This window comes from Myotis daubentonii, chromosome 7, assembly GCF_963259705.1.
Source record: "Myotis daubentonii chromosome 7, mMyoDau2.1, whole genome shotgun sequence".
Taxonomy (NCBI): domain Eukaryota; kingdom Metazoa; phylum Chordata; class Mammalia; order Chiroptera; family Vespertilionidae; genus Myotis; species Myotis daubentonii.
This window is the reverse complement of record NC_081846.1, coordinates 507,098-795,455: the sequence shown is the minus strand read 5'-3', so window position 1 is coordinate 795,455 and position 288,358 is coordinate 507,098. Positions and strand designations below refer to the sequence as shown.

At 44.3% G+C, this 288,358-nt stretch overlaps 1 protein-coding gene and 1 long non-coding RNA gene across 2 annotated transcripts; one reads left to right on the top strand and one right to left on the bottom strand.

Annotated features, from left to right (window-relative positions):
* The first annotated feature begins 78,109 nt into the window (after positions 1-78,109).
* LOC132237903 (uncharacterized) lies at positions 78,110-92,601 on the top strand. The gene is made up of 4 exons (XR_009453688.1): positions 78,110-78,370; positions 82,245-82,403; positions 83,507-84,288; positions 92,242-92,601. It is a non-coding gene; the product is annotated as an uncharacterized LOC132237903 (long non-coding RNA).
* Positions 92,602-103,568: 10,967 nt separating this feature from the next.
* ZNF804A (zinc finger protein 804A) lies at positions 103,569-224,532 on the bottom strand. The gene is made up of 4 exons (XM_059702522.1): positions 223,935-224,532; positions 117,332-117,475; positions 108,051-108,181; positions 103,569-107,230 (listed from the first exon to the last, which is right to left on the bottom strand). Exons 1-4 carry the CDS (start codon positions 224,043-224,045, stop codon positions 104,038-104,040), a joined length of 3,579 nt encoding a protein of 1,192 aa, XP_059558505.1. The 5' UTR covers positions 224,046-224,532; the 3' UTR covers positions 103,569-104,037.
* Positions 224,533-288,358: the final 63,826 nt, after the last annotated feature.

Here is a 288,358-nt window from a genome sequence, read left to right as displayed (position 1 = left end):
GGACACACTGGGTGTAGAGAGGGACTTGGGTACAGGTCTGTCATCGCTTCCGCAGCCTTTTCTGTGCTGATTAGGATTAGGTCCTTACACGCACGGGCCACAGGTGGGCCCAGTGGGTCCTGCACCATGCTATGGGGGAGGTTTTCCAAGCTCCCGCTCCAGAATCTCCCAGCAGTGCTGTTCCCCTGGCCCCGTGTTAAAGGCAGCGAGCCGCTGCTTTTGCTGTTGAGCCATGTCTGGGGCCAAGAAATAAGGGGATCTCGGGAAAGAGAGAGCCAACGGCTGGCCTTGGGCGGCACCTTCTCATCCAGCTCCACCGAGAACAGACAGGCCCTTGTTCTTAGATGGTGGGCCCCGCAGGCTCTGCCACCGCACCCAGGGGGACCTGCTGCCCCCACACCCAGGGGGACCTGCTGCCAACAGTAGGACAGAAAAGGTCAAACAGAGAAAGACGTGCTATTTCTCCCGTCTCTCTGCGAACTTTAATGACCCACTTTCCTCCTCTCACGCTGGACCAAGACCCTTTCCCTGCAGCTGTTTGGTTTGCTGTTATTGTTGTTGTCTGGTGGTTGCTGTTTTTGCCCCAGGTGCTGGGTCTGAGATTCTGCGTCAGGCTAAGTTGAGGCCAGGAGACACTGAAGGACACGCCACTAGGAGGCGCTCTGATTTGTGTGTTCTTTTCACGCTGCCTGCTGCTGCTCCCTTCACAGGCTCAGGCAGCTGTGCTGTGCACTCTGCCCAGGTTGCAGGGCGCTCTGTGGAAAAGAAAGAGGAACGCGTACCCCGTCTTACCCCGAGCTGGAAACTCCCACTTACGTATTTTTTATATATTGCTTTTCAAATAACTAGAACTGTAAGGATCAGCACAGAAAGCTTTGGTGTTTCACCCAGATAAACGTTGGAGCCTCAGATATATGTGAAATTGGCAAGTACTTAGCAACTACAGAATGTTGGTGTGTGTTTTTTATATCACATCCAGGCATAGAATGAAGCATTGATTTCCCCATATGTTAATGGTATTTACATGAAAACATTTTATTATGTTTTACTGACATTTGTGCAATATGAATAGGCACTAAAACACACTTTTATGCCAGTCTTTAAGATGCAGATTTTATAGGTTGATCTGCTAGAAAACACCTTCTATAAAGTACAAATTATTTTAAATAACAAATAGCCGATAGAACGGAGCCGCACACGTTTATGTGAATAATGCTCTTGTGATGCCGTTAGGCCGCGAGAGTTCATGCGATATCGCTTGGGGCAAAGGGTGACTCACCTCTCCCGTTCCCTTTAAAAGACTGTTTTGTAATTATTCCACATTAAATTAGACAAGTTTCATAATTTCATGTTTGCTTGAAAATTGAAATGGAACTAAAAGTATGACCTCAAAGTGTAACAACTGAGACCAAATCCTGGTCATTTTTGTTTCAAAACACATGGATCTAACAGCTACCTGTGCTGCGCCGTGACCCAAAGCGTCCCTCCTGACATGCATTTCCTTTGTCGGTTGATGGTTTGCTCTTTGATGTCTATCAAATAGTCATTGACAAAAACAATTGCTTTTTTCATAAATATAACTTACAGTATTTTTGAAGATGGTACCATAGTCATTTCTGTTGCATTCTAAATATTCATGAATGCCATTAGGCAAGACAAAGGAGGACCTTATGTAATAATTTGAACAATAAAGATTTTACAAAAGTGAGTGCAAATTCCCAGTAAATAAAAATATCAGTTTTAAAATTTAAAATGACAGTAATAAGAATGGCATTTTTTATATATTCAACCTGTAAGAAGTAATTTACAGCTTTATTGTGAAGAGATTGCAAGTCGATGAATGACCGTGTACTCAGTCGGAGCTGCTTTTTAGCTTGAGAAAGACCGTCGGTGCCTGGGGAGGCAGCGCTTTCACCACTGACACTGAGTGTTTGCTGCTTCATCATTCATCACTCAGGCACATCAGGCGCCCACGCTGCCTCTGTCCTATCGTTCACACTGGCGTTACTCAGAAAGATGAACCAATGTCAAAGCGCCAATCCGGAGCCGAGATTTAGAGCGGAACAGATTGCCCCCCTGTTACTGGGTTGATGGAAGATGAGACAACCATTTGGGATTGTCCTGTCCATTTTTCTCCTCCTCTGAGTTGACTAACATTGACAATTGAGTGTTTAGGTCTCTTATTTCTGCAGAGTATTTGGTTTTGAGATTCTATTTACTATTTACACTGTCTCTGATTTTTCAGAAGCCCTCTTGTTCCACTGTCTTTATTGGTTTATTTCGTGTTTTCTTTGTTTCCCTGTATTTTACGATTGAGGTTTTCTATCAATAGCTGACCCTCACTGACTATAATTCCATATTTAAGAGTAAATAATAAAAGCCTGTTTTGAATCTTTAAAACAAACAAACAACAAACCCATGAATAGGTTCAATCTCTTTGGTAAAGTGACCTCATTTTCACTCTGTTTGTGGAAAGGAATTTAATTTTCTGCAGACGTGGTAACTGAGCTATTTCTGTCCATAGATGCCAACATCAGAGGACAGCAGGGAGGAAAGGACGTGGGTAGGTCGTCTGCACACAGATGCGGGGGCGGACCCAGACAGATGACCCCGAGGTGGTGAGGTCACAGGGACCCTCTGCAGAGGCCTTGCGATGCCGGCACCAGAGTCCCTTTCCTCAAACGGACAGGCCCAGCCCAACCACAGACCAGGGCCTCCCGTGAGTGATACGCCAGCTGTGGTTTGGGAGTTTCTTATTAGCAAAGCAGCAGCAATATCATGGGCTGTATGTGCTCTCTCGGGTGTTAGAAGAGGAAACAAAGATGACCGCTGAGCTTATCAGAACCAGGATTGCTTAGAAGGAAGAGATAGACCTGCGCCCACGAAGAAATAATGTTTCAGAAACAGTTCCTAGGGCAATCCTTTCAAAATTGGATGCCGGGTGTAAAAGAGTGAGCGAGTTCGAGAAATATGTAGAGCCCGCGAATGCTTATGATTCCCTCGAACAATATTTTCTAAATTTGTTTTCTGGAAACGTTGTAAATATGGGACGAAAAGCCTTTGTGGTCATAGCACATGAATATTCCCGAGGAAATTACGATTTAAGAATGCCTGTTGCATTAATAATTTAATACTGTGTTTTCATCTCAAAGATAAAAGTGTATATAATAGGGTTTTCTAAACCAACGTGTTAAAGAACCCATTTAAATGTAGCTTCATAAAAAGATTACCCACTAGGTTGTTGAAATTATTATTCGTCTGGGAGTTGTTTGAATGAAGCTACTATGAACGTTCACGCACAGATCTTTGTGTCTAATTCCTTAGGCAAAAGCCCAGGACTGAAATAGTTCGGTTCTGTCATTTGTTTGTGTTTAACTCTAGGAAAAGCTCTCGAATTGTGTCCCCATACGTAGTGTCTGAGTGTTCTAGTCAGGACACATCTTAGCCAGAACTTGTCATTGGCAATGGTCTTCTTTTTGGCCAGTCAGGTGAGTGTGGAGTGGTATTTTATGGGATTTTAATTTGTATTTACTGATGGGTAATTAGGCTGAGTGTCTTTTCATGTAACAAGTGGTCATTCAGTTATTTTCTTTTCTGAAATGTAGTTTCAAATATTTTGCCAAATTTTTATTGTATAGTTTTTTTTCTTATCACGTGCAATAGTTCCCTTTATGCTTTGGATATAAGTCTTAGAAACGTGTATGTATCAAAACAGTTTAATGAGTGGATAGAATTGCATAGTTATTTTGTGACTCCACCTGCCTGTTAGAAACAGTTCTTACATCAAGTCCTATATTTCCCACCACACCTTGACTTATAATTTGCCTCTTATTTCCCTTTTCCTGCTTTGATGACAAATACCAATTCTGGCCCCTTTCTTTAACTGCTATCTCGTGAGCAAATGGGCTCTACTCAATCTTTATTTAAGTAGAATATTTGATGAAATGCAAAAATGTCATAAAACTACTTTTTGCAATTCTACGGATTATTAGGTTTTTGAAGATTGTAATAATATGAATAAATGAACCCACAGATGAGTAGAAAAGAAAGGAATTGAAGACAGATTGGAATTCATGTCCATGCTGCTGAGAAAAGCAAACTTCCAAATTAACTTCAACTTTGAATGTTTTCAGGATAGAGAAGCCATGAAATGGCCTCATTCATTAAGTATAAGGAAATAACACACACACACACACACACACACACGCACGCACGCATGCACACACATGCACGCGCACACACATGCACACACACACGCATGCACACACATGCACACACACAAGAACAACACATATGCACACAGACACGCACACAAGCACAGCACTTAAGAAAAGTCTTTATATTGCGCTTCCATTTTCAGCAGTAGCTAAAAATTACTAAAATACTGCAAAATGTTTTTGTGACTATTCCTTAAAATATTAAACAGCTGGCAACACAGCATAAAGCTGCTGGGATAGCTGAGAGAAAGAGTGGACTCTGAACACACCTTTGTCATGAAAAAGTTTGATAATCCGAATACACGTGAGTGTGGCTTTGGTGGGTGCACAGGGCGCTGGGGTGGAATCGGGCGGCAGGTTTGCACACAGTGGGGAGCAAGAACCCAGCGCACCAAAGTGCCCCACCCTTGGCATCATCGTGAAATAATATTTCCAGGGGACTTTAAAGAAAGTCATCTGGACACTGAGCAGATCATAGGTGGGGACTGACAGGTTAAAGGCATATTTGAGACTTGGGGCCTCCAGGGTTTGCAGGAACTTGAAACGATGGAGTTAGTGGTTTGTGGTACCAAGTCATGCCCCAGGCTTTGGTGGAGGCCCAGGCAGTGTTTTCCAACAGGAAATGAGGACAGATTTCATCCCAGTCTTAGAGTATCCAGCAGCAGTGAGTCATAGCTGGCAAGGCACCATGTGGGAAAGCAAGCAGAATCAATATCAGTGGAGGGAAACCCAGAAAGATTTCAGATTTGGAAACTTGAGGCATAGATTATAAAGCCATTCTAATGATTATCATTTTTACCAGATAAGCTTTAAGATGTTTGCAGGTTTCAGACACAATAACATGTAACCTGAGAGATCTGAGAACATAACACACTTCAAAAAGCAGCAAGTAAAACTTTAAAATAAGAAATACAGTTATTCCTGCCTCCATGGCTTGGTGGTTGAGCGTCGACCCAGGAACCAAGAGGTCAGGGCACATGCCCGGGTTGCAGGCTCCATCCCCGGTGAGGGGTGTGCAGCAGGCAGCTGATCCATGACTCTCTCTCATCATAGATGTTTCCGTCTCTCTGTCCCGCTCCCTTCCTCTCTCTCTAAAATCCAATAAAAACATTGAAAAACCAGTTATTGAAAACAGGATATGAGCTGGAAGGCTTAGCAGAGGGTTAGTGATGGCTGATTCTGTCTTTCTGATACCACTGTCCTTAATTGGGTGCCTGTTGTAGAATAAAATTGTGGGTTCATTATGCCTGATACATTTAGGTACTTATGCTTGGAAATGAAAGGAATCTATCTTATGTCTCTAAAATAATTTATCCTGGTATTTTTAAGTTTGCTATTTTCTAGTCAGTGATTCAATTTGATCAGTGCTATGGGCCAAAGGATCTTTCTCATGCTAAGAGTATAATGAATAATACAAATATATATACATTTCCCATTTTAAAAGAATTTCTTTTACCCATCAATGAAAATACTTATTCATTATTACTTGCATATAATATTGGTTTATATGTTCCCTGCCTTCATTATAACCATATATTTCAAGTCACCGTTGAATGCTTGCTGACACTGTAAATAGCACTAAATAATCAGAAAAAGTGCTTTGAGGTTACCACCTACAAGGACACCAACAAAATTTGTAAAGGCTACTCAAGTATCTCTATATATAAAACCCTAAGCGACCATCCATCCGTTTGACCACCCAACTGGTAGCTATGACGCTCAGTGGCCACCAGAGGGCAGATGCTCAATGCAGGAGCTGCCGAGCTGCGGTGACTTGGCAGTTGCGGTTCTTGGGTGACACACCTGAAACCAGAGAGGAGGGAGCCCGATTCCAGGGTGTGTCACTCGAGAAGCGCCCTCTTGCAATCTGGGGCCCCCTGTGTTTATTTCCATTGAGAAAAGAGAGCAGGTGATCCTGGGGAGGGCGGGGGGAGGTTCGCAAATCCATCAGACTCAGGAGTCATGCTTTTTTGTTTTTGCCACAATCAGTCCCAAGTCATATTGAATTCCAGTGACAATGGGATAATTCCATAATTGTCAGGCCAGCTTTATGTCACTTTCATTTGAAATATCTCTTTCAAATCATATTCTAAATATTGAAAAATTCCATTTGTTGATGTTTAAAGAAAATTCAACAAAACAAAAAAGTTTTAAAGTTTAATTATTGATGTAAGGAAGAACTGAGGTTTGAGAGTGGAAGCCAAACGTGCTGAATTATTCAAAGCAGGGGACCTGCAGATTCTATTTTATTTATTATTCACTTATTACTTTGAAGCCATGTTTATGTAGCATTGAAAAGGGAAGGTAAAGGGAAAATGTGAATAAACATGTGGTTGCATGTGAAAAATTTGGGATATCGGAGACTTCTTTTTTTTAAATATATATTTTATTGATTTTTTACAGAGAGGAAGGGAGAGAGATAGAGAGTTAGAAACATCGATGAGAGAGAAACATCAATCAGCCGCCTCCTGCACATCTCCTACTGGGGGTATGCCCGCAACCCAGGTACATGCCCTTGACCGGAATCGAACCTGGGACCTTTCAGTCCGCAGGCCGACACTCTATCCACTGAGCCAAACCGGTTTCGGCAGGAGACTTCTTTTTTAATGGAGAGATATGCACGACTCATTAAAAAATCGCTGAAGGGTTATTTTTATAGAATTCTCACCACTTCAAAAGCACACCGACTCTGTACTTAATTTGCTACTCATAGTCTTAACTGAAATCTTATAAAACATGATAAACCTATGGAATTGTCCATTCCTAAGACCTAAGAAAGTTGATTTGATCAGCTTGTGACATGCAAACAATTGATCATTGTCAGCATTCAGAACGAGTATGCCGTTATTTCAAAGGGAAGTTTAGTTCATGTGGAAAAGCACTTATGAAATACTCGTGAAAGTCACAAAATACTATTTCTATATTATCTATAAATATAAAAGCCTAAGCAGCCATCGCCACAGAACGGACGACTGAACAGGCTGAGTGGGGCGATCAGGCTGGCAGGGGGTTAGTGAGAGACGACCAAACGACTGAGCAGCAGGCTGCAAAGATGGCAGCGCCCACAGCCAATAAGGAGGGAATATGCTAGTTGAATGCCATGCCCTCAAAGATGGCAGTGCTTATAGCCACAAGATGGCGGCGCCCAGTCGCCTTAGCCCACCAGTCACCCAGGGCCGCCTGAGGCTCAGGTGACCAGGGCCGGCCGAGGCTTGCACTGCCAGCAGTGGCAGCAGCAGAGGTGTGATGGGGCATTGCCTTCCCCCGATTGCCGGGTCGCCCCCCACCCCTGAGGGCTCCCAGACTGTGAGAGGGGGCAGGCTGGGCTGAGGCACCCCCCTCCAGGGCATGAATTTCCATGCACCAGGCCTCTAGTTAAGTGTAATTGCTTAGCCAGCAGTTCTCAACCTGTGGGTCACGACCCCTTTGGCGGTCGAACGACCCTTTCACAGGGGTCACCTAAGACCATCCTGCATATCAGATATTTACATGACGATTCATTACAGTAGTAACATGACAGTTATGAAGTAGCAACGAAAATAATTGTATGGTTGGGTCACAACATGAGGAACTGTATTTAAAGGGCCAGAAGGTTGAGAACCACTGGCTTAGACGAAGCTACATTTGTGTAAAAATTGAGCACTCTCTGTGGGTCACTATTTATTAGATTGAGGAGTGAAGCCAGGGTGGTGTGTGCTCGCTCAGAAGCGCCAGGTGACCTGGTGAGAATGGATGAGATGAGGGGACACCCAGTTCCACTTGGATCCTATTCGAGAAAACGGGAATTTGGGATGTCTTGCTGAAAGACTCATTTCTATGGAATGCAACTCTGAATTAGAGGCTTTAAAGGTTTTAAAAGATACACATTTTTTTCAAGGTAAGAAGTATGTAGATACATTAGCAAAAAGCATGTATATTACTATTTCTCAAGTGAAAAAAAATCCTTTTTCTTTGGCCACAGTGGAGCGATTTTATAACATTTTCCTCGAGGGACTTGTACTAGAAATAAACAAGTTCTTCCTGGCAGACCCAACCAGTGAGGAAATGCTTGTTGAATAAAGAAATGAGAATTATGGGATGTAATAGGGATGCTAACTGTTGCTACAATCATAATATGACATACGAATCAACATGTTATATACCTTATAACATTTAGGCAATGCTATATGTCAAATATATTTTAATTAAAAATGTAAATACATAAAAACAACTTGCTGAAAACAGATATGGAAATGAGTTAAAATAGACATAAAATATCATCTTGCCTCCTCCATCATATTTAGCGGTTCTTGAGGAAGCAGAGCTGGTCATCAGTAAGGCCCAGGCCTAATTCCCTCTCCTCACGCCTCCTCTAATACGTTCCCCAATACACTGGAAACAACCACTTTGCCAAACTGTCATTTTATTAGCGGAGTTTACCACCTGCAGGGTTTCCTGAAGTTAAGACTGACAATAGGCCTGGGGCAGGAGGCAGGGGCCGGCTCGCAGGGGTCAGTGGGGTAGAAAGGGGACATATGTAATACTTTCAACAATAAAGATTTTGCCCCCCAACATGGCTCAGGGGTTGAGCATCGAACTATGAACCAGGAGGTTATTGTTTGATTCCCGGTCAGGGCACAGGCGTAGGTTGCAGGCTCAGTCCCCAGTGTGGGGCGAGCAGGAGGCAGCCGATCCACGATTCTCTCTCATCATTGATGTTTCTGTCTCTCTCTCTCCCTCTCCTTTCCTCTCTGAAATCAATAAAACTGTGTTAAAGAAACCAGAAAAATAAATATTTTTAAAAGAATATTTTAATAACATTGGATGCATTGTAAGAAAACACCAGTTTGCATGCGTACTGTGTCTTTGGGGCGCAGGCAGCAGCCTCTCTCCTCCACGGACACGCTTGCTTGGGGAACTCTCATTCCTGGTGACTGGGCACAGTCGGAGCTTGGTCCGAACCTCGTCTCGTCAGCACTCACCAGTTCATCATTAAAACAGAAGTGAAAAGTCAGACAAAACCACGTCTTAGTTGCACTGAAGATTTAAATGCCGAAATTTACCCTTTCTTCCTTAAGAAAACCTTACCATGATGTATATTATTCAGACGACAGAATGTTCTTAAAACAGGTTGCTTTATTGTCAGCATGTTTCAAGTGATCCGACAGTGAGGAAAAAAAATAATAATTTGGAAGGTAGCCATGTTCATTCCAACTAATGAATTATATTTGAATACGTTTTTGACATGCCAAAAAAAAGTAATAATCCAATTCCCAAGTCAAGTCACTGTGCATTTAGCATCTTGTTTAGCTAATGGGATCGTCTGACTCTGGCATCCATCTTTCTGATTTTTACGTGCAAATAACAGCATTAAGCTGTCTTGTCTGTGTCACAGCACACGCCTAGACACCAGTGCTGAGAAGACGCAGGGAGGAATGAGAAAATGTAATGGCTTATATTTAATAACCGGAGACGGTATGGGGCATTCCCTTATTAAATATTTACCATCTGCCGGAAAACCAGATGGCCATGTTGTTCTTTGATAATATGGTTCACGATAATGTATTAGTTTTGCTCTGGCATAAACAAAATTTTTTTTAAAAAAATTAAAGGAGAAAACTATCACATTTTCTCCTTCAATATTTTAAATTTAAAAGATTACATTTTAATCCTTTAAAAGCTGAATTTATCACCACAAGTTGCCTGAATTCATTTTTTTCCCCAAAAAAGCTGCCCAAATGCCAATGACTGCCACATGGAGGTGTGCTGGAACCTTCCAGGCACTTTGCTAACTGATGAATCTTCAGATGTTGTGGGTTTGCTGAATCTATTTAAGATCCAGGGAGCTGTGTCTATGTGACCCATCAACTCAATATCGAGAGGCAAAAAGAGTTCTCTCCTCTAGGCACCGGCTGGAGCCACTGGGCATTAGGATAGCAAATGTCTACTAAGTCTGGGAATAGGTAGACACCAGTCACAAGCTTTAAACAGGTTACCAGTCCCTTTCCTTGCCTAGAAAAACTATTGACTTTTAAAAAATTGGGGGTAATTACAAATACATTATGCAAGTTTATGTTTAAGTAATTTTGAATTATCTGCTCAATTGTCTGAACTTACGTAAGTCAAAATGCAGTGACCTCCCACCGGGTCTCAGGAGCATTTGTAATCGTCACTGGCCTGAACCGATATACTAGTAAACCTAGAGGAACACAGCATTTAGGGCCCTGGCGGGCTTTGCTCAGTGGATAGGGCATCAGCCTGCAGGCTGGAGCGTCCTGGCTTTTATTCCGGCCAAGGAAACACACCTCAGTTTGCAGGTTCGATCCCCAGCCCTGATTGGAGCAGGTGTGGGAGGCAACCAATCAGTGTGCTCCATATCACTGATGGAAAATTAAGCTTCATTGCCTTGCATGTAGGCACATCTTCTGTTTCTAAAGCTATGAGGTCATTTGACCTTTCCTGGCTTCTTTTTTTTTTTTTTACTTTATTGTTGAAAGAATTACCTAAGTCCCTTATTTTCCCCCATTGCCCTCTCCAACCCTCCTGCCCCCCAAGCCGTCACCACCCTACTGTCTGTGTCCATGGATTATGCACATACGCTAGGTCTTTTTGCAACATAAGTTGCTTTTCTTGTCTTACCTTCCTTAATTTTAGCAATGCTGCAAGCTTATGGTAAGACCCCTAAAAATTGTGTTTGTAACATGTCTATCCAAACTATAATCTTAAATGTGAAGCAAAAAGTGTCAGTCATGTGAATATGCATGCATGTGTCTGGGTATGTGTGCACACACATACACGTACATGCAGAATGGATACAGAAAACTAGCTTTCATCTGAAATCTCTGTGTTAATATGACTGACCCTATTAATTGGGCGTGTTTTAAACACCACAGTGTCTTCTCTGAGGATGGTGCCTGTCCACTCCTGGACTTTTAATTGATGTGCCGAAATGCCCAGGGTGGTTGGTCGATACTATTTATCAAGAAGCGATTGCCCAGAGTGTAAGCTCTGACCCCTCTTTCCACCAAAGCTCACGGTGCCAGGCCGTGCATTAGGATGATGGTGTGACAGCAGCGCCAGCCGTGTTCCAGCGGGGGCACATTCCGGCAGGCGCGTTACGTCAACCTGCATCCGCCCGGCATCAGAGGAGGCATATGTCCACTCTCCGGGTTGAACCCTGAGAGTGTCATATTCACAGCCTCACACGTGTGCCTCTGTCCCGTGCACATCGCATTTACTAATTGCATTTGCTGTCGGAGCGGGTGGGAGATTGATGATCGCGTTGATCCCTGTCTGAGCACACTGACCCAGCACTCCTCTTATCGCTTCTTATGTAAAGCCTCATCAAAACGCACTCCTGACACCCCAAATCCTAGGGAAAGCTTTTAGGTTTCCTGGAAAAATGCTCATTTTATGTCTTTTTACAATAAACTCTTCCCAGATTTAGGCCTTGTGATCCCAATACAAAATGTATGCCTTTTCCCTATTCTTACTACTAATGTTAGTATACGTTTTAAACCAAAACACTGAGGACTAGAAAAAAGCCCAAATATTTAAAATCAGGCTTAACACAGTGTCGTCCCTAGCAGTGCCTGCTCAGTGTGTGGACTTACTCAGGGAAACCGGAGTGTGTGGAGGTTGTCACACTGGAAAGAGCGTTCTCGCAGGAATGCGGCCGCTTCCACAGCGTTCCTTCAGTAGCACACGTTCGTTCTCAGCTGGTTTATGATGAGCAGGGATTTCCCATAAACTGTGAACATCTGTGGGCGAATGCAGAAGGCATTTCTAAGACGATGTTTCTCTGTCACGAGTTCGTGGATGGTTACTAGTTTCTATGTCAAAAGTGATGGGAAGCGCTGTGTTATGAGCCAAGTTAAGGAGTTTATTTTAGACGCTAAATAGCAGTTAATATGCCTGGTGCAGCCAATGGGAGAGTGCCCACGGAGGGGCTCGCATGGATTTGACCATTATTTATTTATTTTTAAAACCAGCCTAAGCAGGCCACTTAAAATTAAGTCTTAACTATACTTTTCTGTCTATTGAACCTTTCAGAATGGTTATTTTCATAGTCCAGGTTAATTGAAAATAGTTTAGAAAAGGATTTTTTTTCTGGCTTGTGGTTAAACTTTAAGTTCTAATATGAGGATTTACAGATAAATAGTACACCATGCAATTACCGTGATGTAAGACTTCCAGCCAAATAATAAACCGCACCGTGTTCATTGTGTTAGCTCTGCTGTTCCTGTTTTTCAGCGGGGTTTTGGATTGAGAGATTTGAGAAACTACCTGGTAGGTTCTTTTTAGATGGTTCTGATGTTCATTTTTTATAGGTTTTGCACGGGACTTCCTTAGCCTTTCCTTAAACCCTTACATCCTAAATCATAATTTTCCATAGGACAATATAACCATTTGTTCCTTACATTCTTATATGAAAGCACATTTTTATTGTATAATGCAATGTCAACACCAAATGAAATGTGCATAGACAGGCTGTGAAGAAAAGCAGGTTTTGATTTTTTGGTAAATATACATCTCAAGTGGTTGGTGAAGATATGGATCGCTGTGCTCTAGTAAACCTCACTGGCCACACTGCTTCAGTGTGCCATGGACACAGAACAGAATATTGTACATTAAAAAATGATAATCTGGGAAATTCCAGTCCTTAAAGCTTAGAAAGAGTCTCCTATACATTAGTACCATGTGCAGAATAATAGTGTTATATCTTGGCTAAGAAACCAAGAGTCTAAAGATCAACAAGAAATGGGTAGGCACATGCCCTTCCAGGTATGATGCCTAACGGCAGGCACACTCAGAGGATAATAGCTTCTCCGTGGAGTGATGGTGGTGCGTGTCACTCAGTGGACAATTAGTGTTGGTTGAGTCACTGAATAAGTGAATGATTGAGCAAATATTGATAACTGATGGTTATAACACCAAGGATAGATGCTTATCATATGCAATGCCCAGTTGAATATTTGCTGACAGGGCTACCCTCAGGGAATGAATGTAGAGGGAGAATCGGGGGCAGTTACCAACCACTGCAGCGCGAGGCTAGGCCTACGACCCCTTGGCATCAAATATTTGGGGAAGCCCCTTCCATCCAGGCCCCTTCAAGAACTGTGACGATGCGAATTGTAACTCCCTTGAAGACATGGGGAAATGGGAAGCTGGTATGTGAAAAGGCCTGTTGAAACAGCTAGCCGTAGCAGTGAAACTTTACGGGCGCTATAACAGTAAAATCAGGGCCATGGCTGTGGGCAGATGATTCATAGCTCCAACAAGTAATAGGAAATTCTTAGCAGGAAAATGTCGAGATTCTAAACCTAAGGTCAAGAACGGATGACTGCCACTTACAGATGATGGGGGAACAGCTATTTGGTCTCAGAATGTTTGAGGTGACATCGTTAGGGATTGCTGTCTCTGGCAATTCTATCGAAATAGCAGGGACCACCACTGTGGGGACTCCTGGTCTGTCCAGGGGCCTGGCTCATCCATCTGCCTCCTCACTCACCTTCTCTAACCCAGTTCTGACTTCAAATAGAACCCCTTTTCTTCAACTGATCCTTTCATTCTTACCGAAACTCCATCCCAAAGGTCCGTTCACTAAAAAGCATCTGTCAAACCAGGAAAGGGAAATGCAAAACGGCACTCACGTGCCTTCCAGTGCGGAGCTGAATTTTAAAGTCTTGTCCAGAACGCTGTGTTTTCACCCGGCGTAAAACACATCCTTTGTCCTGCACTCCGCCACCTCCTGTAACTCTCTGTAACAATGGAGCAAACGAGTACCACACTTAGGCAAAGCAGTGGAATCCGCAGGTGAAGTGGTTGCCTAGCAACGCCACCTGAGCGTAATTAAGCATCTCTTGAGAATTGCTGAATTTGGCTTTAAATTCTTGGCCTCATTACAAATAGCTCTTTGGAGTAAGTTGGACTCTGACTGTTGCATTAAAGATTGTAAGGCCCAAGGTGGGCAACAGTGTAAGAAGGAAGAAGGTGATATCACCAAAAGTTGTCCTTTGGGTGCTTTTTTTTTTTTTTACACAGTTCCTGTCTCTCTCCCTTTCCTGCAGTCAGCCTGAGGCACATACCAGGACACCAGGGTAAGTACAGGTGTCTGTGGCTGTCACAGATGAAAACCGACATCTCCGCTAAGTAATTCACAATCGAACGCGGTTTCCTGATTCCTAGTCATCCTTGGTCTTACTCCAACTCAGGTCAGTGCTAAAGATTCGGGAAAAAATCCTGCTGGGAGCTCCGATAGGGAGGCGAGGCATCGGCACACTAATAAGGTGGGTTTGAAAACAAACCTGAAGAACATAGGAGCTAGGTCAGTGTGAAGACCTGCAGATCACTTCATGCTGCAAGAAGCATATGATATGGCCCGGCTGGCCTGGCTCAGTGGTTGAGCAGCGACTTGTGAACCAGGAAGTTACGGTTCCATTCCCGGTCAGGGCACATGCCTGGGCTGCAGGCTCCATCCCCAGAAGGGTGCATGCGGGATGCAGCCGATCCATGATACCTCTCTCATCATTGATGTTTCTCTCGCTCCCTCTCCCTTCCTCTCTGAAATCAATTATACACACACACACACACTAGAGGCCCGGTGTACAAAAATTTGTGCACGGGAGTGGGTGGGGGGTCCCTCAGCCCGGCCTGTGCCCTCTTGCAGTCTGGGACCCCTCAGGGGATGACCACCTGCTGGCTTAGGCCTGCTCCCCGGGGGATTGGGCCTAAGATGGCAATCAGACATCCCTCTGGCAGCCTGGCAGCCCTTGGGGGATGTCCATTTACTGCCGGGAGCCGGTCCATCCTTGCTGTTTCAAGGGACCTGGCATATATGGCATACGGTTCTTAATATGTTTGCTCACCTTCTTGGTGCTGTGTTTTAACCAAGGTCACCTCTCCGAGAAAGGTTGAATCCCCAGGTAGGGATTTTCTCCTGAAGTTAGGGAGGGAATAAAACCCCTCAACTAAGTGCCAGGTGGGTAATTAATCCCTTTAACTACAAACAATCATGCTTAAACACATAATCTTTACTCCCTGGAATGGAGATAAGAAACGCCCTAACCTTTGTAATAGAGATTGATAGGATTGAATCAACTGGTATAAATACAGATGTAACCAGACAGAGAGACAGAATTTAGAACACAGAACTTAGAACACAGAATTCAGAAGACAGAACTCAGAACACAGAACTAAGAACACAGGGCTTGGAAGACAGGACCAAGAGAGACAGAGCCTAGGCACAGAACCTACACAGAACGTTCTCTAGAGACAGAAGAACTTCGCTGGAGAGAGCATGCCGGAGGATCCTGGACAGGGACTGGCCTCAGAGCTTGGAGGCAAAGCCTGGCGAGAGAGCATGGCAGGGGATCCTGGACTGAACCTGACTGTGGAGATTGGCAGGAGAGCCTGACTAGAACCTGGTGACTGAACCTGACTGGAGAACCTGGACAGAACCTCTCTGGAGATCCTAAGCAGAACCTCTCTGGAGATCCAGACCAGAACTTGGCTGGAGATCCTGGCTAGAGATCCTGGCTAGGCTGCTGACCAACGGGACACTGTCTCCGTGTCCTTCCTTCTTCGCTGACTCCGTCCACACCTTTGGGGACCCCTGGACCTGCTGGGGCTGGACCCCAGCAATTTACCAGCGGGAAGCAGGCCTAAACTGCAGTTGGACATCCTTAGCGCTGCTGAGGAGGCAGGAGAGGCTCCCACCACCACCGCTGTACTGGCAGCCATTAGCCTGGCTTGTGGCTGAGCAGAGCTCCCTCTGTGGGAGCGCACTGACCACCAGGGGGCAGCTCCTGCATTGAGCGTCTGGCCCCTGGTGGTCAGTGTGTGTCATAGTGACCAGTCATTCCCAGTATTTCTGCTGTTAGGGTCAGTTTGCATATTATCCTTTTATTATATAGGATAGAGGCCTGGTTCATGGGTGGGGGCCAGCTGGTTTTCCCTGAAGGGTGGGGGTCCCCACTGGGGTGCCTAGCCAGCCTGGGTGAGGGGCTGATGGCTGTTTTCAGGCTGGCCACACCACCTTTAGGGTGGGGGGTCCCCACTGGGGTGCCTGGCCAGTCTGTGTGAAGGGCTGAGGACCGTTTTCAGGCTGGCCAAGCCTCCCCAGCGACAGAAGCTCCCAGCCTCTCCTTTTTATCTTTGTTTTTCTTTCTGGGATTTATTTACCTTCTATAATTGAAACTTTGTAGCCTGGGGCCAGGGCTTGGCTTCCTCCATCGCCAGGGGCAACCCAAGGCTCCAGCTCAGTGGCCACGGCTGGCTGAAAGTAGGTATCTGGGATTTATTTACCTTCTATAATTGAAACTTTGTTGCTTGAGAGGAGCTTAGAGCTGGCCAGGGCGGGTGGGAGGGAAAGCCTCCTGTGCTCCAGCTCTGTGGCCACGGCCACTGAAAGCAGGTATCTGGGGTTTGTTTAGCTTCTATAATTGAAACTTTGTTGCTTTTGGAGCTCAGAACCTGGCCTTGTCAGGCGGGGAACCTTGGCTTCCTCCATCCCTGGAGCAAGCAAGCCTCCTGCTCATTCCAGCTCCGTGGCTGCCGGCCACCATCTTTGTTGGCAGTTAATTTGCATATCTCGCTGATCATCCAATGGGAGGTGTAGCGAAGGTGTGGTCAATTACCATGTTTGTCTATTATTAGGTAAGAAGATACACACACACACACACACACACACGCGTGCATATAATAGGGAATGTCATCACATTCCATGGCCCCTCAATCATCGTGCACTCAGGCAAGTCCTTCAGAACACCCTTCTCCCAAAGAACGCTGTCATCACCCAGCCTCCTGGGAAACGCTTCCCGAGAACACGTGCTCGGCAGGGCTCTCAGTGTGACCAGATGCCTACGATGTCATCACAGAGCTCGCTATGACCTATGGGACTTCCTATAGATTAAAAACTCTGAACTGTGGGATTTTAGTGAGGTCTACATCAAAAGTAACAATGGCCTTTGTGGCTGCATTGGTAATGCCAATAACTTCATAGCTGAAGCAGTATGATGACAAGGTTAAAATCATCCAGCAGCTTAATGAAATAAAGAGCAAAAGCAGGTGAGGTGATGGTCGAGTTTCAAATCTAATAAAAGAAGGCGGTAAGGGAGGAGTTTTAAATGTCTTTTATTTATTTATTTTTTAAAATATATTTTATTGATTTTCCACAGAGAGGAAGGGAGAGAGATAGAGAGTTAGAAACATCGATGAGAGAGAAACATCGATCAGCTGCCTCCTGCACATCTCCCACTAGGGATGTGCCCGCAACCAAGGTACATGCCCCTGACCGGAATCGAACCTGGGACCTTTCAGTCCGTAGGCCGACGCTCTATCCACTGAGCCAAACCGGTTTTGGCTTGTCTTTTATTTTTAATAGAAAAAATATCAGACCATCAATGAAAAGGATGTGTCAATCTACAAGAAACCAATGCTCCATTATTAGCTTTTTAGAAAAGGTAACTAGAACGCTAAAGAGAACCATTTAAAAATAAATTTTCAATCTGAATATATGGAAATAACCTCATTTATGAGAAGAGAAGCACAGTGATATCTTAGAGGAAGGAGATGGTGACAGTGAAGTGTGCGTTTTAGAAAGATGTCCTAGGACAGTGATGACGAACCTATGACACGCGTGTCAGAGGTGACACGCAAACTCATTTTTTTGGTTGATTTTTCTTTGTTAAATGGCATTTAAATATATAAAATAAATATCAAAAATATAAGTCTTTGCTTTACTATGGTTGCAGATATCAAAAAATTTCTATATGTGACATGGCACCAGAGTTAAGTTAGGGTTTTTCAAAATGCTGACAGGCCGAGCTCAAAAGGTTCACCATCACTGTCCTAGGATGAGCTATCCAGTCAATCTTGAAGAGTTTTGCCATCATGGGAGCCAAGAAGGTTTTGAAAGCAATGAAATGTATCATCATTTTTAGAAGACGCAGCCTGTCTCTGGGGTGTCAGCAATAGGTTTGTTACTAAGGAAGCCAATAAAGTTTAATAGTAACTTGATCATTTATAAGAGATTCTTGGTGGTTTCTGTGGCTTGCATCCCTTAGCAGATACCTTTTAAATCTTGAACGTATCTATGATGCTAATACATCAACATGAATCAAGCACCACAAACATCATCAAATACCACTCTTGATTGGTGTGTTTAATTTTCTACTAATTTTGGCATAAATACAATCCCATTCGTTCCCTTGAAAGGAAAAGGATTCAGGTATTAGAGGATGACAGAGAAGTATGAGGAAAAGGCATAGAACTTGGCATTTTTGGTTTCAACCTATACCTAAACCTTACTTCTGTGATTTTTTTGTGTGTGTGGTTAATTTTAAAGATCTTAACCTGAATTGGACAATCTTCAAATGGCACTATAATATACGATTCATGGAACTGTGATCTGTCTCTATATATGTACCTACATACCTGAGCCATGGCTTACTCTGTATTAGGTAACCAGGAAATGAAAAGTTATTAGCAATATGTTATTTAATATTCCTTGAACAGATTTTTTTGAGCACTGACTCTACGATGAATGCCATGTAGGCTCTAGCATCAAAACAGTAGGCAACATAGATGTGTCCTCAAGACACGTCTGTTTTAGTGTGGAATTACTGTAGCTTTAAAAATAAATGTAAAATGACAAATTCTGGTAGCTTCTTTGCGAAGAAATGAGAAGGGCATACCTACTTTTAACTGCAGAAGAAGCGATTAGGGGAGCTACCTTCAGTAAGCGGCCCTTTGAGCAGCGCCCTGAAGGGGGAGTAGAAACAGCACAGAAATGTCATTCCACAAAGGAAAGAACAGGAAAGGGATGAGGGGGTGAGACTCAGGGGAAGACAAGAGTGGCAAGAAGCGATGCAAAAAGGAGGAGGAGCTTGAACAACACCTTAAAAGGGCCAGGAGACGGATGGCAAGGCCATAAAATTTACTCTTGAAGACCTTCCTTAGGACTGACCTGACTGTCAGTTAATTTAAAGGGACTTTCTACCTGCATCTGGTAGCTCAGTTAGGGAGCATGATTAGAACCACGGAAGCAGATAGAAAGTTTTATTCTAGTTTCCACACGTAAAGATTTATGTAGCATACTAGAGGCCCATGCATGAATTCTTGCATGGGTGGGGTTCCTTGGCCTGGCCAGCGATCGAGACCTGTGGGTGGAGGGGCCAGCCAGCTGGGGGAAGGGGTTGTGGGAGGTTGGCCAGCTGGCCCTCCTGCCCTGATCGGGGCCATGGGTGTGGGGGACGCCAGCCAAGGGGAGGGCTGCAGGAGGTTGGCTGGCCACGAGAGATTGGCTATGGGAGCTCACTGATCACCATATGGGAAGCTCCTGCATTGAGTGTCTACCCTCTGCTGGTCAGTGCACGTCATAACTACTGGTCGACCGGTCGTTCCAGTTGTTCCGGGTATATAGATATATTACATTAAGGCTTGAGTAAGATAAGGGTACAGTTATAATAACCCAATGAAAAGATGATGAGAATCTATGTAGAATAGGGACAGTTGGGATTTAGCAGAGAAAATAAGTATAACAGATATTTAGAGATGTGAAACAACAGGGTGTGAGAATCCATTAGAAGTTACTCATCGTTTCTCTAACCCCATCTCCAGCTATTCTTCATCTCCTTCCTCTGTCCCCACCGTTCTGATGGCTCTGCCCTGTGGTCTTCCCCATCCTTGAGCAATCGCCTGAATGCCCATCACCAGCGAGTCCAATGGCTACCTTTCTCATGCCCGTCAAGTTTTTGCTCAAATGACAATTCTCCCTACCTCCCTCTGCTAAACATGAGCTGCATAAGGGCAGACATATTTAATATGTATTTGGTTATAGTTGTTGCTCTTTTTAAAAATATTTTACTTCATGTGCCTAGAATGATAAATAGGTCTTACAGGCATTCAGTCAGTTATTGATTTGCTCTAGTTGTTAGCGGTACATGTTAAAGGAGCATTTTTGGAAAGAACACTGGGGTGAAGGTTGGGTTTTTATTTTATTTTTTTAAAGAATAGTTTATTGGATTTTTTAAAGAAAGAGAAAGGGAGAGGGAGAGAGAGAAACATTGATGTGAGAATCGATCGGCTGCCTCCTGCATGCCACTCATTGGGGACTGAGCCCGCAACCCAGGCATATGCCCTGACCAGGAATTGAACCGGCAACCTTTTGGTGCATGGGGACTTTCAAACAACTGAGCCACCCTGGCCAGAGTATGGCTTGAGTTATTCATCAGAATAACATCTAGGACTCAAGGGAGTCATGTGCAAAACAGCTATGATTTGTGTAAGGAGGTAGGCAATAGTAGTCAGGTGGTAATTACCTTTCCTGGCATGATTATGCAAGCAAAGATATTGTATAGGTAATGCAAAGTTAAAATTCCCACACATGTTTGCTCGTGAATAAGAAGGCTGCATAACTTTAAGATGATAAATCTCCCCTGTGGATACTTTCATCACGGCCCCAATTAAAACGCGTTCTGTGGGGAGTGGCCTGGCCCAGGTAGTTGGATTGACCAGGACCCTGGAAATCCGTGACCCTATTCTCTTGTGCTCTCCTTTCTCCCTGTGCGTTTCCTTTCTTTACCCGATATACAAAAACGGACCTAGATTCCTCAGTATTCAATGGCGAGTTTCTTGGGAATTATCGATTTGAACAGAGGCCTCCTCTCTTCCTCTAACAATGTGGCGTGTGCTTTATCAAGCACATCAGAGGTGAATGGGTTGTTGGAAGAAGTTGAAACATGAATGCAGAGCTGTGGCGTTGTGCGCATTAGCAGTTCAGGTGTGAGTCTTCGGCATTTCAGATGGTTGTTTTCCTTTCAGCCTCTTTAAAAAATGTGTTTGGTTTTATATAGTTAACGAGCTTCATCTTTCTGGCCTCTGTCTTATTCTAGTTTTTTTTTTTTTTTTTTTTTTTTTACTTTTCCTTCTTTCAATATTATTAGGAAACGTAATAATATTTAATAGAAATATGTATGCCTACACCTATGTCATGCACATCTGCATCTATAAAAACCAATAACAGCATAAAATCAACTCACATGCAGGGAGCCTCCAGTTGGTCAGGTGCCACCTCAGGCCCTGCGAGCAGCCCAAAGACGAGAAAAGACAGGCGCGTTGCTCTTAGAATTTTATGGACACACTAGAGCAGTGATGGCGAACCTTTTGAGCTCGGCGTGTCAGCATTTGGAAAAACCCTAACTTAACTCTGGTGCCGTGTCACATATAGAAATTTTTTGATATTTGCAACCATAGTAAAACAAAGACTTATATTTTTGATATTTATTTTATATATTTAAATGCCATTTCACAAAGAAAAATCAACCAAAAAAATGAGTTTGCGTGTCATAGGTTCGCCATCACTGCACTAGAATAAAGCAAAGCAGTTTCTCTTCATTGTGAAAGCAAGTCATTTTACTCTCTGTATGTTATTTTTGACATGTATTTTGTGTAATTTTAACTCAAAATCCATGAGAAAAGAATTTATAATTTGGGATTTTTTTCCCCCAGAAACAACTTGGAGGTATTTCAAAATATCCTGGGAAAATCTTGTGCATACCTTCTATGCTGAAAATCCATCTTTGACAGAGCTGCCTCAAACAGATTGTCAAAGATGGATTTTCAGCATAGAAGGTATGCACAAGATTTTCCCAGGATATTTTGAAATACCTCCAAGTTGTTTCTGGGAATGCATGCATATAAGCATAACCAATGGACATAAGACACTAGGGGGTAGGGGAGGCCAGGGTATTGTCAAGGGCGGGGGGAAAGAAAAAGACATATATGTAATACCCTTTGTAATACTTTAAGCAATGAAAAATAAATAAATCAATTACAATGAAAAAAACCCCAAAAAATCCATCTTTGTAACTGAGCTTTTGTGGGCCATAGATATGAATATGCAAACAGAACAGTTCAAGTAACTCTCGTGACCGTGGTTTTTAGAAGTGTACTTTTTTCAGGGCACTATTTAAAAATGCTATTTTGAGTCTTTGCTGACAGCTGCCTGTAGGCATACTATTGCTGCAGTCAGTCAGGCCAAAACATCAATCGAAATTGCTGTGCAAGATAATCATTCTGGAGATGTTATAAATACTCTTACATTATGTCAGTCTGTTATTCAGGGATTGTGCTGCTCCGTTGGGCCCCAGTTCCATACTCAGGGGTAGAGAAGCAACATTGTCCTTCTTCAGGAATTAAATGTAATGCATGTGCCTCAGAACCCTCTGTGCTGTGTGTGCGATTTGGGTATTAGTCATTCTATTAACTCGGAGGTCACTGTTTTTAGCCCAAACATATTGATGTAAATTACTCAGCCTCTGCAATATCCACACAACCCATCCCAGCCATACATCCTAGCAATAGCCAAGTGAACTTTGACTCACACACACACAGAACACACCACCACCGGGACACACAAAAACAAGAACATTTTCAATCGAGCCTTTCTGCACTCCTGCGTACCTCCACCCTGCTCTGAGGGTGTCCGCTCTTCTCCTGTCTCCCATGGAGCCTGTAGCTCCCACCACTGGCGCCATTCTCCTTGGCAGATGCAATGTCTCTTTCTTTTTTTAAAGATGTTTTTATTGATTTTTTTTTAGAGAGAGAGGAAGGGAGAGGGAGAGAGATAGAAACATCAATGATGAGAAAGAATCATTAATGGGCTGCCTCCTGCACCCCCCTCCCCCATGGGGGATCGAGCCCACAACCTGGGCATGTGCCCTGACCAGGAATGGAACTGTGACCTCCTGGTTCATAGGTCCACACTCAACCACTGAGCCACACCAGCTGGGCTGCCACTGTCTCTTTCTAAACATCACTATTATTCTGCCCATGACTAGGCTTGCTTTTCCTCTTCCCTGTCTTCTTTCTCCTTCTCTCTCTCCTCCTCCTCCTTCCTTTCTCCATCTCTCTCTTGCCTCCCTGCCATTCCCTTCTTCCATCAGGAATAGAAACTCTATTTCTTACGGACACTGAAGGCCCCCGCTGGTCCCTGCTGTCACCCACTGTCCGTGGACGGTAGTGGCGTCCTCGTGCCCAGCTTGGAGGCTGGTGCTCAGTGACGTAGAGAAAGGTCTTCACTGTGTGTTCTCCTCCTTCTGAGGCAGCACCAAAGTAACATTTTCAGTGGTGAAGGACGTATAGGCTTGAAGTTTTTTTTTAAAAAAACATTTTAAAGTTTTGATTAGGTCCCACTTTCTCCCAGAACCTTTGCAGCTGAATTGCTGATTTAGTCACTGGGCTTGGGTCCTTATTTCCTAGGGCGAATTCTCTCCTAGGAAACCACATTTGCAGTCACATCAGTTTCCTTGACCCAATATACCAGTTTAGCCACCCAGCCTAGTTACGGCTCGACCCTGCTGTGGGAAGTAACTGACTCAATCATCTTTAATGTCTGTGTACATACGTTTTTAAAGGGAAATATTGAAGTATAGTAGCGCCAAATAGAACACAGACACAGGTATACTTCCTTAGAGAACCATGAGGTTGTAATGCAACGAACTGGTATTGTTTCCAAACAGTTTCCAATGTTTGTGTTTTTACTATAGCTATTTCTCAGGGCATAATAGATCATCATTGGTTTACAATCAACATCAAATTTGTCTTCATATTTTCATTATCGTCTCAATAATGTTACTCTGTCTTAATTTGAATTTTGACTACTACAAAGTAATACTAGTGATATTTACAGAAAAGTAGAGTTTACCATTGTAATATGACTTCTGAAGGAAATAGCATGGTATAGAATTTACTCAAAGATTATAAAAAATTCAGAAGGCAAAGAAAAAAACCCTCAAGTTCCTTAAATATAAATTGTGATAATTGAGGGGGATGGGTATATGAACTGCATCCGTTTGAACAATGACATCTCAATATTCATATTATACTAGAGGCCCAGTGCACAAATTCATGCACCAGTGGGGTCCCTCGGCGTGGCCTCTGGGATCTGGCTGAAACTGGCTCTCCGACATCCCCTGAAGGGTCCCAGGTTGTGAGAGGGCACAGGCCAGGCCGAGGGACCCCACCAGTGCACGATCAGGGCCAGGGAAGGATGCGGGAGGGCTCCAGGGTGTGCCTGGCCCGTCTCACTCAGCCCTGATCAGCCAGACTCTAGCAGCAAGCTAACCTACCAGTCAAAGCATCTGCCCCCTGGTGGTCAGTGCATGTCATAGCAAGTGGTTGAGCGGCCTTAGCATATCATTAGCATATTACTCTTTGATTGGTTGAACAGACGACCAGACGACCGGACACTTAGCATATTAGGCTTTTATTATATTGGATAGTCAACACCTGTTAGTCTGCGAATATCTGAAAATGGAAAGACATCATTCTGAGCTGCCTGTTTTCCTCCCACAACTGGATATTATATCACAACTCTTTTATTTTTTAGTTGAACAGTTTTCTGCTGAGCTTGGTTCTGTGATCCTTTTATTTTGAGTTTCTTAGAGAAGCATGTAGCCACCTTCAACATTTCCTACTGTCTCCCTTTGAAACTTTAATCGCAACACCCCTCCCCAAATATGCCTAACAACAATAACAAAAAACTTTAACTAGAAAAGTATAATTCATATAAACTCTCAGGGAAAATGTTAATCAACATCCTGCTCCATGAAAAGAATTGGTTTGTAAATGTTTATGGTGCTTGTTGCCTAAGAGTCTATAAATATTGGTTACGAACCTTAATTAATGTAAGAATATGGTTGTCTGTGTTGGTGATTTTAATCATTTCTTTCTTTATAGTTGCTTTAAGTGGATGTTCTTTTGCAGAATGCTTCAGGGCAACAACTAAAAATATGTAAACTGAAATGAAAATGTGGGTGTAGAGAAAGAGAGCTGGGCATCCGTGCACTAATGAGACTTGGCATGAAGGGACATGTATCGTCGGTAGGGAAGCCAGGGCCCACTAACCCCATGGGAAGCCTCATGCTGAAAGGGCTTTTGGAACAAAATACTTGCATCAACGTTGAATGAACATTTATACTAATTTTTCTTTTTCGCAGGGTATTTGGAAAATTAATTTTTCATTAACATAAGCCCAGACTATTTAGAGTAATTGCTATCTTGACAAGCAGTAGGTTTTGTGCTTTATAATGTGCCTTTCTTAGAATGCGTTGTATTTAGTGCATTTAGAGTTTTCTATTCTTTCCTTTTGCCATTTTCTAACCTGACATTTTAAACTCAATTTGTGCTAATTCCAGTTGTGTTTGAATGTTCTAAGATGGTATCACTTTCCTTTAAAATGGTTTATGCTCATTATAACCAGGCACTCCTTGTCATTTTAGGTTCAAAAGAAGGGAACATTTATTCTACAAGATCTCACAGTAAGAACACTTGTCAACTCCTTTGAGCACAAAATATCCATTTTTAAAACCTTAAAAATAATAATGTATACTAAATCTCTCATGTTCAGAAAAGGTGGGCAGTTATTCTTGGGTTTTCTCTCCATGAGAGCTTAAAAGAACATTTGAGCAAAGATCAGATATATCAATTTAAATATGATTGCTGGAAATTATTTCATTTTTCCTTCACATACTGCTGTCATTGTCAAAATATGGCTTGAGAGTTTAAGGGCTACGATGCAATAAATATTTAAAAAAGGAGAATAATTTGAATGATAATTCATCAAGGCAAACATGGTATGTGTATAATATACACATGTATAATATATTTATTCAAATTAATTTTTTAAATTATGAAAAATACACAGATATCTCTTGGAAATATAAATATACATAAAATTCACTAAAAATATCATAGAAATAGTACTAAAAGATTCAAGTCTTGCCAGGATATTGTGGGCTCAGTGGTTGAGTGTCGACCTATGAACCAGGGGGTCATGGGTTCGATTCCTGACCAGAGCACATACCCAGGTCTTGGGCTCCATCCCCAGTAGGGGCATGCAGGAGGCAGCCGATCTATGATTCTCTCTCATCATGGATGTTTCTATCTTTCTCTCCCTCTTCATTCATCTCTGAAATCAATAAAAATATATTTAAATACTTTTTAAAGATTCAAGTCTTTAATTGACACCTGTCTGCCAGTATTTGGAAAATCTATAGCTTTACTGCAGGCCTTTCATCTGCGAATCAACAACATATACTCAACTCTCACTGGATAGATACGTCACATAAAATACATTTGTAAGAAACCGCTATATGTGGTGGCACCTTTTGTACTTCATTATCCCTAGCCCCGCTTACTTTTCTTAGTAACTTTTAACAACTCTAACTAGTTCTCGAGGGACAGTCCATGGGGAGTAGGGATGTGTTATCTTCCTAGGCAGCAGACTAAGGAAAGATACCACAGTGAGGACCCACTTGAGTCTCACCTGACCGATGGTAATACACACTTTGCAAGCCTTCACTCTATCCTTTCCAAAAAAAAAGAAAAAAAAAAGAAATCTCGTTCTAAAATGCACACCTTTTCCTATCACTCTTTTATTTACCATCCCCCTCTGACTCCCCGTGGGCAGTCACCCCAGCTTACTCACTCGTACCGTTGACACTGTCCCATATATTAGATTGTATTTTCTAAATATCTCTCCTTTCCTTTATTTCCAGACCTTGCATCTGGATTTCCCTCTGTCTGAAATAGCATTTTTCATCCTGTGAACTCCTCCTGTTTCTTCTCAAGGGGCGTCGGTGGGCAAAACAACCCTCCAGCCCAGAACGGATTCACTCCGTGCCCTTTCCACACTCACACGCTACGCAAGGCAGTGCTACACTGAAATCTTTCTCCCTCAGCAAACAAGCTGATGACCCCCGCCGATAGCGACGTTTCCACCAATGACTGCCTAGCACCCAGCTTAACAGTGTGGACCCTGCGGACAGTCCTGTCCTTTTCCTGGTGCCAAGTTGCCAAGTTGGATTGAAAATCTGTTTCTGGTCCCCGTGTTTAATTTTTCACCTCCCACGGAAACTACCTGGAAGCCAAGTAGAGAACAGCTTGATTCTTGAGGTGCCAGTTGAAGAATTACCTTCCAATGGAGTATAAAAATGTCCATGTAGACTAATTGAGACTCTGTTCATATGTACATTATACTCTCTTTTTTCTCTGTTTCCTGTTCTGTCACTTTTCTTCCCTTGGTCCTCAGTTTAATGCAGATATTTTGCATTAAATAAAAAAGAGCCTATATTGTAATGCACTTACGAACTTGGAAGCATGGTTTTAATCATTGCTATAAGTGTTAAAAGTGACTCCATGGGATCAGCACTCCTATTATCCATATTTAATTGATGTGGAATTGATTTAAAGATACATTCATTAATTTGCCAAGACTCACCCCGCAATCTTTAGAAGAGGGAAGTCGTCTCTAAGGAGACCAGTTACACATCTCCTTTGTTCCTGGCTTTTGTTCTAGACCAAGTGACCACGAAGACAAAGAAGTCACAGCATCAATTCTGTTAATGATTAAAGTCCTAGTTGGAGGGCTGATGTTTACAGGCAAGTAGATCAACTCACGGTGACCGCCAGTGGGGGGCTGTGGGGCCAGGGCAGAGCTCCATGCTGAAGCAAGTTTAACCAGCTGACTCAACGCCGCGTCCAAGAGATCACGGCCAAGGGAAGGCTTAAGTTTGACCAATCTGTATCCATCCCGGATGTATTACTTCACAATTTGCCAATAAGATGAGAGATTTGCTATCGCTGTGGTGGGAGCATGAGTGTAGGATAGAGAAAGGCCGGTGGAGCCACAGGCCTGAGGCCCTTTGCCCAGAAGGGGTGGGGGGACTCCAGAGTGAAGAAGTGTTGCTTCCGAGCAATGACCACCTCACACAATTTTCTTCTTAAACTTTTCTTCTTTCTGCTTTATGTTCAGCTTATGGCTTTGCTTCATGCTTCATTGAGAAGTATTAGTAGCTAATGCGCATTATACTTTCTGGGGGCCAGACGCTGTCCTGAGAGGCTGGCATATATTAAGTCTGTTAATGAAATGGAAGCAGTCGAGCGGAAACTCCCTGTTACATCGCATCACATCTAGACGTCTTCCCTTCTAGCTGTGTACCCTCTTCCTTGTTTCGGGGGTAACGTTCCTGCTCCTCTAATAGGTCAAACATACCAGCTCCCGGCTCCAACCCATGCTCACCTTTTGGGTCAAATCTGTACGTGCGCGCCCGCACGTGGTATTTTGTGGTAGAGCCACACTGAAGGGGCCAAAGAGCCGCATGTGGCTCGCGAGCCACAGTTTGCCGACCACGGGCCTAGAGAGAGGCCGCACTCCTCACTATTTGAGCATCAATCGCAGAAGAGAAATACCTCAGACGCTAAATGTTGATTATTTTTAATTTCACTCCTTTGAAAGAACAACATCTTCCCCAGTGGTGTTGGCTGAACGCATTCACGTTCCATCTCCTAGCCTGTCTCTCATGTGCCCCACCCTCCTAGGAGCAATCTCATTAAGAAAATGAAATTGCCCCCGATTCTGTCATGATAGACGGCTCTGGATGGCTGCCCGGGACACAGCAAACACACACCAGTCACGCTCTTTTGCTGGGAGGCATGTGTAATTGACCACGTTCAGCTAAAGAGAGAGTGAATGATCATAGACAATTTAAGTGTAATGCCTCCCGTCCTGCAAACAAAGGAAGTCATTCGGCTGGCTTCCTTTGAGTTGTGAACCACATTTCAGAGATCACCAACGTGTGTGACCCTGAGTGACCTCCACGTCCTTGTTAATGTGTATTTTGTAGATTGTTATTTTTTTAACTAGAGGCCCGATGCACGAAATTCGTGCAAGAGCAGGCCTTCCTTCCCCCGGCTGCCGGCACCGGCTTCCTTGTGGCACCGGGACCTGGCTTCCCTCGCAGCCCTGGCTTCGTGCAGAAGGTCGTCCGGTCTAATTAGCATATTACACTTTTATTATTATAGATTCTTTTGTACATGCCCACAGAGATTCAACTGCTAACAAAGATTCTTTTTTAGAAAAACCCTTTTACAAAATGTTACTCTTAATCAGTCACACAGGATAGGTTGGTAGGAAGGTATTTCTGATTACCCAAGAACTTCGAGAAGAGATGAGGAAAGTTTTGCAAATTTCTTAGATTATATATGAAAAAATTCATATATAATATATATATATGCACACACACAATACATGTGTACACACAACATGTGCATATATGTAAAGTATGTAGTTTTATTTTAAATAATCATTTAAAAATTCACATGAGCATATTCTGAATCCTTTGTATAAGCAATTTAAATCAAGTGCCAAAAAGCTATTTCTGTTGATGGGTTGTTGGTTTTATTTATAGTTTTATTGATCTTATTAGTCCCACCATAGTATATAGAGTAAAATACATGACAATATGAATGGAAAAAAACAGAGCTGATTTTTAATATTAATAATATATTCTTTTTTTATATTTTATTGATTTTTTACAGAGAGAAAGGGAGAGGGATAGAGAGTTAGAAACATCGATGAAAGAGAAACATCGACCAGCTGCCTCCTGCACACCTCCTACTGGGGATGTGCCCGCAACCAAGGTACATGCCCTTGACCGGAATCAAACCTGGGACCTTTCAGTCCACAGGCCGACGCTCTATTCACTGAGCCAAACCGGTTTGGCTGATAATATATTCTAAAAGAGCGAAGCTCCAAGGAGCCACGCATTGCTCAGCAAACATCTGGGTTCTGCATTGCTTTGAGTAGGAAAAGTAGTGAGGAAAATATCACACAGCATCCAGCAGTATAGATACATAACATTCAAAAGAAACTGCGCTGTAGACATGGGTCCTGTATACTGTACACACGTGTAATTACAGGAGAATAACTCTCTCAGTTCTATTCAATTTATGGTATTTTTAAGTTTTTTATTTTGTGTCAATACTAAGTAAACTAATCATAGTTTTGTATCTCTACACAATTAAGAAGTATTACAGTGAGCTGGCCGGCGTGGCTCGGTGATTGAGCATCGACCTATGAACCAGGGGGTCACTGTTGGATTCACAGTCAGGGCACCTGCCTGGATTGTGGGCTCGGTCCCCAGTGTGGGGCGTGCAGGAGGCAACCATCTGTTTCTCTCTCTCTTTCCCTCACCCTTCCTCTCTGAAATAAAAAAATACATATATTTAAAAAAACATTGCAATGGAAATGATTTAAAGCAACACGGAATGAGTAACAAAATGCTCTTTTCTTTAAATTGTACCTCATTCGTTACTCAAGGAAGCCGCTTAACTAGATGTCAGCCTGGAACAGTCCAGCGAATGACTCATAGGCTTGGCCTTTGCATTGAGCACTTTGTAGTAAAACCACATTTAAAAAGGGAAAAACAACAAAAAGGAGGGATGTGTTTGGACTTGTTTCTCATCTTCAGTTATAATATATTATCTTTCTAATTAGTATTTAATGGTGTTTTATTGTTGCTTTCATTTGCAATTCTCTAATGACAAATATTGTTGGTCAATGTTTCATATGCTTATTTCCCATCTATATACCTTCCTCGGTTAGTGATCTGTACAGCTCTTTTGCCCATTTTATTTTTGTTTTTTAAGTTATTTTTTATTTTTTGTTGTTGACACTGTTAGAATGTCCCCATTCCCCCCTCTTTGCCCACCTCCACCCAGCCCCTGCACCCCAGTTCCCTCTGGCCATCACCGCACTGTTGTCTGTGTCTGTGCGTTATGCATATATGTTCTTTGGCTGTGTCCATTTTTAGTTGAATTGTTGTCTTTTGTTGAAATTTATATTTTCTTGGTATATTATTGTTTTCACACACACATATATATTATCTATATGTACGGTAATGAAAACAGCCACAATTTATAATAATATTTTTTATACTTAATAACTCATTAGATATTACTATATCTTAAAGAAAACAAGTCTCAAATTTTTATTTTCTTCAGGTTTACTTAATTTTCTTTGAATAAATTTAATTTAAAACTGCTTATTAAAAACATTTTTATAAGAAACTCTAGTAACAAAATATCACAAATATTAACTTTTCTTATTTATAAGATAAACTTGTATATTTTATTTATATTGGACATGTAAGAAACATTTTCTCTGAATTTACCAATTATTTATGACAAAAGACCAATAACTTCCAAAGTCCCTTATGAATCCTCAGTTCAGTCTTCTACTTGAATATATAGACCAGGCATTTTATATTTTGTATGTATTATTTACTTAACTTCTGAAGAAAATCAGTTAGTTGCTTTGAAAGAATTATTCTTAACATCATTTGTTATACCAACAATCACTATTTATTCAGAGCAGGGAAAATATGTTCAGGTGTTTCAGTTGTTTGATATCTTTACCTATTAATGCTACGCCTAAGCTTATGTTCAGAGAATATAAAAAAGTACTTTGCTCTAACCGGTTTGGCTCAGTGGATAGAGCGTCGGCCTGTGGACTGAAGGGTCACAGGTTTGATTCTGGTCAAGGGCATGTACTTTGGTTGCGGGCACATCCCCAGTAGGGGGTGTGCAGGAGGCAGCTGATCAATGTTTCTAGCTCTCTATCCCTTTCCCTTCCTCTCTGTAAAAAATCAATAAAATATATTTAAAAAATAATAAAATAAAAAGTACTTTGTATACTCCCTGTATAATTTCTCCTTTTCATTATTGAAGTAAACTGGAATTATGTCTATATTCAACCAATTGGGTTAAAGTTTACATAACATTTTGGATAACATGTCAAATGTTGCCTTGGTGGTTAGCAGTCATCGCCTCATAGAAACTGAGGCCACAGGTTTGATGCAATAGAACTGGTTCATGAAGCAGATGTGGCACCTGGACTCTGAGAGGCACTTTGTCTCTGTGGGGGTGTCCTGGCTGCCTTCAGGGGCCATCAGGCCTGAGCTCCACCCTGGGGCAGCGCAGACTAACGCAATTGGGTGGCATCAACAGTCCCTTGCCTCTGGCTCTGCTGTGCTGACCCTGAGAGCACCAGGTGGTACCAGGTCAGGTGAGGGGGTGAGGACACATCGCCCAGCACCCTAGCGCAGGCTCAGGAGCCTCTGTGGCCCACGCCACACTCACAGGTCCGGTCAGATAGCCCTCTTCCTACTCACACCGCTCTCTGTGGCCTCCCCTTTTCTCATTCTTTCCCCTCCCCCTCCCCCTCCCTCTCCCTCTCTCTCTTTATTTCTAGCTCTCTCCCGAATAAAGTGATCATACTTGCTACCTAGATAAAACTTATCAGGTATGTTTTCAGAAACATCAAACACATTTCTCAATGTAGTTCCATGAAAAAGGAGAAACTAAATCAGCTTTTACTTCGCATCACGAACGTTCATTTTTATTATTTCGGGGAAGTAAAAGATCTGGTCAGCCTGCCAAACTGACCATGGAATTGATATGTTTAAAGAAAAAAAAGCTGTAAATATACAGTGAATGAATTTGCTCCCAATTCTTCTAGGGATGGTAATAAGTCCCCTTGAAGAGGACTTCCTACCCAGAATGCCTACAACTGTACAGTAACTCACAGTTTAAAGCCGAACTATCATCACAAATATAATGATTAAAGAATCATATTACACTATACTATTCTGCTATATCTAATAGTGTACTAGAAATAAAATTTTCTAAGTTATCTGTGGCTCATTCTCTTTTTAGGAGATACAACAACTTAAATGTTGATACTTGTTATGGTAGAAAATTTGTTCATTTAGGTTCTAGCACACAGTGAATGTAACTTAAAAATATATTCAAACTGTAATTATTTGGTGCATACATTCAAACTAATTAAAAAGATAAACTAACACAAATTTTAAAATATAACATGTATCATTTGACTTAATATTAAGAACTCTCGCTAACTTCAGTATAAAGTTATACCTCACTTTAAGTCTCATTTGAAGTATAAAAATGTCAAATTTTCTTTCTTAGCTGAGTTTATACTTTTTATTTCAGTAGTACTCATATTAGCACTCATTTTCAGTTTAGACACTGAAAGTTATGTTTGTACCTTTTATTAGGTACTAGATAATATTAATTTATATGTAGAATAATGTTTAGATTGAACTTTGACATGCAATATAACTTAAAGTAGTGTTATATAAGCACAGTTTTAGGAAAAACTGAAGATTTTTAAAACTCAGAAAAAAACAGAAGTCCCTATTGAGATTAGCAATCTAACTTTAGTTACAAACTAAATTTTTACTGATCACTAGCAAACCTTGCTCCTACCATCATTATTACTTTAAATCTTTCTTAATTATGGTGCATTGGAAATCAGTTGATGACCAGTATTTCCTTCTAATCCTTTTCTTTTCACCATAAAATAGATTTAAATCAATTTTTGTTTACATGATTTAATCCTGGAGAGTTAATTAAATTCTGAAACACCATTGTCTGACTTGCTCTGAGTTATAACTGGCCTATCCCTCGGGTTACGTTGCTGCTGGCTGTTTTTCCAAAAGCTATGTTTATGGATACTTTGAGCTTACTTGTATTGTCAAAAGTTGGTTACAACTTATTTTAACAAAAGTTTGACAGGTGTGGTTTTTCTTCACCAATAATGAAAGGAGGGGCATAACAAAGATGTAGAAATGCAAAGTGTGAGTCAGGGAATGGTTTTTTCTTCGGCTAAGTCACTGGCAGATGGAATTGGAATGTATTGTTCTAATTATATTGTTTACACTAGAGTTTTTTTTCATATTTGGCATGATTATCAAGGACATTTTATGTTCTTCCCTTTCTTTCAAAGGTGTTTTATGTCCAATGTAGAAAGCAACTTACATTTAACTTAGGAGTCAACTGTCTGATTACCTTCCCTCACAGACATGTTGAGTCCGTGTAGATCAACATTTATATGACGTGTTGAAAACCTGTGTTAAATATTAAATCTATCCACATGCTCACAGTCTTCTATTTAAGCAGACATTTATTTACTACCTGATCGTCTTCTCCTAGCGCTGCCTCTGGCCCGGTCGCAGCGGTTTATAAATTTGTGTGCTCAGCCTAAAATGCATATGGAAATATGGTTAAGGCATCTCCCCTAAGTGAAAGCTAATATGAAGAAATTGCACAAGAATCTAAATAAAGAGACTAGGTGGGTTTGGAGACGCATTGTCTTTGCAATGACTATGGTAACATACAAAGAGGTTTAGAGTGAAAATAGTAGAATGCATTCACTGATCTCTGCATTGACATGTGCTCTCTCCTTCAATGGGAAAATGGACCTGTTAGAAATACTCCGTTTCTTCCCAAGTGGACATAGTGAGCTGATGTTTTCTTTCTAAGGGACTCACGTTTCTCATTCCAGGTGCTCTGGGGGGCTTCACGCCGCCCTATTTTTTAAGTAGATGTGCTCCAGGTTCAGTGGAATGAACATAAGGCCAATGACTGTCAAACAAGGGATGTGAGAGACAGGCCTTCAGAGTCGGGAGCAGCCCTTGGGACCATGTACCTCCGACCCCTCACTTCACAACACGAGAGACTGGAAACCGAGAGAACTTGGCACTCACCAGACCATGAGAGCAAATTCACCGTTAACCTGAGACTCAAACTCAGCTCTCCCAGGGGCCTGCCTCTCAGAACGGGCCCTCCTTATGCCGGTCCACACAGCATGCATGTAGCTACGCACACTACCTTCATCCCACAGATTCTCCTGACTGTCTTGGAATTACGTTGTTAATTAGACAATATGCATATTATTATCATTTAAATTTGTAATCTAATTTAACTTGAATAAGCATGAAAGATAGGTGTGTGTTAAAACCATAAACTTCTTAAAAATCAAAACAGTTTTGAAAATACATAACGGATTAGATCCAATGTGATCCATGTGGCGTGCGCATGATGCTGACGCCCTAGGGTTCCAGGTCTCCTTAGTTAGTACTGGTGGGTGGACAGCGGCAGATTTGGTACCTGTGAAGGCATCTGTCTGTCATTCTCTGCCAAGTCGATTGAGGAACGCTCACAGACATGACCATTGATCACAGTACATGGTGCTGTTATATGTATTAGGTCCGATTCGCTATTATTGGATGAAGATTTCTATGTTGATATTCACAAGGCATATTGGTCTATGGCAGTGGTCGGCAAACTCATTAGTCAACAGAGCCAAATATCAACAGTACGACGATTTAAATTTCTTTTGAGAGCCAAATTTTTTAAACTTAAACTATATAGGTAGGTACATTGTTATTAACTTAATTAGGGTACTCCTAAGGCTTAGGAAGAGCCACACTCAAGGGGCCAAAGAGCCGCATGTGCCGACCACGGGTCTATGGTATTGTCCAGTGAAAATGTCTTTGGCACCAGGGCAGTGCTGCCTCCTGGAATGAGCTCGGAGGTATTTTCTCTTCTGTATGGAAGCGTTTCTAAGAGTTGGCTTTTTTTTTTTTTTACGTGTTTGGTAGACTTTACCAGTGTAGCCATCTGGCCTGGGCTTTTCCTTGTTCTAGGTGTACTCGTATATTGTGTCTTCTTAGTCAGTTTCAGTAATTGGTGTCTTTCTAGGGATTTTTTAATCTAAATTATCTGATTGGCCTCTAGTTGTTCATAATATGTAACTTCTAATTCTCCCGGGTCCGGGCTTTCATGGAACCTCAAGTGTGAGCGTCTCCTCCAGTTTCCAGGGGACACTGGTCCCCATGCGGTCATCGCTGGGAGCTGGTTGTTCTCCAACTGGCAGCATCTACTCAAAACAACAAGTGACTTATAAGGTAAAACATGTCAAACTTAGAAGATAAAAGAAATGATATATCACTCAACCTTATATCTCAAGTTTATTTTAAATGAATTAATTTATTTTAAATATTTAAGTAGGCATAATTTCCCTTGTGAAATAATACATGTAAAATGTATCAAATTTAGACAGTGAAAAAGTAAACTAAACAAAATATAAAATAAAATAGAATATCACTTGAATTTCTATCATATGAACATAATAATTTTCAATACTTGACCAGCACTTTCCCCAAATATTTGTCTATGCATAATGACATAGTAACTCATTGCACAAATACATATTAAATATATTGAATACCAGTTACTTGGTGTTGCTGACATAATATTGTATAAATTGCTTATAATGTTCAAAGTTATGTATGCGAACTAACTCATTTAATGCTTGAATCTAACTTCTGAAGGAAGGTTTTTATATCATTACATGCAAATTACAAAGAAAGGCTATAATCGCATAAAGGCTTTGGTAACAGACCAAAGAGCACAGAACTAGAAAACGAAGCTGGGCAGGACGGGTGAGTTCACTGTTCTGAAAAAACATCCGAAGTGGAAGGTAGCCCAGTGAAAAGACATTTATAATTTATTGTCGTCGAGCTTTGATGTGGTAATTGTGGTTTGGCCTGGATTAACACAGGAAGAACGTTAACAATATGCAGGTTCCCCTTCCAGGAATTCCGGACAAAGTGACAGCTAAGCTTCACGTGCTTAAAGTAAGGATAATTCAGGAAGTGGTCCTTTTGTATTAAGGACTAGAGATCAAAGAAAACATAGGGCTTCCGAGGAGCTGTTGTGGTACAAACTCTTGTCTTGCACATGCCCAGGGCAACTTACGCATGTAGACGTGTTTTCATCATTTAGTTTCCTGCACACATCATGTCATCCTGCTGACTATGTAAAACAAATATCCTCTCCCTCCTCGATACATACCTCTTTCCTTTGTTTCTTCTCTTTGTTCTTAGCCTTTTCAAAATCTGCCTTTTATTGTAGATATTTATTTATCATGAAGCAATTTCTGAGCTGCTGGGTTTCAGATTTGATATTGTAGGTATCCTTGATCCCTTGGCAATATTACATATTCTGTCCAACATAATATATGTTTTATTTCTATAATTCTATTCACTGTTTTTCAATGTTTGTGGGCAATGAACGAGATGCTGTGATTGGATAGAACTAATGAATAATCCATTTTTTCCTTCCTGAGTCCAGACAGTCGGGTCAAAATATCAACATTCTTACTAATAAGGATTGACTTGAGAATGTGGCTTTCCTGTGTAGGCACATGAGCTTCCTAATCTAGAAAGATACATGCACCTGGGTGTAGCTTGGTAATGGCAGGTCTCTCCAAAGAGGTCCGTCCCCAACCTTCTGGTAACAAAGCCCTGAGAACATGTGTCCTCTGCCAGCAGGAGCAGTGTGACATAGTACATACATGTGCAAAGTCCTATCACTCCACATGAACATATTTATAAACAGATATGCAGAACGCATATTAAGAAAGCCTGTATATCTCTATTCATACTTCCTACCTCCCAGAAAAGGATAAAGAAAGTCATTATTCCTGGATGGATCTGGAGAATGTTGTGCTAAGTGAAGTAAGCCAGTCAGAAAGAGACAGATATCATATGATCTCACTCAGATGTGTAACCTACTGAACAACATAAACTGACAAACTAAACAGAAACAGAGGCGTGGGCACATGGACCAGACGGACAGCTGTCGGAGGGGACGAGTGCGGGGAGGACTGGATGGAAGAACATAGGTGCATAGCCCACAGACAACAGTGTGGGGATGGCCTGGGGGATGGGAGTGAAGGGTGCTGGGTGGAGGTGGGCAAAGGGGGAGAAAATGGGGACATCTGTAATAGTGTCAACAATAAACATAAAATAAAAAATTTTAAAGTAATTATTATATTTATACTAGAGGCCCAGTGCATGAAATTCATGCATGGGGGGGGGTGTCCCTCAACCCGGCCTGCACCCTCTCCATTCGGGGGATGTCCGACTGCTGGTTTAGGCCCAATCCTGCAGGGTCGGGTTTAAACCGGCTGTCGGATATCCCTCTCACAATCCAGGGCCGCTGGCTCCTAACCGCTGGCCTGCCAGCCTGATTGACACCTAACTGCTCCCCTGCCAGCCTGATTGCCCCTAACCACACTGCCAGCCTGATTGACACCTAACTGCTCCCCTGCCAGCCTGATTGCCCACAGCTGCCCTCCCCTGCTGCGACCCGCCTCCTCCTCTGGGACCTGCCTCCTCCTCTGGGACCCGCCTCCTCCTCTGGGACCCGCCTCCTCCTCTGGGACCCGCCTCCTCCCCTGGGACCCGCCTCCTCCCCTGGGACCTGCCTCCTCCCCTGGGACCCGCCTCCTCCCCTGGGACCCGCCTCCTCCCCTGCGACCCGCCTCCTCCTCTGGGACCCGCCTCCTCCTCTGGGACCCGCCTCCTCCTCTGGGACCCGCCTCCTCCTCTGGGACCCGCCTCCTCCCCTGGGACCCGCCTCCTCCCCTGGGACCCGCCTCCTCCTCTGGGACCCGCCTCCTCCTCTGGGACCCGCCTCCTCCCCTGGGACCCGCCTCCTCCCCTGGGACCCGCCTCCTCCCCTGGGACCCGCCTCCTCCCCTGGGACCCGCCTCCTCCCCTGGGACCCGCCTCCTCCTCTGGGACCCGCCTCCTCCCCTGGGACCCGCCTCCTCCCCTGGGACCCGCCTCCTCCCCTGGGACCCGCCTCCTCCCCTGGGACCCGCCTCCTCCCCTGGGACCCGCCTCCTCCCCTGGGACCCGCCTCCTCCTCTGGGACCCGCCTCCTCCCCTGGGACCCGCCTCCTCCCCTGGGACCCGCCTCCTCCCCTGGGACCCGCCTCCTCCTCTGGGACCCGCCTCCTCCCCTGGGACCCGCCTCCTCCCCTGGGACCCGCCTCCTCCCCTGGGACCCGCCTCCTCCCCTGGGACCCGCCTCCTCCTCTGGGACCTGCCTCCTCTGTGCCACATGGAGCCGCAGGACCCCGGGCCTCACCGTGTGGAGCAGCTGCCGGCCCGCCTCCACTGTGCGTGCAGCCATCTTGTGACGATATCGCACGAGGGTGTGATGCCACCTAGGTTTTTATTATATAGAATTTTCAGTTGGAGACATTGAAAGTTCACATATGTCTGTAGTTTTAAGCTGAGTGGTTTACAGAACAACATAGACCAGAGCATTCAAATAACTAAACCAAAAAACTATAATAAAGCAATTTGTCAATATCATTGCTTGATTATAACCAAATTAATCATGACTAGCAAAAACACGAATCCACCCATGTAAAACAAATTATGTGCTAGAGAGATTACAAATGAGTCAAGCTTGGCCTAGCTTCTCTGACTTCAAATGCTCATTAAAGGATCTCTGTCCCAGCGGCTTTAAGAAAAAACAAGCAGCCCATAATGACATCCTTTCTTCTAGAAAGGGCGGTGGGCTAATGAAGGATGGGAGCTGTAACCTATTAATTTTAACAACGTAGGCAAATTGAAGTGCTGGCTCATACATTTTTTGTAGTTTAAATATCTTATAAGTATACAAAATACATTTTCTTAGAATTGTCACAAGAATATATAACTCTTTTTACTCAAATATTTTCCTATAGCCTCGCCAATGCTTTAATCCAAGAAATAGAAAATTATAATGTTAAACTTGAAAAAAAACAACCTGTAAGATCAGCAAAAAAAAAAATATTTCACTACATTTGAGTATTTAAAATAAAATGCCTGCCTGGCTGGTATGGCTCAGTGGTTGAGCATCGACTTATGAACCAGGAGGTCAGGGTTCGATTCCCAGTCAGGGCACATGCCTGGGATGCAGGCTCAATCCCCAGTGTGGGGTGTGCAGGAGGCAGCTGATCCATGACTCTCTGTCATCATTGATGTTTCTCTCACTCTCTCCCCTCCCTTCAAACAAACCACAAATGTGGTCAGATCCTTCAGGTCACGGGCATGGTCCCTGAGCCCAGTCACCTTGTGCCTCAGAGGCCAATGCAAGTGGTCAGACAGGACATGGATGTCTCGCTGTGCTTGGCGCTGGGCTGCAGGAAATTACTAACTTCTTCATGTGCAAGATCAAAGCTGCACCATGTCACCATGTCACTGCGCACGCGCTTCCCTTGGCTTTTACAATCCCCCAAATTCCCTGCCTGGAAGTACGCGGGCCTGGCACCGATGGCGCCCACTATCCACACAGCAGGTGGCTGGGCCCCTTTGCGGGTTGTTGTTAGGCTCATTTTGAAGCGGATTGATGGCATTCTTAGGAGGAAGGAGCTGCTGTTGTTAAAATAGATACTAGAAAGCAGAAGAAAGTATTTCATTTTATTATCTCTCTTTTTTTTTCTTATATTAACAATGAAATTAAAACTAAAAAGGTTTGAGAAAATCAGTGTCCACTGTGTTTGTGAAATTGCGGTGATGCAACTCATACGTTTCTGAATCACCATTTTTTTTTAATTAAAAAGAAGAAAAGAGCAGTATTGCAATAAATATTTCAAGTCAGCTTTATATTGCTTAGATTTGGTATCAGTGTTTCTAATTCCTCCAAGAACAAAGAGCTAGATAAATCATCATAGGGTATAAAAAGTTCTTGATTAATAAAACTTCAGTTTGAGAAATTAGTAAACTAATTTCACACTGAGAACTTCACAGAGAATGTGCTTCTTAAATAAAGTTATCTTTAGGATTCCTTCTGTTACACCCCCTTGATTGGTTTAATCATTCAATACCTGTTTGAATGCTTAAAATATGGGAAAAACTGATATAGGCCCTGGAAATATATTGATTTTTCAAAACAAATAATTTTTATAAATTGATATTCTAGGTGGCAAAAAAAAGAGATTCAACGGAACAATGTTTAAACATACCTAGTAAAGTCAAATTTAAGGATATGCGCTAACAGAATTATAGTCAAGATTTTTTTTCACACTTTTGGTCAAGATGGTGGAGTAGGTAGATGCTGTGCTTGTCTCATCCTGTGTCAACATCATCATTACAACTAAATTGTAGAGCAGCCGTCACTGAGAGCCGCCCGAGACCAGCTAAAGGGAGTCACATGACTAAGGGTACAAAGGAGAAGCAACCTGAGAGTGAAGAGGATAGGAAGACACAGGCAGAGGGAGATGCTGTGAAGAGCGGGGAGGAGACAGTCACCTACACACCAAGCAGGGAGGCCCCAGGACACGCCTGCTGTGCTGCCACCTCGGTTTCAGACTCTAGGCCCAGAGTTGAGAGAAGACCCATTTGTGTTATTTGTGTCATGTAAGCACCCCCCCCCCCCCATGAGATCTTATTCTACACTAGAGGCCCGGTGCTTGAAATTCCTGCACAGGTACGGTCCCTAGGCCTGGCTGGCGATCAGGGCTGATCTGTGGGGAGACTGGTGGGGTGATCAGGGGCCCCCGCTGGCACCGGCCTTGGCCGGCCTGGCACCACCTGCCTGCTGACCCTGCCCCCCCCGCTGGCGCCACCCACTTGCCAGCCAGTCCCACCCCCTGATCGCCCTGCCGCCACCAGTTGCCTCCCTCAGTGGGGCGACTGGTGGGGCAATCACGGGGGGTGGGGGGGTACCTACTGTCACCTGCCTTGGCTGGCCTGGGGCCTGCGGGCTGGGGGTAGCTCCTGTGTTGAGCATCTACCCCCTGGTGGTCAGTGTGTGTCATAGCGACGGGTCATTCCACCATTTGGTTGTTTTGCATATTAGGCTTATATAGGACTTTTGATAAAGCAATAATGTAAGAAAATAAAGTATAACTATCAAATAAAAATAGCTAAAACTCATGATTTGTAAATAGTATGTTTGTTTACAGAGAAAGCCAATAGAATTAATCATCAAGAAACATTCTCACTAATAAGAGTTCAGCAAATTTGACCTAATACAAGCTCTGCATATTTAAAGCAATAGCTTTCTATCTATAAGTATGAAAGGTCAAGATAAAGACTTACTTTGTTTTTTTTTAGACTTATTTTTATTGTTGACACTGTTACAGACATTTCCCCCCATCCCTGCCCCCTTTATCCACCTCCACCCCGTCCTGGCCGCCACTCCCTCTGGCCACCGCCACCTGTTGTCTGTGTCTGTGGGTTATGCATCTACATTCTTTGTCTAATCCAGTGGTTCCCAACGTGGGGTACATGCCCCACAGGGGGGCAATTTGATTTTTAAGGGGGGCGATTTGGGAATGAGTTATTAACAGTGAATTTTTGGCATTTCTTATGGTTCCAGGGGCCTCATATATAGTATATAAATATATGTTGTGATGTATTTATGCATTTCAATTCTCTGTTATATATTTTGAAACTTTATTAGCTATTTTTTCATATAACTTCATATTATTATTATTATTATTATTATTATTTTACTAATTCCTTAGTGATTTCTTCCTCAGTACTTCAACTCTCCTTTCGTTCTTTTATTTCTCTCTTTCATGGATGCCATGTTCTTTGGAAGCTTGTTTAAACCAAGTTAATGGCCTTTTAGTCTTCCTTCGCTTGAACAGGAGTTCTCTTTTTGAATAATGAGAATTATATGTCACAGGGGGCGCATCAGGATTGTAGAGATGCTTAGGTGGGGCATGGCCAAAAAAGGTTGGGAACCACTGGTCTAATCCCTTCACCTTCTTTCATCCAGTTAGTGTTTGTAAACAGATTTCTGAGTATTTTGCAACAGAAAGGTAAAGGGTGTGTGTGTGTGTGTGTGTGTGTGTGTGTGTGTGTGTGTGTGTGTGTGTGGCTATGACTAGCAATATTAATACAAAAATAAAAAGTATGTACATATCAGAGGCAACGCAGTACTTGAAGAGCTTTTGATTAGTGTTGATTGTCTTTTCTAGCTGAGTTTTATCGCGCTCCAAAGACTATGGATTGAATGAACAGCTAAAAGTTTGTAGTGAGGCCGAACCGGTTTGGCTCAGTGGATAGAGCGTCGGCCTGCGGACTCAAGGGTCCCAGGTTGATTCCGGTCAAGGGCATGTACCTTGGTTGCGGGCACATCCCCAGTGGGGGGTGTGCAGGAGGCAGTTGATCTATCTCTCTCATCGATATTTCTAACTCTCTATCTCTCTCCCTTCTTCTCTGTAAAAAAATCAATAAAATATATTTTTAAAAAAAGTTTGTAGTGAGATAAGGTATTAAAAAAGATGTCTTGTTGAGCATATTTCTAATATTACTTTTTAAGATGCTCACAATATTGTCCATCTTAGGAACTGGTGACTTTAGAACTTTAGTTACCATTGGAGAGAATTTTTCCAAAATAAGGTATAGGAGCTTGACACATTCATTTATGTTGAACTTGTAAGCTGTTTGTACTTGAGCAAAACTAAAAGCAAAAATAATTCTGACCGTCGCTTTCACGTTTTAGAATTATCCAAGCATGATAGCAACAAACAGTACAAACAGGCTCTAATCTATGGCGTTTTGTTTAATAACTTATCAGGATATACATACGAAGTAAAATAAATTCCTTCTTTCTTCAGTCCACCGGATTTTGGTGGTTGTTAATACGTATGTGTCATTTTGTTAAGAGATGCAGAAATATTGTCTCTGCTCACAGGTCATTATTTTCTTTATTTTTTGGAGGGAAGAGAGGGTAAAGAAGTAAAGAAATAAAAGGTGCACATATTTTCGTTGCTACAGTAGCCCAACGGAAAGCTGCCTGTGGTAGGAGAGGAGGCTCTGAGGGAGAGTTGTCGAAGTCGGGACCTGTTTTATGACAGAGAGCACCCAGACACGATTAAAGAAATAAAACCAAAGAAATCTAGGCGTGTTTTTTTAAAAATATGTTTTTATTGATTTCAAAAAGAGGAAGGGAGGGGAGAGAGATAGAAGCCTCCATGATGAGGGCCATTGATCAGCTGCCTCCTGCACGTCCCCTACTGGGGATTGAGCCCGCAACCCGGTGTGTGCCCTGAACGGAATCGAACCCTGGCCTCCTGATACACGAGTTGAGCCTTCACCATTAGGCAAACCAACTGGGCTTTAGGGGTGTTTTCTATGCTCCTAAATGTCACCCCAGTTATGAGTACATGATTGTTTGTTTGTAAGGTGGGCATAAAACATGTACTCCCTGATTATATTAGGCCCACTTCATTCCCGGGTAATGAGAGTACATTTAATTAAAGTTGTATAATAGTTAATTATGAGAATGACTAGGCTGTTCTTTCTCTTTTTATTGAAAATATAACTCTAGCTGCCCAAGTGACTTTACTAAGCAGGCGATCTCACTGTGATAGTTTTGTGTTGTTGTTCTGTTTTGTTTCTTGTAATGTCTATTTACATGCCTTCCCATGTTAAACACAGGTAGCTACAGTGTGTATGCCCAGTGATAACAGCTCTAAAACAAAAACACTGAGAATGAAACTCTAAAGAAAAAGGTTTTTCTTATATGATGGTGGTGGTTTAAAATGAAAAAGAATGAAGAATAGCAGCTTCAGAGAAAAAGATATTCTACTTGGGTGAATATAAGGTAATTTTTCTGTTTGCTTCAGTAACTGAGAACATTGCTTTGGTAAAGGGCAGCCTGGGAAATTGAACAGGAAAAGCTCACCAAATAGAGAACGATTCACATGTTCCAGCGACAACAGGCTGCCCCACGGGGAAGCCAGGGCATCGGGGACAATTAGGTAAAAATTTGATGCAGAACTATCAGTAAATAGGAGTAAAGAGTTTTTTCAAAAAGGGAAAGTTACTGCTATCTTAGGTATTTTCAGGTTCCATTTTCAACTGATGTATTTTCAACTGAATGTACTTGTTATAAAAAATGTTTATTCAACTAAGTAGATTTATAGTTTTTTATATTAGAGTGTAAGCAACGGTTGAATAGTTTCTACTATGAATTTCACCGGCCACAAAAGTTAGAAAATGTTTTTACCCACAATCCTCTTTGTTATCTAGCCCATGTTAGGGGGTCACCTTAAGCCTTCTAAGCAATAGACTCTAGACACCTCCTTTTTAAAAATTTTATTGTTTAAGGCAGTGGTCGGCAAACTGCGGCTCGCGAGCCACATGCGGCTCTTTGGCCCCTTGGGTGTGGCTCTTCCACAAAATACCACGTGCGGGCACGCACGTACAGTGCGATTGAAACTTCGTGGCCCATGCGCAGAAGTTGGTGTTTATCTCGCGAGCCGCAGTTTGCCGGCCACTGGTTTAAGGTATTACAAATAGTAGTGCATATGTCCTCTTTTTTTCCCCCCACTGACCTCTCCCCGGCCAGGCTTACTTCATGGCTGCAGTGGGCAAAGGCATATGTACCAATACCAATGGCCTCACATTTCAGTGGAGGAAAAATAAGTAACAAGAATGACAAATTCAGCCCTGGCTGGTGTGGCTCAGTGGGTTGAGTGTTGTCCCAGGCACCAGAAGGTCAGGGCACATGCCCGGGTTTGGGTGCCTGAGAGGCAACCCAGGCCTGTGCCCCGACTGGGAACCAAACCGTGACCTCCTGGTTCATAGGTTGGTGCTCAACCACTGAGCCACACCGGTGCCCCAAGCATGAGTTTTAGCCGTGCACTGGCTTCTCTTACTCCTTATGTCATCTGCTCCGTGATTATAGGACGTCCTAGCAGCAACGGGCACTGCTCCGTCAGCCAGGGCTGCTGAGTGAGAACGCATCACGAAGGCACCCCTAGCACCTTCTACCACATGAAGCAAACCCTTGTCCTGGAAGAGAATCTATTGAGTTCCTTTCCATTGTTCTTGAACCTCTTGCAAAGAGTTAGCATATTCTAGGTTTCTTAAATCGAGAGAAAGAAAGGCAGGGAAAGCAGGCAGAGATTTTTGATGATACTGACGACCTCTCGCTATAAGAAAGTGTTAGATATCTCCCCTCTGATACAGATAATCGGAAACCTAACAATATAAAATTTACCTTGGTTGCATACATGGAAAATCTAGGGACATGAAAATCATTTCATCGATTTTATAGGAAAATACAATTGGTCTTTACAGAAACATTAAAAGACAATTAGCTTTGTTATGCATCAGGACATTTCATAGATCTAGTTTTCAAATACAGGATATGAAAATGTTAGCTCTTAGACTGCTTTCAAAATGCACATATATTGCCAAATTCAATTCATTTTTGAAAGGTCATCTAGCCTAGTTCCTAAATAAATTGACTTTATTTGCTTTTATCTATTCTAGATCATATAAAGTAGCTAGCTATTAATTGAAGTGCGTCAGCTGCTATTAGAGAGAGAGTGACATAGATTAATTTCCTTTATCGGATAAAAGAAAAAAAGAAGAAAGTATTTCTCTTACTAAAATTGCATTAATATATAAAGTTTTCGATTGCATTATTGATTTCCTCCAGTTATTATTTCCAGAGAATGTTATTAGTTGAGTCTGTTATGGGAACCTGAAAGATGTAGTTCCCAAACTTAAATATCAGAAAAGCAAAGATCAATATGAGAAATAAATGCATTTTAAAAATCAGACATGAATGCCAGATATAAGCTCTAAAGTAAATTAAATTCTCTGGAGCTGCCATCAGTCAGCCGCGACAGGTTTGAAGGTCATCGTTGCTGGCTATTTGGCTAAATTTCAACTCAATTTAAGCCCTGATCAGTGATTCATAACTGACCCACACAGACGGGCAGCCATGTGGTGCCCAGGTGCCTATCAATCCCCTCCTCCAGGAGACAGGAATAGACGGGTTGTTGAAAAAGAAATTGCACGAGGACGGCGTGCAGGAGGGCGGAGTGATGGGCCACCCGGTTCCGAGACACTCTGCACCTGGCTCTCCGCTCCGAGGTGCCTCCTTGGCCGTGGGGCCTCTGGATCCTCTCCTTGGGAGCCGTTCCCCACGTGTGGAAAGAAGCGACCACGGGCTAAGCATTCGGCTCACGTAATTCACAGACATTTTAGCTTTATAGATGACAAGGCACCCAAACTTCCTATTTTATTAAGTTATATAGTAAAATGTAGTTACTTTCTACATATTTATTTCATGCCTAGTATTCAGACCGCGGTGCCTTAGGGGTGTGGGGGATTGGAAGTGTGGTGTAATCAAATCATGGATATCTGTGACTGGAGAATTCAATTTCATTTTGCATCTAAATTTAAATGGCATCTACATTTGTTTAAGTAGCTTATACCTGTTCTACTGTCTAATTATAGATTATTGAAAATGGTTTCTATTTTCTCAATATACTTTGGTAAATACAGCTATGTGTGGGCCAAACACATGGTAGGTATAACCAAAAATATGCAATGCTGCAACCGTTATTTGAATATTTTCTATTCACATACATTCTTTTATTTCCTCAGAAGAACACTTATAAGAAAAAAAAACTGGAATAATAATTTTATGACCAGCCCAAATCGCCCACGAAAGCAAACAATGATTCTAATGTCTCCAAGTATAAATAGAAAATGTAATGAAAGTAATATTGATTTAAAAACTACTTAACAATGATTATCTTATTATCATATTCTGACAATCTCTTGCATTTAGATAAAACTTGGACAAAAAGTCTTGTTTTTATCATTTAAGTGAACACTAGAGAACAAATTTTCTCTTCATTATCTAACCAAATGGACCTTATCAAATTCTGCCTCCATCTAAATCATTGCTTTGCAGTAACAACAACAGCAAAAATCACAGCAGCATTCTTACATGTAAATATTCAAGTGCTTCAATAAAACGTAGCATCAGTGACTTAGAGGCCTTTCGAGACTTACCCGCACAATTGCCTTAAGATCCATTTAACTTGTTAGGTGTATCAGCAGTTTTTTCCTTTCTGTTGCTGAGTGGTGTTTCATGGGAAGGATTCATCACTGTTTGTAACCATTTACCCATTGAAGGATATTTAGAGAGCTTCTAGAGTTTGGTTATTACAAGTAAAGCTGCTATAAGTGTTCATGCACAATTATTGTGTGAAAATTGATATTTATTTCTCCAAGACATATGGCCAAGAGTGCAATTGCTAAGTCATGCAGGAAATCTGTTTTTAGTTTAAAAAGGAATGACCAAACCATTTTCTGGAAATCTGTACTTATAGAAAACTTCTAAAAACAGAACTAGGAGAAGCTTTCGGACATCTAGGATTGGGCAAAGACTTAATACCAAAAGAAAGATCAATGGAAAAAGATTATAAATTAGACTTTATTGTTATTGGAGAAATGCATGGATGGCCTCTCTACTTTGCTGGTGAGAGTGGGATTCTTGGAGCACCTCTGGAATAAGAATTTCCAGAGGCCCCCACGGGAGGATGAGACGTGGTGGAAAGTTCCATGGGTGTGGAATTGCATCCCTTGGTTAGCCAAGTCCCATTCCCCTTCCTCCAGTCCTGGGAGAGCTGCAGCTGAGGACTCAGCGGAGCTGGGAGCAGAGCAGGGCCCACCGTCTCCACTCCCCGGGGAAGCTGGTCCAGGGCAGCATCAGGCCAGCTGCCGTCTGTCCATCTGTCCATCCGCTGGCCCGTCTGTTGTGTGGGGTCACAGGCTGCGAGCCATGTGGGCGAATGCAGGGGGCCCATGAGCGCATCCCCTGCAACAAGAGTCCCAAGAGAGCAGGAGGCAAGAGAGTGACTCCTTTGTTCAGGAGATTAACTCTCAAACCTCCCTCGCTTCCCACGGCCACGCCTCCTCTGGCCCAGGACCAGCTCCCAGTTGTGACTGACAGACAAACGCCCTTCCTATCTCACCCACACTTTCCTGGGCTTGCGTCTAAACTGCAGCTTCCTGGCAAAGCTGCCCAGATGGCATGCCCATCACATCTGGCCTTCCCCTGGCTCCTCCTCAGCTACTCATGACTGGATTATTACAGCGGCATCATTACCACATTTACAAATACCTGCTCTGGGAAAGACTAGGTTTAAGCCACCCAGCTATGACGACCATTGATTCGATTTTACTTCTACTGGACTTACTTACTTTTGTAACATACCTGCTTCCTTTTGCCGAAAGTACAACTCTAGAAAATAACCTTGGCCTCCACTCACACTTCGCACTGTCTTACATAAAATAAGCAGCCAGTGAATTTAATGCTTACTTATTCTGTATCTGTTTTGTTTCTGCCCTGTTATGCTTTGTTATATATATTTTTGCCTTTAATTAGATCACAGTCTAATAAGAAAAGAGAGGTTGGCTGGCTGGTGTGGCTCAGTGGTTGAGCATTGTCTTATGAGCCAGGAGGTCAGGGTTCAATTCCCAGTCAGGGCTCAGGCCTGCATTGCAACTCAGTCCCCAGTGTGGGGTGTGCAGGAGGCAGCCGATCAAAGATACTCTCATCATTGATGTTTCTCTCTCTCTCCCTCTCCCTTCCTCTTTGAAATCAATAAAAAAATATATATATTTTTTTTAAAAAAGAAAAGAGACTCAGAAATGTCTACTGGATAAGAGATATAAAATCATGTGAGATTTGGCTGCATAAAAATGCTGTGTCAGCTAAAGCTAAATTAGATTAAGAGAAGCATTTCAAGAAATTTAGAGATATCTTAATAAAACTCACGAGGAAAAAATAAGTTATAAAGACTAAAAAGAATGAATTAGGAAGGTTTCGCTTAATCAATATTATCCAAATTACCCAATTTACTCCTGTGTGTTGGTAATTCATGACATTAGCAATGATTCTTGTGCATTTTTCATGGGTGTTTTTAACTTTGCGCTGTAATCAGAATCCTCTGGCGTCTAGTGGAGAAGGGGTTGAGCTGGCAAAAAGGGGCCCATTCCCGTCACGGAAACCATGGTGCACGTAGACAAGCCAAATGCCTTCCCTCCATAGACAGCCAGGGCTCTAAGGAAGTGAGTCATTTTTAAACCATCAAGTCAAAGTGTCTCACTGAGATAAAATTACTAACACAGATCACAACAGGGAATGGGGCAGCCCGAGGGAAGGCTCTCTACAAAACTTCTAAATGCCATGTCTCATCCGGTTGTGTTTATACGCCCACAAACTGGTCTTTTCAAAATGACTTTCCTTGTTTAATACTTTTTACCCGTTTTCCACTCACTTTTACTAGAATAGCCTTACTGTGTAGGCAAGTGCTACACTTCCTTTGGTGTCATTCCTCTGATTCTAAAAGAAATGGCCCAAAAGCGATGCCATTTCTCATCACATTAAAATAATCCTAAATAACTGTTCCTCAATCATAGTTTCACTTTTAGAGTATTAGGCGAGTCTGTAGGAGAGTAAGACATCACAGTGGAACTAATACCAGTTTCCTCCCACTCAGTGACTTTTTGTGTCATCTACAATTCATTTAAATAAGTTAATTCAGGCCTAGCATGGATTCATCTGCTCTCTTAGCAATGGCTGAAGATACTCAATAAAGTCAACGAATTGGGGTTTTTACCCAAATTACAAACTTTAAAATGTGGTGCAGAAATCTATAGCAGAGAAATGATTGTCCCTTTGATGGGGATTTACCTACTTCTTCATGGATTTGCTTATTTTCAGGCATTTCACATCTGATATTTGACTCACGCTGAAGGACTATATCTTTCCAAAACATTACTGAGGATGCTTAAAGGGAAAAGTCAATGTATATTTCTTGTGGGTTTGAATGGCTAAAATCCTGGTTTAATGATATATGTTTTATTATTCAGAAAATAATAGATTATGTTTATTTTCGAATATATATTGAAAAAATAACTTCATAGTTGCCTTTGTGGTTTTCCAATATGGGAGATTGGGAGATAACACAACAGCTTCAGATATTGGCATCGACACAATGAGCACCTTATATATCAGCAACCCTGAGCCCCCCCTCCCCCCACCACCACTCCCCCGCTAGCTCTGCACTTACCTAGGGAGTTCAGGGGCCTGAGAGCAGCAAGAAGAGCCCGCATGGAATGAACCAGCCCTTCTGATCAAGCCTCTTCCTTTGGTAACGTCTCCTGAATCACAACGCTTTAAAAATGTGGACTTGTAGCCCAGCCGGCCTGGCTCAGGGGTTGAGCGTCAGCCTATGGACCAGGAGGTCAGGGTTCAATTCCTGGTCAGGGCACATGCCCCGGTCGGTCGCAGGCTCCGTCCCCAGTAGGGGGCGTGCAGGAGGCAGCCAGTGGATGGTTCTCTCATCATTGATGTTTCTCTCTCTCTCCCTCTTCCTTCCTCTCTGAGGTCAGTGAGCATATAGTAAGCATTCTTTGCATGTGCTTCCCTTTCGTGTTGATGTTGTTCTCCTCACGCAATGCTGCGCCCACCTGCAGGCACGCTGCCTGGTGCAGGCTGGCATCGCCTTATCTCAGCTCCCACCGGCTGCGATGCTGGGATCCGGGTTTTCAACAAGACCTTAGGTGATCTCTGTGTACACTGCAGGTGGAGGAGGACTATGAAAACTTATTCAGCAGAAAATTGCTTCCCCAGATAAAGCTTTTTGATTGGCAGTTCATATAAGAACAAACGCTATACCCCTTTATCTTATAAGGAAAGCTGTACAACTGAGTGGGGACAACTTAGCATGAAATTTCATAAAATAATCACCACAAGTTTAAAGTTGTAATATAAATGTGTTCCTTCTGAAAAGCATATTTAATAGGTATTAACATTGGGCTAATTAATTTAATATTCAAAATGTACAATTAGGAACAAAACACTCTACAAAGTTCTTTCATGATATCATAAACTTTAAAAGTACTAACTGATTAATCATCGAGTGAAGCCCATTTGATTACTGAAGTATTTCTTGAATCCATTACATTCTGTCCTCTTCCAGAGCGGTTTTTATTGCTGCTCACAGAAGCCGTGGTAATTATCTGTCCCATTTCCCCGCGTCTGGACTCCACATCGAGCCCATAATCCAGGGCGCGTCTCCGTCGCCAGCGGTTTCTGGATGATGGCCTGGTTGCCCAGCCCCTAAATGGCCATCCCTCCAAAGTTCACGTCCCATCCAGGTGGCTTCCTGGGGCATCAGACGCTCACCCCACAGCATTTGCACATTTTAACTCCAAGTTGAATGATTCATTACACAGTCGTCTCTCCCCACTTATCTTTCCAGCAAGTGCCTGACTGCCTCCCTCTTCCTCACCGGAATCAATGTATTTTTCTCAATGCATATTTAAGACAAATTCATCTTTATCACATTATTTTTTCATTGTCTTCTTTGCTTCCTCTTTCCATGATAGGTGAGGAGCGGTGAATATTTAATATTCTTGAAGGTAATACATAGTTTTCAGGTATCATATATATTACAGGTGCTTGCATTGTTTATATATATATATATATATATATATATATATATATATATCGTCGATGTCGAATACATTCAGTTAAAATGAATGGAACATACACATGCAAAACTCAAAAGCATCCCTGATTTTGAAGGGTCTTCTGAATGAAGTGCTTAATCTGCCTTTCAGACTTTTCCTGATCTGGTTCAATGCCATTTTTATTATTTATATTTCACTTATTTTCACCTATAATCAAAGTACCCTGCTCGCTGTTTTCTCTCTCTTGCTTCCTTTTCTTTATGCCCTGCCTAGTTTGTTTCATTGCAACATGTTCTTAAATTCCCATGTCCAAATTCCTCTTAGATATTTTTTTTTCATGCTCATTCATTCTCAATCTTAGTTGAAATTTGAACAGTCGTCTTTTAAAAAATTTAGTCATCACCCAAGGACATGCTTAGAGAGAGGAAGAGAGAGAGAGAGAGAGAGAGAGAGAGAGAGAGAAGCATGAATGAAGCAGAGAAACTTTAATGAGTTGTTTTCCAGATGCCCCCCTACAGGGGATCGAACAGTAACCCGGGCATGTGCCCTGCCTGGGAGTCGAACCGGCAACCTTTCGTCACACAGGATGACGCTCAGCCAGCCGGGCCACCCCGGCCAGGCAGGGAGACATCCTTGCACCAGCCTACATGTTAACATACATGCTAAATCTGCCACGACTGGCAGCCGAAAGCTTTGAGATACGTTTTTTCTGCACAAGAACGATGTCATTTCCTTCTGCCTTTGAGACCTCCTGTTGATGTCCATAGGTTACCTCAGCAGGAGGTCTGCGCGTTTCGTACATGTTACTCTCTCTGGAGGTCTTCACTTCTTCTCTTATCTGAGTTTCTACCTCGTACCATATGTGCCATATGCTTGTCTTTAATTTTCCTTACAGCACAGACCTGCTGGCAATAGATTTTCTCAGTTTTCATTGGCGGAAAGTCTTTGTCTTCCTTAATTTCCTAAGATATTTTTTGGCTGTGGAATTCTGGATTGAGAAAGCTTTCTTGTTTTGTTTTATTGCTGTTTTTTGTATTGTTTTCAGTAATCTGACGTCACTCCCTTGTCTTCTGGCTTACACCGTTTCAAACATAGGCCTGCTATGTTTCTTACCAATGTTTCTCTGTATGAATTAGTCTTTTTTTAATCTGGACACCTTCAATCCTTTCTCTGTATCTTTGATTTCCAGAAGCTTAAATTTGAAATGTCTAGGTGTGTGTGTGTGTGTGTGTGTGTGTGTGTTTGGAGTCCACTGTGATCTGTGATTCATAGATAGGAAGTTTGATGTCTTTGTCATTATTTTTGAAAAATTCTCAGCCATTGTTTCTTTAATTATATTTTCCTTCCTGTTTTCTCTCTTTTCTTCTGGGATTCTAATCATATACATGCTTTTTTAATTGTCCCACTGATTTTGAATGCTTATTATTATTATTATTAATTATTATTATTATTATTATTTACAGCCTTTCTCTATGTAGTTCAGTATGGGTAATTTTTATTGATCTGTCTTTAAGTTTCCTGTTTTTTTCCTCAGCTATGATGAGACCACTTATGAAACTTTCAAATAATTCTTTATCTTTGTTCTGCAGCATTCATTTCTAGCATTTCTATTTAACTTTTGGTATTTCCATTACTTTCTGAAATTCCCCACCAAATTATGCATATTTCCCACTAAGATGCCACGCATTGTATGTAGCAGCAGTTATTTAAGATTCTCCGTATTGTATTTCCAACATCGGGTTCCACCTGGGTCTGGTTCTATTGTTTGCTTTGTGTCCTGAAAGCAGTTGACATTGTGGATTGTGGTGTGTGTGTGTGTGTGTGTGTGTGTGTGTGTGTGTGTGTGTGTTATCATTTTATTTGAGTGAAGACATTGAATTCTGGACACAGAACAAAAGAGACTGAGTCAGAGAACATTCCGGCTCAGGCAGTCTGGTCCAGAGTTCAGATGGGCTTGGATTTTGTTTATTTTTATTGTTTTCTTTGGGGGGTGGGAGTTGTGTTTGTTATGCTTACTGTCAATGCATCACTGCCATGAAATTCCTTTAGAGTTATCTCATACAGCTAGGGACACTAAAATATTTTTTTTAAAAAATGAATGTTTCTGCTTAACCCTCTCTATCCAGTCTTCCATGTCCATCTTTGTCTCAGAGTGGGCCTCTGTCTATTTGTGTGACCTTCCCTGCGGGGTAGAGACTACTGCATGCTGCATCCTTTTACTAGGGTTCAGGATCTGAAGAAGAGGCCATGCACAAATGAAAATGCTATATAAGAAATATGAATTTAGAAAGCATTGGGGGAAAGGGGTGTCTCTTTTGTGAAGAGCACACCGGAACTCTGGCTGGTCCGCCTTTTATTCAGTTTTAGATACACATCTTGCCCTCAGTAAAGCACAGTAAACAGGTAGCAGACAGACCGTCTCAAAGGTCAGTAAAGATCAGTAAAGATATACTTTGAGGCTATCAGGTCAGGAAATTGCTTCGAGCCATCGCTATCTCAACACACAACAATCAGTGCATAGATTTAGCCCTGCTAAAGCTCAGGGTTCATCAGCCTTCCGAGTTCCTTGATGCACTCTCATGATAGTATTGACAATGGATGGCCTTTCCGCATCTCCCCCTTTTTGTTTTCTTAATAAATCTTGAAAAGTGTGTGCCGTCTGTAGGGCTTGAGTCCTCTTAAGACTCTTCATTCCACATTTGCAGACTAGAAATAAGCATATAAAAACAAGAATGAGACAGACAGTAGTGGTTATGCTAAGAGGCAGAGGTAGGGAGATCCAATGAAAAGGACTAAGTTCCTTCATGTCCTTTTTAAATTGCTGCCAGGCATCTAAGGAACTAGTTTGCAGTAGACCCCTTCCTGGGCCATCCGTTCTTTATGGGTTCCCTTCTCAATCACTGTCCCTGTGACATGACAGCAATGATATTCGAGTTCTGGATGGTGAACAAATGGTGGGCAATGACAAGGGAGGCCCGACCTTCTCTGGCTTTGTCCAGGGCAAACTGCACCGTCGCACAACTGATGACTGCCAGCCTGGCAAGGAAAACGTTCTCAGGTGTTCTTGGGGTTTCGGTCTCCTCACAAACTTGCTCAGCTTTCTGAACCATCTTCTTCACTGTCCTCCCGGTCATCTCTGGACTGTTTGTCCTCTGTCTCGTTCTCCTCCCACTCCTTAACTTCAGCGTGCTGCTTAGGGCTACTGCTATCTGTGGCTGGAGTTGTCGATTGTCTGCAGCCACAGGTACAGGGTGAGGCTCCAGGTGCAAGGTCCTCATTAGTCTGGTCAGTTCCTCTCTCAGATCCATGTTGAAGTTTAATGTTCCTTGCAGCAATCCACATGGGTTTGGAGGAGTTTTCTGGAAATACACAAGCATATCCTTGACCAAAGGTTCACAAAGTGTCAGGACCCTTCCATAAACCAGACTCGGGATCTTTCTATTTAATAAAATAATTTTCCTTTGGATTATGCTGACACCAGTGTAATTCCATAGGTGTCGTGCCATCAGTGTGACAAGTGAAAAAATTTAAAGTAATTAAGGCTTGGTGTAGTCTACTTACAGGATATTTCTCCACTACTGCATGTGACTCTGTTAGTGACAGGTTATTGGGGAGGCATAGCTGGAATCTTCTGCGGTTCATCATCAGCCCTCATTTTAGGCAGGCTCTATTTCCTGCCCAGACAACGAGCCAAGGATAAAATCAAGGGCAGGCCTTGGTGATTCTTTACTTCTTCTCTTCAGTTGAATATCTACTTCAGTCGGCCTGGGGACTGAAGGGTCCTGGGTTCAATTCCAGTCAAGGGCACATGCCCAGGTTGCGGACTCAGTTCCCACTAAGGGGAGTGCAGGAGGCAGCCAATCAATGATTCTCTCTCATCATTGATGTTTCTATATCTCTCTCCCTCTCCTTTCATCTCTGAAATAAATAAAAATATATTAATATAGATATCCTAATATATAAAAACCCAGGGTCTGACACGACCAATGAAAGGCTCCACCGAACACCAGAGGTCAGTCCTGCAGTCTGCCGCCAGTGTAGGTGCAGCGACCCAGCCCCAACTGCCGAGGGGGATGCAGATCAGGCCCAGAGAGAGTCCCAAAGAGAGAGGCAGGGTCTGATCTGCAGCCTCTATGGCAGCTATTGATCAGCCGTTGCTTCTCTCTTTCTCTTATGGTTTCGCCAGCAGCCACACCTCTGTTTCTCTTCGGGCCTCCCAGGGGGCTGCTGATCAGCCCCACCTATCTGATCAGGCCCAGAGATGCTGACAGGCATAGAAACCGACCAATCAGAACCAAATCTGTGTGAACTGTCAGGAGCCAATGGCTGCCTAAGAGGTGAAGCTTTTGACGCTGACTGGCATAGAAACCGACCAATCAAAACCAAATTGGCCAGCAGGGGAGGGCAGTTGCGGGTGAGATCAAGCTGGCAGGGGAGGGAAGTTGGGGGTAAGATCAGGCCAACGAGGGGGGGCAGTTGGGGGCAACCAGGCCACCAGGGGAGGGCGATTGGTGGCAAGATCAGGCCAGCAGGGGAGGGCAGTTGGGGGCAACCAGGCTGGCAGGGGAGAGTAGTTGGGGGCAAGATCAGACCAGCAGGCAGAGGGGTTAGGGGCAATCAGGCAGGCAGGCAGAGGGGTTAGGGGTGATCAGCAGGCAAGCAGAGGCAGTTATGGGTGAGCAGGCAGGCAGGTGAGCAGTTAGGAGCCAGTGGTCCCATATTGTGAGAGGGATGTCCCTGATTGGGGAGGGTGCAGGCTGGGCTGAGGGAACCCCTCCCCCCCCCCTTGTGCACAGATTTTGTGCACTGGGCCACATACCATTGTGTAATGACTACCGCAATGGTATTTTGTATGTATAACCTTACTTTTCTCATCTCTTGGACTTGTTCATCTAGATGTAATGCTCCAAAAATCACCCTTGCCTATTCCGTTCAGTCCAAGGTTGGCATGTGAATGATCTCAGCATCCTAGAGAGTGGAAAACATCCCCTCTGTGCCATTCTCAGGGCCACTGCAGGTGGAGTGTATGGCACTGTTACTGGTGACCAGCAATAGCAGTGAGCGTGGGCTCCCTGTAGATGTGGCAGCAGGTGGTAAAACATCATCTGCTCATCTGTAGTTATGATTCCTGGCCTTCTTGCCTGATGAAACAGCTCAGCTCATCTATGAAGAGGCTGTTTGCCTCTCAGACAGATGGCTCTGACCGCAGCCCAGAAGCCAGGAGCCATCCAACGTGCCAACTGGATCTTCAGACATAAAAGATCACCTGTCAGTCTCTGCCTAAGATGCGTCATCCCTACCCCACTGTTTATCAGATTGTATGATCGTACAATTTCTTTATTATCATCAAGAGTGATTACAGAAAAGAAGTGTTTTAATGGGAAATTCAGAGCTGGACTTCCTGCTCCAAACAAAAAAACAGTGTTGCATCTTCAAGGGTTAATAATTCAAACAGGAAGTATAGTTCCATTCCATGGCTTTATAATGCAAGGTCAAGTTCCACTTTGCCAAAATATGAATAGGCATATTGCCTTAAAGATTAACATTTTATCATAGCCTCGATAGTTATTTGTTCTGATTTTCTCTGTATTTCATGAATATAAAATTAGATTGCTTTGGTATATAATTAATCCTGACTCACTCTGAAATAAGTATATATTTTTTTCTCGGCTGGTGTGGCTCAGTAGATGAGCATCAACCTATGAACCAGGAAGTCAGGGTTTAATTCACAGTCAGGGCATATTCCCGCTCAAGGCATATGCCTCGGTTGCAGGCCGATCCACAATGTGGGGCATGCAGGAGGCAGCCAATCCATGACTCTCTCTCATCATGGATGTTTCTGTCTCTCTCTCCCTCTTTCTTCCTCTCTGACATCAATAAAAAATATATTTAAAATGAATTAAGTATATATTTTTAATTTGAAACACATTCTAAAATAAGCATGATTTTTAATCAATTGAAATATCAACAGAGAAAGTAAATATCAACAGAATTCAGCTTATTTTCTTATTTAAAATGTTTTTTATTGATTTCAGAAAGGAAGGAAGAGGGAGAGAGAGAGAAACATCAGTGATGAGAGAGAATCATTGATCGGCTGCCTCCTGCACGCCCCACCCTGGGGATTGAGCCCACAACCTGGGCCTGTGCCCTGATGGGCAATCAAACCATGACCTCCTGGTTCATAGGTCAATGCTCAAGCACAGTTGAAGCTAAAGCACATCTAACACACACTGATACATCAAGCAGTATTTATAGTAAACATCTTGATCTAAATGTCTAATTATGTTATCGGCACAGGTAGACACTGACCTTGTCGATCACATTTTCGTGGTAATAAGACCAGGGCTGTGAAACCACGTTAATTAACAGAAGAGAATCATACTGAGGCTGCTGGCTCTTCCTCGGACCCCAGAGGACGTTCCCATTCATGAAGCCCAGAGACGAACAGAAAACAGATGAGGGTTTAAGGAATCTCGCTGGACAACAGAGAAAAAATATAACTGGGCTCGAAGGAACTGTGCATCAGTGCCCACGTTGAACCTTAAAAGGGAGCCCTGCCATTTGGGACTCCCTGGATGAGCCTGGAGGACATGCTGAGAGGGGCGGCTCAGGCACATCTCAGTAAAGGGCCTTTTTAAAAGAAAATACTCATGCACTTAAAAAACCAAATATGTTTCAACCGTATTTTAATAGATCAAAGTGAATTGAAGAGCAGTGTGCATATCAAGCCACTTATATGTCAAAGGTGAAAAATTATAGAGGTGGCTTAACCTTTTCAGAGAAGACCAAAAAAACAACTGGGTTATGAGCGAGGATGAAGTGAGGGGAATTTTTTCATTGCATACCCATCACCATGTACCCCCGCCATGCCCTCTTCCACCTCCGCTCACCCCTCTCCCACAATCACCACACTGTTGTCCATGCTCACGAGTTCTTTCTCTCTCTCTTTTTTTCTCAATCCCTCCACCTCCCTCAACACACCCCTCCCCACCAGAGCTGTCTATGAGTCTTTCCGTATTTTGCTTGGTAGTTGAGTTTGTTCATTAAATTCCACAGAAGCGTGAAATCATCTCTTAAACTGTAACATATATAGTACTATGACAAAAACAGAGTAAACCTTTTAAAAAATAGGGAATCTCAAATAAAAACATTAATAATCTCTTTATTATGGGGCTTTGAAGTTTTAGATCTGTGATTTTTGGTGCTCTGTGTTTCTATCTATATATATAAAAGCCTAAGTGATCGAACAATCAAGTGACCAGTCGACCGGTCACTATGACACGCACTGACCACCAGGAGGCAGACACTCAATGCAGGAGCTTCCCCTGGTGGTCAGTGTGCTCCCACAGCCAACCTCTTGTGGCTCCTTCCCCCAGCCAGCCGTCCCTGATGCCCCCCGATCAGGGTGACCAACCTCCCGTGGCCCCAGTCGGCCGGCCAGGCCGAGGGACCCCACCTATTCATGAATTCGTGCATCGGCCTCTAGTTGTAAAATATTCTAGTACACTCCATTTAAAAGGAATAAAGTCAAAGATTAGTCAGAATTGGAGTCTTATTTATTTGTTTGTTTTCCATTTATCTTTATTGTAGAAAGTTTTACAGATATCACCTTTCCCCCCCTCTCCTCTCACCTCCCCCCAGTCCTTCACTGTTGTCTGTGTCCATGGGTTATGCATATATGCGTATAAGTTCTTTGGTTAATCTCTTCCCACCCGCCCTACCTTCCCTCTGAGATTCATCAGTCTGTTCCATGCTTCTGTGTCTCTGGATCTATTTTGTTCGTCAGTTTATGTTGTTCATTAGATTCCACATAGCAGTAAGATCATGGGATACTTGTTTTTCTCTGACTGGCTTATTTCACTCAGCATGATGCTCTCTAGCTCCCTCCCTGCTGCCTCAAAGGGTAAGAGGTCCTTCTTTGTTACAGCTGCATCATATGCATGGAGTCTTAAAATAATCTCACATGTGCAACCCCAGCCGTAGCCCAGGCATCTCTCTCCATAGGCCGTGCGCATTCTCACAAGGCAGCAGCCCACGCTGGAACTCTGTGCAGTGTCTCTGTCTGTCTGCACCGTCTCCCTCCTCACCTCCATGCCCGCGTGACAGATCTTTTAGGCTTTCTCATATTATTTCAAGCCAGAGATGTGTTTTTTTTCAATCTCACTTCAGTTAAAACCGTCAAGTCCCATCTCTTACTCCCAGGCTATGTTCTGGTCTAGCTAACCTCTTACAACGAAACAATATTAAAAAGAATGAAACTTGGAAACCCGAAGTTGGGACTTGTTTCTGGGCAGATCCGTCCCTTTACTTCAAATCACCGCATTTAAACGGGGCAGCTGCCGGCCCGAGAGTTACAGCAGTTCCCACGAGAATGCGCAAGCACGTGTGGGAGGAGACCGGGCAGCTAAGCTCTGGTCATTCTTCTCAGTGTTCACAAGCGTTTGGAAATGTTACCTAATCAGCAAAGGCAAACTTTCTCAACAAGTGACAGTAGGCAACTTAATAGTTTAATTCAAAGAGTGACATAAAAATGTTGACGGGCAATCAAGCACATAATAGTACATTAACTTAGATGCGAAGATAGGCAGAGAAATATATTTTTATACTTTAGCACCTAATTTTACTGTAATTCATGCTGACTTATTTTGTGTTGCTATTGAATTTTTAATTTCTTCAATTATGACACTCAAATTCTTGTATTCAAAATTGTGTCAAAAACACAAAAGGATTGATTGCTGCCAGTGGATAATCAGCATCGTCCTGTGTGAATGTGAATTCTGGGAACATAATTTAGAATTTATCCGAAATCGCTAGACCAAGTCAATGTTGTTTGGATAAGCAAATTCTCTGGAGCTGTGAACTATCGAAAGCCTGTGTGCGCATAATGTAGGCTCCAAATCTGGTGTCACAAACCTGTTTATTATACACACACTAGCAAACTTTTTTTTTTTGTGAAGGGCCAAATAGTAAATATTTTATGCTATGTGAACCATGGAGTGTCTTTTGCAACTATCTTTTAACCCTGATGTTGTCCAGCAAAATTAACCAAGAACAATATGCAAACAACTGGTGGGCCTGTGCTCCAAAAAAACTTTATTAAATAGTGACTGGATCCAAACTCTGAACCCAACCTACCTTACAAACACACCTTATTTCTTGCTTCCTATTCAGAACTTTCCCTACAGTTGCCTCAAAGAGCTCTAATGTGTCCATTCACTAATTTCAGACTTAGAAATGGGCTGTTCTTTATTTTTAGAACTGACTCATTTCTGACTCTGAATCCCCAGTCCCTCTAATGACAGATAACTTCTTCCAGTTAATTTTAGTTCAGCCCCGTCATTAATGAATCAGTTGAGAGCATAAATTAGTCACCGTCTAGTTAAGATCGTCTATTTTTATTCTCTTCCTCGGGCTCCAGGTTTTGTATTCAGGAGGCAGGGGCCTGGGTGGGAGAGGAAGTCATGTGTGAACTGCTGACAGCAGCACAGGATCTGGGGAGAGTTCGTCTGTTTCACATGCCAAGGTCAACAGTCAATGTCCTCCCCTTCACTATAGGAAAGACTCAGACAGTCTGGAGAAGGTCAGATGAGAAGAGTCCCATGCAGGCTCCTCTGGCGGAGGTCATCTCACAGACATGTGTGCACTCCTAGTCCCTGTCCCCTGACCCTGCGACATGACCTTTTGACTTAGAAGACCTCTCAAGCCCATGAACATAAGGACCTTTTCAGTTGCTCTCCTGACCCCCTGCTAGCAACTCTTGTAGTTCCTCCATCGGCTGATGTGTCTTGTGTATAACAGCTACCATGGTCGGACAGCACTCTAAAAAGCAGTGGTGGTGGTGAGACGCCTTTTATTGCAGATAGCCCACATTCTAGGAACCAGGTTTGTGACAAACATCAAGGTGATCCCGTTCACATTTTTCTAAAGTTGTGCTCTGCCAGAAAGTAGGACATCAGAGTGAGAATGAAACACATCCTTCTAACATAAGATGTCCGCTCTCCCTTCCCATCACCCAATCCATTTGCCTCTGCAGCGAGAAAGGTAACAGGTTGGCTTTCTGGCCTTGAGCAGCTATACGCACCACCCCTGCACATGGGTAAGGACACGTGTGCTCGCCTGGATATTGGTGCAGGAGTAAAAGCAATGCAAGGCCCAGAGGTTCAGCATGGACGGTTCTGAGACAAAAGGTGTAGGCGACTCACTAACCATGGACCCAGGAATAAAGACAAAAGCGGTTGGGTGGACCACTCAGCAGACTCACTGTGAGCCAAGTTCCAGCCAAGAATACATGATCGGCAACATGAGAAACACACGTATGCCTCCTCATGTTTATATGTCCTTCTCCATGAACAGCATTAAAAAATAAAATAAATTGATGCATGCTATGCAGAAAAGTTCAGAAAAAATGTAGGAATGTTAAGAAGGAGGGTCTCACCTGGCTGGTGTGGCTCAGTGGTTGAGCATCGACCTATGAACCAGGAGGTCATGGTTCAGTTCCCAGTCAGGGCAATGCCTGGGTTGCCGGCTCGATCCCCAGTAGGAGCAGGCAGCTAATCAGTGATTCTCTCTCTCATCATTGATGTCTGGATCTCTCGCCCTCTCCCTTCCTCTCTGAAATTAATAAAAATATAGATATTTTTAAAAGGAGGGTCTCACTGAGAAGCTGGCATTTGAGTGAAGACCTTGAAATGTGAGACCGCCAGACAGTGTCAACCTACAGCAAGTGCACCCCGGCCAGCAGGCAGCAGCAGGCGGGCTTGTCTGGAGAATAGCTAGGTGACCAGTCTGATAGAAAAACAGCAAATGAGGGGAACCTTAGAATTAGAGATACATGAGGCAATAAATAGAGCCAGTTTTCGGGAGGAAAAGCAGGTGCTGGCTTTTGTTACGAGGTTCAAGATGCCTGTTCGATATTCATGTGAGAAATCGAGTAGGCAGTTGACTTGTTCTTGGCTGGAGATGTACACATGGAAGCCGTTAGGGCATGAAGGCCATTTAGAGCCAAGGCATTAGTCAGGATCATGGATAAAGTGGGGCGAGGTGAGAAAAGAGGTCCAATTAAGACCCCTGGGGTAGTGCGAGCTTGAAGGCCTGAGAGACTAAGACGAATCAGCAGGGAAGGTCCAGAGATGTTTCACTAAGAAGACAAATTAAAAATCACTTTGTTCTGGAAGCAAAATATAGACAGGAAAAGGTTCAGAGAGAGAGAGATGTTGATCAAGTGTGTCAAATGCTGCTGTGAGATGTACTGACTAGAGTTTTGTGAACTGACAATTAGGGTTATAAATACAGAGACTTTTGAGGACATCAGGAATGCGTCCAAGCAGCTTTCTGATGGTTGATGTTTATTTGGAATGGGTTCAGGTGAACATAGAAAATAAGTTAAAAAGTATGAATATAGATGCAATTTGAAGAGATTTTTTCATAAACAAGGTCGAGAAATAGAGGCGTAGTTACTAGTATAGAAGCTGGTGGAGTCGAGTGGATTTTCATCTAAACTCTGGGAATTTACCATAGATGATATGAAAGCTCTGATGGAGAGGGAAAGTTGGCGATTCAAGAGAGAGCTCATAAGAATTTTGTTCAAGTCCTTAAGAAAATTATAAACGAATGTTTTCTCTGTCTAGTAACCAAGAGAAAGTTTGGCATTAGTTTTGAGCGCTGAGTTCATCCACAATAATAGAAGAAAAAGCCAGATTTAGTGCATAGGTAGACCTGACCAAGGAAGCTACTCAGAGTTCTTTTCTAATTGCCTTTATTTTCAGAGTGAAATGATGACTCACAGTCATACCCTAATCCAGCAGTTCTCAACCTGTGGCTCAAGATGTGAGCAGAGGTGTGGGGAAATCTGGAGCACATATGAAATAGTGATCCGAGACGTGGGAACACGAACAGACTGGGGCAGTGGTTCTCAACCTTCCTAATGCCGCAACCCTTTAATACAGTTCTTCATGTTGTGGTGACCCCCAATTTCATTGTTACAAATTGAACATAATTAAAGCATAGTGATTAATCACAACAACAATATGTAATTATATATGTGTTTTCCGATGGTCTTAGGCGACCCCTGTGAAAGGGTCGTTCAACCCCCAAAGGGGTCTTGACCCACAGGTTGAGAACCGCTGGACTAGGGTATGACTGTGAGTCATCATGAAAGATCCACCTGAAATCTGTGATCGTGAAGTAATATGTATAATTATTTGGGGAAGAAAGACAAAAGAATATAGAAGTAAAGAAGTAAGGAGGGAAGATGGAAAGAAGGAAAGGAGAGAGGAAGAAGGAAAGGAGGGAGGAAGGGAAGGAGTGAGGAATGGAGGGAGGGGAAATGTTAGTGCTGGGGAAGAAAAGAAAAAATAGGAGAAGGAAAACATGAACAACCTGCTATAAAAACCAACAGTTTCTTAGTATCAGAATGGGTCACTCTAAGGGCTGGACTGCACTGTGAAGGAGTGAGTTTGTCACCAATTAAGATGTTTAAAGAGAAAGGTGTGGGGACTGCTAGAACCACTTAACAGGCAGCTGTGTGTAGGGACAGTCTTCACAGAATGAATTCCAAGGTCCTGGGAGACTCTTAATATTTCATAACTCTTTCTTGAAAGTTGCCCAATTTGGAAGCTAATTATAAAAATTAAGAAATTCTTAGAAAATCTTCTATTGCTCTTTCTCACATTCCTACCTTGCCACCCATGGATGTAGCCATGTTATGTACATGAAAATTTAAGCTTTGCTGGTGTGTGTTTTAGAGCATAACATAAAGTAATAAAAAAATAATTGCATGCAAGCTTCCTGGATATAAAATATTAAATGCATTTAATTAAAAATACACTGAGAAAGATAACGCTTATACCATTAGAATTTTACTAATTTCTAACATTAAATTTCATATGACTCATAAATAAATGGCTCTAAATAGTTACTGTCAGTCAAACGTGTAAGTCATTGGAAATTACTGAGTAGAATGCCAAGAATAAGGAATTTTTTTATAAAGGTTGATGATTACACTAATTTTAACATCAGCATGACAGGCACGGGAACATTTGCACTCACAAAATAACCAGAACATCAGAAAAACGCGTGACTGGAAACAGCAGGAGCCGGAGTCAGAAGAGCGCTCCCAGTGAAGCTGAGAATGTGCCATTGACAGGGCGGCTGCTACTAAAACCATCCTAATTCTAAGTTTGTAGCAAAATTGATTTCTAATTGTAGCATAATGATGTTTTGAATGGAATTGTCCAAACCAACACATTGTCCATTCACTTACTCGTTCTCCTTATAATTTTTGGGATAAGTTGTGATAGACTCTGGAAAAGGTAAAAGTGATTCACATGGGAAACAAAGAGAGGCCAGTAAACCCATTACCATTGCTGTGTGTGTGTGTGTGTGTGTGTGTGTGTGTGTGTGTGAGAGAGAGAGAGAGAGAGAGAGAGAGAGAGAGAGAGTATGTGGTCCTATCCTCATGTAGTTTTATAATAAACTAGAGGCCCTATGCATGGATTTGTGCATGGATTCATGCACATTGAAAGGAAATTATTAGAAGGTGGCTGGTGGGGAGGGACTGGGTGAGATGGGCCAGACACACCCTGGAGCCAACCTCCCGCAGTCCCTCCCCTCCCAGCCGCACCTGGGGCAGCACCGGGTCTCGAAGGGCATCTGTGGAGTGAGTGGGGTCCCTTCGGCAGATGGGGTCCCTCAGCCTGGCCTGCGGGGATCGGGCCAAAGCCAGCAGTCTAACATCCCCTGAGGGGTCCTGGATTGGGAGAGGATGCAGGCCAAGGGACCCCACTGGGGCATGAATTCGTGCACTGGACCTCTAGTATTCATAAAGATCTTCAGTTAATCTCTTCCCACCCTCCCCCCTCTTCCCACTCTTCCCACCCTCTGAGATTCATCAGTCTGTTCCATGTTTCCATGCCTGTGCATCAAGCACTTGCCCCATGGTGGTCAGTGCATGTCATAGCTACCAGTCGAACGGTCGCTTAAGCTTTTATATATATATAGATTAGCACTAAGTGCAGACACTGGATTTTGTCATAACATCTATGCCTTCTACTCTATAACCCTCTGTTTCCATAGCCACTGTTCGCATCAGAGCTTGGGGCACCATCCTAAAGCGACTGTGGGTATAAAAAGTCCTCCCAGAACCGGGGGTATTTGGGGCAAAGCTCAACCCAGGAGGTTAGCAGCGGAGGTCGTTTGAATAAGTCAATTTCCGGAAACGATCTGACGTTTGGGCCATGGGGAGCTGCTGATGGGTTGAGTGCGATACAGTGTGCCATGTCTGGACCAGGGTGTGGCTCTGCAGCTTCTGCACAGGCAGATACTCAGGGGCGGTGATTCTGGGTTCACCCGAGTCTCCGGGTTTCAGGTGGGGCACTGCCCTGCAGCCTCCGGTTTCTGAGGTTCGAGAAGAATGGTTGATTTCCAGGTTGTTCAGCTTCCTGTTGTTGTTGTTCTAAGATTGGGACTGACCACGTCCGGGCTGGATCGGGCGTCTGCAAACCATTTCACTCAGCATTTCCCAATGCAGGGTTTCCGTTAGACTGTGTGCAGAGGTGTGCACAGGGGCCGGTGGACGGGTTTTGTGGTGGCGTCACTTAAAGCAGAAGCAATTAGGAAAGAATCCAAAGACCAGGAGAGGGAGGTGAAGCCATAGCAGGACAGCCACGTGCAGACACGCTGTCCATCTGTTAGTGTCAAGCGTGTGTGAGGAGGTTCGTTATCATGGAGACCGTCAGGACCACAGGTGCAAATCAGGTGAAGTGGACGCTGCTGCCTTTATGCTGTTTTAACACTTTCATAATAGTCTGCTTTTTCGAGGAACAGTATTTGATGAGCCCATGTGAGGGGCCAAGACAAGGGAGATAAATTTTATTCCCCACCCTTCGTATCTAGCCTACTCAGTGGCCATCCATGCACTAGTCACATTTCATCCTCTCGAATGCTCCCTCAGGAGGCCCAACCCTAGTCCTGTTTGGTGCAGGACACGCAGGACTAAGGAAGGTAGTCCAGGCCCAGGGCCCAGCTGGGTGACAGTGGGTCTATCCCAGGGGTGGGCAAACTTTTTGACTCGAGGGCCACAATGGGTTCTTAAATAAACTGGACTGGAGGGCCGGAACAAAAGCATGGATGGAGTGTTTGTGTGAACTAATATAAATTCAAAGTAAACATCATTACATAAAAGGGTACGGTCTTTTTTTTTTTTTTAGTTTTATTCATTTCAAACGGCCGATCCGGCCCGCGGGCCGTAGTTTGCCCCCGGCTGGTCTAGGAGGTGCAGTCAGCCTTGTGCCTCCCCTCTGACCGTTTGTCTTATTGCCCTTCATTCATTCATTCACTCACTCACCGGCCACCCGAGAGCCTGACAAATAGCCGTACACACAGGCTTTACTCAAGGTGCACAGGGGGACCAGGAACACACACTTCTACGAGAAATGCAGTCTTGAGAAGGAGAAATGCAGACTGTCCAATGACAGGGGAGGGCCGGCCGGTGTGGCTCAGGGGTTTAGCATCGACCTATGAACCAGGAGGTCACAGTTTGATTCCTGGTCAGGGCACAGGCCCCGGTTGTGGGCTCCATCCTCAGTAGGGGGTGTGTAGGAGGCAGCCGATCAATGATTCGTTCTCACCGTTGATGCTTCTATCTCTCTCCCCCTCTTCTTTCCTCTCTCTCTCTCAAATCAATAAAAGCATATTTTTAAAAAATGACATGGAAGGGCAGAAAACACACAATCAAAGCCCCCAAACCTTGGGACACTCTTTTTTCCCATGCGGCTACACACACACTGACTTAGAATTGGTTAATAGAGATTATTTAGAGTATTAATTAATTTAAACAGTGGGTTATCCGTTACTTAAAAGAGACCAAGATTATTTTTAAAAACAAAGGTAATCACGATGCACTATCCTTTAAAGCTACATTTAAAAACAAGTCTACAAAAACACAAAACAATGAGGCATTTTTCTGTCGTGCAATCCACGCAGTGTATCCTGCTACTTGGGATTCTTTGCTTTCATCCTGGGAAGGAATGACTGCCTTGGTCCCTCGCGTCTGTGCCTGTATGCAAGCGCCTCAGAGACGCCCTGGCTCTGACCTTGTGGAGCGACTCCCACAGCTCCCAGGAGTGGCCCCTCCTGAGTGTGTGTGCGTGTGTGTGTGTGTATGTGTGTGTGTGTGGGGGGGGGGGGGAGCGGGACAGGGGGGGGTGTCTGCGGGAGCGCAGTCCTCACTCCTGCAATCACAGGAGCCTGAACACTTCCCAGGAAGCCAATTGCAATCTCCTTCACGTAATCAAACAGCAACAACAAAAACTGTTTCCATGAAAACTTGTAACCGTGGACCCCAATTCTGCCCTTTGGAGCTAAAAAAGAGCTCAAATCCCTCATCCTTATGGTTCTCATAAGTGTTTATTAAGGAGCGGGACTTTTCCTGTCCCTGTGCCTGCTGGGCTGCGGGGAGGGCCAGGCGGCTTCTTTCTGCCCAGACCAGGGCGGTGTGGACGGAGCGGGCAGTTGGCAGGGGGCAGCGCCAGCACTGTGGAGTGATCGTCCCAGGAAACAGGCATAGAGCGGAGGGCGGGGGACCTGGGGTGGCAGGCAGGAGGGGTCTGGTGACTGGAGAAAATGCAGGGTCCTTAGGAGATCCCCACAAAATTCCTCTTACGTTTTGTAGAGACGGAAAGATCACAGAAAGTTTATGAGAATAAGTTTCTCAGGCACATTTTATAAAAAGTCCCTGAAACAAAAGAGCATCCAAAATGTGCATTTAAAAACCTAAGCATGAGTCTATATCACCTGGGTTGTAAGTCACATTTTTAATATTTTACTTGAAATGCTACAGACTTAGACATAAAGTATACAAACCCAGAAAAGAAGATGCACGTGCATGACATATCCAAAAGCAATTAGTACCAGCATTTGTTGTATTTGCTTCACATTGGTTTATATTAAGGAGTGCGGTCACATGACCTGAAAGTGGATGTTAGACCAGATTGCTCCGATTCACAGAAGGCCCCAGGCATTTCCTTGGCTTCTCTGGGTATCAGGCTGCTTTTTTTGTAGAAAGCACAAGTTGAAAAGTTCTAATTTGAGCTCGCTTGAAAATGTTCAATAAGTCATATGTATTTTCATAAAAATATATTCTCAACATATGTTCTTTCTGCTGTTTAAAAAGCTCATAACTGACAAATATACAAGTAACAAAAATCAACATCATCATATACTAGTAGCCCTGTGCACTTGTAGCTCCCTGCTGCCCTCCAGTAGCTTCCTCCACACTCCCTCTCCCCCACTCTCCCTGAGCCCCCTCATAGCTTGCTGCCCTGCCCCCTCCTGTAGCTCTCCTTTGCCCGCTTGTAGCTTGCTGCCCCACCCTTCTGCTGATCCGTGATCCGGTCATTACACAGTCCATCCTTACGCTTCACTGTTCACTACGTAATGACCATTTGCATATTACATCTTTATTATATAGGATTATTTGAAAATTTTCTTACAAAATTTATATGACTTGTATAAAGTGCTATTAACATTTTTTTCAACACAACCATTGTTCTTCTATGAACAAATCCCATTTATAAAGAGGTCTTTACACCAAAAGGTTTTTTTAAAAAGTATGTGGGTAAACATGTGAGATCAGTTGCAGAAATTCTGGGCTAATTATCATGAAGGATTTTGTTCCTCTCTCCACTGCTCCTGATTCAACAAATGCATTGCCTCTGAGGGCAGGTACTCAGGAGAGAAAACAGCCTCCACAGTCTTGGCCTGAGGCTCTATTCTCAGACACACACACTTCTCACCCAGGACCTCTTTGAGGCCCACCCGTGAATACCATCTGTTAAGGCGATAACATAGGATACAAAATGAATTTATATTTTGGCAATTTCCACAGCATCAGGAGTAAAGTTTTGAAACAGATTTTAAAATATATACTGAAGCTATATTTTTAAAATTTAATGACATTTGTAGATTCTGAACAAAATAATGCCTTACAGGTGGGGAAAAAAGATGTGAGTTGGGAGATGATTTATTTGGCAGGAAACAGGTTATGAATATGCATAAAATTATTAAAGTTGCATTCAGGTGTCAAATGACAGGAGCATAACAAATCAAAATTTTTTTAAAAAAGTAGAACTGGGTAGGTTCCTAAATTGAAATGTCTCACTAAATTAAAAAAATTTAGAAAGCTAATTAAATGAAGCAAAAATTATGGTATCTTTTTACAAGAACCACATATTTTGAAGTGGAGATATTTTTTAAAATACATTTTTATTGATTTCAGAGAGAAAGAGAAAAGGGAGAGAGAGACAGAAACATCAATGATGAGAGAATCATTGATTGGCTGCCTCCTGCATGCCCCCTACTGGGGATTGAGCCCACAACCCAGGCATGTGCCCTGACCCGGAATTGACCCTGGGACCCTTTAGTCTGCAGGCCAGTGCTCTATCCACTGAGCCAAACCGGCCAGGGTTGAAGTGGAGATGTGTTAGCATTATAAAAGGATGTCGCTTTGGGAGACATACAAAGGTGGCTTGATAGGCTCCTGACTCCTCGTCCCGTGGGGACACTGGATATACAGCTATACACCCATCAGTTCCCTCTGAGAGGAACTCAGAAAGTTGTTGTTATTCCAACACACTGAACAGCTGAGAAAACACAGTGAAATAGGTGGGGAAGGTTGAGGCACAGCCTGGAACCCCAGGAGTGACCCTGGACCCAGTTCCTCTGGGGAAGGAAGGGTGTATATGATACATCCAGCACCCCAGCCTCCGAAGTTGACACTCAAGGGACAGACCCACAAATTACCCAGCTCTCTCCAAGGGCCAACAAGGGTAGGCATTTCCATACCTCACGGGACCATAGTAAACAAAGAAGCAGGTTTCATTTCCTTTTACTGAATGTGCTGGGGTGACACTGCTCAACAAATTCTACAGGTTTCAGTGTGTGAGCATTTGCCATAGCCCTCCCTTCCAGACTCATACTTAGCAATAATCACTTTAAATATAAAGTGATTAAATTTTCTAATCAAAAGGCATATAATTGCTGCATGGATTTATGTATTTTTATTTTTTGTTGATTTCAGAGAGGAAGGAAGGGAGAGAGAGAAATATCAATGATGAGAGAGAATCATTGATCTGCTGCCTCCTGCACACTTTCTACTAGGGATCGAGCCCACAACCTGGGCATGTGCCCTGACTGGGAATCAAACCATGACCTCCTGGTTTATAGGTCAATGCTCAACCACTGAGCCATGCCAGTTGGGCTGCTGCATAGATTAAAAAAAAAAGCAAGACCCAACTCTATGTACAAGACACACCCTCCAGCTTCAGGAGCTCACTTAATCTGAGCAGGACGAGGTGAAAAGGGTATTCCCTACACATTTCAACACAACAAAGGCAGTGATAACAGTCAACGAGTCGTTAACCCAAAACTGTAACAAGAGACAATGCATGTTATTATATAGTGATAAATGGGTCAGTTCATGGACCCAGCACTGAGTGTGTAACTATATAAAGTAAATAGTAACAGGTATAAAAGGGAGAAAAAGACACCAATACAGAATAGTGGAGATTTCATTACCTCATGGTCGACAATGATTTTCAAGACAGAAAATCAATGTGGAAATGTTTGATTTAACCTGTATCTTAGACCAGAGAACTAACGGACATGCCGAGAACATCTCATCACAGCCGCAGAACACACATCCTTCTCACGGGCATGTGAACTATCCCTGTAGAGATGTGTTCAGCCACAAAACAAGTCTTAGTAAATCTAAGAAGATCAGAATCAAACCAAACATCTTTCTGGCCACAGTGAAATTAGAAATCAATTGCAAGAGGAAAACTGGAAAATTCACTAAAATGTGGATATTAAACAACATGCTCCTAACCAACCAAAGAGTCAGAGAACAAACCAAAAGGAAAACACAAAAAGGATTGTGAGGCAAATGCAAACACAACAAACAAAGCCTATGAGGTGCAGCAAAAGCAGTTTTGAAAAAGAAGCATACCATATAATAAAGAGGTAATATGCAAATTGATCCTCACACCATAACGCCATCACAAGATGGCTGCATGCATATTGGGGGCAGGCAGCAGAGATGGGGCCGGCGGCCGCTCTGTGTGGCTTCCACTGGGGTTCCTAAAGCCCTGTAGGGATTCGGGAGTCCCAGTGTCTGCTTCGCGTGGCTTCTGCCGGGGTTTCCGTGGCCCTACATGTGTGCTGTGGGGGCGGGGCCCAGTGGCTGCTCCACACAACCTAGAGGCAGGGCATTGGGGTGGCACTCCAGGACTTGAGGCCATCCAGCAGTGCACCAGCCACATGGGGTGAGATTTGGACTTGGGACGGTCTCATGGTGCAGGGTGGAGGGTTGAGGGGTCCCTCATCTGGCGCAATTTCATGCGACAGGTCACTGGTATATAAATAAGTTCCTACAATAAGAAAAAAAAAAGCATCTTACACAATCAACCTACCTTCAGGTTATGTGAATTGAAAACAAAAAATCTTTTCCCCCAAAGTTGCCTGAATGGTTAATTTCATACCCGGTCTCCCAGAAAATGCAAACGTAATAGAATGTCACGTTAAGCAATAAGTACAGCAGCTATATCCATCCTGGCCATCCATGTCACTTCTGTCACCAGGAGAAATGGGCACATGTGTGCACAGGGGATTTGAGTCACGTGTCAGAATAATAGGCTACCATATCCTGGGTTGTAATACCAATGATGTGGCAATTCAGTGCGGATGAATTGCAGGTATAGATTGGTTAGCCATAGGTTTTAAAAATAATTTGACAACAGATCAGAAAGATTGATTAAGCCAGATGCAAAGGTCTGTTTCTTATGCTACTTGTGTTACTGCTTAAGTATATTAATGGAGGATACATGCATGTTATTGACATAATGGAGAATAATAGTTTAAAGATCGCGTCTATTCAGAAATGTCAGATAATGTTTTAGAAATCATTTCTCCAGCTCTGTTCCCAGTAGTGCCAGGGTCCAACCCCAGCAGGTCCCGGGGTCCCCAAAGGTGTGGACGGAGTCGGCGAAGAAGGAATGACACGGAGACAGCATTCAGTTGATCAGCAGCCTAGCCAGGATCTCCAGCCAAGTTCTGGTCTCGATCTCCAGAGAGGTTCTGCTTAGGATCTCCAGCCAGGTTCTGTAGCCATGTTCCCTCGCTAGGTTCTCCAGCCAGGTTCTGTCTGAGATCTCCAGCCAGGTTCGGTCACCAGGTTCTAGTCAGGCTCTCTTGCCAACCTCTGCAGTCAGGTTCAGTCCAGGATCCCTTGCCATGTTCTCTCCAGCGAAGCTCCTCCATCTCCAGGTTCCGCGTATGTTCTGTCTTCTGAATTCTGTGTTCTGAGTTCTGTCTTGTTACATCTGTATTTATACCAGTTGATTCCAATCCTATCAATCTCTATTCCAAAGGTTAGGGCGTTTCTTATCTCCATTCCAGGGAGTAAAGATTATGTAGCTTAAGCATGATTGTTCGTAGTTAAAGTGATTAATTACCCTCCTGGCACTTAATTGAGGGGTTTTATTCCCTCCCTAACTTCAGGGGAAAATCCCTACCTGGGGATTCAACCTTTCTCGGAGAGGTGACCTTGGTTAAAACACAGCGCCAAGAAGGTGAGCAAACATATTAAGAACCGTATGCCATATATGCCAGGTTCCTTGAAACAGCAAGGATGGACCGGCTCCCGGCACAGTAGTGGATGTCACCTGTGTGTATACACACAAAATACACATGCAAATTCAAGGAGCTATAAAATGCTCCCGGCCATTCTCATCCATGTGGAGATGAGAGTGTGCCCTGTAGCAGCAGGCGCCAACCAGGGGTCAGTGGACCACTGGTGGTCCATGAGGCCCAAAAGGTTGGCGTCACAAAAAGACTTAAGTCCATCATTCAGAATTCTTGATGTTATTGCTATGACATTTTTAAAAATATGTTTTTATTGATTTTAGAGCAAGAGAAACATCTATGTAAGAGGAACATCCATCACCTGCCTCCTGCATGCCCACACTGGGATGGAGCCCACAACCCGGGCATGTGCCCTGACCTAGAATCAAACCTGCAACCTCCTGATTCATTGGTCGATGTTCAATCCACTGAGCAACCCCGGCTAGGCACTATGACATTTTTTAGGAAGCAAGAAAAGTGTTAATGAGGAATTTTTTTAAAAAGTCTCAGGCTTTAAGCATATTACATTGGGAAACAGACCACAAAGTGAGAGACATAAAGGCACAAAATCCAGGGTCCTCTATTGGATGAATGATTTCATTGTCTTGGTCATCATCCTTGTCAGGGTGGAAACACTTCTTTTCTTCTCCCCCTTAAAGTGAGTGATGGGGGCCCATAAAGTAAATGAATAAAAGGCAGATTGAAAAGAGAAAGGACCAGCGTATTCTCCAAGGGTCATGGACATTCCCAGAGTGGCTCATACACGCGACTGGAGTTGAGTTCATAGCCCACCTTCGCGGGGCAGGGCAGGGAGGGGGTCACTCAGGGAGCAGCAGGGCCTTCAGGACAGGGGATGGGGTGTCCGGGGCTGGTGTGGAGGACAGTGCCGACCTGTTCCTTATGAGAGCTCTCCTCCAGGGCCCACTCCTCCTCCCCAGGGAGGAGTCCATTGACTTGAAGGGGGTTCATGGCCGTGTGTGTGTGTGTGTGTGTGTGTGTGTGCGCGCGCGAGTGCATCTTAAGGCTCTGATTTTAGGCAGATCATGTTTAAAAAAGCCTCTTCCTGCATGTTGATTTTCAAATGTCTTCTGCTCAAAATGCTGTTTATGCGATGGTGGTATCATCTACATCCTGGCATCGTCTTACCTTCTCATGATGGTTCCAGCCAGCGCTGGAGGAACACAGAGTAAGAGAGAACACGTGCTGATCATACTTCCTGCCGGCATCAATCCAGTACTCCCCATGCACACTTACTGTATCCTGGGGGACTTGTAATCACACCTGCTCATTAATCATCTTTAATCAAATTTATTACCGTCTTTTGGCATTGGCTTCTTCTTTACAGGAATTTAATCAGCAAACTTAGTAATAAGAAAAATAAGAATCTTATAATTTAGCACTCTTTGTAAATTTATCTTTATTGCTGAAAGTATTATAGATACCTCCCTTTTTTCCCCCGAATGATGCTCCCTTCTCCTCACCTGTCCCCTCCCCAGGCCTTCACCTCACATGGAGGGACCTGGAGAGCATCACGCTGAGTGAAATAATCCAGTCAGAGAAAGACAAATATCCCATGATCACACTCATATGTGGAATCTAATGAACAATGTAAACTGATGAATAAAATAGATCCAGAGACATGGCAGCATGGAACAGACTGGGGATCCCCAGAGTGAAGGAGGGGCAGAGGAAAGATCAGCCAAACAGTTTATATGAATATATGCCTAGGCCATGGACACAAGCCTATGGTTTAGGACTCCTTAGATTTCTTCTAACAGTCTCTGAACCTCTATTTTCAAACAGTAACATGGTGTTCTGATGGATGGAAGAAGGTGATGACAATGATAGAAGCTGACAAAATACAAATCTACTTGAACAAAGTGACTGTGCTTGCGTTTATCAAGGATTGTGTGCTGCCTAAAGCACTCACATTGTTCTAAAAATCAGCTCCTTTATAAGGTATCCAAGATGTTTCAGTCTCTGAAACAAGCACCCGTTTCTTTTTAAGGGAGCGTGTGACACACTGGGATGCCTCTCACTGCCCTGCTCTTGGGTGACAGTCTGTTTACGAATCAGAACTAATATGTTAATCTGTTGCTTATTTATTGAAAACCTTTCTATTGAAAGAAAGCCCAGGTGGAAACCCATTTCAGTCGCCTAGAGAAAAATATATAAGCTGATAGAATTATCTTTTAATTAAAATTCAAAACTGCCCTGCAAAGCTATTTCCTGCTAAATTACCTCATTTCTCGATGTGGACCTGCTAACTGCCCTGTCATGAGCAGCTCTCACTTTGTGTCTCAGTAGACACAGCCCACCTGCCCATCTGACAAGAGTCCAGGAGTTCCCGCCCACAGGTGCTTCCAGAGCTCCAGGAAATGGACACGAAACCTTTTGTGCCTTTATGTCTCCCAGGTGTCCTGCAGAATCTCAGATACACTGTCCTATTGGATTACTTCAAACGTGGGTTATTGTTTCCATGAAGCAGATGTTATTCTAATAAAATATGTAGCCATGCGAATAATTGCATAGTGTGCTAAAGGCTGTGTAGTTGCTTTTAAAAAATATACACTACTGGTTTTTGGTTTTTGTCTAACTTCAATATGTATTTTTTTTTCTTCTAAATACGGCATCATGAAGAATATTAAAAAATGCATAAACTTCATTGCTCCAAGACATAAGGTTTATTTCCTACTCTGAAACAATCCATTAAACAACCCATAATTTACTAAGGAAAATTGCTACATTTCGCTGGAAATACTTTAAGAATTTTGAACGTGTACTATTTTAGTATCCTAACCTGCAATCACACTGGTTCAGTTTTACTTTAGCAGACACAATCACGAGAGTGGAATTGAAAAGATGTCTTGAATTTTTCTGTAGTCTTCCATCCATAGATAGCAATACCTTGCATTTAACCCAAGGCCGTAGATTGGGAACGGGGGCAATTTTCAGAGAAGGTAGACTGGATTTCAAGTGTACATAAACAAAAATGTCTTTATAATGCAATGAAACCTTCAGCAACTTAAACCTGTTTTTAGTAAAGGTGCACCAGATATGAAGTCCACATTACAGGTTGAAATCACATGCTTAAATATCAAAAGGAATATTAGTTATTTGCAAGTGTCTAGAGCAGCGGTTCTCAACCTGTGGGTCGTGACCCCTTTGGCAGTTGAACGACCCTTTCACAGGGGTCGCCTAAGACCATCCAGCATATCAGATATTTACATTACGATTCATCATAGTAGCAACATTACAGTTATGAAGTAGCAACGAAAATAATTTTATGGTTGGGTCACAACATGAAGAACTGTATTTAGAGGGCCAGAATGTTGAGAACCACTGGTCTAGAGAAATATCTTAGTTATTAGTGGAAAATTAAGCAATTTCTTCTCGCCAGGCAAATCGAATTACCCATCCCTCTGCACTCCTTACTCTATCTTCACTCCAAATTTAATATTTCAGATAGAAAAATATCTCAATTCATGTGACAGGAATTGGCAGTTGAAGTGGCCAGGTAAGTATGTCAGTATGGCATTTACCATAAAAAGTCTGGCGCAGCCTTCTACACTCTCTTTTTCTCATAAATATTTTCTTCTCAGACTAAGAATATACTCACAGCCTAGCCGCTCAGAAAGTCAATGTACACACACCTTGTTGGTTTAATCACAGATGGGCAAAGAGGAAAGCATGTTTATGTTTGAATTAGGCATTCTATTCTGATTTAAAAGCCTTTCAGAAACCTCTATGTGATGTTTCTACATTGCTGAGCTGCCTCTTCCCTGTCGAGCGGTACTGATAACTAAATACAATGTCAGGAAAGGTAGAGTGAACATGGTCTGCTTTTGACTGAGCTCGAACAGAGATGCACAGTCTTACTTGATGTCTCCCTCTGCCATCCCCCGGCATTACCCGAAGGTCAGGTTTCCCGGGAAAGCAGTTTACTGGGAGACATCATACTGGGCACCAGCAAAGGAGGAGGAAACAGAGGGGTTGTCATAGGAACATCACTTTAGGCCCCTGGAGCTCCCCGCCCCACGAGCTGAGGCCTTCGGATGGGGCTCGGGCTGGTCTGCCCGGGAGCTGTCCTCCAGCAGCGCTCATCCCCGCCACTGGCGGCTGGTGGAGGAGCAGGTGGCTCCCGGAGCTGCAGGCCCAGGCCCGCAGGTGCTCAGCGTCCTCTCCCCCAGGGAAGGCCTCTGCCTGGGCTTCTGTGTGATGCCAGCGCCACTGGACGGCAGTCCCGTTACTCAGAGGAGCCGCCGCCGGGCACCGCGAGGGAGGGATGCTGCGTGTTGTCGCAGTGGCTCTAGGCGACTGTGTGGAAAGATGCTCCTGCGTAACCCGCAGTACCCGCCGGATGAGGTGGAAGGTTCTGTGTGTGGCGTGGGCCGAGGCTTTCCGCGAGGGAGCCCTGTGGATGGAGCATCGCCCTCGCGCTTGTGCCCAGCCTCCCCCGTCCTTCCCTCCGCCCCTGCGCCCTCGGACCTCAGGCTTCTCCGCCAGCGCCTGCACCTGCGAGCCATGCCAAGGCGGCAGGTGATCTGCGGTCTGAGAGCGAGGCAGGGGCCAGCTACTGGCAAGGAGAAGCCAGCCGCTGTGCAGGAGGCTGTGTGGTGCGCATCTGGGCAGGCCCTGCCCTGGGACATCAGAGCCCACAGTAGCGGTTGCCCCAGGGACAGAGCCTCAGACCAAACGGTGGGTGCTAGAAGTTATCCTATGAAACAGCAGAGACATTTTGATAGATAATAATATAGCCTTGAATTATTAGATAAAATTGAGATAGGACGGGGGAAATCCATTAAAGAGTACATCATCATGCCCCGCCAGTGTGGCTCCGAGTGTCCATCTAGGAACCAGGAGGTCACGGTTCGATTCCTGGTCAGGGTGCACGCCCGGGTTGCTGGCTTGATCCCCAGTAGGGGGTGTGCAGGAGGCAGTCCATCCATGATTCTCTTATCATTGATGTTTCTATCTCTCTCTCCTTCTCCCTTCCTCTCTGAAATCAATAAAATACACATTTTAAAAAGAGTAGAGCATCAAGAAAGTTATACCATACTAGAGGTCCGATGCCTGAAATCCATGCGAGAGTAGGCCTTCCTTCCCCTGGCTGCCAGCACCAGCTTCCCTCTGGCACTCAGGACCCAGACTTCCCTTGCAGCCCTGGCTTCGTCCGGAAGGTCATCTGGAAGGACGTCCAGTCTAATTAGCATATTACAGTTTTATGATTATTGATGAGAGGTAGCATAAAGCTTACATCTCAGAATCATTCAACGGATGGAGCTGTGAGCTTTGCACCGGGTCCGCCACTCACTGGGGGGCTGGTGGGGAACGTTTCTAACTCCTCACAGTGTCTGGCTTGTCCTTCAGCAGGTGGTACGTCCCCCTTGGCAAGAGAAAGCCTTATGCAAAGAGGGTGAGTGCTGACCACTGGGCGTCACTACTAAATGCAGCCTCTTACTTATCACTGCTAGAAATATAAATGGGTTCAGATAAAATCAGAATAAATGCAAACACATAAAACCTTGAACCAAAGAAAACATGTGTTAATGTGTGGTTTAGGTATTTTATTTATTTATTTATTTATTTATTTATTTATTTATTTAATCATCTAAAGTTTTCCATATGTCTCCTTTTCCTCCTTCCCCTCCCCCAGCCATTCCCACCCGGGCCAGCCCCCACCGCCCCAGTGTCTGTGCCCATTGGTTATGTGAATATGCATGCATACAAGTCCTTTGGTTGCTTTCTAACCTCCCCCGCTCCCCTACCATTGGTCTCTGGATCTATTCTTTTTTTTTTTAATAAATCTTTATTGTTCAGATTATTACAGTTGTTCCCCTTTTTCCCCCCATAGCTCCCCTCCACCCAGTTCCTACCCCACCCTCTGTCCTTACCCCCCCCCCCCCACTGTCCTCATCCATAGATGTATGCTTTTTGTCACCGGGTCAAAGGTCATACACATGGAAAATGTAGCTAATTCCATCCGCAACATGTCCCTGTGTTCGGAAAGGTCTCTCACAACTTGTTCACGCTCTACTCAGAAAGGGTATGGAGACACATAACGGCTTTTTAAAATAATGTGTCCTCTTATGTTTAAAATGAGGATTTCGCTACCAAAAGTGAGGAAAAAGCAACACTACAGCTGCTCTCGCCCCTCTCATCCTTTGGGTGATAGTGGTGCTTGGGGCTGCGCACTGGTTCACGGGCTGTCAACGAAGACATCTGGGTGGCTTGTGCAGTTCTGCCAGCTTACCAGGGGCCATCGCAGCCTCGCAGGGGCCATCTGAGCCTTGCAGGGGCCATTGCAGCCTCACAGGGGCCGTCTCAGCCTCACAGGGGCTGTCTCAGACTTGCAGGGGCTGTCGCAGCCTGGATCTATTCTTGTTCATCAAATTATGTTGATCATTATATCCCACATATGAGTGAGATCATGTGATATTTATCTTTCTCCGACTGGCTTATTTCTCTTAGCATAATGCGCTCCAATCCCATCCATGAGACTCCCGGCCTTTGCTTCCTCAGAGTGCATATCTGAGGTGTTAAACAAAGTGGCTTATTGTGATAAATTATAAATTGCTCAATGTGACAGGATATCAAGATCTCAAATTCATTCCCATGTTGCTCACCTTGCCCACCACCCCCACCCACCCACTCCTGTCCTGGGAATCAAAGTGTTTGTAGTGCGTCCATGAGACTTACCCTGAGCTTCTGCTAGCAACAACCACTCTTGGAGTTTAGCTCTAAGCCAGGGAATCCGACTGAAACTTAAGGATTTAGACATGAGGTTTGAACAAAACCAGGAGAGGATTCTCTGGGACTAGCACAGGAATTTGCTCGCGGGCGGGCATCTTTGGACTGACAGGAAGGGGTAACTTGCTTAGAGTTGGACATGTAGGGAGAACTGCTAACACCTGCCTGTCACATTGCATCACTAAACCCAGGGCCTTCGCCGAGGTGTCGTGGGTCCCTCAGCAGACAGAGCAGCCGATGTTCCTAATTGCAGAGTTTATACTCCCTCGTGTCTTGTCAGCCTGCCCTCACTTTGCCTGTAAGGAGACGCAGATGAATATTCTAAATTCATGAGTTGTCTTAATACCCAATCCATTTCAACGCCTTTGTAGGTAACAAAGTCATAAGTTAAAAAGAGAGAGAGACTGGTTGGTCTCGCAGTTACGGTCCCATGTGGCACCAGACATCACCTTAGGAGCTGGTTCTGTTCAGGAATCCCTCAGCATCCGTCCTGTAGAAATGGTTCCACACGGTCATACATATGCATGTCAGCTCTGTGTCCTTAATGCTCACATGAGAAGTTGCAGGTTAAGGAGTCGGGATTTTTAAACTTTTCATTCATTCCTGAGTATCGTTATTTTCAGGAGGGAGGAGGGAGGCATATTTCTTTAGAAAGAGTGTCACTGATTGAACTTGTGAAGAATCCCCAGAAACATCTGGCCTCCATCTTACAAGTGCTCAAACCTCCTCCTTGAAGAGAGTTATCCTTCTAGAAGAGAGAGAAGCTGGTGCAATCTCAGTGACCCCCCTGGTCACACTGATCGCTGAAACGAGCATCACTGGATCACTCAAACGGTTAACCAACAGGAGACAAGCACCAACAAATCGGTCTGAGCTTAACATTGTCCAGATGAGCGTTTCCCTGAAGTGCAACCTACGTGTGCATTGAAATAACAACAGCTGTGACCACGACCACTCGAGCAAGCCCAGAAGTAATTAATGTAGCTGCAGGGAAAAGCATTGATCTTGCAGTAAAGTCATTTTCCTCATTTCAGCAACTTTAAGCCTGCCCACTGTATCTATCTGACACCTCCCTGTCAGGAAATACGCATCTCCCTTCAGGATTTTTAAATGCATTTTGCATGTTTATTCAAGTAAAGTTGTTAAACGTAGTTTGACTTGCACAGGAATGCATTGCAAGTATATTCTAGTTTGTAATAGAAATATAAAGGAGACCAGAGCTAGCTGGGTGACATTCAAGTTCTGTGGGACCACGAGGGATCACTGCTGCCTTCCTTTCCCCAGGAAGCCAAGAGCTGGAGGAAGAAACCTAGGCTCACCTCTGTGAGCATGCGGAACGCAGTTCATTCTTGTCTTGTTGTTTATTCACGATTGTGTTGCTTTCCTTAAGAACAGCTGTAAGCCTCCTTCTGCCCACCCCTCTATCTATTACACACTAATTTGGGTGGCCCCGATTGCTAATGTGATGAAAGAGGTATGGCATCGATACCGAGGCCTGGGGTAGTTGTTAAGGAAGCTTGAAAGCTCTGTCTTCAGGGGGGAAAGGAGATGGAGAAAGATATTCTGATTGTGGAAGCGGAAGGCAGAAAGCTAATTTGGTGGCAGCTGAAAAAAAAATCACAAAAATAAATGGAGGCCAGATGTTTCTAGGGATTCATAGGGATTTTTCAGGTCAGTGAGTCACGTGATGGGAGTTCAATTTCCAGACTCTCACTGTGGCTCTGGGACTCAGGGTGGGGGTAGGAACAGGGATGTAACATTCGTTCCTGAAGGTGTGACCCTTGAGGGCCATCATAGCTAACCTGGCAGTCCTCACCTGCAGGTGGGGTGTTGGAATGCAGCTGCTGACCTTCTGCGCGAACTGATGAGGGAGTGACTGGGTCGGAGGAAATATCACAGCCTGCTCTCACGTCCGCCTGGTGTGGAGCCCCTGGAAAGAGCATCATCCTTGCCCTAATGATGAGAGATGAACCGGAAAAAGGTAGCAAATGGTCTTGAAACCCTAAGAAAGCCAGGTTTGCTGGGGCCAAGTCGTTTGAAATCAAGGAGGGGAGCGTTCCTTCCCCCGAGGAGCCTCACTTCCTCAGCCGAGGGGGGCGGAGGGGAGGAGAGGGGAAGGCAGGTTAACGTGGGAGCAGAGGAGACTAACAAGGACCCCAAGGCCGCGTGCTGGCTAATTTGACAGCCCAGGAGCATGGACATGAGACAAAAGGGGCTCGCTCCCTCACAGCCCCTGCCCTCAGACCCAACTGTGAGCTCATGAGAAAATGAAAGGCAGGCTGGCCACCAGCAAGGGCTGCCCTGGGGGGTTGGGGGGGGCAGGGACAGAGACAAGGACCAGCCCCAGAGAGGGAAGGGGCTGCCTCCTGGAAGCACTAGCATCACAGGGAGGAGGAGCCAGTCCTGATGGCCCAGGGCACAGGGAGCCCCTAGAGATAACAGGAAAGATGAGCACCAAGTCCCGCCAGGGACAGTGCCTCGGAAATGGTCTCCCCGACAAGAACCGGCAGGAACACAGGCAGGACTGTGGAGGTCAGCCTCAGGGGGAGTGAGTGACAGAGAGGCCTGGGGAAACCACCCTGCTGGCCCCAACCGAGGCCGGAACAGCAGGTGAGTCTTCCATGGCCTCGGCGACCAGCAGAGCTTGGCGGGCACAGAACTGCCAGCCTCAGAGGCTGCCAACTGGAAGAGTTACTTGTCTCAAGAGAGAGCAGGTCACGCAACCAGCGTGGCTCAGTGGTTGAGCATTGACCTATGAACCAGGAGGTCACAGTTCAATTCCTGGTCAGGGCACATGCCTGGGTTGCAGGCTCGATCCCCAGTGTGGGGTGTGCAGAAGGCAAATGATCAATGATTCTCTCTCCTCATTGATGTTTCTATCTCTCTCTACCCTCTCCCTTCCTCTCTGAGATCAATAAAAATATATTGAGAGAGAGAGAGAGAGAGAGAGAGAGCGAGCGCAGATCTGTTATCTGTGTGCGAGCATTTGTGGAGGATTGAAAACTGAGGATGGAGCACCCTGGGCATCCCAGCCACCCACCTAGGCTCAGGCATCAGTGGACTAATTTGCTGCTTTTGTTGCAGGGAAGGAAGACAAAACCTAACCCCAGCTCAACTCCCATCAAGGTTGATTCAGCTGCCCATGCTGCTACAGGAAGAGACCTATTTCCTCGTCTCTTCTACTGCATGTAAGGTGTTCAGTCAACATTTATTCAGTGCAGACACACACACACACACACACACACACACACACACGTAAAACAATACACAAAACTCACTGACAAATAACTGACAGACTCATCCGCAGAGACAATCCCGGCACTGGAATCAGCAGTGCGGGTTTTAGAATAACTGTGAGGAACAGGCCTGGAATGTAGGGAAAATCATGAGCCGGGTGAGCATGGGGGAGGGAACCATACAAAGACACCACGTAGAAGGTTAGGCATGAGGATGATGATGGCAGAGGTGGAGGACTGACTGCTCAGGAGAGTCGGCAGTTGGGTAAGTGATCAGGGGCCTGGAGGGTGAGTCACAGGAAATCACTCAGATGCACACACAAGAAGACAGAGAGTGAAAAACCCTCAGAGCCAAGCAGCTCAGGTGCACAGCACAAATCCTTCTGCACTGTCAACAGTAACAGCTCCTGCAGCGCATCCACAGGTAGACACAGCATGTTCCAATTAAGGAAGGCAGGACGAAGAAGAAACCCTGAAGGCAGCCACAGAAGAAGACACGCTGATTATGGATGAGCAAAGAGACAAATATACAAGCCTTCTTGTCAGAAACAATGCAAGCTCAAAGGCAACACTGCAACAACCTTAGACAGTGGAAGGAGGAAAACCAAAACCACCTGCCATCTGCACCAAGTAAGAAGATGTTTATAACTGAAAGGAAAACAGATTTCTCTGGATAAATGAGAGCCGCACGAGATTATTTCTATCAGACCTGTGCTTCAAGATGTGCCAAAATGGGTTTGCAAAGCACAAGGAACAATGCCAGAGAAACACGTCTACGGAGACAAATGGCTGCTCTGCAATTGGTCACAACACAGGTAAATGCAAGTCCTCGTGGCTTGTTTTTAATTGCTCCAAGAGGCAATTCACTGTTAAAGACAAAAACACGTGCTGAGTATGGGGGCGGGTAACAGATATAAAAGTAAAATATGGGGCCAGGACAAAGGATAGGAGGGAGAAATCAGAAGATGCATAGACCACATATGATGTGACATAGTATCCAGGAGTTGACTGTAATAAATTAAGACACATACTCCAAGTCTAAAGAAACTTCTAAAATAGAAGTTAGCAAAACGGATATAAAGTCAACAGTGAAGATACAACGCAATAATAAATTGCACTCAATCCAAAAGCAGTTTGGGGAATAAAGAATGAAGGGCAGATTAGAACTAGAAAATTGCTACAAATGCAAAATCAAATTTGATCAATAACAATGCTAAGTGTAAATGGGCTTAACAGCTCAGCTAAAAGTAGTGATTGCTAGATTGACTTTACAAGAGATCTAAATATATTCTCTTGACAAGAAATCCACTTCATATGTAAGGACATAGATAAGTTAAAAGTTACTAGATAATATATATATGTATATATATGTATATATACATACAAATTAATTAAATTAATCAAAAGAAATCTGGAAAAGCTATATTAATGTCAGAGAAATGACTTCAGTGCATACAATTTATTGCCAGAGATAAAGAGGGATATTACATGGTGATTAAAAGGACAAATCGCAGAGAAGATGTAACAATCCTGAATACGTACGTGTGGCAGGCAGTTAGACAGACGTGAGCAGAGCAAGGACCACGGGCAGGTGCAGCAGGTCACCAGGTGGGAAGCCTAGAAGCCTAGCAAAGGTCAGTGTAGGGTGGGACCTCATCTGGTGACCTTTCCTCCCCTAGCATCTGGCTGGGCATGTGCTCTGGATGACCCCCTGACCTTCCACATCACCGGTCATTTAGTTTAGACCTCCTGACCTTTCTTTTTTTTTAATTTAAATTCTTTATCCTTGAAAGTATTGCATGTCTCCTTTCCCTCCCATTGATCTCTCCCCGGCCACTCCCACCCCCCAGCACATGCCCTCTCCTCCCTATGTTTGCGTCCATGGATTATGCTCATATGCATGCATACAAGTCCTTTGGCTGCACTCTAACACCTCCCCTCCCCCACTCCTGCCTTCCCTCTGAGGTTGGACTGTCTGTTCAATGCTTCTTTGTCTCTGGATCTATTTTTGTTCATCAGTTTACGTTGTTCATTATATTCCACAAATGAGTGAGGTCATGTGATATTTATCTTCCTCTGACTGGCTTATTTCGCTTAGCATAATGCTCTCGAGGTCCCTCCATGCTGTTGTAAATGGTAAGAGTTCCATATTTTTTACAGCAGCATAGTACTCCATGGTGTAGATGTACCACAGTTTTTTAATCCACTCATCTGCTGGTGGGCACTTAGGCTGTTGCCAAATCTTAGCTATTGTAAATTGTGCTGCTCTGAACACAGGGGAGCATATATCCTTTCTGATTGGTGTTTCTGGTTTCTTGGGATATATTCTTAGAAGTGGGATCACTGGGTCAGCAGCCAGTTTCATTTTTAACTGTTTGAGGAAATGCCTTACTGTTCTCCACAGTGGCTGCACCAGTCTGCATTCCCACCAGCAATGCACGAGGGTTCCTTTTTCTCCACATCCTCGCCAGTACTTGTCGTTTGTTGATTTGTTGATGATAGCCATTCTGACAGGTGTGAGATGGTATCTCATTGTCGTTTTGATTTGCATCTCTCGGATGATGAGTGACTTTGAGCATGTTTTCGTATGTCTTTTGGCCTTCCTTTTCTCCTCTTTCAAAAAGTATCTATTTAGGTCCGTTGCCCATTTTTTGATTGGGTTGTTTATCTTCCTTTTGTTAAGTTGTATGAGTTCCCTGTAAATGTTAGAGATTAAATCCTTATCTGTGATAACATTGGCATTGATAACATATGTTCTCCCATGCAGTGGGCTTTCTTGTTGTTTTATTGATGGTTTCTTTTGCTGTGCAGAAGCTTTTTATTTTGATGTAGTCCCATTTGTTTATTTTCTCTTTAGTTTCCATTGCCCTAGGAGCTGTATTGGTGAAGATATTGCTTTGGCATATGTCTTAGATTTTTCTGCCTGTGAATTCCTCTAAGATTTTTATGGTTTCCCATCTTATGTTTAAGTCCTTTATCCATTTTAAGTTTATTTTCATGTATGGTGTAAGGTGGTGGTCTAGTTTTATTTTATTTTTTTGCATGTCTCTGTCCAATTTTCCCACCACTGTTTATGAAAGAGACTGTCTTGACTCTATTATATGCTCTTGCCACGTTTGTCAAACATTAATTGAGCATAATGGCTTGGGTTGATCTCTGGGTTCTCTGTTTAGTTCCATTGGTCTATACATCTGTTCTTGTGCCAGTACCAGGCAGTTTTGAGAACAGTGGTTTTATAATATACTGGTAGCTTGATATCTGGTGTTATGATATCTCCAACTTTGTCCTCTTTCTCAGGATTGCTGCTGCTATTCGAGGTCTTCTTTTATTCCATATGAAATTTTGGAGAGTTTGTTCTAGGTCTGTGAAATATGCCATTGGTATTTTAATGAGGATTGCATTGAATCTATACATTGCTTTGGGAGGTATGGACATTTTAACGATGCTGATTCTACCAATCCATGAACATGGTATGTTCTTCCATTTGTTTATGCCTTCCTCTCTTTTTTAAACATCCTGTAGTTCTCTAAGTTCAGGTCTTTTACCTCCTTAGTTAAGTTTATTCCTAGGTATCTTAATTTTTTTGTTGCAATGGTAAATGGGATTGTTTTTTGTTTGTTTTTGTTTTTTTAGTTTCTCTTTCTGTGAATTCATTATTGGTGTATAAAAAAGCCATAAATTTCTGGGTGTTAATTTTGCATCCTGCTACATTGCCAAATTCATTTATTAAATCTAGTAGTTTTTGATGGAGTCTTTAGAGTTTTCTATGTACAATATCATGTCATCTGCGAATAATGACAGTTTTACTTCTTCTTTTCCAATTTGGATGCCTTTTATTTCTTCTTCTCATCTGATCACTATGGCTAGCACTTCCAGGACTATGTCCAACAGGAGTGGTGAAAGATGGCATCCTGTCTTCTTCCTGTTCTTAGGGGAAATGGTTTTAGTTTTTTCCCATTGAGTATGATGTTGGCTGTAGGTTTGTCATATTAGGCTTTTATTATCTTGACGTATGATCCCTCTATTCCCACTTTGCTGAGAGTTTCTATCAGGAAAGGGTGTTGGATTTTGTCAAATGCTTTTTCTACATCAGTTGATATGATTATGTAATTTTTGTCTCTCAATTTGTTTATGTGATGTATCACATTTATTGATTTGTGGATATTGTATCAGCCTTGCATCCCTGGAATAAATCCCACTTGGTCATGGTGTATGATCTTTCTAATGTAATGGTGGATGCGATTTGCTAGAATTTTGTGGAGGATTATAGCATCTATGTTCATCAGGGATATTGGCCTGTGATTCTCTTTCTTTGTAGTCTCTTTATCTGGTTTTGGGATTAGGGTAATGCTGGCTTCATAGAAAGAGCTTGGAAGTGTGCCTTCCTCTTGAATTTTTTAGAATAGTTTGAGGAGGATAGGTTTTAATTCTTTTTTGAATATTTGGTAAAACTCCACTGGGAAGCCGTCTGGTCCAGGGCTTTTGCTTGCTGGAAGTTTTTGATTACTGTTTCAGTTTCATCAGTAGTTATCAGCCTATTCAGGTTCTTTATATTCTTCCTGATTGAGTTTTGGAAGCTTGTATTTTTCTAGGAACATGTCCATTTCATCTAGGTTGTCCAGATTGTTGGAGTAGAGTTGTTTGTAGTATTTATTTTTTATAATCCTTTGTATTTCTGTGGGATTAGTTGTTACTTCCCCTCTTTCATTTCTGATTTTTTTTTTTTTTACTTGTGTCCTCTCTCTCTGTTTCTTGGTGAGCCTAGCTAGAGGTTCATCAATGTTATCCTTTCAAAGAACCAGTTCTTGGTTTTATTGATCTTTTGTAGTATTCTTTTTGGTCTCTATGTCCTTTATTTCTGCTCTGATCTTTATTATTTCCTTCCTTCTTTTTACACTCTCCTTTTATTATTGCTCTCTTTCTAACTCTTTGAGTTGTAGGGTTAGATAATTTATTACCATTTTTTTCTTGTTTTTTGAGGTTGGCCTATGAACTTCCCTCTGAGGACTGCTTTCGCTGTGTCCCATAGATTTTGGATTATTACGGTTTCACTGTCATTTGTTTCCAGGATGCTTTTTATTTCTTCTTTGATCTCTTTGGTAACCCAGTCATTGTTTAATTGCATGCTATGTAGCCTCCAAATGCTTGATTTTTTTCATTGTTTTATTGTAGTTGATTTCTAATTTTATGCCATTGTTATCTCTGAAGATGCTTAATATTATTTCTATCTTCTTGAATTTGAAGAGACTTAGGCCATGTCCCAGTATGTTGTTTATCTTTGAAAATGTGCCATGTGCACTCGAGAAGAATGTACTATATTCCATTGCTTTGTGGTTAAATGTTCTGAACATGTCAATTAGTTCCATCTGATCTAGTGAGTGGTTAAGGTTGCTATTTCATTGTTGACTTTTTGTCTAGAAGATTTACCCAGTGATGCCAATGGGGTATTAAAGTCCACTACTATGATTGTATTGCTGTTGATCTCTCCCTTGATATGTTCCAGAAGTTTTTTTTTTATGTATTTGGATGCTCCTGTATTAGGTGCATATATGTTTTCCAAAGTTACATCCTTTTGTTGTACCAATCCCTTTAGTATTATGTAGTAGCTTTCCTTATCTCTTATTATGGATTTCAGTTTGAGGTCTATTTTGTCAGATATAAATATTGCTACTTCAGCTTTTTTTTTTTCATTTCCATTTGCCTGAAAATTTTTTCCCATCCTTTCAGTTTCAGTCTGTGTGAATTCTTTGTTCTGAGGTGGGTCTTTTGTAGACAGCATATATATGGGACATATTTTATTATCCATTCAGCCACCCTATGTCTTTTGAATAGAACATTTAATCTATTTACTTTTAAGGTTACTATTGATAGGTACTTGTTTGTTGCCATTTTTATCATTTATGGCTGTGTTTCTTCTTCCCTTTCTATTTCTTCTTTTTACAACAGTCCCTTTAGTATTTCTTGCATTGCTGGCTTGGTGGTAATAAACTCCCCTTAGCCTTTTTTTTTTTTTTTTTTTTATCTGTGAAGCTCCTGATTTCTTCTTCAATTTTGATTCATAGCCTTGCTGGATAGAGTATTGAAATCAGTCCCTTGCTTTGCATCACTTTGTATACTTCATTCCATTCCTTTCTTTCCTGATGTGTTTCTGTTGAGAAATCTTTTGATAGTCTAATGGGAGATCCCTTGTGGGTAACTTTCTCTCTCCTGAAGCCCTTAAGATTCTTTCTTTGTCATTAACGTTTGCCATTGTAAGTACAAAGTGTCTTGGTGTGGGTTTATCTTGTTTGGGACTCTCTGTACTTGGGGTGACTTTTTTCTCCCCCAAGTCAGGAAAGTTGGGAAGTTTTCTGTCATTATTTCTTCAAATAGGTTTTCTATTCCTTGCTCCTCTTCTTGACCTTCTGGCACCCCTATTATGCGGATGTTGCTTCATTTCATGTTGTTCCAACACTCTCTTAAACTCTCCTCCTGCTTTTTAATTTTTTTGCCAATTGCTCTTCAGATTGGGTGTTTTTTCAACCCTGTCTTCTAACTTGCTGATTCAGTCCTCTGCTTTTTCTAGTCTACTGTTGAAACCTTCCATTGTGTTTTTTATTGCAAGTTTTTTATTATTCTTCATTTCCTTTTGATTCTGACATATGTTGTTGATTTTCCTATCCAGCTGGTTTAGGAACTTTATGACCATTACTCTGAATTCTTTCACTGGCATATTGCTTGCCTCTATTTCATTTGGCTCCTTTTTTGGGTGATTCCTCCTTTTCTTTTCTTATGGGGTTGTGTCTTTGTCTCCCCAGTTTTGCTGTCTCTTTCTGGCCCTGGCATCCTGCTTGGGGTTTGAGAGGTTAAAGATCCTATCAGGCCAATGGTCCAGAAATCATTTGCCCAGAGGCTGGGTCTGCCTTGAGTCTCACACCTTTATTGTCTCTGCTCTGAGTTGTATCCTCTTCTCCCATGGTCTGGTCCCTCAGTTGTCAGCTTCAGATGCTTGAGGTGGTGGGAGCATGTGCACAGTTGCTCTGGTGTGCGACTCCCTGTGAAGACCCAGAGCCCTCTGACATGCAGTTCGCTGTGTGACCCCAGTACTTGTGGCAGGATGGCACCCTAGGTCCCTCTGGCAGCACATTTGAAGTGCCATCCTGTGGCCCATGGCTGGGCACCCCAGATTGCTCTGGGTCAGCCTGGCAGCACTCTCCTGTGTCCCAGAGTGGGGCGTGTGCTGGGTTGCTCTGGTTAGACCCAGAGGGACTGTCCCAGGTGCTGGGGTGGCGCAGGTGCGGGTTACTCTGGGTTGCACAGTCTGAGCTCTCCTGTGGCCTTGAGTTGGGAATGCACTGGGTTACTCCAGGTCGCCTTGGCAGCAGGTCCCAGGGCTCGTGGTGGAACAGGTACCAGGTATGGAACAGGTACCACAGTTCTGAGGCCCAGGGTGGAGGCTGGGCCCAGGAGTTCCCTGACTTGTACTCAGTGAATGGTCCTGGAGCCATATCCTGGGACAGTGGGTCCTAGCGGGTGGTGTGGGAGGTCACTCTGGTGAGCACTCACTGCAGATGTCTGGGAGCTGCCAAGAGGTACTGTGCCACTCACTGCCAGGGCATGGTGGTGATTCCACACAGGTTATGGCTGGCAAGTAGCATTCTCTTGGCGTCCTCTGTTCATTCTTACTGAAAATTGTCTCCACACCTGTTTCTAATTTGTGAATTCTGGGTGGATGTTCTCCAATTTAGTTGCATTTACAGCCTGGCCCCAGAAGGAGGTGCACAACACTTCTGCCTGTTAGGCCTCCACTTTGAAAATCCCTGTACCATAGTTTTTAATCCACTCATCTGCTGATGGGCACTTAGGCTGTTTCCAAATCTTAGCTATGGTGAATTGTGCTGCTGTGAACATAGGGGTGCATATATCCTTTCTGATTGGTGTTTCTGGTTTCTTGGGATATATTCCTAGAAGTGGGATTACTGGGTCAAGTGGGAGTTCCATTTTTAGTTTTTTGAGGAAGCTCCATACTGTTCTCCATAGTGGCTTCACCAGTCTGCTTTCTCACCAGCAGTGCACGAGGGTTCCTTTTCTCCACATCCTCGCCTGCACTTGTAGTTTGTTGATTTGTTTGTGATAGCCAGTCTGACAGACGGGAGATGGTATCTCATTGTTGTTTTGATTTGCATCTCTTCGATAATCAGTGACTTTGAGCATGTTTTCATATGTCTCTTGGCCTTCCTTCTGTCCTCCTTCGAAAAGTATTTAGGTCCGTTGCCCGTTTTTTGATTGGCTTGTTTATCTTCCTTTTGTTAAGTAGTATGAGTTCCCTATAAATTTTGGAGTTTAAACCCTTATCAGATGTCACATTGGCAAATATGTGCTCCCATGCAGTGGGCTTTCTTGTTTTGTTGATGGTTTCCTTTGCTGTGCAGAAGCTTTTTATTTTGATGTAGTTCCATTTGTTTAGTTTCTCCTTAGTTTCCATTGTCCTAGGAGATGTGTCAGTAAATGGACCCCCTGACCTTTCACATTGCTGGTCATTCAGTTTAAGCACCCTGCCCTTTCCTCCCTGGAGATAACATCTAGGCCTAAATTGTATTTCAGCTCTAGGCCCAGAAAAGCAGCAAAACCAGACCAGTGACCCCATGGCTGACCTCAGGACCAGCTGCATTGGATAATGACCCCTTGCCCTTGTGCCAACCAATCAATCAGTGGAGACCCCAACTCTTAAAGGACACACCTGGAAAACTGCTGAATATTCTATGGAGACCCTCCCCTGAGACCTCCCTTAAAATCCTTAGGCCAGAGGACCCAGCATTCTCTCCTCCCTATAGCAGACCCTCACCTTCCCCCATTCTCTCCCCTTCCCCCCAGACAGGTCACCTTTACTTTCCTCACTTCTAAGCTCCAAGGGTCCTTCTTTTGCTGCTATAATTTGTTGCCTATGCCCATTTGTTCTGTGAATTACTTCTCCCACCTCTGTGGTTTCCTAAATAAATGTTCTCTTACAGTTTGAGTCTTGGCTCTGAATTCTTTCCCATCAGAATTCAAGTACGGAGGTCGCTGAACCCATGTCCGGTCTGATCCCTGGGGTCTAACACCTGGTACCACTCCCACAGCCACCAACGTAAGCACCTAAGACCAGAGCTTCATGATGGAGATAATATTAAGTGAGTACAGCAGCATTAGGCAGATGCACACTCTGTATTAATCATGCCTTTTCATTTCCTGTGTTTTTTGGATGCGTTGACATCTGGGGCCTTGCTAACTCTGGCGAGACTGTCCCTCGGGCTGGTCAGTTCCCAGAGTTTTCACATGCAAACTAGCTCATCCAGAGCCCACACCCTCCACAGCCTCCATTGCTGGGCTCTGACACTCCTCAGGCAGGTACCGGGCAGCCAGGCAGCCCTTGTCCTCAGGGGCCCACGGAAATCATCCAAACTAACAGATCCCGCACCAGTTCCCCTGCCTCCGTTCCCTCCTCCGTTCCTTCCCACAGAAACCACAGTGAGGGCTCTTGTCCACATTTCCCGTGTGCTCCCGGAGTATAAACGCTCCTCAGTGCCAGTCATGGCCTGGTCTGTGGGCCTCACCAGGCAAGAATAATAAATAATAAAACCTAAAAGCACACTTGTACTCAGTGATCTCAGCATTTGTCCCTCATGCACTGAGAGAAAGAAACAAATATGAGTAAGTCGGTAGAAGACCTAAGTGACACTGTCAGTGAACTTGTTTTAACTGACGATGATAAAATCCTCCAGAGGCAACGGAATACACATGCTCTTCAAGTACAAACAGAGCATTCTCCAGAAGCGTAAAACAAACCTAACACATTTAAGAGAATGAAAACCATACAAGGTCTTTTCTCTGGCCACAATGAAAAGCAATCAGTACTAAAACGATAGCTGGAAAAATCCCCAAATATTTGCGTTACCAGAGAATTAAACGTCTGCTGTGCACCTGGCAGTGGGGTTCTTGTGATAGCTTTAGAAAATGAATTTTCTGAGATTCCAGTGGGAGAAGGTGATGTGGAAGGAGGATTTATTTGTGTGACTTTACATTCCTGGAGTTCCAAAGTCCCGCCCCCGTTGAGCCAGTCCTGGAAGAGGTGCCACTGGGGTTCCAGGAGAGCCAGAGGCAGGGCCATGTCCCGAGTGTCCACTCCATGGTGCAGCTGAGGTAACTCGGCATCCAGTCCAGGTTCAGTCCACTAATTGTGGGGGCCCCGTTTGGCTGTGGCCAGGTGGGCACAGGGACGTGACCCCTGCCCCCTGGACTGGGAGTCCCAGGAGCCCAGCACCCTGGGGCCAAGAGCAGAATGGCACTCCATTTATTTGGAAGTTGGTATATTCGGGCTTCACACACTTGCCGTGGCCACGCCTATTGTGGCCAATGACCTGTTTCCAGGTGTGACTGGCGGTAAGTACCTTCCCACATCACTCAGACTTTACTGGGCATGTGGCTACACTGCCTTTGTCCAGTCCCACCCCACCCCCCGCCCCGCATCAAACAGCATTAAACGCGGCTTAGACAAAGACGTATAAATGGCATGCCTGTATCTAGTCTCCCCTGCCCTCCTTTCCTGTTACAGAATAACCAGGTAATTACAATGGCATCATTTAGAAACTAGATCATACACCATGAATTAACTCCTGGGCAAATATAGTCACAAGGAAAATTAGAAAACATTTTAACCGATCAATAAAAACATAGCATCCACATCTGTGGGATGCAAGCAAAGCCGTGATTAGAAGAAAACTTTGTAAAAGCACAGAAAAAAAGTTTATCGGGAGCTAGCAGAGCCCAACACTAAACACGGATTATTACAGTTGAGAAATATTTCCTGATGAAGGGGACCCGACCATCCAGGAGAATGAGGAGTTAATGGTCCCGGAGGTGATTGCATGAAGGTTACAGATTAGATAGGACAAAAATCAAAGGGCAGCAGCATCCAGAATCACGATGGACCAAATATCGGCGCAACCTGGCCCAATCAAGTTGACACATAAAATTAACATCACACGAACACTCGGCTCACATCCTTTATACCGTACATATGAGCAATTACTCCATAAGTAGTACATTTCTATGTATCTTCACACACCTGTCATTCAAACGGTATTAGCAGAAAAACCGCACCAGGTGCTCTCCTGGGTTCAGCAGCCTTGGTTCTTGAGTTCTGGCTAAGAATTCAGAGACAAGACACAAACTAAAAGAAAAAGTTTGTAAGTCACAGGGTAGAAGGAGTGAGCAGTAGGAGAAATGGACACAGGGCATAGTTATAGCAATGAAGGGCCTTTGGAGCTTAGGGGAGAGAGAGCACACAAATGAGATACGAGCTCCTTGAGAGCTGAGCGAGGAAACAGAGGTTGAGGAGTGCTTCAGAGAGAGAAAGAGGGTGCACTCTGGAGAAAAAAGGGGTGGGGTTAGGGTTAGGGGTTAGGGTTAGGGTTAGGAATTACAATTATGGTTAGGAGTTAGGGTTAGGGTTAGGAATTACAATAGGGTTAGGGTTAGGAATTAGGGTTAGGAATTATGGTTAGGATTAGGAGTTAAAGTTACGGTTCTGGTTAGAAGTTAGGGTTAGGATTTGGAGTTAGGGTTAGGGTTAGGGGTTAGGGTTAGGGTTAGGAGTTAGGTTTAGAATTGGATTAGGGTAAAGTTTAGGATTAGGATTAGGAGGTGGGATTAGGGTTTGTATTAGAAATTGGGGTTCGGTTTGAGTTATTGATCAGGATTAGTTTGATATTTTAAATGGGGCTTTTATCTGGTGGCCTTGGGGCAAGTTCTCAATAAAATGTTCAACATATGAGTTGGTGTCTTTATTTTTGATGGTTTTAGAATACCCTTAGGAAGAACATAAATATTTCTTTCTATGGAACGGGCCTAGACTTGTAAAGAATACCTTCTTTCCGAAGAGTACACGATCTCTTTGTCTCTTGCCCTCTCTGTACCATGTCTCAAGCTCTCTGCCTTTTTTTTTCTCACAACTTAATCAAAACCCTAACCATAACCCACAGCCAAACCCTAACCCTAACACTAAAACTACCCTGACCATAAAACGAACCTAATTCATAACCCTAATTCATAACCCTAATCCTAATTCTTAACTCTAAACCTAATTCTTAACGCTAACCTAAGCCTAATTCCTAACCCTAACACTAACTCTAATTATTAATCCTAAACCTAACCCTAATTATTAACCCTAACACTAATTCTTAACCCTAACCCTAATGCCTAACCCTAACCATAATTGCAAACCCTAACCATAATTCCAAATACTAACCATAATTCCAAACCCTAACCCTAATTCTTAACCCTAACCGTAATTCCTAACCCTAAACCTAAAGTTAATTCCTAACCTTAACCCTAACATTAACCCTAATTCTTAACCCTAAACCTAATCCTAATTCTTAACCCTAACCATAACTCTTAACCCTAATCCTAATTCTTAACACTAACCCAAATTCTTAACCTTAACCCTAATTCCTAACCCTAACCCTAATTCTTAACCCTAACCCTAATTCCAAACCCTAATTCTTAACCCTAACCTTAATTCCTAACCCTAATTCTTAACACTAACCCTAATGCTTAACCGTAACCCTAACCCTAATTCCTAACCCTAACCCTAACCCTAATTCTTAACCCTAACCCTAATTCCAAACCCTAATTCTTAACCCTAACCCTAATTCCAAACCCTAATTCTTAACCCTAACCCTAATGTTAATTCCTAACCCTGACCTTAACCATAATTCTTAACCCTAACCCTAATTCCTAACCCTAACCCTAACCCTAATTCTTAACCCTAACCCTAATTCCAAACCCTAATTCTTAACCCTAACCCTAATTCCAAACCCTAATTCTTAACCCTAACCCTAATGTTAATTCCTAACCCTAACCTTAACCATAATTCTTAACCCTAACCCTAATTCCTAACCATAACCCTAACCCTAATTCTTAACCCTAACCCTAATTCCTAATGCTTAAGCCTAACCCTAATGCTTAAACGTAACCCTAATTCTTAACCCTAACCCTAACCCTAACCCTAACCCTAACCCTAACCCTAACCCTAACCCTAATTCCAAATCCTAATTCTTAACCCTAACCCTAATTCCAAACCCTAATTCTTAACCCTAACCCTAATGTTAATTCCTAACCCTAACCTTAACCATAATTCTTAACCCTAACCCTAATTCCTAACCCTAACCCCAACCCTAACCCTAATTCTTAACCCTAACCCTAATTCCAAACCCTAATTCTTAACGCTATCCTTAATTCCTAACCCTAATTCTTAACACTAACCCTAACGCTTAACCGTAACCCTAACCCTAATTCCTAACCCTAACCCTAACTCTAATTCTTAACCCTAACCCTAATTCCAAACCCTAATTTTTAACCCTAACCCTAATTCCAAACCCTAATTCTTAACCCTAACCCTAATGTTAATTCCTAACCCTAACCTTAACCATAATTCTTAACCCTAACCCTGATTCCTAACCCTAACCCTAACCCTAATTCTTAACCCTAACCCTAATTCCTAATGCTTAAGCCTAACCCTAATGCTTAAACGTAACCCTAATTCTTAACCCTAACCCAAACCCTAATTCTTAACCCTAACCCTAATTCCAAACCCTAATTCTTAACCCTAACCTTAATGTTAATTCTTAACCCTAACCTTAACCATAATTCTTAACCCTAACCTTAATGTTAATTCCTAACCCTAACCTTAACCCTAATTCTTAACCCTAACCCTATTTCCTAATCCTTCAGCCTAACCCTAATACTTAACTGTAACCCTAACCCTAATTCCTAACCCTAACCCCAACCTTAACCCTAATTCTTAACCCTAACCCTAATTCCTAATTCTTAAGCCTAACCCTAATGCTTAAACGTAACCCTAATTCTTAACCCTAACCCAAACCCTAATTCTTAACCCTAACCCTAATTCCAAACCCTAATTCTTAACCCTAACCTTAATGTTAATTCTTAACCCTAACCTTAATGTTAATTCCTAACCCTAACCTTAACCCTAATTCTTAACCCTAACCCTATTTCCTAATCCTTCAGCCTAACCCTAATACTTAACTGTAACCCTAACCCTAATTCCTAACCCTAACCCCAACCTTAACCCTAATTCTTAACCCTAACCCTAATTCCTAATTCTTAAGCCTAACCCTAATGCTTAAACGTAACCCTAATTCTTAACCCTAACCCTAACCCTAACCCTAATTCCAAATCCTAATTCTTAACCCTAACCCTAATTCCAAACCCTAATTCTTAACCCTAACCCTAATGTTAATTCCTAACCCTAACCTTAACCATAATTCTTAACCCTAACCCTAATTCCTAACCCTAACCCCAACCCTAACCCTAATTCTTAACCCTAACCGTAATTCCAAACCCTAATTCTTAACGCTATCCTTAATTCCTAACCCTAATTCTTAACACTAACCCTAACGCTTAACCGTAACCCTAACCCTAATTCCTAACCCTAACCCTAACCCTAATTCTTAACCCTAACCCTAATTCCAAATTCTTAAGCCTAACCCTAATGCTTAAACGTAACCCTAACCCTAACCCTAATTCTTAACCCCAACCCTAATTCCAAACCCTAATTCTTAACCCTAACCCTAATGTTAATTCTTAACCCTAACCCTAATTCCTAACCCTAGCCCTAACGCTAATTCCTAACGCTAATTCCTAACCCTAACCCCAACCCTAACCCTAATTCCTAATCCTAATTCTTAAACCTAACCCTAACCTAATTCCTAACCTTAATTCTTAACACTAACCCTAATGTTTAACGCTAACCCTAACCCTAATTTCTAACCCTAACCCTAAACTTAACCCTAATTCTTAAACCTAACCTTAACCTAAATTCTTAACCCTAATTCCTAACCCTAACCCTAACCACTTTCCTTCCCTAACACTAACCCTAATCCTAACCCTAACCCTAACTGTAACCCGCTCTTCATCCCCCCGTGTGCACACTCTCTCTCTCTCTGCAGCCCCCGTACCCCTCTTTCCTCTCTCATCTCTCAAGGAGTTTGTATTTCAGTCTCACCTGTGGGCTCTCTCCCGCCCTTAGCCTCCACTTGCTGCCACTTGCTCCCAAGCAGCTAAAGTTTTCCTCATCTTAGACTCCATTCTATTCACCTCTGGACTATGGTGGCGTAAGGGAACAGCATCTAGGAATTCCAGGCAGGACCCTCCGGCAGTTCCAGGGAGGGATGCGTATTTCTCTGGAAAGACCAAACGTGTCTCATAGCCTTGGAATGCCAATGCCCGCAGCTCTGAGCGCCTGTGGAATTGGAGCGGTGACCAGGAAGAGGGGTCTGTTCTGCCAGCGCCCTCCCAGCTCACGTCTGAGAACATGTCGTGTGAGCCGAGGCGGGAATGGCAGTCAGTGTCTCTCAAACGAGGATGGAGATGTGAAGGGACTGGGGGGGGGGGCACTTGAGAGCAGGAGATCCTGGTTAGGAGCCAGCACATGGGCGTCCTGGGAATAGCTGAGTCATTGCCAAGGGCAGTCGCCTGTATTCAGGGCCGGATGCTGACATGTACACTGTCCCTCTGTACTCCTCTATCCTCTCCATGCCCCGACCCTTCCATTCATACAGGTGCAGGTGTTCCTCCTGCAAGGCATTGTGGGACAGGGTGCCCGGGGAAGTGTCACCTGTCCCATTAGCCTCTGGGTTGAGCCTACAGAGAGAGAAAAACACATAGTCCAAGGGACAAGGCCCAGGAGTCTGCAGCTCAGCGAGTGGTCCTGGAGGGAGGAGAAAGCTTTCAGCACATGGAGCAGCTTCCACGCTCCCAAGGAACCGCTCGAGAGATTAAAAATAATAATCCATTTTACCTCCCTAACCCCCAAGCCCCCAGTTTATATGTGGGTTCAATTTAAACCTGTGGATGGGGCAATAAAGTATTTTTTCATGTAGAGAGAGCTTTATCATCCATCTATATTCCCGTTTATAGTCCACTAGAGGCCCGGTGCACAACATTCGTGCATGGGGGCAGGGGGTCCCCTCAGCCCAGTCTGCACCCTCTCCAATCTGGGACCCCTCGGGGGATATCTTGATTGCCAGTTTAGACCTGATTGGACATCCCTCTTGCAATCTGGAATTGCTGGCTCCTTACCACTCACCTGCCTGCCTGCCTGATCACCCCTAACCACCTCTGCTTGCCAGCCTGATGCCCCTAACTGCCCTCCCCTGCCGGCCTGAACACCCCTAACTGCTCTCCCCTGCTGGCCTGATCGCCCCTAACAGCCCTCCCCCTGCTGGCCTGAACACCCCTAACTGCCCTCCCCTGCCAGCCTGATGCCCCTAACTGCCCTCCCCTGCCAGCCTGATCACCCCTAACTGCTCTCCCCTGCCGGCCTGATCACTCCTAACAGCCCTCCCCTGCCAGCCTGAATACCCCTAACTGCCCTCCCCTGCCAGCCTGATGCCCCTAACTGCCCTCCCCTGCCAGCCTGATCACCCCTAACTGCTCTCCCCTGCTGGCCTGATCACTCCTAACAGCCCCCCACTGCCAGCCTGAATACCCCTAACTGCTCTCCCCTGCCGGCCTGATCACCCCTAACTGTTCTTCCCCGCTGGCCTGATTGCCCCTAACCACCTCTGCCTTGGCACCCCCCACCATGGCTTTGTCCGGAAGGACGTCCAGAAGATGTCTGGTCTAATTAGCATATTACCCTTTTATGAGAATAGATTTGCAGCCAATCTGTATTCATGGCTGTTTTAAAACACACCCTTATGGCTAGTAAACTGGCCTTCCAGTCCGAATGCCCAGGCCAGTGCTTGCACAGAGGGTGTGACCAGTGAGGGTGACTCCACGATGCAGGGCATGCAGACACCTTTCTGCAGAGTCTCCCAGGCTGGCAGGTCAGGGCAGAGACTGTCTACCCGAGAGAATGATGTGCATCTTATGAATCCCCGAGAGGCATTCTGGGTCTCAATCTTACAAGTCCATCTTTGTTTAGCGATTGGAAAGGATAATAAAGCAGCCTTCCCTGCTGGCTGAGCAGGTAGGCCAGTACGCCGGCAGCTCTCGGGCGTATAAAGTGCCATGAAAATCGCTCATGTCTAAAGGCCTTTGAAGGCTCCCTTCTGCTTCACACCACCTGAGGATGGTGCGGCTGCTCAGAGGTCAGGTCCGGGCAGTGCATTTAGGGGGGAAGTAGGTTCCTCATGTCAGTAGGACACAGCATGGCTCTCACTTTTGTTTCAGTCCAACTGCTGTGGGGACGGAAATCATTCAATATAACCCACGACAGTTTAGGCTTATCATTTTAATAGGAAGATGAATTCCCTGCCAATATACAGAAGTTAAATAGCCACTTACACAATCATTTTGATTAAAAGAAAAATAAGTTTAAAGCAGTAAGCAGATTAGTTGAAACTCACAGCATTCATCTGAATCTTGGTTATTTTGAGACGTGTGTGGGAAATGCAATGTGGGATAAAAAATTAAGGCAGCTGAATGTTAGATTTTTAAAACGCACTCTCCTCGAGTTTACCATGTTCTAACTGGGCAGATCCAAACCGGAGACCTGATGGGAACTTGTTAAAAAGGGGTCATGTGTGACATAAGCATTTGGGACTGACCTATGACCTCAAGCGCAGAGGTTAACTTTGATGAGCACGGCTCAGAGGGTCAGACACAGCGTCCAGCTCACAAGGCTGGGCAACAAGAGCCTGGGTCCATCGGGCAGCACAACGGGCGACCACAGGCCACAGGGCCATTTCCAGAGCACAGTGTCCTGCGGACGGCAGCTCAGAGGGAACCTGAACCTGCTAGAGGAGACGGTGAGCTAAGCAGGTGACCCAGGAGCCTGTGCGTGGAGAGCGTTTCCAGGCGGAAGCCCCGTGGAGGAGCTAAGCCAGTGAGGCAGGAGTCCTGGCTCTCGAAGGGCCTGGTGGGAATTCAGCTCTGGGTACAGTTCTTGGTAACATGACCTGATGAAGAGAACAGGAGAACCTACTTGGAGAAGTTCTGTCGTAAAAACTCCTTTCTTTAGTAGGTGAGCACTCCCCAAATATCTTACGCTTCCTGCCTATATGATTCATAAATATACAAAGAGTAAAATGAAGTTCGTATTAAGTGAAGGAATTAAAATAGTCTTAGACATAATCAATGCAAATGTGATATGGAAGATAACACTAAACACGTATGATTGATTCAACTGAACTGAAAGGAGATCTATTTTTTAAAAAAATCTAAAATATACAATATTCTAAGAGTGAAGACAATGAATATATAGAAAATATATTCCATAAAAATGTTAGGAGGCACTCTTATCAACTTAATAAAATATTAAAATGCAGCAGTTAAAATCAGAATTCTAAGTAACAATATTAGTACAATTCATATACACATATAGTCAAAATATTAGCATAAAATATCATTAATGAAAAGAATGTGGTTATTATTAAAAGATTTAAATGATTGAAAAACTCGTCATTTTCTACCGGGAGCTTCCGGGTTCGAGTAGATCCCACAGCTCATGTCCCCAAGGGCCAAGCGCGGGCAGGTGCTTGTCCGCAAGATGCTCTGGGTCCACAACAGGGTCTGGCCCTGGGGTTGGGCTGTGAGCAGTGACGGCCGCATGTACAGGAGACTGGGGCCCTGTCTCTTACGAGGCAGCCAGGTGGGCGGGGGACACAACCACGGGTGGGCAGGTGTGGGCGAGATTCCATCCTGCTCAACACCCACAACATGGAGGAGCTGTTACTGCATCTCTAAGCGAGACCTTGAGCCTCAGTGGACGGTAGAAGTGAGCCTAGGCCTTGGTCTGTCGTCATCTGTGAGAGGAAGTGAACGGTTTATGGGACAGCATCCCCGGTGGCAGCCTTTCCTCCCAACAGCGGCTCAGTGGGCAGCCAGCAGAGGGGAAAGCAGAAACAAGAATGAGAGATGCGGCCTACAGTACAGTGGGCGGAGGGGAGGGGAGGGCATTGGGGAATGCAAATTCAACCCATTTGATCGAATAACAACGAAATAGCAAGAAACAGCAAACTTTAGAGAGAAAACTGTGAGGTTATACTCGCAGGGGAGGCGAACCCACTCTACCAGGCAGGCAGACGCTGTCTCACCGGGGGGCAAGGACCGGGCAGGTGCACAGGGAGAAACTCTCTGGGCAAAAGCGTGGTGTTTCCTATTAAGTAACCACAGTCCTCGGGACACACAGAAGCACTTGGTGAACCCAAATGCAGGGGTCACGAAAAACACAGCGGATCTGGAAGGGCGTTGTGAGGACTTTGCGACTGTTCCCTCGATTTGGAGAGAGGACACACACATGCCCACCAGCAAGCCTCGCGGAAGGAAACACTGTTTGTTTATGCTCCTTCCCGCCTCCACGTCCTCAATGAAGGGTCTAGCTAGACACAGACTGTGTCGAGGTCATTCTTTCCAAGATGTCACAGAATGGAGAGTGACTTCTGAATTAAATCTATTCCTTAAGCTGTACTAAAATCCTTATGTATGTATATTCCCTGCAACGGTAGAAAATAAATATAGTGAAGCTGAGAATTTTAACATAAAAAAATGTTATAAGAACTTACTATTTGTCTACTAGCTTTACAGTTCCTGGAAGAATACTATGTACTTTGCATAGGTTGAGTTAATTCTATCTCCAAATACAACATTATTTTCACATGAATTTCCATGTTTATTGTCTGGAGAGCCAGTTGTTCAGGACATTTAGAAAACTCTGAGTATAACAGCATTAGAACAAACAGAAAAGCAGACGGACCCGCTACATTTAGTCTGAAAGAGCGTGTCGAAGTTGAAGTACTGATTGAACTCAGGAGACACCTTGCAGAACTCTGAGGGTCAGAAACGTCTACGGATAGAAGAAATAGTATAAGTCTGAAACCGACTGTTACTATACATTCCCTAATAGTAAAACCAACTAAAAACAAAAGTTTGTTTTACTTAAATATTTAACAAAAATTTATTGCAAGATATATTTTTCACTGAATTTCCAGTTTCAAGGAACATGGTACAAAACATAGTGCCATCAGCTTTGTCTAAACATTGAATAGGTGCAAATACACAAAGATTAAAAAAATAAACAAAAACCAAAGAGCATACTTTACAACATACATTACAGCCCTATAAATATATTTTATGTACATTATACATACTCTTAAGACATCGACTTAATATACAGCATATATTGTATTGATTTTGAAAGATTCAGTGCCTTGATAATATTCTATGTCAGAAACTAGGAACTCATTGCATCCTTGGACTCACAGGAAGGGCTTTCCTATCCGCGAGGCATGGTTTGGCCGGCTCCTCCCCACCATTCAACGGGCAGCGCCCCCCTTGGATGAGCACCCACGCACACAGCCACCGTTTTCATTGATTTCTTTCCCTTTGAGGGTGTGACTAGAACAGGGGCTGGAGCGGGATGACGGCGGGGTGGGGGGCGAGCAGGGAGGGGAAGAGGGCCTGGGGCAGAGGGGGGAAGGCCAAGGGGCTGGGATGAAGGACTGAGGCTGGAATGATGGGCATCGGAGGAGGGGCGACTAACGTGGGCGGGTTCCCGGGACAGAGCCTGGTGCCCAGGGGTCCTCTTGAGATGGCAGTTTGAGGTAAGGATGTCCTGGTGAGAGACGGGACCTGGGACAGGAACCGTGGGTGCGGCTGAAGCACCTTCACGGTGCCCGTCTGATGGTGCAGGACGGTGTGGTGGATGGTGGTGACAGAGGTAGAGCTTAGGGGCTGCTGCAGAGGCAGAGGCTGCAGAGGCGCGCTGGGCGGGGCCAGGGCCGCCGCCGGGAAGGCGAGCTTGACCTTGTGGGCCAGCAGGCCCGGCTGGAGGATGTGCTGGTAGACCTCGCAGGGGAGAGCTTTGAATTTGTCAGGGGTTTCTATGGGGATCAGCAACGCCTGCTCGGGCAGAGCCAACGGAGCCAGGATTTGCTCCGTGGTGACCAAGGCGTGGCCACTGACCTGTGCTTCTTTGAAGGGCAGCGGTGGGGGAGCGTGAAGAATTCCTGAAGGGAGACACAGCCACTCGGGGGAGGCCTCGGCCGCGGCCACCTTCCCCTGGGGGAGGGCCTGGGCCAGCTCCAGCTCGTGGTGGCAAAGGAGCGCCTTGGGCGGGGGCTGCTGGCAGGTCTTCTCCGCAGGCGGCACCTGCTTTTCCCTGATCGGCACAGTCTGGCTTCCCTCCTGGCGCCCCAGCCGGGCACCGGCCACTTCCTCTGCGGGGGTGCCAGCTGCAGGGACAGAGGTGGGCTCATCGGAAACCTCGGGCCTCGAGCCAGAGGGGGCCTCGGCGACCACACGCTCAGCTCCCCCATCGCTTCCTGAAGGAAGGGGGCTGCTGGGGCGTGAGGTCAGCTTGTGTGTTACGGGGTCTGTTTGCTCTGAGCTCCTGTCGACACCTGCCATGTCTTGTGGGTTTAGTTCCTCTTTCGTGTCTGCGCTCATCAGCCCGCCCGCCTGTCCTACCGCCTTCCCGGGGGGGTCTGCTCGCTCCCCGAGCACCAGGGCTCCACGTTTGGGGCGGAACCGGCCTCTTTTCCTCCTCCGTCTCCTTCTAGGCCTGAAGGGTGCAGGAGCTCGGGGTGGCGCCCCAAATTCTCCTGGTAAAGCATGCTGTGCATTTAGACTTTCATCCGAAGAGGGAGAAGATGAATGCGGTCTTCGTTTTCGATAACATCTTTCGGTTTCACTGACGAGAGAATTATAGCCTCGCTTGACGGCCTGGTTCGGGGGCACACCTCTGGTGGCCTTTGGAAGAAAGACGCATCCGTGGTCCTGACCACAGCTGGGCACCGTGGCTTTGCAACTGCAGGAAGTTCTGGAGGGTGTTAAACTACATTTCCCAGAGTGCATCATTGTAGGACTGGACTGTCCATTTAAAACAGCCGAGTTCTTTGTCCAGTGATTTTTAGAACTGATGGCGTCATTATGACTGTGTTCGGCGTTCCATGTTTTCCACGTTTCTTTATTTTCACGTAAGAACGGAAATGCTGATGCGGGCTCTTTATCAGGCGGTGGATGTGCGTCTAACAGTGGCTCCTCAGCCAAATCCCGCTTTTCTGAAATCGCTTCCAGCGGGTTTTTCCTAGCTGTGTCAGTGCAACTATTTCCTGTCTCCATTTTGAAGGGAGTTGTTGATTCTTTGGCTTTCTCCCCACGATGGTGGTGACATAACTTCCTTCGTTTTTTCTTTCTTCTACTTTTATGGAACCGGTGTTCATGCGTATCTTTCAACCTTGTTTTGTGGCATTTCTCATGAGTATTCTGTTTTGTTTGTTTTTGAATAAAATGGTATCTTTTTGTTTTTCTGCTCCTACAGGAACTATGTTTATACCTCTGATCGATATTCCCATTTCTTCCAGGATCACAACCACTGGAGAGAGAATCTTCAGCCAGAAGAGGAGTGACCGGGGCAGGTTCGTTTCTGCTTTCTCCACCGTCATACCCTGTGGGGCCTGTGACAGCGCTGCCCTTGCCATCCCAGGCCGGTCTCTTGCAAACGTCTCCCCCCTTCTGCTGGGGACACAGGCCACGGAAGGGCGGCTGGTTTTTCTCGAGGTGGCTGTTCCCTTTAGTGGACTTAAAGTCAAAACAGAGAGGGTTGCAGCTGTAGGAAACGGGTGGCTGAGCAGCTGTGTAAACTAGCATTTCCGACGGCCACTGCAGAACGGCGGACCCGTCTTTGTTAAGCACAGGAACAAAGGGCTCACAGGGCCTTTTGGAGAAGTCTGGCGTTTTACGTGAAGCTACGGTGCCCTCTTCAGAAAGGGAAGGGGCCAGCCCCTCGGGACCACGGGGTTCAGTTTCAGCCTCGATGGCGGGTGCTTCATCGTCCTTCGCACTTTCCGCTGGGGCCGCTGGCAAAGCCGTGCGGTCGGGAGCCCCATCTAGAGCTGCGCCCCTACTTCCTGAAGACTCGGAAACGGCAAGATCCTCAGACATGTCTTCATTCATAGCAGCATCTTCCGGGGGAGCTGGATCTGCGGATGCCACCGACGTTTGGCAATGGCCTGCGTCCGAGGACAGCGGGAGTTGAAACTGGCGAGAGGAAGGTAATAAAAATGTGTCTTTTTCACAAGCAACCTCTGTCATCTCCTGCGGTGGAGCCTTTTCTGTGCAACGGCACGCGCCCTCGGGGGGAGGGAGAAAGGGAGCCTTCTCCTCGAGGCTCAAGAGCACGTCTGTCGGTGAAGGCAGCTGCAGATGACAAGGGCCGGGGACAAACCGGCTTCGCCTCCCCAGCCCTCTGTCCAGGGAGGCATCGTCGCTGCTCTCGGTGAAGGCTGCGGCCGAGGACTCCAGCCTCAGGGACGCTTTCTTGGGAAACGCGAAAGAGAAGCCAGTCCTGAGTCCCCGGACGCCCTGGGCGCGCTCCCCGAGCTGGTGGGTCTTTGCAGGATGACGTGCACTCCCTGGGTCGGCAGCCACAGCGCTCACCTCTTCCGCAGGCTCTGCACTGGGACCCCAAGGACACTTGACACCCTCCTGGCTGTGAACTGAATCCACAACAGCTCCCCGGGGCAGGCCATCGCGAGTGTCTCCCACCGTCACCGTCGTGGACTTGAACATGGGGCCACTTCCGGGAGCACTGCAAAGAGCGGCAGGCGTGCGCGTTAGAGGGGGTGCATTCGGGAAATACTCAAGCACGTTCACCTGGGAAATGTGTCTGTAACATTTTTCCCCAACCTTCTGAATCTCCGGGAAGGAATCACCGCCACCGGCTCAGGCGGCTTCCAGGGGGCAATCGCATGTCTCGTCACTGTGTGGGGTAACATGGAGGTGCTGGCAGGAAGGAAGTGGGAGAGCTGTTTACAGCAAAGGCCAGCGTAGCCCCAGGCTCTCAGCCAGTGCCCTTGGCCAAGACTGTGTACCCCTGTAATCTCCTCAGTGACACTGCGAAGTATTGCAGAATTTTCTAAAATAAAATTACTTTTAATTCACAAAGACTTAACATCAGTAATACTACATGGAGATTATGGAGGGAATTAAAGAAAACCCTCCATTATATATTTTTATTGATTTCGGAGAGGAAGGGAGAGGGAGAGAGAGATAGAAACATCAATGATGAGAGACGATCATTGACTGGCTGCCTCCTGTAGGCCCCACACTGGGGATCCAACCTGCAATCTGGACACTTGCCCTGACCGGGAATTGAACTGACACCTCCTGGTTCCTAGGTTGACGCTCAACCACTGAGCCACACCGGCCAGGCAAAAAAGGCCTCTCTTTCCCTTTGCTGTGACTTCCCACAATTTGTGAGCAGCGCCTGGTAATTAAACCTCAAGGGAAGCACGGGAATGCGAGCCTTATTCTGACACAGAAATAAATAATGTCTCTTTGATGTCTGTGTTCTCTCTCTGCTTTTGTCATTACATTGTAGGAGCGGGTGCCCGCTCCTGCACACTCACCGCGCGGCTTCCTTCCTCAGCTCGGCCAGCCGGTGGAGGCGCTCCAGGGCCTTCGCCCGCTTCCTTTCATCCTTCCTGGACTTGGAGGCTACGTTTCGCGCAAATTCCCTTTGTTTCAGTTCTTTGAGCCTCTATTGAAAAAATAGGGAAAGATGAGTAGTACTTGGGTCGACGACAATGTTCAAGTTGCTATTGTTTCTACTGTTGAACTTTCCCAATACATCACTTTCTTTCACCTCATTTAAGGGAAACACCACGCTTGTGACAACCCGCTTCAGACAAAAATATGTTCTGACCCTTCCGGCTTGAGAAAATGCCCGAACATATTACTGTATTATATGAAAAGACCTCCCCAAGCCGTAGGTGAGAGGAACCGAAAGCTTGCATTGCTGCGGCTTGGCCGTTTCCTGCCAAGGTTCTCCGCCTAATTCAGACAAACGGTGGGAATCCTGCAAACCCCTGATTATCAAACAAAATTAGCTTGTGTATTTCAGTTATAGACAACATAGGCATCGGGTAGTTTTATATGTTCTACAAAGAGTAAATGCCTTACGTTAACCCATAAGATGAATGGCCTTTACTAAGGGCATTTAAAACAATCCCTCCTCTCACATATTAGGTATATTTCCCAAATAATTCTAGATATGAGAATAAAATTAGTAATGTTTTGTGTGAACTCTTTTTACATTAGGTGTATTTTTCATCTGTATTAACGGGCTCATTGGGGGGGTTTAAGGCTAGAAAGAGTATGTCAACTGGAACAGAATCGATAAACAGCAGGTGGCAGTATTGAAGAGACACCAAAGTGATCCCATGTCCCGAATATCTCACTGCAGTCTTTCACAGTCACAGTGTATCGTTATTAAAAATGATTAAGGCCCTAGCCGGTTTGGCTCAGTGGATAGAGCGTCCGCCTGCGGACTCAAGGGTCACAGGTTCGATTCTGGTCAAGGGCGTGTACCTTGGTTGCGGGCACATTCCCAGTGGGGAATGTGCAAGAGGCAGCTGATCGGTGTTTCTGTCTCATCGATGTTTCTAACTCTCTATCCCTCTCTCTTCCTCTCTGTAAAAAATCAATAAAATATATTTTAAAAAAATGATTAAGGTACTATATCTTCTCATGAAGCTCATGTCATTATCCAGTTGTGGTGTTGTGTAGCCTTAGAGTAAGACTCTAAGAGAATAAAACATATATTCATCACATTAGGAAGTGATTGAACAAAGTTTTAATAAATGCCTTATACATATACGCTGATGTGTGCCAAGGCTTAGGCTTGGTGTATTATATGACTGTTTAATAAATATTTGTTGATTTATATGTGAATCCTTTTAGATCCTTCAAGTGAGGAATTTTCCTCCCTTAACAATTGAAGTAATACTAATAAAATAATAATGTATCTGCTTAATTTCACCTGCGTAGTATCTTAGCTTAAGCTTCAAGTAAACTTTAATATTTAATTGATGGGATTTCTATAAGATGTGCATAATTATTTTAAAAATTATTTTAAATATTTTAAAATAATGATTTAAAAACAAAGTGTTCTGTTGATCTCAGTCTTCCTCTCTGTACACAATTCCCTCATCTCAGCGACAGCCTTCCTAGTAAAGTGAAACAGCTTACCTCGTACTTAGGGCATAGCCAGCAACTGAGCTCATAGGCCTGTCCAAACATGTTGGTTAGTTTTAGGCTAGAATTTATCCGTCTCTGTATCCTTTCTTGTATTTTTCTGCAGCAAAAATAAAGTCCTACGTCGTATTTTATACCCAGGAGAGTAATTTTGAAAAGTAAATAGTAGAAACCAAGTACATTCTTTTGAGAGTGCCAAATAGAAAGAAAACTTAAGTTCCACACAAATAAATATACAAGATAATAGCAGTGAGGCTTTCTGGAAATGTCAATGCTATTTCTAAAGCTTCCGCAACAATTTATTGAGAATCCCTCAAAAGAAATCCTTAGTGATAAATGTCAAGACAGGAATGGCAGTCAGCAAGAATTAGAAAATTAGAATGCTGAGAGGAGTTAGTAGAAGGATGTGGTCTAGCTACTGTATCACAAATCACAGTGTAATGCGCACTGGCAGATAATTCAATAGAGGTGCACGCAGAGAAAGGAAAAACCTACAGCATCACTATTCTCTGGTTATGACGCCGTCTCAGAAGGCCCATGCCCCTTCCCGCTGACTTCCTTCTACTAATCTTTGGAGAACCAAATGCCGCAGGGCACACACGTCGTCAATCTCAAACATGGTCTCGGGAAGTCCACGGTGTCAGGTGTCGGATTGCTGGCAAAGTTATGACGGTCCTGCCTTTACATTAGACTGGCAAAGGTTTAATCAGCGTAAGAAGAGGGACAGAGAGAGAGGCACTGACTCATTTAGATAACTCATCATTAAACTTTTAGGTAAGTTACTTTGCTTTACAACTGCAAACCAGAGTTTCACCAACATTCTTACGTCTATATTTTGTATATCTATTTATACCCAAAAGGTAGGTGGTTGCTACAAACAGAACTATTGGAATAAAAGTTACACATGTGCATTTTTTTAGGTTTTCCAAAATGCTGTTTATAACTGTACACCATTTTAAACTCCACCCAGGAGTATATGAGTATACTAGAGGCATGGCGCACAGATTCGTGCACTGGTGGGGTCCCTTGGCCCGGCCTGCAGGGATCAGGCTGATACCGGCTCTCCAACATCCCTGAGGGGTCCCAGATTGTGAGAGGGTGCAGGCCAGGCCAAGGGACCCCACCAGTGCATGACTGGGGCCGCGGGAAAGCTCCAGGGCATGTCTGGCCAGTCTCGCCCAGTCCCGATCAGCCAAACCCCAGCAGCAAACTAACATACCAGTCAGAGCTTCTGCCCCCTGGTGGTCAGTGTGCTTCATAGTGACTGGTCAAATGGTCAAATGGTCGGACACTTAGGTTATTAAGCTTTTATTATATAGACCAGTGGTTCTCAACCTGTGGGTCGCGAGCCCTTTGGGGGTCAAACGACCCTTTCACAGGGGTCGCCTAAGACCATCGGAAAACACATATATAATTACATATTGTTTTTATGATTAATCACTATACTTTAATTATGTTCAATTTGTAACAATGAAATTGGGGGTCACCACAACATAAGGAACTGTATTAAAGGGTCGTGGCATTAGGAAGGTTGAGAACCAGTGATATAGAATATCATATCCAATGTTGGGTATCATCACTGTTAATATACTTAATTGCTAGTCAATAAGTGATGTATCTCCCGACCAGTGTGATTCAATGGTTGTGCATCAACCTATGAACCAGGAGGTCACGGTTCCATTCCCAGTCAGGTCACATGCCCGGGTTGTAGGCTCAATCCTCCGTGTGGGGTGTGCAGGAGGTAGCTGATCAATGATTGTCTATCCTCACTGGTGTTTCTAACTCTCACTCCCTCTCCCTTCCTCTCTGAAATCAACCAACAAAAATATATTAACAAAGGAAGTGGTGTATAATGAATACTTTGCCTAGAATTCATGTGTTTAACAAGATGGAATATTTTATGTACATATTAGCCATCTGTGATTATTTAGAACTGATGTTGTTTGATAGAATTTGTTAAGCAATATTATATTCATTTCTTTTATTGAAAAAGAAACATATGAGCAGCCAAGCCAGCATTGCTTCCTTATTCAGAGAAGACAACACTGAAGCTAAGGACATTATAGAGGCGTGTCCTGAGCCACACGCGAGCGGTAGAACAGGCTGGGCCCTTGGTCAGGGTCTCAGCAATGCGGACCTTCTCTCCCCAGGGGCGACCCGCTGAGTGCCATCTGCCGGCAGCAGAGACAGCCCAGCCCCACCCGGCACCATTGGTGAGGGCGTCCGCCAGTCGCCCGGAGGCAGGTGATGGCATTGGGCAGTTTCCTTCCTGAAAAGGGCAGCAGTTTGGCCGCCCAGGGACGGACACCAACTTTGGATACAGACTTGTCTTCCCTCCATGCGATGCTTCTGTCGAAACCACAATCCAGAAGCAGCCGGATGGATGGAATGCCGTACCCATCGTCGGGGTTCCACGCGCACTGCTCTGATTGAAGGGTGGGCGGTCTGGCTGTGACGGTGTGAACACTGCCAACTGCCCTCCCTGATGACACCCTCTATTTCACTAACAGAACTCAAGCATTGGGGGAGAGGACGCTACTCAACTAAAACAGTAAGGATCGCAGCCTCCTGTGTAAGTACGAGTGGCTCTGTGACCGTTCTCACTACCTGAATGATAAGCAAATATTGCTGAGGCAGATAACCCTAAAAAAAAAAAAAAAAAGTCAAGTCTCAGAAGAGACATTCCCTTTCTGTTTCTTTAACCAGGTTTGCTTCCCACCAACGTGCCATTGTGAGTCCTAGGTGAGCGGCAGCCAGCTTTCCGCTGCGAGGCTGCCGTCTGACAGCAAAGGTTGACAGAGGGAGACAAACCAACTCCCTGCAGCATCACTACAGACCCAGGCAGAAATTCGTGCACAGGCAGGGTCCCTAGGCCTGGCCAGCGATCAGGGCCGATCGGGGCCTTCTGGCTGCCGGCCGGGGCCTTCCTTCGTTCCGTGCCGCCCCCTGGTGGTCAGCGCACGTCACAGCGAGCGATCGAACTCCCGAGGGGACAATTTGCATATTAGCCTTTTATAAATATAGATTGGGCTCTTGCATCAGAAGCGCCTCATGCACTGTAAGTGCCCATGAATGCTTTTCGATTGAGTTGGCACAGGAGGGCGGTGATGAACTTTCCTATGCAATAGAAGACTTTACAAAATTGTGAGCAGAAATCTCAATACGATCTTTGGCAGTTCAGGGAAAGCGATGGACGCTCGAGTATAAGAACATTGACACTTGCTTCATCCTAGGACTGACTACCTATGTCACTTGGGAGAGAAAAATAAAACATAAGCCAGCTATACTTGAGTTTTCCCTGACTGGCACTGACTATAATCTTAACTTATATACCCACTTAGGAGATGTGAGACTGGATGATTCACTTCATAGTCTTAGACCACTTTCTCCTCCTCTGAAGTCTCTGATGTTATCTAAGTTCCTACTAATTTCACATTTTTAGATCAATGTTTCTATTGCCATCTTTTAGGATGGATTTAGTCGGTGTTGAATAAAATATGTTTAGAGCAATAAGAATGGCCTTGTTAAGTGTTTTTCCTTCTACAAGTAAATTCATTATTCTTTTGAATGGTTCCAATACCTCCATTTCTAGTTATGTGCTTCTTAGTAAGTTAATATATTACCCGCTATTACTGTTTCCACAGGCTTGAAATTTCCCTTGAATTCCCAAGAGCTGCTTCTATCAAGAACTATTTTCCATGGCTTTTGAAAAAAATCTAAGTATGCTTTCTATCTTGCAGAGAAGTAATATCCTCAAAGAATTACAACTCAATCACCAACTCTATTTCCTGAATCAATTTAGCCTTCTTGGAAGACAGCATTCAGTGAGTGCTTTAGAATGTCAGCAAATGTATTCCTTCAGAGGAGGTTAAGGTATGCGAGTGAATGGATCACACTTCACTGTGTAATTTCCTTCCAGCCATTATTTAATCAATGCTATTATGCTGAGTGAACTTGTGGAGGACTCTTCTTACATTTCTTTTCCCATTACCATCACGAATGCGCAGCATTTGGACTTCTCTCCTGGCAGCTTTAAAGGAATCTAATCTCTTAATGCATATCAGATCTGAACATTATCTCTCCCCCAGGCCACTCCTTCTTTAAGTTCCATTAACTCAAGTTTCTCTTCGTGGACAGAAATCTCATGCTAGTTCGAATAGGAAAGTCTCTGCAATCTGTCATGTCTAGCACGGACTCTATGGCCATTCGGTTCGTTTTCCTAAGTGCTGAGTCAGAGGCACCCCGTGCGTTGTAAGTGCCATGAATGCTCGTCGGATTGAATCCGCACAGGAGGGCGATGATGAACTTTCTCACATGACAGAAGACTTTACACATTTGCTCACAGAAATTTCAGTACGACCTCTGGGCGTACAGGGGGAGCCATGGAGGCGCCAGTGTAAGAGCATCGACACTTGTATTTTTAAAAAATGCAAAAACAACCTGAGTGGCCAGAAACTGAAGAACAGTTAAGAATTACGATTCAGTTTTGTAAGGAGATACTAATGTGGCTGCTACCAATAGTGCTAACAGTTGTAAAATATTAGAAATATTGTTGTATTATGATAGTATTTTAAAAAATAGCACACTAATAATTTTACAACGTCATCAACTGTACCACCATCTATAGCAATAAATGCACCAAATACATCCATAGATGCATTACCAAATGTCTCTGTATCTATAGAAAAAATGCTAGAAAATACACAAAATGTCCGTGATATTCCTTTTTGTCAGGTAAATCAGAAGAACTGCACTTTTATTTTCCACTCTATGGTATTTTTCCATTTTTCCTTACGGGTATGTTTCTTTAAGAATTATTCTGGCATAAGAAGAGATGTACTTCTGTGGTGAATGCATACGTCATCAGATGGCAGTTAGCAACCTCATGACCCTCGGTATCTTCACTCTCCTTCCCTGGCCTCAGAGTCTAACTGGGGACATACACGTCTGCTGCGGCCACACCACACTCTGAGGTTACTATTCTTTTTTTTTACAAATATATTTTTATTGATCTCAGAGAGGAAGGAGGAAGGGAAAGGGAGAGAGGATAGAAACATCAATGATGAGAGAGTCACTGATTGGCTGCCTCCTGCACACCCCACATTGGGGATGGAGCCTGCAACCCGGGCCTGTGCCCTGACCGGGAATCAAACTGTGCCCTCTAGGTTCATAGGTCGACGCTCAACCACTGAGCCACGCTGGCCAGGCAATTCTGTCTAATCTTTTTATATGAGAGAAGCACTTAGAACATCCGGAACCGAAAATTAAATACAAATTGATTCTTTACGGGTGAGCATACAGGCCCTACCTATGCATGACACCTGCTGACACAGAATTCGTGAATCTGAGATCCAGAAAGGCCAGTAAAAGTCACCTGCCCAAACGCTCATTCGTGATGCAGACCCAGAGCCCTGGGAAGGCGGGGATTAAAGATACGGAGAGAAGAGCGGAGAGCGGAAGGGACTGGCGTTTCCAGGGAGGCCTGGGGCTGGGCCGGGTGAGAGGGGTGAAGGGAGTGAGAAGTGTGACTGGCAGGTACCAAGTAGCCCCAGGATGAGGTGCAGCACAGGGCGCACAGTCACTCATATTGTGGTGACTACAGACCGGCTGGCTGGGCACTGGGACTATCGAGGGGAACACTGTGTAACGTAGATGCCTGTTTCGTCACTGAGCTGTGCATCTAAAACCAACAGAAATACCATCGAAAGAAACACACACACAGCTTCTGCTGTAGCAGATGCTCATGATGGAGCAGCCCCAGGTCCCCAAATGCTCTCAAATACACATGTACATGCAGGTTCATACAGCTTCAAAATGGACGTGTTAAGTGTGCAACTGCAAGTATTTCCAATACTTACAGCATCGTCTCATATTAAATCAATGAATGGCGCCTCTGCTCTCCACCAGCGTTCACGGTGATTTAGATGGTGTGTCTCCCTCTAGGGTCCAAAGCCCACGGGTGTTATCAAAAGTGACCTTCTGGCCCGGCCTGTGTTGCTAAGTGGTGAGCATTGACCTATGAACCAGGAGGTCATGGTTCTATTCTGGTCAAGGCACCTGCCTGGACTGTGGGCTCCATCCCCAGTGTGGGGCATGCAGGAGGCAGCTAATCAATGATTCTCTCTCATCATTGATGTTTCTCTCTCTCCCTTCCTCTCTGAAAGCAATACAAACATACACATTTTATTTAATTTAAAGTGAGCCTCAACTTCAGAAGAGTAGCCTAGATCCTGCCTGATGGCCCAGCTGACCTCTGGACAGTCTATCGTACCCTAACGTCACGAATGTCATTGAACGGAACAGGGAAGGTCCTATGATCGTCTCAGTGAGTGTGATCTTGTAGTACCTATGGCTGAATGAAGCAGAGGGTAAGCAATAGCTGGTAAGATATTCTCCAAACAAGCACACAAAGGCACACCCATTTCCCAGTACCCAGTGTACACGATGAAACGTGTGTAATCATACATCTTACGTTTTCAGGTAGAGGAACAATTTTCTCAGATGTATCAACCCCATTGGAAACAACATTCCAGAATCATTTCATAAAGCAAACGCCAGGAAATGCAGAATGAAATCAATACTCTTTCCTGATGGATTTTATTGTTCAAATCAAGCAGTGATGTATGCATAGGCATGCCTTTTTAAGGAAGACAATGGATGTTATTTCCACCAAAACCTTCCCCTCAACTGGTGTGCCAAGGAGCTACGACCAGGAAGAAGAAAGGCCAGGCCAGCCTTTACGTGCTCAGCCAGCCACGCCTGTGAAGGAAGCTAACTCTGGGCCTATGCGGCCTGCCTGAGCACAGCTGTTGATATGAGAGAATGAAAGGAATCACAGAAAATATATATACAACAGGTTCATAAGCACTTAGGTGGTCATTTCTCCCCACTCTTCTTACTTATGCTAAACAACACTAAACTGACAGTAATGGGTGATACTGGTGAGTGATGGCCATAAAGGAAGATGTCTTTAACGGATGATAATGGAGACTTCTAGGTGCTAGCACACCAGTGTGCTGGCCAGCACAGGAGCACCGATAAGCGTAAAGTGGACGGGAAAAGGCAATCTGTATCAGTAACTTGACTGCTGAGTCCATCACTCCTTCGAACTCATGCTTGCAGAATATTGAAAAAAAATCCACCTTGCATTTACAATAGATAGGGAAATACAACAACATTAAAATAAACTAAATTAGGCACACATTCAGTACTCATTTAACCAATCACCCTGGTTATTTTTAGCATCTCATTCCGACCCCCCCGACCCCCGATTTATAGTAAATGCTTTATATAAAGAACTAGAAGTAAATTCATTTATATTTGGTAAATATCATTAGCTAATTAAAATATCTAAACACTTGTGCATTTGAATATATTTAACAGATCCCAACCTGCAGAATATAATTTTTGAAAATACTGCCTATCACTAAAAGGCTAGTGAATAGTATCTCTGTATTAATTGTTTATTTCAGACTTTACATTTGGTGCTTTTAAAAAAAGTCTCTTACTATGTCATTAACTTATCATCCCGGACTATCTCTAAAAATTGTTTAACAAAGAAAAATAAATAAAAAATGTCTTATGCATAAAGTCTACACAATTGAAATCGTTAGAGAAAAGTGCAGCCACAGCATGTTTTCGGGCCCGTTCTCACCTGCTTGTGCGCGTGGTCATAGGAATTAATGTGATTGTCGAACTCCTGGTGCTTGTGGTACTGCTTGTCGCAGAGCTCGCAGTAGAAATTGGCCTTCAGGTCCTCCAGCGCTTTGGCGATGGTGTTCTCCTTCTCCGCATAATCCTGAAACACAGTGTCAAAGGAGGAGCCGTCAGCTCTCCCCTGCGTTTATTTCGTTCTGATGGTTGTCAACTAATTGAGAAGAGTAAGAAACTTTACTTCACGGGCAACCAGAACAATAAAGCCAGCACCAACCAACCAAATGAGAAGGAATTTTGAGTTAAAGAAAATGAAAGGTTAACAGAGCAGCCAAAATAAGTGATGGGGAGAACAGAAGAAACACTGAGAAGAAAAATAAGCCACAGAAAAAAATGGAAGCCCTTGCTCCAACAAGTTGCTATGCTACGACAGCACGACGCCATGACGCCACGATGCCACGACGCCACGACAGCACAGAAACAAATGACAATCATAGAGCTATGTTGACTCAACAGTCAGTTAACAGGAAACATCTAACTAAATCCTGAACAACTCTAAAATGTGTCTTTTTTTTTTTTTTTACCAAGTCCATATGGATGACATCAACATTCAAGTTTTTGTATTTGTGTTTGCTTGTTTGTCTCCTTAAATATCTATCGAGTAACATATCCATCACAACTAGATTTCATTGGACTAATGTGTTCATCGCGACTCAGGTCAATTTACGCTGAACATTCAAATAGACTCTAGTCTTCAAGCAGTCAGATGCCTTTCTGCCAGCGCTTTACCTAAACTGAAGATGATTGAACTGTCTAAGCAGACTGCGCTCATCATAAATAAAGATGGCTCTATCACCAAACCCCGGGAACGATGAAAAATGCAGCCAGTTCTCATCCGCGTTCATTTACAAGCCAAAGATAGCACAATGTTTGACTGTGGCTTTTAGGGTTTCTTAAATCTAAATGTACTTGCTGTTTCATGCCTCCTTAAACGCTAACATTGCCAGACATGAATACATTTTATGTGTGGAAACCCTGTCCAAGTCTTTCACTGAAGTGCTGCTATGAAGACCTAAACGTCAATCCCTACCACAGGCTACATTAAACTTCTAATGTACAGATCCTCTCCTACTCAATTCCTTTAAAATCCAAAGTAACATATCCCCCGGCCTGACATGCTGCTCTTGAACACTCAAGGGGACTGGAACACAGAGATTAAATGGCATAGTCCTCTTTGTGGCCATGATAATTGTCTTTTTTACCAAATATAAAGGCTGGGAAAGACACATAGTTTAAATGTTTAAATTACTTCTATAAGCCCAGCTGGCATGGCTCAGTGGTTGAACGTCGACCTATGAGCCAGGAGGTCAGGACACATGCCCGGGTTGGGAGCTCGATCCCCAGTAGGGAGCGTGCAGGAGGCAGCCGATCGATGATTCTCTCTCATCATTGATGTTTCTATCTCTCTCTCCTTCTTCCTTCCTCCCTGAAATCAGTAAATATATATTAAAATAGGTAAATTACTTCTACAAAATTTAAAAGTGGTATACCAACTATAATCCAATTAATAACAAATTCTTGCCTTACATGATTGTACTAAGTATTTGTGTCCACATCCTATATTATAATTTCACATGATCTGTTTGTATACCTGGTAGTAGACCTTTTAGTACCAGATAAATACATCTCCCATCTTACCTAATAATAGACAAACATAGTAATTGACCATACCTTCGCTACGCCTCCCATTGGCTAATCAGTGAGATATGCAAATTAACTGCCAATAAAGATAGCGGCTGGCAGCCACGGAGCTGGAGTGAACAGGAAGCTTGTTCGCTCCAGTGATGGAGGGAGCGGAGGTTCCCCGCCTGCCACGGCCCGGTTCTAAGCTACACTCAAAGCAATAAAGTTTCAATTATAGAAGCTAAACAAACCCCAGATACCTGCTTTCAGCCAGCCGTGGCCACTCAGCTGGAGCCTTGGAGGAAGCCAAGCCCTGGCTGGCTCTGAGCTCCACTCCAGGCTACAAAGTTTCAATTATAGAAGGTAAATAAATCCCAGAAAAATAAAGGAAAAAAGGAGAGGCTGGGAACATCTGTCGCTGGGGAGGCTTGGCCAGCCTGAAAACGGCCATCAGCCCTCCACCCAGACTGGCCAGGCACCCCAGTGGGGACCCCCCACCCTAAAGGTGGTGTGGCAAGCCTGAAAACAGCCATCAGCCCCTCACCCAGGCTGGCCAGGCACCCCAGTGGCACCCCAGTGGGGACCCCCACCCTGAAGGGCAAACCAGCCGGCCCCCACCCACGCACCAGGCCTCTATCCTATATAATAAAAGGGTAATATGCACACTGACCCTAACAGCAGAAAGACTGGGAATGACTGGTCACTATGACACATACTGACCACCAGGGGGCAGACACTCAATGCGGGAGCTGCCCTCTGGTGGTCAGTGTGCTCCCACAGGGGGAGCTCTGCTCAGCCACAAGCCAGGCTGATGGCTGCCAGTACAACGGTGGTGGTGGGAGCCTCTCCCGCCTCCTCAGCAGCACTAAGGATGTCTGACTGCAGCTTAGGTCTGCTCCCTGCTGGCAAGTGGACATCCCCCAAGGGCTCCCGGGCTGCCAGAGGGATGTCTGATTGCCAGCTTAGGCCCAATCCCCCAGGGAGTGGGCCTAAACCAGCAGGTGGTCATCCCCCGAGGGGTCCCAGGCTGAGAGACGGCACAGGACGGGCTGAGGGAACCCCCCCCCCGTGCACAAATTTTTGTGCACCAGGCCTCTAGTAATCTATAAACACATTGCCCACTTTCTCACTTCAAAAACAATAATTATTGCTATGTCTTATTAGTTTTATCAACTGCATAGCAAGAGGTGATAAAATGCAAAATCACTCGAATTGTTACATAATTACATCAATTTCAAGAATTAATTTACCATTTCTTGACAGATTTGTGGTGACTCTATTTTTTTGATGACTTCCCCAATATGTTAAAAATGTTAGCTTAAAAATATGAAAATTACTCACATACATGTAAACTGCTTACTGAATTTCATAAAATCTTTAAAGTATTATTTTGTGAATTAGCCAATTTAAATGAAACAAAAATTAGTACCATGACTTCATGGCTAAAATGTGCAAAGCATAGATAAAATTCCAGTCAATGTAAGTAATAATGGCAACATATTTTGGTTCAAAGCTGAATTACTTCTCCAAACAACATTCTTGAAGAGCAATTTCTTTGCAAACTCATTGATTTTCCCCATTAATTATACTTTAAGTTAAGCTATTTCCTCTCTTTAAATATTTGGTGATTACTTTTCAGGGTGTGAGTTTACTTTTCCTCCTAATGTTGATATCCCTCCGGAGAAGCAATAATTGTTTTCTTACTTCTGTTTTTCACAAAAGCATGTGATCTTTGAATAAAGCAAACCTGTGTTCTTAGGCAAAGTGCGTTCTTCAAAAATGTTTGCCTCCCTGAAGCTTGTCCTCCCTCTTCAACAAAGACGCCTGTTCCCCATCAGCGACTTGGACTGAAAGGGTCCATGAGGAACCTCAGCAAGGGCTGGCCTCTGAGAGGCCAAGCTGGTGTTTTGAATTACATGAGAAATACGTATACAGTGGGGCCTGGACTTACGAGTGTCCCGACGAACGAGTTTTTTGAGATACGAGCTGTCTCTCGGCCGGTTTTTTGCTTTGAGTTGCGAGCTAAAATTCGGGTTACGAGCCAGCTTCAGATACCCCACCGCCAGTTGGCGCAGCGAACGTCACAGTGAACGCCAACATCAGCCCAGCATCCTGTGTCTCACTCGTTCACTTTAAGATTTGACAGACGAGTAATTGAGTTACGAGCTCCGTCACGGAACGAATGAAACTCGTAAGTCAAGGCCCCGCTGTATTTCATATTACTGCGTTCTGGGAAGGGTGCACCTAAGAAGTTTTGCACATTTGCTAAAAGATACATTACTCAACAGGACGGTCGTGTGGACAAGGGGTGATAAGATGAGCACCTAAGAACGTAATCTAAGTATATAAAAGGCTAATATGCAAAGTGTCCCCTCAGGAGTTCAACCAGGAGACAGGGAGTTCGATTGCTCGCTATGATGTGTGCTGACCACCAGGGGGCTGCGCAGAACAAAGGAAGGCCCCCGCGGGCAGCCGGAAGGCCCTGTTCAGCCCTGATCGCCAGCCAGGCCTAGGGACCCTACCCGTGCATGAATTTCGTGCACCGGGCCTCTAGTTTATATGTATAAAAGGAAAAGATGGATTCCTAATGAACTTTAGAGGAGTTCTACTACTTCCTAAAGTCATACATTTCTGTCTTCCTTTTTTTTTTTTTTTTTTTAATTTCCTGGCTACAAAATGAAACTGTCTTGCTGAGAAGAAAATAAAGTAAAATAATAGTCCTTAAAACTTTTACCTCCATGCGTTTTTAGAAAATACTTTCTCAGAAAAGCAAGCCTGACACTGTAGGTGTCAAATCGCAGGGGTTCCTGGGCACCTGCAAAGATGAAAATGCGGCCCCAGCTTCCACACAAGAGCAACGCTGTACGGAGACCTGCTCCCTCCCGCTGGGGCCAGCAGGCGCTGCCCGGGGCTAATTCTGCTTTGTCTTCAACCCCAGTGGGCGTGCTGGGCTGTGCATCTGACGCGTGGTTAGCCCAGCAGGGAAGCCCATTGGGAAATAATCATAGGTTCCAAGTACCCAAGAGAAAAGGGTACTTTGCAAAGAGAAACATTTTAACTTGAAAAATGTCGGACCAGAGTTGGGGTGGAGAAGACACCACGAGGAAGGGGGGAGCGTGCACATGTGCTGTGGTCACCCGTGAGCACTGCCCTCAGCTCCGTCAGCCCTGACACCACCAGTCCTCGCTGAACATGCGTAGCCTCCTTGTGACGGGGCAGGAGCACAGTGCTGGGGACCAGCCAGGAGGTAAGAAATGTTCATCGTGCTCTGTCAGCCGTGACTGCGTCGTTCTGATGAAAGGAGGCACACGCTAACCTGCTGGGAGGTGCACGTGGACCTGGGCGCTCACCCGGAAATGCGGCCCCTCCTCCCTGTAAGGGAGCGGCCTCTGATCATGGAAAGAGGAACTACCTTGCTGCAGGAACCAGAGCTGCCAGCCCTTCGAAGGCCCCCAGCCCTCGCATACCCTCAGGCCTTTGCAAAGCTCCAGCCCCCATTACCTGTGAACTGCCCGCTTGGCCTTCCCTTTTGCCTGCTTCCCCTGTAATTGTCCTTCTACCCGACATAGGCAGCTGGCGTGTGCGGGGAAGCAGAGCAGACCTTTGTGGATGACCCGCTCTCCCACGCTGCCCGCAGGATTGGAATAAACGCTCGTAATGACTCAATCCTGTCTCTGCTTGATTGACAGGCAGCGCAGACCCACTGATTGTCCGTTTACACTTTTCCATACGATGGAAGCAAGACTGGAAGGGCTAGGTAATGGCTCTGAGGTCTTAGGCCCTGTATAGTGAGTCTGACTTTGGGGGGGAGGGGGGGGCTCTGTCTGAGCTACCCCGTAACCCTGACAGCGTCTCCGCCAGAGGAGCCCATGGTGGCCTAAAAGAACTCACACAGTGAAAACAAACACACACAGATTTTAAAAGCAATTAAAAGTTTAAAAATAATTAAAATGCGAACTTAATTAACATTTAAATACAGGATACTGATAATGCAAAACATCCAAACCTGTCTTTTTAATTTAAATGTATGATTGTTGGTCAGCCTGTATATTTCAGGAAGTTGCCATTTATTTTTTTTAAATATTTTTTTATTGATAGCAGAGAGGAAGGAAGAGGGAGAAGGAGAGAGATAGAAACATCAATGATGAGAGAACCACTGATCGGCTGCCTCCTGCACGACCCGCACTGGGGATCAAGCTTGCCACCCGGGCCTGTGCCTGACCGGGAACCGAGCCCTGACCTGGTTCATAGGTCGACGCTCGACCACTGGGCCAGGCAGGAAGATGCCATTGTCCATAGTGTTGACAGAGGCTACACAAGGGCTACAGCGACGCCACACTGAGCTGAGGGGCAGTGAGGGCAGGAGGGGGGGGGCTCCCTCAGTGCGCGGCTGCACCGTGAGGTGGACCTGCCTCAAGCAGCCGCCTGTGCCCAGCGCACTCACCTGGGGGCCTTTACACGTGAAGAGACGGCGCTCAGACACAGAGAGAATCACAGTGCATGCGAACTGAGGACTCCCGGCACTACATTCTCCACCACGTCTTTGATTTTCCAATTTATGACATTTTAGAAACTAAATCTTCCTTAGAAATGTTTCATCCTTCTCTCTCTCTCTCAAAAGTCAGTTAGGATTCTAGCTTTTATTGCATTGGTCTGTGCCCCAAATTATTTTAACCTTTTTATATCAAAATATACAGTGAGCCTGGCCAGCATGGCTCAGTGGTTGAGCATCAGGGTTTGATTCCCGGCCAGGGCACAAGCCCGGGTTGTGGGCTCCATCCCCAGTGTGGGGCGAGCAGGAGGCAGCCGATCCATGACTCTCTCTCATCGTTGATGTTTCTGTCTCTCTCTCCCTCTCCGTTCCTCTTTGAAATCAATAAAAATATATTTATAAAAAATATAAAAAAAAAAGCAATGTGGGAACAGGTCCTAGCAAGAGGAGATACCTCGTATGTAGTCACGGAAGCCGGACAACACTGGGTGAGGCCAGGGAACAAAGCCGAGTGATGTTACTGGGGTTTAATGCACTAGGCAGAGCGTGTAAGAGAGAGAGAAGGATGGAGAGGCCGTCGAACGCCTGATCATAAAGTGCATGACCCACGGAGGAGTTTGCTGTTGTTAGATTGTTTATTACAGATGAGATGAGAGGTTAGGGGCAGGGCCGCTTCTCGAAGTGCTTGTAAAACTGCTCAAGCCAGAGATACGGAGAGTCTGTATCATACACCCACACGGAAAAATATTTCAATTCTAACATCAAATGATTCTATGATACATTTATACTAGAGTAAGTTATAAAGAATTCGTCTATCAGATCTCACTTCGAGGACTCTTTTCTAAAATTTCCATAGAATTCACGGATCAAGTCTGAAACCTGGGCCTATGCCCTGAGCAGGAATTGAACAGGGACCTCCTGGGAACCTAGTAGAAAAACAAAATCAAGGTGTCATAAGGGATGCCTCAGTAACTAACATGTGGTCCAACAAGTGTAAAGTAAGACAAAAACAACACAACCAAGAATAAAACGTAAAACAGCAGCAGCACAGACTATGCCAGTTCTGGAGAAAATGTGGCACAATTCTTGGGTGCTGCTTAGCAGTTACATTAAAAAACCATTTTCCAGGAATATCTAGTAGAACTCTATGTCCATATGCTTACAAATCAGGCTAGCCACTGTGGGATAATAACTCAGAGAAATTCTTGCTGAAGTCTAATACAACTTGTAATAAAATTTTTGAGTGTGTGTGTGTGTGTGCGTGTGTGTGTGTAGTAGCATGATTTAGGAGGTGATTTAAGTATCTGCTTTTTGGGGGAGGGGTAAGTAGAATATGGATGATATTGGTGATGTGCAGCTAGACGTGCAGGAACATTGAAAAGGTATAAAACAATGAATGCGGTACCATATTATTTACATATATTTAAAGCACTGAAAACTACATGTTATACAGCGCATGTGTACATTTAAGAACATTTATTATACGAGGTAGAATACATGTCTTTTTGGAGTGAGGAGCAAAGATTTTAAAAAATAGGCTAAATCAAGAGTGAGGCCTTAATGAACGGATGGTCAGAATGAGCTATGAACCAGGAGTCAGGAGAACTCATCTACTGACATCTAAGTCTCAGAATTAAAAAAAGGAAAATGACCAGATCCAATATTTATGCCAGAGCAGTTTTTAAAGATTAAACAACCCACATTTCTGTGTGTAGGCACTAATATGATAATTCCTGATCACATTGCAAACAAAAAAAGGGTATTTGTTTCACTGACAGAAATATGCATTGACAATAAGCATTTAAGTAACACGGCATAATAATAACTTCTGGGAAGAACTGGCATTTCTCTAAACGACGTTCTAATTACAGTTTTCCTAGTGATCTTCGGTCCCGGACAGACTTAACTAGGGTTGCATCCTAACGGAGCCACACAGCTGTGCTTTGTTAACCGCACAGCAAAGTCCTGCTGTGCCAGTAATTACCCAACAGGAGATCCCTGATACCCAAGGCCACTCGCTGGCCAAGGGACCACGCTGTGACCGACTCTCCATAAAGCTCGCGGTCTAGGGATGGATGCGTGATGATAACGTGGACCAAGGAGAGGGGTAAACTGCACAGCAACCTGGCAAAGCTCTGTACACTCTGATGCGCTTAGAGGTCATCGAAACGAGAGAAGCGGCAGCAAGGCCTTCAGAGGATAACGAATCCTTGAGTGACCTTGTATCCTGGAAACTGCTTATTCTCCTACACGTGTTGCGACTGAAGAACTGAGGTTTCTCTTTCGTCAAGAGGAGCTGTCTGTGAAAAGTTTGGAAAGGCTCGGCCGGTGTGGCTCAGTGGTTGAGCATTGACCTAGGAACCAGGAGGTCACAGTTCCCTTCTCGGTCAGGGCGCACGCCCGGGTTGCCGACCAATGATTCTCTCTCATCATGGATGTGTCTGTCTCTCTCTCCCTTGCCCTTCCTCTCTGAAATAAATAAAAATTTGTTTTTAAAAACTGTAGAAAGAAGGATGGACTTCTGCAACAGCAAGTCCGGGGCTCTGGGTATGTGAACTGAGACTGTGGAAGGAAACTGTTTCCAGGGTCCTGTTCTTCCCACCCCCCAGGTCTGCCCGCTGCCGTGGTGGTCGTGCTGTTTCTTGTTAATGGAGCGAACTTCACACACCAGGAGATTCCTGTCTTCAGATCTGAGCGCGATTAAGCCACCTGGAGGCTGTTGAAGTCAGCGTGTTTCCACCCGAGTTTGCATTCAGATCACCTGCCCCGAACAGAGTCTGAGGCAGTAGGTCCGGCCGGGGCCCGAGATACCGAATTTCTCAAGGAACAGGAATGCCACCGAAATGCTATTTCAGTGAGATACATACACCCCTCCAACATCCAAAGTTTCAAAGATTTTTAATTTTCAAAAGGGCTTTAAAATAAGATAAAAATGCCAGTTCTCCTCAGGTTAAAAATTCCGACAGCATAGCCAATAATCAGCTCTGCTCAGAGAAAGAGGAATTAATAATCAGGTGATCTTTATCCTAAAAAAATCTTAAAGCGTAGCACAGATAAAAGAAATGGGAAAAAAAATCATTTAACAACAAAGTCTTAACACCCACAACCAGCATTTACTGTCACTAACACTGACCTTTAAACTGAATACAAGTGTGAGGATAAGATGCACCCGAGATGGGCAGGTGTGTCACGGGCGCGGTACCGTCACAGGGAAACCTGGCTCGTCTCCTCTCAGAACCTCCTCTTCACCTCCTGTTCGCCTGAGAGCAGCTTTCAAAAATGTCTGAAATACTCGTTTCCCCTCGCAGTGTATCCTGGAGACTAGAAAACCCCCCTGTTGCAGAGCTCTATTCTAGCAGAATGACTCTATTTTAGCCTCTTCACCCTTAACTTACGCCCATGAATGGAGGCTACAGTGAAGGAGAATTCATGTTTCATCGTTCAGGTAAGTTTTCAGTCGTAGCTGGTAAAACGCATCGATGCAGGCTGCGTCCCCTCACCTGGGAAACGCTTTCCTCCGAGGGAAACAATCCAGTCCTCTCGCAGCGGAGGGAAGGTGCTCCCCAGGAGACCCTGCCATTACCGTCTGGGCGGCTATTGCAAGGCGCGCTCAATTGTGGACTAACGCTCTTGTGTTTGTTTGTTTTTTCTTCTTCTTTTTATAAATATATTTTTATTGATTTCATAGAGAGAGAGAAAACGAGGAAGAGAGAGAGAAACATCACTGATGAGAGAGAATCATGGATCGGCTGCCTCCTGCCCGCCTCCTACTGGGATGGATGGAGCTTGCAACCAGGGCCTGTGGCCTGACCAGAAATGGAACCATGACCTCCTGGTTCCTAGGTAGATGCTCAACCACTGAGCCCCGCCGGTTGGGCCTAGCAGTTTTCTTTTTAAACCCAGCTCACCGCTGGGAGCTGCTGGGTGGCTCAGTGAGGAGCGGAAACAGGAGTGGCTCTGGGCATCTACAACAGCATTGCTGCTTAAACCACCTCTGGCAGAAAGAAGTCGGTCTCCAATGACAACGCATTCAGGTAGTATCAACGTAGTCCCTTCTATAGTCAATCACAGTAACGATTATAAATTGGAACCAACACTATGTCACCAAAGTCCTCAAGCTTCACGCGTGAAGAAAATCTGTTATCAAATCTGGGGCTATAGTTTTGTAAGCAGATCACATATTTCTCTAGAGCAGTGGTTCTCAACCTCGGCTGCACATGAGAATCACCTGGGAATCTTGTTAAAATCCTGATGTCTGGGCCTCATCCTCCGGAAATTCTGTTTCTTTGTGATGGGGTGGGGCCACAACATTAGTAACAAAGAAACAGAGTTTCCGGAGGATGAGGCCCAGAAATCAGGATTTTAACAAGATTCACAGGTGATTCTAATGGGCAGCCAAGGTTGAGAATCACTGCTCTAGAGAAATACTGGTTCATAATAATTTTTGTTGTCGTTAATCCTCACCTGAGAATATTTTTTCCATTGAGTTTTAGAGAAAATGGAAGGGAGGGGGGAGGAGAGGAGACAGAGAGAGAGATCAAATGTGAGAGAGACGCATCCACTGGTTGCCTCCTGACCTGCCTGCCAGGGCTGGGGATGGAACCTGCAGCCAAGGGTCATGCCCTCGGTCAGGAAGGAACCCGAGACCCTTCACTGCACAGGCCGATGTGCCAACCACACTGGGCACTCCAGCTGGCTGGTTTGTAATAATTTAAGACTTGTTTCAAGATGGACGTCTCACGATGAATAAATCAGGTAGATTTCAAAATTGACCCATTGTATCTAGGTGCTTGCTAAAGTTTTAGACCTGTGTTTTCCATAGAATTATTAAATATAACTTCCACTAACTAGAATTTATTGCCTTCCTCCAACTAAAGATTTATCCTAAAATCTTTAAAATGGGTTTTCCAATGAAAATCTAAAAACTGCCCAACAGTTTACCCAGGAATCAATGCTAATCCTCACCAGTCCGCCTTCACTTACCTCTTAAATCCGATTTCATGTATTTAAGCTGCTTAAATATCTCCCCATTCAACCTCCTCCCCTCCCCCCCCCCCTTCTGGGCCACTTCCTACTCCTCTCCTGGATTAAAGGTCTTCTAACCTCCCCTTTCCTTCCAAACACAGTATTCACAGTGTTGACCGTGCCTTCTCTTCACTGCGAATCTCAATTATTCACTGCTCTGCTACACGCTTCTAATTATCCAAACCATTTCAGGTGATTTTTTCTTCTTTTCAATTACATGTATTGGGGTGACACTGGTTAATAAAATTATGAAGGTTTCAAGGGTACAATCCTCTGATGCAGCCTCTGTATATTGCACTGTGTGCCCAGCACTCAAAGTCACCATTAGTTTATCATAAAGACCTTTTATAACCCCACCCCTCCTGGTCTCAACCTCCGCTCTAAACACTAACAACTTAGGATCCAAGAACGAGAAAGGACTTGTAGTTACTCCAGTTGATTCAAGTATCCGAGGTACCCCTCACGGGAGAGGACTGAAGGAGAGATTTTTAAACAAAACAAAAATAAGTAACTAGAAAGTAGCACACACAGCGGGGGAAGGCACCATGGTCAAAGTTCAGTAGGAAAGGACTGTTGCAGGGTAAGGATGTGGGAGGGAAGGGAGCTTGCTGGGTAAGGCAGGTTGGAGCCCACTTACATCTGGCGTCAGCGAATCCCTTCAGAAACCAGGAGGAGTGGGGGAAGCAGGCCGCTTGCTAAGATACAAGCGACCATGCAGTGGGAACTGAATAGCTGAACTTAAGAGACGGGACAGTACACGCTGTGCTTCTACCGTCTCACAGGTGCTTAAAAACCACCAGAACCGCTTCTCAAGTCTCAAATTCTGTCACAGAGAAAGTGCCAAGTGGTCGTTCTGACCTTCCAAGGGTAGAACCGCGTTCCAGACATACGCTGAGGCCGGACCGACCCCATTCCCTCGGCGAAAGGCAACGAGGTGTTAAAAGAGACATCAAACAGTCCTTGGGGGAAGCGAGTGCTATCGCTGCCAAGCGGCTGCTGAATCCATCTGGGAGCCATCGCCCGCGCTGTGTTTAAGCTAATAGCGCCGTGGCCACAGCTGCAGTCCATCAAGCGTCCCTAGAGCGTCTGCCTGCCCGCGGGACCCCGAGTCAGTTGGGAGGAAAATGGGGTGGTGAGCGATGCTAGTCCCTGGCTCCCTGTTCACAGCGCGTTTGTCAAATGGCAGCTGATGTGCCGTACTTGTTTGTTTCTTAAAAGGACATTTTAGAGATTGAGGGCGGCTGGTGTTTATACGTATCAGGACGAGGAACACTGACAAGGGGCCATGAGCTGGCCTGCGAGAGGGACACAGAACGGACGCCGAGCAGGCCTCGGCTTTCTTCTGCAGGCCCCCATCTCACCCCCTCACCTGGCAAAGGTAACCTGGCAGCATGCCATTCACTGCCAGGGGCTGGCTTTCTGTACTGTACGGTCGATTCGTTGAAGATCAGCCCATTAATTGTGCATAATAAAGCCTTTCTGTCCACAAATTATGTATATCTCAGTCTCACGAGATCCTGGTCGCCAGCAAACTTAAACTGTATTAGTAATTTAGTCACTCCTTTTACATTAGAAATGAAATAACAAATCACCATAAACACTGCTATTATAAGCTTTCCGTATTTAAAAAAAAATGAGTTGTGAAAATAAAATCAAGTAACATATACTACTACTAAATTGTTCTTACTTTGATAACCTGTTATTGCCATTATATGAGAATCTTTAATTATGTGTTACACCAACAGATAAGAACCTGCATATAATTATGAACTCTTCAAGATACCATCCTAATTTGTGCATTTTTCTCAAATACTCCATATTTTGAAATAAGAACGACTTAGGAATATCAAACATTTTGCGACTCCATATTAGGGTCTTGGTTTATCATACATTGTATGAAAAAGTATTAGATGAAAAAATGTAGTATGATTAATAATTGTAAGACATTACCCCAAAGCATGCATACACATCGAACAAAGATAAAGACGGAGCATTATTTAGTCTGTGGTAACAGATTTCTGACCTCCTTCCAGCACCTGCATTGTGGGACTCACTCCCAAACTCTACGCATTGGTAACACTTTTGTGCCAGAATATTAAACATGGTACATTGCTTAGACTGGCTAATTTCTCCCTCAGCGTCATTTTAATTTTCTAAAAAGCAGTTCCTATACACGCCGAGGTGGAGTTCAGCTCTTGGTGGTGACAGTCTGGTGTGGATGGACTTAGACACGGCAGGTCCCTCATCAGAACAGACACGATGACCCCTCGAGCTCCAATTCTCCCACCCAAAGGGGCTGCTCAGAGCCACACCTGCAGAAGGAACAGGAGAGCAGCCGCCGGGGAAGGGAATAATTTGCATAAATCAAATTAAGTCCCTGTGTTAAAAAAAAATAGCCAGAAATGTAAATAGGTTTAAACAGGTCAGGAAACTGGACTCGAGTCGAGAAGGGCCGCTCAGCCGCTAGGCGTGTGATTGTATCCCAGGCAGCTCTTGGGAGCCAGATCCGCTGAATAAATTCTACGCAATGACCTTTCCATGACAACACCTCGCTTCCTGTCGTCGGAAGGCAATTAGGTGTTAAATTCCCTGTTTGTCGAGCAAAGAAGCCACCTTTGAAGCAGAGGGTTTTCTGAAGAATAAATCGAGGAACGTGTAAAAGTAGCTCCTCACAAGTAACACGTTGTTCAGTGTCCAGCTCCTTAATGGAACGAACGAGAAACCGGCGTCCCGGCACCTTCCCTGCGTGATGAGTGTTTACAGCCGTTTCGGGTCGGAATAGCCTGGAACCCACAATTCAGTTCTCGGGCCGGCGAGCTTTCTATCGAATGTCAGCTTCTACTTTCTATGATTGGAACCAGCCATTCGTCTTTCCAATCACTCGTTCGCTGAATGCCGACGGAACGATGTCCCTGAGACAAACCCACCCTCAGAACCTGTGGCTGGCGGGGCACTCCCTAGTTTCCACGGGATTAACAAACACTCCGCATCCTCAAGGAGGCCACGGTGTTCAGTCAATAAAGGCTTTTGAGAAAGTCCTGGGACTCAGTCCTATCGTATGTGTTGCGCTAAGAGTACTGGACAAGACACAAGAAAGGCCCAGCTTCTCACTGAGCTTAGCCAGTCGTTACAGGAACGTGACACCTGCTACAATTAAAATGCACACAACGTGTTTCAAACACACAGAGGTACAGCACCTGAAGCCTAGACAGAACACGTCGGAAAAAGGAGCGCCACTCTTTCATTTTATGTTTATTATTTTTAAAAAACTCTTTATATATACATATATATGTATATATTCATTTACTTATTTCAGAGAGAAAGGGAGAGGGAGAGAGAGAAACATCCATGATGAGAGAGAATCACTGATCGGCCGCCTCCTGCACGCCCCCCACTGGGGATCGAGCCCGCAACCCGGGTCTGTGCCCTTGACGGGGAATGGAACCTGGGACCTTTAGTCTGCAGGTCAACACGCTATCCACTGAGCCACACCAGCCAGGGTGAGAGGTTCATTCTTCATGGGACCAACAGAAAAGGCTAAAGGAAGGAAAACCTACACAGAGGCACAGGCGGGAGGAACGTCTGAGTGTGTGTGGGAACCGGTGACATGTACCAGCTGGTTAGCATTAGGGGACGTGGGGGATGCTGGGAGACAGCCCTGTGGGGCTCAGCGGGATCGGGTGACACTAAACCACACATAAGAGATCATTACAGCCCCAGTCGGGTCGCGTCCTTGGTTAGAGCTTCATCCCATACACCAAGGCTGCAGGCTTGATCCCCAGTCGGGGCACATACAAGAAGCAACCAATGAATGCGTAAGCAAGTGGAACAACGAATTGATGTTTCTCTTTCTCCAGTCAATAAAAAATTAAGATAAATACAATATTTTAGCCTGGGCCGCATGGCTCAGTGTTTGAGTATTGACCTATGAACCATGAGGTCATAGTTCAACTCCCGGTCAAGGCACATGCCCAGCTTTTGAGCTCAATCAATGATTCTCTCTCAATGGTTCTCTCTCATCATTGATGTTTCTATCTCTCCCTCTCCCTTCCTCTCTGAAATCAATAAAAATATATTAAAAAAATAAAATAAAAAAGATCCTTGATCAGTCCTTTAATTTTGCCCTTGGTACTTTTTACTATATTCATTAAAAAACTCACCTTGGGCAAAATATTACCTAAGATGGCCAGACTCTCAACTGAAATAGGTCACAATGTTTCTCCTTCCAGAAATCCCTATTTTCTAGCAATTTAAATTCCGTATGTTAAATTTAAATTTTCAACACCCAACTCAAATCCTAATTCTCCCGAGAAATCCTGATTGAGTGATCCAAGAATGAACACCTGACAGATTTTTGAAAGGTTTTCTCATCTGCACTGACTTTACAAGAACACACACCACCTCCCCAGACAGATCGCACCGGCACCTGGGGGGAGGGGCTCATCTTGCACTTTGGTTTTTTATTCGCGTGGAGGCTGCTCGCGTCCCTACAATCTGCAAAGTAATTTCAAAACCTGATCTTTCTATAACTTCCTGGTTAAGATGAATGTGGAAATGCAGGAAAACCCGCCATAATGTGGTTTTGCTAATCTTCCCTGGCAGCGAACGCTCAGAATTCTGAGTCTTCCATCCAGTTCTGCGAGTGTGGTTCACCTCCCAGATGAAACGTGCAGTTCATCTGCCTGAATGTTTACACCGGGGCTGACTTATACGCTATTGGCACGGTGGAGGGGCTGTTTGATTTAAAGGTGCCTCGTTCTACCCAAGCAAATGTTTGCATTACGCATTTACCTTTATTTATTGTTATGCCACTAAGGAGAGCAGACACTGCCTGCATTTTCTGGAGAACGAGAGGGAATGTACCACAGCAACAAAATAGCCCCAAACAGGGCAGGGAAACAGCCCCATAATCAACAATGTTTTATGTTCACATTTTGCAAAGGTATTGGGCATTTTAAGAGTTTATATAGTACTCCTGCTACTTCTAAAGCAAAAGATGTGAGAGTATCAGAGCACTGAATAGTTTGAATTGTATCTATAAATAAACAGAGCCAGGAAGGGGGAGGGGGAGAGGGAGAGGGAGAGGGAGAGGGAGGGGGAGAGGGAGGGGGAGAGGGAGAGGGAGGGGGAGAGGGAGAGGGAGGGGGAGAGGGAGGGGGAGAGGGAGAGGGAGGGGGAGAGGGAGAGGGAGGGGGAGAGGGAGGGGGGGAGGGAGGGGGAGAGGGAGAGGGAGGGGGAGAGGGAGGGGGAGAGGGAGGGAGGGAGGGAGAGGGAGGGGGAGAGGGAGAGGGAGAGGGAGGGGGAGAGGGAGAGGGAGGGGGAGAGGGAGAGGGAGGGGGAGAGGGAGAGGGAGGGGGAGGGGGAGAGGGAGGGGGAGAGGGAGAGGGAGGGGGAGAGGGAGAGAGATTGGTTGATTGGTTGCCTCCTGCACCCATCCGATGGGGGCAGAGACGGAACCTACAGACCAGGTACCTGCCTGTGACCTGGAATTGAACCCGTGACCTCCTGGTGCTCAGGCCAAAGTTCAACCACGGAGCCGTGCAGGCCAGGGCAAAGGGCTTCTTGTTCATGGTGTTTTAGCTCTTTTTCCGAGAAAGAACAAGGCCTTGGGATGCCAAAGACACGTATGTCATAGCCCGCAAGGCCAGGAGCTGATATTCAAACCCGTGTGAAAAGGAATACAGAAAAAGTTTCCTAACCCGCTGTTGGAACCCAGGGCCTTGATTGCGTCTTACTTAGATGTCGGTATAAGCTGCGTCTCAGCCTGCACAAAACAACAGAACGCTCTGCCCCGAACTGCACGGCTCCCCGGCGACGGCGTGATGGGCAAGTTCTCCGCGCTTCTTCAAGACTCACAACCTGATTTCGATTCTGTGTGTGACTCTCCGCCACATTAATCTGCAGAGCGAGGAAGCAAACTCCTAAAGTGACACATGGATTGCCATGTCGTGAACTGTTTCATTATTAAAATAGGAAGGCACAGGCTGAGATCTACAAGGATTCAGTAATACTAAACTGGGTGCTTAATCTCTAATGTGATGGTGGCCTAACACTGCATCTCGTATTCTGCTCGATAACTTTTAGTAAAATGACAGGGAAAGGAAAGGAAGTCGATCGGAGATTAGGTGCCTAGAAAATCATGACATGCACATGTCCAGTTATATTTGACCTGTGTGGCTCAAGACTGAAAAGAAGTGGTTATTATTTTTTTAAAGGGGAGATTCTTTTTTTAAAAAATTGATTATTTCACTTAATTATTTTTATTGTTGGCACTATTACAGATGTCCCCCATTTTCCACCCCCACACCGCCCTCTCCTCCCTCCCCTGACCTCTGTGCTGTCTGTGTCCATGGGCTCTCTCCGTCTCTTTGGCTAATCTCTTCCCCTTCTCTCACCCAGTCCCTCCCATCCCCCTCCTGTCTGACATCTGTCAGGCTGCTCCATGCATCATTTATTCTTGACTCATTTTACCAATAAATGGAACCAAACAGCTGACCTGTGAGCTGGGAAAGCAGATGGCCATGTGCCGCTGACTCTGAAGGAAGGGGGACCCTGCCTGCTGGGCACGGACCATGACAGGGTGCCCTCCTCACGTGGCACATCTGACAAACGTGCAAACAGCGTCTTTACTGCAAATGTGACACTGCAGTGCCAGCCCAAGACACTCGCCGGCAGCTCCAGCGCCTCCTTCGTCGTCTCCAATGTGAGAGTCGGAACAAAGTGATACCGTGTGAGGGAGGAACTGCTGTGCACGTAAGGTTTTCTTTACGTATGAAGACGCGTTTCCAGAGACTTTTGCACATAAGCACTGTGTTCCATATCTTATCTAATAAAAGAGAAACATGCAAATTGAACATACCTCCGCTACACCCACAAGCCATGCCCACCAGCCAATTGGGAGTGAATATGTAAATTAACCCAACTAAGATGGTGGCGGCCATGGAGCTGGAGTGAGCAGGAGGCTTAGGTTGCCCCCTGCAATGGAGGAAGTCAAGCTTCCCGCCTGCCCTGCCAGCCCTGAGCTCCGCTCAAGGCTACAAAGTTTCAATTATAGAAGATAAATAAATCCCAGATACCTGCTTCCAGCCCGCGGCCGTGGCCAGCCTGAAAACGGCCATCAGCCCTTCACCCAGGCTGGCCAGGCACCCCAGTGGGGACCCCCACGCTGAAGGGGGTGTGGCCAGCCTGAAAACGGCCCTCATCCCCTCACCCAGGCTGGCCAGGCACTCCAGCGGGACCCCCACCCTGATCCGGGACACCCTTCAGGGCAAACCAGACAGCCCCCACCCATGCACCAGGCCTCTATCTTATATAGTAAAAGGGTAATATGCAAACTGACCTTAACAGCAGAACCACTGAGAATGACTGGTCACTATGACACACACTGACCACCAGGGGGCAGACGCTCAATGCAGGAGCTGCCTCCTGGTGGTCAGTGCACTCCCACATGTGGGAGCTCTGCTCAGCCACAAACCAGGCTGATGGCTGCCAGCAGAGAGGTGATGGCAGGAGCCTCTCCTGCCTCCTCAGCAGCGCTAAGGATGTCCGATTGCAGCTTAGGCCTGCTCCCCGCTGGCAGGTGGACATCCCCCGAGGGCTGCCGGGCTGCCAGAGGGATGTCTGACTGCCAGATTAGGCCCAATTCCCCAGGGAACAGGCCTAAGCCAGCAGGTGGTCATCCCCCGAGGGGTCCCAGACTGCGAGAGGGCACAGGCCGGGCTGAGTACCCCCCCCCCCCCGCGAGTGCACAAATATTTGTGCACTGGGCCTCTAGTTCTGGTAGAAACTCAGATAGTAGAATGATTTTTAGTATATTGGGCCAATTTTATGGGAATAGGAATACTTACAATTTCAGAAAGAAACCCTGATAACGATTATCACAATGAAACAGTTATGTAACTGCCCGGATTACATGTCAAATTAAAAAAAAACAACAAAAAACAATAGCAACAGTGAGGCTGCCTGTTTGTGTTGATGTGACTGCATGACGACCCATTGAATGTGGGCGCTGTGGGCAAGGTACCCCGTGAGCACAGGTAACTCGGGGTGCGCCTCTGGTGGTTACTGAACATTTTGGTTCATAAGCTGCGATCCAGCTTTATTATAATAACCATCTATAGCAGAGGCTCCAAACTCTGAAGACAGTAAGTAGAACTCCTCTCTGCTGTTATTGTCGGGGAACAGCCACAGCCAGTCACGGAGACAAATGGCCATGGCTGTGCCTTAATAAGACCATTTCCCAAACCCGCTGGCAGGTTAGACAGGGCTCCTGAGCCACAGTTTGCCCATTCTGGGTCTATGGACAAAATACTAATATGTGTTCACCTAACACATGACTCAAGTTGGACATTTATGAGAATTAATTGCCTTAATTCATTTTATTATTTTAATTCACAGGGGCATTTAATGGAAGAGGCATCCAAAACCTCAATGCTTTATATTCACATTTTGCAAAGGAATTTTGGCATTTTGAGAGTTTATATAGTACTCTTTCTACTTCCAAAGCAAAAGATGTGAAAGTATCAGAAGAATTAAAATACTGAATAGTTTAAACTGTATCTATATATATAAAACCGTAATATGCAAATAGACCAAACGGGGGAATAACTGAAAAACCGAACAACTGGTTGCTATGATGTGTGCTGACCACCAGGGGGCGCGCGTGGACCACGGCGGGCATCAGCCACAGCAGGATGGTGGAGCAGGTGAGCGGGGGTGCCAGACTAAGGCAAGGCACCGGTCGCTGTCATCAGGGTTTGCCTCTGGTGGTTACTGAAAATTCATTGCTCCCGCACGCCGCAGTCCCACCTGGCGCCCACACCCACTGCTGGCGCCGGCCCCAATTGCTCTGTGCCATCAGCCGACGTGAGCTGGGCCAGCACCCTCAGCGTGTGGGAGCAGTGGCAGCGGCAGACAGGGTACCGGGGGCTGTGGCAGGAGGGGCTGGGTGGGGGGCACAGAGGATGGACCGAGACCCGCCCCTGTGCCCACTGCAGCCTCGTGGCCCACAGTTCCTTTCAAGGTGCTCAAATTTGTGCACTGGGCCCCTAGTATATAAATAAACAGAGCCAGGGAGAGAGAGAGAGAGAGAGAGAGAGAGAGAGAGAGAGAGAGAGAAAGAGAGAGAGAGAGAGAGATAGGTTGCCTCCTGCACCCATCTGATGGGGGCAAAGAGGGAACCTGCAGACCAGGTACCTGCCTGTGGCCTGGAATCGAACCCGTGACCTTCTGGTGCTCAGGCTGAAGCTCAACCACGGAGCCGTGCAGGCCAGGGCAAAGGGCTTCTTGTTCCACCGTCTGTGCAGTCGTTGCCATGTGCCCTGACCTGGGCCCGAACCCACAACCTCAGCGGCATCAGGCCAACGCTCTAGCCAGCTGTGCTACCAGCAGCCAGGGCTAAACCAAGTTCTTCACTAATAATGTGGGCTTCACGTTCCTATCTGATTATTAGTTAAAGCTCCAAATGCTAAGTGCTTAATCCCTCCTCAGCCATAAAAGTGTACTTATGGCCAAATTAAAAGTGTTTTGAAATACAATCTACTTAAATAATTTAAAAACACACACAATGTGTGCTTTAGCACTGAAATATAACCCATAATTCCATACCTATATTATTCTAAAACGGAACATAGATTTCAGGATGGTATCGTGCTCTAACTAAGTGGGCTTCACATTTCTTTCTGAATATAATTTCTCTTCAAATTTTAATTGTTTAGAACCACTCCTGATAAAAAATAAAATGTACTTTTCAAAAGAACCAACAGTTTTAGCTTTTCATGAGGAGGGAAAAATATGTACTTAAATGATTATAAAGCATAGTATAACATAAAAATATAATCTATATTATAAACATGGCAAAAAACAAAAGACTATATACCTTATAGCATATAGTTTTTCAAATTATTAGTTCTATTATGCCGGGAGCCGGTCCATCCTTGCTGTTTCAAGGGACCTGGCATATATGGCATACGGTTCTTAATGTGTTTGCTCACCTTCTTGGCGCTGTGTTTTAACCAAGGTCACCTCTCCAAGAAAGGTTGTTTCCCCAGGTAGGGATTTTTCCCTGAAGTTAGGGAGGGGATGAAACTCCTTAACTAAGTGCCAGGCGGGTAGTTAATCAATTTAACTACAAACAATCATGCTTAAGCTACATAATCTTTACTCCCTGGAATGGAGATAAGAAAAGCCCTAACCTTTGTAATAGAGATTGACAGGATTAAAATGAACTGGTATAAATACAGATGTAACAAGACAGCAAGAGACAGGGCTTGGAAGACAGGACCAAGAGAGACAGAGCCTAGGCTCAGAACCTACACAGAACGTTCTCTAGAGACAGAAGAACTTCGCTGGAGAGAGCATGCCGGAGGATCCTGGAGAGGGACTGGCCTCGGAGCCTAGAGACAGAGCCTAGCGGGAGAACATGGCAAGGGATCCTGGACTGAACCTGACTACAGAGATTGGCAGGAGAACCTGACTGGAACCTGGACACTGAACCTGACTGGAGAGCCTGGACAGAACCTGGCTGGAGAACCTAGCGAGGGAACATGGCTACAGAACCTGGCTGGAGATCCGAAGCAGAACCTCTCTGGAGATCCGGGCTAGAGATCCTGGCTAGGCTGCTGATCAACTGAACGCTGTCTCCGAGTCCTTCCTTCTTCGTCGACTCCGTCCACACCTTTGGGGACCCCTGGACCCGCTGGGGTTGGACCCCGGCACTATTATACTTAAGTAAATTACTAGTAAAAGTAAAGAAATCTATACTGAACTACCTGTTAGCCTCATATAATCAGTTAACATTAATATTGATTTAAACTCTTCCCATACAGTTTAGGTATGTTACATTTTAATTAACAATTCTGCACTTTAAAGGAAATGCATTTTCTTATATAACTATAAATGTACATACATGTATCTAATTATAGAATTCCATTTTAAATAAAAATATAAAATGAGCCGAAACCGGTTTGGCTCAGTGGATAGAGTGTTGGCCTGCGGACTGAGGGGTCCCGGGTTCGATTCCGGTCAGGGGCATGTACCTGGGTTGCGGGCACACCCCCAGTAGGAGATGTGCGGGAGGCAGCTGATCGATGTTTCTCTCTCATCGATGTTTCTGGCTCTCTATCTCTCTCCCTTCTTCTCTGTAAAAAATCAATAAAAATATATTTTAAAAAATATATAAAATGAAAAATGATTAAAAGCAAAGTACACTCACAACGCCACATTCACACTTGCATTCTAAATCTAAGATTGAGTTCAGGTCTATTTTTTGCTGCTTCTCATTAAGTAATATTGATCTCGGCACAAATCTGCAAGGCCAGCAGGAGCAGCCGGAAAGCGGAGTGATTTAATAAGTGCTTTTCCTGGCTACGCTGCTATATCGGACACTTAATTACAGACAACACAGGTTATGCTTGAGCAAGCATGTCAAACTTGCGGCCCACAGGCTGCATGCGGTGACAATCCTACTCATCATCAATTGTTGCAACAGATTAAAAAAATCTGTGGGATTTTCATATCAAGTTGGCTGTTCTGTATTGTGTATTTAGCATTTCCAAGCCCTTCCTCCAGCTGTGCAGGTAAGTAGGTACTTTTTAAATTCCTGGTTGTAAAGACAAAGAAGAAATCTCAATTCAACACACACGTATTCTGATCTACAATAGTCACACTGAGAATTATTGCATTTTTAAAATATATGTCTCCATTAATTTTTAGAGAGAGAGGAAGGGAGAGGGAGAGAGATAGATACATCAATGATGAGAGAGAACCATGGATCGCCTGCCTCCTGCATGCCCTCTACTGGGGATCGAGCCCACAAACGGGGCTTGTGCCCTGACGGGGAGTCAAACCTTGACCTCCTGGCTCACAGGTGGATGCGCAACCACTGAGCCACACTGGCCGGGCTTTATTACATTTTGATAAGAAGGAAGCCTTTACACGTATCTTTCAAGCATGCAGCTCTGCCCACCCTGTTCTCCTCTTCCCTTTCTTTCACTCAGAGTAAGATGGCAGGCAATTACCCCGGCTGCTGTAATTGGTGCAGCCCCACGGGAGGAGAGATAACATAATGACTTTAATAACTACTTTCCGTGTGACATGGCGACAGGTTGACACCTGAGGCTTGTGTCCTGCGATTTATTTTCTGGCATTCTTCTGCTACACTCCAGGAATAGTAATGTGATTACAGCGAATGCTGCAATGCTTTATTTGCTTCTGACTTAGATCTAATATACTTATGTAGCATGCATTTTCTCAAGATATTCAAGGTAAAGCATATATGACATTAGACAAGAACTTTCTAGAAAAAACAACCCAGGTAACATTGAGTTATAAGATGACTCACACTGATTCAGCAGTTCTCAGCCTGTGGGTCGCGACCCCTTTGGGGGTCAAACGACCCTTTGACAGGGGTCACCTAAGACCATCGGAGAACACATATATAATTGCATATTGTTTTTGTGATTAATCACTATGCTTTAATTATGTTCAATTTGTAACAATGAAAATACATCCTGCAGATCAGATATTTACATGACGATTCATAACAGTAGCAAAATTGCAGTTATGAAATAGCAACGAAAATAATTTTATGGTTGGGGGTCACCACAACATGAGGAACTGGATTAAAGGGTCGCGGCATGAGGAAGGTTGAGAACCACTGCACTGATTCTTCATCACTGAAAGCAAAACATACACAATAGTTGTCTTTCCCCCCAGGAAGTATGTCCCTACGTCCCTATGTCTTTTTCCTACACATCCCCATGTTAAAGTTTAATTTATCCATTAGGCATAGGAAGAAATTAAGAACAATAACTCAGCCCGGCTGGCATGGCTCATAGTATCTTCTAACCGATCTGATTACCAAAAAGTCTACTGAAGCCCAGTGTCCTAGGTGTGAGAGAGCAGCTGGAGATTTCATCCCGCCGCTCAGGACGGCCTATGAGTATAAACTCATAAGTAGTTTATTTCTGGAATTTTCCATTTGATACTTTTGAACTGCAGGTGATTGTGACTGAAACCGCAGAAAACAAAACAATGGATAAGGGTGAGGAGACTACGGTAAACACACCATTTCCTTCATGACTTCTGATAATTCACTAGAATTTCATTCGAACATAAAAATGTAATCTCTGTTCTATTTAACTAAAGGCTTTAATATATTTGAGCTTTATTTTCATTTTTAGTCACTAACAATCTATGGGCAAATGTAATTTTTCATGGAGAAAAAATATATCTTTATCCATCTTAGAACTCAGTCTTAGTACAATATGTTTATTTTTAAATACTTCTTTTAAAAAAAGATGCTGGCCAATATATGCATAAAGTATGAAGATGCTAAATATTACATATTAATATATTACATATTGACGTACATATCCTATCATCACATGGAGGTGATGGCACTTTGTCCCATTATCTTATCTTGCTTGAGAAAATGCTTGCTCATCATCCAACTGATGATCAATTAGGAGCACTTGTCGGACCATCGCTAAAAGTGCTTCTCTGAGGAAGACAATTTTTAAAAAACCTGTTACCTCAAAAAAGTGGATGAAATGTTTTCACCCAAATCAAATACGCAACCATGATTATTTCAATAAACTGGTACGTACTCTAATGCTGAAATTCGATTACATGCAATGTTTCCATTAATCCCACTAGAGAAATGGGCTCAGGAAGAAGGGATTGTGGTGGATGGGAGTGGCCCTCGGACCGCAGCCCAGCCCTGCCAGCGCTGGAGACTCCCTGCTGGTTTACTCTGAGCTGCTCGGACCTGCCTCCCTATCCAGTGCGGTTTATTAAGGGCCTTTAGAAGTCGTTAGTGATGGCCTGGCCGGTGTGGCTCAGTGTTTGAGCATCGACCTATGAACCAGGAGGTCACAGTTCAATTCCTGGTCAAGGCACATGCTGGGTTGCAGGATCCATCCCCAATAGGGGGTGTGCAGGAGGCAGCCGATCCATGATTCTCTCTCGTCATTGATATTTCTCTCTCTCTCTCCCTCTCTCTTCCTCTCTGCCATCAATAAAAATATTTTTAAAAGACAGGAAATTACAAAGTAGAACAATCTTAAAACCCCAGCACACATTAGAATGACTCAAATCCTAACCGCAGACAATACCAAGAGCTGGAAGGGTTCCGAGAGAGAGGTGCTTGGATCTACTGCAAGTGGAAACATGAAATGGAACAGAAACTCTGGAAACCAGGGTGGCAGACAATGACCTTGAAAAATACACCCATTACCTTAGGATTGTGACATGGACATCATGCTCCTTATATATTCACCCAATTGATTTGAAAACGTATGTCAACTAAAGTCCTGCACGTGAATGCTTACAGAAACTTTATATATAATAGCTGCAACCTGCAGCAAACAAGAGTCCTTCGAGAGGTGAGTGGATAAAAAAACGTGGTACAGCCGCACAATGGAATAGAATTCTGCAATAAAAGTAAACGAGCTATCAAGCCATCAAATAGCATAGTGGGACCTTAAGTACTCTTTGCTGAAACAGAAAAAATGTCTTCTTAAGAAAGTCCTTACCATTCGGTTACAATTAAATGACATTTAGAAATGGCAACGCTATAGGGACAGGGGGAATCAGTGTAACACGGATGTGAAACCCCCTCCCTGAGGGGGCGAGGGGCAGGGAACGGGTCCCAGGTGACTTTTTAATGGCGTTCAATCTTTAAGACTAAAAGCAAAAGACATGGTACACGTACACTGTATTCTACATGATAAAGGTGTTTCCCACTGGGCGATGGGCTAGCAACGCGGCTCCAACTATACTTACACGTTGGAGTTGAACGAGTAAATAAACGCGTCAAGGATGGGAGTCAAGTTCCCCACTGATGGGAGAGGCCTGATCGACCTTGAGGAACGGCTCAGTGTTAGAGACGGCAGCATAGCGATGCTTAGCTTAGTCCACAGATGGATGGCTACTTACAGAAACAGGCATAGATGTGTGTATACCTACACGTTAGTGCACGCGCACACACACACACACACACACACACACACACATTCCCTTGCTGTGTCCTCTGAGAAGGCCGAGAAGAAATGACAACCAACAGCAATGCCTACTTGCCCAGACGGCTAAGGAGAGCTGGAGCATGCTGTAGAGACAGGAAGTGAGCAAGTGCTCAGAAGGCCAACGAAGCCCCCACAATGACTGATGGGAGCAGGTCACAGACACAGCAACCAACAGAAGGGCGCCCAATGGTCAAAGTGCAATGATATGAGCAACAAAAAGAAAGACTGGTTCTTACCCAAAGCACAAAATAAGTATTAATGAGCTTACGCTGCTCTAAGTGATTCAATGAGCAAATGGGGAGAAGAGACAAGTCTCATGTACAGAACAATTAGCAATCGTTTAGGCAGATATTCCACCCACCAGGGGGCAGAGCATAACCCCCCCCCACACACACACACACCAGTCTTTTAAGTATAGGCTGTGCCTAGTGGCTCCCCCCCGCCCCAAAGAGGACCATGCTGAAGGGTAGGAGGTGAGGAAACCTGACCATCACCACCTCAGCCAGTGCACCAAAGACAAAACCAACAGAGAAAAGTCCTAATGAAGCACGAGGCCTTGATGTGATGAGGACAGCAGGTTAGCTTGGTGGCATTTCTTCCCCAAACCCACAATCCCAGTGTAGTCATAAGGAAAACACAAGGGGAATCTAAGAATACTTCACCAGCACATCCCACTGTCAGGTAATAACACACAAGAAATGTCCGAGCAGCAGCCACCACATACACACGCCTAAATCTATCTCTGCATGCGTACCTATGTCTTTTACAACCTTTCTTTATGCCAGGTTCAGACAGGTTTACATTACACTTACATATTCGTGATTAATAGCTTCCATGTGGTCTGACCTTTGAAAAGGTCCACAGAGAACTCAGTAGAAGAGTAGACTTCCTTCACTTGATATTTCATAAAATATTAACACATTTCTCTCCTTCACAATAATATCATGATAGCCTATGACGGGAATGATACATGCGGTTTTAACAGATGAAAAGCTGTTCTTATCAGGGACACGTGACACCATCCAAATGTGGTGGCTGTTTAAACAGTACTTAGTTACACGAACTGCACTCAGGCGCACTTAAAATAATGAGTATTCAGCCTTGAAAAGCTCTTTTGATTTTTAAAATAAATTACTATTACATTATGCAGATTGGTATACACGTATTTTATGGCATTGCACTTGTTCAGGAATGGTATTCCTGGCAAACTTAGACAAGTAAACGGGTAAAGTGAAGATAAGGAAGCTTGGGGGTCACTTGCTGGAATGTGGGGGTGCTGTGGACTGAATGGCTGTGTCCCCCCAAATTCATAGCAGCTGCTCTGATCCCCGATGTGCTGGTGTCGGGAGGCAAGGCCTTTGGGAGGTGACTGTGGTGAGATCAGGTCGTGACAACGGGCCCTGGCGATGGGACGGATGTCTGTAGAAACAGGAGGAGACCCCAGGCCCTCTCACTCCCTGAGGGGCAGTGAGGGGGGCTAGGAAGAGGGCCCCCACGGGCCCCGGCCCTGCTGGCACCTGACCTGGGACTCAGCTGTGAGAAATAAACTGCTGCTTAAGCCACGCAGTCCATGGTGTTTGCTAACGGCAGCGCGAGCTGCGGCACCGAGTCTTATTTACAGCGACGGGTGCTCAGGAACGGCAACGGCCAAGGACGCATGGTTTCTGTGAGCGACAACATCTTCACAGGAGAACCGACGTTTACCCAGCGAACACCCGTCACAGGGGAGGACGGCAGGGCAGGGCCAGGAGGACGAAGGGGCAGCGGAGCCCCCCTCAGGGACCCGCTTTGTCCACTTTGCTCCACTCAGCACCCGGGTCAGGCTCACCCCCCCCGCCCCCCCCCGATGGAGTGTGCAGGCTCCACTGCCTCCGAACTGATCATATTGCCGTTTTGAAAGGCAGACAGTCCTGATAGGGTCACAATTAAGCAGCTATTTCTTGCACATGGAGCGTGAAGGAACCAGAAATAAATTTCAATCATTTCAGGGGGAGAAAAATGTACTGACAGCACTTCTCGCAGGAAGACAAAATTTACACAAAATGCATTCGAGTCACCAAATGGTACAGATGGAGCACGGAGAGACGCTCTCACTCTAGAGCAGTGGGTCCCAACCTTCTGGCCCTTTCAATACAGCTCCTCATGTTGGGGTGACCCCCAACCATAAAATTATTTTCATTGCTAATTCATCACTGTCATGTTGCTGCTGTGATGAACCGTCATGTATATATCTGATATGCAGGATGGTCTGAGGCGACCCCTGTGAAAGGGTTGTTCCACCGCCAAAGGGGTCGCGACCCACAGGTTGAGAACCGCTGCTCTAGAGTTTGTGTGAGTCCAAACGTAGCATCACACACCTGCTGCGACGTTGGGCAAACAGATTCCCCTGCAGCTGTTTAGTGGCTGAGAGTAAACCTCTTCCCACGGCCTGAGATGTTTCAAAGGAAAGGAGCTTTTCCAAGATTACAAGGAGAAGGAAGTGTCTGCAAGCAGATCTTTAATGCGATTTCTCCGCATTTATATTATGAATGTAGGACAGAGTACAGAACATGTCTTCCTAGAAATGTCAGATTTATCAAACTATCAACTATCTATGTATTTCTGTATCTATGTATCCATCCATACAATCACCTATTTTTCTATTATCTATCTTCTATCTATATCTATCATCTACATCTATCTATCATCTATCATTTCTATCTATCATCTATCTCTATCATCTATCAATCATCTATCTATATCTATCTATATATCTATGTATCTATCATCTATATATCTATATATATGTATCTATCTATCATCTATCTATATCACCTATATACCTATCCACCTACTTAACATTTCATGCAGCAAAAATGTCTTGCTGCTAGAAATAAGCTTGAAAGGTAATCTCCTAGCATTGCCATCTTGGCATCAGATAAGATTGCTTCCAGTGCTCAGAAGACAGCACAGCTCACCTTACCAAGTGCACTGAGCCAACGTGAGATGGGAAGCACAGTGATTTCCCATGAGCACACTGTCATTTGTGTGTCTTTGTGAACCTTTGTAATCATAAGTTTCTAATAACCAAAATGGATGATTTTCTGATAAAAATGTCACTAGAAAGCAACGCTTTGAAAGAGAACTGGAAAAATGACGCTCCAGTTCTGGCAACATTGTGAAACAGGCGAAACTTTATTCCACCTACAAGAGGCGATTGTTTTAAAATGACTTCTTTTATATATAGACTTCAGAGAGGAAGGGAGAGGGAGAGAGATGGAAGCATCAATGATGAGAGAGAATCATTATCAGCTGCCTCCTGCACGCCCCCTACTGGGGATCGAACCCACAACCCTGGCATGTGCCCTGACTGGGAATCAAACCCCGACCTCCTGGTTTATAGGTCAATGCTCAACCTGCAACCCACACTGACCAGGCTGAAAATGACGTCTTCGGGCAATCCAGCCTTGCCGAGGAGGCGGCTGCTGTTTCAGAAACTCGGGAACCACGCCCTGCGACCCCCACAGGGCCGCTTGGAGCCCACACAGAGGAGGTCCTGTGCGATGCACTCCGTGGAGAAATGAATGGCCCCTGAGCCTAGACATGCTGCTGCCAAGGTGCGTGGGGGACGGGTCCTGTCAGCGTGAGAAAGATGCTCACATTTCTAAGCAGGAGCTATAGGCCGACAGGAAAAACTAGAGAAGCTGATCCGGGAGGAAGTTTCCTCGTCGGAGATAAACCCAAAAATCAAGGGGAGAGGGAGCAGAAGATGGAAAACAGGAAGGAGGTGGGAAGGCAGGGAAATGGTCATTGCATTTAAGGGCTTTTATACAGCATTTTATTTCCTTCCCTTTTGTCCTAAAAGGGAGGGATATAAAAATAACAAAACGTACACTTTATTTCATAATGGTTGCTCTGTGCATCATAAGATTTCGATTGCTTTTCCAAAAACATTCCCGAGAAATGCATTATCTCCCATTTCCATGATGATTCTATTTTGAAAGGTACTTAAGATTTAACAAATAGAATAAAGAAGTGCCTATTTTGTATTAAAATAGAAGCCACCTTATATATTTAAAAAATATTTTGAACACAAATTTGAAGTCACACTTGGGGGGAAAGGCAGCCCTACAAATCTGAGCATGAGCTGAGGGCTGGCGGGAGGCTGGCCAGGATGTGGGCCAGGTGGTCAATGCAAATAAAACGTTTAGGCTTGTTCTGAGCTTCAGAGAACAAGGAGAGAGAGGAGGAGAGTCCGGAAAAAAGGAGAATCTTTTCCTAGAAACTCGACGTCAGAGGCTAGTTGCAGATGGGCTCTGTGACGAGCTGCTGTGGCCCCATTCATATGTTCATTTGAAAAAAGTAACAGTAAAGTGAACTACAGGCAGAAGTAGAAACTTTCAGAAATAGAACTTCTTTTCATTTTGCTAGCCAATAAAGATAATCACGAAAAGAAATAAAAGTAGTAACATCATATAATAATTTTATATTTTCCTCACTTTTATTTACCACTAGAGGCCTGGTGCATGGATTTGTGCACCAATGGGGTCCCTCGGCCTGGCCCGCAGGGATTGGGCTGAAACCGGTTCTCTGACATCCCCCGAGGGGTCCTGGATTACGAGAGGGTGCAGGCCAGGCCAAGGGACCCCACCCGTGCATGAACGGGGCCGGGGAGGGACCGCAGGAGGGCTCCAGGGCATGTCCAGCCTGTCTAGCCCAGCCCCAATCGGCTGAATCCCAGCAGTAAGCTACCCTGCCAGTTGGAGCATTTGTCCCTGGTGATCAGTGTGCGGCATAGCAACTGGTTGAATGGTCAGATACCTAGCATATTAGGCTTTTATTACCTATCTCAGTGATTCTCAACCTTCCTAACGCCGCAACCCTTTAATACAGTTCCTCATGTTGTGGTGACCCCCAATTTCATTGTGAAAAATTAAACATAATTAAAGCATAGTGATTAATCACAAAAACAATATGTAATGATATATGTGTTTTCCGATGGTCTTAGGCGACCCCTGTGAAAGGGTCGTTCGACCCCCCAAAGGGGTCGCGACCCACAGTTGAGAACCGCTGATCTATCAACACTAATAAAAGAGAAAAATGGTAATTGGCGTACGAGCTACCCTTTTCATTGGCTAATCAGGGCTATATGCAAATTAACTGCCAACTAAGATTGGCAGTTAACTGACAACTAAGATTGGCAGTTAACTGACAACTAAGATTGGCAGTTAACTGCCAACTAAGATTGGCAGTTAACTGCCAACTAAGATTGGCAGTTAACTGCCAACAAGATGGCGGTTAATTTGCATATGTAGGCACAATGCAGGGAGGCGAAAGGGAAAGCAGGAAGAAGCCCCCTGCCACTGACAGTGATCAGAAACCCAGGGGGGAGCTAAGAGCTGGGGGGCAGGGCAAAGGCGGCCCTGGCCTTTGCCCTGCCCCCCAGCCATGATCAGAGAATCAGGCGCCTTTGCCGCCCAGGCCAGTGATAGCAGGAAGTAGGGGGGGAGCCAGCAATGGGAGCTGGGCATGGTCGAAGCTGGCAGTCCCGGGAGCTAGGGGTCCCTTGCCTGGGCCTAAAGCAGAGCCCACGATCGTGGGGCCACTGCAGCTGTGGGTCCCCGCTGCCCGGGCCGGACGCCTAGGCCAGAGGTGTTAGGCCTGGGCAGGGGTGGAGCCTGCGACCACAGGGAGCTGGGGGTCCCCTGCCCAGGCCTGACACCTCTGCCAGAGGCCTCAGGCCTGGTCAAGGGGCCGATCCGGTGATTGGTGATCGGAGGGTGATGAGAGTCAACTCCTCTGGCTGAGGCATCAGGCCTGGGTGGGGGGCGGAGCCGGGGGTTGGGGGCATATGATGGTCCCCTTGCCCAGGCCTGAAGCCTGGGTCAGAGGCGTCAGGCTTGGGCGGGGGGTGGAGCAAGCGATCAGAGGGAGATGGGGGTCCCCTGTCCAAGCCTGACACCTCTGGCGGAGGCGTCAGGCCTGGGCAAGGGGCCGATCAGGCGATCGGAGGGTGATGGGGGTCTACGCCTCTGGCCAAGGCATCAGGCCTGGGCTGGGGGCAGAACCAGTGATGGGGGGAAATGAGGGTCCCCTGCCCAGGCCTGACGCCTCTGTCAGAGGCGTCAGGCCTGGGCAAGGGGCCGATCCTGCGATTGGAGGGTGATGGAGGTCAACGCCTGAGGGCTCCCAGTATGTGAGAGGGGGCAGGCTGGGCTGAGGGACACTCCCCCCCCCACACACACCCAGTGCACGAATTTCGTGCACCGGGCCCCTAGTCTATATATAAAAGCCTAAGCAACTGAACAACCGAAGGACCAGTCAACTGGTTGCTATGGCGTGCACTGACCACCAGGGGGCAGACGCTCAATGCAGAAGCTGCCCCCAGGTGGTCAGTGCACCCCCACAGCGGGAGCGCCACTCAGCTGACTGACGGACATCAGATGCCGGGCTCACAGCTGGCAAGTGGCTCAGTGGCAGCGCTTCCGGGCGGCAGTGGAGCGGGTGCAGCAGGGCCGGGGCGAGCAGGAGTGGTGCGGCGCCCGGCATGGGTGTGGGCTCCTCCCTGGCCGCCTGCTGCTCCGTGCACTACTACATCCCTCGGGGGATGTCGGGCTGCTGGGGATCCGGCCGAAACTCCCAGTCCGACATCCCCCGAGGGGTCCCAGATTGTGAGAGGGCACAGGCCAGGCCAAGGGACCCCACGGTGCACAAATGTGTGCACTGGGTCTCTAGTGCAGGAAAATACGGATCATGTGTCTTCTGATGTGTGTGTGTGTGTGTGTGTGTGTGTGTGTGCGCGCGCCGTGTAATGCATTTCACTGGATAAACTTAATAGTTCCCAAGCTCTCGCATACAAGGTTAAGGAATCACTTTAAAATGGAAGCTTCACTTAGCCTGTTCATCAATATTTACTAGCATAGGTTTCCTAATAAAAAACTGCCATAAAAAATAGTCTGAGAAACCTATATGTATGGTTGTCTATTTATGTTTAGTTTCAGAATCTCAGAATGACCATCTAAGTGATGGAATGATTCTATATAAAGGCCTCAGGATGTTAAATATATTACCTGCAAAGATTCAAAACCTCTGGCCATCTTATCACCAAAAGATGACCTGATATTTAAGTACAACAATGATTAACCAAGGGATTATTTGGTTATCAATGTAGGTTTCAGTAAAGCAAACTTAACAGGAAACTAATAAGCAAGTATAAACATGTAAATCCTTTTTAAGTGATACATATATGTAACTATGTATGATATATATATATAAAATCATGGCTCACTGTTCTTTAAATTATAAACGTGCTGGCATTTCATTTCTAGAGGGAGAATTCTGACTTGCAGCTCTAGATAAATAACCTGTTATATTGATTTTTCTAAGTACAGCTTCGGTAGAAAGTGCAATGGATATATAACTCTGCGTGACACTGGAAAGTCCACGAGGAAGCAGCACTACTTATGGTGGGGGAAGCGTTAGTCTCGTCAGTGCCTGGGTAGTGGTCCTGGTAGGAGAACTGGCTGTCCTCTCAGCGTCGGCCTCCGACTTCAGCAGGGGTCTCCGCATCACGTGCCAGGTGACCCCTGCCTCCTGTTCAACCAGGAGAGCTCTGCATACGCTCCTGAGCTAAGAGACCACATCAGCTAATTCCCAAGCGTTTCATAATTCTCTGCAAACATTTCAGAAAGCAATCGCAGCCACAAGACTATACTAGTATTGTTACAAATATGCTGATAACATAGACAATTCTAAAATGACTCAGAACCACTAACTTTCAACACACAATTACAGATATTTTCTTAAGGCAAAATCATATTTTTAAAAAATATATATTTTTATTGATTTCAGAGAGGAAGGGAGAGGGAGAGAGAGACAGAAACATCAGTGATGAGAGAGAATCATGGATCAGCTGCCTCCTACAGGTCCCCTCCTGGGGATTGAGCCCTCAACACAGGCACGTGCCCTTGACTGGAATCGAACCCGGAACCCTTCAGTCCGCAGGCTGAAGCTCTATCCATTGAGCAACACCAGCCAAGGAAAGATCATATCTTTTTTTTTTTTATTTTTTTTTATTTTTTTTTATTTTTTTTTATTTTATTTTATTTTTTTTTAAATTAAATCTTTATTGTTCAGATTATTACATTTGTTCCTTTTTTCCCCCCCATAACTCCCCTCCTCCCAGTTCCCGCCCCACCCTCCGCCCTCACTCCCCACCCACTGTCCTCATCCATAGGTGCACGATTTTTGTCCAGTCTCTTCCCACATCTCCCACACCCCTTTCCCCCCCAAGAATAGTCAGTCCATTCCCTTTCTATGTCCCTGATTCTATTATAATCAACAGTTCATTCTGTTCATCAGATTATTTATTCACTTGATTCTTAGATTCACTTGTTGATAGATGCATATTTGTTGTTCATAATTTGTATCTTTACCTTTTTCTTCCTCTTCCTCTTCTTAAAGGATACCTTTCAGCATTTCATATAATCCTGGTTTGGTGGTGATGAACTCCTTTAGCTTTTCCTTATCTGTGAAGCTCTTTATCTGACCTTCAATTCTGAATGATAGCTTTGCTGGATAAAGTAATCTTGGTTGTAGGTTCTTGGCATTCATCACTTTGAATATTTCTTGCCACTCCCTTCTGGCATGCAAAGTTTCTGTTGAGAAATCAGCTGACAGTCGTATGGGTATTCCCTTGTAGGTAACTGAGTTTCTTTCTCTTGCTGTTTTTAAGATTCTCTCTTTATCTTTTGCTCTTGGCATTTTAATTATGATGTGTCTTGGTGTGGTCCTCTTTGGATTCCTTTTGTTTGGGGTTCTCCGCGCTTCTTGGACCTGTAAGTCCATTTCTTTCACCAGGTGGGGGAAGTTTTCTGTCATTATTTCTTCAAATAGGTTTTCAATATCTTGGTCTCTCTCATCTTCTGGCACCCCTATAATTCTGATGTTGGTACGCTTGAAGCTGTCCCAGAGGCTCCTTACACTATCCTCGCATTTTTGGATTCTTTTTTCATTTTGCTTTTCCGGTTGGATGTTTTTTGCTTCCTCGCATTTCAAATCATTGACTTGATTCTTGCGCTCCTCTGGTCTGCTGTCGGGCGTCTGTATAATATTCGTTATTTCAGTCCGTGTGTGCTTAATTTCTAGTTGGTTCCCCAATATAAGATCGAGGGTCTTATTAGTTTTCGTGTAGATCTCATTAAGTTTATCGACAGCTTCTAAACAGTTCTTGAGAGACCTTAAAAGTGTGGTTCTGAACTCTATTTCTTCCATTGACAATTTTGTCCTGTTTCTTTGTCTCCGCATTTTGTTATGCTTCCTTGGTGCACCCCCTAGTGGTCTTTGTTCGCAGTCTTGTAGATAAATCTTGATTGCTGTAGCTAATTCCAGGGAGGGTTTGACCTCCAGGCCAAGTGGCTATGAGATTCAGCTGTGTCAGTGGTGAGAGAACTTCTGTCCTCTAGGGAGGTGCTAATCTAGCCTTTGCCTGAGGCTATCCGGCAAAGGCCTCTGTGCAGGGCTTGGGCAGGGCAGGTCGAACAGGATCAACAGCGTGGGCCGGAGAGAGCAGTTATGGCGGCTCTCAGTCCTGTCCCCAGGGGCTCTGCCTCTCTGAGTCCCAGCACCCGCTGCAAAGCTCGGAGAGAAAGCTGCACTCGCTCTGACCGAAGCCAGACAGTCCCGCTTCTCCTGCCTGAGTCTGGGTCCCTAAAGACTCGCCCGGATCTGGAGCTCAGAGTCTGCGACTCCCTCCCGATTGAAAACAACAATCGCGCCCTCCGCCGCCAGCCGGCTCCGCGCACTCCGCACCTCAGAATTTGACTTCAGCACTGCGCCTCCTCTGAGTGTCCGTGTGCGTTTCTCTTTCCTCCTAGTTGTAGGACTTCCACTCAGCCAGCGTTCCTGTGGTTCTGGGTGATGTCCCTTCCGTTTTTTGGTTTCACTTTTGAAGTAGTTGTTCAAAGCAGCAAACTCCGGCGTTAACCTATGCCGCCATCTTGGTTCGATCATATCTTTTTTGACAGTTTTATTTTTCCTAAATAAAAACTTTACCAATTTATCCTAAGCTCTGAAATATCCTTGGAACAGTTCGATTAAAAGTGACTATCATAAATTATGTGAATTATACAATTCAGAAATTTGAAACAGCATAATTATACACACATTATTTTTTCATAAGCAATGGCATTGATTTTAATTTCAACTGTCATATTTGCCATTGACAAATGTCAAGAGAAAGATGTGGTATGAAGAAAACAGTTGCATCGCCCTGTGCTGTTAAATTGCATGGACCTATTTATAGAAGTTCCATGTCTGAGGGCGACGGAGCGGTGGCTGTGTGAGCTGTGCTGTGGGCCTTCCTAAGGGAAGCGAGGAGCCGTGCACAGGCCCACACGGCCCACGCCACGCGGCCAGCGGCTCACCAGGCGCTGCCCTCGCTGTCCCCGCAGGTGCGCGGCCCAGTCGCTGGCCAGTTGCTGATGTCCAGTTTGAACCCAAAATCAAGTCCTAATTTTTCCTAAGAGCATGTCTGATGGTTCATGGCTCAAGAAAATGAAAGCTGTAGGTTCATAATGGGAAAATGAGTAACAAAATGCAAAACACTAAACTCTCCTTTGGTTAGTTTTACGAGTCTTTAATTCGAATCACCAATTTCCATGAACTTTGGCTGTCGTTAATGAGCCTGCCAAGCACCGTCTCACATAACCTCGACGAAAGATGGGCTAATGACTATGTTAGTGAGGATGCATTTAGATGTAGATCTACAAGATGAAAAAGAAAATGACATGGCTTTTATGCTTTCATTTACTCAAAAAAAGTTGTTTTGATTTTTAACAAAAGTCTTCTGTACTTAATTGGGCTTTAAACCACGGATTCAGTGACTTGAGCCATTTAAAAACTAATTGGGCGCTGATGATGTGTTTCAAGGATGAAGACGCGCAGCCGTGAAAAACAAGTCCCTCTCTCACAGGGGGACAGAGTGAGACAGAGAGTGACACTATGAAGGGCACAAGACCTGAGAAGAGAAAAGGGAAGTGACAGTATTAGGTATTTAGGAAAGGTGGTGATGGGCCTTAATACCTGGTCAGGTTGGCTGGGAAGACTGATTTTAGAGGGGTTGGCAAGGGTGAGAGCGCAGAAAGTCATGGAAGTGGTATTTAGAGAAGATGCGTTTCCCATGAGAGCTGATAAATAGAACACTGAGGAGCTATGGACTCAAGGTGGTCAACTCTGTTTTTCGTATTTTCACTCGTTGATAGTACAGCACTGATGCGAATGCAGGCTTAAGCAATAAACCATAACCTTTAAGAAAGGAAGTATAAATGTAAGCGTGTATTAGGAACTTTCCTTTTTTTTTAATACTCCACTTGAAAAGTTGTTTAACTTGGTTATGGGTTATTTTATAATTTACCTATTCTATATATTGTTAACTTCTACTTTGGTTATAAACAATAGGTTTATGTTTATAGATTAAATTGTTATTAGATATACTATTATTTTTGAAATAAAATTACCATAAATATAAAAAGAAACTTTATTATTGTACTTTTAAAACTGTGAGTTCTTCATTTTGCTACATTTTCTGCTTTATAATGACATTAAGTTATGGGAAGTAACTTGTCAACTATACATCCTCAAGCATTTTTACTGTGATTATCAAGAAGTTTTACTTGCACTGGCCTTTTTCCCTCTGGATTGAGACCCTGTATTCTGACTTCTTGGTACATCCGATATCCTACTTCTCATATTAACCACATGCAGTATTTATTACTCAAGGGCCTGGAGATTATTATAAGTGAAATGTGCCAGTCAGATAAAGACAAACACCATACAATCTCACATGTGGTATTTAATGAACAAAATAAATTGATGAACAAAACAGAACCAGAGGCATGGAGACACGAGGCAGAAAGGAGACATGAAGCAGAGGGGAATGAGAGGTGGGGAGGACTGGATGAAAGGAGGTGAAGGGATTAACCAAAGAACAACTACTCATCACCATGGACAAGACGACAGTGTGGTGACGGCCAGAGGGAGGGAGGGTGGTGGCTGGATGGAGGGGGACAGAGGGAAGTGATGGGGACATTTGTAATAGTGTCAACAATAAAAAATAAAGTGAAAGAAAAAAAAAGCATTTCAGAAAATTTTAAACACTTTCAAATTTCTCAAAAATTTTAGACAATGTTTCTATCTTCAAACCCAATGCAGTCTTGCTGTTGATCATCCTTGCCTGACACCTTAGCTGAATACAGGTCTGATGAAATTACAGCTTTATGAGCAATCATTTTTAATTCTCCTATTTCTCTACCAAAGTACTTTGGGCAACTCAAAATAGGTAGTCCTGTTTTTAAATAGTTATGCCTGTAAGTAGTCATGTCTAAGTCAAAAGTGAAAACATAAGCCGATAAATGACTGGATACGTTAATTGCCCTTAAAAATAAAATTCTGTCAACTCGTCAGGAGTAAATAGTACCCCGAGAAATATAAGCCAGAAATAAAAACATCAGACCCTGTTCCTTGACTTTATGTGTAAGTTGTGTCACCTTAGAGGATATCCGTATCTGTATGCTTTTCCCCCTGCCGTGTTCCCGGCACTGAGAACATGCTGGGGAGCAGCTGGGTCTCAGCGAAAATGGACGGATGAATGGAGACCATGAGCAGAAGTTCCACTGCACTGTTATCCACGCAGAGAGGCCAGCCTCGGGACAGGCTGTGGTTGGGACACAGCAGGAAGACTGGGCAGCTCAGGTGGCTAGAGCATCATCCCATGCTCCGTGGTTGCGGGTTCGATCCCCAGTCATAGCACATACAAGCAACCAATGAATGCATAGGTAAGTGGAATAACAAGCCTCTCTCTCTCTCTCTCTCTCTCTCTCTCTCTCTCTCTCTCTCTCTCTCTCTCTCCCCTCTCAAATAAATTTAAAAATTAAAGGAAAAGGAAAGAGAGAGAGAGAGAGAATGGGATGGAAAGACCTCCATCCTCTTTGCACCTAAGCTGTGTGCCTGCGGTTGGGGAAAGCAGCAGCTGCACAGCGAGTCCCCCTGGGTCTCCAGGATGGAAGACACAGTCTTCCTGGGAGAGGCATGTCCAGAGTTTAGTCCCTGATTCCAGCCTCACGGGGCCCGAGGGAACTAGCAGCCAGGAGCACGCCGGGTCCGCGTGGAATAACCCAAGTCCGTCCACGCCCTGGTGATGGACACGACCTGCCACCCTCGAGCCCTCAGACACGTCTCTTGCGCACGTTCTGTACGTAAACGCTCTGACTGTGACGCTGAGAAATGTAACTCCCAACATTTTTGCACATTTCTGGTGACGGGCGGAGAGTCAAGAGCTCGGTTTTGTTTTGTTTTGTTATTTTTTTATCATTTCCTTCTTGTCTTCCCAGCCTCTGGCACAGTGATGAGCACATAAAGGATTCAAACCATTGGTGATGGATTTTCTCATTATATTTGAAAATATGTACCAGAAGCCCGGCCAGCAGAGCTCAGGGGCTGAGCGTCAACCTATGAACCAGGAGGTCAGGGCACAGGCCCGGCCTGCAGGCTCCATCCCCAGCGAGGGGCGTGCAGGAGGCAGCCGATCCATGATTCTCTCTCATCATGGATGTTTCTATCTCTCTCTCCCTCTCCCTTCCTCTCTGAAACCAATAATATATTTAAAAAATAAAAAATAAAAATATGTACCTGAATCTACTTAGTAGCAAATTGCATTCCTAGCAGTGCCTTGAACACGTGCAGTGCTATTTTATTCGCTTTCTGCACAGCAAGGTAACCTATGCAAGTACCTAAACACCGCCCTTTATTAAAGCCTTGAGCTTCCAGGTTAAGCATTTTCTGGCTGAGCGCAATTTGATTTACAAATGTTCCCTGACATTCAGAGAAAGAGACAACAAAACTGGGGAAAAGCAATTTTTTATCATCAAGCCTTACGGCATTTTTAAAATGCAAAGTAGACAGACTGAAATATCCCGACTGTGCCGGGCTCTGTGCATAATGGCTTTATGCCACTTTTATGTTTGGCAAAGTTTCTATGGAAATCACAGACCAGCTTCATCCCCCGACTTTCCAACATACCTTTAGTGAAACGCGCTGAAACAGGGAAGCTAATTTAACTTCTCCGGAACGTATTTCCAGGAAGGACTCAAAATGCAAAACACCGTTCGGTTCTCTAAAGCTTACTGACTGCTTGATATTCACACAAATAAAAACAGGGTGTTACTTATAGAACCAAAAGGAAAAATAATTTAAATGCGAGCTAATTTTACGGCCTCGCTAACACCTGTCAGACGTGCCAGGTGCCAGGCGGCGAGGTGACCCTGGACGGGGGGTGGGGGGGGCACCGCAGCTGAGAGGGGGAGGCTCACACCTGATGGGGCCACAGGGTTTGAAGTCAGGCAGCCAGCGGGGTCCTGGTGGGGGGCGGGCAGGACAGAAACGCGACTAAGCGACCGCCAACCCCCAAACGGTGGCGCACAAACCCTTCAGGGGCCTCGTCCAGCCATTTCTTCCAGGGCCACTCGGATATTCACAACATGGTTCCAGGGCCACACAGACTTACCAGCTTAAGAACCAGCCGGCTCTACTGGTCGCACGTTCACTTAGCTCACCCCTCAGGCCGTGGCAGGGCCGGACCAAAGGATTACTCGGGCCTTACCCGGCCCTCAGGCCGGACCTGCCTCATCTGCCTCTTCCAAGCATGATGCCAACGGCAGCCAGGGGGTGACAGGGGGTGACAGGGGGCGTCTTTCCATTCGCTGAGGCGGGAGAGGGAGGCGGGGCTGAGGGGTACCTTCGTGTACCCCAGGATCGCAAAAATGCCCTAATGTTCGGCTGTATAAATATGTAGCACCACAAAATTCATACATTATGTCCACCTAAGCTTTCCATAATATACATGTTTTCTAAAACTCTTCCTTCGCAATAGAGACAGTACAGAAATTAATTTTTTTTCAAAGTGAAATTATCCCACTCTTTAAGGTAGTTCAGCTATATTCCCTCCAGAGGAAATCCTATACTTTATAACGACAACATACAAAGATATAAGTAAAATTTTGGTCATGTATATATAACTCATTTTTGGTGGTGCATAAACTCATAACTAATTTTCTTAAATTCAATTTTATGATATATAATATTATTCATAGAAAATGAGTAAAAATTTGTTTAATATACCTGTTGCACCACATTATTTCTATCTTTTATTTCCCTCAACCATAGAAAGACTCACTATTTAGTATTCATGTTATGTTTCCTTTAGATTATTTTTGTTTTGGAGTAATTTTATATTTACAGAAAAGATGTAGTTAGCACACAGAATACCTATGTACTCTTTGTAAGTTTTCTTTAATACTAGTAACTTCCATAATCATGGCACATTGGAGAAAACTAAGAAATTAATATTAATATATTCCTATTAACTATGGACTTGATCTGATTTTAATTTGTTTTATAGATATATGGTGTAAATTTTAAAACTTAGTTGTTCATATTTTATTTTCAATAACAAATACTATTCTTAAGAATTAATTCCCAAAGATTATTATGAGAGCAATACCTCCATATATATTATTACATAGCATATTGCATATTTACATATAGCTTATGTAGTATATAGTTTATTATATGTAAGTTATAGCTTACATGTATGTATGTACTGTACTTTTTGTATAGATGCAGCACAAACAAGCATAAATATAAAAGCTGAGAAGTCAAATAATAAATACATGTTTGTAACTTTGTGAAAATCATAATTTATTTTACCTAAACTCTATTTTGAAAGTTACAAACATAAATACTTAGTTTGTGGTCCATAAAATATAGTAAAATGTAGATACATTCTACTTTAGTACTATAGCATACCATAACACTGTTTAATGTCATAATATAAGAGACATGTGAATGAGTATCAAGCCATTTTTAATTTTCAAAATCACTTTAAGCAACTGAGAGCGTTACTTATTCAGAAACGATCAGATTAGGTTAAAAATAATTAGGTGTAACTTTGTGGTCAAGTTTGCGGACACAGAGGCAGACAGTCTGCTTGCTCTCCTGGTGTTTACTTGCAGGGAGCCTTGGAAAATCAGTTCATCTCGTTGAGCCCTGGTCTCCTGACCTGGGAAGATGAAGTAGTGAATTCATATAAAACACTGAAAACAGTGACTTGTGAATAAGTACTGCTAATTAGCATTTTACGTATCAGTTCTATATAAACGCTATTAGTGGTCAATCTGTTGTATCATCAGAATACTTTCACATTATCTTATTTGCTATCCCAAATATGTTATTTTCAGTCCTATGTCACAACACTAAAGGCAAATTAAATGGACATATTTAACTGAAGCTTAATATTTACATTCATGAAATTACTTAATAATCCTCTGAAATACGTACCAATATGCAAAAATCGATTTCAAATGTCTGCATAGTCGTGTTTTTAAGGACTCATTAAAATGCTTTCTTTTAAAATTCCCAATGATGATAACTTTTCCTGAATAATGCTAAGTAGGAGTATATTTCAGGCTTTGTAATGTTTAAAAAAGAGCCAATCAAATAAAAGAAAAACAAAACAAAACTACGAGGTAAGGAGAATCTTCAAAACGCGTTGAAGTTCTACAATTTCCTTCGAGAAAAGCATGAAAATCGCAAACAGAGGGAGACGCGTGTTTATTCACGCTCCGGGGAGGTCAGCAAATTCATTCTGCTTACCTCAGGCTTTTGTGTGTTTGTATTTTGTTCTTTCTCCACTTTTACAAATACTCTGAAGTGCATGGCAAGAATGAAAGAATAAGTAGGGCAACTTCGGAAGAACATTTTTTCTTAAAAAATTCAATGTAATTTCAGAATAGGCTGATCTTTTGTTGTTGTTTCATGTTCCACTCTTCAAACTATAACCAGTGTCTTAGAGGATAACAACTTACAAATCATTGACTGCATGGTGTCACCATGATCCATCAACACCTGGGCCATTTCAGAAGCGTGAAAGAGAAAACACGATAAGCCTAAAATCTTAGGGTAACCTGGTCCCTAAACTAAAGGCCGCAGCGAAAAGTCACCAGCGCTAGGAAATGCGATCGAGAGGAACTGATCTCTCAAGGGTCCAGAGAGACCCCGGTGGGGGCTGTTGTGATCTCTCAGGCCGACGGTGATGAGCAATTTAGATGTGCTGAGAGGGGACGTGGTGACCAGTATGTGTAGAAAAAGGAAAAATACAGACTGTGTGTAAGGATACAAGTCTGGGCTCACCTTTGATCCCGAGAGCCAAACCAGAATTTGATATTGATGGGAATTTCAATGACCCTCTGAAGATCATTTTCCTGATCTACCCCCCCCCCCGCCTCCTGCAACTGAATTATGAGTCGGAAGCTGTGTTACAACATTTAAGAATATGGGCATGGGCTTAGATGATGGGACTGCATATTCCTGAAGTGGAAAGAGTTCATAAGACAGAGGAAGGAAGCTGTGAGCTGGTGACGGGAGCGAGAATTTAGAAGGGACTCTGAGGGTCGGTGAACCTTTAGACTAGACTTTGAAGAAGCTCCATAAAAAAGACTGTTAAGACTGAAATGAAGTTTAAATTCATAAGTTTTATGGCACCAAGCTAAGTTATTCGTTTCCTCTAGTGTGTCCATCACACCAATTATAAAAGCAGGAAAAGTGTTAAAGATTGTGTTCATTAAGAATGGAAAGTTAGAAATATAGACATATTACACACGTATACACAGATGTACACATACATACTTAAAAACACAGATACACGCACACACTAAATGACCCTTTAGTCACTTTCTGAAGTATTTAAAAATGTGCACATGAGATAATCCACAAACATTTTAGTTTTGTTGTCCACTCTAGGGACTCCTCTATGAATATTAGGTCTGAAAAACCACATGGTCTTTTAAAAAATAATTGAACATTTGCTCTACAGACCTGGGAAATTTATGCACAAATTACAAAGAAAGCCTTTAGGTTAAAGTAGTCTGCAAGTATATCAATCTGATATAAATGGAGAGTCTACACAGTTTCATCACTAAAACAGTCATCATATGAAATTTGAGCAAATGTACCAAAATATTTCATTATATACTGAATACACAATGTCAACCAAGAAGTAAAAATTAGTTATGAAGGCGTGTTGGATTAGAGGGTGGGAATAAGAAATGATACCCAAACTGAGAAATATGTTTACCTTTACATTTTTGTAAGGGTTAAATACCACAAAGAAAGCAAACCTTTTATTAAACATTCAGTAAATTATTCGTATGCTATGAAGGGAATGTAAATATTTTTATGACAACATTTAAATGACCGGCATGCTGATGTAAATAAAGCTCTCTTTCCCTAAGTGTAGGATTCAGAAGAAACCGGGGCCGTTAAAGCGTCTGATGCCCATCTAGAACGAAGGAGCAATCGGGAATGCCTTAGGAGAGAACAAGTCAGGGGCAGCACACAAATCCTTCCAAACGCATCAGGAATCGGTTGTTTTACATTAAATATGTACTTTTAAAATATTCATTGCTAAGAATCAGGTGCGTTGAGATTTACTTTATCCACAAATCTGTAGCTTTCGGTCAATAAATCCATAAGTCATGGCATTATGTCTCTCAGTAGAGTTTAAGAACACAAGAGTAACGAGCCCATCTTTCCTGCCTCCGGACATCCACCATTTAAATTCAAGGAGAGAAAAAAGCACAACATAGGAAGAAGGGTTCATCCTACAGCCTCGTAAATACGTGGGGAGCACAGTACAAAACTGACAAACGTGCTGAGAAATACAAAACATGACCACTGCTGCCCTGAGGGTGGGGTCTGTGGGCACACACTGTGGCCCTGGTGTTAGGATGGTGCACACCCTGTCCCCTTGGGGTTAGGAGGGTGCACACCCTGTCCCCTTGGGGTTAGGGGTGGTGCACAACCTGTCCCCTTGGGGTTAGGGGTGGTGCACACCCTGTCCCCTTGGGGTTAGGGGTGGTGCACATCCTGTCCCCTTGGGGTTAGGGGTGGTGCACACACTGTCCCCTTGGGGTTAGGGGTGGTACACACCCTGTCCCCTTGGGGTTAGGGGTGGTGCACACCCTGTTCCCTTGGGGTTAAAGTCCATGCTCTGTGAGTTCTGGAAGGCTCTCCAGGGTCATTTGGAGGACCAAAGAGAGACAACATTCAGCTCATAGGAAGGAGTCACATTCTAGAAAGTTGGCCAAAACGGACTGCACGTTCTAAGAAGCCTTGACCTTAGCTGTAGGTCAACAGTGTCGGACCTGGGAACACGCCGAGACACCCCAAACCACAGTGTGCGTTCCCCGAGGAGGAGGGCCTCCGTGGGGGCTGAGCCTGTCTCATCTTCCACCGTTTCCCTCATGCAGACGGAGTGGAGCGACGGTGGCCACCGAGATACTGCCACTCTGAATGGCTGCTGCGGGCACATCTATGAAGCTGGCTTTATCTCTACAGCTTCGCTAAGGGGAGAGGAGACTGAAAAGACAAATAGCAGAAACAGGAAATGCCTGCAAGTTTACTTCTAGAGACCTGTGGATGGGTGACAGACGTGTGCACGGGGCCAGAGGACGTGAGGAAGGCGCTAAGTCACCGGGAGGGGCCGTGGGATGCTTCCTGCTCAGCGTGCCCTGCGGCCTCCGGCAGGCCCTTCGCTACCTGCTCCTGCTGGACTCCCAGAGCCCAGACGCTGAGAGCTACGCCCATACTCTGTGCCACCGGAGTCCCAGGACCAGTCGATTCTGATCAATACATGTTCATAATGCTACTGATCACGTAGTTACCAAACAGGGTCAGAGGCCGTTAAACTCAATGTGAAAAAAGCAAACACAAAACACAAAAGTTAAACAATAGGTGGCTGTCAGGCTGCAGATTCCTGCTTTTGCTATCTAAGTGCCATGTGATCCACCGAATACCTTCTTCCCTCTTCCTCTCGGATAGGGCGTCAGAAGCAACGTTGTTCTAGCGTTTTCCCAGCCCTGCTCTCCACGTTCTCTTGTCAAACGCCCACGACGCATCCAAAGGCAGCTGTCAGGTACCGCGGAGCGAATACAAAACAGTGGAGTTGAACACAAGAAAGGGAATATGTGACTTTAGAATTTTAAGCCATAAAATTTTTTCAAAATTATGGTAATTGAGACACGGCACAGGTGGAACAATGCAGACTAAGGAATAGAACAGCTTTTATCTCCTTAAGCTGATTACCATGATGATGAAAATGAATGCACAAAAATACGTGTTGTATAGTTACGTACATGATTAAGGAGAAAGGTTGCTTCTTTCAAAAGGGTATGCAAATCCGTGCTTTGCATTTAGGCCAACAGCGCTACTGTTTCTTGTTCTTCATTTTTTTGTTTTAAATCGCTTTTTATTGTTCAGTTACAGTTGGCATCTGATATCAGATTAGTTTCAGGCTTTAGCCCTGCGATTAGACATTACACAGCTCACTAAAGACCTTCCCGATAGAGCTCACACCCATCTGACACCACGTGTAGCTGTGAGGACATTACTGGCCATGTTCCCTGTGCTGTCGTCACATCTCTGCGACTACTCTGTACCCACCAACCTCTCCTTCTTAATCCTTTTACCTTTTCCACCCATCTCCCCCCAATGCCCCTCCCATCTAGCAAGTCAAAATGTTCCCTGTACCTCTGGGTCTGTTTCTGTTCTGCCTGTTGGGTTATTTTGTTTTTCGGGTCCTAATAGACGTGTATTTATCGCCGTTTTATTGTTCACAGCAGCTTCCTGTGTTATCCAATGTGGCACATAATAAACCTTCCTTCTTCTTGTTCTTAGTCCTCACTGAGGGTATTTTTCCATTGACTTTTAGGGGGAGGAGAGAGAGAGGGAAAGACAGAGAGGAACATCGAAGCGAGAGAAACACATGGGCTGGTTGCCTCCTGCACGTGCCCTGACCAGGCCCAGCCTGCAACCAAGGTACGTGCCCTTGACTGGAATCGAACCCAGGACCCTTTGGTCTGCAGGCCGACGTTCCATCCACTGAGCCACACCAGCTGGGGCTAAAGAACATTCTTACGGTAGGAACAAGTAGAATACAGCCCACAGAGGACCACGGAATTTTTACATTTACAAACAAAACCACTAAATCTCTAACAGGGAAACCCTTCCCGTGCCCTCACAAGCCAGTGAGTATGTGCCTGAACTGAAAGCCATCTCACAGCCCAGCCCCTGACGCCTGACTTGCTCCGGAGATGGCATTGGAGCAGCGGTTCTCAACCTGTGGGTCGCGACCCCTTTGGCGGTCGAACGACCCTTTCACAGGGGTCGCCCAAGGCCATCCTGCATATCCGATATTTACATGACGATTCATAACAGTAGCAACATGACAGTTAGGAAGTAGCAACGAAAAAAATGTTATGGTTGGGTCACAACATGAAGAACTGTATTTAAAGGGCCAGAAGGTTGAGAACCGCTGTGTTAGAGGCTGGCACGGAGCAGGGTGTTATGTGCGGAAACCAAAGCTTTGGCCCCTGAACTTCCTGGGAGGGGAGCCCTGCCCTCAGGCAGCAGAAGGTCCAAGCGCAGACTTGGCATAGCAGCCAGGAAACCGTGCTGTCAGCACAGGGAGCTGCAGAGCTGGGGCTCAGCACCTCTCAGCCCCCACCGCCCTGGCTGGGGACCTCACGGAGCCACTGGGCATCGCTAGCAGCACCCGCCTGGCTCTAAGCACGCGGTCGTCTCCGCAGCTGCACCTGGGCCTGTTCGAAAGAAGTGACCCAGGGGGTCCTACACACACACGCAATGTCCTGACGCTTTGCTGAGGTCACTGATCACGGCACCGACGCAGCGCAGCGTGAGACCAGTCCCTGGAAAAACTGAGGTTAAAACATGTTGGCTAAGATACAGAAGAATAACAAGCGATACGTCGTAGAAGAGAACTGTCTTCCACCTCCCAGTTCAGCTAATTCAAAGCCGAGTTCATTGAATAAGGAAAGCTGCACCTGGAGATGCCAGGGGATGCTAGAGAATGCGTTCACTGACACTGACGCTGTTCAGATTGTGAGTGTTTGATTAAGTGAGACTAAGGAAGGACTGGGGACAAACAGGCTAACACATGCCTTTCTGGCAAGTTGGTCAGTGAGGGAGGTAAGTTTGGGACACTCAGTGAAGGGAACCAGCTATTGCATTTCCTTATTGGGCAACACTGGTACAAGGAATAGTTACAAAATCGTGTATTTGGTAGTCATACAGGTACAGCAATTAATAGTCAATCTTCTTAGTATCCAGGCCTTCTAAATCAGCATATAACTATCACACAGAGGAAACTGTTATTCTTTTCTGGCGAGTGAATAAATTCTCTGAGGGTACAATTAATTATACAAGTAGTATATATAATCAAGAATATTAATCTAAGTGATAGAAAAACTGTCATTTTTCTGTTCATGCAAATATTTCATGTTAATCATGTTAGCTAAAATAAGATCTCAAGCTTTGAACTTTGCACAATAAAAAGTTTACTGGATCAAAATTCTTATTGTTTATAAATCAATCAAGTTGCAGAATCATGTGTAAAACTTCAGATGTATTTCTTTGCAAATGTTTATTAATGTACCTCCAAATTAAAGATAAATAAATGGAATGCTTTGATAACATGAATGTTAATTAAATTTTAGTTGATAATCATTTCATTGTTCTTTCTCTGTGTCTCTTTATGTTATATCTACAAAACACACATAAAATTAAAACAAACACAGCTCTCTTGCCCATAGTGGTTTTTTTAAAGTGTTGCTTCCATTTCTTTATAATTTTTATTACCCTGCTCTAGATATTGTTTGGTAAATTTTCATGAAAAAATGACTTTACAGGTACATTGGAGCCTTAGATTGAACCTGTTTTTGAATTTCACATGTTATTTGGTAGTTCTGTGAGGTACCTGCCAAAGATGGGGTCCTAGGAATCGCCAGAGGATATTGAATGCAATATCCAGGGGTCCTGGACACACAGAGGATAGAGAATGCAAGAAGCAAACATTAATTCTTAGTGGACTGAGGGGTGCAAAGCATCAGAACACCAAGTACCATTACTTATACACGAATGCTAATAGTATCAGCATGTTTAATATATGCTGCATACTTATTACATCTGTAAGTACATTACTTACCACAAGTATAATGTTAAGTATATTCTAGTACTAGAATATTAAGTTCAAGCCATTTTACTTACTACGTTCAGATCTAGCAAGGAAAAAACATCAGGTAAAAGTATTATCAACAGAGGAAAAGCTGGCCTCCACTCCCTCCCCGAGGTAATGGGTCACGGTTACCCCACACCACCTCTGTTGTCCTAGGACCTAGGTTGTGATTTTCATGCTGTAATTTAAGACGAACAAGTGAAAAAAAAAAAAAAGAGCCACACAGGGCGATTTATTCTTCTGTTTGCTGTTGAATAACTCAGTCTGACATATGGTTTCCATAGGCTTGGCCTGCGGATATAGTGTCTGTGTTGGCATGACACATTCGCAAAGGTGTCTAGACACGATAGTAATAGGTGCTACGTAAACACACAGAGCTGAGGAAGAAATGTTTCCCTCACAGAATAATCACACATTCCAGATCCACCGTGCAATCAAGCATCTCCTTTCCATCACACAAGCGCGTCTCCTTTCAGTTCTGCGTTCAGCAATTCGCAGAGCAACCTGATTTTGAGACTATGTGGGCTTTGCCAATTAACGTACAAGGGATAACACGGGGAACACTAAAATGCTTTAAACATGATTTTAAAAGCAAAGAGCTGAGTGGTGAATGGGACCAATGGAGTAATTTGGAACCATGGATTCGTTCCATTTTGAATGTCCTATTTTAATAGACGACTGCATTGTTGACATAAACTCATAGATCTGTATTCCTGGCGAGGCTGAGATTCTATGCATATTAATAAAAGTGTAATAGGATCATTACCGGACGCCCGAACGACCTTCCAGATGAAGCGGGGCTGCCAGGGCTCTAGTGATTCCATAAGATAATAGCTACCAAAGGGAAAGAGGGTTACCAAAGAGGTGACCACACTGGGGTTAGTTCCTATTTTTCCGCCGCGAGCTCAGTGCCTCCGAGGACGCCCAGGCACAGGAAACACCACCTCGTCTGCCACTCAGATCCTTTTTGGAAATTACGCTGGTCCGCGTCCCATGTCTCATTGCACAGCAGGAAGGAACCTTTTCCAGTGTCATGGATGAGTAAGAATCAGGACGGAAAGAAAGAACGCTTACCATTTACAACAGCAGGGAGCGGCATGGAGAGCGTCATGCTAAATGACATAAGCCAGCCAGAGGAAGAAAGGATCACATGACCTCACTCATGTGGGATCCAATGAACAACATAAACTGAGGAACAAAAATAGGCCTGGAGACAGAGAAGCATGGAACAGACTGTCAAACCTCAGAGGGAAGGGGAGGCTGGGTGGTGGGAAGAGATCAACCAATGAACTTGCATGCATATATGCATCACCGGGGGACACAGACAGTAGGGTGCTGAAGGCCTGGGGCGGGCCGGCCAGAGGGGTCAATGGGGGAAGAGGGAACATGCAATACTTTCAGCAATACAAATTAAAAACAAGAGTTAGGACACCACCCAGGGCTCCGCGTCTGCACTGAAGGGCCAGAACTCACCGTCCTCGGAAGGAAGTGGGTCAGACTGGAAGGATAATCGGGCCCGAGACCCTTGCACCTCCCCACCCGCCACTCTACTGAGATGTAACTGACACGCAGCAGTGCACACAGAACAAGTCATTGTACAACCTAATGGCTTGATGGCATCCAGTCCCGCCCACCTGGGAAGCCAAACCAGAACCCCTGGGCAGCGAGGAGCCCTGGGCAGGGACCCCTGCACTTTCTGACATCACCGCTGGAGCGGGACGCAGAGGGGAGCACCCTGACCGCTCCTGGGGCCGGATGTCACAGGTCACAGAAGCCGTGCTGCACACGGACCGATCAGCGCCACTTAGTGAGCCTTGTCCCCTTTCACTGCTACTAACCCATCCGACATGGCGCAGCGGAAAAGGGCAGGTCAGCTTTCAATACTGCACGTTCCCACGTGGCGTTCACAGTCGTATCGCTGAGGCCTGTTCATACCAGGTATTAAAAATGTTTGTTGACGTGTATTCTGGTGATTTCATGTATCTTGTGTTTCCTATTCATGAGAAGAGCATATTTAGCCCTGACCGGTGTGGCTCAGTGGATGGAGCTTCGGCCTGCGGACTGAAGGGTCCCAGGTTCGATTCCGGTCAAGGGCATGTACCTTGGTTGCGGGCACATCCCCAGTAGGGGGCGTGCAGGAGGCAGCTGATCGATGTTTCTAACTCTCTATCACTCTCCCTTCCTCTCTGTAAAAAAATCAATTAAAAAATATCTATATGGAAGAGCATATTTAAATACTTTCCTAATTTTGTCTCTTAAAAAAACACCAACTACTAAGTATTTCTTTGTAGCATTCTATTCAAAAGTATTACTCAACCAGCACACAGGAGGAGGGGGTAGTCTGACCACTGTGTATTGTTTATTTTTCATGTCATAGCATTTGTTCTCCACACTTGATGAGCAACCGATATTATTTTAAACATATTCTCAGTTCACAGATTGTGTTTTCCACTTACTACCTTTGTGTTCTTGGGCAGGTTATTTTCTGAGTTTCCTTTGCAAATGCCAATAACAACAAGACCACATGAGATTTTGAATATAAAGTATCTAGTGTGAGATATGACACCTTGTAGATGCTCATAAACTGATAGCTCTTCTCATCCTATTTGGTTTTAAGTAAAAGTCTTTAGTGTAAATTACATAGACAGCCTGTGGCTTCCAAATATCCATTATGAAGTCATAAAGCATTGCCTGAAATATTTTCTTCCTGATAATGATTAATGTTATGGTATATGAAATCATTTCTATTTATGTTTAAAATATTTCCTCTGGTATATTATTACAGTCCATCTATAAAGTAGTATTAAATAGTGAATTAGAAATAATTTATCAACTATATACACAATAGGAGAATAATATAAAACTCACAGTATCTCATGCACAAGTACTTAGAATAAATTCAGCACCATGGATTAGTCCAAAAATTATGAGACGTAATAAAAATTCAGATGAATACCTAGAGTAGGAGTCTATTTCATTCCTGAAGGAAAAGTCCAATGATATTTAATGACTAATATATCTAGCAATATATTAACACCTTTGACTTTAATAGCTTTGATTGAATTTCAGCACTGAGACAATTCTTTCATATTGCTTCTATTATTTACTTAATGAATGTTAGATTCTCCTGGAAAAATGCATCTTCTGTGTCATATCAGGCTCCGCTGGAAAGGTTAATGCAGTATTTTACGATGCTTGGGATGTGTGAGGTAGCAGTCACGCTCTATTCAGACAAAGCAGAAATGCCAGGGCGTTTGTATGAAGACCCCAGCTGAAATGCTAACATATGTTCTAAAAAAGAAAAAAAAATAAAGTTCCTTTTAAGAAAATGTTATGTTTTTCTGTGCTATTTCAGTTACAGATAAGATTTGAAATTACCAAGGAAACGATTTTCTAGTTCCACATAATTCCTCATCGTTAGTAACGCCACAGAATCTAAATTGTGAATTTCACTCTGCCTGCTATGACGTTATATGAACACATTTTATAGGAACGCAATTGTTCTTTTAATACGCTTTTCCCGTGGCCTCACTGAGTGGAATTACTCCCTATTCATATTTATAGACTCTGTGCAGGGTTTGTATTTAGCAAGAGTTCGTTGAACGACATACTGACCGTTTTCAACATTAGTATTTTTTTTTTTTGGAGTTGAGTTGTTTCCCAAGGAATTTTCTTTACCTCCCATCTTGCTGTTTTTTCTGGCGTCTGTGCAGCACGCCCTGGGAATTCTCCGATGATTCGCCGATTTCCGTGCCAGCCCCAGCACATCCTATGCCCGCCTCTGCTTTCTGGGGGAAATACCATGGTTTCGAACTCATACATACTCTTAAGTTGCAGCCACTATAATTTGCTCTCCATTTAAACCGCACATCAGTGCTCCTGGAGCGTTCCGTGTACATGCCCCATATACCTCGCTTACATGAGTTGGTGAGTGTACATCTAAGTCACTTCTGGTTCCACCGTTTAAGAATTTACGCAGTTTTATTAATGTGTTTCTTCCACTGCCAGCTGCTCAAAGAAATATTATACCTTCCTGGGCCACAGCTTAGCGCAAATTTACGTTCCATGCCGCTGAGAGATTTTGAGAAAGAGGAAAAGTAAAGCTAAAACCAGAAGCACAAACAAAAAATCATGAGGGACCGCAAACGCCTGCCAAAGGTATGTCGAATCACATGATCGACATTATAAACTAATTTTGTGAGTTTCTAATACCCAGGAGACAGGAGGAAGCTCGATGGTCAGGGAGGGGACCCCAGGGAGGGGATGGGGACCCCACCAAGTGTGAGTTACCAGGGCAACACAGCTGGGCGGGGAAAGGGGGAGAAGGGGGACCTGAGCTTAAACATGGATGGATGTTGCTAAGACAGGCAGCTTGCAGATAACCAATCCCAAGGATGTTGCTAAGATAGAATTCTTTGAAAGAACCAATCAGGAGCCAGCAAAGCATATACAGTACCCACCCCTAGACAAAGCAGCACACTCTCCCCTCTCCTCTGGGCCGCCGAGTTCCTGACCTTCCTGGGACCTGGGACACGCCCTCCCCTGCACCCACGTGGCTTATGGCCATGGGGCTCCACGCGTGGACTAATGGGCTGTAATTAGCTCTGATGCTGGAGGTCAGCTGGGACCCAGCCGCCCCTCCCCAGGGGCCCAGGACGGGTAAGGGGGTGCGGGCGCTTGCACCTGAGACACAGCCGGCTACTCACTGGGCCCCTCCCTGCTCCCCCCGCTGCGGGGAGTCCCTCCATCTACACCAGTGGTTCTCAACCTTCTGGCCCTTTAAATACAGCTCCTCATGTTGTGACCCAACCATAACATTATTTTCGTGGCTACTTCATCACTGTCATGTTGCTACTGTGATGAATCGTCATGTAAATATCTGATATGCAGGATGGTCTTAGGCGACCCCTGTGAAAGGGTCGTTCGACCGTCAAAGAGCTCATGACCCACAGGTCAAGAACCGATGATCTACACTAAAAAGAGAGTCATGCAAATTGGCATCACTCTACTATGCCCACCAGCCAATCAGGATGAGTAGGCAAATTAACCCAACAAAGATGGCAGTTAATTTGCATATGCAGGCGCAGAGCGAAGACTGAAGACTGAAGAGGCTTGGCCTCTCTGCTGCGGCCGGACCAAAGGCCTGGGTCCCGGGTGCCGGAGGAAAACCGGTGCCGGCAGGAAGGAGAAGGAAGGCCTATTGCGCGAATCTTCACGCAACAGGCTTCTAGTCTCAGAAAATACCCGTCCACTAAGCATTTTTGTCCACAAACTCATTTTTCGATTTTGCGCACAAGGAACTAGGACCCAACCAGATGTGTTGGCATCAATACTAGGCAATGACTTACGTTCCTTTTTCAGCCCTACAAAAGCACTAGTCCAAAGCGATCATACTTCCTACGTGTGGCAACTTGGCAGGTGGAAATACATTAAAACAAGAAAGAGGTGGTCCTTCTTAAGGATGCAGCATAAGGGTGATGGTCTTTGCTGAATAAAAGAGACTTTAACCATCTATCGTTTACCTTTCTACCACTAAGTCCCTCTAATCTGTCACTTAAAATTTTGGGGAAAAAATATGCAGAGCAAATAATTTTGTTTTGACTATTGACGATTTCTAGACCATGACAAGCCAACCTTAGTCTTGGAAACATGACACACATTATTGCTCATCTTGCATTTGTGATGCATTGCACAATGCTGCCACTTGGGCACATGGGAAGCGGCTTTCGTAGCGATCAAAGTGTCCATTTCACAGAGTAATATGTGAACTGAAAGCAGTAAGTAAGATGTATTTGAATAGCTTCCTTAAAGACATATCCTCCTTCTAGTGTATCAGGGATCTTAGAATTTCAAATGAAAATACTAAAGCTTAATGTTGAGAGGTGTATTATGTCAATAAACTAATGAGACTCATCTCCCTACACAAAAATCAGTATCAATATTTGCAATATTTTATGCCTAAATTAACTTTTCTCATCTGTGTAAAATGAAGAGAGTATTTTTTTTCCTTATGCTATAAAATTAACTTTTATGACCTATGTAAAATGAAAAGCATTTTTAATCAAAGTATACCTGTCTTAATTTCTTTATGGATGTTTCATTTTTAATCATTTTAGGATAATATTGAGCTATAAAATAATTATTTGATCTGCAGGAGAGAAAATAGAAATTTTCTTAACCCTTCTAAGTTCCCCACCAGGCGTAATAAAAGCCAGATTAACAGGAAAACACACACACAGAAGTTTATCCACAGGTCTACCTCCCGCATCCTCCCTGGAATGGCCCAAGCCATTGCCTTAAATACCACCTCCAGGTAAGGGCAGAGATCATGTGGGGGAATGAGGACCAGTTATGGGAGGTAGCAGGAAAGTAACATGCGAACTGAAACTATGGAAACAAAACCATGGCTGTTATGATGACCTACTTTATTTTTTAAAAATAATTTCTTATTGATGTCAGAGAGGAAGGGAAAGGGAGAGAGGGACAGAAACATCAATGATGAGAGAGAATCATGGATCAGCTGCCTCCTGGACGCCCCTTACTGGGAATCGAGCCCACAACCAGGGCATATGCCCTGACCAGGAATTGAACCATGACCTCCTGGTTCATAGGTTGACTAAGCCACTGATTTAAGCCCAAGTCTCCATTGATAAAGAGTTTCTAGACATTTACACATCCTCTTCCTGTCCAGAACGGGAGCCGCCCTCGCAAATGGAAATTTTCTCTGTAGTAAATGCAAATTTCTCTCACAAAAGCGAAACGCCCACTGGCTTTTCAGAGCTTCTCCTGTTTTTGCCATTTCTAAAAAATCAGCACCTCAAGATAATCCTTCTGGCAAGTAAATGCCTTCTCTGCAGTGTGGACAGTACCCTCAAATGCCAACCACAGTGAACTATGTGGGCACGTTGCTAAGTGTATGATATGCGTCAGAAAAATGCCCTTTTTACAAATGCCTTTTATGTAGACCCTTTGCCACTTAAATGTATGATTTCCTCAACACACAGTTGTAGAATGAGTTTCTATTTTCAAAGAAGAGATATCCTTCCACGTGCCAATGTACCTACTTTACCTCCTGCGCTTATGGTGACGTTACAATTGCGCAGGCCTATCTAACACATGATCCGTGTTATTTTATACTTTTTCTAAAAACTCGCAGCACAACCAAGCCAGCCCCTAGATGCTGTTTGTGGCAGGTGGTGCCTTCACAGTCACGTTCTTAAGCTGGACGATGACTTTATCGCCGAGCGAACTCAGGCAGCTTGGTTGGCTGCACCCCGTGAAGTGTAGCCTACACTCACCTGTGAGGTGAAGGCTATTAACATTGTTAAAGCTATGTGACGGCCTCGCTCAATGAAAGTTTTGTGCTGTGAGGACACCTTTTTAGGGATAAAATTGCTTTTGTAGAATATCATTTCAATGTTAAATTGATGATCACATTTAGGAAAGGTAAAACAGAATTTCACCTCATCCGTACGGAGGTATCTGTAACATTAAAGTTAGCGATATACAAGTCAATAGCGATCGTTTTCATCACTGCAGCATTTTGTGGACGTAATGTGAAGCTCAGCACATAACGGGAACCACGCAAACACAGCCTCCTCTCTCGCACAGAGGAGACAGTGTCGTACTGAGAGGAGGCTGTTCACCAAGTAGGATTCCTACAAACCTGTGGGACAAGGAGGGGTGGACCCTTTTACCAGTCACGCCTCAGTGGGAGAAAACAAAACGTCATTTAGCGGCAGGGAGCACACAGGAGAGTGGATGTGGATGAAGTGAGTGGAGCGCAGGGAGGGCAGGCTGGCCCCGAGTGACCCTAGGACCGCAGGGAGAGATGGCTCCTGGGGAGAATGGCGATCGCTGTCACAATCAAAAAGCCAGGAAATCAACCGGAGGCAGAGCCCTCGCCCCAGACCCAGCATCGTCCCCCTCAGCGTCACCCGCCTATTCAGCCCTTCCCTGCCTCCTGCCTCCAAACTGCAGCCCGTGTCCGCCCGCTGTTCTTTCCAACGGGCTCGCCCGGGAAATAATAAGTGTTTATGCCTCAGGCTGCCTTTTCTCAGCAACCCAGGCTAAGATATTCGATTTGAGCTTTTCATTCTCTCATCAAAACACTTTATTAATAAAAGTCCAAACTCCTTAACTTTTAAAAAAATATATATATATTTTTGTTGGAAGTATTACAGATGTACCCCTTCTAGCCCCGCCCCCCAGGCCTTCACCCTCCTACCCTCAGTGCCCACGGGTTATGTGCATACCAGTTCAAACTCCTTAACGCTTCAATTCGAAGGATTTCACAAACCAAGGACTCTCTGCTTTTATCATTTACTTTCCCACTCGCTTTCCACATGAACTTAACCGCAACTATTGTTTGAGCATCTTGTCAACATGCTCTGTGTGAATGCACCCTCTCCACATCCCTCCTTTGGAAATGTCGCCGATCCTCCAATGACTCACTTCTGCCCTTACATGAAGCCTCTCTGAAACTCTGTGCGTTCTCCTTTTTCCTCAAAACCCCAATGATTATTTCAGATGCACCTATCAGCCATGATCTTATCCTAAATGTATTATCTCTCTAAGATCTTGAATGTGGGAACGATACTTCATACCTTTTCACATCTTTGAAATAAAGTAGTTTATACTAAAGATTCTGTGATTTTCGAAATTGGCATGTGCTTCTTTTCGTCATGATGATTATCTTACTTTATTGAGAATCAACAAATTTATCTCAAAGAGCATTATCCTGGGTTATATGTAGACATTATCCTAAATGGGGCATTTCCGCTCTGGCCGGAGGGTCATGGGTTCAATTTCTGTTCAAGGACATGTCCCTGGATTGCAGGTTTGATCCCCTGCCCTGGTCAGGGCTCGTGTGGGAGGAAACCAATACATGTGTCTCTCACATGGATGTTTGGATGTTTCTCTCTCTCTCTCTCTCTCTCTCCCTCTCTCTCTCTCTCTCTCTCACACACACACACACACACACACACACCCTCCCTCCCTTACACTGTTTCTAAATATTATGGGAAAAAATATCCTCGGGTGAGGATTAACAAAAAAAAAAAATGTGGCATTTCCTTTCGTAAGTTAAATGCACACCTGATCTCTCCAGATTGTACCATACATTCAACTTACACAGCTCCTGTTTGAAAGCGATTCTTCTGTCAATATATCTCATGCAACGAGTTTAATTCCAATGACTTTTAACTGAGCTGTCATGTATATGCGTAATATGAATATTTTACGTAACGGTTTTCAAAGATGCGTTGTTTGTGGCTGTTTATTTGAAATAAGACATTAACATGCACATATCCCATTCATACCAGCCAAGTTCCCCACAGTAAACAAAACAGTAAAAAAAACACCCTATGTTTTATCCACAGTGAATGTGTTCTGAGAATATATGACACCCAGATTTTAATAGTAAATAGACTTTTTCCATTAAAATGGTTTCTGTGGTAAATTCTTCGTGAACATAAAAGGAAAAATAAGCTGTCATTCCACATCGGCGTGTTCATGTGGCAGGCTCATGGCTCACCGTCAAACGGGAGCCGCAGGGAAGACAAAGAGCCAACAGAACTCTGATGCGCGTCGTACCGCCTAAGCACCGCGATTACAGCCCCGGAGAGGCCAACAGCGCCCACTGAGCCGTCATGTGCCACCGTGCTGATGAAACTGGCTGGAAAGAGGGAAGAGCCAAATGACTCTAGAAAGTTCCTTTAGGAAAAGTATGTCCCTACACAGATATACATACGAACCCAAAAAAGAGCCACCACCTCTGGTTTGACTCTGTTTCAGATTGCAGTCGCTCTCATCATCTGCTCAGTGGGGTGATTTTGTAGGGTGACTGCTGCCACAGGAACTTGATTTCCAGAACAACATTCCTGGCTGTCCTGACTTGGAACTGCGGAGGCAGTGGTGCCAGGAGCTGGTGCCAGGAGCTGGCGCGAGCCCGCCAGGCCACGCGGTGAGGGTCTGCGTCTGCCGCAGCTAGCTTTGTCTCTTCTGGGCCAGTTTCCTGAGTCACCTGGTCACTTGGATTCAGCAATTAATTTCCTCCCTAATCAAGGCGTCATTAAGCATACGATGCCAAGATGCTCACCTCACCGAAAGCGTTCGGATGAGCTCCCCAGTGCAGATCTGTTCTGGTCTTTGTAAGCCGATTCCAACAAAGGCTTAGAGGGCTGGGAGCGTGGGCAGGATCGCCCAGAATGGTATTTTGAGGACTTTATTCCAACTCCAATTAGCGTTACTTTGTCTGGCCTCATTACCATGCATGATTGCGGGTTATGCTTACAACCCCATGTGGTGAGCATTGTGGAGTGGACACAGCCATTTGCTTAATCACCACCCATTCCTCTTCCCAATGGCAGGCAGGTGTCACCCACATGCACATGACTACGTGTTTCATGGAAAAGTGAACCTCTGTCCAGTCCCAATGGTGGGCACAGTGGATGCAGTTCATCCTCCTTGCACCTGATTGGGATAAGAATTCCATGTGAGCCAACTCCAATCTATCAGACCAGACTCCCAGTCAGCTTAATTGCTTCTACAAAAATATTCTTATCTTTTGTGAGAAAGTCTTAACAACACCTATTTTTCTCTTTATCTGTGGACATTGTTGGGTCTGAATGTGACACACTGAACTTCTTCAGACAGCTTATTACTAGCAAACGATGTTGCCAACCACGACAGACAAACTTGGGTCACACGTGACAGATCCGAGCTGCTTAGTCAACAAACCTCATAATCTACCATACCGTTGCGATTTCTGTTATGTATAGTAATAAACCCAGCCAGTGTGGCTCAGCATCGACTTATGAACCAGGAGGTCACGGCTCGATTCCTGGTCAGGGCACAGGCCCAGGTTGTGGGCTTGATCTCAGTGTGGGGGGTGCAGGAGGCAGTCGATCCATGTTCCTCTCTCATCATTGATGTTTCTGTCTCTCTCTCTGTCCTTCTCCCTTCCTCTCTGAAATCAATAAAAATATTTTAAAAAGAAGGAAAAAACAATGTGTAGGTATAGATGGAAACTATTGTGTTTGTTTTTAGGTATATTTAAAATTAAATATATGTCAGAGCTAAGGCACAAACCCACTGGAAGTCAATATGAAGCAATTCAAGTTGAGTTTTCCTCCTGGGAATATAGGTAAGTAACAGGAGTTTATTGTAGCAAACCCCGACTGTATCAATATTTATTGTGAAACCAGGTTTCAGAGAAAACAGCATATGAGTGCAACATAACCCACAGATAAATTATGAGCGTGGGGTTATAAACACAATATAAGTAGAAATACCCCTGGACTAAGAGACAAAAGATGTGAAATGTAGCTGTCATATTATTAACATTAGATTACCTTGGAAAAGCCATTATGGGCATTCACTTATCTACATATAATATGTGTATATAAATATAAATAATATATGGTTTTCAAAGACCCTCCAACTCATAAATTCTATGACTTTTTGAAAAAATAGTTGAGAATGCCTCATTCTAATAAATTATTTTAAACCTAGATTTTCCACTGGCAATAAAAGGTATATAATAATATGAGGAAATAAGAACCCTACATTTTAGTAAACATTTGCCAGAGAAGCAGAAATAATATATGTGTTCTGATTCCACAGTGAATTATTATTGTACTTTCTCTATTAATCTTTTATGATCATACTTTTTAAAAGACATGTTATATCACATCAGAAGATTTCTACTCCCATTGGAATATTTTCATGTATTAATATGGACGTCAGGAAGGCATACATTTCTACAATACCTCAATAACTAAATAATTCATCCTTTATAAGGTAATTATAAGGAGACAGGTATGTGTATACTTTATTATTTATCTCAAGCACACTGACTTGGGGTTTTTATATCCACAATATGACACAGAATCTCAGGATGGGTACTCGCTGGCTGAAAGCCACAGAACATTCTATTATTAGGATGATACTGGTAAATCTTTAATGTGAACTTAATTGGTTAAAAATAGATGGGCTTGTTAAATGGGTCCTTCACTGAATAATTAAACACACTTATGGGAAAATCAATAAAAAGGCAGATCTGTGTCCCAGCATCCTCAGCTTCCTTAGAAGCTGTAAAAACTCAGACTCGACTGGGAGCCATGGGAAGCATCTGTGGTCTTACTCATAAATCCCAAGGCTGCCGCAGAGCCGGGGGGCGGGGGGGAGGGCAGAAAGGACCCGCCAGGAGCCATGCTTCTCTGCCTAATGCTCTGCTGTGAGCTATCTCCACTGGCTCATGTCTGTCTGTGCTCACAATGAAGGCCACACAGACCGTATGGTGGTGGGCAGCGAAGCTACGTCTGTGAGCTCACTCCCCTGGGACCCCAGGCGGGACCGGAATGCATTCAGCACGGGTGCGGGCCCTAAGGGGGCACACTCACCCAGGAGGGAAGGGTGAGGGCTTCCAATACACATGCCGGCTGAGTCAAGGTATATGAGGTCTCTCTGCCATCAACTGCTGGGCCCTGGATTTACACACACACACATTCACTCACACATACACACATATACACACATCACACACACATGCACACACATACCACACACACCGCACACACACCAATCAATGGGTATGAGATGGCATATTGTTGAACAACTGCTATTTGTCAGCTCTGCCTCCTCAAATATATTTCTGTGCCCAGATTTTTCTAGACAAACATACATTTAGTTGAATATAAAACCTCTAGTAGGTTACATAGTTCGATTGCCTTTTTCGAGGAAGTGACCTAGCATGTACCTTTGCAGGCCATCTTTAACTTAGAATCAGATGATCTACTTAATGAGGTGAAGTGACTGAGAGGCTGTAGGCACCTCCAGGGGCTGCATCCGCCAAGGGTAGGACTGACACATGGACACCAACATGCTAATTCCAAGTTTACCGCCATTTCACTGTGAGAACGTGTAGCTGAATGTCATGTGAAAACAAGTCGCCGGGAATACAATGAAGAGACGTGTCACACTTGGAGTCTTGGTCAGTGCAGAAGGACTTTGAAGTGAGAGTGCACTGACTTCCTAAGAATTAACAGGATTAAGCAGCAGCCAGCTCTCAGCGGACAGGAGGCCCACCCCTGCCGGAGGCCCTGCTCTCCATGTGCCCTTGGGACACCGTGTTTATGTAACGCCAGCCATCGCCAGTGCACGCGATAGAACCAACAAACTCCATGCACGTGTCGGTTACTGGGATAAAGATCTAGATCTTGTTCATAAAAATTAGAACGATTTTAATGTGTCAGTTATACACGTCAGTCTATGCTCCATTTCTCTCCTTTTTCTTAGAATAGGTAGATATGTAGTGCACTTCAAGTTGAGATTTCTAAAAATAGGTGTAAAAGTATCATTACACATGTTTTACCGTGTAACTTTTAAAAATGTTCCTTTTAGCACAAGGATCATTATTTAATTTTTCAGGATGTGTTAGCCATTAAAATGAGTTTTTCCAGAGAACAAAAACAGTTTTATACCCCTAGGCAAGCAACCATTAAAAACAGTTTTGATGCATTATGTATTTAAGAAAATTCAAAGCATGGAATTATATAAAAAAATTAAAATACTGAAATAAACGAGGAAGCAAAGTAATCCTAGCTTCCAGCTTGAGTTTTGCTGATGGGTTAGGACAGTGGTCGGCAAACTGCGGCCCCTTGAGTGTGGCTCTTCCACAGAATACCACGTGCAGGCGCGCACATACAGGGTGATTGAAACTTCGTGGCCACACTCGAGGGGCCAAAGAGCCGCATGTGGCTCGCGAGCCGCAGTTTGCTGACCACTGGGTTAGGAGAAAGTCTGCCTGGAAGGAATTTAGCATCTGAAAAATCATGTCTTTAAAAAATATACCAGATATTAAAACACGTTTTGAATTTACTGTGGGGGAGACTGAGAAACAGAGAGACAGACAGACAGACACAGGACTATTCCATCGGCACATCATCTTTCCCTACAAACCCTGCCCAGCACCCTCGACAGAGAAGAGTAAGTACGTGATTCGTCCTACTATTATATTAAAACTAGAGGCCCAGGGCACGACATTCGTGCACAGGTATGGCCCATCGGCCGGGCCTGCGATCAGGGCCATCTTCCCCAGCTGCTGGCAGCCGGCCCTGCCCTCCCGCCGCCACCCACCCCCAGCTCCCTGTTCGCCATCGGGCAATCGCCATCGGGCAATCTTAGTCTGCTGGCCAGGGGGAGGGACTGAGAGGTTGGCCATTCCCGCTTGCCGCAGGCCTCGCCCACGCCCCCCCAACCCGCTGGTCGCCCTCTGTGTGTCTGGCGACTGGTGGGGTAGGAGCCTGGCCTGGCACTGCCCATGTCTGCTGCCACCCGGAACCTGCTGGCCAGGGGAAGGGACCGAAAGGTTGCTGGCAGGCCCCAATCGGGCAATCAGAACCTGCAGGCTGGGGGCAGTTCCTGTATTTAGTGTCTGCCCCCTGGTGGTCAGTGCACATCATAGCGGCTGGTCGGTCCACTGTCTAGTCGATTTGCATATTTCCCTTTTATTATATAGGACTAGAGGCCCGGTGCACAAAAATTTGTGCACTGGCAGGGGAGGGGAGGTGGGGGGGGTGTCCCTCAGCCCCACCTGTGCCCTCTCACAGTCTGGGACCCCTCGGGAGAGAACCACCTGCTGGCTTAGGCCCGCTCCCTGGTGGCAGATGGCAGGCCCGATCCCTTGGCTGCCCCGGGTTGCAGATAGCAGGCCCGGATGGTGGCTGGGCAGGCGGGATGGCGCTGTCCCGCCCTGCCTGCAGTATGCAAGTTAGCCGCCATCTTTGTTGGTGGTCAATTTGCATATCATGCTGATTAGCCAATGGGAGATGTAGCGAAGGTATGGTCAATTACCATGTTTGTCTATTATTAGAGAGGATATTTACATTTATTGAATTTATGCTTATTGGATATATATTCATAAAGCTGTCTTCACATTTGGTATGTCTGTTTGAATATTTGTTATTGTGGTAAAGTACGCATGACATTAAAATATGCCATGTTAGAGTAACTATTTTTAACACGTTAAGCCTGCTTTGTCTTCTGGACGGAAATTGTAGTGTCAGTCACCTGTGACTGACTGGGCGCTTAATGTGTTAAGTGTACTGTTCAATGGTATTAATTTCATTCACATGTTATAAAATCACCACTACTCTCTATTTTCAAAACTGTTTTATATTGGGTTATAGCAGAAACTCTTAACCAATAAGCACTTCCCACTTCAGCCAGCCCCCGGAAATCTCTCATATATTGAATTTTACAATTATACCTGACACACAAAGTAGTGGGCTTCAGTCCTTGTATTAATTCCTTTAAAAAAACTTAGAATCACAATATATATTTTCCTTTCCTCAAAGATTACAACATATTGACATCTTTCAACATTCACTGTTGCCATACCTGTTCTACTGACCTGACTCTCCAGAAGTCTTTAAAAATGATAACAAATACTGAATAAATAAGGAGTCAGTATACAGGGAGGTACTGACCTTCAACAACTTCCAGCAATCTATGCACTAATCATCTACCTCATCATGCAGATACACGATAGTCCCTAATAAGAGAAATGACAGACTTCATGTGTCCAATGGGCTGTAGACTGTATAGGCCATGAGCAAAGGTCCCCAATAAAATCATCACAAAATAAATTTAGTTTTACAATTTCAACTTTCTCACAAATGACTAATGGCATAGTTATTAGCCATATTCTTTTCCTTCACACGAACCCAGTTTCCTCCCATAGGATGTACCCACGCTTTCAGCAAATGCAGAATTCGCATAGAAATGCAGGTTCTTCACTCTCAGATGTCAGTGCTGACGTTCATTTTTCTACCTGTCAGGGACGAACAAGCATCCTGTACAAGCGCACAAGCATTCGGCATGTTGCCCAGCCACGTCTGCAGCGGAAGCTGCTTCCTTATCAGAAAAGCCACTTGAGAGCCATCTGCCGGGGTACGGCTACATCTGGCCAGACTCATGCTTTACGGAGCAGCTAACTCAGTAAGGAAGAGCCGATCGCGCGAACAGACATTCCTGGCAGCCGATGAAAGGTTACTGAGGAAAATAATCCCACACGCCACCCGGGCCGATGGGGACAGGACGTTATCTGGAGGACAGCGACGAGGCCCAGTGAGAGATCAGTGAGGACGCAGATGGCACACACGATGTGAGCAACGACAACATCACAGATGAAATGAACTCGTCTTTGCTATGTTAAAGAAAAACTATCGGATAGCTTCTCTAACAGAGTTATTATTTACTGAGACCTGGCTGGCGTGGCTCAGTGGGTGAGCATCAACCTATGAACCAGGAGGTCACGGTTCAATTCCCAGTCAGGGCACATGCCCAGGTTGCGGGCTGGATTCCCAATAGGGGGCGTGCAGGAGGCAGCCAATTCATGATTCTCTCATCATTAATGTTTCTCTCTCTGTCTTCCTTCCTCTCTCTAAAATCAATAATAATAAAAAGTCATAAGGGCATGAAAACCTTAAAATTTAACAATGTAATATTTACTACATTTTTATCTTTAAACCATTGCTCTGAGATGCAACAATATAAAGAAATTAAAGGAATAACCACAAACAATAAAAATATATCAAATCTTCAAACTTATCACAAAAATGTTTAAGACAGTGGGAGTTAAAACTAAACTTGTCCCATTCGCATTTACACATAAAATCTCAGATCTGAATAAAACTACAATAATGTCAACAGCAGGTAAGACATTTTGCGTTGTTTTAAGTAATATGTCAAAGTAAACCTATTGATTCTAGAAGAGAATTCAAGCCATTCTATTACCGATTTTTCTGAGATGGTTCAATACAGACCTTTTAAGTTATTTTCTTTACTGTCTGTCCTTGGAGGTAGTGGCGGAGATTTCGTTTTGCCCAATAAAGCCATTTATTTCCCTCCCAGTGGTGGTGCTACCGCTAAGTTTTCCTGTACTCATTTTTCTTTGGCAATCTATTTTACAGGTAGTAAAGCAGAAAGCCATAAAGAAGCAATAATGAAGGAAGAGGCACACAAAGTAATCCTTAATGGATTGTCAGCTCAGGAAGGCAAGTCACACGCTGCAGCCAAATGAGCTCCACGCACAAAAGAAATCAATACTCATCGTCCCATCGTTCCCGCCGCCCCGCGATCTACCAGGGAGCAGGACCCTGCCACGCCTCACAGGCCAAGAACACGAGCTGCTTTCACCAACAATATTTATCCGTACGTGTTTCATCACAGCTGAATCTGGTTCAAGCAAAGCCAAGAATCAGGATAGAGTCAGCGTGTACACTGATTTGTGATAAAGGTCCCTGAATTAAAGACAAAGCCAATGGAGCTATGGAGACTCTAAACAACAGGAAGGGGCAGATATCCTACCTAATAACAGACAAAGATTGAAACTGACCGTACCTTCGCTAAGCCTCCCACTGGATAATCAGCGAGATATGCAAATTAACCGCCAACAAAGATGGTGGTTAATTTGCATACGGAGGCGCCAAGTGGTGGAGCGAAGACTGAAGGCAGCTCTGGCCGGAGCGGCACTGGTTTTCCTCTGGCACCCGGGACCCAGGCCTATTGCACGAATCTTTTTGTGTAACAGGCCTCTAGTAGGTTAATAAACATGGGTTATCGAAACATGAGCAATGCCGTTCTTTTTATGTGGGAGGATGTACAAACATGAGGATTAAATTGGTTCTGATTTTTTTCCTTTGCTTCCCTTTCATCCCTTCCTCCTTAGCCTCCCTCCCTCCCTTCCTCCCAGTTGCTGGTTGATGAGCCATCTCTGTAGGACTCTCTGGTCTCTGCCTGAATCTGCAGCCAGTATGGGATTCATCCCCAGCTTCTCATACGCGGATCTAGTTTCCTGCTCTGAACTGCTAGCACCCTAGGACATGAAAGACACGCAACCAGCACGGTTTTCACCAAACGAGCCTTCTATTTATCTTTGCCACCGCCATCCCCACACCCTCCCAGGTGTTCCGGTGTTATCCTTGTGGCAGCCTTTGGAGACACTCATTTCCATAAGCAGCTTCTTTAAAAAACAGAAGGAATTTATCCCGCCCATTACAGACGCAGCATCTTACGTTTCCCTGCCTTGGAAATACTGCACAAGCAGAGGGAGCCAAGACATCCGTCAACATAACATGGAGCAGCAGCAGGCCTGCAGTTAATTCTGGAATGTTCTCACCCACCTTTGTGAGTTCTAGACGAGACAACCCCTGCCTCTTGAGCAGCTCCTGGCCCCGAGTAAGCTCTGACGATAACTCACATGCGATGCCACCTCCCGTCTCCCTCTTGCTCGGGGAAGGGCCTTCCTTACTGGAAAGCGGGGTGGTGCGCACGGCCATTCATTCAGTGACTTTACTGTATCGGCTTCTGCTCCACAAGCGTCATGTGCATTTCCTTTCTCGTGTCCTCTGACCCCAGAAACTCGACTTAGTAACTCAATCACGAGGATGATTGCTGACTCGAGATTTCTAGGCAGGGAATATTACTTTAAAGCCATTAACTATGAAAGTTTGAAAGAGCCCCTTCATTTATGTGTGAATGCTGGTTCAGTTCCTTTGCGACTCCTCATGCGCCATTTTCAATGTTTCAGTGCTGATCAACTTTCATAAGGATGGTGGCAAACAAGGAAATTAGCAACTATTAGAATTTTTTGTCAGTCATACCTTACATTCACCTTAACAAATATATATTATCAAAAAGATGTATGATCAATCTCACCCTATAGGAGAGAAGACGGAAGCTCAGAAAACAATGCAACAACTAGAGCTGGTAAGAGAGCGTGTGATCTGAAACGGTGTCCCCTCTTTCAGAGCCCACGACCGGGAGAGGGAAGGAGACCGTCGCTGACGTTCACAGGATGTGGAAGAGCTTTGTTTGTCTGAAGTAACGGGTGGCACCTTGTCAACAAAGACCCAGCCCCTCGTGACTGCATTTCCAGAAAAATACTGCACAGGGCGGGGGGGGGGGGGAGCAGGTAGGTGGGAGGGGTAGTATTTGGTGCGCCTGAGACAACCTGCCAACAAGGAAAGACACCCAATTGACTAATTCCATAATCTGATCCCCAGTCATGATTCTAGGGCAATGCTCATTGCAAGGACGAGGAGTTAAATTCAAAAATTACATTAATGATTCCTGTTGACATAACATATCCTCTCCGAGTTGATAGCTGCCTTGCTCTTTAGCTATTATAAACACAGACTTCAACCAGGAAGCACACTTGACCTTTGATCTTGGACCACCGTGATCACCGCCATCAAACAGCACAGCGTCCCACACGGCCCTTGAAGAAAGATCCCTCCTTTTATATCTCAAGGACTCAAGAGAGCATATTGCAGGACTCCCTAAACCTTCGGGGTGGCTCCTGCTGCTTGTAGCAACTACTAGTGAATCCCTGCCAGGCTTTCCCTGTAAAAAAGAAGGAAATCATAGGTTTTCTAATGAAAATTGTTTGGTGGAGAAAGTAATAATGTTATTTCAATTATATAATCAACTGAAGGTTGATGTTCTGTTTAAATGTAATGTAGTAGAACAAAATGTCATTGGATTTTGCTTATATAATAACTTATTATAAACAGAAAATTATATCTTTGCATTTGTATGGGTTCTCATAGATATTTTAAGTAATCTTTAATTTACATCTGAGATAGCCTCCGCCCATTTATTTCTAAAATGAATTCTTTTACCTTTTAAAACATTTTGAACTAGATAACACTAAACATTAGTCCACGTTTTCAAAGATCGCATTGCCAATGAGTCCTGATTTTAGGAATGCTTGATCTTGGATGTTTTTAAAGATTGTTTCAATTAATTTGAAAAATCTATGTGTTTTATATTTTGGTCAGATAAATTATACAATGACGCTTTAGAGATTTTAAAGAATTTTCACACTGAAAATATTTCATTGAATCCTCACAGGAATTCTCTGATAATGTGACTTATGTGTCGACGTAGTGCATATGACAATGCTGACATTTATATGGATCTGCTAACTGGCTTCCCTTACATTTTAAAACCAAATAAAGAAGGGATCCAACTCAAACCGTTGAGTTTAACTCTTCAATGGCTTCTCCTCCTCTACTACCTGCAGGAATGTTTGCAGGCGCTTTGCATGATGCAGTCCTCTGGGAGGGAATGGTCCTCCACAGCATTTTGATAGCCTGTGTCCCAGGACAGCGCCTTCACACACCAGCTCTTCAAACACAATTTCAGATGAGACAAATCATTCAATCACACGGTGTGGGGATAAGATAAATCATTCTATCACATGATGTGGGTGACAAGCTCTCCCTAACATAAAATCTCACACTGGCTAATTGGGTCAAAGGAAGAATGGAGACCTAAGAAATAATTAATTAGCCACTGGTGTTTCACAAATGCTGAATGTTCATTGAATTAAAGAAATAATGTTAACAAATATCAGTACTGTAGATCTCAATCTTGAAGTGACAAAAAACAGACTATTTAACAACTAAAGATGATACTAATCTATAATAATAAAAGGGTAATATGCTAATTAGACTGGATGTCTTCCAGACGTCATTCTGGATGTCCTTCCTGACAAAGCAGGGGCTGGAGGGAAGCCAGGCTGGGTCACGGGTGCCTGCTGGCAGCTGAAGGAGGGAAGCCTGGGTCCTGGGTGCTAGGGGGAAGCTGGTGCCGGCAGCCAGGGGAAGGAAGGCCTGCTCTTGCATGAATTTTCGTGCACCGGGCCTCTAGTTAATGAATAATACAAAATAAATTAATGAGATAGGCTTAAAAGGCTGCTTTTCTTGAAAATATAGTATACAGCCCTGCCGGTGTGTCTCAGTGTTTGAGCATCAACCCACAAACTAGGAGGTCATGGTTCAATTCCCAGTCAGGGCACAGGCCCAGGTTGTGAGCTCGACCACCAGTAGGAGCTGTGCAGGAGGCAGACGATCAATGTTTCTCTCTCATCGATGTTTCTATCTCTCTATCCCTCCTCCTTCCTCTCTCTAAAATCAATAATTAAAAAAAATATTTAAAAAGAAAATATGCAGTGCTATAATTCAAATTATAGCCACACTCTTGGATTTCCTACTTCAAACTATGCATTTTAAGGACAGCAAATTTCCCAAAAGATTTTGAATTATCTGCTACTTTGAATTAGCTGCCTTCCTAGACCTTCAGTGTTATAAACTTTTGAAAGTTAAATGCATCATCATTACGATCATAAACCAAAACTTATAAAAACTTATACGCAGTTGACAAAACCTAAGTTCCATGCTTCTCCTGGAACCACTTTCTAGATGGCCTGTTTCCTGCAACTCCATTTTCACTGCAATGCCCTTTGAAAACAAGTGCTTTCTTCCAGTCAAAATGCCCTAAGAAGTAAGTCCTGATACAGACGTAAAGAGAATCAGTAATAAATTCCTGAGCACATGCACATTGTAAGGCTACTCTAAATGCAAAATCGATGTGTCAAGTTAATTTCCCTCCTTTGCCTCAGGCTAATTAGTACAAATTAAGTTTTATGCTAATCTGTGGGACACAATAGCATACAATTGGAAAATTTTGAATTTATGCTGATCGTGAAAAAACATTCATAGAACTGCTGCAATACAACATTACCACAAAATTGTTTTACCACAGTTTTTCATTGTTTTACAACAAAATTAAAATTAGTAGTGTGTGCTTATAATTTTTCATCTTAGATATTGAGGAACTGTTCATTTTGCCATTTTTACTTTTCTTTTCATTGAATGTGATTAGTAAAAAATGAGGGGACATGTATTGCATCTGGTGTGGTAGGTTATAATACTGTAATTTTAGATTTAACGCACTCCTTAGTATTTCTGTGTATGCCTTGGAATGAATCCGTTCGCCTAATTTCTGTAAAAAAAAATTTTTTTATATTAATTTAAAAGACTTCTGGAAAAGGTCAATTAATGACAGACAATATTGAGATTTGCAATAAATAAAATGTACATATACATTGATTATACTCCTTTATTCACTGAAATTGCTCTACGCCTGTTTGTTATTAGTAAAGGAAACGTGAAAATAAACATTTTGTATCGTGTACAAACCTCCTTTGGAAAGTGACTGTGGGAGGTAGAATTCTGGCCTCAGTCATCTCCAACTCGGGTGTCACTCCCAGGCTTATATTTTTATTTTTTTAAAATATATTTTATTGATTTTGTTACAGAGAAGAAGGGAGAGGGATAGAGAGCTAGAAACATCAATCAGCTGCCTCCTGCACACCTTCTACTGGGGATGTGCCTGCAACCAAGGTACATGTCCTTGACTGGAATCAAACCCGGGACCCTTTAGTCCGCAGGCCGAGGCTCTATCCACTGAGCCAAACCGGTCAGGGCTCCCATGCTTATATTTTAAGTTTTATGGCAAAATAGACTTTGCAGGTGTAACTAAATATACTGACCAGTGGATCTTAAAATACCAAGATCACCCTGGATTGCCTGGTGGGTAACTACATGAGCCCTTATTGGTGCAACAGGAAGGCAGGAAAGAAAGAGAGAGAGAGAGAGAGAGAGGAAGGACTGGCAGGCGGGGAGTCACTAACCCCCAAGGCATGAGAAGGAATCAGGATGTGCCTTTTTCTGAAGGGAAGACAGAGACTGGCCACGTGGGGAGCGCGGGCAGTGACAGGTGCAGAGCAGCCCTGGCTGAGGGTCCCAGGACAGGGGCCTGAGTCCTGCCAGGCCAGGACGGGATGCGGCCTGCAGCCTAGTGGGACTGAAGACAGGGCTCCCTAGGTCCCGCAGAGAGAGCCCAGCAGCTCTGGGCCTGACTGTGACCTGAGACCCTGAGCAGAGAACGCAGCCTCACCAGCCAGGCGTCCGACCACAGAGTGCGAGCTGATGTGCTTTAAGCTGCTGAGTGTAGAGGAATCTGTTACAGCACGAGAAAACGGAGTGTTACTCACGTCAGTATCTCCAAAGTCCATTTTCCATCTGTATGTGTTTTCTTATAGGTAGATGATGATAGATATAGATAAATATAGATATATAGACAGATGATAGATGATTGATAGATGACTGATAGACAGATGATAATATAGGTTAGATAGATAGATAGATATAGATATTTCAGAGAGGAAGGGAGAGGGAGAGAGATAGAAACATCAATGATGAGAGAAAGTCATTGATTGGCTGCCTCCCGCCCACCGCCCACTGGGGATCGAGCCCACAACCTGGGCATGTGCTCATTCCAAGCACAGTTTGGAACCCCTGCAAACATATGCAATGGGGTGTCTACAGGCACTAACACATGCGAGTGATACATATCTTGAGCCTGTTACTTTATAGCTACCTGGGTGCCTGCCTTTCTTCTGTGAGATCGCTCCTGAAGAATATAGAGGTGAAATATGTCATCTCAAGCGATTCTGCTCCACACACATATGCAGACATACATGCAAACACACGGGAATAAAGCAAAGGTGGCACACGTTATAGACTGGAGAATCTACGTTATGTGAGTGTTCACTGCATTATTCATGTAGCTCAAATTTCTTCAAAATAAAAAGTTTGGAAAATTAATAAAATGCATATTAGATCGATTTTCTACAAATGGCTTTCTAAGCACTTTTCCGGAAATTTTCAAATATTATAAGGTTAAAAAAGAAATTGAGCCCAGGTGGTATGGCTCCGTGGTTGAGAAACATGCCCATGATTCTGACAGTCCCTCATTTCTCTTCCTGGTCCATTCCCGCCCTGGCGGACGGCAACGCCGGGTCAGCTCTCTGTCGCACAGATTACATTGAGTGTCCAGATGCTTTTTCAGCCTCATGTCTTGAGATTTATGGCTGCTGCTCCCTGCGTCTGCTGTCTGTATTTTACATCGCCAAGCGACACGGCGCTGAGCAGCTGTAAGAGTCCACGTTCCCCTTGTGCCCACCCTCAGGGGGAACCGGGCCTTCACCTGACGCCGCTGCCGCCGCCTGTGGACTAGGCCCCTTCCTCAGGCTGAGCGATTCCCCTGGGGTTTGCCAAGCGCCACTCTCCTACATGACGCTTGCCCTTTGTCCAAACTTTCTTCATTTTTATCAGGACGACCATGTTTTTTCTTTCTTATTCTGATAAAATGAATGAAATGGTTTTTATTTGGTAAACCAACCTCACATTCCTAAAATAACCACGTTTAGTCAGCCCTTGGTCACTGTGTGTTAGCTTTTTTATTCTTTTTATTATTAATTTTTTAATCCTCGCCAGAGGGTATTTTTCCATTGATTTTTAGAGAGAGTGGAGGAGAGAGGGAAGACAGAGAGGAACATCGACTGGTCGCCTCCAGCACGAGCCCTGACCAGGGGAGGAGCCTGCAACCGAGGTACATGCCCTCGGCAGGAATCGAACCTGGGCCCCTTCGGTCTGCAGGCCGATGCTCTATCCACTGAACCAAACCACCTAGGGCTGCCTTTTTATTGTTGGGTGTATTAAACTGCTAATATTTTGCTAATGTTTGTGTCTAGGTCCATGAGAGATATTTGTCTATAGTTTCCTTGTACTGCATGTGCCTCATTTTCATACCAAGGAAACATTTACCTAAAATAAATTGAGAGGCATTTCCTTCATTTTATTTATGAAAGAAACTGTGTGTTGTTGCTAATATTCTTTCCTTAAATATCTGCAGAATCCACCAATGAAGCCACCCGATAAATCACTTTAAAAAGTTGGAAATCCTGAACCATAGCACTTTGTGTGAAAGTTTAAGTTTTTAATAATGGCTTGAAGGAAAGGCTGCCATCTCTTCTGCAGGAAATATTAACGGCATTCATTTCCCAGAACTGCGGCCATTCATTCGTACTGTGACACACAGTGGAGTTCAGATCCATGAAATTACCACGCAGACTTTCCATGCTCACTCAGTTATCCTGATCTCTGCTCTTCAACCCTCCCCCAAAGTAAAAATCTAACCATTTCAGCACCTAAAATACTGACGTCTATTAAAATGTGTCGAATCTGACCCTTCTTGATTATTTCTAAAATATGTCCTCTCTGGTTCTTTGCCATCCATTCACTTAAAAGCCATTCCTTCATCGCCACAGTTGCTAGAAATCTAAAAATAAATGCAACGAACACTCAGTGTTGAGGACACCAGGACCCAGTGGCGCCACGGGAACGTTACTGTGGGGAGGGGGCAGCGCTCTGCAGGGGCCTTTCTGTGTCACTGGGGAGATTCATCTCGAATTTTCCAAGTTTGAAAACGACCTCCTAGGGGAGGTGATGCCTTAAGACATGCTTAACAAACAGGTAAAAGGAAGCTGGGGAGGGTGTTTCCATGAGAAAGGACAGCACACACACGTGCCGAAAGGAGAAGGGTAGCGTGGCGAATGCGGAGCATACAAACTACAGAGGGTCAGGGCGAGGGCTCCAGGTCTGTCAGCTGCGTGGAGGCGCCCGGCCCCCGAGAAGCGAGGTCCCAGCTGATGGAGCCAGGCTGCACGTCAGGAATAGAGGACCCAGTCTCCCAGCATGGGGGTCCCCTGGGCCCCTGGATTGCCATGTCTTCAGCAAGCATCTGCTACCCCAGGGTACAGCTAAATAATCCTTCTTTTTTAAAAAACAATACATTTTTATTGATTTCAGCGAGGAAGGGAGAGGGAGCAAAACAGAAACACCAGTGATGAGAGAGAATCATGGATCGGCTGCCTCCTGCACGCCCCCCACTGGGGATCGAGCCGGCAACCTGGGCCTGTGCCCTGACCGGGAATCGAACGGTGACCTCCTGGTTCACAGGTTGATGCTCAGCCACTGAGCCCGGCACTAGCGGGTCATCTGTGAAGCACTGAGCCTGTCACTGGGATCATCTCCATGTTGTCCGACAGGACAATCACAGAGCACCTGACCCCAGGGCATGGCCACGGGCATGAGCACCAGGGAGCAGAGGCCGGTTCTGCAGGCCACGGGACACCCATGCGGCCAGTTTCAGACGAGGGAAGTCCTGCCAGGCTCTTTCCCATCCGCACAAGCCTCACTGGCCAGGACACGTGGCATCGCTGGAGGTGGGAGCCAGAGGGACCCTGTTCCCTGGTTCCCAGGGTCCAGCATCGAATGACACGCAGGAGCGCGGACCGGTAAGCGTTCCGAGTTCCTGGGGAGCCCTAGGTTAGAGAGTGGGGTTGACTCCTGCTCTTAGGGCTCTGCTGCGCCCTCTGGCTGCCGTGTCCCAGAGAAACAGGGGCCACAGCTTTGGAAAGATCTCACTAAAGGGTTAGTTTGAAGGACAGAGCACAGCATGGGAAGCACAGCAATGCTGAAATCCATTAAAAACGTTATCTCCCAAAAACAGAAGAGTGCATGGTGCCTGCAGAGTGCTTGGCCAGACAGTAATTCTGGGTGGACGTGCACGCAACATCAACCTGTTTTCAGTGGCCGCACTATTACCGCCCCTGCTTGCAGAATCGCCAGCACATGAGAAGCCTGACCAAAACTCATTTCCAGTGATAATACTATGTTAGTCCATTTTTTTTAACTATTTGGTAATAAAATGCTAACTAGTTATGAAAAATAAGCAATCTTTTTTCAGCCAATCTGGGAAAGTTTTAAATATACGTATTCAGGCTTTATTAAAAATGTCCCAAGTCCCCTTCCCCAGGGAGCATCCAGTTGTCATTGCAAGCATTCTACATTTTTTAGTTTAGTCCTTCCGTTCCTTCTCCTGAAATAGCTTCCAAGGTTGAGAAAATAGTTATGCAATAATTCCCATCCTTTCTCCTCCTCATTTACTACATAATTACCATGAGTTCCAAGAGAACCACCTACAGTAGATTAAAATTGGTCTCTTAAGTGAAAAATGCCCCTAATCCTAAATGTAGATTTTAATTTTAAATGCCATCCACTGCAATTAAAAATGAAACAAGACGTACTTAAATAACTTGCAGGTGAAGAAACTGATATTATTTCAGAAGCTATTGATATGACATGGTTTACAGCATTACGAAACAACTTTAAAATGCCACACATTCTTTTAAAATGCCATTGCATTAAATAGCAACAGCACGTATTAAAAGAAAGTGACTCTGACTGAAGTACAATAACTTCAAAAAAGTAATACCCTCTAAAATAAACTCCATTTTTTATGTAAGCTGTTTCCTTCTGTCCTAATAGCCAAAATAATTTAAGGGTTTAATTTGGAAAGTCATGGAAAATACAGATTTGATCATTAAAACGCCTTCATAACTAGAAGCATTACATAAATTGAATACAGAAACAAATACTGAAAAATAATAAACAAAGAACAGGTGAAGTAGAAAAACTGCTCTGGAACAGTGTGCACTAAGACTGGGGACACTCGCACGCGCACTCGCACACGCACGCGCACACACCCCACTCCTGGAGCCCTTCTCCTGGTCAGTCCTGGCCCACACACTTTGTCGGGGGAAGGAGAAAATTCACATATTTAACCTGTCCATGTGTCAAGACCTCTCCAGTTTTCTGATACTTCCATACACACAAGACAATTTCAGTAATTAAGGAATAAAATATGAAGTCACATGATATAAAATTTCTAGTAAACACGGGTGAGGTTACACGTAAGTCAGGGAAGATAAGTGAAAAACAGAATGAACTCGGGTTGAATTATTGTTTATAAAATTGACCTCTACCAAAAGGTCAAGTATCAAAATAATGCCAGAGAAATGAATTATTAAAAGAAACACCATGAACACTTAAACTTCACGGCTCCCGTGTGGTAGAAATGGGACAAATGAGGGGAGAGAACGGGCTGAAAGGAGGCAATTATTTACCCCCAGCGCCAGGTTACTGCACACAAATGGTTTCTTTCAATCCACGGGGGCCTCTGAACATATGACACCTTACAAGGTGCATGCAAAGTAGAAAAACCTGATTTACTGGAAAAAGTCAGCTCTAAATGTTTCCTTGATCTTGTTCAAATAATATAAATGTTGAAGGTATCAGTTTCCTAATTTTATTAACGAAAAGGTTAGAAAAAGCTAAATTTCCTCTACTTACAGGACCAGCATTAAAACACCATATACATTCTAGACAAATATCATTGTTCTGTTTCCAATTGCTTATAATTAGATGGTGAATTTTACATAAAAAACATCTGCTCCCAACACCAGGCGAGAGCCTGGCATGCGCTATGAATTTTGGGACCCACGGAACTCATTAATTCCCACTTTTTAGTGATTACTGATTCATTATTGTCAGTATTCTTCTTTATGTTGGGGCTCAATTTATCACAGGTTTAGTCCGTGGGAGCTCCGTCAGACTGGCCCTGGTGTCCTTGTCAGGGGCCTCTGCCACCTTTTCTGAACACACAGTTATTTTCTGCCCTAATACAATATTCCAGACCCACTTCTCCGGAGTCCATTCATTGTCTTCACTAGCTGAGTTTAGACAGAGACCCCCCAAAAGCTAGTAACCTTTGAAGTCCTAGCAAAGGTCAGGACTGTGCACCACCCAGTTAATTTAGGTAATAATAGTTGAAGCATCCCCACCTTAGTTCACTTAATTCCTTAGATACTTATGTAGATCCTTGTTGATTATTGTTAATCAGATACTCCAGGAAATCTATTGATGAGCCAATCAGATACTTTGTCTATTCCTGGAAATTGTCTGCTGATCTGTGTGTCATTGAAACCTCCTTACCCTAAGGGCTACTCCAGATCAATAAAAGATTGGAGCAGCCTGAGCATGGGTGGAAGTCCCTCTCCTTGAGTTGGACTTGCCCGCCTGGTCCCCCAATATTGCAAAATTATCTCGTGTCTTTTTCTCTCATTTGTTGTGCGGCTCCTCTTTCAGATACCGAACCCTACTCCACGCAGAACGTGGAGGGAGTGTTACTCGACACACTTCTCTGTCCCTGGTCCCAGGAAGGAGAATGAAGACAGGAAGCAGGAGAGGGGGCAGGACTGGTGTAGCTTACAAGTCACAGGGTAAACAGCGATGCTGGATACGTTTCCCGTTGGCCCAGCAGACGCCAGGGACGGAAAGGAGACTCGAGCCAATTTTCCAGAGCTCCGCCCAAGAGACCTGTCATCTCTGGCATGGCTCAGAGGCTGAGTGCTGACTCATAAACCAAGAGGTTCCTGGTTCGATTCCAGGTCAGGGCACAGGCCCAGGTTGTGGGCTCAATCCCCGGTAGGGGGCGTGCAGGAGGCAGCCGATCAATGGTTCTCTCTCATCATTGGCGTTTCTGTCTCCCTCTCCCTCTCCCTTCCTCTCTCTCTAAAAGCAATTTAAAAAATATATTAGAAAAAAAAGATCTTCCAGAAAAAGGTGTTTGGGGAAGGGCTCCTGGTAAGCAAAGCTGAGGTCAGGTAGAAACGTTTCAGTGCCGACCAATAAAACCACCACACCCTAACCTTTTGAAGAATTCAGTCCTAGATTCCATGTATCTGCTCCCAGAGGATCCATAGGTCACCCCAGTCAGAGTGAAAAGACTCTCTCTGAGCAAAAGGCTGAAACTCTGGTCAGACAAGAAAAGGAATACTTACCTCTCTTTCTTTCCCTTCCCCTTCCCCTACCTCAGTTCGATGGGAGCTGCTGTGGTTTAGAAGGAGGGTATGTGAGGCAGTCTGGATACTGCATTTGGGTATGAGATTGCCAATTCAAACTCAATTGTATTTTGTGTAATAGATAGAAGTGACCAAAAGTAGAGGAATCTGCCAAAGTGGCCACTGGAGGTGAGGGGGGAAGAACATAGCAGAATACAGATGAACGTGGTGACTGAATATAAAAAAAAACTATTTGCTGGAGAAAACTACTCAAAATTTGTTACAGATAGGAATTGCTGATGTAAATAAAGTGTATGAACACTTAAAAAGTTGATAGACACTTTCTTACTTACTTGCAAGAATGCTGTGTAATTTTTACTCTGACTAACCAACTGTAAAATTGCCCAGTTCCTGCCCGGGTTGCAGGCCTGATGCTCTCTCATCATTGATATTTCTCTCTCTCCCTCTCCCTTCCTCTCGGAAATCAATAAAAATATTTTTTTAAAAAAATCTAATGCAGTAATAGGCACCTCCCAAGCTCCTGTATTTAGTTTGAAATAGATTTCTGGTATTTGTTTTCGAGTATTGTTTTGTTTTTCTGGGGACTAGGGAGCGAACGGAGGTGCAGATTGCTATCGGTGCATTGATCAGGCAAACGCTAACATTTGTTTCACTGTCTGGAGACTCACTAAAGCCAAAGAACCCAGAACTGTGTAAGGCTTATGGGTGGTTTTGGGAAATATAATGGCTGCTAATATTTCATAAAATCTATAAACAACATATTAACATATAACCTAGCATTATATATATTTAAGAGTTATCTAAAGTTATACCAAATTTGAATATGCTTTCATTCAACAGGTAGTTATTAGAAAATTTTTAACATATTAAAAACATATTTTCTTAATTCTGTATCACATATTTGTTAAGTCTAATCTGTCAGAAATACCATCTAATACTTCTCTCTCATGTTTCAATCAATTTTAATAATCAGTAGTTTTAAAATTTATCTTTAAAAAGCTATCTCATTTGTGTATTGGATACTTAAGTGCTTTTGTAAGTACTTCAGTAGCTCTTGGTAATTTACAAAAATGTTCTTTCCCACTGTACAGCTTTAAAGCACTTTGTTGTCATCTTAGAGCCTCACTCGCTTCCCCCGGATCTTTAGGATTCAGCAGCCCAATTCACCAAAAGCAGATTTTCAAAATGATGAATGGATCATTAGCTGCATAGCTCCCATTATCAGTGATAAATGAGTAGACTAAACCTGGGGGTTTTCTATCTTTCAAATTTTAATTTAATATTACTTTTGTGTAAGAGAGCATCTAAAGCAGTTCTTTGATAAATGAAAACGTTTTGGATATCTTTATGTTTTTTAAATGTGTGACCACCACGCACAGCAGGCATTGCTTTACACTTTCTTATATTTCTGTACAATGTTCTTGGAGGAAGTACGAAGTTGGAGGAAAGTGGCATTGATAGGTTCTTGGAAATGTTTGTGCGAGGGGCTAGCTTAGATTTCGCACCCACGTTCCCATGGCAACGGAGGAGTCCCTGGTCTGTGACCTCGTGGCTGAGGGCACTGGACTGGTCACATTTCTGAACAGAGGCTGAGTGCGTGACCTCACGCTCCTGTCTCGGTGGGAAGGACTGTAAATCCAGGAGAAGCAGAGCCCTCCCTGAGGGATGGAAACACCAGCCAGCCCCTTGTGGTATCTTAGGTTTCAACACGAGTTCACGGGAGCCTGGTGCAGTGCAGCGGGCCTGGTGGTTAAAACCAGAGACTAAAGAACTGCTCACCAATCAACACTAATAAAAGAGAAAAATGGTAATTGGCGTACGGGCTACCCTTTTCATTGGCTAATCAGGGCTATATGCAAATTAACTGCCAACTAAGATTGGCAGTTAACTGCCAACAAGATGGCGGTTAATTTGCATATGTAGGCACAATGCAGGGAGGCGAAAGGGAAAGCAGGAAGAAGCCCCCTGCCACTGACAGTGATCGGAAACCCAGGGGGGAGCTAAGAGCTGGGGGGCAGGGCAAAGGCGGCCCTGGGGCCGCCTTTGCCCTGCCCCCCAGCCATGATCGGAGAATCAGGTGCCTTTTCTGCCCTGGCCAGTGATAGCAGGAAGTAAGGGTGGAGCCAGCGATGGGAGCTGGGCACGGTCGAAGCTGGCAGTCCCAGGAGCTAGGGGTCCCTTGCCTGGGCCTAAAGCGAAGCCCACGATCGCGGGGCCGCTGCAGCTGCGGGTCCCCGCTGCCCGAGCCGGACGCCTCAGCCAGAGGCATCAGGCCTGGGCAAGGGGCCGATCCTGCGATTGGAGGGTGATGGGGGTCAACGCCTGAGGGCTCCCAGTATGTGAGAGGGGGCAGGCTGGGCTGAGGGACACTCCCCCACACACACACCCAGTGCACGGATTTCGTGCACCGGGCCCCTAGTAAAGAAATGACTCAAAAAAGACGAAATGGGGTCCCGGAAGTCCCACACTGCCTTTCCGTCATTATTTCAGCCAGAGATTGCTTGAGAACTTAATATTTTAATATGCTCACTTCAAACCAAAGGCATGGCTTATCCCTATTCTGTGACTAATGTTTACTTGCAGTCCCCTTAAGAGATCACTTATTTTTAAAAATGTTTCTATTGATTGTTTTAGAGGGAGAGGGAAAGGGAAAGGGAGAGAGAGAAACATCAATCAGCTGCCTCCTGCATGCCCCCTGCTGGGGATCTGGGGATGGAGCCCACAACCCTGACCAGGACTCGAACCAGTGACCTCTTGGCTCATGAGTCAACCCTCAACCACGGAGCCACACGGCTGGGCTCTCTTCTCACCCACAGCATCTAGCATCCTGCCAGGGGCATTAAGTATTCAGCAAACTGGAACAAGTAATTACAAGGTACACCCTTTCTTAGACGATTTCTTCCTGTGCCTAAAGCCACATGTGCGTTCGGTAAAGGCACCCGGTATTCAGTCCAACAGGCAACTTCCAAAAACGAAAATGCAGTGGCTCCCAACAGACAGATTAGAAATGAATGCTCTCAACTCACTGTGTCTAAGATGGGAGCTTTGGCTAATCTGGTGTTATTTTATAGCAATGATGATGAACATCAATCGGTTTCCCATTTCAACGGTACAGACAATGGAAACTGCTTTGAAGTACTTGTCTAGCTTTATTGAACTGCTGCCCATCTCACAGCTCTCCGGATCTGAACTTACTCCCTCGCAGCGTCTACCAGTGCAGCACTCCGTCTCCCCAGAAGCTTCGGAAGGCGTGGGAAAGGCTCCCCGCCTTTAATTCTGGAAACCTGGCTTTCTGAGTTGGCCTGAAGACGGTGTTCTAGAAATGATGCCTGGTCTGCATGTCAGATTCCGCTGTATCATCTCACACACTTGTAAGCTACACAATTTGGAACAGATGTTTACAGTTCTAGATGGCTAATGGGTATTTGATATAATAGTAAATCTTGATTAAGTTTGAGGGAGACATAACTTCTACCAAGGTTGCTTGATTACAAGATTAGAATCATAATACACGAAGCACGCCATAAAAGCATACACTACCTCACCATGCCGTCAATGTTTTCACTTTTTGTTTTCTTTTGCCAGATGATTTATAAGCATGTTTTATATTTTATTTATTTCATTAATATGATTTATGTTAATCATCACCTGAGGATATGTTTTATATTGATTTGAGAGAGAGAGAAAAGGAGAGAGAGAGGTGGGGAGAGAGGGGGAGGGAGAGAGAGAGAGAGAGAGAGAGAGAGAGAGAGAGAGAAACGGTGAACTGTTGCCTCTGGTAAGCACCCCCGAGTACGTGCCCTGACTGGGAATCGAACCCCATGTACTGGATGATGCTCCAACCAACTGAGCCACACCGGCCAGGGCCATAGTTTGCATTTTAAATGTTGCTTTTCTCCTTAACACTGAATTATAAATATTATATAATTGTTTAAGTTGCCTCATATTCTTTATACATATTATTTTAATGGCTAAATTAACATTTTAATAATTGATGTTTTTAAAGTCATTTAATGATACCTTTTGGGTTGTTTCTTATTTAGGTATGCTTATAGAGTTAATGATATGCTTATGTATATGTGTATAATTTAATATTTTTTAATTCTGAAAAGTTCTTACAACTGTGGTACTTAGGTTCACAGACTGTAAAACTGTTAATTTAAATAAACTAATAAGTATTTAAAATCAACAATTTAAAAAATATTTTCCCTTAATTTTTTCCATTAATTAAACATACAGTTAAATAAGAAAAATGTTTTGTGAATATCATACAATTTAGCATGTGACTAACTGTTCTGATTTTGCTGTTGACTTTATTCTTCACAATTCAGTTGCTACTGTATTTTTTGACAGTAACAATGGCCATTCTGTTGTGTAAGACCTATTGTGGGTGGCTTCAGTAGCTTATGTTTTTAAATTTTATAAGAACTTTGTTGCCATAGTGATCATGAAATGAAAATTATTATGGTAAAAAGAGTAAAATACACAACCAAACTTCAAGTTAGTGCTTAAATCCTTTCTTTAAATTCACATCTTCCTCTAGACCTGGGAGCAAACCTCAAAAGTCACTCTGTAAGTCCGCAGAGAGAAATCATTGTTGCCAAGAAAACGGACTGAATTCGAAACTGTAATTTCAATAAAAATGTTTACATTACCTATTTTTAAAAGTGTAATTGTAGATTTGTTAAGTGCAATAAATTCAAACATATAATTGATAAAGATTCTGGAAAAACTATTTAGTGGATGTTGTAATTCATATAAGAAATTATAGATTTAGAGATTTGTGTTAAATACTGACGGAAATAACTAAAACACTGAATAAAGTTTTAAAAAACAGGAAAAAATTTGCCGGGAGCCGGTCCATCCTTGCTGTTTCAAGGGACCTGGCATATATGGCATACGGTTCTTAATATGTTTGCTCACCTTCTTGGCGCTGTGTTTTAACCAAAGTCACCTCTCCGAGAAAGGTTGAATCCCCAGGTAGGGATTTTCCCCTGAAGTTAGGGAGGGAATAAAACCCCTCAACTAAGTGCCAGGCGGGTAATTAATCCCTTTAACTACGAACAATCATGCTTAAGCTACATAATCTTTTCTCCCTGGAATGGAGATAAGAAACGCCCTAACCTTTGTAATAGAGATTGATAGGATTGAATCAACTGGTATAAATACAGTTGTAACAAGACAGAAACACTCAGAACTCAGAACACAGAACTCATGAGACAGAATTTAGAACACAGAACTTAGGAGACAGGGCTTGGAAGACAGGACCAAGAGAGACAGAGCTTAGAAGAGAATTCAGAAGACAGAACCTACACGGAGCCTAGAGACAGAAGAACTTTGCTGGAGAGAGCATGCCGGAGGATCCTGGAGAGGAACTGGCCTCGGAGCTTAGAGACAGAGCCTAGCGGGAGAACATGGCAAGGGATCCTGGACTGAACCTGACTACAGAGATTGGCAGGAGAACCTGACTGGAACCTGGACACTGAACCTGACTGGAGAGCCTGGACAGAACCTGGCTGGAGAACCTAGCGAGGGAACATGGCTACAGAACCTCGCTGGAAATCCGAAACAGAACCTCTCTGGAGATCCGGGCTAGAGATCCTGGCTAGGCTGCTGTTTCAACTGAACGCTGTCTCCGTGTCATTCCTTCTTCGCCGACTCCGTCCACACCCTTGGGGACCCCTGGACCCGCTGGGGTCAGACCCCGGCAAAAATTAAATGCCTTGACGAGCTGCCACGTACATAAACACACTGGAAACCAGAGCTATAGGAAGCAAGCAGGCACCGACGCCAGCATTCTTGCTGCGTTCACACACAAGTTAAGTCTTGAGCTACAGATGTGAACCGGGATGGCCCACAGACGTCAGGGACCTCCCAGGACGCACCCACGGTGTGGAGCCTGACACGAAGTCCCCGGTAGAACTGGGGCAGATGAGCCATCAGACAGAAAGGGGAGAGGTGCTCCCAGCCCTCGCACGCCTCCTCTAACCACACGGACAGCCCGGCACTGCACCAGGAGAAAATGAAAACCACACGTGTCACCTAACATTTTAATCCTCCCTAATTCCAAAATTCACCTTACAGGGCATGTCCCAAAGCTAAGGCATTTAAAAGAATTTAACTTAAAATTGTCCTAGGTTGGTAGACAGAAGCAAACACTGTATGAACCAACCACAACCTAGGGCATTAAAATGTCCATAAACAAATTTTTTTTAAAAATTAGTTCATTATACTCTGGACGACATTAACACTGAATAAAAATACCTTTACATACACACATGCCACATATACAAAGGGCACCGTGAATACAAACCACAGCAGAGGTGGATATATATGCAAAGACTTCAGCTGCTGTGATGATCAGAAACAAATTTAATAAAATAGAATAAATATACTTTTTCTATAGAAATGAAGATAAATTTGGAAAAGAACCACCAAATGCAATTTCTGCATCTGAAAGTATAACTAGAATATTCTTGAGTAAGTGAAGCAGTAGCTTAGATAGAAATGATGAAAGAATCAACGAACTGGAAAATGGGTCCAAAGAAAATATTTATATCTCTGCGCAGACACTAAAGAGGGATCACCCCACAGCTCCGCAGAGCCCCGGGTAAAAGGAGCAAGGACAGCCAGGCGCCACTGACGGAGACGACAGCCGGGCACGTCCCAGGAACTTGGAAAGATACTCATCGTATCCAGGCGTCCACGCTTCCCCCATGGGGCTCATGAACGAGAAATCCTGGTTCAGGCCCAGCACAGCAACGAGCAGAAAAGCACGAAAAAGAGAGATGAAGAAAAACCAGTGAAACAGTAATTAAAACGGCCAGTGGTGTGTCATTAGGAGAACAGAAGTTAGAAGACATTGAAGGACCATCTGTAATGGGATGAGAGCAATCACAGCCAAGTGATAACACTTTACATAGCAACTTATCTCTATGAATGGCAGACTACGCAAGCATTTTCAGACAAAAAGTGGGGGGGAAACTGACTGCTCATACAAAGACACTCAGTGAAGTGACCCTAAGAGTGTGCGTCAGGAAGACAAACACCTACAGGGCTCATTCCATGCCCACAACCACTCAGGAATGGCTGCGTCCAACACTTGCTTTTAGGGAGAAGTGAAGCTCCATGCAGTCACATGGGATGGCTTTGCATAGTCATTCTCCACCTATTGGGGGGGGGGGCGTATATTAAACCAGCCCCCTTGTCTGTATTTCCTTCAGTGTCCCAGGCACCCCGGCTCTCTCTGGGACGTGGGACTCTGAGATGCCGCCCCTCCCAGTCCTCACTCCACCTGCTATTATCCAAACTGCACTGCGGACGGAACCCTGTGGCCTCCACTGCAGCAGGTCCTCCGATGGATTCTCGCGGCCTACACTCTCCTCTCAGGGAGCTCTGGTAACGAGCGAAGGTAGGTTTGCTTCTGCAATTGTTCGGATTCATGACTGTCTAGCCCAGCGGGTCCAAACGCCATGGGGTAGGAGCTGGGCCTCTCCTACCCGTGTCAGCATTTTTATCATTTTTTCCGGAGATGACAGCTATCTGGGGGAAGCTCGGTGTTGAATAAATATGGAATGAGCCAGTTCTCCTTTCTCTGTTTTCAATATATTTTTTATTGATTTTTTTACAGAGAGGAAGGGAGAGGGATAGAGAGTTAGAAACATCGATGAGAGAGAAACATCGATCAGCTGCCTCCTGCACACCCCCCACTGGGGATGTGCCCGCAACCAAGGTACATGCCCTTGACCGGAATCGAACCTGGGACCTTTCAGTCCGCAGGCCAACGCTCGATCCCCTGAGCCAAACCGGCCAGGGCTCCTTTCTCTGTTTTAAATCCCCCTAAACCAAAGGATCACTTCACTGCCTTACCGACTTAATGAATTAAGGATCCCTGGGCCAGTAGTTCTCAAGACTTGGGTTTCCCACGTGGCTGCGATAGTAACTTGAAGAGTTTGTAGAAGAAATTCATTTTTCATCTCTCCTAGTGACTTATGCAGTTTAAAGGATGCTTAATAATCAGGGGACATTTTGAAATAACAAACCTTAAGACAAATTATTTAAAGAGCATATTTCCCCTTCTTCATACATGTAAAATTTGCATGGTATATTTGCTTAGATGCTGAATAATATCCAAAAAAAATTCTAGCTCATACTAATTATTCAACTGGTTCATGTGGCATATTGTAGATGCAACTGATATCAAGGGAAAATCTCTAGAAATAATACAATTAGGTTAGGGAAGAATGGGACAAAAACTTGAAAGTTTTCAGTAAAAAATGTAAAGTTTACATAATAAAATATTTGTGTATAATAAAACAGCTTCTCAAACGCAAGTTAGAAAGATATGTAATTAAAATAAAATATAAATTCATTTCATTCTAGATAGCAATAGACAACATATTTATTCTTCTTCAGAAAAGTACAAATATGAAATTTTGACATACTGATTAATTTCACTGCTATTATGATTCACTTTCATGTACTGATGAGACTAGTCAAGATAGATCATCTTAATAATCAGAGTTGACAATAAAATGGTAAACAGAGCATAATTAGTGAATTCCTTATTTAGCCTTCTCTGCCACTGGCATTACACCAGACTCAACTGCAAGCATTAAGCACCATCTTAACACTCGTGTTCTGTTTAACAGTATGTCGTTGGGGCTAAATTAGACATTAGGGTAAATTACAGGTAGCTCCCGCCGGAGGTACTATCATCTTAACTATAAAGAAGTATACATTCAGTGCTAATGAGTTTTCACTCTTCTTTTCAGATGTTCTATAACACATTTATGAATGTCTCGGAATGTCATTTCTTTCTGCGGCTATTCATCTTACTTTTTACACATCCAGCGGTTCCGTTACATAAAGGGTCATTTTAGGTATTAGAATATCATTCCACCAAAGCATTTTAAGGTACACTAGCTGCTTAATGTTATGTTCTGTTCTTGTTTAAAATATGACCTTTCACCTGACTGGATTGGCTCAGTGGCTAGAGCGTCGGTCTGCGGACTGAAGGGTCCCAGGTTCGATTCCGGTCAAGGGCATGTACCTGGGTTGAGGGCACATCCCCAGTAGGAGACGTGCAGGAGGCAGCTGATCGATGTTTCTCTCTCATCGATGTTTCTAACTCTCTATCCCTCTCCCTTCCTCTCTGTGAAAAATCAATAAAATATATTTTAAAATATGACTTTTCAGTAGAGATGGGGCTATGCAGTCACAAAAGTGACAAATCCATAGGTTTCTTACATGACACTGCCAATACGACAGCCAGAACAGATGAGCATCCTCGCTTCTGACTTACTGAGCATGTATTCTCACCACTGGAGGTGTTTGATTTCTATGTAATTCAGATGCAGAAATGTTTATGATGAAATGTACACCTTTCTTTGTACAGCTAAGGGAAAACCATCTTCCAAGCTCCTTAAGTGTAGGATGAAATGGTGGATTTTCACTTCTATCAGGAAGTATATATTCAAAATAGATGTTAAAATCCCAGAGGTATAAATTCTCTCAGTAGTTTTTGATAGAACTTAAAGCAAGACGTAGAGATTTTTCAAATGAACATTCTTACTCCATCCACAATGCTGTATAACACAACTCAGTCACAACAACCCAGACTAGGAGATTATAAGCAAAAAAACTGGAAAATTACCCTGCCCTCCAAGTATTAGATATTAAGATATCCTCATTGTCTGTTAATTTTTCATTTTCTGAATTTTCAAATAAAATAAATTGTTTCTAAGTTTTTAAAATATATTTTTATCGATTTTAAAGAGGGGGAGGAAAAGGGATCCAAACTCCATGTGGTAGAAACAAGGTTAAGAAAAGGGGGAGAGAGGGGGAGGGGAGAAGAAGAGGAGGGAGGGGGTTAGGGAGAAAGACACTGATCAGTTGCCTCCCACATGAAATGCATCCCGACCGGAATCGAACCTGCAGCCTGAGCATGTGCTCTGAGGGGATTGAACTGGTGACCTTTTTAGTTCACAGGAGGCTGCTCAACCAACTGAGCCACACCAGCTAGAGTGTCTTTAATTTCTTAACTTAAATTCATCTCTAGGAATAATATTAATTGTAAAATACTAACAATGTTGCTTAAAGTAAATTAATGAAATAACATTTTACTAATTGTTAGAGTGGTAATAAATAATGTAATATAAATTAATTTATTCCACTCATCCCTATAGTATAAAAGCTAAAATAGATTAAAACAAGATTTGTGAAAATTTGTTCACGTTAAATGTCACCTTTTGATTTAGTCGTTTATCCACCTCTCCATCCACCTCTCTTCTAAGTTTCATTATAAATAACAATGTTATACTATTTTGAATTCATGCACCGGTGGGGTCCCTCGGCATGGCTGGCGATTGGGGCCAATCAGGGCCTACTGGGGCTGGCCGGCCGGGGGGAGGGACTGTGGGAGGTTGGCCAGCAGAAGGAGGTTGGCTGTGGGAGCAACCTGACCACCAGGGGGCAGCTCCTGCATTGAGGGTCTGCCCCCTGGTGGTCAGTGTGCGTCATAGCGACTGGTCGACTGGTTGTTCAGCTGCTTAGGCTTTTATGTATAGAGAATCTTGATGCAATAAAACTATTAAGCCATTTCCGCAGATCATTTTCATCGTACGGATCCAGATGGTTACCTGTTTTTATAAACTTGAATGTAAAAATTATCTAAAAACGTTAAAGTTTACATTGACTGTAAAATGAATTTTTTACACATAGAATTCTTTGTGGAAAATAGAAAGAAAAGCAACAATTACGTGTTTAATTTTTAAATGATCTGGTAACTAACTTTTTTAATTTAAATTTTAAAATTATCTCCTTCATACTGTACCCTTTGGAGTTGATGCTTAGCAGTAGAGGACAGACACGTCTATTATTATGACTGCCCTCCCACCCACACCAGCTGGACACTTCATATTTCCATTCAGGTGACCTTGAATTAAAAACTGACATCTGAGAGAGGGAACTGTTCTGATAACACCAGGGTGTCTTTTGGGTATCCTGAAAATATCCTGGCTTGTTTTTTGTTTGTTTGTTTGTTTGTTTGTTTGTTTGATAATCCTCACCTGAGACTATTTTTCCATTGATTTTTAGAGAGAGTGGAAGAGAGAGGGAAAGACAGAGAGAAACATCCATGTGTGAGAAACACATCGATGGGTGGCCCCCTGCACATGCCCCAATCAGGGCATAGGCTGGGGAGAAGCCTGCAACCAAGGTAGGTGCCCTTGACCAGAACTGAACCCAGGACCCTTCAGTCCACAGGCCGGTGCTCTACCCACTTAGCCACACCGGGTAGGGCTGCCCTGTTTGTGTTAATGACCGTCAGTAGTAGGTGAGCATTCCAGGCACAGACGGAGCCGTCTTATATGCATCACTCAGAGCTTGGGAAAGGGTGACACCCAAAAGGCAGACGCGGTTTGCACGCCATCCCACCCCCCACTCACCAAGGGGCACACTTTCCACACTTCATAACGTAATTAATGCGGCCTTACTTGTCATTAACCCACCTGCTCTGCTCCCTAGAGATAAAGGGCAACACAGCGCAGAAACCAATTCCAAGCAGGAAAGGGAAGTGAGGTCCGGTGGTGGCCCCCCTGGAAGAAGGGACTGTAGTGACCTAGTGGCTAGAACACGACAGAGAGCTACGATTTTATTAGCTACAACCTGCAACCGACGTGATGAGAAATTCAAAACTTTCCACATTGAAAGCGCTTGTCTCCTCCACACTGTAAGGCAACCAAGGTGGCACATGGATGCAGTCTTTGATGTTCACTGCCAGTTCTCTGAGAAAATATCATCAGACACACTGGCCCCTCCCACACAGACGCACTGGCCCCTCCTGCCGGGAGCCGGTCCATCCTTGCTGTTTCAAGGGACCTGGCATATATGGCATACGGTTCTTAATATGTTTGCTCACCTTCTTGGCGCTGTGTTTTAACCAAGGTCACCTCTCCGAGAAAGGTTGAATCCCCAGGTAGGGATTTTCCCCTGAAGTTAGGGAGGGAATAAAACCCCTCAACTAAGTGCCAGGCGGGTAATTAATCACTTTAACTATGAACAATCATGCTTAAGCTGCATAATCTTTACTCCCTGGAATGGAGATAAGAAACGCCCTAACCTTTGTAATAGAGATTGATAGGATTGAATCAACTGGTATAAATACAGATGTAACCAGACAGAGAGACACAGAACTTATAAGACAGAACACAGAACTAAGGACACAGAACTCAGAAGACAGGACCAAGAGAGACAGAGCCTAGGCACAGAACCTACACAGAACGTTCTCTAGAGACAGAAGAACTTTGCTGGCGAGAGCATGCCGGAGGATCCTGGACAGGGACTGGCCTCGGAGCCTGGAGGCGGAGCCTGGCGAGAGAGCATGGCAGGGGATCCTGTACTGAACCTGACTGCGGAGATTGGCAGGAGAGCCTGACTAGAACCTGGTGACTGGACCTGCCTGGAGAACCTGGACAGAACCTGGCTGGAGATCCTGGCTAGGCTGCTGATCAGCTGAACGCTGTCTCCGTGTCCTTCCTTCTTCGCCGACTCCGTCCACACCTTTGGGGACCCCTGGACCTGCTGGGGTTGGACCCCGGCACCCTCCCACACAGACACACTGCATCCCTCCCACACAGACACACTGGCCCCTCCCACAGACACACTGCATCCCTCCCACACAGACGCACTGCGCCCCTCCCACGCGGACGCACTGCATCCCTCCCATGCGGACGCACTGCATCCCTCCCACGCGGACGCACTGCATCCCTCCCACACAGATGCACTGCATCCCTCCCACACAGATGCACTGCATCCCTCCCACACAGACACACTGGCCCCTCCCACACAGACGCACTGCGCCCCTCCCACGCGGATGCACTGGCCCCTCCCACACAGACGCACTGGCCCCTCCCACACAGATGTACATGTACATTTTCTTGGAAATACTGGAATTAGGGAGTTAAGATTGCATGTGCACCAAAGTGAGATGAGAAACTGTCACAGAAGGACAGGCACTGTGCTTACAGGAACAGTGTAAATGTACAGCACATACTTATAGCACTATTTTTTATTGTGATTAAATATGCATAATGTAAAAAGTACCCATTTAATCATTCTGCAGTGCATTAACATTGTTGTGTTCCCATTATCTCATTATTTTTAATCAACAACTGAATAAAATGGGGGCCAAGACTCTACTGACAATTGAAAAGGGATCAATGGGCCAGCATCATTTTAACTGCGCTTATCAATCAGCTACGAGGAAACCCTGGCATGTTCGTTAGACGTGGAACAGCCAGACATATCGAATCATCACCACTTGGCTGATTGTCCAGATAAATATTGATTTCTTGATGCTGTTCTATAAGTAGCTCTAGGTGATGCTTTTTATTTAAAATCAGAACATTTACTTAAATTTTGGTGCCTAGCAAAATGTCATAATTTGATTTAATAAAATGATTTTAGTGCAACTTACCCACAAGATGTCATTCATAATCTTACCACTGACATTTGCCATGTACTATAAAAACTTAATATGGTTTTGATAACAATTAATTATTCCACTAACTCTTTACTGAGGAATAATATGGTGTTTCTGTAAATGGTCTTAAAGGTCGCTCTCCAAGACAGCATTATGTAATGTGCTACATCTAAAATTTTATTAATATCATTCTACCTGCAAAAAAGCCTTGTGAGTTTTTGAGTATCAGCATGTATCATAGTATCAATTCCTCCAATTCCTGATCCATAAAAAATCGCATCTTCCTTGTTGCATCAATTACTTCACAGTAATTAGTAATACAAATAGAAGAGTTGCATTATTTTATTCAATCTGCACTTTTCCCCTAAGAAATCTAATTCCAATGTCTATGGAAAAATTTTCACTAAGTTTTAATAAAACTTGGAAATTTGAGCCTCAGATATTTTACAACTATTTTTCTGTAATATCACTGGTGGCAATCATGAAAATAGGGTTGGATTTCAAAAATTTAACATTATTTTGTGTTTAGCTCTTCTTGTTTCAACAAATATTGTCATCACAGCCAACCTTTTTTTTTCCTTAATAATATAGTCCATAAAAATGGCAATCAAATTTAACTACAAATGATGACATTAAAGTTGGGTATTATGATCCACAAAACTAGAAGAGTGTAGGTACTCAAAGAACCTAGAAGCATCACTGTCGATAGTGAACACTGACAACTGTACAGCCAAGAACGACAGTCTAAAAGGTTTAGCTGGGCACCAACTCTGTGTCAGCTCCGCCTTCCTAATGCACCGCCCGTGACTGAGGCAGAGAATGGCCAAGAGCAATTACTGGGCGAAGTATGCCAATCAAGGACATAGCAGACACCTCAGCACATTTTCATACTGACCTGTTCTTGGTCAGTGACCTTTTAAGTGATTCTTAGCTAAGAAACATGCAACTGTGGTAACTACTTTATTAATCCTGGAAAGTTGACTACACCTGTCTCTATGACAGCAAGAGGAGATGCTATGCCGCCCTCTAGTGTAAATCTTCATTTTGTAGCGTCAGAAGCAGAGACCCAGGAGCTGCGGGGGAATCACAGCTCTGGGCTTATTAGGGGAGAGAGGCAATGGAAACTCTAAGCTTCCCCAAAGAACTGGCTTTCTAGGGATACAGAGCGTAGTTCCATGACTCCAGGAGTCAGAAAAATGACTGATACCTGAATTCTCCATAGCATTTTTATTTTTTTAAAAAATATATATTTTTATTGATTTCATAGAGGAAGGGAGAGGGAGAGAGAGAGATAGAAACATCAATGATGAGAGAGAATCACTGATTGGCTGCCTCCTGCACACCCCACATGGGGATCGAGCCCGCAACCCAGGCCTGTGCCCGACCAGAAATCGAATCCTGATCTAGTTCGTGGGTTGATGCTCAACCACGGAGCCCAGCTGCCTGAGCTGGGTACTTCTATGACGGGCATGAAGAGGGCAACAGGGGTGGGTCGGGCCACCTCTGGTCGTGCTAACGCTCTGCGCTCCAAGTGGCTGAATGCGGAGGAAGCCGGCACACTGGGCGTCACTGGTCCCTCTGCCAGGACCCGTCACCGTCACCGGGGTGAGAAGAGAGCGCTACGCACAGGAGTGGAAGGTGATCCCAGGAACGCGGGACGCACCCTCAAGTCCCCACCCTCTGCCTCCTCCGCCGCCACCTGCGCTGGGATGACTGGCACAATGTCACCCAGCATTCTGCACCCCAGAGTGCCAGCTGCTCCAAGAGCCCAGGACTCCCGAAGGCTCCCTCATTCCCTGGACTCAGGCTGCTCTGCCTGTTACGCCCTCTTTTGTCACGATTCTCTGTATTCCCTCATGCCGGGGTCCAACCCCAGCAGGTCCAGGGGTCCCCAAAGGTGTGGACGGAGTCGGCGAAGAAGGAATGTCACAGAGACAGTGTTCAGTTGATCAGCAGCCTAGCCAGGATCTCCAGCCCGGATCTCCAGAGAGGTTCTGCTTCGGATCTCCAGCGAGGTTCTGTAGCCATGTTCCCTCGCTAGGTTCTCCAGCCAGGTTCTGTCCAGGCTCTCCAGTCAGGTTCAGTGTCCAGGTTCCAGTCAGGTTCTCCTGCCAATCTCTGTAGTCAGGTTCAGTCCAGGATCCCTTGCCATGTTCTCCCGCTAGGCTCTGTCTCTAGGCTCCGAAGCCAGTCCCGGTCCAGGATCCTCTGGCATGCTCTCACCAGCGAAGTTCTTCTGTCTCTAGGCTACGTGTAGGTTCTGTCTTCTGAATTCTGTCTCCTGAGTTCTGAGTGTTTCTGTCTTGTTACAACTGTATTTATACCAGTTGATTCAATCCTATCAATCTCTATTACAAAGGTTAGGGCGTTTCTTATCTCCATTCCAGGGAGAAAAGATTATGTAGTTTAAGCATGATTGTTCGTAGTTAAAGGGATTAATTACCCGCCTGGCACTTAGTTGAGGGGTTTTATTCCCTCCCTAACTTCAGGGGAAAATCCCTACCTGGGGAAAACAACCTTTCTCAGAGACCTTGGTTAAAACACATAGTGCCAAGAAGGTGAGCAAACATATTAAGAACAGTATGCCATATATGCCAGGTCCCTTGAAACAGCAAGGATGGACCGGCTCCCGGCACCCTCACGTCCTAAAAGCGCTGGGTCTGTGTCCCCTTGAAGTCAGAGTTGTCCGTGACCGACGCCGTCTCTAAGTTTAGGCTTTTCACTGGAGTTTGGCCTCACCATTTCGATAAACTGAATCGGTCTCTCTTGAAAACATCGCTGCGCTGAGCCTCTCTCTAGAGCTGGGTCCTACCTCGAAGGCCTCACCTCCAGGGCCAGCTCATCGCCCGTGTCCACTGCCCCCGGCCCTCCTCCTTGTCCTCCTTCCTCTCTCACCCTCCAACTCCCAGCGTTGGGTCCCAGTTCCTTTACAGTCTCTGCTCTGAAGGCCATGTCTGCCTCCTGCTTCACCCAACCATTCTCCTGCCGTATCTGGGGAAAGCCGCCCCTGAGCACCGCACCCAGGAGCTGCCTGCATCTACCCAACAGGGACAGCTCCCCGTCCACTGACCTCAGCGAGGTCATCGACCAGATGGTGGGACCGGAAAGGTCCAAATAAAAAGAGACCTCTCTGCCGTCACGGCTGAGCACAGACACAAACAAAGGCCTTGCACTTGTTCCCCCACAGCCGTCTGCCCGGGACAGCCTTACCCCCACACCATTCCTCTCGCTCCTCGAGCACATGTCCTGAGACGACTGATAACAGAACGTGTACACTGGAGAAGCACATGGCTTTCCTCTGATGGGGCCAGGCCCTTGGGAAGCAGCGCAGAGCAACATCAGGTAATGGGCTCTGTTTGCTTTGACAATGGGAATGGAGTTTTCATTATTTATTACCCATCTGACCCCATGTTGTGCTAGGAAGCTGACTGTGATCCTGTATCATAAAAGCCTGATATGCAAATCGACCAGATGTCAGAATGACCGGTCGCAATGATGCACGCTGACCACCAGGAGGCAGACGCTCAACGCAGGAGCTGCCCCCTCCCACAGGCCCCAGGTCACTAAGGCAGGTGCTAGTGGGGGCCCCCAATCGCCCCACAGATCGGCCCTGATTGCCGGCCAGGCCTAGGGACCCTATCCATGCACAAATTTCGTGCATCAGGCCTCTAGTATATGCATAAAAAATAATGACACCTTGCTAGTTGAAAACACCACCACAGAATAGCATACATGGTAAGAATTTTCTCAGTGGCAAAGAGTCATTTAGAATGAGATAAAAGAGATCAAATGGCTTTGGGTTAAAATGTTTACAAAGGAAAATTAATAAAATTATATTTCTTACTTTTTGTAGTTAGCAGTTTATAAAAGTGATAAATCAAGACACGGAATTTCTGCATGAATTTTGACTTCAGTATACCACAGATTAAAACTGCTATTTTTTTCTTCCTATAGCAGGAGCACTCAAGTTCCTAGTATACAGTAATTGACTTCTATAGTAATATCTCAGTAAAACAGGGTCATTGGAAGAAATTATTTCGACATTGTATTATCATTACAATCATTTAAAAAAATATTTCCCCTATGCATTATATTTTAAGAGAACTGTTTTCATATATGCTACATGTACTAAACATATTTACTAGAATTATAAATTAAGGAATACAATAACATTCTAGAATTTATTTTTTAAAAGACCAAAACAATAAGAAATTACCTAAAATACCTTTGGCATGAGCGACAGTTTGCCATTTTCAAATGCAAAAATGCATCACCCTCAATCTAATTTTTTCTGTATTATTGTAGCATTTCTAGCTATAGGATCTGGAGAATACTGTTAGTCAGTTCAACCAATTTATAGAAAAATACAAATATGTCAAAAACTTAAAAATACTAATAACTACCTAAAAGTTGGTACAATGCGGGGCCACATGCAGAATCATGAAAAGGATTCTCTCTCCCAGGTGTGAAATTTGGTTCTCAGACTAAACGAGTAGACAGCGTGCCTTCGTTAGTCGGGAAGGAAATGCCATTTAGAACCAGATATCTTAGAGCACATGTTCCAATTAAACGCTCACGAAGGCCAGCCTGAAGATGTCCCCGGCCAGGAAAAACACACCAGTCCCGGCATAAGAACATTTGATTTAGCTCATTTTGCAGGACTAACCTCACCCGGGCCATAGCTTGCTTATGCCCCGGAAATCGTAAGCAAATTGAACCGTTACCCGAGAATGACATGAGGCAATCACTGAAAAGTCTAATCTACAACCAATCACTGTGAGGCTAGCCCAGCACTGCCTCCCCCCTAAGGTGCTTTACAGCAGTATCCCCGAGCTCATGCCATGTGCCGGTCTGAGTGATTCCAGTTTGCAAACTGTCTTTCTGGCTGTGTGCACAATGCCGTTCTCCTAATTACCACTCCCAGACTAACTGGGGTGCATCGGTTCTACTTTTCCTCCCTCCCTCCTTCCCTCCCTCCCTCCCTGTTAATCCTCACCCAAGGATATTTTTTCGTTGATTTTTAGAGAAGTGGAAGGGAGAGGGAGAGACAGAGAGACACAATGATTGGTTGCCTCCTGCACACATCCTGACCAGGGTCAGGGACCCAGCAACCGAGGCCCCTGCCCTTGACCGGAATAGAACCCGGGATGCTTCAGTCCGCAGGCTGATGCTCTATCCACTGAGCCACACTGGCTAGGGCTTACTCATTGTTTCTGAACTTTGACAGTTCATGGCGTCAGAGTCGGGGTCCAAAGAAGACGTCAGTGACTCTGAGTGAGGGTGGTGAGCAGCCAGGTGTTGTACTCACAGAGCCCTTTAAACTCACTGCTTTCTTTTTTCCTTTAAATATATGTATTTTTTAGTTTTTTAGAGAGAGGAAGGGAGAGGAGGAGAGAGAATCTTGATGATGAGAGAGAATCATGGGTCGGCTGCCTCCTGCACGCCCCCCACTGGGGATCGAGCCCACACCCGGGCCTGTGCCCTGACCAGGAATCGAACCGTGACCTCCTGGTTCATAGGTCGATGCTCAATCACTGAGCCACACCGGCCGGGCTGAGCGCCCTGCTTCCTCACCCGCCTGGAGAGTGAGGGCGCCCCTGCACCCGCCCTCCGCTCTCGGGTCCGAGCTGCACACCTGCTTCCTGGTCCTTCTGTGGGAGCTTTTGGGGAAGTACCTGCTCTCTGAGCGGGGAGCTGGCTCCCTGGGGTTACCTTCAGCAGGATCACCGGCTCCTCACAGGGAATCTCCAGGCAGAGATGGGCTCCCACTGGCCTCCCTCTCCTCCCGTCCGGCTCCCGCCCCTGCGACCACACGCACTGCGGGCCAGGACCTGTGCCCTGTGAGACACGGGGTGTCCTTCCCGATAATCTGCGATTGTAACGGCCACTGTGAGGCAACTTTCACTTGGAGAAGTCCCTCTCAAAGGGCCCTTTGAGGAGAGACTCCCAGACCCCCAGAAACACGGCCGTGCAGACCCTTCTCCACAGAGAGCTCTCAGGGGTCCAGGCACCAAGCAACCCAAAGAAAGCAGTAGTGCAACGCTGGCCGGCCCGGCAGGTCACCCCGACTTCGTCCACCTCCTGAAACACAATTCGGACCCAACCATTCCTGTGAGGTCTGTACCCGAGACCTGGCTAAAATGTTTAAAACAAACACTACGAAGGCTCTATGGGTGCCTGTCTGTAAGTTTATGCATGTCTGTGTGTGCACCTTTCAGAGATATGGTATCTTTCTACCTTCACAAGGTATTCCCCAAAATTAATCTGTAAAGAGCACTAACCCTAACCCCCTCCTGGGACTCGAACCTTTAACCCAGGCAGGTACCCTGACCTCCTGGTTCATAGGTCGATGCTCAAGAACTGAGGCACACCGGCCAGGATCCTTGCCTATTTTGGTAAAAGAAAAAAAAAAAACTGAGTAATTTTGCCCTAAAGTAAACTGATCATTCCTGAATAAAAAAGGAAAGAAGACAGAACATAACCCAATTGGGTACAGAAAGGTGCAGGAGGGCTCTGCAAAAACAATCTGGATGAAGGAATTCTATGTGCGGTCAAGTTTACTAAGATTGGTTTTATTTAAGTTGAAAAGAAAAAGAACATTTTAAATATAAAAAAACACGAATGCAAAATTAACATTTTGTTTTTTCTCACTGTTAGAGGGAAACATTTTCTAAGATTATTATTCTGCTCTAAGAAATTATAAACAAGGGATTTTCTTTACCAAAATCATCTTCCTAGAAAATAATAATTGATTTTGTCTTTATCAGTCTTGGATTGCTTAAGAACACTGATTTTTCTCTGTTGAAAGAGCTTAGTTCTTTACAATCACGTAGCTTTCCATCTGTGTTAAACCTCCTGGGAGGCAACTGCCCAATGAGAACAGGCGCTCAGCTTTCTCTAGGCCGCTGTGTGCGACATTCCTACACATACGACATGTCTGGTATAATGGTTTCCGTCAGAGTTTTGAAACATATGCTAGAGAAACAACCAGATTCCCTTGTGAATGGAATTATAATGAGTTCACATCAGATGGCAACCACAGCCAATTTTTTAAAAAGTTTCTGTCATCTGCAAACAGTTGTCTTATTCTGATGTTTTTGCAAAAATGTTCCTGCAAAATTACTTCGATTTAAAGAGACTCATGAAAAAGACCCTGGCAAGTACTCTACAATGCAGGTTTCTGATACTTTTGAGTCATAACAGTGAATTGGGTAAGAATTCCTAAAATCTGATGAAAAACGGATAAGCTCATAAAACTGCTAATAAAAGATCCAGATCAACAAAGATGAACCACAACAGACTAAACCCACTGACGCAGTGTTTGGGGTTCATTTAAAACACGGCAGACACTTTAATGTTTCGTTTTCCAGATTTAAGGAACTTCCTTCTCTCCTCGCTTTAAAACGATCTCTAACAGTGACTTGGTAAAGTGGTTCTTTGCAACGGAAGTTGAAATATCTCTTCTCTCCCTACCTGATCCCTCTAGAATTCAGAAACTTCTATTAAACACTCTTATTTTTCATGACAATATTTGATTTGCATAACTTCAATAAGAATGTGTTCTCTTTGCTAAGAGGACACAAATGGAGAAATCCTTGGCCTCAAGTGGCTTCTGAAATCAACCTGAGATACTGGTATATATTTTTATTGATTTCAGAGAGGAATGGAGAGGGAGAGAGAGCTAGAGACAACACTGATGAGAGAGAATCATCAACTGGCAGCCTCCTGCACGCCCCCTACTGGGGACCAAGCCCGCAACCCCACAACCCAGGCACAGGCCCTGACTGGGAATCAAACCGGTGAGCTCTTGGTTCCTGGGTCGATGCTCAACCACTGAGCCACACCCGTCCGGGCAATCTGAGATTTTTTATGAAAAGTTCCAGCAAAGCATATTTAAAACAGCTGTCATGGTCAATCACTACTCTTGCTGCACTTCTGTAAATAATCAGGCCAATTCCAGTAAAACTAGACTTCATGTGTAAACAAGTTCACCGGATTATGTTTATCTTTGATAGACATGGGGATCCTTAGAGAGAGAAAAATTACGTTTCCATAATACAGCTTTACGGACACCAGAGTCCAGCGCTGCTCACTGTCTTCAAGGTTTTCCTTTCTACCTGGAAACTGGACTGAATCCTAAATTCTCCAGAACTCTCCAAACTAACATTTCCAATTCTCTCCACTAGTCTGATGGGGAGTTGCTACGACACGGAAGGTGTCTTTTCCTCGTAGCCGCGCAGGCTAAGGCGGGGCACCTGGATATGAACCTCCGAGAGGTCACCGCAGCGGCTGGTGGCTGGACCGGCTGGGGGGGGACCGGCTTCCGGCCTGTGGTTATGTAGCCACTCAGATCACCGCCACACTCGCACTACAAACCAAAACACCTGTCCCAGCCACGCCTCCCTCCCTCACTCCACCTGAAAATCGTTCCAACCGACAGCCAGAAATACTCTCAACTGGGTGATCTCCAAACTGAGAAAATGAATTTTTAATTTGCTCAAACTATTAACCTTTCTCGTCTGTTTCCACAGAAATACCTGTCATTAAGTTACCCGACTGCTCAAACCAGTGGTTCTCAACCTTGGATGAGGTTGAGGCCCAGAAATCAGGATTTTAAAAAGGTTCCCAGGCGATTCTCATGTGCAGCCGAGGTTGAGAACCAGTGGCTCACACCAGAGGCCGAATTTAGGCCGAAGCTCGCCTGCCCCCTGAAATCAAGCATCGCCATGTTCACTCCGTCCTCAGGAACCGCGAGGAAGCCGGCTTGCGGACACATCTATATAGTTGTGCTTACGCAAACAACTTCTAATTGACGGAAGGCCGCCTGTACGTTATCCAAACAACTGCTGACTGACTTAGAACGGGAAAACGTGACTCTGATTATCACCCACTGGAGTTACTGAATTGATTAAATCCTGGCGCCTGGGAATTTCTACTTTGGGGAATTTGTCAATACATGGTTATGGTTCTCCTTATGTCATGATATTCACCTCTCTACTGGGTTGAATACTCTCCAGGGATTTAAATGCTTGTTGGTAAGCCCTCACACCAAACCTACCATCAAGATCAGACAATCAGAAGGAATATGTTCATAGCAGCACAATTTACAACAGCTGAGATCTGGAAACAGCCCAAGTGCCCATCAGTAAAGATGTAATTGCCATCATCAACAGCCTGGAAAACATTGGTGCAGAACTGAGAAGTGCAGACCAGATATGACGTCACTATCTGAATTTCAGCTTCAAAAATCACTCAATGTTGCATGAACTAACACGGTATGAGGCAGCCTTGGGTATTACTTGACAACATTTGCCTTAAAAATCTGTTTACATTTTTTTCAGTAAGTCATAGCATAAATAATTCAATTATAAGTTATGTCCCTCACTTGAACAATGTGCTCTAAAAATGCCTGAGTTGTAGTTTTGCTAGAATAAAAACAAGTACAGCAAAGCATATATGACACCGTGTCTTTGGGAAAGAGACAGGGATGTTCTCTAATACTGAATGTGTAATAGTTTACAAGGAACTTGGAAGAACAGATACCTACTGATCATGTGAACAAGTCTGTAAAGCAAGGAAGTGTGAAGATATATAAAGGTATCACCCTAACCCATCCTCACCCCTGACCTTCCTTGAAGATATTAACCTAACAATGACACTTTCTCATCCGCGCTGATTCAGAAATTGGTATATTTAACATACAATCTTCAATGTGCCACCCAAATGAGACTCCATGAGTGGAGAAACCCTTAAAATTACATTCCCTAGGACAGTGATGGCGAACCTATGACACGTGTGTCAGAGGTGACACGCGAACTCATTTTTTTGGTTGATTTTTCTTTGTTAAATGGCATTTAAATATATAAAATAAATATCAAAAATATAAGTCTTTGTTTTACTATGGTTGCAAATATCAAAAAAATTCTATATGTGACACGGCCCCAGAGTTAAGTTAGGGTTTTTCAAAATGCTGACATGCTGAGCTCAAAAGGCTCACCATCACTGTCCTAGGAGATACAGACATGTGTAAGGGAATTACATGAAGACTAATGTTATATTAGATAATAACAACTAGAACTAAAGGCCATGGAGCCTGTTTCAAAGACCTACCTAATTTCAGGAGTTCCTGTATTCCCCAAGGAAAACCCCAGAATTTTTTCATACTTTTCAAAATGAATGCTTATGAAAATATTCTGAGTGACAAGGAAACCTGTGAGTATGTCAAAATATGTGCGTACTTTTCAACACGTTGACAATGAACGTGAGCATCCCGAAAGCACCTCAGCACATCCCACAGCGTGTGACACTTCGCAGAGCCTGTGGAGCCTGGAACAGCCGTGTGCATCCGAGGCATTTCAGTGCATAGGAATGAACCCAATCATAAATCAGCTGTTTTTCTTGCAAAACCTGGTACCTAGTATATTGGAAATGGAGGGCAGCTGATAGAAACAGGGCTTAGGCCAGACAGGAATCATTGATGTTTTCATATTGGAAGATGAGAAGTAACATACATTTGAATTCAAAGTATTCTGTGAATCTGGCACTATTTTTAAATGCCTGGAGTCAAATGGACAAGTCGAGTCTCTTCAAACAATGGATACCTCCAATGTCATCTCTTTATTAGTATGAATATTATCATAGCAATTCCTATGGATTCCACGACTTAGCATGTCAATGACGAAGGAAATATGTCTGGAGTCAGGAAATCTCCATTATAGTATTGGCTCGCTGCCTGGCCTCTGAACCACCACTCATTCCTTCTGAATTCCGTCGTCAGTAAAACAGACCTGGTTATCTCATGAGACACAAACATGCTCATCACCTAACAGAATGTAGTGAATAAATTAGTAACGATTTCCAAAGTTCCAAAGGCAAACCCCAGACTCTGTACTAAAAATGATAAAATTCTATTTAACTTTTGTATTAAGCGTATAACATATATTTACATGCTTAAAAATATATAATTAAGGCAAAGACATTTTGTGGCTCAGTTGCAAAGCGTAAGCATAGCCAAACGTGCGCATCCAATAAACACTCACGTACCACACGGTGGTTGGGGAGTTCTAGGGGAAAGAATGAGTGGACATGAAGGTAAACTTAATCCATGGTCATTAAACCATATAACTCATTCATGATATTCTGGAACACTAATTAAATAGTAGCTTATTTCTTATTCCATGGAGTTAAAACTGTATCACAGATAGGATGCTACTTATACCAGAATTCAAGACCGGCATCGTGACCTTTCAGTGCAAATTAGAAATCTGTATGTTTTCAGTTAAAAGTGTCAAGAGAAATATGTTTAAAAGTTCAGGAATAGGGTCAGGATTGACAATAGACTGAATCTGTACAAACCTCCTAAAATTTGATGTGTGCATGGCAGACCGTGACCTATGGAACGGACTGTACATGCGGGCAACATGCTCAATATGGGTGGCAGGATTCCATTCTGGATTTAGGACCACAAACACTTCACCACTGTCACTGAAACCCGAGTTTTATTCTAGAAGCAATTTTGTCCTCTAAGTAACCTCCTAATTCATGAATATCACTGTTTTAACAGTTACAGGTTAGCTTACATCACTTCAATGATTTTGTCTGAAGACTGTGAAATCATTTTATTTAATTTTGAATTTTTCAAGTGTTCAGAATGTCCATTAGTTATCCAGTGATTGAAAGTAACTGGAAATTCTTTGCAAAAATCAAAATACCTTTTCTCTAAATGGTTTTTGGTTGTAAGTTGTACTTTTCCTGAACACACACACACACGACCACTGGAGATATTATTAAAAATCCTTTTAAGTTACTGCACATTTTGAAATGTAAGAATGTAATGGTTTCTTAAAGGGAAAGTTAATAATATATCAAAATAAAATAGACAAAAAAAGATCCCATAAATATTATTCTCTGAAACTGGGGTTAAAAACATGATAATCATAAATTCTTACTTGAAAATGTTCAAAATGTAGCACATACACATTTTTAAGTTAGTATTTGTGTTTCTTATAAGGTCGCTAATTCTGAGAAGTTTCAGGTTCAGTTTTCTGGTTGTAGCTTATAGTAAGTTTTCGCTTATAAGTAAGTCCTCATGGCATCCATGTGCTGTAAATAATACACTTTAGGCAACTATAAATGTTAACAAAGAATGTTTATAAAATACAAATGTTCTTTAATATAAATGCACTTGTGACTATATTTAGAATCTCTTCTCTTATACTTTAAAATAGGTATAAATCTCAAATTTCAAATATAGCTGGACCATACATGAAAACCTACATCATTTCTGTCCATGTAACTCTCTTACACAAGCAATACAGACTTGAGCAGCTTATGAACATAACCTGAAAGGACTAGCTGTAAAGTCCCTATAAGTCCTTTCACTATAACTAAAAGAATTATGGTAGGAGCTATTTCTAAACCTTTTAATTTGTTGCTTGAGACACGTGCTTATATTTAGATTTATTTACCTCACAAAGATCCCAAAGTTACACTGGCAAATCTGGAATTTAACATCTTCTTGGCTAATATGAGTGGTATAGAACTAGTCAATTTCAAACTCACAACAAACGAATCAGCAAAGGCAAGGTCAAGCATTATCAGAAATCCAAGGTTGACTTACACATCCAGATTAACAAATTGAGATGTTCCAAGTAAAATTTTGTCTACGGATTCTATTGTGAGGTTTTATCACCACCGGAATGAGATCTTATTCAATAAGTTTGCCTTTTCCCAAAAGTGAAACTTGATTTTTAAAAAGAAGCCAGAACATACTTTAAAATGAAGGGTTCTCCCCCCCCCCCCCCAAAAAAAAAAATTACCTTCCATGGCTGAGCTCTCTCCATGGAACTAGAGTAACCTTACGGAGTCCCTCAGTCTCTGCCTACTGCTCCGAGGAAGACCACAGAAGAGCAAGCGCTTTCTTTTCTTCAACCACCACCACCACCAACCTTACCACCACCACCACCAGAACAGTAATAAAAAGCAACAAACTAACCTGCTTCTTCGATTCTTAAATGAGCTGAGAGGAGTGGTCCAATAGATTCATGGGGGGAAATATCAATGTCAAATTCACTTAAAACTTCCAATGAGAACTTTTTATTTGTGGAAGACACATCACAGCACATTTTTTTAAAAAAAAAATGTGTAGAATCATTTTTCTAAGATGCACAAAGGAAAGCAGATGAAGAATACTGTATTTGCAGTTGGACTAACCGAATCTGTGCATGAACTACTGCTCTCCAGGCTGAGGCTGGGTAATCGCTTTGTCAATAAATAAAATAAAATAAAATAAAAGGGGGAGGGGTGTTGCTTGCTACTGTCATGGTCCCAGACTTCAGGGATACGCACATTTGCATATCCCCCCTTCTGGCTCTACTCTGCAGTTCTCTGCCTAATGAGTCTTCCCGCTACTTTTTCTTATTTTTTCCTTCTTTTTTCCCCTGGATTGAGTGAAGCGCGTGCTTCTCAGGAGACCCCGATACCTGGGGGCCCGTCCTGCCAGGAGCTGTGTTGCTAAGGGGGTTTGGGAAGAAAAAGGAACCGCTACCATCACACTGCACCATCCGGACGCTCAGCACATCCCCGTCCACCAATCAGGAGTGACCTTCCGACGAGGCTGCGGCAGGACGGGCTCCGTGGTCCAGGGAGGACCCCCGGGCGCCGCAGGGTCCCGTCCGCCGGTCTCCTCAGGGCTCCGTCTGCCACGCGCCGCCCGCCCCCCGCGCTCCCCCAACCCCTTCTCGGGAGCAGCGAGCAGGCGCCCCCGCGGGCCCGGGGCTCCCGGAAGCTCAGCGCCAACTCCTCGCCAGAGAGAAGTTTGCTCCCAGTCCGTGGGGATCCGCCGGCACCCCAACCCCACCAGGGACCCCACAGGCTCGGCACCCGAGACCCTCGCTCACCCCCGCGCTCGCTCCATCCACGCGCCCGGCGCCCGCCTCCCCCGGGGACCCCGCAGGCTCAGTCCCCGAAGCTTCCCGAGCCCAAACGTGCTGCGGGGTTACTTGGGGTTTGAATTTTTCCTTTTTCCTTTTCTTTCTTAAAAAGAGACTCGCTGACACCGTGTGCTTCCGACCAGGGACGCAGGTCATCGTAGCGCGATGCGGCGCGGCCAAGGGTCAGCCCGGCCCGGTCCCGGCGGCTGCCGGCAATTTCTCCCCCGCATCCTCCCCGCGCGCGCGGACAGATCCCCCCGAGCATCGGGGACCAGGCGGGATCGCCTCCCAGCCTCCCGGTAACCCCGATCCTGCGAACGCCCTCTGGGACCGGAGGGGGGTGGGAGAGAGGTTTGGGGGGGCAGGAACCCGAAGCCTTACCAGGGTCCGGTTCCCGCTCTTGCTCAGGGGGCCCCGGAAGACCCCCTTGATGTTGCGAAAGTGCCCGTTGCTGAGGCGCGTGGAGCTGATGACAATGTAGTAACACTCCATGGGGCAGCCGCCGCCGCTCCATGCGCCGCGCGCGCCCCGCCGCAGCCGGAGCCGGAGCCGGAGCCGGAGCCGCAGCCGGAGCCGCAGCCGGGCTGGGGACCCGGGAGGAGCCGGGAGGCGCCGGGGAGGCCGGGCTGGGGACCCGCGGGCGGGAGGGCACCCGCCCCCCTGCGCGCCCTTCGCCTCGGAAGCCTGGCTCCCTACTCCCCGGGGCCGTGCGCGCCCGGGCGCCTCCGCCTCCGCATGCTCCGCGCGCCCCACGGTCTCCGCTGCTCCCCCGATTCGCTGAGGGGCGCGGCGCCCCGGGACCTCGGGCGGGGGGCCGGCGGGAGGCCGCGCGGAGTCGGTGCGGGCGGAGCGGCCGCGAGGAGTCAGTGCCGGGGGCGCCGCATCCCGCGCGGGGCCCGCGCTCGGAGCCGCCGGGCGGGCGGGCGGGAGCGTTAATATAGCGCGTGGCGCCCCGTCCCCGCGCGGAGCCAATGGCCGCGGCCGCGCCGGAGCCGGAGCCGCCGGAGGAGGCGCCCGACACGCCCCCGCCTCCCCCCGCGCCGGGCGGCCTCCCTCGCGGGGCCGACGCCGGAGGAGCGCGCGGGGCGGGCGCGGAGGGACGGACGGGGCCCGGGCGGGAGGGGGCGGCGCCGCCGAGGAGGGGAGACCCCGCCAGGTGGGGCGCGGGGGGCAGGCGCGCGGACCGAGGCTTCTGGCTGGGAGTCGGGGCGGGGGGAGACATAAATGAATAATTCAGCGCCCGAGCCGAGCCCTCCCGCCGCGGCGCCTCCGGCCAGAGCTGCTTCCGTCTCCAGACAGCGGCTACCCATCGGGTTTGGCTTATTCGGTTTATTTCTTTTCATGCATTTTTGTATTTTTTTAGTTGGGAGGTTGGATCCTGTTCGGAATCTTACGGAGAGAAAACGTGACCCCCTCCCTGCCCCCGTCTCCCAAGGGTGGGCGCCCCGAGCGCTCCTGTGGGTAGCTAGGGGGAGGGGGGAGGGGGGCGGGAGGGGAGGAAGCGTCTTGGCGACGCGAATGCCAGTGGATGGCAGGTGAGAACGCGGGCCCCTGGTTTACGGGCTGCGCGCCCCAGCGGCGCCCCCTCACACCTTCCCCAGAACCGCGGGTTCCCCCTCCATCGCCCAAGCGGAGGGAGCGCGGTGCTTTGCCGCAGAGAAGCCGCTGGAGCTGGCGGTGCCTGCCCCCCAGTCCTCCCACCACAGCCTGGGGGGGATGGGGGGGACAAAGGGCGCCGGGGAGCGCCCTGCGTGGGAGACATGCACGGAGCCCACGGCGGCCGAACGCGAAGGGAACGGGGTGGGGTCCTCGCCGGTGGTGAAGGGGCCAGACCACAGCCCTGGGCCTGGGCGCGCCCTCGCCCTCCCTCTCACCAGCTGGTCTCTGCAGGTTCCCATCCTCCCAGCTGTGGGTAGGCGCGCCCCTCCAGGTGGATGCGCACAGGACCCCTTAGTGCGCGCTCAGGGAGATGATAAGCAGACGGTGGGGCTGGGAGGGGAGCCTTCAGGGATTTGCTGAAGGCTTTCTCCTCGCGCCTGGAAGGACTTAATCGGTGATTCTAATCTAGGGCCTTCGGATGCCTCGCTGTCAGAGCAAACTGCACTTGGATATAATGGGTTTACCTTTTTCACGTGGAGGTCAAGGTTTCAAATGTTCCATCCACCACGGTGTCCCGAATACAAGATTGTATGCAGCAGCGACTCTGCAAACCATGATATGGTCCTTAAACGAATCTGCCAATTCGATTTTACTCTTTTTAAAGAACATATATTTGTATTGATTTCAAAGAGGAAGGGAGAGGGAGAGAGAGAAACATCAGTGATGAGAGAGAATCATTGATCTGCTGCCTCCTGCACACCCCCTGTTGGGGATGGAGCCTGCAACCCGGGCATGTGTCCTGATGGGAATCACACTGTGACCTCCTGGTTCATAGGACGACACTCAACCACTGAGCCACACCAGCTGTGCTGATTTTACTCTTTGAAAGAAGAGGAGGAAGAGAGACGAAGGTATTTATTTATACGGGAGGCAACGTTTATGTGAGTCGATTATAATTTATGGGGGTTGGAGGGGGGGTGCTGGATCCATGTCAGGGGCATTCTGCGGCCATGCTTCCAGGTAAACAAAGACCAGGAAGCTGGTGGGGTAGTCAGCGCTCACTGGGAAATGCCAGCCTTACTGAGAGGCGCCTGGCGCCCTGGGCGAGTCCGGAAGTCTTGGGAGGAGGAGGCAGCAAGGATTTAGAAGCTTCTCTACCCTGAGGGTCAGATCACCTGACCATTCGTGAGAGTTCGGGAGGAACGCGATACTGTTAGAAAACATGATCACTACTCAGGATCTGCGGCAATTACTAGAAAATGTTTTGGGGGTTCCCACCGAGAGGAGGTGGAAGCAGGACTAGGCAGGCAGAATAAGGGGGGAGGAAGGAGGACGTGTGAAAGAGACCACTGGAACCATCTACCACCACAGGAATGCTGCCTTGCAGGTGCGGAAGGTTGCAAGAGACGGGGTGGAAGGAGGAAGTGCGGACATAACTGCTGGGCCAAGTAGGGCCGAGCTACAAACCACAAGGACATGTATCCTGCAGGTGCAGGAGGTTGTAAGAGACAGGGGAGAAGGAGGGGAGAAGCAGGGGGAAGCTCCAGGTGGCAGGTAGAAGGAGCCAGTCAGAGCGTGAGACAAACAGACAAGGAGCAGGTCCACCCCGTGTGGGCAGTTGGCGTCCCCTCATGATAAATTCCCACACTCTTGCTTAAATCTCCTGGTCCGTGATTTTATTCCTCAGCTTGGTGAGACACAATCCCCAGAACTCCGACTGGTTGTCTGGGTGTCACTATCATGACGGTTATTTCTGATGATACACTGAGGACGCAGGCATTCTCTGCACACCTCACTCTGGGAACCACTAGTAACCGGCATGATTTCCATGAGGCCTTTTGAAGCTTTGGAAACTTGCGGTTATGAGACAGGAGATAACATCTCCACTATCACTGAACTCAACCAGGGGATCTCTTAAGGAAATGGAAGATGCCCCATACGGGACAAGATCAGCTCATGTCATTTTCTTGTGTGTGGGAGTCATAATAGTCGAAGCTAGGTGTTGGGATGTTGTTGTTGTTTGCAATATTTTTCTCTAGAAATACTTCTGACAAAATGTTCAGATATTTATCTACATTGTGAAGCTCACTTTCTGGCTCATGACACAGGACCCACAGTTACATGGCTTTCCCATGGAGCAGAGTATCCTCCATATGGAATGTCCTGGTGAAGTTTATATATCACACACCTTATGGTACAAATGTCATAAAAATAAGCTTCAGTGGAATATCTTTCCAATCTCTGAAAAATGTCACGTCACCGATAGAATAGCCTACTTTTGCCACATACATGCGTGGTCCTGAGGAAACAGAGGGAAGCTAGATGGTCAGGAATCGGGACCATGGGGGAGAAGAGGGACTAAAACTGGGGCACCCAACTAGGTAGAGTTACTAAGACACCCCAACTGAGCGGGGAAGGCATGAACTTTAAAATGTACGGATATTGCTAAGACAAGCAGCTTGCAAATAACCAATCACAAGGCAGTGAGGCATATACACCAATCCTGAGGATATTGCTAAGGCAGAATTATTTGAAAAGACCAATCAGGAGCTGGCAAGGCCGTATCCACCCCCCAGATTAAAGAGCTATAGGGCTCCCTCTCTCCCTCCCTCTCCCGAGCAGGGTCTTGGGCTGATGGTCGGAGACATGCTCCCTGAGCCCGGGCTGACCGCCATGTGGGCCTCCGCACGCGGACTGATGATAAGCTCTCACTCCCTTGGATGCCGAGCTACACCTGCTGCTGCATGGAGCCCCCGGCCCCTTTTCCAGGAAAGCTTCTCCCGTAAACCTCGCCTCCCTTAACCCAGAATTATTTAACATAATGCATGTGAAAATGGTTGCTAATGAAAGCAATCATCTCGGGAAGAAAGCATACCTTCCCGTAGCAGCACATTAAAATGAGGAAAGAGTGATACATTACCATGTGCTTCCATTTTGCTGGTCCTACTTCTTACCTTTTGTCTTAGTGCAAAGATAGCAGGTACCTAAGTGAGTATCTTCAAATGCCCTGTTGTGTTATAATCTCTATGATAGTCATGATCTACTGATTTCTTTCATTGGCAACCATTTTAACATGCATTCATGTCCTCCGTGAATCCCTTCTTCCACTTTGTGAGACAAGGAACTCGGACTCACGCGATCCACATTTTGGTTTCAATGCGACAGGTGGCGTTGGCCTATCACATCTAAACCTGTACATAGACGGTAGCAAACTCACCATCGATTTGCTGCTGCTACATGAAGGATGCCGACAGTTAAGACGAGATACAACATTTTTGGAATACGTTCTTTCTCATTATTTCTCTACCCATGAAGTCATGTATCTCAAAGTCACCCAGTACTGAGTGACACCCCCCGGGGGCTGGACTGCACCTTGGGCACCTTCCAGAAGAGAGGGCGAGTCCCTGTTGTCTGCCTGACGGAATAGCCACATCTGCTAACGTCATTCAAATAAAACGGTTTCCACGCTGTCTGACACTCCCTGGGAACTCCATCACACCAACCTCAGGGCCAGGAGAACAAGGAGCCACCACCGTATACAACCTGGTTTCTAACTACAACAGCAGCTACGGGGCCTAACGGCATTCTCACATCAAAACGCCTGGCTTTGTGTTTGAATTTTGCTAAAAATGAAGTAAGATGTCAAGGAAATCAGAACTTCCCTATCATCTCGGGAAGAAAGTATACCTTCCCGTAGCAGCACATTAAAATGAGCAAAGAGTGATACATTACCATGTGCTTCCATTTTGCTGGTCCTATTTCTTACCTTTTGTCTTAGTGCAAAGATAGCAGGTACCTAAGTGAGTATCTTCAAATGCCCTGTTGTGTTATAATCTCTATGATAGTCATGATCTACTTCCGTTATTTTAAAGAATTCTGACTTTTTTCATTAGCAACCATTTTAACATGCTTTATTTCTATGGACCAATACCATCCTAAATTTTAAAAATATTTTTCCCCTCTTAAGGACTTGGAAAATTTATATGAGTTTAAGTATCTCACTGCTGTTGTCAACATGCAGAATCAATATATCTCAATAAGAAAATATATTTCAAAGTATTTTATGGGACAATTATAGATAACTGGGATTTAATTGCCAACTTTTCAGCTGAAAAAAATGCAATTCATAATTTCAATATAAAAGTTTTAAACGAGTGACATCAGTCTAAATTACAGTTCACGTTTCTGCCACCACACACCTCAATTTCCCCTCTTTTCTACAAGTGCGATCACCCCTTCAATGTTTCCCTTTTCCACAGTGGCATTTCAAATCAAGGCTCCCTGTGCTCTGAGCTTGTCCGACTCGCCTCACTTCCTGACCCTCCTCTTGCTTTGCTAGCCCCAAGCCTGGGCTGAGTGTTGCTCCGGACCCACTCTGGCCTTTCACGAGACCTCAGCACAAGTCGCTGCCCTGAAATGCAAAGCCGAGGTCCGGCTGCCTTTTGGGGACCAGTGGCTGGGCCCCCTGCCCCTTGACTCTTGCCCTGACTCTCTCTGACCAGACTTTCCAGAAGAAAGTCGAACTCCCCTGACTGCCGGGGTCCAATCCCAGCGGTCCAGGGGTCCCCAAAGGTGTAGACGGAGTCGGCGAAGAAGGAATGACACGGAGACAGTGTTCAGTTGATCAGCAGCCTAGCCAGGATCTCCAGCCAAGTTCTGGTCTGGATCTCCAGAGAGGTTCTGCTTAGGATCTCCAGCCAGGTTCTGTCTGAGATCTCCAGCCAGGTTCGGTCACCAGGTTCTAGTCAGGTTCTCTTGCCATATTTCTGTAGTCAGGCTCAGTCCAGGATCTTTTGCTATGTTCTCTCCAGCGAAGTTCTTCTGTCTGTAGGTTCTGTGTAGGTTCTGTCTTCTGAGTTCTGACTTCTAACTTCTGTGTCTGAAGTTCTGTGTTCTAAGTTCTGTGTTCTAAGTTCTGTGTCTCACTGTCTTGTTACATCTGTATTTATACCAGTTGATTCAATCCTATCAATCTCTATTACAAAGGTTAGGGCGTTTCTTATCTCCATTCCAGGGAGTAAAGATTATGTAGCTTAAGCATGATTGTTCATAGTTAAAGTGATTAATTACCCGCCTGGCACTTAGTTAAGGGGTTTTATTCCCTCCCTAACTTCAGGGGAAAATCCCTACCTGGGGAAACAACCTTTCTCGGAGAGGTGACCTTGGTTAAAACACAGCGCCAAGAAGGTGAGCAAACATATTAAGAACAGTATGCCATATATGCCAGGTCCCTTGAAACAGCAAGCATGGACTGGCTCCCAGCACCTGACCTTGCCTACAGCTACTTGAGACCACAGGCCGCCACCTCTGCACGCCTGAACTTCACCTTCCCATCATCACAGCCTCAGGTGCTGCACTCTGTTGGCCTGGATAGCGTCCCCTCACTAGAGTGAGCAAGTCACACCACTTACCTTCACTCCCGGGTCCCAGCAGCTCTTGCCTGGGCTCTGTCCACCGAGTGCCTGCTCCTGTGACATCCTGAAGAGAAAAAACGAACGCATTTCAGTCACTGCGGCGTTTTACACCTGCGGCGGGATGTCGCCTTGGCGGTTACAGAGTACATCCCTGGGATTCAGAACTTCATTTTATTACTGTAATCATCCTAACACCATAGGCAGATGCCTGGCCATTTATAACACCGTGTAACATAATGATAATTTGTAACGCTGTCCTGTCACTGTACAGCTCTTTGGTTTGCATTCATGTTGTTTTGGAAATGAGAAAAAATCTAGGAATTTAGCACATCCATGCCTTATTTATCCTGAGACGCGACCCCGTGGTGTGATGACGTGCTGCAGGTGGGATGGTGAGGCCTCGCCAGATCGGAGAAAATTGGCGGGAGAACTGTATCTCCGTGGAGCACCCATGTTCACCATGATCACCAGATCAGTTCCTTATAATTAGATCGATATTGACACGCCAGGACTCAAACATATCTATGGTTGAGGAAGGGTTTGGTTTCTGCAAAGCAATGCCACCTGTTGTATACATTAAGATGGCACATTTGGGTGTTTTGTCTGCTGTATCTCCATTTGATTTCTATTTTTGTTTGTTTTGTATTTACATAGGAGCTGTAAGCATATGGGTTTTTATAACTAGTTTGATGTCAATATGTTTAAGTAAAAGTGTGCCACAAATGAACCTAATCTACGCCAGGGAATCCTGAAAAAAGATTCAGATGTGAGAAACAGCGGAACATGCTAGTCGTGGGATATGCATTGAGTAAGCATTATTGATCTCATCGGCTTCTGGTTTTATTACTGTGTGATTTGAAAAAAAGATGGTGACCTTTTAAGGTAATTATTAATTAACTATTACCTACTCGCAGGTCTACCCTCCATCTTTCTGCTTCTGTATTTCAATTTTGCGGAGTTTACTTTTATTAATATTTTTCCATTGCTTTTTAGAGGAGAGAGGGAAAGACAGAGAGAATCATCAATGTGAGAGAAACATATCGATTGGTTGCCTCCTGCATGGGCCCCAACCAGGGCCTGGGCTGGGGTGGAGCCTGCAACTGAGGTATGTGCCCTTGGCCAGAATCAAACCCTGTATCAGGGGTGGGCAAACTTTTTGACTCGAGGGCCACAGTGGGTTCTTAAACTGGACCGGAGGGCCGGAACAAAAGCATGGATGGAGTGTTTGTGTGAACTAATATAAATTCAAAGTAAACATTACATAAAAGGGTGCGGTCTTTTTTTTTTTAGTTTTATTCATTTCAAACGGACCGGATCCGACCCGCGGGCCGTAGTTTGCCCACAGCTGCCCTGGACCCTTCGGTCCACAGGCTGACGCTCTATCCACCGAGCAAAACTGGCCAGGGCAATTCTGCTGAGTTTAAATGGAGGAGGGCGGGAGGAAGTTAAAAACAAAGACTATATATATATTTTAAAATAACTAACATCGCATCAATTATAAGACGGACCCTTTTTATCTCCACTATTAAAAAAGCACCTGCCAATGAACTGTAAGGAGCCACGGATGATACAACATCTTAATCACAGAGACGTGAAAAACAAAAAGACACAGAACCTAGATTTGGGCAGACGCCACCACGATGCACAATGTACGAGAAGCCACTGTGAGATGCGTCCAACAGAACCAGCCATGGAACATTGGGCAAATGATGACGCACTCCCTCCCCTCGGCGATTTCGCCTCCAAAAGAACAGGAATAAGCCAGACACCATCTCACGCGCCTTCAAGCTTGAACGTCTCCGAGTCTCTGGCACCGTCCCCAGAGCTGACAGTGGTCAGGCCTGGCAGAACAGAACACGGTTTATGTTCTTCCTGGAGGACGTGCGTCTTGATGGTGAAAATGTAGAAATGTGGGATTTAATGCAAATGTAAAAAGGGCCAGAGAGAAACTTCACACTGTTGCTTGGGTTCAACCCTAAGAAGTAAATTAAACAGTTTATATTATGCAGTTCTTTAACAAGTCTTAAAAGAATGGTAGATTACCTATTGACCAATACAACATATTTATCTGATGCTGGGTTTGTATCTTTTTTATCTCCTTACTTTTCAATGATAATAAGTAGCGTTGGGAGAGATGCCAGAACACTGCTAATTTAAGAGCCAAAACTACATTTCTAATATGTTGCCAAAGAAATTAATGTAATTGGATACTATACAACTAATTTACCAAAAGAAATAAAATGAAGATATATTATTATAAGTCAAGAAAAGAGATGAACTATTATTACATTCCTCAGTTTTACAGTCCTTTTGGAAAGCAATCTGGCAAAATCTATTAACATTAAAATTGCAAATAACTTTTGAGCTGGCCACTGCATTCCTGAGACTCTCTAAATAGAATGAAAGGATATTCATAAGAATACTTAATGCTGCACTGTGTAATTGCTCATAGTTAAAGAAACGGACATAAAAAAGAAATTGTATGTTTTATATAAAGGAAATTATCATCAATAAAGGAATGGTTACATAAATGGCTACATATACCATAGACTTGGCATCTAATAAAATAATAAAGTGTATCTATAACCATTCATTTGGTAGGATTGCCTAGTAGTTTTAGTGTATAAGATATGCAATGGACTAACAAAAGAAGAATATAAAATAGGATCTGGTTTTGTGTAAAAAACATGAACATGTGTACCTATTGGTAAAAAAGAATAGCAGGCAAAAGTGTAGGCAAGGGTCTATGTAGTTGGTTAACATACCTTAATGTCAGGTACAAGGGAGAAGAAGAGAAAGTAATACAGAAGGAAAAAGCTAGGGAGACGGGAAAGTAAGGCTGACATACATACGTGTACGGACACATAATCTGCGTAAAAACACAGAACACAAAAACAAACAAAAAAAAAGGAAAGAAGGAAGGAGAGAGAGGGAGGGGGGATGGCACAAACATTACCATTAGAGGTGAAAATTGTCGGAGATAGGTGGGAGCAGGGAGAATACTGGGAAGAGACTAAGGTAAGAGCAATTTGCCTACGATGGTGACGAGAGATGGCTATGAGATGAATTGGGAAGGGCTTTCGAACACAAATGGACAAGAATTCCTGATAAACTGGATGTGGAGTGATGAACAGACAAACTCAGAATAGCTGGGAATTTGACCAGAGAGGAGTTCCGGTGCAGCGTTTACGCTGGGGAGGTCTGGAGAGAAGGCGGGGAGAGGCTGAAGTTCAGGCGACACTGTAACCCGGTTGGGGTGATGCTTGGATGCACAGGCAGAGAGCACAGGGGTGGGCATATGGGCGCCATTGACAGGCCCCGACGGGGCTGCCTGGAGTCCCCTGAGAGGATGGGGAGGTGTGGGCACCAGGACACGCCAGGTGAGTCCAGGCAATCCAGCTGAAAAGGACAGACAGTGATGCCGCAGAGGGTTCCGGACAGGAGAGCGGGATGCCGTGGAGGCCGTTTCCTCTGTAAGGAAGGGCCTCGCTTAGGAGGGGTCAGGTCTGAGGAACAGTGACAGCCCAGGCGAGGGGATCAGATCGCGATCTCAAGTTGTCCGTCGGAAGGTCAGTGGGAAGTGAGGAAGCCGACCTGGTCCTGGGGTTAGTCGGCTAATTCACAGCGATGTGGGGGACGTTTATGTCTACAAAGGTGAAGGGTTGTCCTGGCCGGTTTGGCTCAGTGGATAGAGCATCAGCCTGCAGACCGAAGGGTCCCTGGTTCAATTCCAGTCAAGGGCATGTACCTCCGTTGCAGGCTCCTCCCCAGCCAGGGCCCTGGTGGGGGCACATGCAGGAGGCAAACAATCGATGTGTTTCTCTCACATCGATGTTTCTCTCCGTCTTTTCCTCCCCCTTCCACTCTCTCTGAAAATCAATGGAAAAATATCCTCGGGTGAGGATTAAAAAAAAAAAAAATAGGATTGACTTAAAATGGAAAATCCGATTTAAGAATTAGTCAAAGTACCCTCATCAATGTAAACAATGTCTTTATTTTACACCCTATAAAATTAATTGTACGTATGACGGCATATTTATACACTGAAAATCTGAAATACCACTCAAATACAGAGTGACACAAAGAAAAACTACTGCCAAAACCGGTTTGGCTCAGTGGATAGAGCGTCGGCCTGCGGACTGAGGGGTCCCGGGTTCGATTCCGGTCAAGGGCATGTGCCTGGGTTGTGGGCATATCCCCAGTGGGAGATGTGCAGGAGGCAGCTGATTGATGTTTCTCTCTCATCGATATTTCTAACTATCTCTCTCCCTTCCTCTCTGTAAAAAATCAATAAAATATATTTTTAAAATATAGGACTAAATTAAGATACTTTAGTCAAAATAAATCTAATTCTTCAACATAGTAATTAAAAAGACAGTTACCTGTAATGATACACTAGGGACTGTGGCTTAGTCATGCGTTATACAGGACAGACATGTTATTGTACAGCACAGACGGGTTATTGCTGAGGGAGGATGGGCGGACAGCACTGTCTGAGTTGTTACGTTGTTTATTGAAAAGATAAAGGAGTACATAAAAATGTTCTACGATATTAACTAAGATAATTTAAATAAAAATTAAGACTATTAAACTAATGGGTCAGATCTCTCTCTCTCTCACACACACACATACACGCTCGCGCGGACGCAAAAGCCGTCGGAAGAAAGAGCAGGGGGATGTGTTGACACCAGGACAGGAGCGGTAGCTGAAACCCAGCCTGCATCCTCCATGAAAACGTGGCAGGTGCCGGAGCTGAGAGGAAAACTGCTGTAGCTGGGAGATCTGCGCCCAGTCTGATGCTGCTGGGTCCTCCCAGGCCCTGACAGTGAAGACACACCCTGTAGCCAGGGTGGTGAACAGGCCAGGTCCTCCCCAATGCTCCCCAGGGTAACAAGGACCGTAGGGCATGGGCCCTCAAGGCAGCACATTAAACTCATCGGCATATCGGTATCCCCTTTAAAACACACAGAACAAGAACCGTAAAGAACACGTTTGCCCGAGGCCTAGCGGTTCGGTGCAGAGGTAGAGCGTCGGCCTATAGACCAAAGGGTCCTGGGTTGGATTCTGGCCAAGGGCATGTACCTTGGTTGCAGGCTTTGCCCTTGCCCTTGTCGGAGTGCATGCAGGAGGCAGCCAATAGATGTGTTTCTCTGACATCAATGCTTCTCTTTGACCTTTCTCTTTCCCTTCCACTCTCTCTAAAAATCAATGGAAAAATATCCTCAGGTGAGGATTAACAACAACAAAAATAAATAATAAAAAGAACACATTGATTCCAACGAGCAAATGTACCAAATATTGAATCATGAAGCTGATGGACCAAGAGGGAATGACTAAGCATTGATTTACTCCAATTTTCCACCTTTGATTTGGGTAAAAATATATACCATTAGGTTACTCAGTGGTTGGCAAACTGCGGCTTGGCAAACTGCGGCTCGCGAGCCACACGCGGCTCTTTGGCCCCTTGAGTGTGGCTCTTCCACAAAATACTGACTTCTGTGCATGGGCCAAGAAGTTTCAGTCGCACTGTACTTGCGCACCCGCACGTGGAATTTTGTGGAAGAGCCACACTCAAGGGGCCAAAGAGCCGAATGTGGCTTGCGAGCCACAGTTTGCCGGCCACGGGATAAAGGCTACATAAAGCAACCTGCAATTAATGGTGAGAGACATTTTGAGATTTCAGGATGAAAAAAGGAAATATCTAGAATGATCTTTCAGCCACTACTGTACACAAAGGAGGGAAGGTTTCTCCTACAGTTTCCCTTTGCAATGCTACGTATCATCTTCGGAAGTTATCATTTTCTTAAAAGAGGAAACGTTTTGGTACCATATTTCCACATCAAGTCAAAGTAGCGTTCATGCAAAATGACAATAGAAACCATTCTACTTTCTGCAAGAGTATAGTAGCCTATTTATTATTCCAAGAATCCAAGACATTTGACCTTGGGAATCACACAATATATTGCACCCAAAAGTCAATTGAGGATGTACTTTTCATATAATGCAACTTCATCCCTAGGAGATGTGCTAAGGAAACATCTTTTATACATAATCTAATCGCTGTTAAGGAATTCAGGACATGTAACCCACCATATAGTTAAGAAATAATTTACCTGCCATCATTAGGGATTTAAGTGTTCTAGTTAAGTGAAGTTTCAATACTTTAAAAATTTTAAAAACTCATTAATTTTAACCATGTTACATACTTCACTGACTTAGTAAACAGAGTATTCTAATAAAATTTCTAGGTAAATCACTTTAGCGTTGTCATTATGAATAACAAGTGCTGTTCTCTATTACAATGGCTAGTCAGGGCTGTTTGGTCAGGACTTAATGGTGAATTGCTCTGTAATATACACAGTTTGTTGAAGGCTGAAAAATGTATTTTTGAAGTGAGAACAAACCACGTTTTGTTTGGTGCACAGTTTGTGTATATGTATATGCACTAATATCTAAAAGTCATTCTAGATGTAACCATTAGTGTATATATCCAACTAAACATGAGTTCACTGATGTCTCCAGTCCTCGTCTGCTGCTACATGGAGCCCTTGGCTTATACGTGACCTCCCTGTCCCACAATAAGAAACGCCATCCTCATCATTCGCCATCCACTTACTCAGTGGTTGAGTTCCAGTGCACATACGTGTGTCAGAATCACGAATCTTACTCCACCGGGGAACGGGTATCATCTAGGACACAGTGCTCATGCTCAGTGGAGTTTGCCTTTCGTCTTAGAGAATTAACGTGTTTACAGGTTTACGTAGGGAAACACCTATTCCCCCACAGGACTTGGTGAGGGTTTTTCAGACGTTTACAACCTAAATATATTCCCTTGTCACATGATGCATTCCACGCTGGGAGTGCCAACCTCCTCCTGGTTTACAAATTGCATAAAGTTCACACTTTGTGCCATGAAGTTCTAGGAGACAAGACTGTCACTTACCCAGCATCACAGTAACTTAAAGATGGTTTCATCTCCTACGCCCTCCATGCTTCACCTACTCAACTCCTCCACCTACCCCTGGACACGCTGTGAGTGATCGCTGCAGCCTGACCTTTTCCAGAAGTGAGACAGACTGAAGGTGAGAGCATATCGTCTTTTCAGACTGCTTCTTCCACTTAGCAAGATGGATTTGGGATTCATCCATGCCTTTGCATGGCTGGATAGTCTATTCTCTCTTATCCTGTATAATAACGGGGTAATATTAGAATTGACCCTAATGGCAGAATGGCCGGGAATGGCCAATCGCTATGATGTGCACTGACCACCAGGGGGCAGACACTCAACTCAGGAGCTGCCCCTGCTGGTGAGTGCGCTCTCACAGGGGGAGTGCCGCTCAGTCAGAAGCTGGTTCATGGCTGGCCAGCGCAGAGGGGTGGCGGGAGCCTCTCCTGCCTCCGTGGCAGCATTAAGGATGTCTGACTAATTAATAGCTTAGGCCCGAGCGCTCCCAGGCTGCCAGAAGGATGTCTGACTGCCAGCTTAGGCCCGATCCCCCGGGGAGCCGTCAGTCGGACAACTCCTGCAGAGTCTTGGACTGCGAGAGGGCACAGGCCCAGCTGAGAGAATTCCCCTCCCCCCGGAGTGCATAAATTGTCATGCACTGGGCCTCTAGTCACTAAATAATACTATGCTGTCTGGATTTATTACAGTTTGTTTACCATACGCCCATTCGAAGTCATCTTTGTTGTCTTTAGCGTTTGTCAATTATGAATGAAGCTGTCATAAACATTGTTAGGCAGGTATTTGTGTGAACAGAAGTTTGCAAATCAACTGGACAAATAGCGAGGATTGTTCCATAAATGCCGATTAACTCAGGTAGATCGACAGTGCTGGTTTGCTCTTCTGTACCCTTGCTGACTTTCTGTCTGCTCGCTAGGTGGAGCGCTGAAGGGAGGATCTGAAAGTCTCCAACGACAAGAGGGGATTTGTCTATCACTGGTCGGCTTTCCACAAAGGAGATGATTGCAGGTGACCTGGGAGACCTCTTTTTCAGGTGAGAAGCCTTAAGGGTCGAGCCCAGGCTTCCTCGAGGAAGAACACATCCTGGGCAGACAGTAACTTCAGCTGCGATGGAGGATCTTACTGTTCCTCCCCAGGGCCTTTGGCCGCGTGGGAGAGCAGCAGGTCGCCCACAAAACCTGCTCTGCCCCCACCATTCGCCAGCTGCTTATATGGGTAGAAGGACAAAGATTACAGGGGGAAGTAGGCAAAAGGGAATGCCAAGTGGGCAGTTCACAGGTAATGGGGGCTGGAGATTTGCAAAGGCCTGAGGGTATGCAAAGGGCTGGGGATTCTGGTTTCTGCAACAAGGTTGCTAATCTTCCCATGATGGTCTGCATTTCTAGGTCACACAGGTAACTCGCAGCGAGGTTAGCATGTGCCTCCTTTAATCAGAACAAAACAATCATGGTTATCGGAGCACGATGACTATGTCCTACCATTGAAGTTGGCCCCCCCCCCCGCCCCAATATTCTATTTCTGCCCCTACCACTCTGCCACAGTAGTTTACCAATAGCTCCAGACACTGTCTTTTCTAGCGAGGTCTCAAGGGGAGAATTTTAGGGACAAAAGAAACTCACATTCTACATAAGGTGCCTAGATCATCTGCAAATCCCCTAATAATCACGCTACTAATACATCACAATTCTATGAAAAGAATGCCTGTGCAAATTTAAAATTAAGCATGTATATTGTAACTTCTGGATATAAATTTTAAATTAAAAGCTATTTTAAGTTAAAATGCATGGTTAATCTATATTTTAAAAATAACTTAAATATGTATAGACAATTAAAATACATTTTCTAGACTGAAAATCTATTGTGATCTTCAGGCCATTTTTTAGTTCCTTTTTAATTAAAACCCTCCAGGTTTTAATTGTAATTTCCTTCTCAACTTTTTTTTATTGATTGTATTTAAAAGTTCACATTTTTAAAAAATATATTTTTATTGATTTCAGAGAAGAAGGGAGAGGGAGAGAGAGAAATATCAATGATGAGAGAGAATCATCGATTGGCTGCCTCCTGCGCTCCCCACATGGGGATCGAAGCCACAACCTGGGCATGTGTCCTGACGGGGAATTGAACCCTGACCTCCTGGTTCATAGGATGATGCTCAACCACTAACCCATGCCAGTCAGGCGCCCTTAGGACCTTTTAAATATGCAATACAATATTAACTGTAGCCAACATGCGTCTATTCTATCTCTGAGACTTGCCTATTTTATAGCCAGAAGTTTATATTAGTTTGGCCACTTTCACCCATTTCAAAACTCCCTCCCCCACCCCCAGACGCCCCTGGCCACCACCCACCTGTTCTCTGTACCTGTGAGTTTGGCTGGGGGGTTGTGTTTAAATTCCACCTATAAGTGAGATCTTACAGTGTTTGTCTTTCTCAGTCTAATTGATTCCCCTTAGCATCATGCCCTCAAGATCACATATGTTGTTGCAAATGGCAAGATTTTCTTTTTAAAAAAATCTTCATTCTTGAAAGGATTACATATGTCTCCCTTCTCCCCTCAAAATTTGTTTGTACCATGTTTTCAGCGCCAATCGGTCATGTGAAATCGTAAAGGATGCTTTAACTCCCTTGTGTACCGTGCCCAGCCTGTTCAGATCCTAGAGCTAGCTCTGAGCATCTGACAATATTTAACCTATATCTCCGATCGTGTCCATATGCTGGGAAGTGCTGTTTAAATTGGGAGAGAACATACACAACAAAAATATGCGCTTAAAAAAAATCCCTCAATGCAATCCTAAAAAAAAAAAAAAAAAAAAAAGCTTGCAACGGACTTCCTGTTCTCTCCTCATTCTGAAATTTGGTGTTACTATATTTTACTGCCCTGAGACTTTATGTCCTTGAAACCCAAATGTGCTGGTTACCACCATAAACCAAGAGTCAGAGACTATGGATCGGAAGTTCCTGACGTGAAAATATCAAGTCATTTGGTTTAAACAGCTGTCATTTTATAATTTTTTTTTTTTTTTAGAAAAAAGATGTTTTTGGAGATCATGCTTACAGAACATACTCATAATTTCAATCCCACGCAATATTTTAATTCCATAAGGTGTGTGGGTGGCTATTTCAAATTGACATCGTTTTGTGTTATTTTTTACATGCAAAATTATTATCAGATGGAGGTGAAATTAAATATTCTGAATGTGATTAAAAAAAAAAAAAAACCAGCCTCAGTGTTCTTGACTTACATTACCAACTGCTAACTGCTGCTAACATTTATCCACTTTTGGAAAACGAACCACCTTGACAACATCAGCAGTCTTAACAAAAAGTAAAAATAGAACTTTGTCAAAATATCTGCACAAAAATGTGCGAAATTGCTCAATGTATAAAGATGAGAAAATTTGATAAATGATCCACAGTTTTATCAAATATTTAGTGATACTGACTAAAATACTTTATAAAATGTACTCATTGATTTTGGTGAGTCAATTGTATGATTTATTTTTATGGTACACATTTTATTAACCAAATATGTATATTATTTTATAGAAAAGCTTACCTTTTCCTTTCAGTCACTGAATATCTCAAATGACAGGGGATGAAGCCCTTTTGTCAAATAAAAACATCACAATATGCTTACAAATAGCCTAATATACCATAATATAGAATAAATTCAATAACTCTCAGTAATTAGTACATCAACTTCTACATCTCCTAGTTTATCAGATTTCTCTTAGGTTATCACAGACAGACAGATGGAGTTTTTTAATATTAGTGAATTATAAAATGAAGGAATCTATAAACGAACATTTTAGCACTATGGCGGAGGAATTTCCTTGTTGTCATAGACAGAAACAGTAACCCCATGTTCTCTGTGCTCCTTCATGCTGGAGACATTTATTTTAAAACATCTGACGAAGGAAAATATAGCACATAGGTAGTGCTCTACTTTTCATTTTTCCTGAATTCTAGTGAAGTAATGGATTTCTTGATTTCTAGCATTATGGAATATATCTGCAAAAGCCCATGTGTGTTCTCTCTGCTATAGGCAGTCTTTTTATATCACATGTGATTTTTTCCATTGTTTTAACTTTATCATCACACTAGAGGCCCGGTGCACGGAATTCGTGCATGGGTAGGGTCCCTAGGCCTGGCCTGCGATCAGGGCCAATCTGTGGGGTGCCTGGTGGAGTGATTGAGGCCCCCCCACTCACACCCGCCTTGACCAGCCTGGTACCACCCTCTCACTGGACCCGCCCCCCATTGCCACCACTGGTCGCTTCCCTCTGGGGAAACTGGTGGGGTGATGGGGGGGGGGGGCCCTGCTCGCACCCACCTTAGCTGTCCTGGGCCTGTGGGCTGGAGGCAGTTCCTGCGTTGAGCTGAGCATCTGCCCCCCAGTGGTCAGTGGACATCATAGGGACTGGTCATTCCGCTGTTCGGGCAATTTGCATATTATGCTTTTATTATATAGGATTGGAGTCTTGCTACAGTACTGATATTAACTCTAGTCTATCAACAGGAGCCAACAATTGATTATGATAATACTAATATCACAATAGGATTTCTTTTTCTTACGCCCAGTTTTGAAGGTTGCACGGAGAGAAACTTCATACTGTGCAGTAATGCTGATTAATTGTTTCTCACTGAAATTGTAGGCACTCATTCATTAGCTCCTCCACACACTCTGTCCTCCCTTGTCTAAGACCGACATGTGTTCTGATAGTCAACGTTAAAGACAAGGCAATAAGAACTAACCGAAATGCCCCATTTTGCTGCTGCCAAAACTCACTCCCCGGTGAGCTTCATATTTACCGTAGAAATGACAGGATTACCAATTTCCTTTTAAATGAGTACGTTTCCATCAGGCACATTACAATGTATGAGTATATTGAGATCATTTAAAAAAAATTAAAAGGATATAAGCACACTTTTTTTTCATATAAAAATGCAGTTACAGTTGATGAGCTAAAATAAGTTCTCACTGAGAAAGAACATTATAAGCCTTTTATCTGCTCTTTATTATAATCTGTTAACATCATGCTTCATTCCTGCCTCTCTAACATAGATACGATATATTTTAGTAATTTTTTAAAATATATTTTTATTGATTTCAGAGAGGAAGGAAGAGGGAGAGATAGAAACATCAATGATGAGAGAGAATCATGGATCAGCTGCCTCCTCCATGCTCCACACTGGGGATCGAGCCGGCAATCCAGGCATGTGCCCTGACCAGGAATCAAACCCTGATCTCCTGGTTCATAGGTTGACCCTCAACCACTGAGCCACTCTAGCCAGGCTAGATAACTATTTTTTTCCTAACTCTCTATCACTGGAATTTAATGAACCATACTGCCTATACTTTGTGAAAGAGGCTATTCTTTTGGGGGAAAACATAATATCATAGTTTATATTGAGCTGACGCTTTAATTAAAAGTCAAATTCTGATATTTAAGTATTGAAATGCAGTTCCAACTAAGTTATTTTTATTCCAATTAACCTTGATCACAGAAGTCAATTCCTCTAGGACTCAGTCTCCTCTGCATCGCCCTGATCAGATGTGGATGTGGCCAGCCACCCTTCCCATCACATGGCAGTTCTGCCCATGGAGATCATTAGTGGATTTGATTTTAACAGGAGGCATTTCCAAAAGCCTTAAAAAGATGCACGCGCACACACACACACACACACACACACACACACACACACATGCCTTGTGGAGAAACACTATGCATTTGTTATGTTTGGAGCCAGAGGCATTAATTTGAATCCTGGCTTTAACCTCTATTAACTTGGACAAATTAATAAACATTTCTTAGCCTTAAGATATTGCCTTGGAATGGGAAATTACTAACAATAGCAACACATATTAGGCACTTGCTATCTTTTAGGAAGTCCCCTAAACAATGTGTGTGCTTGTGTCATTTAAGCTCACAACAGCCATATGTATATAAGTTTCCGCTTTATCAGTTCCCACTTTCCAGGTAAGTAAACTGGAGATAACGATACCTGTGTCTCTTATTATTTAGGGCTGCGGGGAAGGTACAGTTATAAAATGCAAATGCAAATGCCTCTTCAAGACCAAGAAGCACCACCTGATAAAAGCCACTGCTCTTTTCCTCCTGCCATTCCCTGCTCCGGGCCACTGGTCTGTTCATGAATGTGTGGGTGTAGACGTTTATCTGCTTAACCGCCAGAACAGCGTTCGCCTCTGAGAGAACCACAGGGTCGAAGTTTCCCCAAACAATCCCGGAACCTGAGAAGACGTGGACGGGAGGGAAGAGGAGTGTGAGCACTTCAGGGGGGACAACATGGAGAGTCCGGGGTTCTCCAGGTGTGGGGAGTGACGGGGGCGGAGTTGCATGTAAGTGCCCTTCTTCTCAGAGACACCCTGTCCTGCAGAGAGATGGGACTTCAACAGGGGATAGTATCCTATATAATAAAAGGCTAATATGCAAATTGTCCCTAAGGTGGGAATTCGACCGACCAGGAGTTATACATGCGCTGACCACCAGGGGAAGGCGTGGAACATGGCGGGTGTCGGCGACAGGGCAGGCGGCTGGGGGAAGGGAGGCCCACCTGCCCCCCATGGGGCGCCACTAGGGGCCCTACCATGCATGATTTTCATGCACTGGGCCTCTAGTAATTTATAAAAATAAACATATACTTGGTCATTCAAATGACCAAAACACATTTCTCATACATATGTGGTGTTCATTCCAGTTCCTGACTCAAAGCTCCCAAAACCCTTGAAATTTCCTCTGTGGAGAGTGATCATGTGAATTCTGTTATGCTAAGGAGGTGACTTTGGAAAGCTCTGAGGTGAGCTAAATTTGGGGCTGGATGCCAGTGGAGCCAACCTCATGATTAGTCCCATCCCCTAATCTCCTGGGAGGGAAGAGGGGCTGGAAATTGAATTCAACCACCAAAAGGCCAAAGATTTAATCAATCCTGCCTATGTCATAAAATTGCCATAAAAACCTAGAAACGATGTGGTTCAAAGAGCTGCCAAGTTAGTGAATGCCTTGCACCATTCCTTGCCTGCACTGTGCATCTCTTTTATCCGGCTGCTCCTGAGTTATAGCCTTTTATAATAAATTATTGATCTAGTAAATAAAGTGTTTCTCTGAGCACCGTGAGCTGCTCTCGCAAATCAATTGCACCTGAGAAGGAGACCTCAGGAGCCCAGGATGTGTAGCCAGTTGGTCAGAAGTACAGGTAACAGCCTGGATTTCCGACTGTCATGTGCAGCTCATGGAGGGGCCATGGGGATACCCAAGCTGTAGCTGAGGCAGGAGAGTAAGAAGCCAGAAAAATTCCATGGCAAGTGGGACGGGAAAACTGAGGCAGGCAGGTGATTCAAGCTGGCCCCATCCAGCACGTGGCCCACCTGGCTCCTTCTCCCTTGAACGACCACCCCCTTAAGCATGAAACCCTCAGGACAACGAGGTTCTGATCAGAATAGAACAATCTTAGGAACAAAGCCTTGAGTCTGTTGACCACAGAGACAGAGTTTTGGTCAAACTAGACATGACATTTAGGCCTCAGTTGTGCTTCGGCTCCAGGCTCCGAAAAGCAGCAAAACCAGATAAAGGGGCGCCATGGCTGGCATCAGGACCAGATGCAGTGACCACTGACCCCTGTTCTAGCCACGATCAGTCAGTGGAGACGATGACCCTGACCCTATAAGCCAGTGGTTCTCAACCTTCTTGCTCTTTAAATACAGCTCCTCATGTTGTGACCCAACCATAAAATTATTTTCGTTGCTACTTCATAACTGTAATGTTGCTACTGTGATGAATCATCATGTAAATATCTGATATGCAGGATGCTCTTAGGCGACCCCTGTGAAAGGGTCGTTCGACCGCCAAAGGGGTCGCGACCCACAGGTTGAGAACCACTGCTATAAGCTCATTGTGATAAATCAGAATATTAAAGGACACACCTGGAAAGCTGATGAATATTCATTCTACTGAGATCCTTCTGAGACCCCCCCTAAAATCCCTGCCTTTAGAAAACCGATAAAAACCCTTAAGACAATGTGCCCAGTGCCTCTCTCTCTCTAGAGCACGCCAGGCCCTTCTTTCTTCAGATGTGTATCTTTGCTCTCTTCCCCCTGAGCTCTAAGGGTCCCTATGAGACTGGCAACCAGGGGAGCAGAAGGCACTGGCAGCTCTTCCTAGGCTAACCCCTGTCTTTAAGGGCCTTCTTTTACCTCTGCAACTTGTTTCCTGATTCTATGCAGCCCAGCTGGCTCACTTCTTCTGCCTCTGACTTTCTTTCTAAAAGGCCAAGGAGCCATCTGAGCAGCCTACTCAAGTCTTCTCGCCTTGCATGCTAAATAAACTTCTCTTGGGCTAGAGTTCTTGGCTCTGAATTGCTTTGCTGAACTCAAGAAACAAGAGCCAACACTGCTGGTGACACAGCCAATTAGTCAGAAACAGGTAAGAGCCTGGGCCTGCAATATCTAAGGTGAGGAGAGGGACAGTTCTGTAGGACTGAACCCTTGACCAGTGGAAGGTGATGCCATCTCCCGTAGATATTGTCAGAACTGAGTTAAATTGTAGGACACTCGGTTGGTGCCAAAGAGACTTGATTGGTGGTATGGGGGAGCACCCACGCCCCTTAGTAGGATTGGGTGCATAACCCTCTTCAGTACTATTGGGAGCAGATGGAAAGTATCACCGACAACGTACATTGGAACTCCTTCCAAGCAAATATAGTGATCACAACCCCAAGAAATGGGGCTTTGTTTGCCATCATCTCAATCCCCAGTGAATCTCTTTTTACAGCACACACACACTGCACATACGAACAATTCATCCATTTCAATAGTCTAAGGGACACATCGCTTTTTAAAAATGAGGATTAATAAAGTGTTTATTAAACAACAGAAAGCATCCCCAGCTGAAACTTTCAAGAATTCAGCTTCCAAGAGAAACACAATTTGCTTCCATTGATACTAAAGGGATTCAGTATTAGTGTCAGAGAACCGTTTCATCACAGTGCTCCACTGGTGTTCTTAAAGCAGAAAAACATTTAAAAGTTAAGAAGATTCCATTTTTCTCCTCAGATATCTTGAAGCTCCTGACAGATTGGTACAATAATAGAATGTGTTAGAACTCGATTTACAAAGTAAAATAAATCTATATGACCAATAGTAATTCATTTATTCCTTCAGTGAGTATTTATTGAGCCACTGTGTGTGCCAACTGTCTTGCTGGGTGCTCAGGAAATAAACTTAAGTTATATTCCTGGCTTCAGGAACCTCAGCCCAGTAGAGGAGGCACATATAAAAACAAACATGTAAAATAAAGAGAAAAGCACCCAAGTAGAAGCATGTACCATCTAGGATATTTTCATAATCATGACTAAGGGAATGTAGCTGATGTCAGGGAAGACACTGTAAAGGTTCTACATGTGCTGAAAGAAAGGGTGTGTTGCCCGGCCGGTGCGGCTCAGGGGTTGAGTGTCCACCTATGAACCAGGAGGTCATGGTTCAATTTCTGGTCAGGGCACATGCCTGGGTTGTGAGCTCATCCCCAGGGTGGGGTGTGCGAGAGGCAGCCAATCCATGATTCTCTCTCATCATTGATGTTTCTCTCTCTCCCTCTCCCTTCCTCTCTGAGATCAATAAAAATATATTTTAAAATAAAGGGAGTGGTTTACACAGGTGAGGTCTGCAGACAGGGGGTGGGCAGAGCCTGAAGGGGCCGGGGAGAGAGCGGGCAGTGCAGGGGATGTGGAAGAAAATCTGTGTGTGTGTGTGTGTGTGTGTGTGTGTGTGTGTGTGTGTGTGTGTGAGGGTCGGGGGGTGGGAATGCTAGAAAGTGCCTCCCAGTGAGCGGTCAAGTGTGATGCAGGGTGTGGCCCTCAGTGCTATGATGCGACTGTCCAACCCCTTCACGCTGCTGACAAGGTCTTTCACGGACTTAAGTCGACCCTGCACCCTCCCTCTTCTTGCGGCCCTTACCCGTCACCTGCGGTCTCAGCAGTTACTGACAGTTGTCCCTCCTCCGGGGCTTTGCCCTTGTGCCTCCTATGGAGGAACGTCCTCACCACCCACTCAACACCCTCAGGCCCGGCTCCAAGGTCAGTGTCACAGAACACAGGTCCTCACTTACATCCCAGACAGTGATTCCCCGACGGGGAGATGGTGCTCTCCCCGGATCCTGTCTCACGAACTTGAGGGACAAAAATCGAGGGCCAGGAGATTTAAGCAAAAGTGCAGACATTTATTGTAAGTGGATACAAACTCCCCACCCAGGGAGGGGCCAAGAATGGGCTGCCCCTAAGGCTCCCTCATCTGGGGATTCTATATTCACCCAAAGCCTGGGATGCGTCTGCCTGGGTTTCTGACCGGTTTCCTCTATCGTCTTTGTCCAGCAACAATTTAAACCCCACCTGGTGCCCCCTCCTCTGCTCCTCTTCCTCTTTGGGGGTTTCCTCTGCTGCCCTTCCTCCCGGCACCCGAATGAAAGAGCAACCACTCCATCTCGGCACCTGGCGCGTCCCTCCCTCGGAAAGTGAAATAAATGTCCTCTCTTCTCTCAGTTGTGAATCCTTCACAGCCTGCATCACCAGCCAAACCCTGACATCTATATATATAAAAGCCTAAGCAACCGAATGACTGAACGACAGAACCACTGGTCGACCGGTCGCTGTGACGTGCACTGACCACCAGGGGACAGATGCTCAAAGCATAGGATCAGCTCCCTCCTGTCTGAATTGGGCCTGCAGGGATCAGGCCAAACTGGCTATCGGACATCCCCCGAGGGGTCCTGGATTGAGAGAGGGCACAGGCCAGGCCAAGGGACCCCACTGGTGCATGATTCTGGGCACCGAGCCTCTAGTACAGCGGTTCTCAACCTTTGGGTCGTGACCCCTTTGGGGGTCAAACGACCCTTTCACAGGGGTCGCCTAAGACCATCGGAAAACACATATATAATTACATATTGTTTTTGTGATTAATCACTATGCTTTAATTATGTTCAATTTGTAACAATGAAAATACATCCTGCATATCAGATATTTACATTATGATTCATAACAGCAGCAAAATTACAGTTATGAAGTAGCAACGAAAATAATTTTGCGTTTGGGGTCACCACAACATGGGGAACTGTATTAAAGGGTCAAGGCATTAGGAAGGTTGAGAACCACTGCTCTAGTAAAATATAAAATACATAATGTAAACTATTGAATATATTTCACTATTTAGCAGGAATATGGTATTTAATATGCAAAAGGGAGGCTGCTGAGCACATCCTGGGTAGATGTTCTGTAATTTGACGTAAAGACAAAGCTCCAATGTTCCTCAGGGCCTGTCTGACTAGAAGATTTTACGTCTTTGACCCCCAGGTCAGTTGTGACCACTGAGACATGTGCAGACGTGTAACCTGAGATTTCATCGAACGTTTCCTGAGGAGCGCTGACTCAGAGGGCACTGTCCTCACTTCTCCATCTTAATTCACACGCTTTTTCCTGAGAGCTGCCTAACACTTGAAGAGATGCTTGAGATATCTTGGATTCTAAAGTGACTTTAAGGACAGGAGCCCTGTATTTAGGATTAAGCATCAGAAAGATAAAGAAAAGCGAATGCACTAATCAATCTGCTTCTGTTAATTTTTTTTTTTTTTTTTTTTTTTTACCAGAGAAACCAATGTATAGCACTCTTGGTAAAATCATTCTAGTTACAATGAATGGATATTCTGGAAGTGGAAAAAGGGAGGAGTAGAACTCCAGGTATGTGTTGCTCGCCCAGAATTTGATTCTTACTCTGGGTGAGCTGGGAACCCAATCTAGGCTGGTGAGGAGAATATGAATGTGATCTGACTGACACTTTAAACAGAACACTGATAATTTCTGGAAATGGCAAGTGAAGGAAATAAAACCACAATGACTAAAATATGTGCTTCCTATATGCTAGTGACTATCTACGTGCTCTTCATCTGTTAGGTTATGTAATCTTCACACTGTAACTACCGAATAGATCTGCTGTCATTAATCCCCATTTGCAGATAAAGAAAGAAAGGCACAAAGAGGTTAAGTATTTTCTCCAAAGCTGCGTAGCTAGGCCAAGACGGCAATCTGCCTTCAGTGCCGTGGTCTGACCGACTCGTTACGGTTGAGCATGCTCTCTTTATTGAGCCGCCTCTGGGGGTGGTCAGAGGACCTCAGGCTGTCCCCAGGGAGGCTGGGCGGAGAGTCTGGCACTGGCTGTTCCCACCCCCGTGTCCTCTCTGACCCTCCTCATCTTGCCGCTCATATAAGCCGTATAACGCCCACTGCGGTTTCTTTAGAATCCATCCTTCCCCTTCGTCTTCAGCGAGGTACGTCTGAATCTTTCCTGGTAAATGTTCTAAGATATGAAACTCCCAAGCCCGCTGAAAAAGCATATGAGGTAATTCTGTTATGCATCAATGTAGGCCCGTAGACTCTGTTTGTCATACAATTTATCACACTTTATGTAAACATTGTAATTGTTTGAATTCTGCACTATTGGTAAGTTTCCCTCTGGGGGGAGGGGGGCGAAAGGCAGTAATGACCTGTGGGTGTAAGTAATTGTGAATATGTTTTAGACACCTAATGAGAATGGCATTTGAAAATTAATTCTTTTTCAAATAATGAATGGGTTTATGGTGAAATTATTTCCATATTAAGATGTTAGTAGTAGAATTAAATTCAGATTTATGTATTTATATGTTTACTTCCATATGTTTTCTCTAAGAAATTCAATCAAAATGAGAAATTTTTCAAAAATTTTACAGAGAGTATGAAATAATACATTTATAAAACATAAAAATTAGCAATTTTTCTCTCAGTTCCCTGAAAAAACAATTAATTAGACTAAGAGAATCAGCTTGCTGTAAAAACATGTAACTAAACTTTAGTTAATTAATCAACATTGAAATCATTATATTGTCATTTATTTTTAACAAGTCACTTAATTATTCTTAGCCAGTTTCATTTAAGTAAACCTACCTCTTTTGAACACCTCATCATATTTTGTGCAAATCAGACATAATGTGATTTTAAGTGCCTTGCACATTTAAGCAGATGTCTGTTCTCATACAGACTAAGAGCACATCTGCACATTTCACTACTCAGTTACTATGACCATTATAACCACAGAGAGAAACAAGTACACACATAACATGGAAATTAAAAATTCCAAAATGCATCACATTTATGTACAAGACTCGCTTGTGTCTCCTCTGATGGACGCTTTCTGAACGCAGAGATGACCACTGGCGTCTGCTTGCTTTATGTTAACGCTCCTAACGTACATTTGCATTGGATGCCACTTGCCCCTTCCATGCTCATTGCGTTCAGGATGAGCGTTCCTGACGCTGCTGTAGGTCCCATGTCGGAGGAAGCATGTCAGAGCCATGCTCGCACCGAACAGCGTGCCTGGCTCCTAGTAGGTCCTTAAGTAAATGCGCAAATAAAAGCATATGCCGTTGTTATGCAGTGAACTGTGCTCCCCCAAACTCATATTCCACAGTCCTTCCCCTAATGTGACTATATTTACAGTTTACCTGGGCCTTTAAGTCAGGAATTAAGGTGAAATTAAGCCATAAGGGTGGGGCCCTATTCCAATCAGGTTGGTGTCCTTACAAGAGCAACAGACACCAAAGATGTCTTTCCCTCTCTCTCTCCTTCCCCTCTCTCTCTATTTCTCTCTCCCCTCTTTTTCTCTCCCTCCCTGTCTCTCTCCCTCTTTTTCTCCCTTTCTCTCTCCCTTTCTCTCTCTCTCTCTCTCTCTCTCTCTCTCTCTCTCTCTCTCTCTCTCTCTCCCAGCAGAACCCAACCTTGATCTTGAACTTGGAGAACTAGCCTCTAGAATGTGAGAAAGTAAATACATGTCTCTTGTTCAAGCCACTCAGACTTTGGTATTTTGTTAAGTCATCCTTAGCAGACTAACTCAGCCACCAACAAATTATACATATCATTTTTCCCTGGGAGTCATATCATTCTTAATGTATGATGATGAGAACACCATACAAATATTTTTATAACATAAATATGTATTATATATATTATAGGATGATCTATTGAATATATTGAATATACATTTATATCTGTATTATGTGCATTCACATTTCTCTAGAAATACGTAAACAAAGTGCATATATAAACTTAATATGCACAATAACACATCCGAAATACTGTGACTGCTCATTACACTGTCCTCAAATATTCCCAAGTATTACTATTTAATAAGAACTTTGGCCATTTGAATCCAATGCAGAAGTGAATGACCCAGGCCTGTGTTGTTTGTAAACTCTAGTTTGATTTTATTTCTTTCTGAACAGTAAAGCGCATAAACGAAAAGGGAGTGACATTTTCTAAAACGGGACCGCAATGTGATATATATATAGTCTACTCTACAATCCCAAGAGGCCTACGGATAAGAGTAACAATTTTCACATAATAAAATGGAAGTGGCATGAAACAATGCAAAATTATGAACCGACTATCAATTACCGTTTATTTTTAAAGTGCATTTCCCATTTGAATAACAAACCCCCAGTAAGCACGACAGTTAAGCAAAGTGTTGCTTTTGAGCAATGAAGTAACTCTCAGCTTGAGTTTAGGCCAAAGGCCTCTGAGTCATGTTTATTGCTCTAGGGACACAAAAGCAATATTATTATTTCATTCCACTTGCATAGAAAGGCTGTTTCCTATTGAAATATTTGCCAGGGCTGTTGGAGCTGGAAAATCTTATTTCTATTTTTTTCCTGAGAAAAAAAGTCAACGGAATTAACAGCTTATTTTATGTTTACCAAGTAGATCACCAAAATTCAACTTTAAGCTTTCATGGCCAGTGATTGTAAGAATATATTTTATCTGGTTGAATTTTATTCTAGAGCTACGAAGCCTGATGTCCCTTGAAACAAAACCACATTTAAAGTGTGTGTGTGTGTGTGTGTGTGTATGTTTAAGACCCTTCCCATTAAAAAAAAACCAAACTTCATTATTTAACTGTAAAATTATTATTGGTTATGGAATGTGTGTTCTTTAATTTTGAGTGAGTCACATCTAACCAATAAAGTGTCTATTTTATGTATGTTATGATTCTGCTGTATACCAAATATAATTTGAGGCGATTTACAAATATCATAAAAAATAACTGAAAATGTATAGGAAAAGAATTATCCTCATTTCACACTGAAAGCCACTGGGGTAATTTTCTCAGGCTGCAAACGTACTTAGCAGTAGAGCTGAGACGAGACCTAAACCTATGTTATATCTCACCCTGAGTGATGACCACATGAGAGCAAACATTATCTCCTTACCTCACATTTCACGTGAAGATTTATCCTCATGGTCAGTATAGAAAGACCTTCCACAATTTCTTCAAAATTAAAGAGTTTCATTTACTTAATTTAAAAAATAGCACCTATCCCATAAACTACTCCTAATAGACACACACATTTTTATCATTTTAAAAGTCCTTCTTCTAATTCTGGTTTGACAAGCACAAAGATACGCATAGTGCCTCCTTTTAATTTTCAGATTTATTTTTATTCTTTTACTACATAAAGTCATACATTATAACGTGCATTTACCGATTACAACTGAGTATAAATTCAGTAAAAAAAAAAATCACATTTATTTATAGAACTTTCATCAAAAAGATGAGTTGGGTAAAATGCCCAAAACGGGTTCCATAAGTAAGCAGAATTAGAATTTTTCTTTCTCGTGAACTATTCCCCTCGCTGCTTCGACATTATTAAGCACTACCTAGATCCTGGAAAGATGTGGAGTGTTTAGATATTGCAACAGATGAGGACATACTTGAGGAATTCTTTCTGTATTAATAAATTCTTCCATTTTTAAATTTCTAGGGTGTTTTGGTCTCTGATTTCTTCTGCTTCTCAATAGATTGCCTTAGAATATATAAGCAACAACAAACTATGAATTGATTAAATGATGAAAAAGTATTTTTAAAAATATATATATTTCCTGGTCTTCAAAGAAAGCTTATCTGATTGTATTAAACTCATACTTCTTGGCGATTCTTTATCTATGTAATCTATAGCCAAATATTTTCTTTCATGAAACTGCCTCAATTTATCTTTGTTGTGTACGTGTGTGTGTACTTGTGCATATTCGTGCAATGTTGTGATGGAAATATTTATTTTCATGTTAATTTAAAATGTTATATAACTTATTCTTATAGGTCCTATTTTATTAGTAGTGATAATCATAAGGAATATGCTTTAAAGATTAACCTAATGGAGACAGGCAGAAGTCTTGAATTTTCCTACCTTGACTATTCAACTTTTGCATAGTTAGCAATTTCCATTAAGCAACGAAGCGCTTCCTATTAATTAGCAGGGGCTCTGCGAGGAGGAAGCCACCTTAGTGATGGCTGTGGGAAAGACGGATGTGACTACACGAGAGCACAACCCTGATAGACTCCGGTGTCCAGCCCCACCGCGTGGTCCTCCGTTCATGGACTGGTCAGCAGCGCTTTCACTCAGAAACAGGCTGATGCCCTGGTGCTGACAATGCACATGGTACAGTGCGGGTCTGTGTTCTATGGCTGCTGAGGCCAGAGGCCGCACAGCGCCTGGGCCTGGCTGCACACAGGACAACATCCGAAAAGGGTCTCCTGGGGCTAAAACCCAAGTGTGTGGGGCTGTATCTCCTCATGGTTCTGAGAGCCTCCGGGCCCTGACCTCTTCCAGCTCTGAGCCCACTCCCACCCCCTGGCTCAGCCACCTTCCTCCCGCACCAGCTCCTCCAGCCCAGCCCTGGCATTAGCTTCACAGCCCCCCACTCAGACCCCACCCCTCCGTCTCCCTCTCCCTTCCCTCTCAGGACCCTTGTGATTACATGGGGTCCTCCTGGATAATTCCAGGTACTCTCCCTCTTGTAAGCTCAGCTAATCAGTGAAATGACACCACTGGCCACCAAATTCCCTTTTGCCACATAACCTGTCCTAGCTACAGGTACTGGGGATTAGAAGGTGGGCATCGTTAGAGATGTCTGTTGTTCCTGCCAAATGCAGGGACCATTGAATCCCAAATGAATCGCTCCTATGAATTCAGTGTATGGATCCATTATCTATTTATTATTGGTCTAATGTGTTCTAGTTGCACGACAGATGCGAAAGCAAACTATTTGTTTGATACTCTACCTCGTGGGTGCTCCACATGGTGCAAGAAAGGAAGTGGGTTCTGATCTTGTAGGATTTGTGGCCCAAACAAGCCAAACCATTTTCAGAATGTACACATACCATACAATCCATAGGACATTTGTAGAGCACTTTTAAAAAGACTTTAAAAGCATGTCAACATCCTTTGGTTTATTTAGTCCTTGAAATAGGTAAAATGGACTAGCAAAAAAGTATTACTACCTCATTTTATAGAAAAGGAAGCAGACACACAGAGTTTAAGGGACTGACGCTAATATAAAAACGTAGGATTTAATCTTCCCGACGGCCACAAAACTCATTCTGTTAAAAGCTGGGTTTGGTAAACACCCGGCTGGCCTGACTGCCAATTTAATCTCCGAGACGCTGGAGAGAATGATGAGAGGAATTGCCATTCTGCACTTAATTCCAGCCAATAAGACGCAACTGGCTGGCAGAGACGGGATGACAGAAAATCTGGAGGAGATCCCATCTGAACTCTTAGAATTTATTACTGTCCGTGTTGTTACTTGCGTTTAGTCAATATATTCCCTTCAAAAGGAAATCTATATTTTTAATGAGAAAAGATAGGTAACAGCACAGTTATTGGAGTTTTAGCATTATTTATAGGGCAATATAGGTTCATTACAGGGGAAATATTAATGGTAATAATGGATTTCTTTTAGGAATTAAATTATGGAGATATACCCACAAATTATTCTAAGAGAGAGGGAAGTAGTAAGGGGATGTGAAGAGTTCAGTTATGGAAATAAAATGTAGAAGGGACAGACTACAGTATAATGATCAAAGGTAATTATAACAAATAGACATTGACTTGTAAGATCAATTTTTAAAGCAAAATTAGCATGAAATATCCACGTGGGAGAGTATTAAATGGCTGTAATATTATAATTATATGTACTATACAACAAAAATATTGAAAAAAAAGCCCAGTTTACTTTAGGATAATAGCTTATTGCTTATAAATGAGCAAAAAGTTACACACGTTTTCAGCTTTTTCTGCTCAGACGGATGGCCACCCAGACAACAAAAGGTAGAATCGACTTTGGTAAAAGTGATGTGAAGCCTAAGGTAGAAGAGAAGGCTTTAAGAAAGGATATTTTTAGAGAGGTAGTTGTTCTATAAAAATGCAAATTTCTTGGCCTGGATGACATCCACTCAAGGAAGCCAAGAAAGAAATTGAAGATGAAATCTCTGAATAGCTGTCCATCTTCTTAGAAATAGTCAGAGGATAAAGAGAAGGCCTTGGGGACAGAAGGAAATGACATCACAAGTTTCATAAGAGACACAATTTTTCCAAATTGTAGAATGTGATGTAGGTTGAGGTCATATACGAAAGCACTGATTACTTAATTTTTTGACATTTAAAAAACTATGTTTGATTAAAAGAAAGTTTTTCCTTTGCATTTGTGTGGAGAAAAAAGATGGTAAAAATATGCCATGAAATAGCTAATTAAAATAGTACACACCAGTGTACCAATATGATTTTTGGATAAAATAGAATACACATCAGAAAGCATTCTATGGGGGGGAAATTTATAAAGAGTACTCTTTGAATACACCAGTCTATACTTTTTCATTTTATATGCTTCTGTATAGTTGAATTGTGACACTGGACATTTATTCATATTTCAATAGAGTAATTTACAATTAAGTGAATAAAAGCAGAAATTGTCTTAAAGCATTTCATAAAACTACAATGATTAATTCTGTATAATACTGGCACTAGAACAGGGAAGCAAATAATTAACACATTTTCCAATAATGTATCATGCCACTTTAAATACAATAAAAGCATCATTTGAAATCAATGGAGATATAATGGGTTTTTTCAAAAAGTAGTACTAGAAGTCCTGGTTATGTTTTTGGAGAAAAAGTACTTGGCTACTTCTCAAATACTACATCAAAATCAGATTCTAGATTCGATAAGGGGTTCAGGTAAAATGAATAATATTAAATGTAAGATAAACTGCACATCCATATTTTTATAAAGTCAGAATAGGGATGGTTTTTCTGAAATGACAGAGAAGGTGGGAGCACTGCTTGTATATTTGGAATCTTATTAAGTCTTCAATTCATATTTATTAGGCACCTCCTATGTCTCAGGCAGGAGCTCATGGGGATGTAATGATAGGCAAAACAGACATAATCCCCGACTCATTACCTTTAACAGGTTTCCTGGAGCTGAGAAATAAGGGGTGTGCAGGACCCAGAGGTCGTAATGGAATAATATTTCCAAACTTGCTGGGAGTACCCTGCCCAAACCTGTAATACTATTGCTTGTCTTCAAGGTCATTTCATTTTCAAGTATGTTAAGAATACATTACTTACCACTGTGTGGATCTACATTTGTCTGTAACACAGGCATATTGTTTCTCCAAAAAATAAAAATAAAAAAATTATATAATTGGGTGATGGAGATCATTCTCTCTGAGGAAATGATAAAATCATGTCCTGTGCTATAATTCACGTGGCACAGCAGAGAAAGAGTCGTTTGCTGGTGGTCCCATGTAGTGAACCTAAGTAATGCTTGGGCTACAGACTTCCAAAATTCATTTATAAAGGCACATTGATTTGTCAGAGTTATGACCATTAAGACAAGAACCACTGGTCTGTGGATAATAGTAGAAAATGAAATTATGAGAGTGTACATATGAAATTACACAGGGGAAGACAAAGGAATGAATAGAAGAGGACAAAAACATAGACTTGAAATTTACGTCCTTTAAACAGAGATATAGACTAAATATCGTAATGGAGGCTGAGTGGGATTATGAGGGTCCTATGAAAGAGGAGGAAAGATTGGCATTTGGAAAGAAAAAAGAAAAAGAAAAAAGAAGGAAGGAAGGAAGGAAGGAAGGAAGGAAGGAAGGAAGGAAGGAAGGGAGGGAGGGAGGGAGGGAGGGAGGGAGGGAGGAAGGGAGGGGGTACAGTGAGCCATATAATAAAATAACTATATTGTGCCAGATGCCGATTTAAAAAAAAGAAAAAGAAAATTGACGGAGGGGATGAGCAGTGATGTCGGCTGCCACAGAGGAGGCCTGGGAAGGGGAAAGGAAAGGGCTCTTAGGATGCGGGAAGTGGCTGCTATTGGGGATGAGATGATTTTCCATCCGAGATCGTGCCAGGTGCCTTTCATACAGGACCAGCGAGCTCCCCAGAGGGACGCCTGGGGAAGTGGGGTCTCCAGGCGGCTGTCACTGTGTGGGAAGCGAGTGGAAAGCACCGCCCAGGGCTGGAGGCTCGGGCAGGACCTCAGGAGCCGGTTGCTCTGTTTGGAAAGGGTCACAGGCCTTTCTGTGCCTCATGGCACAGTCACCGCTGGGCCATCTTCATCCGGCACGTGCACCTGCATCTGCCCTCGCCTCCCCCGCTGCCTCCTCCCCCTGTGTCCCTGCTGTGGCCTCCGCACCTTGTTTTCACTTCACTTTTACCTCATTTCCATCAAATCTCCAAGAACTGCCAGGATGCTCTTTCTGAGCTAAACCTGATACATGGCGCCCTCACCTTCCCCGGCTCTCAAAGACGCACCCTAATCACTGAACCACAAGCCTGTGCCGCGTGGTTTTGCTCCGGAAAACCATGGACATCAGAGCAAATAATGAAGTCAAGTCCTGTCCACTCCATTTCTGTACGTTTTGTCTTTTCTGCCTCTTTAGCTGACAGGGGTCGCTCAGCCCCTCTAAGGCAGTGTGACCTCTTGATTCTAGGTCGACTCGCAGCCACTAACCCATGCTGGCCAGGCAAGAGCACATGGTTCTCACTGGATAAATTAGGTCCAAAATCAGATTTCTCACACTAGTGTAGAGTTCTTTACATCTAAGATGAAATTCCTTTTGGGGGAGTATTTTTTATATTAACACCAAACAAGCCTTGGGTAGGTTTCTATTCTAGCTTTTTTCAGGCAAGTTAGCTATGATATACTCTACTGAATGCTTCCTGTCTCTTATGTGAAAATGGTTCTAAAGTAACTCTACTCACTCTGCCACCCTTTCTGTGGAAGGTGGAAAGCTGTTGGATTCCCCATAGCAATTTTGCAAAAGAACCCATTGCTCTTTGGACATGTTGGTTCTAAGTTAATTATGCCCGTTTCTTTGACATAATTTATAAGAAACAGAGGTTCACATGTCAGGTGCTTCCCACTTTCCTGCTAACGGCGGCAGCGATCACTCAGCACCCACAAGTTTCTTTTTATTAAAGAAGGAACCACTGCAAATCACAAACATTAAAAGCCTTGTAGAGTCCATTGCATTTGGACTCACAACAGCTGCTGTTATTAACAAGTCCTTGGCCCACAGCTACTTGGGAGATTAAATAAAGTAAAATCCTAGGATTTCATAAAGTATTTCTAAGATCTGTAAGATAGATTTAAATTTTAGAAATACACACAATTATTGTTGCTATTATGCAGTCTCCCTTTTGACTACTTAATTGGTACCATTTTCTACCCAATTAGTTGGTCAAGTCATGCATGGGAAGCACCGTGGACTCAGGAAGTCGGGATGGATGGGATGGAGAAGTATAAAGGTGGTGCTACCCTTTCTTCTTTTCCAAAGACCTTTTAAATACATACCTCAATGAAGCATTTTACAGATGTTAAGATATAATTTCTCAATGAGAATTTTCTCTTTCTTCCCTTCCTTTCACTTCTTCCTTTCTTCTTCTGCTCTCCCTTCCTTTCTCCCTTGTCATTAAGAGAATAAGAAAATATAGTATTGGCCCAGCCAGTGTGGCTCAGTGGTTGAGCATCAACCTATGAACCAGGAGGTTACAGTTCAATTCCTGGTCAGGGCACATGCCCGGGATGTAGGCTTGATCCCCAAGTGTGGGGCATGCAGAAGGCAGCGGATCAATGGTTCTCTCTCATCATTGAGGTTTCTATCTCTCTCTCCCTTTCCTTTCCTCTCTGAAATCAATAAAAATAAAATTTTAAAAAAGACAGTGTTGAAATATGAAGCCAAATAGAAGACACTCTGTTCCTGGGAAACCTGCACCTGTCACTGGGGATCCCCACTGAGAGCAGCAACCCAGGTTCAGGGGGAGGTGGTGCTGTTGCCTCTAGGCTGCCCCTAAGGAGCCAAAGGAAGAAGAAGGATTTATTACTGTTAAACGTGGCCTTTCATAACTCAATACTTATGGAAACTAGCATGGCCCCATTAGTACTTGCAATTTCATAATTAAAATTTAAGTGTGATTTTATGGAAAGAATACTCATCGAATTATGCTGTTGGTTGCATATTGTAATGAGAGGTTTGATTTGTATTTTAATAAAGTGGGAAGTTCCACAAAACATTGTCCTTTTTTTTTTTTCATATAGACCCAGGCAGGGGTGAGAAAGGTTGGGGTGATGGAGGGTGAATCCAAATAAAAATAAGTGCTGGAGCAGAGAGAAAAGAGAAAATGATTAAAAAGTATTAAAACTGTACAATTTTTGTTGAGAGTCTTCACATTCTTTAGTAACTTTTTTCCGTCAGTATCCAAACAAAAATGATCTCAGAATCTACCCATCTTGACTACTTTGCACCTCAGAACTGCCTTTATTTATTCTCTATAGTTTACCTCCAAAGTATAACATAATTTACAAATATATGATTGTATGGTTCACAACGACCATGGCAAGTACCAGTCACATAGATTTTCTAATTGTGTGTCTCTCTTTATAAATCAGTTATGCACTGCCCGGCTGGTATGGCTCAGTGGTTGAGTGTTGACCTATGAGCCAGAAGGTCATGGTTCGATTCCCAGTCAGGGCACACGCTCGGATTGTGGCCTTGATCCCCAGTGCGGAGTGTGCAGGAGGCAGCCAGTTGATGATTCTCTCTTATCATTGATGTTTCTATCTCTCTCTCCCTCTCCCTTCCTCTCTGAAATCAATAAAAATATATTTAAAATAACTAAGTCAATAAATAAATCAGTCGTGCACCAATGAAGCTGAAGAAAGAGAAGCCCTTGCCCTGAGGACTAAGTCCAGATGCGTGAGGCATCTAGGCACAGCCTGGCCCACAGGGTCCCTACGACTGCCCCTGCTTCTGCTCCCGACCTTGCTAGTCCCACCCAGACTTCCCTGAAAGAGACCAAGAACCAGGTCCCTGCAAGAAGGATTAAGTCCAAAGCTACACACCAGAGTTTAAGGCAATTAGAAATCTTAATTTAATTTAATTAATTTATTATTATTATTTTTAAATCTTTATTGTTGAAAGTATTACATGTCCTCCCTTTCCCCCCTCAAATACCCCTTCCATTCTGCCCCTGTCCAACCCCCAGGCCCTCCCCACTCCTTGTCTGTGTCCATGGATTGTGCATATATGCACACAAGATCATTGGTTGATCTCTTCCCACCCACCCTCCCCTGGCTTCCCTCTGAGGTTCAACAGTATGTTCATGCTTCTATGTTTCTGGGTCTATTTTTGATCATCAGTGTATTTGGTTCATTAGATTCCACATCTGAGTGAGATCATGTGATACTTGTCTTTATGACCTATTTTAACAACACTTCGGTGCAGACACTTAGAACACATGTTGCATTTCCCAACAGTGTAGTCCCTTTTTTTGTTCTTAGTAATGATTTTATCACTTTTTAATTCCCTCCCATGAATTTTGAACTGAATCACAGAACCTCTGGGTTTAGAGGATGTGCTTTATGAGCAATTATCTTACTCCCTTTGACTCGATTGCCTTCCCAGGGGATATCGTCTTGGCCTGAACAGTACGTTTCTCCAGACGAGTTCCTATTCTTAACATGCATCTCAGTACATAGGGCTCTTGTACCATGTTGACAGGTGTTCCTACAGCCAAGCCTGTCTCCACAGTGACTGCCATGTTCCCAGTCGGAAAAAGTTCCAGGGAAATTTTATAGATTAAAACCATTAACAACAACCAAGTCACAGCGAACCTGAATGTAGTTGTCACTGTTGAATATCTATGACAGAAATAAACATGCTAAGAATGTAGAGTTTTGTGAAACCGCCTTAGAAAAAGACGTTGCTTTTGGCAACTCAAGTAAGCAATTACCTCGCAAAATAAAATTTTATAGTGACATTTAAAAGGGCTCTCCGAGTCAAACTCCTTCACAAGGGGCTAATTGTAGTTTCCCATGGACAGGTTAGCATTTAAAACTGAAGGTACGTTAGTTTATGAAACCAATTACACCCACGGTCATTTTTTTTAAATGTACAGTTTTACTCCGGTGAGCGACTTAGAGGCTATAATGTGCTTGGAAACAACAAATACGTATAAAAGTTCTAATGAAGCAAGATTTCCTGTGGCCCCCATGCCTTTCATCCACGCCACTTACTAAAACACGAGGTATTTCATTTTCCACCTTGACAATATATGTAAATATATAGCTATTTCTTACTCTTTATCATGATCTTAAAACCGCTGGGAACTAACATATTTCCTTTCCTTCTGGCAGGTACTCAATAAAGATTGATTATATTAGTTCAAATTGAAAAAAATAAAATCATCTACACACTCATCGTATGGATATCCTATATAATAAAAGCTTAATATGCTAAGTGTCCAGTCGTCCGGTCATCTGTTCAACCAATCAAAGTGTAATATGCTAATGATATGCTAAGGCTGCTCAACCGTTTGCTATGATGTGCACTGATCACCAGGGGGCAGATGTTCCAACTGGTAGATTAGCTTGCTGCTGGGGTCCAGCCGATCAGGATTGAGCATGATGGGCCAGACATGCCCTGAGCCCTCCCATGTCCCTCCCCAGCCCCGATCGTGCACTGGTGGGGTCCCTCTGCCTGGCTTGTGCCCTCTTGCAATCCAGGACCCCTCGGGGGATGCTGGAGAGCCAGTTTCAGCCTAATCTTGCAGGCCAGGCCGAGGGACCCCACTGGTGCACGAATTTGTGCACTGGGCCTCTAGTTTTATATAAATGTACTTTACTTAATAGGAAACCAATGCAGTATACAGAAGATGTATTATAGAATTGCACACCCAAAGAGTACATAACTTATTAACCATTGTCACCCTAATACATTCAATAAAAGATAAAAAGGATGCCAATACAAAAACGGAAATAAAAGTCAAAATTTATTTCTTAATTAAATGAGTGAAGAGTTGAAGGAGAGATATCCAGAAAAGAGGAACCCACTATTGTACTGGTAGAAACCTAAACACCTGTTTCCTTCAGCGTTCGCTCACTACACACTCATTGTGTCGGGTGTCATGAAAATGGAAGAGATCGATAAGACATATGTAGCCCTTGGGCTTAGGTTAAAGAGACTGATCATGTGCTTTCTAATCAGAGAGAGAGAGAGAGAGAGAGAGAGAGAGAGAGAGAGAGAGAGAATAAAAATATGCATACATGACATAAAACAAGTACAACAAGCTGTATCCACTTTCCCTCACTTTATATAACAGTGAAGCTACACTGTTTCCTTGGCCTCCATCCACTCGCGCTTTGGGAGAGGTGGGAGAGGTGGGAGAGGTGGGAGAGGTGGGAGAGGTGGGAGAGGTGGGAGAGGTGGGAGAGGTGGGAGCGGTGGTTCGTTCTGTCTGTAATGACCTTGTCGCCTTGCACGACCCCCTCGTGCACAGTTCTCCACTCTATCCATCCTCTGAGAGGATGCTACCCCCAGACAGACTTAGATGATGCACAAATTCCCAATGCATGTTGCACACCCTCCCCTTATAGGAACTACTTCTAAGCCTGTCTGATGCCTGGGTACATGGATTGAGTGTGCTTACCCTGCATGTCCTCTACACTTAATGGGCATCTAAAAATGATGTGAATAACTTACCGATGTAAAGGACTACCCTTCTAATAAGAGAATTTCCTACACTCTAAATTAATGACCGAATTAAAATTAAATACTTGTTTGGATAAAGGGATTTCTGCAATTGTAAGATTTAAGGCAGATTTGACTTTACACAATGTAATAAAAATCAGCCTGTAATAACAGACAAAATCCCTGGATTCAAAAGAAGAAGAACTGGATTCCAGGTTCAGATCCCTGCATTATGCCCCGTCTGATCTTGGAAAATCTTTTAATCTCTGTACATATGCGTTTCCTAAATGGTAAAAGGCATAATGTCTGCCCTGCTTATAACTGAATTATTGCGATAAAAAGAGATGAATATGGCAAAGTCACTGGGCAAGTGGAGAGAATGAAGCAAATGTAGGGTCTGAATAAATTATGAAGATGGAAATTTAATATAGCATGAATATATAAAGCAACATCAAGGCCTGGTGTTTCGGGCTTTCTTAAAGAAGAAAGAGGTGGGAAATATAAGTTGAATGCATGGGGATAATAGGAAAGTATGGGTGCATTTTAACTACATATTGATAACATGAAATTTTCCTAAACATTAAATTTGTAGGTACAATGGATGTTGTATAAGTCGTGTTCTGAAATTCTTGCCTTGCAGAAATATTACAAAAGTATTTCTAGATTTTGTGGTGTTGAAATTATTTGAAAAACTGGACAATTCTCTCCCAATATTTAGCTTATCGGTGAGTGGAACACAGAGGTCTCCTACGTACACTAGTTTGTTCAAAGTCACTTGGATTCTTCAAAAGATTGTTTCCTCCATAGGTAACAGTTTCACCAAGAAACAATCACACCTCCACAAATATTTACTTTTTAAGACCTAGACGTTAGGCATTACACATAAACATTTAATAAACACCTTCACTGGATCAGACTTGAAATATATAAGACCCCATATTAATAAAGATATAAAACAATCAGGAACAGAATAACCACATATTGTAATTATGCATGGAATTAAAATTTAGCTAGCAGACATCAACATTTATTTTTTATTTATTATTTAGCCTCTGGACTCTAACATTTTATAATTTAAGAAAATGTTGAGTTTGAATTCAGAAAAAAAATTATTTAAAAATATAATCTGATTTTAATGATAATATGTGAGTCAAATATCACCAGTGACATTGTCATGGAAGCAGCTTCCAATGTAATGTCACTTATTGTGACAACAGTAAATATAATTTATTTTAAAGTTATTTTTAGCATTTTTCCATTGCCTTTTGAAACCAAAGTGAAAAGATCAGTTATGCTTCAGTTGGCAGGGAGGGCTAGAGAGGTGAAATAAAGTGTGATTTAAGCCACAAGTTATCATTAAAAATCCCACATGTAATGTGCCGTTAACATATTATCTGAGCTCAGTTGCTGATGCACTGTGTTTATCCAGCACCTGATACCTGTATTTTGAAGACCTGGGCTTGAGTTTTTGCTGAATGAATATTATATTGTGATTAGGGGTAAACGTTTTGAGGATTCTGAACCAGAAATTTCTCATCTAAAAAGCTTAGAATGTGCTTTGGTAATAAAAGGTGGTTTTGCATGAACCATTTTTAAAGATTCTGTGTCTGTTTCTTGTTGGTCCTTTAAGGGGTGCCATGCTTGACTCCTTAAAAGATACCCCGGACATGGAGGAGTCGCCCAGAAAAGTGACTGGGACTCCTTCAGCCGTTATGCCTGAATGCTTTTCCTGGCTCTGCCTCAATATCCACACTCCGCATCCTGCACGGCTTTGCTCAAATAACCACTAATTAGAATATTCTGTGGGCCAGGCATTATCCTAGGCCAGTGATGGCGAACCTTTTGAGCTCGGCGTGCCAGCATTTTGAAAAACCCTAACTTAACTCTGGTGCCGTGTCACATAGAGAAATTTTTTGATATTTGCAACCATAGTAAAAAAAGACTTATATTTTTGATATTTATTTTATATATTTAAATGCCATTTAACAAAGAAAAATCAACCAAAAAAATGAGTTCGCGTGTCACCTCTGACACGCATGTCACCTCTGAAAACGCGTGTCATAGGTTCGCCATCACTATCCTAGGACCTAGGCCTCACCCCATAACAAAGACACAGAATTTCCGGAGGATGAGGCCCAGAAATCAGGATCTTAAAAAGATTCCCAGGTGATTCTCATGTGCAGCCAAGGTTGAGAACCACTGTCGTAGAGAAAACTAAGTGGAAGAAGAAAAAAACACACAAACCAAAACTCTGCCTGACCTCCTGGAACTTATAGACCAGCGAGGGAGACAACCACTAATGTAGGAATCACGCAAATTAATGTTAAATTGCAACTGTATTCAATGAAATCTTATTTCTGCGGAACCTCATATGGTCAGGGAGATTAGAGAAGAACTCCAAAGGAAAGACTATTAGAGCTGATACTTAAATCGCCTCTGGCAATCACGCCGGTGAAAAGGTTCCGATGCGAAAGGGAAGAGCATTTCAAATAGAACGGCAGGTGAAGCCGGGGACGCCGGGCTGCATTTAATGAACTGAAAGGAGATTGTTGTGGCAAGAGTGTGACGAGCAAAGGGAAGAACACTGCCAGGCTGTGAAAAAGAAAGAACTCCTGCCGTTCGCAACAGCACGGAGGGACCGGAGAGCATGACGCTGAGCGCAATAAGCCGGTCGGAGAGAGACCAGTATCACTGATCTCACTCCTGTGGAATCTAATGAACAGCATCAGCTGATGAACAAAAATAGAGCCAGAGACATGGAAGCATCGGACAGACTGTCAAACCTCAGAGGGAAGGCAGGGCGGGGGGGGGGGGGGGGGGGGGGCGGGGAGAAAGAGAACAACTAATGAACTCCTATGCGTATATGCAGGACCCATGGTCACAGTCAGAGGGTGCTGCAGGCTTGGGGTGGGGGGCGGGGTGGGAGAGGTCAATGGGGGAGAAAGGGAACATCTGTAACCCTTTCAACAATAAAGATTAAAAAGTCATAATAAGAGAAGACCTGTGCTGAACAGAAAAAGAGGTTCCTGATTGCAAAGCACCTTAATCACAGAAATGTGCACAGTCCTTGATCCTGTTTTCACTTCATGTACATTTCCATTTGCCTCAAGACCGAATGACAGTCACAAGTAAAAGCAAAACCATCTAAAAAGGGGGGAGAACAGCACAAAAGAGGCATGTTTCCCTGTTGACACTCCTTCCCCTCAGGTACTCCCACCACACCTCCCTCCTGCCCCGACGCCTGCCCGCCGCCCGCTGGCCACCAGGCTGCCTCCCGTCTTAGCCCTGCGGGCCAGGCCTCTCCCACCTCCACGGTGCAGTCCGTCCAGAGCTGCCCGTCTGCAGCAGGTGCCTCCACACCTTCTGGATCAAGGAGGGAAACCGCGGCCTATTCACATCTCTTCTCCCCGCCTCTCCCCCACTCAGGCCGAGCGCATTTCTTAGCATCTCACCAGAGAGGATGTTTCTGCCGCACAAAACCCACGTCTTCAAATGCAGTGCGTTTCTCTGCCTCTCTCTCCGGGGCTGATGGCAGAGGCAGCCAACTTCTCTTTAAGGAAGGACATGCCCTTGTGCTCACGCTGCAGCAGGTGTTCGTAGAGCGGGCCCTGTTTCTGTGTGGACATCGTCTGCCCCCCAGAAGCTCCCCCGTGTCCGGCACCGGCTGCTCTGGGTAAGTTCATTAGAGCTTTAAGGCCAGCGAGTTCTCCGTGAGCCCGTGGGCCTCGCATCCATGGACGTAAGCTCCCTGCTCAGGAGGGGGAGGAGGGGGCAGATGAGAGAGGCTGGTGCTGGGCTGGTGCTATGGGCTGCACGTGCGACGACCTCCCCAGCTGGGGAGCCTGAGGCAGTCCCGAGAGGTCAGGATGTGAGGTCCCGCTCATCGGAAAAGAGCAGCTACAGCGTCGATGGCTTCCCACGAAGCCCGCTCCCTGCCCTCCTGGTTACCGGGCTGCAGGCGTTAAGTTCACACCGTGTTTACCTTCACACACGCCAGAATGGCACTCCAACCTAATCACACCTAGCACAGGTTTATTTTAGGGAAAACTGTGAAGGACTGGGAACCGAACCTGGGACCCTGTCGTCCACAGGCCTATGCTCTATCCACTGAGCCAAACTGGCTAGGGCTGTTTTTTTTGTTGTTGTTTTTGTTTTCCTTTATATAAGTAACAATCCTAAAGTTAGGTAGTCATTAATTTACTATTTTTGTAATACTATTGATCACAGTAACTCATTTAACGTTCATGTGGTTTTAGTTGGAATAATATTGGAATTCCAGGGAGATTCTCTTTTAAAAAAGGGAATTCTCACAAACTTAGAAAATAAAGTGATTGGATTAGGCGACAAATTTTAAAACGAACAAACCAGAGACGGTATCGCTGCCTATGAACTGAGTCCAGCCTCTTACTGACAGCGGGAGGAGGAGCTCCCAGGAGCCTTTGCTGTTAATTCTTCGCAGCCCAAGGTGGCAAGGACTTAAAAGGAAGCAGAGATCCGCTCCAACCAGGTCCTTGCTCTCAGTGGGCTTTCTTCCTCCTCTACCACTGAGCCACATGCCAGCTCTGCCCCTCTTCTTATTAGATGTTGATGTGGCCGGACACCCCCAGATCATCCACTAAGAAAGTGAAGTCGCTAGATCTTTCCAGTCACTGAGGATAAGATTAAGGAGCAATTACACAACAGCAGGAAAGAAAATTTAGTTGAGTCCTCACCTTTTTCTTTTATTTTCTCCAAAAGAACAAGTGCCTGGTAGACTCTAGGTTGAGAAAAAGCTTAATATAATTATGTGCCTGTGAAACTATTACCGGCTTTGGCAGAGACGCCTCTGAGAACTGAACAACTCAATTAACGTCGAGGGCTGTTACATGCCTTATAGAAGCAGGAAAAACCCGGCAGAGAAGTCTGTGCTCACTGACATTTTTACATGGAAATATACTAACATATGTTTCCCCTGAAACCCTGATAGACTGCACATGATGGAACACACACAAATAAAGAGTACATGGTAAGGACCTCATTTAATACCATTTTTAAAAATGATAGAAAAGGTAGGGAAATGAGAGTCAGTGCTTGCGACAGCTCCCGGCCAGCAGGGCATCCACCGTGCTCGTCCTGCTGTCCTTCCTGTGAGTGTCAGCAAGGCTCACGGAGAAAGGAGAGCAGACTGTCTTCTCCTTCCTGTTTGGTCTTTCAACCTTGAGCAGCCACATCCAATGTCACGCAGACAACACTGCAGGCAGCCTGGGCTCTGAGCAGGAGACAGAGATGGACTGTCCGCGAGAGGGCGGCGCTGAGGGTGCACACACCATGTCCAGCCTATTATGTATCCATTCCAAAACATTTTAATTTTTACTATTCATGCTGATATATGTTATCTAAAACTGACATACGTTGCTTATTATTGCTTACATATGTTGTAGTAAATACCAAGAAATTTTAGAAAATAATTTCAGAATATATCAAAATATATGTTCCATTTACCTTGACATTCCCACTTGGAGATTCTGTACCAGGTAAACCATTATTCTATATACCTATAGTTTTATGTATTTGATTTATATACGTTTCATATATATCAGAGTTGTATCTATATAATCCTATATAATAAAAGGCTAATATGCAAACCGACCAAACAGTGGAATGACCGGTCGCTATGACGCACACTGACCACCAAGGGGCAGATGCTCAACACAAGAGCTGCCCCCTGGTGGTCAGTGCGCTCCCACAGGGGGAGCGCTGCTCAGCCAGAAGCCGGGATCACGGCTGGTGAGTACAGCGGTGGTGGCGGGAGCCTCTCCTGCCTCCGCAGCAATGCTAAGGATGTCCGACTGACGGCTTAGGCCTGGTCCCTGCTGGCAAGTGGACATCCCCCAAGGGCTCCTGGGCTGCCAGAGAGGTGTCTGATTGCCATCTTAGGCCCAATTCCCCGGGGAGCGGGCCTAAGCCAACAGGTGGTCATCCCCCAAGGGGTCCCAGACTGTGAGAGGGCACAGGCCGGGCTGAGGGACCCCCCCAGAGTGCACAAATTTTTGTGCACCGGGCCTCTAGTTAAAAAATAACAAACTACATGTATAAATTTGTAAATTGGTGTCAAATTTATCATTTCATCAAAATGTGAATGATCTGCAGAAGAGGAAATCCTGAAATGATAAGAATAGATACCGAAGCACCAACAGATCCAAGTATCAGAGAGTGAGCACCAGAGCATATATATATATTCTCTCTCTCTCTCTCTCTCTCTCTCTCTCTATATATATATATATATATATATATATATATATATATGCTCTGGTGCTCACTCTCTGTTCATCAGTATATTGTTCATTATATTCCACAAATAGTGAGATCATGTGATAAATATCTTTCTCCAACTGACTTATTTCACTTAGCATAATGCTCTCCAGTTCCACCCATGTTTTTTCTGTCCTCCACAGCATCCAGTGGTGGGCACTTAATAAATGTCCTTGACTTGGTGATGGAAAAAAGTAGATGAAATTTAGATCCCTATTGTGCCATGCACATGAACAGAATGCACATGAATGGAAGAGCTAACGGAGAAAAACAAACTTAAAAATACAGTTAATGTATTTGTGATATCAATGTAAGAAAGAGGAGATGGTTGAGTCTCAAAATATCATACCAGAAAGGGGTAGACTGATACAGTTAACAGCATGAAAATTCAGGGAAAATCTTGGACTTGTGATCACATTTTGCTCTAATCCTGTCTAATAAAAGGCTAATATGCAAATTGACTGAACAGCGGAATGACTGGTAGCTATGATGTGCACTGACCACCAGGGGGCAGATACTCCATGCAGGAGCTGCCTCCTGGTGGTCAGTGCACTCTCACAGGGGGAGGGGGGCACCATTCAGCCAGAAGCCAGGCTTACAGCTGGCTAGCCCAGCGGCGGTGGTGGGAGCGTCTGCCGCCTCTGCATCAGTGCTAAGGATGTTCAACCATGGGCTTAGCTATCAGTTAGACGTCCCCTGAGGGCTCCCGGACTGCAAGAGAGCATAGGCTGGGCTGAGGGACACCGCCCCACACACACATACAGTGCATGAATTTCGTGCACCAGGCCTCTAGTATTTTATAGATAAACTGTTGCAAACAGAATGAAGGCAGCCTGTTTCCCAGTTCTGTCCACTGGACTTAGACCTGTGCTGGGCATATAACTGGGGGGGAGAGGTACATATAATATTTTATATCATCTCAGAATGGCACAAATCATTTTGTTAGAGATCTTCACTGTCAAAAAGCACCTCTCACTGTTCTTTTTTTGTTTATTTAATATATTTTTACTGATTGCAGAGAGGAAGGCAGAGGAGAGAGAGAGAGATAGAATAATCAATGATGAGAATCATGGATTGGCTGCCTCCTGCATGTCCCTCACTGGGGATTGAGCCTACAACCCAGGCATGTGCCCTAACTGGGAATTGAACTGTGACCTCCTGGTTCGTAGGTTGACACTGAACCACACCGGCCGGGCTCTGACTGTTCTTTTATAAAGAAAATATTCAGTGATCAACAGTCCCAATATTTCATGGGTGCTATTACAAAGTAAAAGTGGCAACCACAGATCAGTGGTGGAGAGGAAGAAGCTGTGTGGCAATCTATTCAAGGGATAAATGAAAGAAAGACAGATAAGTGGACAAATAGGACATAGAGGGAGTTACTCAGGATGGCGGGACACGCTTCATGGGTCTGCCATGATTACTTTCATATGGTGTCCTGTTCCATGGGAAAAATTAACGTGGATTTATTCCCAAGTTCCAGAGCGGGAAATTCCTTCTCTGTAACCCACATGGACTGCCGGTGGAGGCCGTCACCTGCCTGACACGCAGGCAGCACTCATGTCTCTATGAGTCACCGCGTAAATGGCTTTAACCTTTCCTTATTATAAGAAATGGTTATTTTGGGTTGCATATATTACCTCTTTTTTGGGACACAGTAACAGAAAAGGAGACAGTGACTTATTATGCGGTTTAAAAATAAGGACACAAAAGAACGGATGGGGAGACAATCAGGACAGACCGAGGCTTATGGAGCGACCTGCAGCTGGCTATTTTAAATGGAGCATTCGTAACCCCAGGTTAACTGTCCTGGCCACTGCCTTTCATTTCTCTTACAGAAAGAGCACGTCATGAACAAAGTCTTCCTTTTTTTTTTTTCTTTTAAAATATATTTTTATTGATTTCAGAGAGGAAAAGAGAGATAGAAACATCAGTGATGAGAGGGAATCATTGATTGGCTGCCTCCTGCATGCCCCCCACTGGGGATCTAGCCTGCAACCGGGGCATGTGCCCTTGACTGGAATCAAACCCAGGACCCTTGAGTCCACAGGCCAACGCTCTATACACTGAGCCAAACTGGCTAGGGTTTGAACAAAGTCTGTCTATGTTTTATGTTACTGCTACTGATAAGTTGTTGAAAAGTTAGCGCATCACATTTGACTTTTAAACCATCTCTATATATAAAAGCCTAAGCAACCATCGCAACTGAACAGACGACCAAATAAGCTGCGTAGGGAGACCAGGCTGGCAGGGGGGTTAGTGAGGGATGACCAAATGACTGATCAGGCCTAAACCGGCAGTCGGACATCCCCTGAGGGGTCCCAGATTGAAGAGGGTGCAGGCTGGGCTGAGAGACTCCCTTCCTCCCCCCAGTGCATCAATTTCATGCACCAGGCCTCTAGTGTTAGTATAAAATCAGAGTCAGTCTGTAATCTATACTAATTAGCAACTTTCACTAACATGCTACTATTCCCTAAATATACACAGGGTGTCCCCCCAAAAGGTATACGCCCTTTGAAAATGAAATGTATTGTAATGAACACTGCCTTTCAAATTATTCAATGTGTGTGTGTATACATTTTTGGGACTCTCTATATTTGCTTGCAATTAATGTGGTGTGTGTGTGTGTGTGTGTGTGTGTGTGTGTGTGTGCGCGAGCCAGCTGGGGAAGGGAGAATTCACTTTTGACAAGAAAGAACAGCAGCTACACTTGCTAAATTCTGTTTCTATAAAAAGCCTACCTGCTAGCCTGCTGACACCAGGCAGACTAAACTGCAAGGTGGAACGATTAAGGCCAGCTGGTGGTTTTCCAGTTGATTTGCATTTTTGTAGCCCAAGGTTACCCCCCTTTATTTTTAACTGATGCTCATGACTCAAAAAGTTGGCATCTTGTAAGGACAGTAAAGTTAGGTCTGTGAAAGGCATAAGAGATGAAGTCTGAGAGACAGACGGAAATGATTAACATCCAAGTGCTAATTGTGTTAATTGCTGCAGGCGTGTTTACCTTGTGCGTGACATCTCCCTATTTATAAATGGCCCCGTGACTCTGTATCCTGAGGAATTGGGGAGGGAGCAGGAGAAGCAGAGATAGAATGTGCATCCTTGTGTTGGAAAGAAACTTTTCAAACAAATAAAAATGAAATTTTCCATAAAAATTGGATTGGATTCAAGGTAAAACGAAAACTCTGCAAATCTATTAGGCATACATTACTTCATCTTAAGATATGACATATGTACAATACAGATCATTATTTTCCACTGCCTTCATATTATCCCTCCACCCCCAACCCCACCACATGCACCACCACTCTTACCACCACCACCATTTTTATGCCTTAATTATTCTTTTAATATCACCAGATCTTAACTTCACAATTCCATGCTAATGTATTCTGAGAGGTAGGTATGATTTCTCAATACTTCATATATTTTAGAAGCTAAGTGTTGTATGGTTGACCTATTTTTGCTTACTATTTGGTTTACCATATTTGCTTACTATTTATTGACATAGCAAATTAATTTAACTAAATCTTTGTAAAATTTTAATGACATTTATTTTACTTGAGTATGAGTCTTACATCCTATCTAATAAAAGAGAAACATGGTAATTGGCGTACGACTGCTACCCTTCCCATTGGCTAATCAGCAAGATATGCAAATTAACTGCCAGCCAAGATGGTGGCCGGCAGCCAGGCAGCTTGAAACTAACATGAGGCTTGCTTGCTTCAGTGACGGAGGACTCCAACGTTCCCCGCCTGCCTTGCTGGCCTCCGAGCCTGCAGTTTGAAACATTGTAACAAATATAGAAGCTAAACAAAACCCCAGAAACCTGCTTTCAGCGAGCTGGGATCTCAGAGCTGGAGTTGATACAGAGTTTCGATTATAGAACCTAAACAAACCAGATACCTTCTTTCAGCAGCAGAGGCCTCAGAGCTGGAGCCAGAGCTAAAGCTGGCCCAGAATAAAAAAAAAAAGAAAAAAAGGAGCAGTTGGGAGCTTCAGTCCCAGCCTGAAAACAGCCCTCAGCCCCTCACCCAGACTGGCCAGGCACCCCAGTGGGGACCCCCACCCTGAAGGGTGTGTGACCAGCTGCAAACAGCCATCAACCCCTCATCCAGGCTGGCCAGGCACCCCAGTGGGGACCCCCACCCTGCTCCAGGACACCCTTCAGGGAAAACCAGCCAGCCCCCATCCATGCACCAGGCCTCTATTCTATATAGTAAAAGGGTAATATGCCTCTCAGCACCGGGATCAGTGGAGCCATGAGGCCTCCAGGCACTGGAGGCAGCGCCCAAACCACCTGATCGCCCTGTGGCTCTGTGTGTGACAGGGGGCGGGGCCACAACCTCCCTATCCACCCTGCTCTGTTCCTGACAGGGGAAGGCACCCCAACCCCCTGATCGGCCCTGCTCTGTTCCTGACTGGGGAAGGCACCCCAACCCCCTGATCGGTCCTGCTCTGTGCCTGATAGGGGGGAGCTCCCCAACCCCCTGATCGCCCTGCGGCTCTGTGTGTGACAGGGTGCGGCACCCCAACCCCCCCACCCCACGGGCCCTGCTCTGTGTGTGATGGGGTGCGGCGCCCCAATCCCCCCACCCCCCGCCATGGGCCCTGCTCTGCTTGTGACAGGGTAGAGCCATAACCTCCCCATCGGCCCTGCCCTGAGTGTGACACTGGCAGCGCCCCAACCCCCAGATCGGCCCTGCTCTGTGAGTGACAGGGGGGAGCTCCCCAACCCCCTGATTGGCCCTGCTCTGTGCGTGACAGGGGGGAGCTCCCCAACCCCCTGATTGGCCCTGCTCTGTGCGTGACAGGGGGGAGCTCCCCAACCCCCTGATTGGCCCTGCTCTGTGCATGACAGGGGGCAGTGCCCCAACCCCCTGATTGGCCCTGCTCTGTTCATGACGGGGTGGTGCCGCAACCTCCCCATCGACCCTGCCTTGAGTGTGACAGGGGCAGTGCCCCAACCCCCCAATCGGCCCGACCCTGAGCGTGACTAGGGGTGGCATCGCCACCTCCCGATCCGCCCTGCTCTGTGCATGACAGGGGGTGGCGCCCCAACTCCCCAATCGGCCCTGCTCTGAGCCCGACCAGGGGCTGCACCTAGGGATTAGGCCTGCCCTCTGCCCCCGGGAGCAGACCTAAGCCAGCAGGTCGTTATCTCCCAAGGGGTCCCAGACTGCGAGAGGGCACAGGCTGGGCTGAGGGACGCCCCCTCCCCCCCGAGTGCACAAATTTTTGTGCACCGGGCCTCTAGTCTTCATATAAAATTTATAAAGCATTGAAAACATTTCTGTCTTGCCCTAACTGGTGTGGCTCAGTGGATAGAGCATTGGCCTGTGGACTGAAAGGTCCCAGGTTCGATTCTGGTCAAGGGGCATGTACCTTGGTTGTGGGCACATCCCCAGTAGGAGGTGTGCAGGAGGCAGCTGATCAATGTTTCTCTCTTACTGATTTTTCTAACTCTCTATCCCTCTCCCTTCCTTTCTGTAAAAAATCTATAATTATATATATATATATATATATATATATATATATATATATATATATACATACATACACACATTTCTGTCTTAGCGACAGGTTGAAACACTTAACTTAGATCAAGATTAACAATAATCACTTTAAAATAAATATATATTTAAAGAAAAACCATCCCTACAAATTGTGCAGAAAATCTTACAGTAAACATAAAAACTCATAAGCTTAAGATCACTATTCATAAACTGATTTATACATACCTATTTGAGGTAATGTACATTTTTAAGGATGTAGCTACCTACCTAATATTTTGTGATCACTAGTTGGGAAAACAAAAAATGTATTTTGTATTTACTATGGACATGTTTCATTACATAAGTGGAGAGTGGAAAATATGTTAGAGGCTATTTACCTGGGAGACAAAGACATGTGTGAAAATTTGTTCCTTCCTATTATAGTTGCAGTTATTTGGTCTTATCAAGTAATAGCCTTTGGCTAATATTGTAAGAGCTTAAAGGTAAAGTGAGTCACCTGAGAGTTAGTCTTGAGCTGCCACAGATTGTTGGACTATCAATGCACCTATTTCTTTTTTAAAAATATATTTTATTAATTTTTTACAGAGAGGAAGGGAGAAGGGTAGAGTGTTAGAAACATTGATCAGCTGCCTCTTGCACACCCCCTACTGGGGGTGTGCTTGCCCGGAATCTAACCTGGGACCCTTTAGTCTGCAGGCCAACGCTCTATCCACTGAGCCAAACCAGTTAGGGCATCAGTGCACCTATTTCTTATGCAGAGAACTATGAATGTTTTGCATGCAGCTGGGAAATTGACTAAACCTTTCTTTTGTTAGTCATCCTATCTATACATGGGAGTTCTTTTGTCTCTTAGATGCAAAATCTTAAGATGTCATAAAATTCCATCAAATATATAAATACCTTCTACGTAACATCAGCTCACTGAACGTGCTATAGACACACTTGGCAAGCCTCCTGTCCCCATGGGTATAGGTACCTTCAGCTTGTAAGTGATTTTTAAGCCTAAACACTAGAGAAACACTGGCAAGGGCAACACAGCGAACTTAAAAAGAACCATTTTTTAATGTGTGCAACTTCGATGGGCAAAACAGTTTTAAAATGATTGGAAATAGAATGATACTCTAAAAACAACATGGCTGAAGAGATAAGAATGGGTTTAGACCTTTGAAAGCAGTGTTTCAAATACAAAAAAATAATTTATAAATTCAAGAAATGATGAGGCACTGCACACTTGGTGCAGTAGATACGATAAAGAATAAAACTGGGAGCTGTTCTTAAAATTCATGGTTTTATAAGAATTAAAGGCCCTAACCAGTTTGCCTCAGTGGATGGAGTGTCAGCCTGCGGACTGAAGGGTCCTGGGTTCGATTCCGGTCAAGGGCATGTACCTTGGTTGCGGGCACATCCCCAGTAGGGAGGTGTGCAAGAGGCAGCTGATCGATGTTTCTCTCTCTTCGATGTTTCTAACTCTCTATCCCTTTCCCTTTCTCTCTGTAAAAAATCAATAAAATATATTTTTTAAAAAGAATTAAAGCCACTTTAAGAAATATAGCAGTTAAAACTGCTTTACAATAACAGAGCAAACGTAATGTCAGACACCAGATTAATTCATCTAGTTTTGAGCAAAGATCATGTCTTCATAGATAAAATTTGTATCTACTTGCTTTGAGTAAATTAAATGAAAAATAAATAAGTTTCTTGGTTCCAATAACTATTTGGTAGGTATACAATTTCATTGGATACATATGAATGTGTTATAGAGCCATATACTGAAAACTCAAATCTCATCTCTGAAAAACTGCCGGGGCTTCTCACACGGCACCGCCTTTCTGGAGCCGACCAGCAGCCCCTGAAGGACGGACGAACAGATTATTCTGCACAGTCGCACTGCAGAGGAGAGGGCTAAGGGACGGCCCGGCTGAAGGAGCCAGGCAGCCTCGATTGCCTGCCTCATTAGGCTTTTATTGGAATTTTTATCTTTAGATACAGTCAGCAGGGTGAGTAATCTTGGGAGGACACATGCGTACATTGTCCTCTAGGCAAGGGCATCCAGGGATTAAGCATAAGGATTCCAGTAAACACCCAGGGGTCTGCAGGTGCACAGACTTGTTTGGAAGGTCAAGGAATAATTAGGGGCGCCGCCTTCCCCACCCTCCTAAGTCTCCCCTAAGTCAGAATTCCGATAAACAGGGCTGATGGCCTTCTGTACACTCCCCTTTTCCCAGAATGTCCTCCTGGCAACTTTCCAACCAAATCTCCTGCTTCTCCACAAAAAACAAGATGAAATTAATTTAATTAACATGATGGAAATGAAGATAAAACACAAATTTACTCGGATGTTTTGTATGTTTTAGCTTTGAATAACCACATATTTTGTAGACTCATAACATTTTTATTTGAAATGTTAATAAGATATTTGACGTCTTTTTAAAAGTTGCCTGGTGCTAACCTCCCTCAAAATAAAGTTATTTGAAGATCTGGGACCATTTGCTCTGAAGGAAGCCATTTTAAAATGCAACATCGAGTCTATAATGTGCCTCAGTCATAACCTGAAACCACTAAGCACAGGATAAAATCGTGGCTTTCTAGGACAGAAATCTGGCCAAACAATCATATATTATTTAATGGACTAATGAGCTATTCAAAATCAAATATATGCAAATGTGGATTAAGGGATGGATAAAACTGAAAAGGTTGCTGAGAAGAGGGATTTTAATGGTTATCCAGGAACCATTTTGTTTATTAGATAAACATAAATATTAAAAGTACCATTAATGTTTGCTGGTACAAGGATGAGAAAGGGAATATTTTGTAGCCCCGGAGTGTGGTGGAAGCAGGGAAGGGAGCCTTCCTGGCTTGGCTCTCAGCCTCTCCAATCTCCGACTGTGGGCGCACACAGAAGCTCAACCTTCCTGAGGCACAGCCGTGATCCATAATGTGGAACAATAGGAATGTCTCATAAAGTGGTGAGGATGCAACTAAATAAAATTAAAAAGCTTTTTCCATAGTTTTAGCAAAGCAAGAGATTCTTAATAAATATTAGTTTCTACACTATTTAAAAACATTAATATAGCATTTATTTTTAAGTGTTGGACACTATTAGGAATAAGCTAGATACAATTTTATGACCGGTTCAGAGATGGAGAGGTAGAAAGACAGTGACAGGAAAATTGCATTTGTCTTGCTGGAGCCCTACACCCAAAGGACTTACATGGCAAAGTCAGAAAGAAAACAGGTAACTCTCTGAAACTAAAAAACAATTCACAGGATACCCTTCTTTTAATCTATATGATTAAGTTATCACATTCTGATAATACAGGTAGCAATGGAATGCTCATAACATTATTATGTCTGACAACACAACAATATTTTTTCTTTAAATTCATGTCATAAAAATTTAGAAAATGTGAAATGTAGTTGTACCTTTGCTTTCAAAACTGGGAGGTATAACATTGATTTTTATTTTATTTTATTTTATTATTAAAAATATTTTTATTCATTTCAGAGAGAGAAGGGAGTGAGAGAAACATCAATGATGAGAGAGAATCATTGATCGGCTGCCTCCTGCACGCCCCCTACTGGGGATTGCGCCCACAACCCAGGCATTTGCCTTTGATCAGAATCAAATGCAGGATCCTTCAGTCCTCATGCCGACGCTCTATCCACTGAGCCAAACCAGCCAGGGCTGATTTTTTTTTTTTTTTAATCATCATATATGCTACCACAGATTTAAACTATTGATAAGTACACAGAGGTTAAAAATCCTCACCATTCCTCTAAAAATTATATTTTCCTTAAAAGGTCTGAGAAAATTTCTGTATTTGCTTCCTTTAACTTTTAAAAAAATCAAGCATATTTGCAAATCAGAAAAATGCACACATCTTAAGTGTAAAGTTTGGTAAGTTTGAAAATGTATAGACTCATTTAAGCAGCGCTCAGTTCATAGCACAGAACATTTCTTCACCTAGACAGTCTCTTCATGGGAACTTCCAGTAAGTCTTCATACTCTACAGGCAACTCCTGTACTGATACTGTTCATAACTGAGTCAATTTGTCTCATCTGATCTGCATATAAATGGAGTCAAAGAGTATGTACTTAGTTGGTGTTTATAGAAGCACACACACACACACACACATACAGAAAGCAAAATAAACATTAATTTCAAGTCACCATTAAGATAGAATCTGGTCCATACAGCAAATCTTAAAAAATTGCAAAGGGTGGAAACTGTACAAAGTATGTTCTTGAACCATAACAGAATTGGGTTGGAAATAGAAAATTAGAGGCATATGTCAGCTTAGCTATTTTTTTTTTATTGTTTCCCTACATTCACACTTAGATGAACAAGCCCTCCTTGAGTCGCTGTATTTTGAGGGTGAGGTATGGGTGAATTGCCTTTGCTCCTCTCTGAGGCCAACCTTCTACTTTGACATCCTTCTTTCCTTCCTAAAAATATTGATCAAACAATTGTCCGCTCTATCTGTTGCATCAACACTTCTTGCCTTTCCGTTCAACATCTCCTGTCCTGTGGTGATATCTGTCTACAAACAGCAACAACCGTGCCTTTCTTAAGAAAATCTTCCGCTGATGCCATACCTCCTTAGCGACCTTCTCATCCCTCTGCTCCCTCACAGCCACGCTCGCTGGGTAGCATCCTCTCTCTCCCTTTCCAAGCCCCTTATATATGCTTTTCATTCCTCCTGACCCCACTAGGCTCCTGCCCTCACCCTGTTCAGACAGCTCCTGGGGAAAGCACTGATGACGTCCACATTGCCAAGTCATGGGGCTCCATCCTCAGAGTTCATCTTAAACCACCAAAGTGATGGGGAATGTTTTAACGACTTACTTCCTGAAACCCTTTTCCTGCTTGGCATTTTGACATAACTATGTCATTTGCTGATTCCTTATGATCTGATGTTTCCTCCTATTAGGAAATAAAAAGTGTCTGATTATTATTTTTCCCCGTCCTTCTGAAACAAGCTCAAAGCCAAATTTATAGTGATAATGTTGAAATTGTGATAGTAAAACTATTCATATACACTTTTGTTTAATAATTTATTCATGTAATTATATGAAGATTTTTAAAATGCATCATTATGCAATTCTGTTTGAAATTATAATACTATTTTTAATGCATTAAAATTACTAAAGATAGTTCATGATTTTTAAATAGCATGATTAATGATCCTGTTTTTATTTTAGATCACAATACATAATTATTACTTGATGAACTCTCTGAGTTTTTTAAAAGTTTTTGTTTGAGAAACATATTTCTTGTATTTTTGTCAAATTTTTACATACATCTATATATTTATGCTTTATGTCTAGCCCAGTGGTCGGCAAACTGCGGCTCGCGAGCCACATGCAGGTCTTTGGCCCCTTGAGTGTGGCTCTTCCATAAAATACCACGTGCAGGCATGCATGTACAGTGCGATTGAAACTTCGTGGCCCATGCGCAGAAGTTGGTATTTTGTGGAAGAGCCACACTCAAGGGGCCAAAGAGCCGCATGTGGCTCGCGAGCTGCAGTTTGCCGACCACTGGTCTAACCAAATAAATATTTCCTATTTAAAAAAATGACATTGGGTTACCTATAGCTGGCAGATATATTAAGTATTTTAGAATAAAGATTTAAAAAACACAAAACAGAATTTTAATACAACTATAAATAAACAATGGACAAAAGTATCAACTTTGAACACATGTTGAAGAAATGTTTGTGTTAACTGTAGGTCACTCCTAGAAAAGAAAATGTTCTATTTTCCATGATTCAGTTATGGTTCAGTGGTTAAAAATGAAAACTATTTGCCTTAAGCCATTTCTCATTTTAAAAAACCTGAATTTTAATTTCTTGCAAGACTCTTCTGAGAGTGCCACTGAAATAAAACCTTCAATTAGTTTAATGTTAAATAATTTCTCCTGAGGCCCCGCGTCTCTTAGCTACTGTCAGACATGTCACACTTGTACAGATACAGGTTTTTCTTCTTCCCGAAGTACAGTTCTTTATATCCCTGGAAATATGTGGGTAGTATACATTCTGAATTTGAAACTTTGCAAAGTTATGTAAAACTCATTCACACAAAGAGACAAAGAATATTTATGGCTTTGCTAAAATCTACAAGAGCCTCTCAAAAACTGATTTGTTAAGATTACGATTTATTGCAGATGACACTGGTTTTAAGACACACTGATCCAGAGAAATGCTATACAGTGGCACCTGCATGGCAATACAGCGATAGACATAGAATAAATGTGGCCAGGCTGCCGAGAGGGCCTGGATGGGTGGCTAATTAATTGCTTGTTTCCAGGCCAGCGTGGCTTCATAAGAAGGACACTGCCCGGAGCTTGGTGAGTGTTGAACCACCGAACACTGATTGATCTATTGTTTGACTGGTCAAACTTTCCTCTGCAAATCAAAATATGCCATCCAGAACACTTAACCCAGGCCTTCCAAACACCTTCTTCCTGAAACATCGACTGTTCATGAGACTGGGGCCTGTTTGATGACAGCAGAAACCAGGATTCACCTGTCGGGTTACAGGCAAAATGCATCGGTGGGTTATGTCTAATCGCTTCCCACTTGCACTGGCACTGCCATAAAAAGCTTAAACCTCCACCCAGAGCCCAGACTCTCGCTTCCTTGGCACTTAAAAGAAATCAATACATGATTCCATAAAATCCTATTTGGGAAATGCGATTTTAGCCCATTTGTTTCAAACCAACTCTATTATTAGCTGGTATAGAATTTAGCTAATTTACAAAAGCTACCCTGAATGGATGCAGGTCACCAACAAGGAGCTACGAAACTATAGGGGATTTTTAGCTCCATTTACATTAAAGCTATAGCTAACATACATCATCTCAATTCTAGTAAAATCGCAGATATCTGTGTCAAGTAGTTACACTGAGCTTACTTTGAGGCCCTGGTTTTCATAATCTTATGCCAGGCTTACTCTCACGTTCTGGTCATCAATCTTTATCAGCAACTCAGTTGCTTCTGACAGTGTAATTAGAACATGTTTAGTCACATGTCACATCCTTCAACGTGCTTTAGATTAAGTTCAGCTTCCTACTATATACATATGTTTCCTAATATATGTGTGTATCCATATATACATACTTGTACAAATATGTGTACAAATATAAGGTGTCCCAAAAAATTTATACATACACTTTGAATAATTATAAAGGTAGTGTTTATTAAAATACATTTCTTTTTCAAAATTGAGCTGTCAGCTGTTAAAGTGTGTACACATTTTGGGACACTCTGTATATACATATGTACACATATAAATTCTTATACACATATATGTTACTGAGGGTATCATATATGAGTATTTAATTTATTCAAAGAAGCTATTCATATAAATCATGTTGGGAAAATTGGACAGAGACATGCAAAAAAATGAAACTAGACCACCAACTTACACCATACACAAAAATAAACTTAAAATGGATAAAGAACTTAAACATAAGATGGGAAACCATAAAAATCTTAGAGGAATTCACAGGCAGAAAAATCTCAGACATATGCCAAAGCAATAGCTTCACCAATACAGCTCCTAGGGCAATGGAAACTAAAGAGAAAATAAACAAATGGGACTACATCAAAATAAAAAGCTTCTGCACAGCAAAAGAAACCATCAACAAAACAACAAGAAAGCCCACTGCATGGGAGAACATATGTTATCAATGCCAATGTTATCACAGATAAGGATTTAATCTCTAACATTTACAGGCAACTCATACAACTTAACAAAAGGAAGATAAACAACCCAATCAAAAAATGGGCAACGGACCTAAATAGATACTTTTTGAAAGAGGAGAGAAGGAAGGCCAAAAGACATATGAAAACATATTCAAAGTCACTCATCATCCGAGAGGTGCAAATCAAAGCGACAACGTGGTATCATCTCACACCTGTCAGAATGGCTATTATCAACAAATCAACAAACTACAAGTGCTGCCGAGGATGGGGAGAAAAAGGAACCCTCGTGCACTGCTGGTGGGAATGCAGACTGGTGCAGCCACTGTGGAGAACGGTATGGAGTTTCCTCAAAAAACTAAAAATGGAACTCCCATTTGACCCAGTGATCCCACTTCTAGGAATATATCCCAAGAAACCAGAAACACCAATCAGAAAGGATATATGCACCCCTATGTTCATAGCAGCACAATTCACCATAGCTAAGATCTGGAAACAGCCTAAGTGCCCATCAGCAGATGAATGGATTAGAAAACTGTGGTACATCTACACAATGGAATGCTACACTGTGGTAAAAAAGAAGGAATTCTTACCATTTGCATCAGCATGGATGGACCTGGAGAGCATTATGCTAAGCTATATAAGCCAGTCAGAGTAAGATAAATATCACATGATTTCACTCATATGTGGGATATAATGACCAACATAAAGTGAGGAACAGAAACAGATCCAGAGACAGAGAAGCATCGTTCAGACCGTGAAACCCCACATGGAAGGTAGGGGAGGGTGGGGGTAAGGGGGAGAGATCAACCAAAGGACTTGTATGCATGCATATAAGCACAACTAATGGACGCAGACAAGAGGGGGGTGAGGGCATGAGTGGGGGGGGCGGGGGAGGGATAGGGACACATATGTAATACCTTGATCAATAAAGAAAAAAAGAGAAGCTATCCAAGCTAAAAAAATATATATTTTTAAATGCCTTATTTCTTTTCTCTGGATCTCTGCTTTATTTTTATTAAATAGTACAATAAATGGCTAACGCACGCACTGGGCCTGATTTCTACTCCGGCTGCATCCCTCACTCTGTGACAGAAATGCTCTAGCCCCCATGTTCTAGGCATCCTGTCACCACACTTTTACTTGTTCTCTGAATCAAAAGTTAATCAGAACTATTTCTTTCAAATTGTGTCAACTGACTAATTACCAGGTAACTTGTACTGACTTATGTACAGTTGTATGAACGTGTCTGTAATATTTACGTTTTAGCCAGTGAAGTGTTTCCCTGGGCTTTTTTCATTTGTGTTACTCAGACCTATTTTGAGGTCTAGGAGGCACCACTGTCGCATGTTTTCAGGACACTGAGGAGACCATCAGCTCCTTCATCGAGATGTCGCTGGAGCCGTTGTCCCCGCGGGAAGGATTTGCCGTTGACCGAGGAGCCTGGTGAGGAGGCCAAGAGCATGAATAAACCCAGAGGGAAAGACGGGTTTTCTCTTGTTGAGAAAGTGGTTTTGGCAACACGCTGTGCCAGACTCGGTTTGGGTGGCTGGCGTTCTGACACTGGAATGGGTTTTCTTTCCATCTCATTTCATCAGCCTGCCAACCACAGTGTCAGGACAAGGATGTTCCCGGGGCCTCTTGCCAGTCAGCGGTGCAGCCTTTGATTTGGTGCATTTGGCCTGCGGAGCCGCAGACGTGCGGCTCGGGAGACGGACCCTGCCTGACCCTGCTGCATCTGATGGCGAAGCCGGACAGCCACAGCGCAGGCTGCTGGTCATGCTCATCGAGGGCCCACTGTGTGGGCAGATTCCGAAGGGCGGTCACTGTAACCAGGACCTAATGCAGCCCACAGAGGTGCTGACGGAAAGAGTACGTAAATGAACTGCACCAGTTAAAATTCAGGAGAGTTCACATAAGAATTCACATCGCCAGTCTCCCTTTAAAATTGTCATGATAGGCTAACTCATGTTAAAATTATGATGATAGGCTAAGACCTTATGTTAAAATCATCATGACAGGCTAATACTGAATGTTAAAGTTATCATGATAGGCGAACTCTTTATGTTAAAACTAGAGGCTCAGTGCACGAAATTTGTGCATGGGTAGGGTCCCTAGGCCTGGCCAGCAGTCAGGGCCAATTGGGGCCTTCCTTCCAGCTGCTGGCCGGGGCCCCCCTTTGTTCCATGTTGCCCCCTGGTGGTGGTCAGAACACGTCATAGCAAGTGATTGGTCTCCTGGTCGAACTCCCGTGAGGACAATTTGCTTATTAGGCTTTTGTATAGAGAGAGATTGTCATGACAGGCTAACACTTTATTTCAATTTTGGTTCTCGGGGCAGCAGACCCTGAGTCTGAGTGTATTGGGCAGCACGTTCATGAGGCAGTGTCTTAGCATCGATTCCTCTGGGAGGAAAGACATTGGAGAGATGCATTGACGGCCTGTGGGCCCCTGGGGCTCCTGGAGCTAACACAGCCCAGCACAGCCCCGTGTCGGCTCTGCCTGGAAAGGCTTTGAACACATCCTGCCTGAGATGGGTCACAGTGGGAGGCAGCTTCTGAAACAGGCAATCCTGGAAGCGGTTGGTGGTTTCAAGCAATCTGGCCACGAGACCTCCTGTTGGTGGTATTTTGGGCACGAATCCATGTGTTCACCAAACTAAACTAACACACATTAGAGCAGCCACTCGCTGGAGAGGGTGGCTGATCCATGTGACAGGGCAGCAGCTCCAATGCATTCCACTTGCCCAGGTTCCACTCCCTGTGACCTGTGTGGCCTCCGCCTGCATTTGGTGTGACCTGGTCCAGAGCAGTGTCTCCGGCTGTTGGTGGCAGAGGTCAGGTTCGCTCCTTCGCCATCTCTGGGCTCCTGAGCTGCCCAACACTCACACCTTTAGTTCTTCAGGACAGTGACCACAGCAGGGGCTCCCACAGTCACACACAAAGCCCTGCTTTTGTTTTATTTTTTAAAATATTTTTAATTTTATTGATTTCAGAGAGGAAGGGAGAGAGAGAGATAGAAACATCAATGATGACAGAGAGTCGTGGATCGGCTGCCTCCTGCTCGCCCCACACTGGGAATCGAGCCCGCAACCCAGGCATATGCCCTTGACTGGGAATCGAACTGTGACCTCCTGGTTCATAGGTCAATGCTCAACCACTGAGCCATACTGTCCAGGCAAACACCCCTTTTTTAAACAAATATTTTCTAATTTTCCTTGATTATTCTGAATTAAATCCAGAATTATGACTACATACTTGTCAAACACACACACACACACACACACACACACATACACACACTCACACACAGAAAAACAAAACAAAACAACAATACTATGCCCTAAATGTAATATAAAGGTGAGGTAAAAAGAATTTGTAATAAAATAACAGATTTTTATGCATAAAACCTTGAGGATGACTGCACCAGTAGAAATATCGAAAGAGTCATATGCTTGTATCTGAGTGGAGAGCCACAGTAAATGCAATGGCTGTACATGTGGAGGAACAGTTAGAAGCACAGGGCACCCAAGTATCACAAGAAACCATTCTCCAAAATGAAAAAAGGCTCATTCTCTCCCCTGAACGGCAGACTCTTTTTTAAAAATCTATATGCTAATGGCATTACTGGAAAATGTATTGAGCATTAAAATTATTCAGCAGGTCTTTGTACTTATGATTAAAGTTCCAGCCTCAGCTATTCATATACCTGTTTTCCCAGCATGAATAATCCATGAAACATGCCACATGTGGGGGAGGCAGGCCGTGGGGCCGGTCTTCGGACGGGGCTGTGTCAGCAAGGCAAGGCTTCACATCCCTGGCACAAACCCACGTTGGCCATTGGCCTTTCAGTCAGCAATGTCCCACCCAGAATGCCCTGTGAGGAGCCACTGGAACAAGAGAACTGTAACCAGATGCACCATGCACCCGTCAGCCTTGCCCCCTTTACCTACCCCGGCCCCCGTCGCCAGTGCTGTCCCAGTAAGCCACCCCGTCACGGGAAGAGGATTCATCAGCCTTCCTAGAACCGCATCTACCCTGTATCTATCAAAAATCCTCCATGGTTTCTGTCATTTAGAAAATGATCTACCCTCGTCCCCAAGGTCGGTACAGGGAACCCCTCTGCCACAGGCCCTCACGGCTTAGGATATGGAACTGGAAAGGAAATATTCCAACGTGAACTCACGCCCACACATTTCTGAGAAGCTCTAAATATTTAATTCCGCAAATGGAAACATTCATTTCATGAAGATCTTGTTATCCTAATTTGATAGCATTTCCTTCAGGAGAAAGCATTCTCCAGGTTCTCTGAGAGAGCATTTTTCCTTCCGTTTCTCCAATCTGATTATAGAAACTGTTAAAAAGGATTAGAACTTCGGTATTGTACTTAGAGGGCAGCCTCTATGTCTCGATCCACAATGTCCCCTGAATTTAATGAATGGACCAGGCCGAGGGGGACGGTACAGCCACAGTGCCCCGGGAACAGACACTCATTCCCGTCTCCCTTTTATCAGTGACTACGTAGGCATGTGGCGCTAAGTGAGATGTTTCACTTCTCTTCGCTCTGCTTTTCCATCTGTGAAGTTATCAAGTTGGAAAACCCTTCTCTCTAAGGAGCCCTTTAAGCTCAAAAATCCACTGGCTGTTTTTATGATTACGGTTTCTACATTTTTCAGATGTTCAATTGGCAAGGAATTGGCAAGGAGTTAGGCTTTTTTTTGGAAAGCTTTCAGCTCTACTTTGCAAGTGCAGATGTTTGGTTACATATAGTTTCCCTGATGTCGAATGATATATGACCTCAGCTGCCTGCAGACACATTACCCATCTGCGATTGTATGTTGACTCTGAGAAGAAATGAATGGGGAAGACAGGCCTACTCTTCCTAAACTTAGAATTCCAGGTAACACACGTGAAAATGAAACGAATGCTCAGGGACAGCATTTGTCTTCCACGTCATCTGCCCACTGTGTCTAAGCTGCTCACTGGATCGGAATAAGGTGTAGACACACCCTTTCTTTCCAGTAACTGCGTAATCTGCAGTGATAGAGCATTTCTTTTCTTTTCTTACCTACGTGACGTGTACTGGTGGCCCCTTTTTCTTTTCTGATTTGGGTAATTATTGTATCTTTCTCTCTTTAGAACCAGTTTACCTACAGGTTTGTTTTTTAATTTGTTTTTATTGTGGAAGTAACACCTAAAATGAGATCTCTCTTCTTAGCAGGTGTTAAGTGTACAGAACAGTGTAGTTAAGTGTAGGCACAGTTTGTACAGCAGATCTCTACAACTCATTCATTGTGCATAATTGAAACCTATGCTCATTGATTAGCAATTTCCCATCCCCCCCCACACACACACCTCCAGCCCTTGGGGGCTACCGTTCTTGGATGCCTCATGTGAGGGGCCCTGC

What these genes read in the sequence shown, in the direction of transcription:
- ZNF804A (XM_059702522.1), bottom strand. Translation starts at nt 224,045, where the DNA reads ATGGAGTGTTACTACATTGTCATCAGCTCCACGCGCCTCAGCAACGGG. An exon ending in AGAGCGGGAACCGGACCCTG is followed by an intron (nt 117,476 to 223,934) that starts GTAAGGCTTCGG and finishes ACTGTGTTTCAG; the next exon opens with GATTATGCGGAGAAGGAGAA. An exon ending in CTGAGGAAGGAAGCCGCGCG is followed by an intron (nt 107,231 to 108,050) that starts GTGAGTGTGCAG and finishes CGCTCTTTGCAG; the next exon opens with TGCTCCCGGAAGTGGCCCCA.